General features: G+C 38.8%; 1 protein-coding gene across 6 annotated transcripts; it reads left to right on the top strand.

Moving 5' to 3' along the window:
- Positions 147277 to 162748, top strand: ETAA1 (ETAA1, ATR kinase activator). 6 transcript variants are annotated; one of them, XM_021087432.1, is made up of 7 exons: positions 147277 to 147718; positions 148787 to 148915; positions 149188 to 149264; positions 152396 to 152508; positions 152770 to 154808; positions 158432 to 158536; positions 159638 to 159770. In XM_021087432.1, the coding sequence occupies exons 1-6, from the start codon at positions 147418 to 147420 to the stop codon at positions 158500 to 158502; spliced, it is 2730 nt and encodes a 909-aa protein (XP_020943091.1). In that variant the 5' UTR covers positions 147277 to 147417; the 3' UTR covers positions 158503 to 158536; positions 159638 to 159770. The 6 variants fall into 6 exon arrangements, with proteins under 6 accessions (XP_020943091.1, XP_020943090.1, XP_020943089.1 ...); XM_021087431.1 differs by lacking the exon at positions 159638 to 159770 and having other exon boundaries at positions 158432 to 159631; XM_021087430.1 differs by lacking the exon at positions 158432 to 158536 and having other exon boundaries at positions 147278 to 147718; positions 159638 to 162748.

The following is a 288358-nucleotide window of genomic DNA, read 5'->3' as shown; positions in this document are numbered from 1 at the left end:
ATGCCTTTTCTTTATTCTAGTGTTTTTCTTCCATTGTTGCAAATCTGTGATATTTGACCAGTGGAACTCCTACAAGCCACACCAACCTATTAATAGAAACTCAGTTCCTAATAACAAAGAACCAGAGCTCAGGCCTGCTTTATTTCTCTACTTGCACCTCAGTCTCAGCAGTGACCTTTGTCTATCAGACACCAACAGTGTGGAGAGCATCATGTTTCTACTGACATCTCTGTTTGGCGTGTAAAGTAATTTCCAAAAAGCTTCATTTATTTAATCCTTCAGCTGTCTAAAAATCTTTATGGGTGACCATTTTTAGCTTGCCCTTTACCCTTTGCTTTCTGAACTCAGCCAGGTCCTTGCTGGAGGCTTCCAAAGGTCTAAGATCAGTAAGAGAAGAAAGTGGAAACCGGATGGCTAATGATACAGAAGCCAGCTGGAAAAGTTCCATAAAATTACTTTGGGGAGAAGCTGGTAGGAGTGATGCCACTGTGTTTTTATTTCTACTATCACAACACACAATAATTAATGGGCAAAAAATACTTTTTGTTTAATAATTGCTGTTCTTCATTAGTGTGAACCAAGGGCACAGTCTATCTAAGACAATAACATCTGCACCCCATATTTCATTATCACCAAACTTCACATTTCACACAAAAGCATTGCTAGCACAGCCTTACAGCTTTAATTAGTTTCTGCCATAGCTGTGAAGGTCAGCCAATTATTGTGTGTGAAATTTCAATATGAAGTGGCTGAATTAAAGACAGCATTGTAACAGTGCAGGATTCTGCAGTGTTATAAATCTAACATTTGGGGACCGTTTTTTTTTACAAACACAAGATGAAGTAAAATAATCAAGTATGTAGGGTTTCAAAGCTCACTGGTTAATTTCACATGTGCTTTGTGGGAAAAAAATAGCACGTCATTGCTGATTGCTTTTTAAATCCCCTCATGACGTTGTCATTATTTACGACACAATTGTTAAGGCTGAATCTATGTTTTTACGATTCATTTCTTTTAACTCACTTAGAATTCTCCTGGAACATTTGATCTACGAGTAAAACCTGGCTTTACCAAATTTTACATAACAGAAAGTTAAAAGCACACGCATATGATAGGCATACATCTATTTCTTATAAATATAGATATATATATGTTTAAACACCATGTTTGATCCATAAAAATATAGGGGTATCTTAATGAATTAGGACAACTCAATAATGTCATTTTATTTAAAAACTTGCTGAATTTTAAAATCTTTCATTAGTGATTCAATTTTATGAGTTTCCTCTTTGGGCTCATAAAAATTTGAAGTTGAAAGGATCTTAATACTCACTTGCTCTAGTGTCTTGTTTTACAGGTGAAGAGATGTACCCAAACATGATACAAAATTTAGCACTCCTTGGCAACTAAACTCAAGTTCTGACACCCTCTCCATATGTCTGTCTTACCATTATGAAACAATTGAGGTAACATGTGCCACATGATATAGAAAAGTTTCCAAATTTGCTAAAGGATTCTTCCTGAGGCTTGAGGGAGATTTGTTTTGTTTTACACACAGACATATATGTGGTTTAATCTAAATTTAAGCAAACAAATATTTATTGAACCATCCTCCGAGAAGACACCCTGCAAGGAATTCCACGTGTCTGGGATAATTATAATGCTCTCGGTGAATTTACAAACCAGCAGAGTAGATACATATGATGATGAGGATGAGGAAGACAAGATCGCAGCATTCAGGGAAATAGATCAGTCAGATTAGAGTAGGATAAACCCAAGGCAGAGCCAAGGGAGGAGGCCAAAGGATGAGAAAGAAGAGAACTGCAGAATGCTTCTATGCACTAGATGCCAGTAGCACCCCCCGACCTCCGGCCCATGCCAATCATAATAGAAATTGTCTCTAGACATAACTGTGTGTCCCCAAGTGGGACTTAAGATTAGCAAATTCATTTGAGAGCCACTGATCTAGATTCTGGAACACAGCATATTGTGGATCTTCAGAAACTTCTCCATTCCAAATAGAGAATCTGCTTCAGCCTCATTAGGATTCACAACCCCTTCATCTTTCCTTCACTTTCCAAGCCACAGGCTGCAATGGTGGTAGCATCTCTCCCAGCAGAAAGGCTAAGGAAGCTCACAGCGGGACTGAGGTCCTCTGATATGATGATTCAGTGACCAATGGGAGGAAAGTAGATTGTAGTGTATTAAGGCATAAGTGAGTGTGATTGAGCAGTGAGCAGACAGAGCAGCAGATGTGCATGAATCTTTTAAGAAGCTGAAAAGTAAAAGAGCAGAACTGATGTAGTACCTCTGGGAACTGTAGAGTTCAGCAGCCTCAACCTCAGGAATTATTGACATCTGGGACCAGATGGGTCTTTGTTGGTGGGGATTGGGGTGCTAGAGATGGGGGAGAGTATCCTGTGATTTTTTGAGTGTTTTGTAACGCCCTTGGTTTCTACCCACCAGATACTAATGTCACCCATCTCCTGACTTGTGACAACCAAACTGTCTCAGGGTATTGTCAGATGTTCACTGGTGGTTAAAACTCTCCTGATGGAGGACTACTATGCTAGGGAGAGGATATTTTGTTTTTTAATTTAAGTGGAAAAAAACTAAGCAGCTTTTCAGGAACAGAAAAATCGCCAAAAATGGGTAAAGTTGAAGATGCAAGTGAGGGCAAGGAAACTTGGAGAGGAGGCCAAAATGTGAAGAAATTAACAAGAAAAAAGACCAAGCATACCATGATAGGAGAATGGATTTCCCTTGAGAGCAAATAAAGAAAAAGAAGATCTCTAACGAGGAGACAGATATTAAGAGCTGCTGAATCAGAGAGTCTTGATTTTTAAATAAAGTCATAGATAAACTTTATCTGATGATAGGACCTGAGAGTAGAGAATTCATTAGAAAGTCAAGAAATAAGCTTCAAGTCACTGCTTAGCTGGGTTTAGAGAAAACGCCTTTATAGCAGAACCAGGGAAAAGTGTATCTTAGGTGCCATATTTGCATCTTATTCAATTGACCTTTACCTGACTGGGAATGGGAGCAGAGAGTGGACACTTCCTAGGACTAGGAATTATTAAAAGAGAAACAGCAGAAGCACAAGTGGTCAAAGGAGGTGGGGTGGGGTAGGAAATCTGTGTGAGTGAACATGAGGCACAGACTAAGGTAAGAGGCAAGTGAAGTCCAGCAAAAGATCATAACTAGAGACATCAACAAAGGCTCAAGGGACCATACATCCCAATGAGGCTAAAGCAGATTCTTTGTTTGAGAATTGGGAAACATTTCTAAGATCCATTATACTCTATGGTTTAGAATTTAGAACCTAGATCAATGGTTCTAAAATGGACTTGCCACCCCCAGTCCCATCTGGGGATAATTGGCAATGTCTGGAGACAGGTTTTATTGTCATGATTGGGACAACCAGGCACTACTGGCATCTAGTGGGTAGAGGCCAGGGATGCTGCTAAACACCCTAGGCAATATACTGTATAGCCCTCACAATAAAGTGTCTGGTCCATGATCTCAATGGTCTCTCTCTCTCTCTATTTTTTTTTTAAATCTTTTGTCTTTTGAGGGCCACACTCATGGTATTTGAAGGTTCCCAGGCTAGGGATCAAATTGGAGCTGTAGCTGCTGGCCTACACCACAGCCACAGCAACATGCACTCCAAGCCGCATCTGCAACCTGCACCACAGCTCGTGGCAACGCCAGATCCTTAACAAACTGAGCAAAGCCAGGGATCGAACCTGTGTCCTCAAGGGTACTAGACGGGTTCATTAACCCCTGAGCAGTGACCGGAACTCCTGATGTCAGTAGTATCTATGTTGAGAAACCCTGTTCTGGATTAAAACTAAATATCTAGTATGTTATTTAATGGAAATTCTTGGGATGTTTTCAAAGAAAGTTAAACTGCTGAAAATTCTTTTTACAATCCTATTATAACTTAGCATCAAAATTTTTATAGCCTCTTGGAAAGAAAGGTCCTCCAATTGCTTTTATTCATTCATTCATTTACAGTTTCATCCAAAATAAGTTATTGCATTTTATTATGGGGACTATAATTAAGCATTAGGAATATCAAAATAAGGTAGACAGAGCCAGACATTAACTCAGATAAAGCAATTGCTATGGACTAAATTATGCCCCCTCCAAATTCCCATGCTGAACCCCAGTTGACTGTGTTTGGAGACAGGGCCTATAAGGAGGTAATGAGGGTCAAATGAGTTCATAAGGATAGGGCCCTGGTCCTATAACATTAGTGTCCTTTTAAGAGACACAAGGGTGCTTTCTCTCTCCCTCCCTCTCCCTCTCTTCCTCTCTCCCTCTCTTTTCCTCTCTCCTTTGTCTCAAATGAATGCCAGCATTACCATCAGAGACTTCCACCTCCAACCTAACTCCTTGTCTTATTCTCTACACTTCCCCCTTCCTATGACAATATAAGAAGGAGATTAGACTTTAAAATTAGGCAAACCTGATTCCAAATTCTAGCATCTAACCACAGAAGCACTAAATATGAGAGCTTAAGATCTCTGAGTTAGAATAGCCTCATTTATTAAAATAGACAGAACCACTTTTAATTCCAGGGATGCATATGACTTAGATGAAAGATCAGTGAGAATACCTAACATTGTTTTACAACATGGCAGTCTCTCAGAAGAAAACAGTTTGCAGGGGGTTGCCACTGCAGTGCAGTGGGTTAAGAATCTGACTGCAGTGGTTTCGGTCATTGCAGAGGCATGGGTTTGATACCCTGCCTGGCCTAGTTGGTTAGAGGTCCATCCTTGCTGCAGCTGCTGCATAGGTCACAGCTGCAGCTCAATTCAACCTCTGGCCCAGGAACTTCCATATGTCACTGGTGTGGCCATTAATAGAAAATGTGAGTACCTGAGTAGTATCATAAAATAAAATAACATGAAGTTTCAATTAAAAAAAACAAATAAAATAGAGCCTATGTTTATTTCTGGCATATTAAATCATTGAGCATTTTTCAATGCATCAGATGATGCTGGCATGAATCTACAACCTACCTATCAATTCCTACAACTCATGCTCATTATGTACCAAGTATTGTGCTGAACTGAGTACACTGTTAACTCGTTTAATCTTTACTGAAGGCCTTGCTTCACTAGCGTGTCTGGCTGACTTATGAAACAAGGGATCTGACTATTCCTATCAAATATCCATTTGATATTTACGACGACCCCTTTCTTTGTGTGACAAGTGAAGCTGTAGAATGCCAGCTCTTCTCAAGAGGATAAGCAGGTCTCTAATGCCTCCTGGAGGTGCTGCTTGGCCTCTGAATCAAAGACTCTGGGCCAGTTTCATTTGGCAGATTATCACAAGTTTCACATCAATTTTCCAGGAGATTTCTCCACACTGAATCAAGACCATCTTATCCTCACCCTCTTCTGAGAATTGACAAAGGAGACAAAGGCTCTTTTCATGAGGAATTTTTCATACTCTGCAGTGGTTTAAAATACAAGTTGTCTTTCCGGCTCATCATCTGTTACCATGGAGAGCCCTGTGGTTGGGGGTAGCGGAGGGGGGGTCACTGTCCTCCTGTAACAAACAGGAAATGTGGCTCCTGTTGCTGTGAGACCTGGTCACAAGGACACCTGATCTCTCAATCTGCCCCTCTCACCGAGATTAGCAAAGAGACCGTGGGACCGGAGGGTTGGGTGACAGGTACCCATTAGAGCACGTCCTACCTCTGTGCCTTCCAGGTTCCTGTTCAGAAACATGAACTTGCTCAAGTTTAGACATCACAGATTAGAAGCTAATATCCTGCCCAACTGACTGTGTAAGGACCTGCCTTGGCTTTTCCTAAGGCAGTCTATTGCCTTCAGCTTTCCGAGAGAGCAGGCACCGTCTTGGCAAAGACTCACAAAGTCTTCATGAACACTACTGGACTCCTCATGTACTCTCTGGGTTCACTGATACGAGCTGCATGAGCACAGGGACCCTGTCTGTCTTTTTACTGCCATATCACCACTCTTAGTGTGCCAGCCACATCATAGGCACTCGGGAAATTGTTGTTACAAGGAGAAAGGTGGAGAAGAAAAACGGAGAGAAGGAATGGAGGAGGAAAGATCCTAGACCCTAAGCCACATGGAGAAACCCAAACAACGTTGTACACTAGAATTGCTCTTGGGCTCAAAATCCGACACTAAAGTTAGAAGAATTCTCATAAATATTACTGAGCTCAGCCCTCATTTACCGAAATTCAGAGAATTAAGTGGTTTACCAGAGTCACACATGTTTTAGCAAAGATGTCCAGGCCCTTGGTCCAAGAGCCTTTCCCTTATACTGTGTAGTCTCTCTGGTGAGTGCTTCTTGCCTCTTGTCAACATCCTCTGTTTTGAAAAGATAAAGTATACTTCATTTCAAGCTGTAAACAAATTTATAATGGGAGTTCCCTGGTGGCTGAGGGGGTTAAGGATCTGACTTTGTCACTGCAGCAGCTCATGTCACTGCTGTGGCATGGGTTTGATCCCTGGCTTGGGAACTTCTGTATGCTACAGGTATGGCCCCCCCAAAAAAAATCTTTTTAAAGAAGTATATGGAGTTCCCATCATGGCTCAGCAGAAATGAATCTGACTAGCATCTATGAGGATGCAGGTTTGATCGGCTTCACTCACTGGGTTAAGGATCCAGAGTTACCATGAGCTGTGGTGTAGGTTGCAGACATGGCTCAGATCCCATGTTGTTGTAGCTGTGGTGTAGGCCAGCAGCTACAGCTCCAATTCAACCCCTAGCCTGGGAACTTCCATGTGTCACAGGAGCGGCCCTCAAAAGACATATGTATATTTTTATTTATTTATTTAATGTAGTAGTTTGACCTAATTGGTTTTAGTTAATAACAGAGCATTTCCTGTTTCTATTGTATATATACAGGGATTTGTGTGTCTATGTAGGTTTTCTCCCTTGCAATTTAAAGCGAGATGTCATGTCTGTGGGTCTTTATTCACCAAAGGAGAATGATTTTAAAGGAATTCAAGAATTCAGTTTCTCAACAGTGTCCTCTTGTTAAAGAAAATCCTTCCAAGGTTTGGGAATTCATACCACAGTGACATTTAATGAGACATTCTTTCGACTGCCAATCCTGAAATATGCCATGTGCACACTGCATATCATGACTTGGAAGAAATAATCTTATAATTCTTAACTTAATGCCATCCCTGTGAATTAGGAAGTGAGGCCAATCAGGGAATCTGAGGAGACAGGAAGTAGACAACTGAGAAGCTGGGAAGAGAGCGCTGTGAAGCCCGATACCAAATGAGAAGAAAGACATCAGTAGGGAGGGGGTTGCATCTTCAAACGTGGACTAAAAGGGCCCATGGCCAGCCTTCTTCCACCTCACTTCATTCCTCAAGCGTAAATGAGAGCTGCTTCAGGAGTAGTTTCCAAAGAGTACAGTATCAAGAGGTTCAAGTGTAAGGTGATATCTTCCATCTGCATAGTGCTTTTAACTTCCTAAAGTACCTCCCTCTGCTTGATCAGGAATCACACACCCCTGTCACACACCCCTGTCCACCACTAGGACTAGAATGCACTATTTTGTGGCTATTTTTAGGTAAGGAAATGGAAAACTGAGATCATCTCTGAGCCAGGAGTAGAAATCCTGGTAACCTGTTCCATAGGCTTTCTTCTTTACCCTGCTGAGAACATTTTGGAGGGAGAACTCTTTCGTGGGGAGTGTTATGCTAAAAATGAAAAGATATAAGCAAAGCTAATGGGAGAAATAAAAACCTGTATTCTGGTCACCTACTCTTGATTATCTACCGCTGTAATATGGACAAGGAGAGTGGAATTGGTGAAATCCACAGGTACACAGGACCAGGTGAGAAAGAAGAAGCCACTCTCTCACAAAGCTATTTGAAGAACCAGTATAGCTAATATGCTGTTCATTTTAGCTTATTTAGGTCCATGCCCTCTGCCTTCCTCAGTAATCCTTTAGATGGCAACCCTAAAGGACTGTGGTGTGGTGAAATGGACACAAGGATCAAAGAAGAACAGATCTGGGATAATTGGCCCCCGGGTAATTGAGAGCTGGCTGTCCTGCGATCTGACTAATGAGTTCCTTCTACGAAGCAATAAACTACTTTCTGAGAGTCATTTTTCCATCACTTGGATGAACATCTTTCAAGGATCTCTCTAATACAGTGTTTTAGCCCCTGGGATACCATATTTCAAGAAATACCTTTAAGCCAACTAAACCTCTAGAGATTTTTCTGTTTTCACTCAACTCTTGTTTCAATTCCAATATTTCTAGGAAAACATTGATTGATTTACTGTGGTAAATTATGAGATGTTTTTAACGTTGGATGCAATATATCTGATTTGTGATCTCCAGGCCTCAGATGTTTTATAGCAGAAGCTAAAAATGTGCACTGTAGTCTGGAACAAATAGGCTCACCTGTAAGCCCATAAAAGCCTCCACCTGATATGTTACTTCTTTTCTCACACCTTCTGACTCCACTCTCCCCAATGCAGTCATAATCCATGTCAATAAGTTAGTGATGCATAATTTCAAGTGGCTGATTTCAGACTAGTCATGAAGCAATCTAAGCATCATGCTGAAAGGTACAGATGCCAAGGGCTTGATGAAGGTTGGTTATACATAATGGTAGGCATCATAGAGACAAAAAGGTATGCTTTATGTGTTTGATAAAAGCAAAAATGTCTAAGTGTCCATGTTTAATAGGTGCCTGTTGGGTTGTCTTTCCTGCCAAATGGTAAGATCTGTGAGGCCTGTGCCTGTTCTCCTTGCCACTAACAATCTGGTACCCAGCCCTGGATCCAGCAGGGGAGGTGCAGACTGCACACTTGTGGAAAGGATGAAGAAGAGGATGACCCAGTGAGTCCTGAGAAGGAAGTAGCATAAGTTCGATTGGAATTAACCAAGTCGAAAGCTCTATTTCTCAACTGCTTTCCTCTTTCCTTTTTAGTATTATTTGCAAATTTCTGTTTAACTCAGTGTCAGTTTTTTTTTTTTTTTCAGTGTCAGTTTTTATACAGTTGAACTGAACTGCATGATCATCAACTCTTGCCTGTTAACTCTGTTTCTGAAGACAACAGGTTTGGGGTTTAAGTTTCACATGGGTCAGTTATCACCCTTCTGCTCTATGGCCAAAGACCCAAATTATAACTCTTAAGCCCTCTTGCTGGCTATATTAATTTTCTAATGTCTCTTAGTCTGCAAAGGAAAAGTGCTTTCTAATATCCAATCTTAATCCTCTCTGTCACAACTTGAACCCATCTCTATTCTGTCCTGGGTGTATTTGGAAGACAATTGTTGCTAATTTTCACTCCCTCAATTCTTCATTCCTCTCCAAATCAATTAGCTTTTGCTGTATGACAAACTACCCTCCTTACTGGCTTAAAACAACAAACATTTCATTTGGTTCATAATTCTGTGTATTATCATTTCAGACAGGGCTCAGCCAGGTGGTTCTCCTGGATAGATTGGGCTTGTTCTTGACTGGGCTTGTGCACATCGCTGGGCGGCTCAAAGAGATGGCTGGTACCTCTCTTTGCCAGGTCTCTCATTCTCCAGCAGGCTAAGCCAGCCTCATTCATATGGTGGCAGAGAGCAACAGAATCTGTGAGCCTCTGAATGTTAGTTCAGAACTCAAATGTCATATCTGCCATTCTATTTGTGAAAGCAAGTCATCAGACCAACCCAGATTTAAAGGGTAAGGAAACAGACTTCTGTTTCTCATGGGAAGAAGTTATAACCACTTTTGTGATCTACTAAACCATTCTAAATTTGTTTCAGTTCCTTTAGCCTCAACTTTTCCCAAATAAGTCCTTTATCCAACCTCCAGACTCCATGTATATCTCATTCATTCAATAAATTTAAAAAATATATTTATGATCATCTACTAGACATCAAAATCAATTCTTTTTTTTTTTTGTCTTTCTTTTTTGCCTTTTTCTTTCTTTTTAGAGCCATACCCATGGCATATGGAGATTCCCAAGCTAGGGGTCGAATCGGAGCTGTAGCCACCGGCCTATGCCAGAGCCACAGCAACACGGGATCCAAGCTGCGTCTTCAACCCACACCACAGCTCATGGCAACGCCAGATCCTTAACCCACTGAGCAAGGGCAGGGATTGAACCCTCAACCTCACGGTTCCTAGTCGGATTCGTTAACCACTAAGTCACAACGGGAGCTCCCAAAATCAATTATTAAATCACTATTCACAATAGCCAGCGTATGGAAACAATCTAAATGTCCATCAACAGATGACTGCATAAAGAAGAGGTGGTACATACTTACTATGGAATACTACTCCATTGTACTAATCCATACTATGCCATAAAAAGAACTAAAGAGTGCCATTTGCAGCGACATAGATGCTACTAGAGAGTCTCATACTAAGTGAAGAAAGTCAGAAAGAGAGAGACAAATACCATACAATATCCCTTAGATGTGGAATCTAAAATATGGCACAAATTAACCTCTCTACAGAACAGAAATACACTCACAGACATAGAGAGCAGACTTGGGGTTGCCAAGGATAGATTAGGAGTCTGGGGTTAGCAAATGCACTATTTTATAGAAAATGGGTAAACAACAAGGTCCTAGGTATAGCACAGGGAACTATATCCAATCTCTCAGGGTACAGCATGATGGAAAATAATATAAGAAAAAGAATGTATATGTATGTGTGCCTGAGTCACTTTGTTGCACAGCAGAAATTGGCACAACATTATAAATCAACTATACTTTGATTTTAAGGAAAAATTTTAAATAAAAATAAAGATCAACGCTAGACTCAAAGTCTCCCAAATTATGGTTCTTACCTTTAAGGAGCTTAAGTCCAGAGGATCAAGCAAGTAATAAATAACCAAGCGGTGAAGAATAGAACCACAGGAGCATGGGGCAGGGTCATTAAACTCAAGTCCTAAATGGTGAGCTGGAAAAGATTCCTGGGAAAAAACAGTGCCTGAATGAAAAGAGTCTCTTAGATCAGTGTGACTCAAAGTATGGTCAGTGGTCTAGTGGCAGTCTTCGAACTTCTCTGGCATGAGATTAGACTAGGGTTTGGGGATTTTTATAGCAATTTGGTATTGCTGTGGAGTCCAAGCATGTGATTTTGAAGAAGTATCAGTAAGCAACCAATTAGAATTTATTCAGATGATAAAAGAAGACTATCAGAGGTAGTCTAAGAAGCACTGACTAGGTGACATAGAGTAGAAGATTGTGCCAGGAGTGTGTGTGCTAGACTGAATAATGCCCCCCCCAAAAGAGAGCCAGGTTCAATAGATAAACAATAAGGACTTACTGTATAGTACATGAAACTGTATTTAATAACCTATAATGGAAAAGAACCTAAAAAGAATATATCAATATAAATATCTATATACACATATCTGAATCTCTTTGATGTGTATCAGAAATTAACACAACATTGTAAATCATCTACTCTTCAAAAAAAGACAGACAGCCTCAGAATGTATGTTTTTAAAATTAGGGTATAATCAATTTAGAGTGTTGTCAGATGAATCTTTGTACAGAACAGAAAGAGACTCACAAACATGGACAGCAGATTTGTGGTTGCCAAGAGGGAGGGGGAAGAAATAGGAGGGCTGGGAATTGGGGGTTAATAGTGCAAACTATAGCCTTTGGAATGGATAAGCAATGGGATCCTGCCATATAGCACTGGGAACTATGTCTGGTCACTTGTGATGGAGCATGATAATGTGAGAAAAAGTAGTGTATACATGTATGTGTAACTAGGTCATCTTGCTGTGCAGCAGAAAATTGACCAACACTGTAAATCAGCTATAATGGAAAAAATAAAAATCATTATACAATAAAAAAAAAGAATGGATAGGCAATGAGGTCCTTCTGTACAATAAAGGGAACTATGTCCAATTATTTGTGCTGGAACATGATGAAAGATAATATGAGAAAGAGATGTATAGCTGTATGATGGGGTCACTTTGCTGTACAGCAGAAATTGACAGAACAATGTAAATCAACTGTAATAATAATAATAAAACAATGTTGTGCCAATTTCTCCTATACAGCAAAATGACCCCATCATATATACATACGCATTCCCTTTTTTATATTATCTTTCATTGTGGTCTATCCCATCATCTTGTAACATACATAGAACTTGTAAATGTTACCTTATATGGGAAGAAAGGGTTTGACAGATGTGATTAAGTGACGGATCTTGAGATGGGGAGGTTATCCTGGATTACCTGGGTGGGTGCTAAGTGCTAAAGGTGTTTAAGGTGCTAAATGATAAATGCCCTTTTAAAAGGGAGGCAGAGGGAGATTGGACACTGATGGAAGAGGAGAAGGCAATGTGACCACAGAAGCAGAGACTGAAGGGATGTTGCCACAAGACAAAGAATGCTGTCAGCCACCCAAAATCGGAGGAGGCTTGGGACCGATTCTCCCCTAGAATCTCAAGAGGGAGCATGAACCTGCTGACCTTTGATCTCTGACTTTTGGCCTCCAGAATTGTGAGCGATTGCATTTCTGCTGTTTAAGCCACCAAGTTTGTGGTCCTTTGTTACAGCATCTATAGGAAACAAACATGTATGAAGGCAAAGAAGCATGAAGCAACATAATGTATTTAGGGGTCTTTAAGAAGCTAGAAAATAACTGCAAGAAAAGATGTATGTAGGGAAAAGAGGTAGAGATAAGAGAAAGAGAGAGGCAGAGACTGAGAAGACCATGAATCCCAACTTCGTCTTGTCCTGACATTCAAAGAATTAACAACAAAGACTTGAGAAACCACTTCAGAATGTGGCTATGTTCCATACGGACTAAATCACACAGGGATAGTGTTCTTTGAACTTAATTCAGGAAAAAAGAGTACACCTTGCATAAGTCTGTAAATTCAAATTTTGTTTCAGTCATTAACATATACCCTAAGCTCAGCTTACTCGGGAAAGGAGGACCAGCCAAATTTGGTGAGAAAAGTGAGGAACTCAGATTATTTATCTGGTTTATAAGGAGTGGATGCTATAAACAAGCTACTGAGCTAGTAAAAACAAATCTCCCAATTTGTCTAGCTTGAAACATGCGTGCATACACAAGCATATACTTGCACACGCGCAGGCACACACTGCAAAACCAGCCTGCCACACTAACCCAAAGGAAAAGGGAAAATCATTAAGGAAAGAGCAGGGAGAGACTGACAATTGCAAGTGACATGTTTACTAAATATGCTTTAAAACATTAAACATAACATTGGAAAGCAGGGGAGCCAAATGGTTGGAGAAGCCTACTGATTACAATTCAGGTTAAGTCGGATCTGCCTTCTCGGCACTTGGCTTCACAACCGGAGCTCAGCCAAATGAATCTGCATCTCTGGGGTCTCCAGGCAACTCCCAGCTTGGCATTTCTGACATAGGAGAGCTAGCCAGGAAACCCCTCTTTGGAGGGGAACCATTGGCCAGACTCACTCCATCAACATCCAGACATCGTAGTTAATTACAAACACACAGGAACTACCTGACAGCCAGCTCTGCAAGTAGCAGACACCAGCCTTCCCCTGGGAACTGGCTTGGCTCCAGCAAGTACTCCCAGTGACAAGAACTCTTTTAAGGAAAATACTCCGGAGGCTCATGAGGTTGCAACAGGTTTTGTATCACCATATAAAGACATTCTTCCCCCACCACCACTTCCTCAGAAACACCAGATTTCTATTCAGGGATAGTAAATGGAAATCCCTGGCAATAAGATTACCTCTGACATTAAAAAAATACAAATGATACAAATGAGTTCCAAATCACATCCCGACTTTCCAGCCATCTGGCTCTAAACTCTTACGACAGGATCCTTGGAAAAATTTTAGAAAGGAAATGGGTAAAACCCTTGACTCGTGACTCAGGTGTGTGGGAGGAAATAATTTGACTCAGAAGTCTAGGATGGCTCCCTTTTTTTGATATTTTCCAACCAGAAGTTTTTCAGCAGGAAGATTGGAAATTGAGCCACCGATGTTAAGATCTAGGCAGTGAATTAGTCAAACACTCTTGTGGAGAACTCATTTGTGCTTGACATTCATTGGGGTTGTCTGCTGGAAGGCCAGACTTCTTGGAAAAATGGGGGCCAGGAGAACAGAGTGCTGTGTAACCAGACACTAATTTGACTACAAAAACTTGAGAAACGCTTTGCCTCCATCCTTTGGTGTGATGCTGGCACTTGTACTTGTGACAGGAGAGTCATTTTGAGTGATAAATGGCAGGATTAATCACATTACTCTGAGAGCCCACCAGTGAGGGAGGGACACATCAACAGCCACAACTTGGCCGAAGTCACTCATCTCAACTGAGCCAAAACATGAAGCCAACATTCTCTTCGGAGGTTTTACATCCCTAAGACAATTCTACTATTGTGCAGCTGCCACCATAATGGGGAGCTTGGCTCTTAGCAAGAGTTTATTAAAGCTGATTTTTTTTTTTCTCACTTTAGTACATTTGCTTGCATCCCTTCAGCAACTTAGCGTGCCACATTCAACTAGGTAAGCATCTCATGCTTCAATCCGGTTAGGTGGTAGAGCACTTTCCCAATCTTTCTTCCTCAGACAGAACCACACGTGGACTCTAACTTCCTTTTCTTGATAAAGAAATGTGTATTTCTGTGTAAGAGGAAAGAGTCTTTATCCAGAAACCACGTCACCATCGCATTCCAGTACACATCACCATTGCATTCCAGTAATGCTTGGTGTGTCTGGCTTGGAAAGTTTTCTCAAGTAACATTTGCCCATTTGTACTCCACTGTCCTTTTACATGCTGCCCCTTTGAAGCCTAGATCCTTAAACCGTGTGCACATCTGTCACGCATAACCCTTCCCCTTCAGCATTCCAAAGGTCTGGGGCAGAATACCAAGTCCTCCTCCCCAGGTCTGCACTAGTCCAGGAGGAAATCTGTGCCCAGAAAGAGAATAGTCCTAATAGAATGACCTTTACTGAGGCTTGACATCTGCTACCTTGTAAGCTTCTTACACACTCAGCCTAATCCACCTGGAGGCTTTTCTGCTTGATGGAAGGTGATAAAAAAGCTGTTAGGCTGGAAGCCTTGTCTTAGATTCAAAGCATGTAGGCTGCTTGAGATTCCAAGGCTTAGGGCAGACAGAGGGGGAAATATTTCTTAGTTCAGGTGCAATTCTCAAGATGCTTATTAGGATGAACTCTAGTCTAAGAACAACTTTATTGGTATGAAAGTCAAGGCAAGGCTTCCTAATAGGAAGGAGGCTCCCCGCTTCCCAACATTTCAGAGGAGCTAATATAATGGTGATCATAAAACTTGCCTCGCCGACAAGAACCATGAAGCCCAACTCTAGAAATTTACAATCCACAGAGGATCAACAGCTTGTATTCTGGATATCTTAAAGGTGAATGCTCTCAAACACCCAACCGTCTGTGGTGATGAAAACCTGGACACCTAGGGTTGTAAATAATCCAGTCTGTTTCTTACAGCAACTAAAGCTAAGGCCTAAATTCTAAATTGAACTGGCTCCTTGATTTATACCCTTGGCCAAGAGAAGAAAGCTCAGAGACTGAGCTTCTGAAAATAACAGAGGCATGTCTCCCAGGACAGAGGAAGACTTTGAGATAAGTTACTGATGAGAGGCTGCCTTGATGAGAGCAATAATAGGATCATTGCTTCTCAGAATCACAGTGAAATGAAAATGTGAAGAACTTAACAAAGAGGAAAATGCTGAAAAAGAGTGGGTATCTGTATATGTGTAGCTGAATCACTTTGCCGTCCACCTGAAACTAACACAACATTGTAGATCAACTATACTCCAAATTTTTTTAAAGAAAGGTGAAAATGTTAGCTTATTATAAAAGAATTTATTTTTCCAAAGCAAAAAGTAAGATTCCTAATGCTCAGCAAATTCACTCTCAAGGGGAATTATTTAGAGCCTGCATTGAAAGAAGAGCTTGCTTCATTTTCATAGCCTTTTGGTGTTGAAGAATTTAGTATGTTGGAAAGTATTTTTCCTTTGATAAGCTATTTCCATTTTTTGCACATATTCTTGGTTAGATTATAGAAATATTTTTATGTATATAATGCATACATATGTGTCTATCTCACCATTGATTTTATAGCAGGCATGAGATAGAATTATTGTTGAAATCACCAGAGTGATGCCTTTTGATGGATATACACAAGCGAGTTTTAGACCACCTGAGAAAAATCTGTTCTTCAGAGAGAGAAGCTGGTGATATATATAAAAACCTCACAATATTAATAAAATTTCCATCAGTCTTCATAACAGATGGAGGATTATTTTAGGCTGATTCCATAGAAGAATGAAATGTGAGAAAAAGACTTACCCAAGGACACAACAGCTAGTAAGGATGGAGCTGGTACTCTAGACTCCTAATCTTGCACAATATTCTACCTCCCATCTGAACCCTAAATGGAGTGCATTTCCTAAAAGAAAATAATATCTGTAAATGTCATTATAAATAAGTGATTTATTTTTCCAAATTTCCATTCTTCTTAAAAGAGATGTCTGTATTTTCCAGGAGCTAAAAAGAGTCAGTGTCCTACTCCCCTCACAGGAACGTGGTTCCCCTGAGTTGCTAGTTTAGGCATTAGATAACATGGAGGAAGGTAGAATTACACTGATTTTATTTCTCCCGGTTGAGACAATGCTACTGAGAATCACTTGGAGAGTGGACCAAGTGAACCAGTACTGTCTTGATTAATTTCACAGAATTAAAAAAGTATATTTTTTTTCCTGAGTCAAAAAGATACAGTCGATTGAAGCAAAATGAAGATCTGATTCTAAGATGTACTCAGCTTTATATTTATCTGCTGAATTTCAATACTCAGTATGCAAAATAATTTGAGAAATATAAGCATGTGATTCATTCTCATACTGGAAAGTATTACAGGTAAAACACCTAAGCAAATGGAATGATTTAAAACAGACAACAGCAGGAGTTCCTGTTGTGGCCCAGCAGGTTAAGGACACAACATTATCTCTGTGAGGATGCAGGTTCAATCCCTGGCCTTGATCAGTGGGTTAAGGATCAGGTGTTGCCACAAGCTGCATTGTAGTTGGCAGATACGTCCCAGATCCAGTGTCGTGGTGGCTGTGGCATAAGTCAGCAGTTGCAGCTCTGATTCAACCTGTAGCCTAGGAACTTCCATATGCTGCAGGAGCAGCCATAAAGGAAACAAAGAAACAAAGGCAAAAAAAAAAAAAAAAAAAAAAAAACAGACAACCGCATGTACTGCAAATTAAGCTATTATACTAGCTTTGGTTAACATCTTTCCAGGCTTACCACATGCCAGGGCATCAGTTCATTTCATCCTCACAACTTCCCTGATCAGGGTGCTATCAGGAAACTATCATCATCTCCAGTTACAAAGAAACTGTTTCTCTGAGTTACGTGCTTGTTGGAGATCCCTAAGGTAGAAGAAGCAGAGAGAGAAGTTGAAAACCCATGGTTATCACCACTATTAGTGCCTCCTCTTTGCATTTCGACCTCTTTGCATTCCATGCATCCGCATCAATTTGAGGAGGAAAATAAGTTTTAAATTAGTTTTTTTAAGTTATTTTTAGAACAATTGGCTAAAGTTGAATTATGCAACTAGTTTGAACTTTGCTGACCACCAGTATAATCCTTACCAGGATCAGCAATGCTAACCCCAACAATAGGGTATGGGACCTGGCACCTCTACCCACCCTCATCTTTGCCTCTCAACATCTACTCTAGTGACCTCAACCTCACCCAGGGACCAGACCAAAGAATGTCATGAGCGTAGCCTGAGGGGTTAGTGGCTGAGGTGGCCTGGACCCAGCAGAAAGAGAGGATGATGATAAATGGGAGGACACTAAACATCTACCTAACTATCCTGTTACCAGCACACCAGACAAGGTCGTTGTCTTTCCCCAAACAAGCTTTCTCCTCTGACCTCACTCTGTCCATCTGTACTTTATCTAAATGCAGATGATATTTGCCTTTGCCCATTCATTCGTGTCCACATTTGAGTTTCTGGCCCTGTAGTGGGTGTGCTAAGGACATAAAAATGGACAAGATGCCACCCCTGCTGTCAAAGCCCTCACAGTCCAGGGAGAGGATTATGACCAAAGAGTCCACAGCGAGGAGCCAGGAAAAAGGAAGGGAGCAGAGAGAGTTCTGGGAACCCAGAGGAGCAGCAGCAACCCAGCCCAGGTGGGATCAGTGGGCTGATCAGAGAGGACCTTCTGGAGCAATTCAAAGCTGATTCAGGTTCTACATTGGTGGAGGAAAGGAGGTGTGGGGGAGGACTGTGTTTTTGGCAGAAGAGAACTCACCATCTAGAAGTAGCCTGGTGAGTCTAACAATTCACCATATGTAATCTAAGTAAGAGGTCCAACATGAGGCAGCTACTTTAAGCCCTGAGACCCCTAGAAAATAAAAACATTAGAGATTAAAGGGGAGAGGCTTCATACTAACGCTCTTCTTTCCACTCCTGGATTTATCCAAGTCACTCCACCATTTTCATCCAATCCTCTACCATGGATATGGCCACTCAGCTGTAGGCAGCACGGAATTAATAAAGCAGTGCTGTGAGTTCAAGATCCTGACTTTAAAAATGAGTATGGGTGCCAGCTGAGCAGACTTTATATGACTCTGCTTCTCTGCTTCTCTCTCTTCCAAGTCTGTGCTTTCACAGGGGCATGTTTGCTCCTGAAAGAGCAAAGAAGCCACACAAATCCAAAAGAAGTTTATACTTTCCTACTGATGCAAGCTGTATGGAACAGCAGTAACAACAACAACTATGATGCACAGAGGGCTTCCTATGGGCTAAGCCACCATCAGCACCCCTCTGGATCACTCAGTGGCCTCCTACTTGTATTCTCTCTGGCCCTCTTTGATGCCTTTTCCATAGAGCAGCAAAGGGTTGCTTTTGTAAAGCTGATCTACAAAACTGATTTTCTCTCTCTTCCCATTCTTCCTGCTTCACAAACTATTATTCCATACTTCTGATGATATTCCACTGACTTAAAGGAATAGCCCAGTAAGTCAGCATCTGCCTATTAAAAATTCGGACTAAAAGCCTAATCATCCCTCCTCTTCCTTTTAAAATCTTCTTCAAATAGTCCAACAAAGTGAGTAAATAGTCCCTCCTCTGCCCCAGATACTCACCTCCAAAGGGAACATGGCTTGAAAAATAGCTGATGGTCTCTAAAACCCACAAGAGACTACCATGCAAATAGTTGAGTTCACCAAGAATTTGCTTCAGGGAATACCACATGACATAATTTGATCTCCTTTATCTCAGCAAGGATTAAAAAGGCCAGCAGCCACAGGGAGACATGACAAAACCCATGGAGTATGGCAGGGGAACTAGGAAGCTGCTCAGGGAAGAGCATCTCTTTACATGGACATGCCAAGCCAAGAGGAAAGGAGTGAGACTGGTTCAGGAGGCATGAAGTCCTCTTCTTGATGCCCTGCTCTAGGTCCAAAGCACCTCTATCCAGACTTCATCCCAAGTATAACAACTTGAGAGATGAATTGTCTTTTCTTTGGCCTTGTCCTTAAACCATGGGTAATTTGGCACTATTCTTTGCATGATTTGTCCTCTCTGACAATGAGCAGACTCGGGCTTGTGAAAATGGAAATGAATTTACTCGCTATTCTTCTTGAGTTCATCTATTTCAGGACTACTTCTTTGGGCATGGGCTAGGAGACCGCACTGCTTTCCAGTTGTGGAAACATCTTTTAATAAAACAACTGGAGGAGACTTGGCATGAGAATGCACTTGGCTGATGGGTTCCCCAGCCAGTACTACCTCTCTCACGAAGCAGGGAGAACCAAGCCACTGTCTACTTGGCTGGGCTGGACCCACTCCATTCTGCATATCTTGCCTGTTTAAGATAGAGTGTAATTTTTAAAATATTTCTTTATACAATATTAAGCAGACATGACACCATTCGGTGCTAAATGGTAATGATGAGTGTTCAAAGGTGAATTGCAGCGCATTGGCCATTTAGAGAAATGTAATTAATATTGCTGGCAACATCTACTATAAGGCAGCACCGCAAACTAACCATTGGATTTCATAACAAAGTGCCATTGTGATCGACTAAAGCAACACTCTCCTTTTAGGTGCTGGATTAGAATCCAGGCGCGTCCACAATGCAGTCTTTACACATCATCGACTTCCACACAGGACATAAATTGCACTAATATAGTAATACACTGAAATCTCAGACCAACTGTTTGTCATCGGATTAGAATGTGATGACACAAAATAAAGATGTGAGATGGAATCTGTGCTGAGGTCTGAATTCACATTAGAAGTCTGGAAAGAAAAGACTGTTTATAAAATTATAGCCCAGGAATTGTAGCCAAAATCAGCGTTTGGTGCAGCTGGAAATGGGATGGAATCCACCTCCCTGACATTAGACCCACCCACTGGAATGCTGCTCCTCAGCCTGGCCTGGCACTTCCCTGACTGGAAACTGCGTGTAATATTACAAAGCAGGAGCTGTCATGCCAGTGCTGTTGGCCTTTAGGGATCTTTATGGCAGGTGAGTCATTTCCCCTCTTCCACCCCACAAAAAGAAGGTCATCAGAGCATGTGCGGTTTTAGCATTCATATTTGCCATACCCGGCTTTTGAGTTTTATTCAAAACTGCCAAATTTCATGAGTCCTACTTCCAGGACCTCCACATTTGATGATGAGGTGCTTGTTCTTTTTTCTCTCCTTTTTTTTTTTTTTTTTTCTTTTTAGGGCCACACTTGCGGCATATGAAAGTTCCCGGGCTAGGGATGGAATCAGAGTTAGCTGCCAGCCTAGGCCACAGCCACAACAACTCAGGATACTAAACCCACTGAGTGAGGCTGGGGATCAAACCTGCATCCTCCTGGTTACTAGTTGGGTTCATTACCACTGAGACACCATAGGGGAATCCTCTTCTTTTTTCCATTCTTGTTCAACTCCCTTCTTCATCTTCTTTTCCCAAGAAATGATGACACCCTTGGTACAGATTCTGCCTCCACAGACACTGTGTTATATATTTACCAAACCCAAGAAAACATGTTTATTTTTGATCATTGAGAAACACTCAGGCCATGTATGGGTGCCATGGAACAGGTATTGATGCAGAAGTTTTGTCAAGAATAGAGAGAAAGCAAAATTTGATGGAATGATTTTTGCACTTCTGAAGTTCCTAGATGATTATTTTGAAGGTTTTTTTTTTAAAAAATATAAAGGTATATTTTTAAAATATATTTAAAAATATAAAGGCTTGGAGTTATGTTCACTATATAAAAATATTTAAATATTTCAACTGGTTTGGAGACATCAGGATATAGGGTTACCCTAAGCTTTGACTAAGCTTTAATACACATCATGGAAATTGATCCTCAGAAACTGACATTAGGCAGGAAGGCTGGAGATTCATTTAATGCTGTAAGAAAACTGATGTTTAGAGATGTGAGGTGAGTTGCCTAAAGATACCTCCTAAGTGACAGAGCCTAAGTCGTTAGAACCCGAGGCTTCGGACTCTTAAACCAAAGTTCTACCTCCAAAACATCATTTAAAAAGTAGTGTTTAGTACTGGGTTCTGGTCAAAGAAATCCGCAGATTCACGGCCATGGATTAAATCAACTAACCTTTCTACCTCTCAGTTACAACCAATCCATATATAAAGCTGCCTTTATTATCTCAACTACGTCTTTAAAAGTTAGCTAATATGCCTTTTTCATATTATGCAAACTCCTACCTGCAATAGGCAGTAAGAAGTCGATAATGATGGATTGACTTGCTAACATTTATTCACAATCATTTATTGAGCACTTGCTAAGTGCCGGGTTCTTCACTAGAGTATAAGCTATTTATTAATGTAGTGTATTTTGTTATACTAAGTGAAGTAAGTCAGAGCAAAAAAAACAAATACCATATAATATCACTTATATATGGAATCTAAAACATGACACAAATGAACGAAACATCTTATCTATGAAACAGAAATAGACTCACAGAGAGAACAGACCCAAGAGGGAGTGGGTGGGAGAGGGTTGGACTGGGAGTTTGGGATTAGCGAATACAAACTATTATATATAGAATGGGTAAATAACAAGGTCCTACTGTGTAGCATGGGGAACTATATTCAATATCTTGTGATAAACCATAATGGAAAGCATATGAAAAAGAATGTACATATAGGTATAACTGAATCCCTTTGATGTACAGCAGAAATTAACACAACATTGTAAATCAACTACACATCAATAAAATTATCTTTAAAAACATAGCACCAGATTCTCTAAAATAAACTGATCATTCTAGCTGCCTAAAGTTTATTTTTGTAATTAATTCTTGGTTTTCAGGCTTGGTGGAAGGATATAATGAACCTTAGAAGTGCCACTTTTTATACAAAGAGTGGAATATCAGGATGAGGCTCCTTTGTGACATCTGTTGAAATGGAGTAGCAAAACTTGAAACACAAGGGGAAAAACATCATTGCAGACACTAAGGAGATGGCATCAGATCACCAGCTTAGTGTACAAGAATATGGGAATCAGGAGATCCTAACTCTGAACAGGCATGCGAGTTTGCAGAGCAATTTGAAACTAAGAACAGCAGGAATTCTTAAGATGATAGGACCAGTACAGACTGTCCACTCAAGGTCACAGCAACAGCATTCGGCCACAGTAGCCTCTTTTGCTGACTCTTTGGGCAAGACATTCTGATAGATTTCAAAGGTACTATATCATGAATCCAAAGTCTGAACCTTTAAATATTTGTTTTGAAGCCTATTCTTAATGAAATGAAAAGGTCTGTTGTATAAATCATTATAATAAAAAAACATCATGGTGGATCTTTACTTTTGTTTCTTTCCTTGGAATTAACCATGGGCTCAAGATCTTTCTTAAAATGTTATGACCCTTTATAATTCTACTCTTCTTCCTAAGCTTCAGATGTTCTCCTGCTGTAATAAATACCCATGATTTGCGGATTTGGAAAATCCCAAAGAGTTATTGCATGCCCTCTGTGTTTGTAACATGTGCCATTATAGAAATTCTCTTTAAACAAATAGTTATCCCCTCATATCACATTTTCATCTCAGTTCCTTCCAAGATCATTACTCAAAAATGTAAAGGGTTGCAATTATGATGTTTCACCTTGACTCTTTTAGTTATCCATTGCTGTGTAACAAAGTACCCCCAAATCTAATGACTTTAAATTACAATCATTGTATTTGCTTATAATTCTGTGGGCTAGAAATATCAGCAGATCTCAGAGGGGCAGTTCTATTCCATATGACACCATATAGCTGGGGTTAGAATGTCCAAGATGGTTACCAGGTGGCCGCATCTAGCTGGCTGCTGAGATGGGCTGGAAAATCTAAGAACTTTTCACTCACATGTTTGGTGCCTAAGTGCATTGCTGTGTAACCTCTTCTCCATGTTGCTAGCTTGGGCTTTCATACAGCGTGACATCTTACATGGTCGCTAGCTTCCATGAGTGAAGTAGAAGATGTAGATCTCTTGAGCCCCAGTCTCCGAAGTCACACAGTATCACTTCTGCCACTTTCTAATGGTCGAAACCCATGACAGGCTAGGACCACCCATATTCATGAAGGTGGAGAAATAGGCTCCTCCTCCAGGTGAGAAGAAGGAGAACAGGAATCCAGAGCCTTGTTTTGTGGTATACTCACCAACCTAGAGTGTCACCGTTCGTCAGGGCAACCTAGAAAACCAAAGTTTAACTTCCCTTCTTATCTTTGAACTGTCTTCTTGCCTTCCAAGATCCCTGAAACCTAAACAGTTTAATAATACCAAATGTTTCAAATTAGTGTCTGTCTCGTTGTTGCTGGGAGTTGGGGAGGGGATCGATATTAATGAAGAGAGAAGCAGTAAACATTGCTAATGAGGCTGATGCAGGAGAGATCCAGCGACCACGGAAATGTGCTTCAGCAGCCGTGAGTAAAAGGACACTGGGTAGGAAAGCCTGCCTCTCTAATGAACCCACAGGAACCACACCACCAAAGTTAGCACCGTGGATAAATTTTAATAGATGATGTCTTACAAAAAGCTCTTTGCTTGAAATGCAGCCCAAAGACTAAATTAGAGTCAAAGCCCCAGTCAGTTAACTGTGCTATAACATGTGAAGAATTGATTTTCTTATTTTCAGCTGTCAGACCTGTTACAAAGAATGAGTTTTAATTCTGGGGATGTTATTAAACTCCTTGCTTAACTGGCAGAAAAATGGAACTGCTAGCCGAGTGACGGTAGAGCCGCTGTCGGATTGAATGACACCTGTCAGAGTATGATGAATGACCCTCTCTTCCCCACAATCCCCTGTTCTGTCACTCAGGTGAGGCCCATTAATCTTCATCCTGGGCCTGTCAGACTAGGCACCCATGGCGACAACATGTCTTGAAGCGTTTACCCCCAAGATGCATGGACCGGTATGGTCTTCTCATTGTCAGAGCCGCATCGAATTAGCATAATTTATTATGACTCCCCTCCCCCTCACTCCCTACCTCTCTCATCACCCCCCAAAAAGCAAGCGGGGGCTAGATGGGATTAGACAGATGGAGTGTAGGACCAGACTGCCAACTACCAAACCCCCCGCCGTGCCTGATGAGGAGGGGAGCTTCTCTACAAACCAATCAAAAAGCTGGCAGTTCAATTACAGAGTAATAAAGGGACATTCATCATTCAATTAGGCACCTGTCATGGTTTCACAAAAGGGAAAACTTCTAACCTGAGACTCCAGGGAGAAGATGCTCCAACCAGGAGACAGGGAAATAAATGAAAAAAGGGATAAAGTCAATTACTGGCCAACCAGACCAAAGGATATGTTTAAAAAATAAATAAATAAATAACAGGAAAGTTTTCCCTAGGCAAAAATCAAAAAAGTTTGATGACCTTCCCCAGATTAAAAAAGGCTAATATTAAAAGTAGCATGGTGCCCTCTTCTCTAGTACATCTCATGATTGAATTTTCCCTCTAGAAGCTACCCAGGAAACTGAATTTCATAAGAAAAAAAAAATCAAGAGGGAAGAGTAACTCTGTTACTCAGAACCCTTGTTCTTTAAATGACTAAGACAGGAGGGCTGAGAGAAGAAAGCCTGGGCGGACATTTGACTTTGGTGCTTCACCCTATGGGGGGCAGGAAGTACAAATGGCATTTTTGAAAATACAGTGCCCTGCTAGCAATTGGAAATAAGAGTTGACAAATTTGATTTCTTAGCAAGTGCATGTGCTGGTAATGGAGGTCAGAATAGGATTTTCAATAGAAATATATTTCACATTCTTTTTTTAACTCAAATTTGTTCTTATCTAATTATTTGCTACCTTCATTTGTGATAAATATTCCAGGAAGGTTCTATTTTACAAGATAGGCAAATGGACCACAGTATGTTAAAGCTGGAAGAATGATAGTGATGAGCTTAACCCCCCCCAAGGCCCCCCCCACGCACATGTACACACACACACACACACACACACACACATACATGGTTTAGGACTTGCAGACCCAGGACTGCCCACTCTGTGCTCTGTTCTATAAATTACCCTCTAAGTCCTGCTAGGGATTGAAATTCATCACTCAGCTCTACTCCCATGTTCCCTCCACAGCTGAGCACTGCTTCCCATATACTTTGAATTAGTTTCCCAAAGATTTTTAAAACAGCAAACTATTTTAAAGAACAAATTTAGCAAAGCTTCTCATGTTATAGAGAAAAATAAGGCATTCCTATTTTGAATGGAAGTTTGCATATAATCATTTTTACAGAATTGATGATTCATTCTAATAACCTTTCTCTATAGATTGTCAAGAGGGAGATTATTGGTAGATAGATGGATAGATAAATGGATGCTGATTATCATGATGATTACATTATAGTGATTCAGGTCATTGGTTTCAGTGCAATATCTACCATGGGTCACCTATCTGCCCAGGCACCAGGCTTTCAGATGTGATTTGGAAAAGCCATTATAGCATATCCCCTCTATTTGATTCCAGTGAAGAGAGTTTCTTCTTTTTCCTTCTTGTCTTCTTTGTCTTTTTCATTTTAAGTTCTTTTCTAAACTTCCATTTTTTTCATTTGAAAAAAATGCTTGACTCTTGCCCTTAGATAAATGCTACAACCAAGATGGAAGTATTTTTTTAGAACATCTATCCAAGGACCAGTAAGGTTCTCTATAGAGAAGGTAGATGCTTAGCCCAGGCTTCTGTGGGGCTGCCAGACAATGGTCTTCTTAGATCCCTTTAAGATCCCTTATGAGGGAATAAAAATCTATGTCATGTTCAATTCATAGGTGTGTATGTGTGTGCACAGGCACGTTATACCACAGACACTCATAAATGTACAGATACAGGCCACACTATGAATAAATTCCTTTCAATTTTGCTTTTTGAAGCCTCATTTGCAGCAAAACATTAAAAAAAAAAAAAGACAGAATCAACCTTGCTTTGCTGTTTTCTGTGGAACATTGACAAGCTGTCTCTGCTCTTTTTCATAAGCCCTTAAATGTCATATCCTAAAATCAGTAAGGTGGGTCATTCCACCCAGTATGTGTTTGTCAGGTTAATTGGCCTCAGTAAAATATATTGTCAATTCCATTGGAAGGAGTGGAGTGAAGAGGAGAAGAAATAGCTTTTGCGACCTCCCCTCCCCATCTCTGACCTCTTGGTTAGGGTCATGTAGATGCATTTTTAATTCCAAGAGAGATCATAGTATTTTTCCAGGATTACATACTTCATTGGGAAAATAGAAACAAAGTGTAAAATGTGAAAATCACCAAGTTTATTATCACTTAGAATAAAAACTTCTGGGACAGAAAAGCCTTCTTTTAAAACCATGATGAAGTTCCTAACCAAGTGACAAATCTGAATAAATGTTCATCAATGCATATAAGACAAAGATTTAGAAGAACTAAATCTAATAACGACAGTGTGGTACTGGTACCAAAACAGACATACAGACCAATGGAACAGAACAGAGAACCCAGAAATAAACCCAGACACCTATGGTCAATTAATCTTTGACAAAGGAGGCAAGAACATAAAATGGGAAAAAGACAGTCTTTTCAGTAAGTATTGCTGGGAAATCTGGACAGCTGCATGCAAATCAATGAAACTAGAACATACCCTCACACCATGCATGAAAATAACTCAAAATGGCTTAAAGACTTAAATATAAGACAAGACACCATCAAACTCCTGGAAGAGAACATAGGCCAAAGCATTCTCTGACATCAACCTTACAGATGTTTTCTCAGGTAAGTCTCCCAAAGCAACAGAAATAAAAGCAAAAATAAACCAATGGGACCTAATCAAACTGAAAAGTTTTGCACAGCAAAGGAAACCAAAAAGACCACTTACAGAATGGGAGAAAATAGTTTCAAATGATGCAACTGACAAGGGCTTAATCTCTAAAATATACAAGCCACTTATACAACTCAACAGCAAAAAAGCCAACAACACAATTAAAAAATGGGCAAAAGGCATGAATAGACATTTCTCCAAGGAAAATATACAGATGGCCAACAAGACATGAAAAAATCCTCGACATCACTGATTATTAGAGAAATGCATATCAAAACTACCATGAGATACCACCTCACACCAGTCAGAAGGGCCATCATTAATAAGTTCACAAATAACAAATGCTCGAGGGGTATAGAGAAAAGGGAACCCTCCTGCACTGTTCTCTAACCACTATGGAGAAGAGTATGGAGATACCTTAGAAATCTATACATAGAACTACCATATGACCCAGCAACCCCACTCTTGGGCATATATCCAGACTAAACTTTCCTTAAAAAAGACACATGCACCCGCATGTTCATTGCAGCACTATTCACAATAGCCAAGACATAGAAACAACCCAAGTGTCCATCAACAGATGACTGGATTAGGAAGATGTGGTATATATGCAATGGAATACTACTCAGCCGAAAAAAAGAAGAACAAAATGATGCATTTGCAGCAATATGGTTGCAACTACAGACTCATATTGAGTGAAGTCAGTCAGAAAGAGAAAGAAAAAACCATATGATATCACTTATATCTGGAATCTAATATATGGCACAAATGAAACTTTCCACAGAAAAGAAAATCATGGACTTGGAGAATAAACCTGTGGTTGCTGAGGGGAGGAGGAGAGAGTGGGAATGGATTGGGAGCTTGGGTTAATAGATGCACACTATTGCCTTTAGGATGGATTAGCAATGAGATCCTGCTGTGTAGCACTGGGAACTATGTCTAGTCACTTATAATGGAGCATAATGATATGAGAAAAAATAATGTATACATGTATGTGTAACTGGGTCACCATGCTGTACAGTAGAAATAAAATTGTATTGGAGAAATAACAATAAAAAATTTTTTTAAAGAACAAAAGAAAAAAAATTGATCACAATATCACCATTATCCAACATTCAGAATTATAACTTAAATTTCTACTCATCCATAAGATCGAGAAAAATATAAAACAAATATTCTTAAAGTCAATATATGATCTAAATTTAGAAGTAAGTTCTAAATTATATCTGAAAATTACTATAATTACAAACATTTCAATTAAAATTAATATGTAGAATATTCAATAAAGAATAATGATGGGGGAAAAAAGTCTTACACATAACCAGAATACACAAAAAATTCCACACGTTGTTTATGTGAAAATTTGCCTTGCAAGATGCCCATGACGATGGCAGGTCACCCCTTCAGAACCATGAGTCCTGATGACTGTCACGAACCAGCTGTGAGATTCCAAGTACCCATTTCATTTGGGCTTTAGATGACTTGTAAAATGAAGGAATTGAACTATATATTCTAAAGGTGTTTTCTACATATGAGTCTTTGATATTCTAATTCATATCCTAAAGACGAATTTTCAGAATGACCCACCTTTTTTTGATGAAGCAGCCAATGACAGGTGAAAGTCAATTTTGCCTCCAAAATTAAGAAAAGTTCAATGTGGATTGTGTAATATAAACATCACACATCATGCAGAAAGATTCCACCGCCGCTAATCCTTGAGTGCTTCCCCCTACACCCACTGGAATGACAATGTTGGACACAGTGCTCACTGCTTAGTTAAATGGTCCTTAACCAGCTTCAAGGACCCACAGTTTGATTCCATCTTAAGCATGTAAAGCTGAAATTAGACAGGAATTAAAATACAACAACGAGTAAATTCCTCCCAGGTTTGTTCTTTTTGAATACAAGCAAACACCTTCATTCTAAAGTTTTTCAGTTGAACTAAAATTACTTCTTTACCAGAAAGCTTAACAGGATGGGGGTGGGAATCCAGGAGCTTAAAGCCATGTTTCCCACGTCATCATTTCACATACATATAGAACATGGTTAGAAGTTAAAAACGTAGGCACTGAAAAAGATACCATTATTTTATATGTCACCAAGAAAGAGGAAACAAGTTTCTACCACTTATAATCATCGAGCTTGGCTTCTGATAGGCTTCATCTATTGACTGGCAACTTCTTTCCTCGGGCTCAGAAAGCATCTGATCGTCCATCTCTACTATGACATATTTTACTTCATCAACATTCACAGCTACTCATCTGTTCCCACACCTTTCTGCACACACAGTAACTTTTTTGCTCCAATGCTGAATTCATGCATTTATTGAAGAAGACCCTTTAAGGGAAAATGAAATCCAGGGCATGCCGTGTACCAGTATACATGGATGGCTTCACTGAAGTTAGGACAATATGAACAGCTATGACCAAGTTCAGTCAGGCCATGACCACTACCTCATTAAGTTCATGTGGAGACTATGACAACCAGCTCATCACTGCCACCCGACCAAAAACTTTTGTAAGATACGGTTGGGAAACACATTCAGATTCAGGGAGGTTCAAGTGGGGAAGGGCTGTGCATGGTTGAATCTGTGGGATAGGGATGAATGGATAAGCCTTCACTTGGCCCAGGGCAACCAGTCAAGGGTCCCAGCAGCTCACCCAGGTTCACCAAAGAAGAAGAAGAGAGCTTGAGCACACCTATAATCAACTCTCAGCCTGGCACACTGGTAAGAAGAGCCAACTTGGAAGTCTACGGGGAGAACTTTCAAATACTATTTCTCTACATACAACTCTGTAGGATTGTGACGAGTTGAGATAAAACAAATGAAAATCCAATCTGTGTCAGGCATTATGTTGAGAATGAAAATACAAAGACTAACAAAACGTAAGCCCTGTTCTCTAAGAATTCTAAGTCCAGTGTGGGAAAAGTCACACACAAATAGATAATTATAGCACCATGTAATGAGTACACTGTCCAAGCTAGGCTCTGTGTCTTAAGGAAGCACAAAGTCAGGGGTGCCCTAATTCCGTGAGACTCAGGCGTTAGACTCCCCTGCAGTTGATTTGCATCATCACATGTGAGACCCTGGCTGAGTACTGAAAAGAGATGGTAGTTTGGGCAGAAGAATAGGGGGCTAAGAACAGAAGGCTCTGCTTACACACCAGGTAAGGAAATGGAGGGTTAAAAAAAAAAAGGAATCGCACCAACGCAAAAACAGGAGGAAGACAGCAAAGTATCAGGAATGCAGCTGGATGAATAATTGATGAGCTGGTGGCCTAACAGAGAGTCTCATTAATATGATCCTGCAGGTTCATTAAGTACTGTTCCAGGCTTGTCTAGGAGGGGGCCTCCTGAGTCTTGATTAGGACGGCGTGGCTTTCGCTTTGACATCGGAACTTGGGGTCTTGGATTTTGCCGACTGCTTCCTAAGCTTCTATTCTTTTACCCCCAGCACCTTTTAGAAGCTCTTCCGGATCCCCCTCTCACTAATCACGGGCCTCTAACCATGACAGTCAGTCCTAGTAAATAATATATCAAGATAAATGATAATTGTTCTGTTTTAAGTGTCTCCTAATGAGCATCATAAATTAAAAATTAATATTGCAAAGACTGTATGAATAGCATCAAATCCATAAACAAAGCAGCGGGTATCACGCTGGCAAATGAAAGCTAAACACCTCCCTTGCCCTCTTTTCTATCCCCTGCCTCTTTCTACCCTCCCCCAATTCCATCCTCACCTTCATCCTCCTTCTACTGATCTGAGATTCAAGCAACCAAGAATCATATTGCAAATAACAATACCAGCATCTTTTTTTTTTCTCACAGATCACGTCTGGCCTGCTACTTAACTATCTGACTTGGAGTGATGTGAAGACCCAGTCCAGAGATTTTATTTCTTGTTATTTCTTTTCCTTAGCCAGAGATGAGAAAGTAAAATTGAACTATGAAAATCTTTTCTGTGGGGCAGATGAACTAGGTCAGGGTCCATATTAAGGGCAAATACAAAAAGTTTCATTTTTACTAGCATCTAATAAATTCTGTTCTTCTAGCATACAGAATTAGATTTCAAATGGAGCCACACTTTGAGGAAGAGGATGTACCAAAATCAACAAAAAGTTTTTGTCTCTGTTGATTATACTTATCATTTTATCTTTTGGGGGTTCGTTTCCGTGTTTTCCAAATTTCTATAATTTCTACCAATTCCAACAATTTGGGGGGCCACACCCTTGGCCAGGGATTGAACTTGTGCCACAGCAGTGACAATGCCAGATCCTTAACCTGTGCCACAAAGGAACTCTGAATTTCAACAATTATTATTGTACCCATGTCAAAGAAACAAGAAAGAAAATATCATTTGAAAGGGAAGAAGAATACTGAGATGTAAAAACTCTATCACAAAGGTGAAAGTAACTATTACTTTATGAGCATTATTGTAATGCGCCAGGCTCTGTGCTAGGTGTGTATCATCTCAAGTCTTCACAGCAATACTGTAGGAGAGAAGGATAGAAGGATATTCTTCCTAGCAGCCAAGTGCTGTTCAGAGGGAAAGAAGGCTCAACCAACAGGCTAGGAGTATTTCAGCTCCTCTTTGTGAGATAGACACTCAGACTGTCCTGACCCTATGGCATGAAATACACCACTCTGTAACCAGTGCCCCTTGTTGGTCTTCCAGGGTCACTCAGCAATCTTCTAGTTAGCATGTGGCTTCTCCTGCAGGCTGCCAATGGTGAGAAGACATACAGGTCATGTTCATGTAAATATTCTAGACCATATGGTTGTTGCATTTTGCACTGTAAATGAATACATTGGCTTTGTTCTCTATAAAGTCAATTTAACATAAACTTCAGTTCAGCTGCTTTTGGACTCAAAGGATAGAGATTTCCTAAAGCCTCGCTGATTGCTGAACTCTTTATACCAAATCCATATGAGCGCCCTAAATGCTATCTCTCTGTTGATTCACTTACGTTACTAATCCAAGGACTCACGTGTTCACAGAGCCATATATGGAGAAAATGTGAAAACAGTTCCCCTTTTTGGCAAGTGAGCTACATAACCCATAAAGGTAGCTTCACTCCAGGCCATTACCCAGATTACTTTTTACTAAACTTAGCTGAAATGTCATCCCTGGGCCTCTGAGGAATGCGCGTAATATGCAAAGGCGCTAGTAATGCCCTCCCACAACTAGAGTCATTACAGTTGTAATATGACAGTGAAATACTGGGCTTCTCTCCCCCTGGGATACCCTACACCCAACAAGGCCTAAGCCTCCCAAAACCAGAGTGCACAGACGTACACAGCGCTTTCACTAATTAAATCCACTGCAGAACCGGGAGAATTCCGAGAACAGCAGTAACACATTTTTATTTTATAAAAATGTCCCCATTGAAACAACAGATCCGAATGTAAATGTAAAACTGGGCATTCCGTAATGCTCTCTTCACATCTGTCAACATTTTAGAAGAACTTCAAGTGGAAGGCATTTGTGGGTCTCTACGTTATGCCTGGAATACATCCGAGGTGACTTGGTTTTCACTGGCACCCAGGTTCCAAATAAAAAATATCATTTAATTTCAGACCTTTGAAGCAGGAAGGGATCATGAGAGTCATGCAGACCTACCCCCTCATTTAACATGTGTGATAAAAGTTCAGAGAGGTTGAGACAGGGTTCAAGGCTGCTCACATGATTAGATTTCAGAACATCTAAAAGCTGGAGAGGAATTGGGGCGTATTTCCCATTGTACCCTTAGCATGTGAAGGGCAAATGACTCCATCTAAGATCAAGGACTGAGACAGACAAAATTCACTGGCCACCTGACCATTCCTTATTTTTACAAGCAAAATTAAATTGGGAATAGAAACATTTGCCCAAATTGCTTTGGCTAATTTATTGGGCTTTTTGTTTTGTTTAGCATTAAAAAAAAAGAGGAAAGAAAGAAAAAGAAAAGAATAGGGCAGAATAGGTTGTGTGACTCATCTTATAGTGTTTAAATATTAATAAAGTTATATTTGATGTAAAATTTGTTGTTTTTATGATGTCATACAAGAGTATTATTTTATGAAATTTTCATGTTTCAAATATATACACATATATATTTATGCACACAGATATACACACATCTGCTAGGTTATAGTGAATTTCTTACTATGGGGCACACCAAAAAGATGGAAATTCACTTCAGTAGGAATTTCACTCCTTTTTTTTTTTTTTTTTTGGTCTATCTTTTTGTGTTTTCTAGGGCCGCACCCACAGCATATGGAGGTTCCCAGGCTAGGGAACCTAGCCAAAGCAACTGAAGATCTGAGCCGCATCTACGACCTACAGCACAGCTCACAGCAACGCCAGATCCTTAACCCACTGAGCGAGGCCAGCGATTGAACCCACAACCTCATGGTTCCTAGTCACATTCGTTAACCACTGAGCCACGACGGGAAACTCTTGATCCCACTCAGTCTTCTTTAAAACAAAACAAAACAATATCATGAAATGCAAAACAGCACTTTTTCTTAAAAATGGGGGGTAACTTTCATATTAAATAGTCACTCTTTCAAATCCCTACAACCTAAAATATTCTTTCTGCCCTAGGCCTAGTATAATTTTCTATAGAAAAATTAAACATAAGAAACTAGGGGAAAGAACAAATACATAACAGATGAAAAAAGAAACAATTTACCTTCACAGTTTTAAGGTAATTTCTTTTCTAAAATCAAAGTTTGAGGTAAATAAATATAATTTACTCAGTTCCTGATACAAAGTAAATGTTTAGTAATATATGTTGAATGAACACTGAAGAGAAAAGGACAGGCTTTAATTCAGCTATTAACTTGCCCTGCAAAGCCAGGCAAAAGTCTTAACTTCTCTGACCTCCAACTTTCTCAACAGTAAAAAGGGACAACTGAGCAAGGGCAGTGTTTCCTTCCGGGACGTCTGCAGAACTCTTCCATGGAATGTCAATAGGTGGTCCCTGAAAATCATCTGTAACTGACAGGTCAATAGGTGGTCCCTCATCAGATTTCTATGATTTCCATCATCATCTTTAGATCTATGAGCATCCGATGAGTCTTTATTTGTCTTGACTTCCTGGCTCAGAAGCCTCTGAAGAAGAGGAAAACATTTCAAATACCAATCAAAAAAAAAAAAAAGAACACACTGTAATTTCTTTTTTTGTTCTTATTATTCTTATATTTCTATTTTTTTCATTTTTAAAGTTTTATCGAAACAGAGTTGTTTACAATGTTACAATTGCTATACAACAAAGCAATTCAGTTGTACATATACACACATCCATTCTCTTTCAGATTCTTTTTCCACAGAGATGATCACAGAATATTGGGTAGAGTTCTCTGCACAATAGCATATCATTGCTGGCCAATTATTCCATATACCTTGGTGTGCATTTGCCAATCCCAAACCCCGAGGCCATCATCCCTCGACTCATACCTGTCCCCTTTGGTAACCATACGTTTTTCAAAGTCTGTCAGTTTGTTTCTGTTCTGCAAATAAGTTCTTCTGTATCCTTTTTTAGTTCCACATATAAGTGATATTACGTGATGTTTGTCTTTCACTGTCTGACTATCTTCACTTAGTATGATTATCTCTAGGTCCATCCATGTTGCTGCAAATGGCATTATTTCAGTCTTTTTATGGCTGAGTAATATTCCATTGCATATATGTACTATATCTTCTTTATCCATTCCTCTGTTGATGGGCATGTTTCCATGTCTTGGCCATTGTAGATATTGCTGAAATAAACATTGCAGTGCATATATCTTTTTGAATTATGGTTTTCTCCACTATGTATTTCTTTAATGAAAAAAAAAATAGTGTAGCCCACTACATAGACCAGATACTATAAAGTCCCTCCAACTAAGGAAGAGTAGTTTGGGCTGTGAATTAGTGACTTCTCTTTTATTTTCTATGAGTCCTTTATTTTAATATATCTGATCTGTCACAAAAAGGAGAGAGAGAGAGAAGGCATTTAGGGTTCAGATCAATATCTTGACCAAAAGACAGCACAGCAGAGGACACGGGGCACCCTTCCCTTGGGCATGGTTCCGTCCCATGAGTCTACTTGGAGGCCTGGAATTAGCACAAGCCCCACCCACCAGTTCCATGACTTTGGGATGAAAGGGGGACTAGATTAGCTTCAGTTCTTGAGTTGAACCTACTGTCACCTACAGCTGCCACTCTGGTTTGTTAATACGGAGTCAGAAAACAACCCTCTCTGTGAAGAGATTCTGAGTTTGGGTAGTCAGAGGGCAAGATTATCTGGGGAAGTTTAGCATAATAGTTAAACATGTAATTTTAATAAATTAAGTAAATCAGGGAGTTCCCATCATGGCACAGCAGAGAAACGAATCCCACTAAGTGGTGGGTTCGATCCCTGGCCTTGCTCAGTGGGTTAAGTCATGTTGCTATGAGTTGTGGCATAGTTGCAGACACGGCTCAGATCTGGAGCTGCTGTGGCTGTGGTATAGGCTGGCGGCTACAGATCCAATTAGACCCCTAGCCTGGGAACCTCCAAATGCTGTGGGTGCAGCCCTAAAAAGACAAAAAGACCAAAAAAAAAATAATAAGCAAAGTGTTGAGAAATTTGAGCATCCATTTCTTTACGGGAAATGGGAATAAAACTGGAACTTACCTCATGAGTTGTGCAAAGAATTAAATAAGAAAGATAGTTGTTGGACTTGATCCAGTATCTGATGTGCAAGTGTTCAGTAAATATTACCTGTTTTTATTATGGGATAACTAAATCCAGACCATGATTAACAGATCAAGGATAAGGAACTTTAAATGATATGTTAGTGTAAATTGGAACTTGTGCCGCCTTCATGGTCCACTTCGGTCGTTTTACTCTCGCAAATGGCCTGGAAGGGTTGGAGAAAACTGCTTGGTCACCCTGAGATGATTATCAAATCTTATACTTAATGAGTAAAATGGGTAGCCAAAGAAGAATCCATTTCTCAGGAAGCATCATCTTGCCATAGATGTCCATTCCTTGTTTAAAATTGCAACACATTTGGGACCAAAAAATATCGGTATTTTGCAGCATTCTGCCATCCTGAGGCTTGTATTTATCAACAAACACCTCTTACTTGTCATGATTAAGCACCAATATTCCACACTGTGGTCTCTCATCATCTTTCCATAGTCAAAGATGGCTTTCGTTCATGCCGGTGGGGATTACTGCTGCTCTTTTATCCCAGGGAAGGGGAGACAGAAACTTGGAGAGAAGTAGCAGCTTGTCCAAATGGCCTACAGTCTGCACATGTGACTTGCCTCTGGAGCCTTAAACATGGTGATCAGCCAGATGGCAACACTGACCCCTCAACCATCCCACCCAGCATGCAAATCAGGTTCGCACTCATTCATTTTCCTGAGCTACTCCAGCCGTGAGCACAAGTCTCAATTCTTGCAGGTGTCTGTACAGCAGAAGTGGTTGACAGGCTGACACAATGTATATTTGGGGAGGAAAATAAGAGTAAAGACTTAATTAAAAGATATTCTGAAGAAGGCAGAAGAAATTACACAACCTATCTGCAAACCACACACTGGAAATGAATGGGTTCTTTAGTGTTTGGGACATTTCTGTGTTATAAAAATGTAGCCTATAGAGCTATTATATCAAGTAATTTATGGGATGAATATTGTAATTCATTGAATGTCACGACTTATCTTTTATTCATATAGTTACTATTCCATTACCAGAGAGGGAGGTTTGTCAAAGGTTAATTATTTTAAATTGCTCTGGCAAATTTATTTTGATTTGTACAATTTTTTTGAATAATCATAGGTCTATATATTCATACATCTTTATGAGGCTTCTTTTTAAAAAATAATATTCTTTGATGAGGCAGTTAAAGCTAGATAAATGCTTTGGGGGGTCTTTAAAATATATTCCCTTTAACTCTGGATGTAGATCTACAAAGAATTCTTATATTATTATTATTGATCATATCTATCTTTTTCAGAACTTTGTACTTTTCAAAAAAAATCCATTATAAAATGGTAAGGAAGATGAACTTTGACTTTTTCAAGGAGTTGGTCATGGTCCATATTACCTTTAGCTCTGAGGCATTATTTGGAGTGCCCCTCTGAATGATGCATCAGGAAGACTGTTGACATCTCTTCTCTGGTGTGTACCCATTTGTGATTCACATGAGGCTGCCCTATGGCCAGGGCTACACCTGCTCAGGATATGAAAACTGGTCTTGTGAAACAAACCAAAAAAATGGTATATGGAAGGGAAAATACCTTCCAAGTTGGAAAAATTATCTTGAATTGTTAAACTTAAATTAGAAAGGGAGCCAGAAGCAAAGAGAAGAACTAGGAAGGCTACAATACATATCAATATATACGCTATATAGTTTAACCCAGTTCCATCTCCTTCAAAACCTATCGCCTCTCTCTCAGGAAGATTTTCTGATTATGCTTGTTGTCTTTTATTTTTCTCAAATGCTTATGTATCAAGTCTATATTTCATTAATATGGGCTTGTCGTTATGGAGCATTTTAATTATTCATAAATCATATGAGAGTTAGAGATATATAGTGGGAAAAATTTCAATTTAAAGGCAGAAGACCTAGGCCCATATTTAAGTTCCATGGTTATTATTTGTGTGGGCTTAGATGGGTTGTTCTATTTATCTAAGACTCAGTTTCTTTAATGTCACAGAAAAATAAGAAAACTTACCTATGTGCTAGGTGGAGTTGGCAATTTGTCACCTAATAATTGCACACTTCTTCAGGCTTATAAAATTCTTGCATATGTATCTTGTTTAATCCCCAAACAACAGTATAAGATGAGCACTATTACCCATCCATTTTTATGGGAATTATATGAAAATACTATTTTTAACATCATAAGTTATTATTATTTTCAGTCTGCAGATTTTATATCATCAATTTAATATTAACAGCCTTAGGATCCAGGCCATATCTATCTTTTATTTCTTTTTTATTTTATTATTCCCTCATATTCCTTTCTTTTTAAGTGGCTTGATGAATAGATTCAGAAGATAGATTTTTCTAGTATAGATAACAAAGTGTTTTGCAAAATAAATACTCAGTAAGGTTGTGTCTGTATGTTGCCAGAGTAACTGCTTAATTTTACTTGATGTCAGGAAGAAAACAATAATCTACCATTTGATCAATATTTTTGCTTTTTAATCACTTGTACTGCTATCGTGCACATGGTAAAATATTCTTAGAGAGCACAGCAGTTCCAGAAGTACAAAAATAAAACATGCATCTACTCTAAAAAGCTGTTGCTAAAACAAAAGCTGCAGCACATGATTCTGGAAAGCATAAATGGTGGCTCAGGTACAGAAGCTGCAAGGAATTTTTTAATTACATACCCCACTGGAAGGCCAACTCCAGCCAAGAAAGGACTTTATTCACACTGTTTTGGATACCTAACTCATAGTTTGTGCACAGTGAATATTGGCTGAGTATCGGGAGTTCTCTTGTGGCTCCAATGCTGGCTAAAGATCCAGTATTGTCACTGCCGCAGCTCAGGTCACTGCTGTGGCACAGGTTTGATCCCTAGCCCAGGAACTTCTGCATGCCATGGGTGTGGCCAAAAAACAGTATATATAACATTAGCTGAGTATAAAGCCTCTCATTATACTAATATAAATCAGAACAACAGAAGACTGTGGAACTTTGCAATTAAAGAACTTAGAATTTTGAAATGGGTTCAGGAAAGAGAAAGAATGTTGGAGATGGGACTCATAAATGAAAGTTAAGGAATCTTTAAAAAGGATACAAATGAACTTACTTAGAAATAGACTCACAGGCATAGAAAAGAAATTTATGGTTACCAAAGGGGAAAGGCAAAGTGAGGAATAAGTTAGGAGTTTGAGATTAGCAGAGATACACTAATATACATAAAAGATATAAACAACAAGGACCTACTGTACAACACATGGAACTGACTTCAGAATCTTATAATAACCTACAATGGAAAAGAATCTGAATATATACATATATACATATATGTATAAAACTGAATCACTTTCATGTACACCTGCAATTAATACAATCTTGTAAATCAACTATACTTAAATTTTTCAAAAATTATTTATAACTCAAAAAGAGAAAGAAAAGGAGAGATTTTGAGTATCATATAAGATGTCTACAATGGAGCAGGCAAGGGGCTCCTTACCTCTGCTAATGAATAGAAGCATAAATGTGCTCATCTGTGGCACAAAAGTTGTCCATTAGTAAAAGTAAATAAACATGTAAATGCGTACAGGCATACATAGATAAAATAAATCCTCATTGAGAAGTGGTAGAAAGTAAATATGAAAATTATAGCATAAGCTCTCCCCTGTTGAGGTTGTGTTATGTGTCAGACGCATCTGCTATGTGTCTAAGTACTGTACTTACATTGTCTCATTAAGCAAGTTCCCTGTGGTAAATGTTATCACAGATGAGGAAACTGAGATTAGGAGTGGTCAACTACCTTGTACAAAGTCACATGCTAGTTGTCAGCAGAGCCTAGAATTACTACATATCCAGACCATCTGGATTAAAGTAATCATTTGAGACACCCCCATATTCAGCCTCAATGTTGATCAACCCCCCAGTTTTTTTCTCCATGCAGCCTAAAGGATCATACAAGTGGCCTTGATGTTTACTTATTAAGTAAACATAGAGTGCATGAGTGCATGAGAGCAAAACCTGATTGACAAATGCAATCATGAAAAACCTATACTAATGCTGCCCACAGAGCTATTTGTTTAAAAAAGATGTAATACTTATGCCAATATTTTACTCTTACTAAGTCGTCCTTACCCTGATTTCACAGTAAAATTAGATCCCTGTTGGATAGAATCACTGCGTCAGCAAATAGAGAAATTTCACCCTGAAAACAGACTATGTAGCCCTAAAACAATTTCATATTTCTGTCATCTAGCTATATATCAGTAAAAGGCCCTTTTCAGGGAATTATTCTGGGGTGTTGCATAAACTGTGAATTAATCACATAGTTGTCAAACGTCCACTTACTTTTGAATTATAGAATCTATTGTCTAAGGTGGGATTTCTGTGTGAGGAGACACTGGACCATGGTGTGAGCAGCAGTGGCAACAATTTTGTGACTTGTGTAACAGCACAAGGTATTGCTGTAAATCACGAAGACTGCAGAGTAAAAGGCAGGCCTCCGAGAATACCATAGCAACAGAGCCCACTCGCCTCCCAATGCTATTCAGCACCACAGAGGAAAAAAATGTTCTGCCTCCAGTGTCTTTTTACTAGAAACAATCTGATCCCTGTGGATTGGGATATTTCTATTTTTATTTCTCCTTAGCAAAGACCTCTAAGTCCAGAAGTGTCCTCGAAGGCCCCACAAAGGGCTATTGTGACTACCCCTTCATGTTTCCAAGCTGCTCTGGGGTAACGTGGGGGAGGGGAGGCCCTCGGGGGAACAGCTGATTGGATTCTGGCAAGAAGGACCAAACATCTGCTTCAAACAAAAGACATCTGCATATTTCACATTTATTTTTCATAATTTACAGAAGCAACCTGCCAAAATTCAGCAAGGGAGAATACGCTAGCACGTAATTAACTTAAAGTTTGCTTGCTTTAGACGTGTGCGCACGAAGCCCGGGAGCTCACCTGGGAGGACAGGGAAAAGTGGAACTGCCATCTGACTGCTGGAAATTCAGTCTTCGACCTCCTAGGCCAGGGCAGGACACCCAGCCCTGCTAGGCTTGGAAGGGAGAAATAAATATACCAAAGGTGTCACTAGGAGGTTCTTTGTCCTCATGTCAAATAAAAAGCCTTCCCACCAAAGGGGTGGCCTAAGGTGATATTAAATAAGATTTACTGAAGCAGGAAGAGTTTGCTTCTACCCTCTAGCATTGCAGGACCCAAGTTAGAGAATGGTGCAATGCTACATGACATAATTAAAAATGCATAGAGAAAAATACACAGAATAGCCCGGTGAGAAATCATGTGTGAAGTGTTGCGTTATTTGTCAGAGCATCTGAAAGTTGTAACTTACTGAAAAATAGTATGTTTGGAATATATGAGGAAAACATAAAGAGAGCAAGATAAAGGGTGACATGATCAGTCTGCATAATCTTGGTAGAAGGAATACAGCAAACTCTCTGGCCTCTATGAAGTATGTCTTCCCAGTTGAACCTCAAACTTCACAAGGTCATTATTATGTAAAATAGCTAAAAATTGCTTAATAGATAATATAAAGGGTAGGAAGTTTTTTTTATGAGAAAGACATGGAGAGAAGATGTCTTTTCCTTTCCAGCAAAGGAATTTCAACTCTGTGTCTAGTATTTAAAAAATACTAGTTATGAGATCCTATGGGATTCCCTCTGATCTTGATTCCAGCGAGAAAGCATACTTAAAGCGAAGTCTCCACAGTAATAGGTGCTGTTGTTTTGCAGTATTTAAAACACAGGTCCCTGGTGGGAAGGGAGAGTGGTATTTTGATTTTGCTGACTGTCTATTATCTTCCAGTCTTAGTCACTGTTTTATAAAAGCAACTGTGTTCTTGATTTCACTGCAGACACAACGCTGACCCTATACACATCTCTGTGATAAGCATGGCAGTTCCAAAGAATTTAGCGTCTGAAGTTCTGTGTACACTGTAGAAGCAAGGCGTATAATCTGGGCACTATGAATAATTCCTCGGTGACTCCTAGTTAAGAAGCCACTTAGTTGAAGTCATTCTGAATATCACCCAGTATGTGGTTTTGATATCTGATTTAGCATTTTGTGACATGTGCATGTCGAAATGGTTTAAAACATGAAATCCCAATTCCAATAGCAGCTCTTTTGAAAACAATGATTTGCAATTATGCACAAACCTACATTTTGAGTTTTGCTCGTTATTCTTAGATCCACATTAAAAATTTTTTTCAATGTACTTAAATTTCAAACCAGTATGCTATACACATGAACCTTTCACGTAATTATAAATTCTGTTCTCTTTTTGCAATGGGCTCTTAACAGAGGGGCAGCTTGTTATAAATAGAGAGAGGTTGGACTTGATTTGAATCAGATATAGATTTCAATCCTATTTCATCCATCCATAAGCTGGGTGACCTTTAAATGCTCTGGGTCTCAGTTTTGTCTTCCATCCACTAGGGTTGGTATTTTTTCTGTACAAATTAAATGAGGTACCTTGTGTTTGTATGGGAGTAGCTAATCTGCCCATAAACTGGCATCATTCTAATTTGTTCAAACTCAGGTGTCTTACAGAAGAGCTCTTTAAAAGAAAACTCTAATCCCCAAAGAAGAGGGGATCAGGCAAAAAGACAAACTTTGAAAATGAAACTTGACAACATATTGGTGTTTGTCTTTCTATGATCTTAAGTGGGTATTGTAAATAACTAAAAGGAAAAATCAAAGGGCTCTACAGCTCCTACCTTAGGCTGGGGCACCATTCATACTCTTTGGAGATCTGTTTTCCTCACTGCCAGAGGCACTGCGAGGAAGTGACAGTCACAGTGGCCATGCCTGGGAAAGGCTGTGGGTTATGGTGAGAGGTGGCACTGGTCCTGGCAAGAAGCAGTGGTGGAGGAGAACGGGATGTCCTCAACAGAGGTAGCTACAGTACCCCTCCCTAAATACCAAGTGGGAGATTCAGGAACCAGGAAGTACCAGCTTATGCCTGGACTATCCAGTATGGCATTCCTAGCCACATGCGGCTATTTAAATCAAAATGAATTAAAATATAAAATTCAGTTGCTCAGTCTCAGTAACAGATCCATCATTATAGACAGTTCTATTGGACAAAACTTGACTGGCAGAGGACCAGTTTTTGTTCCAAAGGAAATGTGAGAGATTCGCCCTAGACCACATAGGTACCTGAAGACCGAGGCAGTGGGGGAAGGGAAGGAATGAAATCCTGAAAGAGCAATTAGGGATAAGAATTGGCAATATAGGAGTTATTCTCTTTAACATGACCTCTTTTTATTCAAGGCAAAAGGTGGGAAAATTCAGTGAATGTACAAAAATGCCCAACACATTGCTTTGAACACAGCAGGCTTCAACAAATACAAACCCTCTTCTGCTTGAGACGTCTTTAGTGGTGCAGTCTACCAGGGCTGCCATTCTTTTGCTAGAATAACCCTCCTGCTATCTATGTTACATCATTAACTTCAAAAGCTGCCAAAGACTCATCAAATCAAGTCAATGGTCAACGTCCCAAGATCTATATCTTGCCAACACGTATGCAGACACCGGAGCCTAGGTGTGAATCCCAGCTCTGACATCTGTTGGCTGGGCACCTTGCACTGTTAGTTAACCTCTTTGAGCCTCAGGTTTCTCATCTGTGAAATGACGATCATATTAGCACTGACTTTTAGCATTAGTCCTCATGAGTGCCTGGCAGATGCTCCCTAGAGGTCTAGTGGTTAGGAGTCAGTGCTCTCATGAAGGCCTGGCACATCATCAGCATAAGGAAAGAGCTTGTTATGTGAATATTTGCATTCCTCAACAACCTGGTCCATAATCACACCTCAAGTTGGTCTTCCACTATGCTCCCTTCCCCTTCTATGTTTCAAATGTGCATTATTCCTCCAACTTGACTCTCATACCTTTCCTCTTTATACATATATACACATCTTTCAAAGTGCATCTTTAGAGAAGAATTTTTCCTGGGTTAGTCCCATCTCAGCATGCCTGGAGCTTATTGTTTACCTCAATAACCTTTATTTCATTCTGTTCTGCCTTGTTTTTTCTAGCTTGGTCATTTCCTGTCTGGACTCACCCTAGACTGTAAATTCACCAAGAAATTATTCACACTTGTAGTCCCCAGAACACGTACCTACATGAAGTATTCAATAATCACTCGTAAGAGGGTGAGAGGAGGGGAGCATATGGCATACTTTTCAATTCTATAAAATTATAAAATACCCACTTTGTCTGAGTGTTTTGTTTGCTTTTTAGGACTGCACCTGAGGCATATGGAAGTTCCCAGGCTAAGGCTTGAATCAGAGCTACAGTTGGCGCTTACACCACTGCCACAGCAACAAAGGATCTGAGCCGGGTCTGCCACCTACGCCATAGCTCATGGCAACACCGGATCTTTAACCCACTGAGCAAGGCCGGGGATCAAACCTGCGTTCTCATGGATACTAGTCTGGTTTTTACCACTGATCCATAATGGGAACTCCTGAACTCTGTATTTTAGAATCGTGCCTAAGTGGCTTTTGAAGTTGTCTAAACACAATATCGGACACAACACCCTGGGATGATGAGTGCAAAACGTTGTTAATCTCTATTACATTTCTTAATGCCAAACATTTAGTTTAGTCTGCTTTGATTTTTTAAAATATGGCAGCATGAAAGGACAGCCACAACCTGAGAGGACAGAAGTCACGACACCAGATCGAAATACAAGTGTAGTCTGTCAGTTTATCTTCTGACAATTTCCCATACAAATTATTTCTCAAGCGTTCTCTGGATGCATCACAAAGACCCCCGACCAAGGAGAGTAACCTGGAACCCAAACCTCCTCTGCGGGTGCTGCTCAAGCTAGAAAGTAACAGACTCAGATTGGCTCTGTGGCCTGTCTTTTTTTTTTTCAATGGACTGTTGATTTCTAGGAATTAAAATTGACATTTTTTCTTACCCAGAAATAATGATATCACATAGGAAAATTGATAGAGTGCTAGATCATGACAGATATTTTCTTTTTTCTTTCTTTCTTTTCTTTTTTTTTTTTTTTTTTTGTCTTTTTGCCTTTTTTAGGGCCACTCCCGTGGCTCATGGAGGTTCCCAGGCTAGGGGTCTTATCAGAGCTGTAGCCACTGGCCTACACCACAGCCACAGCAACGCGGGATCTGAGCTGCGTCTGCAACCTACACCACAACTCACGGCAACACCAGATCCTTAACTCACTGAGCAAGGCCAGGGATCAAACCCGCAACCTCATGGTTCCTAGTTAGATTCATTAACACTGAGCCATGATGGGAACTCCATGCACAGGTATTTTCTAAATGATCCGCCTAAAGTAAATATTTGACCAGAAAGGATAACATACCACACAAGAGTATATCTTGATGGTATCCCAGGAAAGCATATCACTGCGCAAAGGAAGGAGCAGTGAGATGCACAGAATCTGCATACCTGGATCATCCTCATATCCTGTTCTTCTCCCGTGAATGACAGTTGTCTACATTTGTGTTGTAAGCCCATCTCGGCTCAGAATTTCTACCCAGGGAAATTATTTTGAGTAACCAGGATGTGGCTCATTTCACACACAAATTGGCTGCATCATCTTTTCCCATCAGGTGGCAGTGGCTAACATTTTATAAAATGTATCTCTATGCTCATAATTTAAGTTTAGCAACCCAGTCATGGCAACTAATAGCAGCTTCCTAATAGCAGCTTTTACTCTCTCCACCCAAAAAGCAGATTAGTTTCTTTTGCTGGAACCTATCTTAGATCCAATCAACTACAGTCTAATAAAAATTTTTTAAAGAGAAAAAAAAAATGACAAAAAAAGATCCAATCTGATTCAAGCATTATCTCTGAAAAGTTTCTAGGGCATCTCTCTCTGTTGTTGTTGTTTTTTAAAAAAACACAGGAATCACATATGTCTTTCTTAATGTTTTCCTAATGGGTCAGTGGGTGAATTTTGGTAAATACTCAGTATCACACTATATGCACACATATTGGCTAGGGCTCTGAGGGTCTCTGAGGCAAAATCTCTAGAGCCCCTCATTCTCCTTGCATTTAACCGTTACTCTTAATATAATAAGCAAAAAAGACCCCTACATTTTCTTGGGCTCCAAACTTTCCTGGATAATTTTCTTTCTTTGGTAGAAATACAACACATAGCCTTATGAGTCTTCAAATATCTGAAGAAAATAGCTACAAATGGTATCTTTCTATTGCCCACAATTCATCCTGTTGAAAAAGGCAGCTATGTTCTTAGAGTTGATTATTGCTCTGTCTTAAATTTTCTAATTGTTTTAGATTTTTCACTTATTTTAGACATTTTTCACTTTGCCCCCTAGAGTAAATTAAGATGAAAGGTAAATTAAAAGGGAGGAATTCAACATAAAGAGAATAAATAAATAAAGCACAGATTGCAAAGCAGGAATGAAAACAAGGTCTCCCAAACCAATCTGTTAAAGGAATGCTACAAATGTGAAGTGTTTACTATTTTAAACATTAATCATGTACTCACTCTGTTTATTTAGCTATCAATGTTTTTCCTGTAACTCTGACTTGAAAATGTGTAAGCTGTTTAGAATTAGGACTCACACTGAAGCCAAATGATATTTTGATTATTTATATTGCATAGCTTGTCTTGAAACTTCAGAGTTGCAGCTTTTTCATTTCAATTCACACCTTTTTAAAAAGTCATTATTATTTTGTATAATGTGACATCTCAAATAACTTTTATTGCCACCCACTGCCATACGCCTAAGTCACAGCCATTAAAGATAGGGAGCCTGGGTCCTCCATCAATGGGCCTATTCAGATCACTGCCATCTTGCTTTTCCCTAGGAACTATGCAATGACCCCAAACACTGCATTAGAGGGCTGGCTTAGTTATCAGATTTAGGAGTTCTAGGAGTTCCCTTGTGGTGCAGCAGGTTAAAGATCCAGCATTGTCAATGCAGCAGCTTGGGTCGCTGCTGTGGCTCTGGTTCAGTCCCTGACTGAGGAACTTCAATCTGCTGCAAGCACAGCCAAAAAAAAATAAAAATAAGAATCCCAAAGAACTGTAAGTTTCTCAAGTTCCTGCAGTGTTTTCTTGACAGATATTAATTATTTTTAATAAAATTTAACAACTTGGATCTGCTGAGGAAACACAACCACCAAAGATACCATAAACTACGCATGAACAGGGGCTTCTCATCTGATCTCACAAAATTACAAGTCCTGAAGAAGACAGAAACTGATCACATAAGGTTATTATTTTTGCCCATTAGGAAAGACAGGAAAGCACAAGAATTTTCCCCTTGAATAAGTATATGGAAAAATCATTTCCATTAGAACCCCTAGACAACGGTTGGACAAGATTCCCCCAAATATATCTTTTCTTTGAAAATGGTGTTACTGTCATAAAATTATCCAGGTATGCTAGAAAATTATCCAGGTATGCTAGGCATTTTTATTTTCTACAGTTGACCTAAACTTCCCCCAGAGCTCCATCCCGTTTCTTCTAATTTTAACAGTTCAATGTCCTGTGACAGCTGTTCCTTCCCCTGCTCATCCCCTTCCCTAATTGGTGTGGGGCTGTAGTGCCTCACACTGGAGCTCCATCTGGCCCTCAGGCTGTGGGCTGCTGGCTGCTGCAGGGTCTCATTTGGTGCTTAGTGGGTGCTGGCTGATTCGAACATGTTTCATAATCAGTGTTCTAAGGATACCTAGCCTCCCATGCTGGCAAGCCAGCCGGAGCCCTGCCTGGCACTCTGCCCCAGCCTTCTTTAGGAAAGTCAGACTTGCCCCTTCCAACCTCTGTCCTTCTCTCCAGAGTCCCTGAGAATCTGAAGGGCTTCCTTTTATTTCCTCTCTCAGTTGGACCATGTGGGGATTTGTTCCTCCTCTATCTCATCATCCTTCCAAGAGTGGTATTTGCCTTCCCCCTTTCTCTATGGCTTTGAGAACAGAGTAGCTGTTGAGGACAGGACATACGTTACTTGAGGAAAGAGAAAAGCTTCGTCCATTTCATGGTTCCTAATTTGCATCCTATTAGAGGTAGGTAGAGGAAACTGGCAGGTCCTACTGGCTTCCAGTCTCTCCTCTCTGGTCCCCTTCAGCGGTAACCCTACTCCTGCCCTCCAGGTGCCCAGCGCTCTCACAAGCTACTCATCTCCTTCAAACAGAACATTTCTAACAAACTGGCTGATAGGTACTCAATGTCTGGTGCAACTTTGGAGATCACTGCTTTTACGGGAATTACGAAGAACTAGCACAAGCCAGATGAATCACTGCGAATGGAATTCTGAGCATGGGTGGTTGAAGAAGAGCTTTAAGGGCAGAAAAGGAGTCTCCCAGATTCCACTGAAAGAGTGCTTTGTAGGTAAGATGACCTCCTGGTACTTTTCTACTCATATGTTCAACAAGAGACTTACACACAAGCTTGCACATATGCACACACACATGTGCACACTGACACTTGAAAATGAAATATTAAGACATATCAAGGGTTTCTGCTATGGCTCAGCAGGTTAAGAACCCGGCTAGTATCCATGAGGATGTGGGTCCGATCCCTGGCCTTGCTCAGTGGGTCAAGGATCTGGCATTGCCAGGAGCTGTGATATATAGGTCGAAGACACAACTCAGATTCCATGTTGCTGTGGCCGTGGCGTAGGCTGGCAGCTGCAGCTCCAACTGGACCCCCAGCCGGGGAAATTCCATATGCCAAGGGTGGGGCCCTAAAAAGCAGAGAGCGAAAAAATAAAAAATAAAAAGACATATCAACATGAGATTTATAAATGTGAAAGAACCTTTAAAACTAATAAATGGTTCATAAATATACAGTACTAATGTATGTCAACTTATTAGACACAGGCCTCCTTACATAAAGAAATAATAAATAAGCAAAGAAAAAATAAAGAATGATAGAAATGACATGAACTAGCCCAGGCGAATCCCAAATAACTCAATTGGCTCCAGAATCATCCAAAGAGCTTTTAACATAGTGTTTTTACCTAGTGACAGAAATGGCCACAGGCATCTTGCTGTGACCAATCACTGACAACAGTATCAACTGTCCTGTTTTGTAAAGGGTGTAATTTCAGGCAAACGTAATTATGTTTACAAAGGCTGGTTCTTGGGATTTTTTAAATTTTGTTTCACATTCATAGGTCATGGGAGACTGAATTAGTGGTGTTTTTAGTTACTGCGATGAACACTAGTTTCCAGTATTTTTAGTATACAAGAATTCTTAGAAATTATTTTCTTTCCCTTTTTAAAATGGTATTTTTCATCATTTTGCTATTTTCCTGGAATTTCTGATAAGAGAAACCTTTTTGCAGCGTTTGGTGGATGTGCCTCATTTTGACCTGCCAGCTCTGTTTATGCCTCAGTATATTTCAACAAACACATCTGGATTTGCCTGGGTATATCTTTCATGGGCTTTATTTCTGGATATGTGGACATGACAGTTTCATTACGTTTGTCACTTCCTGAAAGGACCCATTCTTTTCTACATTCATTTTGACACTGCAGCCACATCCTTTGCCTCCATTGTTCAAATGTCCACAAACGTCTGGGAGAGAGTATGACAAGGACCTTGCTCTGAAGTGGCAAAGCCTCCAGCCTGGGGTAAGGTTTGGCTTTCCTGGATAGATTTTCTCCTTTAGGAAAGATCATTGCCACGTTGCCAGTCAACCTTCCTTCCTTTATAGGCACAAGTGTGCCCAGGTCGCTCAGGCACTACCTGGCTGGAGGGTACTGCACATCAGGGAGACTTTAGCATGGCGCCATGTTTGAAGAGCATCTGCTCTCACGCTTTCGGGCAATAGAGCATCCACCGTAACGTGACTCTCTGGTGGAAAATAAAATGCAAAGCTAGGCAACGACCTCCCACAGCAAGGCGCAGCATGCCCTCCCAAGGAAATCTGTCCCCTAAATGGTGCTTTTCATTTACTATTTCTCGAGTTCAATTTGGGTAGTCACTCAATAGCCAGTATTTTAAAATGAAGTTTATATATTATAATGATAGTTACTGCATTTGGGGTGCCTGTTGTCTGCTTGATGCTACTGTTTTGTGTTTTAGTTAAATTATCTCCAAACTTCGATCGTCCTCCAATGTAGCTATTTTTTGAGAAATGTAAGCTCAGAGAAGTAAAGGAATTTGTCCAAGTTCACACAATCAGAAGAGGAGTGGAGTGGGGCTACAAACCCAGTAATTCTGAGTTTCTGCCTGGTGTTGGATTTTAAATCTAACAACTTGGGGGTAACACCTTTTACGTGTTCAGCCCATCCTTTACCCCAGCCGCAGTGGTGGCAGCCAGTCTTACCCAGGGATAAAATACAGTTCCTCCCTCAGCTCTATGGCATATGCCCTAGAGGTTCTCTGACACTGTGCTACTGTGTTGTCACACCTGCAAATATCCTTTTTTTGTTCCTTGGAAGTACCAGGAGTGGCTAGAAGCTTGACCTTTTAATTCTTTGGGACAATTCTGGAACATGATTGCACAGCTCCTTTACAAGGTACTAGCAGGATCAAGCTCATCAACCACATTGGTGGCCTGCACAATAATGCACTCTTGAATTGTTTTATTCTCCCCCTCTCATTTCTTGTTCACTGGAACCTGGAACCACTTCCAAAAAAAAAAATGTCTGTCTCAGGCTCTACTCCCCAGAGGAAACCCAGGGTAAAACAAGCACATTATGTCACACTTTAAAAGTACCAGCAGGATGTATCAAATGGGGGAATAATTTGGGTTTTTGTTTTTGTGGGTTTTTTGTTTTGTTTTGTTTTTTGTTTTTTTGTTTTTTGGTGGGGGAGGCTTAAAACCTAGTTTAGAAAAAAAAAAAAAAAAAAAAAAGCCATCATCAATGTAAAAAGGAAAGTGGTCCAGACCGTGGGGAGGAGTTAAGTGCATTGATAAGAGAGAAAACAGGAAAGAAGACTTGATATGGGTGAGGGTGTGGATCCTAGACACATAAGAAAACCCAGGTCTAAGCACAGAGAGGGCCAAGGGGATCATCTGATGGGGCGTGATCAAGAGCCTTCAAGACCAGCAATGTTTGTTCCAGAGCTGTCTGTCTTAGATAAATCTTGATTTCCCCAAATCTTCAGGGAAGTTGCTTAACCATGGCAACCTAATGTGACGCTTCTGACAATGCAGGAAGAGAGATAAAGGCTATGTCTATACTCAGGGAGGAGAGAGGAGGGACAAAGGCCATGGCTTCCCCAAATGCTCCCTGGGGAGCACATGGCAACAATAGAGCAGTTTGGGGATAGTAGCCGAAGATGAGAAGTGACAGACAATGAATGGGACATCTGAGCACCTGCCAAGAATTAGCAAAGTAATTCTGGGGCAGGGGTTCCTACTATTACATAGAAAATAGAGTTGAGCCATTTTGTTTAGATATTAAAGATAAAAAAAAAAAAACAGAAGAACTTGGGAATATTTGGACAACATACACAAATATGGTATTAAAGATATTTGTAGAAACATGTTCCTCATACATTTAATGTAAGACCCTGAATATTCATTTGTTCCTTAAATATTTGTTAGATAATCATTTTGTGCCAGTACTGATCTAGACACAGTAGGAAAAGGGAGAGACCGTGAACAAACAGAAAATAAAATGTAATTATATTTTACTGGAGTGGGGTAGAAAAAATTGTAAAATATAGAATCTGTTGGACAATAAGTTATACAAGGAAAATAAAAGAGGAAAGGGCAATAGGAATGTTTGGGAAGTAGAGCACCAGAAAATGTTGGCACTATTTTTATGTTCCTGACCAAAGAGCAATTTTGGGGACTAAGATAACCCAGACCATGTATCAAGGCTTAATCAAACATTTGTTGGATGAATGTCAAATGTTATTTGATTACTTACTACGGGGAAGATGCTGAGCTAAGCAACATGGTGAAGATGAAGATGAGCAAGTGTTTTCAAGGATCTTTCAGGCTAACAAAGCAGCCTTTCTCCATCAAGGTCCCACAAGAGAATTAAGGCCTAATGCCTTTAGGCATCCATTTAAAGTAATGAATCATCCTCTCCTGTAGGCATCCTGGGTGTTTTTAGTTATGGACCATCCTCGAGATAATTGAGAAAATAGTGACTCAAATCACGTGCTGCTTTCTGTGGTAGAGATGAGGAACCCCAGTTGAGAAAGGCAGAGAGAGGTATGGATAAAAAACAGATCCTTCACCTGTTTTGCTTTGTTTTATTTTTGCTGGTAGTTGTTTACTTTTGAAGACATTCAAACCACCTATATTGGTGGCTGTTAGTATGGGATAAATACACTAAGAAACAGCAAGCCAATTTGGCCCCTATAATTTGTTCGGTTCTAACTAAATATTTACCCTGGAAGAATTATGTGTACAACATTCATAAAAAGAAATATAGCAGTAACTCTGTTACCTTCCTTGGAGTTTTACTTGAGGCTTGAATGAGACTGAAACTACCAGGATTTCACTAGAAGATACCGCAAGAAGCTTATCTATTCTTGAGCCCTTATTTTGATTGAGTTATTCTGTGTTGAGGTTTTGGCTGCTCCACCATACTGGACATTTTCTTACTGTTTAACACTGGGAAATATGTTTATAAGAATATTGAAGAGATTTGACAAGCTTTGCCATTGGAATCATTGTATTCACTTCCTCTATACTGCTGTATTGTCTCTGTCTAGCACCCTTGGTTATTTCTTGGGGGTTGTGACCCACCTCACTTCTCCTGTTATCTGGATTACTCTTCATTCAAAAAGATTTCTGTATCTCCTACCTAATGGGTCAAGGTAGTCTTCATCCACTGCTGCCAAAATCCCTAGGTACGGGTTCCCTGGTGGCTCAGCAGGTTAAGGATCCCTCACTGACACTGCTATGGCTCTGGTCACTGCTATGGCACAGGTTCTGATCCTGGGCCTGGGGAACTTCTGTTGATGTTCCCTAGAAGCACTGATTGATCAACCAGATAGTATGTCCTTATGGCTATGATGCAATAGGAAACACACGGCAACGTCTCTGAATTCTTTTGATCATAAAGTTGAATCACAATCTAATGCCTAGATCTCATGAGTGTATAGGAACTATAAGTAATAGAGAAACCAGTTAAATGACAGCAAGAGAAAGCAATCAATCAAATCCATTCCTCAGAATAAAAAAAAAATTACTGGTTACTCAAATTAAAAGTGGGGGAGGGGAAGCTGTTACAGAATAAAAGAAAATTAAGATAAATAACAATCAAATATAGTCATGGTGGATGTTCCCTGGAGTTCTGCCTCAAGTGAATATTTCAGACATTGCAGGGGCCACAGATCTGTACGCTTTCCCAAGCAGAGCTCTTAGCACGCTTTCTCCCCCAGGAGACATGTCTTATCTAGTTCTTTTGAGAATTCTTCTGCCCCTTCTCCTCTCCTGATCTCTCTTAGCTAAAACTCTGATTGTCATTGGGTGATGACTTAATCTTTGTTATTAAAACATCTTCTCGTGACTAATAAAATAAGCATGGATAATAGCATATTTCAGTGCTTTAAACTTGGAGAAAATGCTGTAGATCCTGCCTGATGACACAGTTTCCAAGAAAACCCCCAAATGCCTCAAAGTAGTTTCGAGCCTTGGCAACCATATTAGGATTTTAGAGATTTTAATCACAGCAGTTGGTCACACCCACATCCCAACTCATTCCAGCACTCGTGTTCAGAAGCCGAAGCTCTGGGTTGGTGTCAGAAACTTGACTTGCCACCTCATGCCCAAGATCGTCCATGATTAGTAATTAACCACTGGACTTTGAGTGGTAGCATTTTAACTTCCTGCATATGGATTTGATCATTCCCTTCCAAACCCAAGAAACTTGAAATACTAGTGGTATTTCACAAAAGTTATAAGAGGAACATGACTTCATTCAGCCTGTAATTTGTGCTAAGTTGTCTGGGATAGAAATGTATCAGCAAAGAGTCTAATGCATAGCTTAAAATGATTGATTCAAGATTAAATCAGCAACACTAATTTCTTGCAATGCTAGTTAGCTACATATGGTTACATTAATATTCCTCTTTTCAGAAATCCAGCTGAGAATCATTATTTAATGAAAGGCTTACAAATTGCATCCTATTAAATGGTTTTCACTGCAGATTCCTTTGTAGAAATGTGGAAAACATGTAAGTGACCATGAGAGTTCTATGCTGTATTTGCAATGAGCTAGGAAATTTTATTTATGTATCAATGAAATGTATGTATATGTGTGTATGCATGTAATACATAGACAGATATATATTACAGATACCTATACATATCATACAATATGACATGGATACATAGAATTATATATATAATACATGGCACAGACATATATTATATAATGCATATATACAATATTTACATATAACACATATACTATCAAGATATAATTCTCATCTATAATTTCTAAATTCACTAATTCCAGCAAGAGCTTATGAAATATACATTAAACTCTCTTAGGTTTGAATACCAACTCTACTATTCATTAAAGATATGTCCTTAAGCCATTTAACTCCCTAATATTTAGCTTCCTCATCTCTAAAATAACAATAATAATATCTGTTCTCCAGAGTGTTGTTATAAAGGAGAAAAAAAATTCGAAGCACTTAACACAGTATCTCACAAGCATTAGCTCTCTTTCTAATGTAAAAATTAACAAGAAATGATAGTTTATTAAGGAATAACTTGCTGGTTTGATGGATTTTTAGTTACTGAAGGGTTGAACCTAAGAAGGAAGATGAAACAAAGATCTGTGAGCAGACAAGAGACAGACTATAAAAGGAAAGAAAAGTTTGTGGAAGAATTCATATTTAAGCAATAATGTTAGAGTTTTTCCTTCAGGCACCTAATTCTCATGTAATATGTATGTGTGTGTATATATATATATGTATGTATATAATATATCATATGTGTTCATGTACATAATAATATCTTTTTTTTCTACTTTGTTAACAAAATAAGACTAACTTTGTTAATCTTAGTTAACTAAATAACAAGCTTTCAGGTAGAACATTGTGTTTTGAATAACTCCAGATTTGTTGCACTTGAAAGATTAACAGAAAAAAAATAAAGGGATTATTCAGAGCCTCACCCACCCGAGTCTGTCAACTTGGATTTTCTCTCATTAGGAAACAGACACAAAGAATTTTGCACAAGCAGAATCACGAACTTAACTACTTGGGGGTAAACATTTTTCAAAGTAGTCAGAGAAATGAATAGTGGAAGACTAAGCCGGTAAATCCCTCTGGACAGAATGTCAGGAGCAAAGCCCCTGTGCACTAAGTCCAGAAAGTAATCACCCATTCTCTGTAAGATTTCCAAATGGCGCCAGAGTCAGAGAAATTCCATGAAGTAGAATTCTTATTAATACGAAAATTGTGGCTATCTTGACCTCTGGCTATTTTATTAACTATTATTATTAATTATTATGACTCAATTAAAGCAGACTTATTTATTTTAGGGAAGAAGAGAGTTGACTGGTTTCTCATTGAATTCATTCATTTTTGTCTTGCCTAGATATTCCTAACACAGACATATAGAATACCTATCTATAATATGTATAACATACAATGAAGATACATAGGGTTTGTCAAAATAAGTTTACAATGTTAATAACAATCATAGATTTATCTCTTTTGCAGAATAGAATGCTTCCTCCATATGTTGTATCCCTCAATCCCCATGATGGACTCCAGGCTACATACTGTTGACCTCATTTTAAATTGGAGGAAAATGAGGCTGAGAGGTCACATGACAAATCCAAGTTCCTACAGTTCATAAGTAGCAGCTCCAGAGATGTGTCTACCTGAAAACCTCCTCTCTGTAGGATCACCTGGGTGCTGTCAGCATGTCTTCTTTATAGCAAAGTGACCCAGTTATACATATATATGTATATATATACATATATACATTCTTTTTTCTCATATTATCTTCCCTCATGTTCTACAGAAGTAATTGGATAGAGTTCTTGTCATGGCTCAATGGAAATGAATCCAACTAGTATCCATGAAGATACAGGTTCCATCCCTGGCCTCGCTTTGTGGGTCAAGGATCTGGCGTTGCCCTGAGCTGTGGTGTAGTTTGCAGATGTGGCTCAAATCCTGCGTTGCTGTGGCATAGGCCGGCAGCTGTAGCTTGATTCAACACCTAGCCTGGTAACTTCCATATGTTGTGAGTGTGGCCCTAAAAAGCAAAACAAACAAGCAACAAACCACAAAAAACAAGTGATTGGATATAGGTATTTAGGTATTTAACAATCGCAAGTGTCAAGGATAGGCTTGCTTTCTTCAAAAAGGAAAAAAAAAATAATGTACAATATTCTAAATCAAGGGGAGTAATCATGTCCCACAGAAAGACCCCAACTAATTCTAACACCTGCTCAGTGAACCTGTGATGGCCTGAATCCAGAAGAAGCTTCAAGCAATGAAAAGAATCCATGACTCTCCATTTAAACCAAGGAGTCCAGTGTTCATCTCTGCTCTCAGAAATTTGAAAAATATGCCCATTTCCATGTGCTTTATCAATAGCTACTTTAATATTTCTAAACTTCCTGTCACTATAGGGCCTAGGTAATTAGGCAGAGGTGCTCAGGCACTATGTGATTTGAACATCAGTTCCACGGAGCAAAGACAGCTAGTGACGTTTGTCATTATTTTGATGGGCTTCTCACCACTGAAATAACCAAAGGGAAAAATGACAATTTCCTCTAAATTCATTTGTAGTTACTCTCACAAATAATTTTTGGCCACAGCCATCATACTGAACATTGGCTATGTGTCAAACTAAATCTCTGGAGATTATTTTAGCATAATTGATGGTCTGAGTTAATTTCCCAAGGGCAATTCTGAGAAATTTTTTTCTTTTTTGTCCAAGTATTTCTTTTTAATGTTGGAAGTCACTTCCGAATACATTTATTCTATTGGTTCTCGTTGTCTACGAAACCGACTGACACTGAATTACCTTTGATTACATCTTCTCTGATGTATGTAAATCAAGAGAAAAAGACTCGCAAGTGATCTTAAACCACTATGATTAGGTTTAGAGATCTAGCTTTTTGTATAGCCACTAGATACAGAAACAGGTAGGACAATTTTGGGAGGCTTAATCAAGGGCAGGGGTTGGAAAATTACAACTCTGGATCCACAAACGGTTTTATAAATAAAACTATTCTCAGCCATGCTCATTCACTTACATAATGGCTATGGCCACTTTCACTCTATAACGGCAGAGTTAAGTAGTTGGGACAGAGACCAACCGTTCACAAAGTTTAACCATCTACTAACTGGCCCTTTAAGAGAAAGTTTGTAGACTTCTGACCTAGAAGGAACTTTGGCTCCTGGCAGTAGCTTAAAAAATTAAAAATAAAAAAAGTTTTTCTGAGACGAACTTCTTTTAGCCAGAAATCTAATATTTCCTCTCGGCTCAGGACAGACTCATGATTGATGATCACGCTGATGTCCACAAAACACTGAAAAGCCTTGAAGTACCTTCTGAATCAGCAATGATTAAATCTCACTCACTTTGGGTCTCTGTTGTCCAGATTCATAGTCTCAAAACTGTTAGGAGTTTTCAAAATTATCTTTCACAGAAAAAGCAGAAACCTCTTCTGGTCTATACTTTACAAGCGGTCTTTTGGTCTCTGACTAGAGACCCCACAAAAGCGGGGCTTACGACTCACGTGATGCCCACACTATTTGGTGGCAGTTCTGACTCTTCACTCCTGTAAAAGCTTTTTCCCCACCCCGAGACAGTAGCTATTTCGTTGTCACTCGTGTGTCCTGTTCTAATACTTGAACTGTTAGTAAATTATCAGTGATGTCTCTGACATTTTATTGACAGCAAACCGATTACACGATTACACGGAGTGCTCCATCCTCCTACTCTGCTTTCTCATAGTAGATAAGGTAGGACGATAGTATTAGGCATGGGTTCCGAATTCAGGCAGACCTGGGTTCAACTTCTGGTCTCGCCACTTGAAAAATGGTGTGGCCACAGGCAAATTGCTTTAACTTCTCAGAGCATCTATTGTCTTCATTCACAACTTGGAAAATAGGAGAATTTGAAAGGAAGTATTAGAGAGGGACCAGCATGGTGCCTGACACACAGGGAGCTATTAGTAGTTGCAGAAAGTAGCAGGCTTTTTTTTTTTTTTTTTCTTTTACAGCCCCACCTGTGCAGGATATGAAAGTTCCCGGGCTAGGGGTCAAATCAGAGCTGCAGCTGCTGGCCTATACCTCAGCCCATGGCAACATTGGATCTGAGCCGCATCTACGACCTATGCTGCAGGTTGCAGCCAGATCCTTAACTCACTGAGTGAGGACAGGGATGGAATCTACATCCTCATGGAGACTACATCGGGTCCTTAACCCACTGAGCTACAATGGGATCTCTAGTAGCAGGCATTTTAAATGCTCTATGGGCAAAAGTCCAGTGCCAGAGCATTCCAAGGCCCCAAATGTTAAGTTGGAGCCAGCATTTGGAGCATCTTAGAAATGAAAGACCATCCTATATTTAAGATTTTAAGGATAACAATAGGAGTTCTCTGGTGGACTGGCAGTTAAAGGATCAGGTTTTATCATTGCTGTGGCACAAGTTCGATCCCTGGCCCAGGAGCTTCTGCATGCCATTGAGTATGGACCAAAAAAAAAAAAAAAAAAAAGGCTAACATGATCTCATGTATGTCATAAATATTCCAGGGCAAGGATTAATCTATCTAGTTCTCTACATGATATTCTGCAGAAATTGGGGCTTTTTAGTGCTTGATTTTAGCTCATGAAGATCCCCCCAAAAGTAAGTGATGGTAACATCAGACATTCTAAATGTGTTCAAATGGATGTTTGAAGAAGTATATTCATCTTTTCAATTCAGAAAAATACATGATGGAGATGAAGGAAATTGCTATACCCCAAAGGGTTGGATTATGAGAGTGTTTTTCTTCCTTGGAATTACTGCATTTTGTGAGATATAGCCATAGCTGTAGTATCTGATTTTAATATGGCAATTTTCTCCTATTCTTGGTTCTTCTGTTTAAGGCAACATATTGAATCTCATGTGAGGTACTCATCCTGTATCTGCTCAATTGAAAACATGAGCGTGTATGTTCGGAGCCCCATATGCTCAGGTCCGAGTTTCCAAGGAAACAAGGGACTGCTCATCTCGCTGCAAAGATGAACTGATGAATCACTTTCAGCCTGTTGCAAACCTGGATTCCGAATCAAATTCCAGAGTAGAGTTTTAAAAAATGTCAATGTCTTGTCATTTCTGCCTATCAAACCCTGGCGCTGTGGAGGCTGGCAGTCGGGCAGGCATTCGCTGATTTATCTCACTGCTGTTTTCCTGTGAACTGTTAATGAAATACTGTCAGAGGCAGCCAGCTCCCCACTGTAGCTCTGTGGGAACGGCCTTCCATCATTTTCATCAGCAAAGCTAGAAGAGGGCCATGTGCCTTGAGGATGTGCGGGTCTACCATGTAGGAGAGTGCTGTGGTCCTCCCAGCTCCAGCAGTGACTACTAGCTCTCGGATTTACACAGCAGATCAAGCAGAGGAATGGACATCCTACCTCCAAATTTTCATTGGCACTAGCATCCTTATAGTTGATGGCATTTCTGAATTTCTTGAATATGAGACTTCCTAATCTTTCTTTAGCATTTACTGATCAAAGAACTGTAGCTGTATTACTTCATTTAATAGTTACAACAAACCTTAAGGAAGAGAGCTGAGAGTGAGACACAGAGAGGTTAAGTACCTTTCCCCAAGGTCACACAGTTTGTAAGTGATAAAACTGGGATTTGAACCCAAGATGTGTCATCTCAAATTCATACCCTTAACACTGTATGCATCTTCTAAAAGACAAACCAGTATGTTTTTCTCTGTTTCAAATGAGAATGCCCATTCATTTGTTCATTCATTCATTCATTTATTCATCAAAAATAGACCAAGCCCCTATGCTAGGCTCTGTGGATGTCGTATCAGACAAGAAAGAAAAAGTCCCTCTTGGAGGTCACATTTTGTGGAGAAGACAGGCAATAAACAAATAGGCAGACACAAACAAGATAGAGACAGTAATACAATGGCAACATAGGAAATCAACACTGTGGTTTGAGAAGACGAATCGGAGAAGACCACAGTGTGCTTAAGATACAGAAAGGAAGCAAGATGAAATAGAGGTAGAGAAAGGCCAGAGCATTCTGGACCATAGAACCCAAACTGGGTTTTATTTCAGGGGAAGTGATGTCATCGAAGAGTTTTGAATCACATTTGAGGTAGAACCATCCCTTGTTCCTATTGCAAAGGAACTACAGGGGCAGGGATGAGATACACCTGTGTACCAGAGACAGAAAAATGCAGAAATTCCCAGCCTCAACTGTATTTTTCATGTATGGATTTAATTACATAACTAAAGTATTTCAGTGGTCTTAAAAGTCGAAAATGAGCTCTTCTATTATTTATTTATTTACTTACTTACTTATTTATGATTAAGGGGAAAGTCCACCGAATGAGAAAGTACACCAAGTAAGAAAGCACAGGAGTGGAACGGTACAAAAGGCAAGGGAGAAACTTAAAAAGGAGCTGCCGAACAGGTGAGCGGCCATGAGTGGACTCACTTGGACACCCTCCCGGGAACCTGACCCAGCTGTACGGAGATTCCCTACTTCCCAGACTCCAGAGCAGTGGGTATGGCTTTTTCCACATCTCTATGTACCTGACACAGCACCTTAATTAGTCTACGAGTGCCATTATATCTATAGAAGATGGACATAAGGAAAAAGGAATAAAAAAGAGAGGGAGAAAAGGAGGGAGGGAAGAAAGGAGGGAGGGAAGATGGAACTAATACTCCTGGTCTTTGGCTGACATTTTTACCTCTTGGGTTTGCATCTTCTTGGCTGTTTCTTTATTCTCAGCATTCCCTAACCCATCTTCCTGGGATTAAAAAAAAAAAAAAAAACCCATCCAACATGACACTTCCAAAAGATTAATATTTTCATTTCAACATTTCTGAAAGTATTTCAATGAAATTGCTTTCAAATGGTTTATTTTATATTAGATCATTGAGAGATAGATTAATGTCATAAACGTAGGTACTAGCAAGCAATATTTTTGTCTCGTATGTGCACATACTGTATATTTCATAACCTCTGATAACTTAAAGTCACTAATTTAAGTCAAATTAGGGAAAGGGCAGTATAATAATTGCTATATTTCCGTTCCTTCTTGATAACAGATGAGGCTTTTTTTCCCTCCACCAGTATATAATAGTGTGCTTTTTCTTTGGCTAAGATATAATAGCACTGCTCTACACGAACAAAAATATTTTTACTGGCTATGTTATTACTGAGAAATGCATTGGGAAAATGTAAAAATATTTCACCTTTATGTTGAAGAAAATAAACACAGTGGATTAAATAAAATTTTCACAGCTCTTGACACATGCCATATGTCACCACTGGTGAACGTCAAAAAGGCTTTGCTTCTTCTGAGAATCACTGGCTAAAACTGGAGGCACCTTGGGTTTTTATTGATTCACTACCCCAACCCACCTCAGCACACTGGACAAATGAGACCTGAAGATGTCAGAGGACAATCCAACAGGACGTCCAAGACTGAAAGCCTTGTTATCCAAGATCCATCCGTGTTAATCCCACCGCAAAATGCTGCCTCCCTAACGCTTCATTGCACAGTGCTGAAAATCAGAATTAAGAACAAGGAGCTGGGACGTTCCCTGGGTCCAGCTGTGGCACAGGTTCAATCCCTGGCCCAGGAACTTCTGCATGCCACAGAAACAGCCAAAAACAAAAGCATGAGATTATAATTAATATTTTAAAAAACTTAAAAGCTGTGACTCTGCCTCAGGCTGACTGGACTTCATGTCCTGACTTGGACTCTGCCTACCCCTGCGAGCCTGGATAGTATATTCTTACCTAGGCAAGCCTGAGTTTTTCCTATAAAAAGGAGATTTAAATGGTGCCAACCTCAATCATGTTCAAATATCAAACAGAATAAAGTAACGGCACATCGTAAGTACGAAATAAATATCGTCCATTACAACTATCATTATCAGCATCATTTATTATGATTCAAATATGTAATACACAAAACTCAACTTGTCTGATAACTTTTGAATACATTTATTTGCTTAAATGGGAATTCTAGGGTCTTTTATACACACCTAAAATCCTGCTCCGAAAGCTTCTAAGTCAGTTGTCTGATTATGATGACCTAAATATTAAGTATGCTTTTTCGACAATTTGGCAAATTCAAATAATTTGGACCATATGAATCCCAGATCTGCCTCTTTGGGAACATGTGGGCTTGGTAATTACTTAAGCTCTCTGTGCTTCAGTTTATAGCATGGGAATAATAATTGTGCCTACCTCATAGGGTGGTTGTGAGAATTGAATGAGTTACTACCGGTAAAGCACCTAGACAAGAATCTGGGGTATAGTTAGAGTTTAATAATTGTTAGCTCTCATCCTCACTCTCGTCATCATCACCACTGCACCATCATCATCAACATTGTTGTCATCATCATCATCCCATCACCACCACTGGGGATAGGGAGGTAACACATTAGAGACTGAAGATCTGCGGAGAAACAGTCATCTCAAGATGCCTCTTGGCTAAAGCACTACTTTATCAAGATGACTTTGGCGGGCTGCATACACTTTTATTTTGGACATCAAAAATATATGGGGGAGTTCCTGTTGTGGCGCAGTGGTTAACGAATCCGACTAGGAACCATGAGGTTGCGGGTTCGGTCCTGCCTTGCTCAGTGGGTTAAGACCGGCGTGCGTGAGCTGTGGTGTAAGTTGCAGACGGGCTCGGATCCACGTTGCTGTGGCTCTGGCGTAGCGATGGCTACAGCTCAATTCGACCCTAGCCTGGGAACCTCCATATGCGCGGAGCGGCCAAGAAATAGCAACAGCAACAACAACAAAGACAAAAAGACCGAAAAAAAAAATATATATATATATATGGGAATCTTCATTATTACTGGAAATATAGGAAACCTAGGTTACAGAAAAACAAGATCAATTTACCTGGTATATTAAAGACCTCTGGTACAGGCCAGTACACATTTTTCTTTGCATGTTTAATTTTAATTGTGTAAACAGTAGATAAATGCCTTTTGGTTGTAAAAGTACAACCAGTTCAGGAACAAACAAAATAAACAGTTAAATTTCCGCCGCATTCATACTGATCGCCCCTATCTCCTTCATTGTTAAAGGGCTAGCCTAGTGTTCTAAGACAGTTTCTATATATTTACAATTACAATGTGTGTAACTTTTAAATTTTTTAACACTGTACACTTTTTCAATTTTCCTTTCATTTATCACTCTTTTAAAGATCTTTGCATATAGTAGAATGGATCTGTTTCACCTCTTTTAACTGCTGCTTAATATTCCAATTATTGCTATTCCTTACTTCACTAAGCATTCTATTCATGAATATTTGGATTATTTCTCATTTTTTTACTTTTATATACAAGGCTACAGTGGGCTGTTCTATGTAGATTTTCATGCAAATATATTCTCAGATGTCTCTGTAGGACAGATAGTCACAAGAGGAATTGCTGATTCAAAGGACATATTCTGAAATCCTGATAGTTTCTGATACATCAGAGACAACGTCTCTAAAAAGGTTTATAACAATTTACATAAACATCAGAAATGAGTGATATTCTTTTAATTATTCAAATTTTTAAAGTAATACTGGGAGTTCCCGTCGTGGCTCAGTGATTAATGAATCCGACTAGGAACAATGAGGTTGCGAGTTCAATCCCTGGCCTTGCTCAGTGGGTTAAGGATCAGGTGTTGCCGTGAGCTGTGGTGTAGGTCACAGACGTGGCTCAGATCCCACGTTGCTGTGGCTCTGGCCTAGGCCGGTGGCTGCAGCTCTTATTGGACCCCTAGCCTGGGAACCTCCATATGCTATGGGAGTGGCCCTAGAAAAGGCAAAAAGACAAAAAATAAAAATAAAAAATAAAAAAACAAAGTAATACTGAAACTCAAGTTCCAGACTAGATATGATTGATTTTTAACCTAATCAATAGTTCTTAAATTTTTGGAGTCACACATTCCTTTGAGAATCTGATAAAAGTTATAGATTCTCTCCAACGAAAAGCATGAAGAGACGCAAATACACTGGACTACATCGATGGATGTTTCATGTCCCCAGAAGCTTCTGGCTAAATCAGAAGTTACACATGTGTGGGTCTGATGAGTGAGCCTTAGGATCCAGCCTTGACTATCTTCCTGTCCTTTTCCAAGGGCCTTTCTTTAGCTCCTCTTGCTTTTCTACCTAAAATAGGTACCAGGAGACTAGGCAGAGAAGTTGTGCCTTTACTGCATCTCGGAGTTCTCTTGTGGCACAGCGGGTTAAGAACCCACTGTTGTCACTGCAGCAGTGTGGGTTGCTGCTGTGGTGCGAGTTGGATCCCTGGCCAGGGAACTTCTGAATGCTGCAGACAAGGCAAAAAAAAATTTTTTTTTTAATTTTTAAAATGTTTACCTTTACTGCAGCTCCATCTAGCAGTGAAAAATCTGCTTTCATGTCCATCTTATTCAAGTTGTTTTGTTTGTCAGTCCGCAGTGAGAGTATGTTTCTGTCTGAGTGTGTGTGTGGGCATGTGAGCATACCTGCTCATGTATCTGTACTCACACAGAAGCTTTGTAACACGTTAACATAGAACCAGGTTGCCTGGCTTCAGACTTTCAACTCTGACACTAAGTGCATGACTTTAGGGAAGTCATTTCACCAGATAAACCAGCACTGAAGTTTCTTGGATGATTGAAATGTTCTATAATCTGTGCTGTCCAATCCAGTTGTCCCTAGCTCTGTGTGACTATCGGTCACTTCAAATGTGGCTAATGTTACTAAGGAATAAAACTTTTAATTTCTAAATTAAAATCACCACATAGGGCTAATGGCTATGATATTAAACAGTAAAATCTAGTGCCTTCATTTTCCTGTCTGCCATAAAGGAATAATAATTGTTCTTACATTATAGGAGTATGGTGAGGGACAAATAAATATACACAAAGTACTCAGGGTAGCATTGGGCACATAGCAAGTGTTACATAAGTATTTGCAATGATTATTATCGATTGTTATATAAAAAACACTGTATTAAGGTTATTGGGAGAAAAATAGATGTATGTGGCTCTCATGCTCAAGAAATTTGAAATGTCACCAAAGACACAATAATACATAATACATATTGTGTATTAAATATAAATAATACATATTGTGTACATGTATAATAATACATATATAATACATATGAAGATATATATAGAGAGAAACACAAATGTTAAATGATAGTCAGTCAAAACTCTGTGCAGTGTATACACCAAGACGTACTCAAGTAAGAGAGAATAAACCCAACCCCTCTGTGGAAACATTGTAAACAAAACCATTGAACTGAGCTTTGAAGGTTGCATAGGAGTTACTGAGTCAGAAAGTGTGGAACAAAGGTTCACAACATAAAGCTGGAAGAGGAAATGGCAAAAGTACATTCAAGGATGAAGAGTAGGCCTGTGTGGCAGGAAGGTTAATGGGAACCTCGAACGGACATTAATATTGGGCCGTAGGAGCTCCCCTTGTGGTTCAGCAGTAACGACCTTGACTAGGATCCATCCATGAGGACACGGGCTCCATCCCTGGCCTGTGGCGCAGGCCAGAAGCTGTAGCTCCAGTTCAACACCTAGCCTGGAAGCTTCCATATGCGGCAGGCATGGCCCTAAAAAAAAAAAAAAGAAAAGGAAAAAAGACCAAAAAATATTGGGCTGTATAGTTGGAGTCAGATGATCCAGGGTCTTCCGCAGTGGGATCGGAGACTAAATTTCATTCTCTAAACAAAGACTTTTGAGGGTTTGAGGGGAGGCATAGAAAGGCTTCTGGAATCAAGAAGCAGGAGAAAGGAGGGGCAGACAACAGACATTTAGAAGGTGTGTCAGGGAAGCAGGGTCTGGCCATAGGAGGGCCAGGCACCGGCCACCAGTGTCTGCTTATGAAGGTCGCCTCCAGCTTTCTTGCCACAGACGCTCTCGTCATTCCCTATGGCAGAGAGTATCCTGCATTGTCTACCAATGTCTTCCCACCAATGTCTGCATTGCTCCTTCAAGCTCTCTCCCAGCCCTTGCTCTATTTTCTCTCTTTTCTCAAGGACAGGCTTTTTTTAAAAAAAAACGTTTTGTTACCCTGCTTTTGTTCTGTTGTTTTGATTATCAAAATAATAACTACTCACTACAGAAAATTCAAAAAAACTGAAGATGTTAAAAATGCAGAAGAAAATCTGTGCTCCCCCCACCCCCCATCAGTTATGTCTTTGGCCTGATCTTTTTGAGATTTACAGAATTCTCCTGGCATTTTAAGGCATCTTTTACTGCCATGCTGAGACTAGCACTGTGCCTTTTTCAACATGTCCATAATAGTATGTTACATCTCACAGAAGTTTAGTGGGTGTTCTTTCAGTGACTAAAAAATAGGAAGAAAATGACTGTGATTCTCCTATGTCACAACTTACTTTAAAACTATGGCATTTCCACTCCAATACCTTACGGTGGATCACTCTGGGAAATCTATACCTATTGCAAATACTCTTACTTCTTCTCTAATGCCTCAATTATGCTAAAACTCTGGTTAATAAACACAACTGAGGGCACTGAGAACACCCACACCCTTTTATTCATACTTTACTCATGCCCACCAACCAAGCCAGTGTCTAAGTGACTTATAGGATACCTGAGTAGTAACAAACACACCCTTTCTGTGCGTAGTTCTGCATGCTCTGTTGAGTTTGACTGTTTTTTTGTTGTTGTTGTTTTTTGTCTTTTTGCTTATTCTAGGGCTGCTCCCGCGGCATATGGAGGTTCCCAGGCTAGGGGTCCAATCGGAGCTGTAGCCGCTGGCCTACACCACAGCCACAGCAACTCGGGATCCGAGCCGCATCTGCAACCTACACCACAGCTCACGGCAACGCCAAATCCTTAACCTACTGAGCAAGGCCAGGGATCGAACCCTCAACCTCAGGGTTCCTAGTCGGATTCATTAACCACTGAGCCACGACGGGAACTCTGAGTTTGACTGTTGATGGCTATTACAAATCACTAGATTAGTCCACCGACATGAGGATGCTCTTTTTTTTTTTTTTTTTGTCCTTTTGCTATTTCTTTGGGCCGCTTCCGCGGCATATGGAGGTTCCCAGGCTAGGGGTCGAATCGGAGCTGTAGCCGCCAGCCTACGCCAGAGCCACAGCAACGCGGGATCCGAGCCACGTTTGCAACCTACACCACAGCTCACGGCAACGCCAAATCCTTAACCCACTGAGCAAGGGCAGGGACCGAACCCACAACCTCATGGTTCCTAGTCGGATTCGTTAACCACTGCGCCACGACGGGAACTCCGAGGATGCTCTTTTATAGCTAAGACTCATGGCACTAAACTCAAACCCAAGAGCTTGCCTGCTTCACTCCAATCAAAGCTGCTAGAAACTTAGGTGTGGATTCCACATTCTTGGTCACAAATTCAAGGAAGTTTGGTTCTGCCCATATGTTTTAGTCACCCCATAAAATTGAGATAGATCTGGGGGCACTTTGCCCTATCAGAGCTTTCAGTCAGCAAACCTACCAAACATCTAAAAAAAAAAAAAAATTTGTGATGCCTCTCAAGAGCACAGCTAATATGCAAGATAAAAATCTTCCTTTTGTGATATTCAATGGGTAATGTAGTTAAAACATGGAGTTACATATTAATAAAAGAGAGTAATTTAGTTTATTATAAAGGTACACCAGGTTGTCACAGCAAACATTAAATATGGCAAAATCAATACATGGAAGGGTTTTGTTTAATTTTCTTTTCAGTGAGCTTCACCATCTGTATTTTTTTTTATTTTTGAATAATTCTTGAGTAGATAGAAGAGTAGAATTTATGTTTCTAGGAGTTCCCATTGTGGCGCAATGAAAACAAATCCAACTAGTAACCATGAGGTTGCAGTGTGATTCCTGGCCTTGCTTAGTGGGTTAAGGATCTGGTGTTGCCATGAGCTATGGTGTAAGTCACAGACACGGCTTGAATCCTGCGTTGCTGTGGCTATGGCCTAGGCCAGCAGCTGTAGCTCCAATTCAACCCCTAACCTGGGAACTTCCATTTGCCCTAAAAAGCATTAAAAAAAGAAAAAAGAATTTATGTTTCTAATTCAAACAAAAGAGTTAAAGGAGGAGTTCCCTGGCGGCTCAGGGGGCTAAGGATCTGGTATTGTCACTGCTGTGGTGCAGGTTTGATCCTTGGCCAGGGAACTTTCACATGCCACAGGCAAGGGAGACCTAAAAAAAAATTAATTATTATCAATATGTGCCTGAATTTAGTGCACTTCAACATTATTACATGGATCAAACTATAATTATAGTTGGAGGATATATTGGACTTATTTAAATTGGCCTTGCTCCAGTTAAAGGATTTTTCTCACTTTTGCATTTTAATTCTACTATTTTTATCTCTGACTTTTTTTTTCCTTTTTTGGCTGCCCTTGTCACATATGGAGGTTTCTGGGCCAGGAATCGAATCAGAGCCACATCTGTAACCTATGCCAAGCTGCGGCAACACCAGATCCTTCACCCACTGTGCCAGGGTGGACACTCCACCCCTAACTTTTTTGTAACTTTTCTTCCTTCTATTTTCAAACTCTTGAACCTACAATGAGTCCTTATTTCTCCATGTGCAATCCTTTTTAATTTTTTTCTTTTTTGCTTTTTTTTAGGGCTGTACCCAAGGCATATGGACGTTCCCAGGCTAGAGGTCGAATCAGAGCTATAGCTGCCGGCCTTTGCCACAGCCACAGCAACATGGGATCCAAGCTGCATCTGTGACTGACACCATGGCTCACAAGAACACCAGATCCTTAAACCACTGAGTAGGGCCAGGGTCTTCATGGATACAAGTCAGATTCGTTTCTGCCAAAACGGGAACTCCCTCTAATTGATTCTTAAGGCCTCCAAGTAACCAAACGACAACATCATTTCCAAACTAATCTTCCATTTTTCCTGAACAGTGAAGGCTGTCTATCCTTCTCATCCTAGCACCATAGGAGCTTTCTCTTGTCTTAACTCACATTTCCCATAGACTCATACTCATATATGAAGTTAATTGCCTCATAGGTTTTCATTTTCATGTTTTGTTTATTTGTTATAATATCTCAATTATATTACTGAGATATAATTTACATATGACACAATTGACCCATTTAAAGTCTGTAATTTAGTGTTTTTAACTATATTCATTAAATTGTGCTATCACCGTACCTATCTAATTTCAGACATTTCCATCACTCCAAAAAGAAACTGTGTACCTGTTGGCAGTCACTCATGATTCCTCCTTCCTTCTAGCCCCTGAAAAACCCACTTACATACTTTCTGCCTCTAGGGATTTGCCTATTCAAGGCATTTCCTTTGAATGGAATGGTCACCTCTTGTGTTGGGCTTCTTTTACTTAGCAGAATGGTCTCAAGACTCATCTCTGTTACAGCAGGAATCAATATTTCATGGCCAAATGATAGCCCATTGTATAAACATACTGCATCTTGTTTATCCATTCATCAGTGGGTCACTTCCACTCTTTCAATAATGCTGCTGTGAACATTCACGTACAAGATTTTGTATGAACATGTTTTAACTATTTTTGGCATTTACCTAGGAGTGGAATTGATGGACTATATGGTAACTCCATGTTTAAGCTTAGGAACCACCAAAATTGTTTTCTGAAGAGGTTTCACCATTTTATGTTCCCACCAGCAATGTGTGAAGGTTCCAATTTCGTCATATACTACTGACTGCTAACACGTATTAATATATATCTTTCTGCTTAAAGCTCTCTTAGTGGATGTGAAATAGTATTTCATTGTGTTTTTGATTTTTATTTCCTTAATGACTAATAGTTTTGAGCACTTTGATAAGCTTATTTGGACATTTGAAGAAATGTCTATTCAAATCCTTCACCCATTTTTAAATTGAATTAATTTTTTATTGTTCAGCTGTAATTGCTATGTATTCTGTGTACTTAACCCTATATGATTTATAAATATCCCCCCCCATTTTATGGGTTGTATTTTTACCTTCTTCATAGTATCCTTTGAAAGGTTTTAATTTGAGAAGTGCAATTTTTTTTCCCCTTCTGGTTGCTTGTGCTTTGGGTGTTTTATCTAAGAAACAATGACCTAATCTAGGGTCCCAAACATTTATACCTATATTTTTCTAAGAGTTTTATAGTTTTAGCTGTTACATTTAGGTCTCCATTTATTTTGAAGTAATTTCTATACATAGTATGAGGTTGGAATCCAACTTCATATTTTTGCGTGTGGATAAAGTTGCCCCAGCATCATTTGTTGAAAGGACTATGTTCCCCCATTAAATTATCTTTCTTGTCATTCTTGGATCTATATGTTTGATTGATCTATATGTTTATTCTTATACCACACAGTCTTTACTATCATAAGCTTTTTTTTGTTTGTTTTTTTAGGGCTACTATTATACAGTTTGTATATAAGTTTTTAAATTGCAAATGTGAGTCCTCCAACTTTGTCTTTTTCAAGATTGTTTTGGCTGTCTTAGGTCTGTTACATTTCCATATGAATTTTAAGATCAGTCCATCAATTTCTTCAAAACAACCAACCGGGGTTTTGATAGGGATTGAATCTGTAGATCAATTTGGGGAGTATTACCATTTGAATAAAATTATGATTTATAATCCATGAACATAGATAACTTCCTATTTATTCAGGCCTTTTTAAATTTCTTTTCAACAATGTTTTATAGTGTTCGATATACAAGTCTTGTGCTTTTTAAAAAAGCATTGCCATGGGCTTTAGTTTTGAATCTCAAATTCAAATTTAAGCTTCTCCATAGCAAGTACCATGTCTTATAACCTTTCTAAATCTATGTGCAATCATTAGTTCTCACAGCGATTTTTTAAAATTCAGAATAAATACATTCCATCAGAATTAACTCTTCTTTCTAAAATATGGTATTCCATATCCTGAATATTATGTTGATACTCTATTTCTATGTATTTAGTCATTCTTCTTTCTATTTGAAATAACTGGTCTCTCTCCTCAGTTGTGTTGATAGAATCCTTCATATTTCTAAGATCTAGTTCATGAAATACTCTCACCATTTCCTCTCCCTCTCAATATTTTATTCATTCCTCAAATATATTAGATCTGTATGATAGTCACTTGAGTGTATACACCACAACTACTCCTGGATTATAAGCAAATTTTAGGGCTCTTCTTAGTCCTTTTTTTTTAGGTCCCATACATCTTGGTCTATTACTTATAAGTTAAAATTGTTCAACTTGTGTCTATTACATAAATCTGAATAGGATCCTAAAGTCTGCATCACTGATCAGTAAATCAGTTAAAAGAAAATTCTTAATTTTAATTGTGTTTTATCAAGTTATTCAAAAATAGATTAAAATTCTGCTAAATATAATTTTATAGGTTTTTTTCTTAACTTCAGAACATGTCTACATGGAGTATAGTTATATCAAGGGTTGGCAATTTTTTTTTTTCCTATAAAGGATCAGATAGTAAAGAGTTTAGCCTTTGTGGACTCTATGATCTCTTTTGTAACTACTCAACTCTGTCATTGTTGTGCAAACATAGACATAGACAGCATGTAAATGAATGTCTGTAGCTATGTTTCAATAAAACTTTATTTACAAACAGGCAATTGGCCAGATTTGGCCCCATTATTTGTCATCCTCTGGGTTAGATCATAAAGAACTCTGGCTCAGCACAATACTGCTTCGTATTGTGACTTTCACATAACTGCATTATTAATGTATTCTATCCCTCTGTAGATTGAAGAGAGGAGAATTATAAATCTTACAATGGAAAAACGAATCAAGTGAAATTTCAAGTAGTTGGGTTTTTTTGTTTGTTGTATTGGGTTTGTTTTTGTTTTTGTTTTTGTTTTTTTTGGAAACAGGACAGAGACCTTATAGGACACAAAATCAAATAAAAATGCTTATAGCACAGGGAACTGTATTTAGTCACTTGTGATGGAACATGATGGAGGATAATGTGAGAAAAAGAATGGGTCACTTTGCTGTACAGCAGAAATTGACAGAACATTGTAAATAAACTATAATAAAAAATTTTAAATGCTTAGGTTGCTTATTAGACTAAATGTGTTCCATTTGGGATTTAAATCAGGAACATAGAAAGTAAGGATGAGAGCTCTTAGCTCTGTTTTCACTTGGCAAAACAATACAAATGACTCAGCCAGTATGTCAGCAGTGTTGTAGCATGTTTTACTAAGGTCTTTCCCCTTTGGAAAGCAAGATTAATACCAAGAATTCATTTCATATAAATTTGCATAAATTGATACCAACAATTATTCTGAAGTGTGATGTTTTATTGCTTTGTTTTGTATTTTTTCAGAAAGTGGGGGTTGATTTGCAGGCTTTTGTTTTTCATTTTTTTGTTCAAAATGGCCCTTGTCACATCCCCAAATGATGAAGGGCAGGTAAGTATTCACCAGTTCACAGGATATCATGGCTAAGGGTAAGCTGATTCCAGTAGGCAGAGGATGCAAGGGAGGATATCTGTGAAATGATTGGCAGTCCCTCAACCAATGATCCTGATAGGTAAACGCTTTATAGTGAACTCAACTAGACTCTGTCCCTCAAGGTCAGGGTCTATATCTAAGTCATTCATGTCCCTGTGACTAGCACAGCTCCTATTATGCAGGAAGCACTCTTGCATGTTTGGTAAACCAGACCAAACCCCAGTTTTCTACATTTAGTGTGTCAACACAAAGTAAAGCCCTCCTGCAGGAAAAGCTCTATTCAAGGCATGGTGAAAAAATAAAAAAAGGAAATAGCCTCAGTTAAAGGAAATTACAACTCAATGATACAGAAAAGAACAACACAGGAGAACACCTCACACTCCTAGATAAATGTATTGGATTTCCTAATAACAATAAAAAATGGTAAATGATTCTTCTGTAGATTTTTAAGGCACTGGTGCATATAGTTCCTGTCCATCTTCCCAAGAAACAATAAAGAAGGTCTCTATTACTGAATTCATGGGACACATTAATTCTAGAGCTAGAATAAGACTTTACATGCTTTTTTTCTTTCTATGTCTTTGCTGATCCTTAGTTGACCACTGCACGTTCTTCTCACTTAAATTAATGAAGACTTAAACTTTATCCACATGAACAAATGTTCTCTAATTTTGCCTATGTCTTAGTTCAAATAATTATTCTATCCTTTGACAGTGTTTAGATCTAGGGGGTATATAGGAAACATGGCAGGAGTGTTTTCAAACCATCTTTTAAATGATGTACCAGACTCCTTACTCTGATAGCCCTCCATCATCTATCAAATTATGTCACCTAGCATCCACTTACTACTACAAATTCATTCTAGACTAAGAGATGGAACTTGTTTCTCCGTAGAATACATTTGGGAGTTTCCTTGTGCTGCAGCGGGTTAAGGATCTGGCAGTGTCATTGCAGTGCCTTGGGCCACTGCTGTGGCAGAGGTTCAGTCCCTGGCCAGGGAACTTCCACATGCCTCAGGCATGGGAAAGGAAGGAAGGAAGGAAGGAAGGAAGGAAGGAAGGAAGGAAAGAAGGAAGGAAGGAAGGAAGGAAAGAAAGAAAGAAAGAAAGAAAGAAAGAAAGAAAGAAAGAAAGAAAGAAAGAAAGAAAGAAAGAAAGAAAGAAAGAAAAAGAAAGAAGGAAGAAAGGAAGGAAGAAAAAGAAAAGAAAGACCCAACTCCATAGAATATATTTTAGCCCTGGATCCTAATCAATAACAATAAATCATCAAATCCATTGTTTCTTGCTCTCCTTGCCTTCAAATTTCTATTTTGATAATATAGATCTTGGGTCATATTTGGTATACCCAAAGGCTGCTCAGCAACATTGACTTGAAGATGTACATCATGGCAATTACAAACAGGAATTCTGGAGCCAGACCAGCTGAGTTTTAATACAGGTGCCAGCACTTATGAGCTGTGTAACTGGTCAAATTTCATGACCTCTCAGCCTCAGATTTCCTCATCTGTAAAATCAAGATAACAGTAACATCAACCTTGCAGAAGTATGATGAGGATTAAGTAGGTTACTGTATGTCAGGTGCCTAAAATAATACCTGGTAGAAGTTCTATATTTTGTTATTATTATTGGTAAGTCTATGTTTACTTGCCAGTCATGTTTTATGAAACCTCATCATATTGATCAAAAGCAAGTCCATCCTCATTACCTGCACCAAGAAGCACAAAAAAGTTTTAAGTTCTCACTAAGAAAATAAGACATTCACGGAGTTCCCGTTGTGGCTCAGTGGTTAATGAATCCGACTAGGAACTGCGAGGTTGTGGGTTCGATCCCTGGCCTTGCTCAGTGGGTTAAGGATCTGGTGTTGTCATGAGCTGTGGAGTAGGTTACAGATGTGGCTCGGATCCCACGTTGCTGTGGCTCTGGCGTAGGCCGGCAGCTGCAGCTCCAATTAGACTCCTGGCCTGGGAACCTCCATATGCCGCGAGAGCGGCCCTAGAAATGGCAAAAAGACAAAAAAAAAAAAGAAAAAAGAAAGAAAAGAAAAGAAAAAAAGGAAAGAAAAGAAAAGATTCACAATTTCCTCCAAGGGTTGAAACTCCAACATATAACTTTTGCTCTTAAATGTAACCTTGCACATCATCTTTAATTTTCCATTTCCCCCCTTCAGGTCTACACATCTGCCACATACATTTTAGGATTTAATTTTAAGTTCCTTAAAATATAATCGTCAGGGAATACAACTGGAGAAGTGTTCTGAACATATTTCCACAATTGTCCTCCCCTAATTTTTTTATATTAGGTTTTTTTTTGTTTTGTTTTGTTTTGTTTTTTTGCCTCTTTGTTCCTGGGAAGACCTCATGTGGATATAGATTTGGGGATCTAGTCGAGTCCATCTCTATGTGCAACTTTTTCATTTCTGTTAGCTGAATTTACGTAGCAATTTTTGTTGGTAAATGTCTTCTTCCTTAATTTTTCCATTTACGTTCACTGTGTGCTGGGATCAGTAGCAACATTTCTCTTTAGAATCTTTTTCTTTTTCCAGGATTGAGCTAAGTCACATGATAGAGGGAATGGAATAATGTCACAGGAAATACAGATGGCTTGCACCAGTGTGGCAGTATTTTAATTCGTAACTCTACAATTACAAGATAATATTTCATTTTCTTGTGATGACGTTATTATTTTAAAGGAACCTTTGAGAAAACCTTGGTTCTTTTATCAAAATGTTCTTCCTACCCCTTTAGATGGGCCCTGTAAAATTTTATATTATTTATAACAAACACATGATATACTTTCTTTTCTAGACATGTTAATCTGGTGTCAGAAAGCTTCAGTATGACTTAATTTTTGAAGTCAAATCTTATGGGAAGTACTTGCAATTTTCAGTGACCTGATAATACCAAAGAAAACAGCATAAGTGCGTGTCTTAGAGATAAGTGGATGCTAGCATAGGCCATGTAAGTTAAAAGCAACATTTTATAATCTCGGTAAGATGTAATGGGTAGTCAAAGTAATGAAGCTAACCCAGGCGTAATGATTAATCTCTGTGTGAGTCACGACCCCGGCAGTTGCATTCTAAATGAACTGCAATCTATATAATGCATTCTCAGGAAGACCAGACAACAAGAAGCTGCATTAGTCTATAGTGCAGATGGCCAGACTGCATGTAGAAACATATTCGGCTCTGGCCTAAAAGAGTAGAGGGCTAGGTTCAGCCATATTCATAAAAGGATGCTGAGATGCCATGGATATTGACTGGCTCCAGTTTACCAAAACAGAATGTGGCATTAACCCTTACCTGCTTTGACTATCCAGCTGGGAGCTGGGATATTTAATAAAGGTTCCGTGGGAGAGGTGACCCTGAGCAGGACCTTGTAAGATGGGTAGGAACAGAAAGGTCATTCCAGGTAAGAGACACAATGTACACAAAACTATGGCAGTAGAAATAACAAGATGTGTTTGAGACCAAGTGGCAGGTAGCAGAACAGAATCGACGTTGAGAATAGTGGAAGATAAACATGGAAGATGTGGCCCAGGAGCCAAACATTTTAATCATCCTCCTTTAGAAAGGTTAGCCCATGGTGAGATGATGGGCACTATTTTTGGAGGGAACTGGGGGCTGGCAATGAACCCCAAGATTTTGGCAGATGGTTTTCAGAGTACAGAGATGAATAATCCAGAGAATGGTTCCAGAGATTTGCAAGAGGGGACAGTTTTCAGATGGAAAATAGTAAGAAGGACCTCTTTATCATGATTGGATGGAATCTGTTCTGTAATGAAGACTTAGAATTACCACAGATCATGGAAGGGGCACTGCACAGGATGACAAGGGATGTGAAAGTTAGTCGTGGTGCTACCCATACCTGGGCTGCAGGACTCACCTCTCCGGGGTACAGTTGTCTATAAAAGGAAAACACTGGGCCAGATGATCCCCAAGAATCCACCTTTGAATAGTATTTCATTGGGTTTTTTTTTGTTTGTTTTTAGAGCCACACCTGTGGCATACAGAGGTTCCCAGGCTAGGGGTCGAATCGGAGCTGCAGCTGTCAGCATACGCCATGGCCACAGCAACACAGAAACTGAGCCAAGTCTGCAATCTACACCACAGCTCAAGACAACACCAGATCCTTAACCCACGGAGCAAGGCCAGGGATGGAACCTATGTCCTCAGGTATGCTAGTCAGATCACAACAGGAACCCCATGAACAGTATTTCCACCTGACACTTTGTTACAGGCCTTAACTGATTTTGTGCCTTTATTACTGGCCTGGCCTTCACCATGGTCAAGGACAATTATTCTAATAAACATGCATGAAAAATGCTGTCACGGTTTAGACACTTTTATACACTTTCATTGGTTAAGTACATGTGATGGCAAAATAACAAGCAGTCTCCCAGACTTCTACGGAAGATGTGTAACCAAAACTTCCTGTGTATTCATTCAGGCCTCCCCATCTCACAGATGAAGAAGTGGAGGCACAGAGAGGTTATGTAATTTGCCTAAAGTTTCACAGCCAAGTAATGGCAGAGCTGGGATTAGAAAGAGGGCAGTGGGTTCTGGGGGCTGCACTCTCTAAAGAGAAGTCTGTCATTGTCACCTGAAGTAAATGGCCTACTGGTAGAACTGTGCCTGGACAAGCATGAGAGCCCAGACAGAAGGTCTTGGATGAGCTGCTTTCTTTAAGGGAACTGGTGGTCAGAGGCTTTTGGTCCAGTAAATGGCTATGGCCACTGTGTCATGAGGTTCCTTCTAGAAGTTGTCAAGGCCATATCCTTGACAGAAATGTGCTTTTATATGAGAGGCCTGACATTCATTTAAAATCGTCTTATCTCCGGGCCCACCAGTCTATACATATTTCCCCTTTGGGTCCCTCCAGGTATGAACGGTCCACATCAACAGATACATCTATCTCTGTATTTCCCACCTTCACTCCCTCCTTCCCTCAATATCTGTCCAGCTCAGCTTGGGAAGGGAAGGGAATAAGTACATGCAGCTAGTCCACCTGCTAATATCGAACCTGACACATCTGGGGTTTGCTTTCCTTGAAAAGTCAAGAACTCTTTGGCTTCCTGAACATTTCACCTTGAAGATCCAGGAAAGAAGAATCAAGAATGACGCATCAGGGATCAGCATCTCCGCCAAGGCCCCCTCCCCCCAATATCAATTCATCTTCTCTAATGCTCGCATGACAGTCTAAATTCACTCCTAAAACACGTCCTCAAGCCGATTGAGGTCTGTGTCATTAGAGACTCTGGTTAAAAGCCCCAAGTACTTCTCACTCCGACCAGCATGTCAGAGGTAAAAAGTCCTTGAGGGTTTTATCTGCCGATGCGTCCCCTCCACACCCACACCCCCGCCAGATGGCAAGTTGTCTGCCTTTAAGTCACTGTTAAAAGATGTTTGAATGCTTATTGCAACGGTGACATACTTTCCTTGCAGCTCATTTTACTAAATTAAAAACATTAAACATAAGTGTCTCTGGAATTGCTCTTTCCCGCCCTCAAAAATTATTTCTCTGAATTAAAATGTGTTGTTACCCTTTCAGACCAGAACGAAGCAGTCCCCTCTTTTTTCACCTGCCAGTGGATGTGTGAGCACAAGAGCCTTTCTGAGAGCAGGAGGTCCCCAGGGTTACGAGTGTAATTCTTTTTACTCTGGGGTGCTCAAGCACAGAATTGCCTACAATCAATTTGCTTTCACATCCTGGCATTAAACTCACTGTATATAAAAGTATCCCAAGTATTTTCAATATAATTCTAAGTAGCAGTGATTTAAAAGGCTTTTTATAGTAATGAAAAAAATTACAAGGCATAGTAAAAGCCGCACAGCCTATTTGACTGAATCCAATCAAATACATGTAAAATTCCCCATAACCTCAAAATGGGTAAAAATGACTTAAAAATTAAGAAGGACAATTGATAGGAGTCATTTTGATGCCTGACAGGTGAAGCTATATGCCTGAACAGTATTTTGACCTTCTGGTTTCTAAAAATATAGGAGGAGTCATAATTTAACTCAGCGCTACAAGAAAACAGCTTCTTTTCAAAGATGCAGCTATAGATATTAAAATATAGGTATTGATGTAACATGATCTTCTAAGTATACAGCTATTTTTAAAGTGAAATGAAAAGATTTCCAATAAAATATGCATCATTACTTATCACAAGTATTTCCTTGATGTCTCTTACTGATGTTCGATTAGAAGGCACGAAGCAGGATGCTTTTGGCATCTACAGCCATTGCTACACAGAATGAACACTACTAAAGCCTAGGCACACACAGTACTCTTGAACCTGAACATAAGTACAATATAGACACAGAGATATTGTTAGGACTGCCACACACTTTCTGACCCATAGTAGGCCTTCAATAAATATTTGTTGAATGAATCAAAGAATGAATAATGAGCAAATGAATAATATATCCAGAGGTGGTCTGCTTCCTTCTACTATTTTAATGAAGTCGTTTTCACTTTTGCCTTTAAGCAAAATGAATAAAACAAATCAGAAAATTGAATTACAATCCTTGGCTTCATAACTTGATATTCTCACCCTTCCAGAGTATCAAAACTATCTTCTCTTAGTCTACAATCTCCGTTCAAAGTCCCCCAGTGTTTATGAAAAAGCCAAGTGCCCCTTCCACGACCTCCAAATGGCATGTTTTTAAGTCCCTTAAGGGTTCATAGAAGCAGCACTGAAGTTTGCTATTTTGTTCACTGTAAAGGTAGAGAAATACAGGAAGCCCAATTACACAGAATTTTGGTAAACCAGGAATTATATTGTAGCATAAGTATCTCCCAAATATTTCATGAGACATACTTATCCTAAAAATTATTCATGGTTTGTCTGAAGAAACTCTAACTGGGTGCCATGCGTTTTTCTTTCTTTTGCTAAATCTGGCAACCTCAGAAGGAAAGCAAATGTTTTGACTAAATACCAAGTGTTTCTATGTAGGCAGACTCTGGGAGAGAGGCAAAACTTTGGGTAAGAGGTCATAGCAGAATTACCTCGCTGCAGTATTCAGTGACAGCCAACTTTCTACAGTTCACTAAAATGACATCTTTAAAGAGGCTTGATCGTACAGGCATGCCGCATGTTGAATGGTTCTAAAGACAATGAGCGTATTACATGCAGACAAAGAAAAATTATGAAACATGAAGAAAGCAAAGACCGGGGAGATATCAAGAGGCAGAATAAACATTTTTGACATTCACAGCCCCTGTTAAGAGGATTCTGGCATGCATATATGTTTCCATAGACATATACTCAGATCAAAGATAAAAATGACCCCTCCAAAAGCCTTAAATTTCAATAAAATGTCAGCTGTGTTTTTATACTGTGAAAAATTTAGTGCTTAGGAAAGGTGGCATATTGATTGATTGAACAATTATTAATATTTATGGCGTACCAGCAAGAAGCTATTGGAACACACAGGCCAGGTCTCCATGGCCTCAGGAGGAAGTGGCCTGTCTTAGCACAGTGGGTGACAAGGTCTTAAAGGGCAGGATGACATATGTGGTTACCAAGAGTAGGTGGAGAGTACTTGTTCAAATGAGATCTGACAAAAGACAGCTAGAAATTTCTTAAAATCGACAATGTTCATAATATAAAACCTGAAACTGTTTCGAGGGTCCCCTGAACATCCACAGATTGAGCAAATCTCTGACGAGAGGTAAACTTCCCCATATGCAGAGTTATGGGCCCAGAATGAGTGGTTAAAGGGCTTTCTGATGCTATAAACACTCAAGCTTGATCCAGATCTCAGAATTATTTTTTAATAAAGTGAAAAATTGTGACAGCGGGACTTCCAAATCCTTTCTAAAGAAGAATGGAGAACATTTTCAACCAGATCCATTATAAATACAATCAAAAAGAGGGGACAGGAGGGTCCTATTGCTTTAGGTCACCCCCTCTGCTAGGTGTTGTATAAATGTTATTCATTGCACTTCTCATAGCAACAGTGTATGATTGGCATTACTTTTTCTCATTTTGCCAGTGATAATCTGCTGACTCTAAGAGTACTAAACTAATTACCCAAGATTACAGAACCAAGTTTGGTGAATCTTGGGGCAAATCTAAGATTTTAATTCAGATCTCTCAGACTAACATTGCCGCACAATACTCCTAAATCTGAAACAATCTCCTTCACCATTAGATAAAACACCAGAGTCTTGAGCTAGTCAAGGGAAACACTTTCTTTAAAGGCAAGGAAAATAGGATAAAGTAATGTTTTTACTTTCAATAATGATATTTTCTTCGGTGAAATATGAAATAATGATTCCAAGGCAAAAAAAAAAAAAGTTGTTTACCATCATAAAACTCTCTCAGTTTATTTTTGCTGTATGGCATTTCCCAAAATAAATTATGAGAAACAAAAAACTTAAAGTTACATGAGCCACTTATTACCAAAAGTAAAAGCAAACGTTAATCAGGGGGAAAAAAATAAAAAAAAAAAAACTCTGTTAACTTTAATTTCAACTCCTTAAAGTTCCTGCTAAATACAAAGAAGCTAAAATAGAAACGCTATGTTACAACACAAAATACACTTCAAGTCAGATAGTCTGAGGCTGTAAAAGCTTGGCTACCAGAGTTGTGTATCACAGATTAGCATCACCAACTCATTGCTTAATAGTTGTGTGATTTTTGGCAAATTACACAACACCTCTATGCCACAGTCTCCTCGAGTAGAGCCTAGCACTCAATAAGCAGTCAATACATATCAGCTCATTTTTAATCATTAAAATATTTTCTAAAAAATAAATGAGGGATACGCATTGGTCACTGCATTTTTCAAAATGAAGATTATGGACATCCAAACCCCCAAATGGTGTTCTCTATATCAACAGCAAAATGGTTCTGGAAAAAGCTGCCTTTTAACTCCTTCATTTACTGAAACTGAAACACAGAATCCAAAATCCTAGGCTGAGTCCATTTATACCACTCTGCTTGGTGTGTCTCTGCACACAAAAGAAATTATTTGGCTTGCAGATAGCCAACTCAAGAAAGGAATCCTCCAACCCTTCGTCCCCTGAAAGTCTCCATAGCCACACAGTTGAGTTTCAACCACTCTGGGTTATCAATGTTATTCTGAAATGGAATCGTGTGTATGTGTGTGTGTGTGTGTTTTCAGGGAGACTGATACAATCTAGAGAGGTAGAGGAAACATTACAATGCTGAAGACTGGATACATCAACACCCATTGCAATTGGGTGAGCTGCGCGGTAGCCCCAAAGCGCGGGTTCTGTACAGCCTCTGGGCATCCCACTGAGGGAGCCAGCCTCAAAGAGCAAAAGCCAGGACCAGTGTATTTTTCCCCCATAAAGAAATTGACAGGCCATTTTCTCACCCTTCCCCCTGAGCCAGGATATTGAAGTTAAAACGTACCTACTGAGTAGGTAATGTATTTGGTATTAAGGCTCCATCATAGGCGTATGTCTTCTGAGCATAATGGTTCCTTTGGAGCTATTACAGATATGCCGTGAATAGATATTAGGAATAATACACAAAGAGTGGTGGAAGGAGATCCCATATTAACTACTGTCAGACTTTTAACAGTATTTGAAATGAGGCTTTTTTTTTTTTTAATTCCCGGGGTTTAATACCTCTATACTTTGTAAACTGAGCACTTTTCAAAGGGAGCTCCAAATTCCTACAGAGCTGTCTTTAGGTGAGCTTTGATCTTTGCAGAGCACCTATCTTGTGTTTCTATAATTGCTCTGGTTTAACAAGGCTCCCTAGCACGTGAAAGGGGAAAATCCTTTTATTAAGGCTATAAACCTAACTGACCACAGTGATGGAATGTGCAGCTTGGGGGTAGCCCTGAGCTCCCCAGGAAAGAGAAAAAAAAATGGGGCACCGAGGAAAGTCTTCATGTTAAAACCAAATGAAATATTTATTAAACGTTGTTTCTGGTGTCCCAGGTGGTAAGAGGCTGCCCTGTGGTCCGCTGAAAGGTTTGATCTTTGTTGAGTATTGTGAATGCTGATTTCAATAATGGGGTGAAAGCTGAGGAAGTTCTGGCTGAAATTTTGGCTAAAGATGACAGCTCTGGGTTTCAAGTTGCACAAAGCAGTCTGAGGGATTAAACCAACAAAGCCTGCTCCAAAGTATCGAGTTTCCAAAAGTGTAATCTTCCGATCGGTGATTCACACTCCTCAGATGGGGAGGACCCCTCATTTATTTGGACTTGGCCATATTAATCTTACTTTACAAATACACGCGGTGATTTATATCATGTTTAATTAACTGATTAAGGGCTCCGGTGGTAAAAATGGCATTGCATTAAGCTCTGTCCGTATGGCAAATTCGAATCACATCTTTAGCCTTGCAAGAACAAAATATCCCGAGAGTCACTGATGACAGGATGTAGGAATTGAAATCAGGTCCCTCCTGTTGTTTGAGAATCCAGGGAGGGTGCCTGCCATATGCCTGTCACTTCCAGGGGGGGGAAATGACAGGATAAAAGAAAGGAAGGCTCTAGTTCTTCCAATATGTTCAAATCTCAGATGAAAATGATTGTGCAGGCGCGCTGTACAGAGGCCAAGATTCACATGAAAGCACATCCTAAACTTTGCAGAGAGCTTCATGAGAGGCTTGTGGGGTATTGTGATATGTCTTATTTTATTCGTTTCTTTTTTATTTCTGAAATAACTGCACAGGGCTTTTGAGAACCAATAGAGGCAAATGCTGTGGTTTGGAGCTGAATTTAATAAGTAGGGAAATTAAAAAAAAAAGAGGAAATTCTTATCTATTAAAATATATGTGCACGCTGATTCAGTAAAAAGCAAATTAGGTTTGACGGCTAAAAACCACACATTGGGATACCAGTTTCAAAGTTGGCATTTTTGGAAGTGGGAGTTGTCTAATTTTTCTCCTCAAAAATTCGCAGTGATTATTTATGACATCTCAAAAAAATGTAAATTGACTACTAATTTCTTTTATATAATGTCTTTGAAATTTTAAAGTACATTTTAAAATATCCTTAGTAAGAGAGCATAACAAAGTTTGGAAAGAGGGCAAAAAAAAATTGTTTTCCTCTTTAAGACGATGATTAACATTATTTAAAATCCTTTTCCAGAGTTTTCTTATTTGCATGTCTTAAAATTATTGTCATCGTACTACATCGTAATCTTGTATCCTGACTTTTTTCACTTAATATTTTATTACACATTTCCCCTACTGCTATGTGTGCATAATTTTTATTGATTGCATAATATTTTATCAGATGAATGTATCATTTTTCTTACCACGCTTCCATTGTTAGATACTAAAGTACCTTCCCATGTTTTCTATTATAAATAATATAAAGACAACTTTATATGTATGGCTTTTTCCATATTTCTTAGGATAGATCCCTTTACCTACCAGCTCCCTTAAATAGGGTATAAGAAATTTCTCTTCCAAGGGCAAGTGGAAAGTAAAACATTCTGTGACATATAGAAAATCTTACTTCTATGTGGAATGTGTGTGTGTGTGTGTGTGTGTGTGTGTAAAAGTCAAGCTCATAGAAACAGAGAGTGGAAAAGTGGTTGCCAGGGCCTGGGGGTAGGTAGGGATTGGAGGAAATAGGGGGAGGTTGATCAAAGGGTACAAACTTTCCACTATAAGATGAATACAGCCTGAGACTCTAGTGACTATAGTTGATGACACTATAAGTTTAATTCAAATTCGCTTAAGGAATAGAACGTAAATGTTCTCACACATACACACAGAGATAAGTATGTGAGGGGATGTGTTAATTAACTAGGTGGGGGGAATTTTCACAATGTATAGACACATCACATCTCCATGACGTACATTTTAAACATCTTACAAATGTATTTATCAAGTGTACTTCAATAAAGCTGAAATTTTAAAAAAGAAACAAAAATCTTATCTGAAGTTAACATACAAGCCTAGGGTTGGGGGTGATGGCTTTACTTCTGTAGTCAATATTGGCAACATGAGAAAAGCATTTCATTTTCACTACTATGTTCTTCCTTGTTCTCTATAATCAAAGCATACCATAGCAATGAAGTAAAATCAGAATTTCCTACTTTATTCTACTCAGCATTTGTCATTCTCTCCAGAAAAAGGAGAAGAAGAAGAAAAAAAAAAAAAAAAAGGTCCCTTTAACTACAATTAAAGTTTCGAAAATTTCTCAGTTTCCTAGAGAGCATTGCAAATAGACTATTAGGACAGCACTCAGGTCACTTTTTAAAAGAAGTGTGGTCTTAATAATTAATACTCCTAGATGTTTTCATGGCATTAATTCAGAGAATGATGAATTGGGTAAGTTAGGCAATATATTTTAACTAAAACCACTTTGGATTTTGACAAGGAATTCAAACTTTTCAGCTGTGGTCTGTAACTGCACAGCAGCTTGTAAAAAGAATAATCACCTCAACTTTTTCAACTTCCTGAAATTACTCAAAACAGAGTAGTTCAGGATTGTTTCATTTGGAAGTAATGTTCCAGTATATTTTAATTATGGGTTTCAATTCTCAACATTCTAGATTTTCTTAACCGTCCTTTATGCATTTGCATGAACTTAAAATTGTTATTTGCAGCTTTTAATCAAGAACTTACCCGATTTGCTTATTTTGGTCTTTGATTTTACGAAGCACCCTCAAATTCAATTCAAGTTTTATTAGGGTTCAAATGACATATTTCTAACAAGCCATACATTTCTCTTTAGATGGTTTTGTCCATTTGATGTTATTATTGGCCTGAGATAACATAACAGCTTTTGTTTTCCAAATCTATCCCTTTAGTGAAATCTATTTCATTTGTACAGTTTTAAAACAAAAGATAAACATTCTCTGTGAGATACTGGAAGGAGAAGCAATTAATGTGAATTTGATAAAACATAATATACTGGACTGACAGTTAAAAAGCTATGCTTGTTTGATTGTTGACTAGTTTTGTCTTTAAATAATGGTCTTCTTTTGGCATTTAATGTATATTTGTTCGCAATAAACATAATTTATGAATATTTTAACACATGTGTACTCAGTGGGGTGGATTATCATACTGATATAAATAGAATTAATGAGCAGTCAACCCGCCACATGTCATGACATATGACTGGGCAGCTAGAGCACAGAAATAATTCTTGTAGTTTCATAATAAAGCTTTTTTCTTAGTTTAACTTTTTCAAACTATTCACTGTCTTTATTTTCCCTTTATTTTGGAGTATGAGTCACCAACTAGGAAACAGGATTCTGGTTTTCCTACAAGCATCTCCTTTTTGACATTCATGAACTATTTTCTTGTCCTTTAAAACTAAATAAACATATTTGAACAAACTAATGCCTTTCGGCCAACTTTCAGAGAATTGGTCGTAAATAATCATTTTACTTATTTCAACTAGAAAAAAAAATCGATGGATTTCTCCTCTTCTTTTCATTTTGTGGCAAGAGTCTGATCACACCCCATAGCTGCTGGCAGCTCTTTACAAGAACAAAAACTTTTAAAATTCTTTTAAATTCTAAAACAAATCTGATGACCGTATCACCTGGATAAAATCATCCTGCAGAAAACATCTTCTTAGCCAGTTATTTGTGTTCCTTGCACCCAAAGCAACAATCTGTTAAGCGTGCCTAATAAGATTTTTTTTTTCCTAAGGAATAAACCCAGTGGTATAAAGCCACCTCTTCAAATGATAGGTATGGGGGTGAACACGGGCATGCAAAATTTCCAGTTCAACCAGATTTCATCTGACCAAGAATTATGTGCATAGGGATGCAAATTGAAATTGAAGAGGAATGTTATTTCTTTTTATTATTTTTATAGCTTGATGACGGGGTAAAAAAATGGGAAAAAAATTAAACTAGCATGTAGACTGCACGGTCCAGATGATCTGACGGGAGGAAGGCTTTGGCAAAGATATTAGAGCATGACTTTTGAGAGATACAGATGGCAGGGTTATAGCCTTTATTCCTCTTATCTTTCATTTTCAAAGGGAATATTCAAAGCTTTTTTGCCACCACCAGCCCTCCACTTCTACGTTCACATTTAAAAACACTGCCTCCCTAAACCAAAGTTCTGGCCTAAAACAGGCAAGCCCCAGGATGCTTTAAGAAAATGACAGAGTGTGACACCATGCTCCTGGTCATCTGTTAGAGGAGGAGACTGCACTCGACAGGGCTGGGGGCTGATGAACTTCCCTGAAGTGTCTCCCTTGGGGAAATTCAGCTCTTTCACCGGCAAAGAAAATGGGCACCACCTAGTGCTTTTTTGATGCAAAGGCTGTTTGCACTGGTGTGGACCTGAGTGGACCTGAGTGGGCCTGTGTGTTGGGTGGCTGACCTCTACAAAGGGAAAAAGAAAGAAGTCAGTTGGCTTTACCCTGTAGGCCAAAAAAAAAAAAAAAAAAAAAAAAAAAGAAGTAAAAATTAAAAAGCAAACTATAAGCTTAAGACAAATGAATTTAGTGCTTCAAACTCAGGGATTTTCAAACTCAGGGATTTTCTTGGGCTTTTTCTTTTTTTAAGCAATTGTTTGTCTGTTCATGAGAAATAACATTTTTACTCACTGAGACGATAATGATAATTTCTCTTGTATAATTTTTTTTTTTTTTTGGCCTCTTCATTTGGTCTGTGGCTAACTTGTAAACATTTCTAAGAACTTTCATTTCATCCAAAGTGACAAAGCAGAACAAGCCTTCCCACCACCCCCTAATCCAGTCTAACAAGGAGCCTGTCTGTGGAGTTCTCCTAACACAACAAATAGCTTTTATGAAAAATGGTTTGTAGCACAAAATCTTTTGCAATGCAATAAGATCAAGTTAACCCTCATGCCTCTAGGAAAAAGCCTGGGAAGTTTTATCTGATTGGCAAAATGGACCCAGATATGAGTTCAAGGATTGAGTACACTTTGATGAAATTTCACAGCAATGAAGTCTGATTACCTGAATGATTGCTTAAGCCCTTTAAAAAATAACTCAAGGAAGCACTAGATTTTTTTTGTTGTTGTTGGGAAAACAGATGGTCCTGTAGGGAACAGGAGAGTAACTATTCCAGCCTGTTTGCTTTCTCTATTACACTATGCTTCGAATTACTGTTGCCACAGTTGCTTTTAGGAAATAACGATCATGATTTCTCTGCTGCGAAGAGGTGGAATGTTCCGCAATACAATTAAAAACCTTAGTGTAGGCAGGGTGGAGGGTACAAACAGGGAGAGTGAGGAACCTGCTATACATAACCAGATTAACAAGGGGCCTGCTACACATCCAGGAACTAACTAGCTGACTTTAAACTCATTAGAGATCTGCTTATTCAATATGCTGCCCAACAGAATCCAGATGGAAAACAGTCTTCAAAGAAACAGATAAAAATATTATAACTACTATCAGTGTCTGAGCTAAGCAACCTGGATATAAAGGAATGAAGAAGGCAAAACCTAAGATTCTGAACTTTTCTCCTTGGCCGATAGCAAATTCTGGTTATAAGATGCTGATAGCACTACCTACATACAGCACTCGTCACTTGTATTACGAACGGAGTTAAAAAGTCTAAAGCATATTCATATCTTTAGCTATTTTATTGCTGTAATTTAGGATATTAAAGTTATTCCCTTAAACAAATTAAAAAATGTATATACCAAGGAGGGAAAACAAATGTCTGAAGATGGGTTTCTTCTCCAAGCAGCAAGAAAAAATAAAATGAACTGTTCTCTTTGGGATTTCCCTGAAACAAAACATACAGCTTTAGGTTTATAACTAAATAGGAGATCTTGCCTTGACAGGTTTAAGAAGCACATGAATGATTAGCTGAAACTATGAGTTGGGGGAGGGGGGCTGAGATTGTGTTTTGCCAAATATGTACCTACAAGGTAATGGAAGGAGGTGGCCATCTAATTCACCTTTCAAATAAAAGCAGTATAGGTTCTACATTCAAGATGATTCCTCAACTCAGTGCCATCATCAGATCAGCCTCTTATAAAAATAAAAAATAAAACTTGCTTTTTTTTCTCCTCCCCTCCTCTAACTCCCCCCTCGCACCCTGCCCACCACGGGTTCCCTCCTGCCTGCTTTCCCCCGAATGCTCTAGTTCACAGTGAAACCCTCTGGTAATGACAGTCCTGAAGTGATAATGTACTTCCTGCCTTTCCGTTAGCAGTAGCATTTGATCCCGCCATGGGTGCCAGCTCAGCGGCAGAAGGATGCTTTCATATTTTCGAGAGGCAAAAGGGACCAGTTCGATTTACTGCCTTGACTGACTCAGCAGCTTCACTAAGTTCTGGCCCCCAAATAGATGTTTCATAAAAGGAGAAGAAAAGAAGAGCAGGAGAAGGAGAAAGAGGAGCAAGAGAAAAAGGAAGGGCAAGGGAGGAGAATCAGTTTCGGTTTTTGCTCAATATGGTGTCCGTGAAACCAAAGAATAGATGTTCCCCTTTCTCCCTGGGATTCACAGGAGCATCTGACCTGATAAATACGGAGTTGAGGTGAGTAATATCAAACGCAATCATGGGACGTGGAGGGAAAACAAAAGAGGTCTTTCTGTGGTAACGCGGACCCTTTGTGGAACAAGGGATGGGTCACTGAGTGATAATACATTATCCTCTCATCCACCGCCCTGCCACACCTCCCACCCCATCCCCCCACCCCTGCTCACCTCCGACCAGGTGAGGCTGCACATCCAAAAGTGACCCGTGGCGCAGTGGTGCCTGAGCACGCAGTCAGCCCAGCCGCTCCGTGTGCCCCGGTGGTGCACTATCCCCACGCTCCCATTTCTAATGGATGGCACATCAATCTGCTGAGGTAATCAAACTGAAGACAATCAATAGTTCTAACCAAATACCTGTTATTTTAAGAATAAAAGCACAGTGATTTCTTAGCTGCGAGGAACACCAGAGATGCTATGTGTTGTAGTTTAAATAAAATTGATTTTGCTTGCTTCAGGACCCAGATCACTCAATGTGTGTCAGGCTTGGATAACCATATAATACAGAAAATAGTCATAGCTATTCATTTGAAGACACTTGGTTTATTAATGTCAGTGCTGCTTTACTCTATGATTTCCCAAGTTCAAGTCCATGGGGAAAAGGGAGGAGGGAACCTGTGGACAGAGGCAGGAGAGTAAGGACCTTGTTTTGAGTGCCTATTATGTCACAGATGGAGTTCCACAGTCTTTTCCATATGAACCAATGGGTTAGATATTTGAAGCCAAGCTTATTTCCCTACAGAGCCCATGTTTTTCCATTGTACTAATGACCAAAACTCACAGAGAAACAAATACTGTAATATAATGCATTATGCATATACATGACTGAAACAAACTTTCAGTAAACAATATTTGCAGCAACATGGATGGAACTAGAGACTCTCATACTAAGTGAAGTAAGTCCGAAAGAGAAAGACAAATACCATATAACATCACTTATATCTGGAATCTAATATATGGCACAAATGAACTTTTCCACAGAAAAGAAACTCATGGACTTGGAGAATAGACTTGTGGTTGCCAAGGGGGAGGGGAAGGGAGTGGGATGGACTGGAAGCTTGGGGTTAATAGATGCAGACTATCACCTTTGGAATGGATTAGCAATGAGATGTTGCTGTGTAGCACTGGGAACTACATCTAGTCACTTATGATGGAGCATGATAATGAGAGAAAAAAGAGTGTATATATGTCACCTTGGTGTACAGCAGAAAATTGATGGAACACTGTAAACCAGCTACGATGGAAAAAATAAAAATCATTTAAAAAAGCAATATCTACCTTTATGCATGCAATTTACTCAGATTTTATTCATCTTATTCTATTATAGTCAATTCTTTAAAATTCTGTTGTAGCTCCTCCTCACTGCATGATACCTAGTGTTGTAGCATGACCCATGATGTAAAAATGCAGTACACCACACTGCCCTTCAAAATTTTACATTGTGAAATGTTGGACTTCATGTGAGTTTAGTTACCAAACATGCACTTACAGGGTGTGCCTGGAAAGTTCCATCACTATGGTTCAAGTTTTTAAGTTTTTCATTTAAGAACTGAGAGTTTTAATATTTACCCACTAAAACTCTTATGAAGTTGAATTCATTGTAGCGTTCATTTGCTTCTCAAAGAGTCTGTTATTTTGAGTAAAAACATTTCAGAATTGAGATGGTAGGGTTTTTTTTAGCAATAAAAACCCTAGAAAGAAATAATTATCATCTCTATTGTTAACAATCCCTGTAACTTGCTACCTGCCAGCCACTGTCCTATGAGCTTTTTAAAAATGGCAACTCAGAGTTCCCCATCATGGCTCAATGGAAACAAATATGACTAGTATCCATGAGGATACAGGTTCAATCCCTGGCCTCGCTCAGTGGGTTAAGGATTCAGTGTTAGTGAACTGTGGTGTAGGTCGCAAATGTGACTTGGATCTGGTGTTGCTGTGGCTGGTGTAGGCCAGCAGCTACAGCTCTGATTGTACCCCTATCCTGAGAACTTCCATATGCTGTGGGTGTGGCCCTAAAAAGACAAAATAAATAAATAATTAAAATTAAAAAAATAAAGATGGCAACTCATTTAATTCTATCACTTTATGAAGTACATATTATTACTTCCACTTTATAGCCAGAATTCCTTTACCATCATTATCACAAATTCCTCTCTCTAAAACATTATTATATATCTCAGAAGATGAATGAGATCATGTTAACAACTCAAGGAATCTATGTTTTATTTAAATGAAATCCGAAAGCCTGTATCATCTGGTTAGTTTGATGACTTGATTGACTGTTTAATAATAAATCATAGAATTAAAAAAAAAAAGATTTTTGCAGAAAACTTCCAGAATATGCAAACATTGATTAGAATAGATTTGCCTTCAGGTAGCCGAATCCCTGTCATAAGGGTCTATACCTTCTGAAAGTCCGAGGGCAATTCCATTTCCAGGGCTGGGAGATCCAGCAGCTCATCAGTGTCATTGAGGATACAGAGTTTTCCCATCTTTCCACCCTCTCACCCCTGACCTGCTTTTGCCTTCACATAGCTGCTCAGTTCCTTGTGTCATATCCAGACATCATAGTGATGAGATGCAAGGTCTCTTTCTCAAGAGTGAATTAAATGCTCCTTAAATCCTAATCAGCATTTTTCTGCAGCAAAAAGTGAGCTACACATCGATTCCTAAACCAGTCACTGGCAAAGAAAAGAGGATCGGCCTTCCTTTAGCGGGGATGGTTGGTGTGAGTATATTTCACTGTTCTCTTAGAAATCTAGACCAGCACCACAGAATATGAAGGACAAACTAGGGAATCAAGTGATCCATGACCTCATTACTCATCTATTCCCCTGTGACATGAATAGCTACAAGAAGATCCCCAAACACCCAAAACTTTTCTAATTTTTTTAAAGGAAAAAAGCCAAAGACATTATAGAAAACAAAACCTTACAAAAACATTCATTAACTTCATGCCTACCTGCAATCCATAGATGTGCTTCCATCTAGGTAATTAGAATCAGGTGTTTATAATTGGTTAAAGGTTCATTATTTCTGAACGAATGTGCAAACTTTGGCTTATGGGTATAAGAATAAAGACACTCAGATCAATTCTCTTATCTTATTAACATTTGAATTAGCCTACCAAAAAATTCACATATTTTAAAGTCCACTAAAGCCTAAGAAGCCTATTTCCTTTCACAATGCACTCTGACAGTTTAAATTTGCCAGTCTCTCAGATTGTATCTATACAGCAGCAAGTCATTACTTTAGGAATGAATGGTTCCAAAACAGCAGGAGCAAGGGTGTCTTTTACATATTTCTTTTTTTCTGGAAGGCCTCAGTGAAATCGTTGCTGAAAATTTCTCAAACCAAAGTGTTCTATCACACAAAAGAAAAGTTACCTGCCAACATGATTATTTGCCGTCATGCGACAGCCACATTTCTAACTGACACTCCCTCGTCTCTCCAATCTTAGAAAAAAGAAGGAAGAAATCCCAATGAAGAAGAGAATATTCCCACATGGGCTGAGCGAGGACATCTAAATCTGCAGCTGGGGCTACGAAACATGTAAGTCAGTTGATTTTTTTTATACCTATCTTAAAAATTGGGTAGTGCCCCCTGCAGCAGGATTAGTAGCAGTCAAGCCTGACCCTGTTCTCAGCGGTGAAAACAAATTATAAGCTTTTTTTTTCCCCCACTACAGAGTTGTAATACAACAGCAGGGAGGAAATCATTTGTTCACTTGAGTTCAGTTCAAGATTGTACTCAACTCTGATTGCTAAAGCCCATTCATATGGAAGAAGAGACAAAAGCCTCACTACTCTCTGGGTAGCGTGTCAGAGGCTGAATGTTTACAAGAAGAAATTGAGAGGAAGATTAGAGAATAATTTTCTCCTGGGGAATGATGATAACTTAGGGGTCCTTTGTAGGGAAAGTCCTTTAGTAGGATTAAAGACAGGATTATTGGAAGGGAATTGAGAAATTGAAATGGAGAGCCTCTTAAAATGGCAATTTAGTCAGAATATCCAGGGAGTTCTTCAAATGTGAATTCTCAGGAAATGGGTTGTACTTAAGAAGAAAAGAATAAACTCAGACGCACTATTTCAAGTGATGATACTGTAAGTGGTCACACGGTGATGGACCTGCCAATGGCTTCCGAGGAAAACCAAGAGAGCAATGGTGTGGTGACTGTGAATCAGCTTTTACTAAAGGGACAGGTTGAAGAAAATCCTAATGAGGAAGAAATCAATTTAATCTGCAGATTAACGGATGGCTACATCCTAGATAAGGAACAATAGAAATGTTGTGTTACTTTTTTATCTAATTTCAAGAAGTTGATGTGATACTTTCAGCAGTACTGCTGCATTTAAAAATGTTTGAGCTTGGCACCTTAGACTAAATTCAATGCTTGTAAACTTCAAGTATGTGAAATGAAAAGTTTCGTCTGGAAGCAGTAACTATTGAGTAATTCTGAACTTATCACTCACTATTCTTAAGATTACACTGGTTTCCCCGTTACCTACAAAATAAAAGTCAAATTTCTTATCTTGTTATAACAACCAAAGTTTTGGCAGGAAAGAGCTGAGTATTTAAAGATAATTCATCGAAGGGGCTATTTATGGAGGGATGGGCAGGATTTAGGGAATTCTGAGTGATGCTGAAACACACAGTAACTAGCAACAACTAGAAGCTTGAAGGGGCTTCTAGACCTCAAGGGGCAAAGAGTGGAGAAAATAACCTTTGGAGAGTTGTAGCCGTGGAAGAAGCTTTAGTCAAGGATCCATCAATTTTTCTCAACTGAGCTGCACACTGGAGTTTTAAGAATTACTGACGCCTGGGTCCCACTCCCAGAGATTATGATTTAATGCATCTGGAATGTAGCCAAGATTATTAGGTTTTCAAAAACCTCATAGGTAACTTTAATGTATAGCCAAAGTAGAGAACTATTATCAAATAGGAATGGATGAAGTCAGTGCAAGAATGCAGGAACTCAGGGAAGAGAGAGAATAAAGAAAAATACCCTAACCCCTGCCACTTACCACTTACAGAGTGGTCTTCAGAGCATCAGTAGAAATTACTCATGAATTGGTAAAAATGCAGAATGATAGACTTTATCTCAGACCTAGAGAATCATAATTTGCATTTCAAAAAGATCCCTAGGTAATCTGCATGCATATTAAAGTTTGAGAAGCCCTGCTTTCACCTATTTCATTATCCTACTGGTGTTCTTTCTATTAACCCAATCCCAGTGGAACCCAGAGGGCTAGGAAGTCTGCATGATTTGGTGGTATAGGTTAGTCTCCTGAGGACAAAACAGGGCAGGAAGGTGCAGAGAGAATGGATCTGGGGAGACAGAATTTGATCTGGCAAAAATGATATTTTTATCTTTATCCCACAGTTCTAGAAATAACTTACTCTCCATTCTACCAGAGAACCCTGAAACACACACTTCACTTTCATTCATTCCTTCACCAAGCAATTTTTGGCATCTACTACACAAAAATACTATGTTAGGTATTATGGAAGAAAACAATCAGTAAGAGTTGTTGCTTATGTTGAAGGAGTGGTAGAGTAGGGTAGTCAAAAAATGAATAAACTACAGAATTTCTTCAAGCAAAGTGGCTGACCATGCTAACAGTAAAGTTCGCTTCCCACAAGAATTAACAATGGGTAAGCATTTAACAACTATAACAGGCTGTATGAAATAAACACTTGAGCTTGTAACAAAATAAAGGAAAATGTCCGGGTGCGTAAACAAGAGGCAGTCATCATGGAAAGCTAATGCAGTGCTAGAGGACTATAGGAGAAAGGTTAGGTAGAAAGAGGTAACAGGTGTTGGGAAAAAGAAAAAAAAAGCTATCTTCTGGCATAGGGTATGTGGAAAAACAATAAACCCTCCTCTGAGAAATCAAAACCACAGGCCTTTACTTTGTAGAGATTTGGGGTCCAAAAACCACAAAATGACATAGAAATTCATCCCATAAGGTTGATATCCTAACAACTGAGAAAGGTTTCCCAATTATTATCTCCCAAATAAAAATTACAAAATTGACCTGGGGCAAAGCCTCATGAATAAGAATCAGCAGGCAGAATGCACAGTAGGCAAAGAACATAAAGTAAAGGTATATAACAGACCTATTTAAGATGTCTCAAATACATTAGTACAAAATAAGTAAAGACAAAGAGAAGGAATGAAATACCTTAGCATAAAACACCAAGAACAGCTTAATATTTGTTTAAATAACCAAATGACACATCTATAAATGAAAATTATAATAAAATACAAAGCAATGGATATAATTTTTAAAAAACAGACAAAATCACAAAAAGAACAGAAAACTGAAAAATATATCTGAAGGAATTGCCCAATTTCATATAATGATTAAAAAATATGAGAAGTTAAGACTACATGTGCATGTCTACACACACGCGTGCACACACACACACACACACACACACACAATCTTCTAGAATAATATAGAGAAAGAAGGTGCATCAGTATCTGAAGAAATAATGACCAAGAATTTCCCAGGATTGATTAAAGATATGATTCCACAAATTCCTGTATCGTGAGTGCAGAGCAGGAGAAATGTTTAAAAGTTTGTCCAGACACATTATACTGACAATGAAGAATACCAAAACAAAGGAAACAAATTTAAAAAGGCAGAAAACTGCCAGACTAATAACATTTTTAAAGCAGTATTGGACAATGAAGGACTTGGAAGTAATAATTTCAATGCACAGAGGAAAAATTATTCAGCAATTTTATACCTAACTAATTTATTTTGCAAGAAAATAAAAAGATATCTCACACAAATACTGAAAGAATTATCCACTCCAAGAATTACCCATCTGGGTTGCTGACAGTCACAGTAAAAAGTATACATCCAAGGAAAGGAAACTGAATGGAAAAGCAAAGTACTGTTTGCAGGAGGTAAGAGTGGACAAAGAAATTAGAAAAATGTGGGGAAATCATGAAATCATTGACTATAAAACTATAAAAATAATTTAGAACTCTGACTTATTTATAGAGGTTAAAAAATAAGTTGGGGAAGATTCAATATTGTTAAAATGTCAACTCTTCCCAAATTGATCTACACCTTCAATGAAATCCAAGTCAAAACTCCAGTAACCTTTTTTTTTGTAGATATCAAAATGTTAATTCCAAAATGTATTTGGAAAGGTACAGGAGCTAGAACAAAAGTAGAGGTGTAACATGATTTGATTTCAAGATTTACCAAAATGCTACATAAATCAAGACGGTGTGGTATTAATTTAAAAAAAATAGATGATTCGCAGAACAAAGAATGTAACAGAATCCACATATAGATCCAGACAAATAGGGCCAACTCATTTTTGACAAATTTGCACAAAGGCATTCAATGGAGAAGGGACAGTCTTTTCAACAATTAGTACAATGGGCATCCACACGCAAAAAAAAAAAAAAAAAAAAAAAAGCCTCAGCATATACCTTACACCTTACACAAAAACCAACACAAAAGGAATTATAAATTTATATGTGAAAAGTTAACTATAAAACTCTTAGAAGAAAATATGGGAGACAATCCTAGGGACCTTGGGTGAAGTAATGAATTTTTAGGTATAACACCTAAATGATGATCAAAAAGAAAAAAATATATATAACTTGGACTTCATTAAAATTACAACTTGTTCTACACTATTAAATAAATGGAAAACAACTAACTGGGACAAAATATTTGCAAATATCATATATTTGACAAAGGTCTTGTGTCAGAATATAAAGGACTCTAAAACTCAAAATTAAGAAGACAACCCAATTAAAACAATGTGTAAAGTATTTAAAGATACCTTATCAAAGAAAACATATGGATGGAAAACAAGTACATGAAAAATATGCTGAGCATCATTAGTCATTAGGGAAATGCAATAAAAACCACAATGTGAATGTGAGAGCACCTTGAATCCCTTGCATCGTTTCTCGGGTCTTAGGGAGCCAATGAATGTCTCTGAGCCCTGGAAACTAAACCAGTGTCATTATTAGTAGTATAAAAACATAGAAAGTATGACAACATTTATTATGTATCAGGAATGACTTAGCAGCTGCAAACTATTAAATATAGGATGAATCCTATTGTACAGTACAGGGAATGATATTCAATATTCTGAGATTAACCATAATGGAAAAGAATATAAAAATGAATATGTGTTGTAAATATATATATATATTTGTGTTGTAAATATATAACTGAGTCACTTTGCTGTACAACAGAAGTTAATATTGTAAATCAACTATACTTCAATTTAAAAAATAATTTTAGGAGTTTTCATCATGGCTCAGTAGTTAACGAATCCGACTAGGAACCATGAGGTTGCAGTTCGATCCCTGGCCTTGCTCAGTGGGTTAAGGATCCGGCATTGCCATGAGCTGTGGTGTAGGTTGCAGATGCGGCTCGGATCCCGAGTTGCTGTGGCTCTTGTGTTGAAGGCCAGCGGCTAAAGTTCCAATTGGAACCCTAGCCTGGGAACCTCCATATGCCACGGGAGCAGCCCTAGAAATGGCAAAAAGACAATAATAATAATAATAATAACTTTAAAAAAGAATGACTTAAGCACTTTAAAAATTTTAAACATGTTATCCTTATAACAACCCTATATGACAGGTACTATTATTATCACTATTTTCCAAATGAGGAAACTGAGGCACAGAAATGTCAGATCACCTAGCTAATACATCACAGAACAAGAACCTGAAGCCAGGAAGAGGGGCTCCAGAGCCTTTTCTTTAACTATTTACTCCTAGTAAGGGAAAGAGAGTGAGAGAGAGGAAGAGAGAAAGAGAGAATTCAGGCAACAAGCAAAAAGATAAGTAACAGACAGCTAGAAGCAATACTCCAAAGTACTAGTAGAATAGAATTGTGGAATAAGGAAGGTCAGCTGTCCAAAGAAGCCACAAATGTCCCATGCATTCCCTTCCATTAGACTCAGTGCATGAGACAGAAAATAAATCCTGATGCTGTCATTTGAAAAGATCCACCAATGCCTTGAGTTCTAAAAATCCCCGTCTTTCTTGGCAAAATAGCTACCCTTCAAATTATTCCACAGGCCAAAGAACAAATGGCAAGTTATTCTTGAGTTGTCTAGTTCTATTTTCTCCCCCAAATGCATGAACAAATACATCTACTTCACACAGACCCTGAAACTTTTCTGAGAACTGAAGACTTTCCGTAGAACTGCAATAAAGTAATGCAATAGATACATTGCTTGATTTTTTTTCTTTTTACTTTTTAAAGTATAACTCCTGAAATTAGAATCATAGCCCTTTTGTATAAAATTAGACAGTATCCTTTTGAGCCATTTCAAATATATTTTTTTCTATCACTGTAGTATCAAATGTTTATTTTCACTACTTCAGAGTTAAAAAAAAAAAGAGAGAGAGAGAAAGAGCTAAATTGGGAAACAAAATGTCTGATTCTTTATTCCTTCCAAACTGCAAACCTAGATGACTTCTTTGGATGGCAGTATTGACTGGAACTTTCCCCAGGATACCGCATTTTGGTTCCAGCTCACTGCTAATTACTTACTCACAGTGAAAGTGTCACACAGCTTTGCTTTCAGCACTTTGTGGGCCAAGTGTCTCTGGCAATAATCTCTCAACACATAAGCACCGTTCCCTTTCATCACATTATTTAATCAATAAAGTAATGCCCTCACACTGGCCAGGCCCAGAGCCATCTTGTCACAAGTGCTAAATAAATGAAACAAACACCAGTCTGGCTTCTACAACCTCCCCATTAATAAACATGAATGGAGATGCCTTTTAGTCAAAATCCATTCTCTCGAATGTTTAAATCTACACATACATGCTCATTTGTGAGACTAGAAGAGGAATCATTTATATGATGGGGAAATTAGGCCAAGTCCCATCCACAGCTGGGTGGAGTTATTTTGATTCAAACTGGGAAGGTGCCCCCACCATGCTCTCTCAGGCCTGCTCGTTCACCAGGGGACGTGGCATATGTTTCTTTATCCATTTCCTATCTGCATGAAGCAAGTCTACCTTGGCAGAGTCTTCCTCCCAGTGGGAAGGAAGGGTTCCCTCTGCTGCCAGGTCCACAAAGCATTGACACATGGACTCTGAGATGCTCCATTTTCATCTCTATCAGGGGCCCTGCTCCATGGAAGAACTGGCTTCCAAGTAAAACATTTGGATCCCAGTTCATCTTCTCCCAGCTATTTCTCATTGGTTAGAAAGCCACAGAAGAAAAGGGTGAGTCCTCTTAGCCTTAGGCTCTTGAAGTCTCAGAGGAAAGGGGAAGTGTTTTCCTCTTTCTATCTCCATAGTCTAACAGATCCTGGCACATGCCAAGTATGCCATCACTGTTAAGTGCATGGATGACCTCATGGCATCAAGAATCACCTTCTATGGAAGCTAGCCTTTCATAGGCACCTATCAAATACCAGGTACTCGTCTAATAGGTAACTAACTTATCTAATCCTCTTACTTTATGATAAAAGTACTGAGGCTCAGGAAGGATGATTCCTTTATCCTGAGTCCCAGCAAGTGAGAGCCAGAACCAGGCTATTAACCCACCTGGTTTGACTGTGGAGTCTGTGCTATTACCCTCTTCATTGTTCTGAGATTCTCCTTCCAAGCTTTATCTGACACTTCATAACTTCCCAGCTTTCTCTGATAGAGTTGCATGGTTTATTGTATCATGATGAACCCAAGAAAAATACAAAATAAAAATAATTACCATTGGAAGTCATTATTAATATTGTCAGTGAATGGTAACCCCAATAATGGAGGTTGCATTCTGCATAGAACCCTTTGTTAAAAGCTATTGAGAATGCAAAGCAAATGCTAAGATAGAGTCTGACCTTTTGGCCACCATCCACTGAAGTTCTCAAAAAATGCCACTACTTTTATTGTACAGACTATGATTTGACCTATTAAGTTTCCCTACAGCTGAATACGGCCTGAAACAAAAGCGCTAACTAGACAGGAAAATGTTAATATGGAAATTGCATTTCATTTCTTTTTTTGAAAAGCCAGTTAGCTCCAACTTAAATCCTACAAGTTTCAAGGCTCCCCCCACTCCCCGGCTTCCTGCAGTGAATAGATTCTCATGGCCAGGTAACACTGCTGTCACTGTTTCAAGTGTAAGTTCCCTGGCATTCAGGAACCTGAAACCAGGTTTTTATAAATAAAATCAATCTGTAACCATTTCGTTTGGTGAAAGGAGATTAGCTCCTCCACAGCACCTCCACAGGCTCCCAAAGGGCTTCCTCCGCCCAAGTCCTCCTCATTCTGAAATCGAAATCACCCTTTGCCATCTCACCTCCAGGTGAAATCTTCCTCATCCTCACTTGTGACAAGCACAGGAAAGAGCTCATATGTCAGACCACTCAAGATGGCTGTTCTCTTGTTCCCTGAACGTGCTCTGCTCCACCCAGTTTCACCGACACCTTCTCACATGACCAGCCTTCCTACATACTTGCTCCGGGCCCCAGCCAGTGATTGTTCTAGCTTTAGATCAGAACCCTCCACTGTGACTAGCAAAGCGATGGTAAGGGCTTTGTCGCTTTGCTGGTTTCCCTGGTAACAGAGGAGCCAACCTGCTGTCAAGTAACCTCCACCAACCCCACTTGGGGGGAGACCGACCCCATGATCTGCCCCGCCATCTACTGCACATGGTGGGTGTCATTCCACAATTTTGCTTCCGACGTGTAAGCTCCCCCATCCTTTAAGCCATGAATTTCATTTCTCTGTGGCTGATTCCAGACTCTTTCTTCGGTCTTGAAGCTGGATAAGTTACAGTCCTTGCCAACCTGTCGGGTACAGCCCAACAGAGCTCATCTTCCTTCTTTACCAGCAGCATTATTAAATAGAGGCTGCTGGGTAAAACTGGCTTTTAATGAGGATTTTGGAAGGAAATTAGATTATACCATGGATCAAAAACCACATTCAAGGAGTTCCTGCTATGGTGCAATGGGAACAGCAGCATCCTGGGAGCACTGGGATGCAAGTTCAATCCCTGGCCTGGCACAGTGAGTTCAGAAGCTGGTTATTACTACAGCTTTGGCTTAGGTAGTGACTGTGGCTTGGATCTGATCCCTGGGCCAGAAACACCATATACTTCAGGGTGGCCAAACAAACAAACAAACAAAAAAGCACACACAAAAAAAAACCCACGTACACACACACCCCTACCCATTCAAGTGGAATTTTTTATATTATGGCCATTCTGCCACAGGTAACCTTGTACCAACCCTCCTTCTTTCAGTTCTAACCTTCAGCTATGCTATCTTCCTTCTGAAGATCCTTTCATTCTATCCTCCCTCTTCTCTGAGCTGCTCAAGCTCTAAAACAACTCCTCAAGTTACCAGGAGACAACTGCCAAATTCTCATAACTTGATTATGTAAAGCAAATAAGGCACTTGTCCCAAACGAGATGAGTTTGAAGGGATCATTCACTTTTCATCACCAGAGTCCAAAAAAAAAAATTTCTTTACAAAAAGAAAGTATCTTTTTTTGAAAGTCATCATCTTAAAGGGCAGCCGCCTTTGCACATGATGTTTTTCTCAGTATCCAATTATTAGAGTTCTAGGAGGAGGTGAACAAAGCTTTGCCTAAGCGGTTAAAGTTCTCAGCAGTGTGGACAATTATCCTTACCTCAAAACAGTGCTTTATTTAAGTTGTCTGGTGGAGTTCCCATCATGGCTCAGCTAGTATAAGGACGCAGGTTTGACCCCTGGCCTCGCTCAGTGGGTTAAGGACCCAGTGCTGCTGTGAGCTACGGTGTAGGTTGCAGACATGCCTCAAATCCTGGGTTGCTGTGGCTGTGGTGTAGGCTGGCAGCTGTAACTCCAATTTGACCCCCAGCCTGGGAACCTCCATATACCATGAGTGTGGCCCTAAAAAAAGACACACACACACACACAATGCTTGGAGGAAGTGCATCTTGGTTAAGTATCGGTATTCTTTTTCTCAATAAAATACAGATAACCTCCACCTAAACTATTTGATAAGCTAGTGTCAACAGGATGAGCGTCACACTCTTACCATCGCTGAATAGATAATTGGTAATTGCAGTCACTTCCCAAAGGAAAGGAGACCAAAAGGCGTAGGGAAAGTAAAATTGCTTTATTTTCACTTTGAGAGCAAAAACTTTAATAATTGCCCTGAGTCTGTTTTAGTAGAAATTAGGCACTTGGTTTTCATTAGGAAAGGCATTCAGAGATATTTCCCCTAATGAAAATCTAAAACCAGGCCTTTCAACTGGCTTAGTGATAATGATGATTCTTCAGAGAGCTCACCAGTCTCACGGCCCTATGGGACATGTTGATCATTCATTTTATAGGTCAAGCGCAAATGCGTTTATTAATGTATGCTCTGATCTAACCCACGTTGCAGGATTAACTTCACAGTGCTTGATCAATGGTACCCAAATTAATGGATTCATCAGGGCTGCCTATTGAGACACCCTCGTCATTTATATTGCATTTCTTCCAACTCCTAATTAGGCATGTAATTTGTGCAGTCTCTAAGTGGACTCTTGAAAAGAAACCTACAACAGGAAAAAGTGTGGAGATTTTTACTATTTTGAAGACTTTTGATTCATCAGTTACCTCTGTCTCATTGTCTCATTGCTCCTGAATCTTGACAGGCTTGCTCTCCCATGCCAAATTTGTCCCTATTCCTATAAATATTTTACTCTAATATTATATATATATAAATATATTTTACTCTATAAATATTTTACTCTAATATTATAATATTTATTCTGATATTATAAAATATATTTTCTTTGGTCAAACCCAAGCATGTGGAAGTTCCAGGTTCTGGGATCAAACTCAAACCATAGCAGTAACCCAAGCCACACCAGTGAAACGCTAGATCCGTAACCCACTGAGCCGCCAGGGAACTTCTAAGATGACATTCTATATCAGACCTTTTCTTTACACACAAAACTTCTGTTCCTAGTACTCTATTGAAACAACTCTTTCAAAAGTCTTCCGCAATCTTCTAACCACCAAGTTTAATTGCCTTTCATAGAAACTATAGCATCTGATATCACCGACCATGAATTCTTACTTCAAACTCCTTCAGCTACTGGACCCTAAGACATTGCAGGTCCAGATCCTCTTCCTGTCTCTTCCGTCAGAACTTACTGTCTCTTTGTGGCTCTCTTTCTCTGGCCTGTTAAACCTTCTAAATTCTTCCCTCATTCCTCAGCTTTCACTCTGATTCCTCTCAATCTACTCCATTGGTTTTGTAGGGTTTTTTTTTTCTTTTTTTCTTTTTCAGGGCCACACCCACATCATAAGGAGGTTCCCAGGCTACGGGTCGAATTGGAGTTGTAGCCACTGGCCTGTGCCACAGTCGCAGTCACACCAGATCCAAGCTGCCTCTGCAATCTACACCATAACTCACTGAATAAGGGGCCAGGGATGGAACCCACAACCTCATGGCTAATAATTGGATTCGTTTCCTCTGCGCTACAACAGGAACTCCTGGGTTTTTTTTTTTAATTTTTAATTAAAGTATAATTGATTTACAATGTTGTGCTAGTTTCTGCTGTACAGCAAAAAGTATAAATATAATGTGTAATACATATATTATACATATATATTCTTTTTTATATTCTTATCCACTTGGTCTATCCCAGGAGATTAGCTATAGTTCCTGTTGTTTATTCATTCATTTTGTTCATTTTTTAAAGTTTTATTGAAGTACAGTTGATTTACAATGTTGTAATAATTTCTGCTATACAACAAAGTGACTCAGTTATACATATCCACATATCCATTCTTTCATTCTTTTTCAGATTCTTTTCCCATATTGACCATCACAGAATATTGGGTAGAGTTCCCTGTGCTAAAAAGCAGGTCCCCATTTTCCTATCATTCTATGTACCACAGTGTGCATATGCCAATCCCAAACCCCCAATCCACCCCTCCCTCCATCACCTGTCCCCTTTGGTAACCATAAATTTGTTTTCAAAGTCTGTGAGTCTGTTTCTGTTCTGCGAACAAGCTCCTTTGTGTCTCTTTTTTCAGATTCCACATAAAAGTGATATTATATGATGTTTGTCTTTCCCTAATTTCACTTAGTATGATAATTTCTAGGTCCATACATGTTGCTACAAATGGCATTATTTCATTCTTTTTACGGCTGAGTAGTGTTCCATTACAGATATGTACCACATCTTCTTTATCCATTCCTCTGTTGTGGACATTTAGGTGGCTTCCATGTCATGGCCATTGTAAATAGTGGTGCAGTCAATACTGGGGTGCATGTATCTTTTGGAATCATGGTTTGCTCTGGATAGATGCCCATGAGAGGGATTGCTGGATCATATGGTAGTTCTATATTTACTTTTTTGAGGAACTTCCATACTGTTTTCCACAGTGGTTGTACCAATTTACATTCCCACCAATTCCACTGGCTTCTATGATCATAGCTAGATCTATACTTTCCATACCTGATCTCTACTCTGACTCTTAAAGCCCTAAAGAGAAAATCACGAGACATATATAATAATGTGGAAGAAATAAATCCCAAAATCCCATTAATAAAATTACTTTTAAAGGAAGTATGTTCTCCAGTTATTCATATACAATAGAATACTATTTAGCCATAAAAAGAAGGAAATCTTGCCATTTATGATGACCTGGATGGAAATTGAGGGCATTATGCTAAGTGAAGTAAGTCAAGACAGATGAAGATAAATACCATGTGATTTCTCTTTTATGTGGAATCTAAAAAAAAAAACCAAAGCAAATCCATAGATATAGACAACAGAAGTGATTGCTTGGGAGTGGTGGTGGGACTGGGTGAAGGAGGTCAAACAGTGTCACACTCTCTTCAAGGGCAAGCAGTTGAGAAACATTAGGGATTATAATATTAACGTACCACAAAGAAGTTGTTACATATGAATTCAGTATTTTTTAATAAAAAATATTTCGATGGCAAAAAACAAAATCTCACCATAACAGGACAGCACTGATGACAAAATAAAGCTGGTGAAAGATTTATCAATGTTATCAGTGAACATAGACACAGTAAAGTCAGATTATTCAACTCCTAATGCACAACACCCATTTCCTTTTGTGCACTCTCCATGGTAAGAAGTATAACGGCTCCCTCCAGATGTGCACATCCAGTCCCCAGAACCTGTGACCACGTTACATTCCATAGCAAAGAAAATGAAGGTTGCAGATAGATTTAAAGTTGTTAATTAGCCTATCCTAAAATAGAGAGAGTATCCTGGATTATCCAGATGAACCAGATATAATCTCCAGGGTCACTGTATGTGGAAAAGGCAGGCAGAGAACCAGAGAGATAGCAGCTTGAGACAAATTTGGCTTTGAAGACGGAGGAAGGGGGCCATGAACCAAGGAACACAGGCAGCCTCTGGACGCTAGGAAGGCATAAGAACAGACTCTCCCCTACATCCTGGGGGGACGCAGACCTGCTAATCCTTTAGTTTTAGCCCAGTTAGATCTGTATAGGAGTTCAAACTCCAGAATTGTAAGATTACAAACGTATGTTATTTTATTTTATTTTTGTTTATTGTTATTATTTTGCTTTTTAGGGCCACAGGTGCAGCATATGGAAGTTCCCAGGCTAGGGGTCGAATCGGAGCTACAGCTGCTGGCCTATGCCACAGCCACAGCAATGTGGGGTCTGAGGCACATTTGCGACCTACTCCACAGCTCATGGCAACACCGGATCCCTAACCCACTCAGTGAGGTCAGGAATCAAATCCGAATGCTCATGGAGACCAGTCGGGTTTATTACCACTGAGACAACAGCAGGAACTCCTTTAGGTTATTTTAAACCACTAAGTTGTGGTAATCTACTATAGGAGCGTTGGGAATCTAACACACCTCCACATAAAAAAATACAAAGGGTCATGATTAGAGGGATGGCCTATGATAGCCCAGCTCTACCTCTAAGAGGGTCATGCAGAAAGGAGGCTTTCAGAGATCTGGCTCTTCTGATTCCTCAATGTAAAAGTTCTAAAAGGCAAACTAGAATAATCTTTGAGCGATGCTAATATACATATATATATTTTTAAGTGGCAATATTTATAAAAATAGTCAAAAAGTGATGCAATTAGCTACTACATATAAAGTACTAAATAGTAGTATATATCAATACATACTAGCTGTATGTTTCTTGTTTGTTTTCATCATTAACCACTATTTCTTGAGTACCTGTGGTGGTAATATATTCTCCCTAAACCTTATAACAACCTTGCAGTCAATATTATCTTCATTTTACGGATGAAAAAATAAAAATTTAGAAAGATTGAGAAATTTGCCCAAGGCTACTCAGTTCATAAATCAGTTTTTGAAGTAATGTAAAATTTCTTAACATGATTCTACAAAAGGATAAAACTCAAATGACAGCTTTTTTTTTTCTTTTTTTGAGAAACATCAATCAGAGATATTCCAGATTTCAAACTACAAAGTGGATATATTTTCAGAATCATCAAAGAGAGATCATAGAAGTAAAAACAAACAAATGAAAAATTTGCCTTCTGGTCTCTGTTCTAACCATGTCTCATTGTGAGATGTTGGACCAGTCTATGGATTTCAATTTCCTTATCTAGAAAAATGAATGAGGGATGAAAACTCAGCCTGGTCTCTTGCAGCTCTTACATTCACAGTTTTAAGATAAGATCCTTCCTCAAAATATTAATACCAGAATCATCAGCAATTTACTTATAATTGTTGCCAAGGCTATTGCCCCAGAATCATAACTCTGCCTCCCACTCAGATGAAAACCAATTCCTCTTATCTAAGTTTCAGGAGGAACCTGTAAAGAGAAAAAAACAAGAACTGGTTGGAACCAACTAGGTGTAAGATGGTGGAAGATTTGACATCCAGTAGACCTTGAGCCTGCTCATTGTAATATATTAGCATGCTAAATGACACACTCACAGGCACCATGACAGTTGATTGCCAGGACAACCACCAGACAAGCCCATAAAAGAACTGAAAGGATGCCGCATCAGTTCTATGTCCAAACCTCACTGCTGTTCTCAGATAAATCATGAATCTTCTTCCCACTGCTTTCCAATTTCGTCCTTTTTATCTCAACCCTCCTGTGTATTTGGTGTCTCTGCCCAAATTGGGTTGTGAAGTTGATTTGCAAACTAGGTTCCGTCTTCTCCATTCTTTAACTATTGAATAATAAAGCTTGTGTTGTTCCAGCATCAGTTTTGTTATTGGCTGTGCAAATCTGAGAGGAAAAAGGACTTCTCTGGCTAAGACTCCTTGTTTCATCCCAGCACTGGTCCAGTCATTCAATTCAGTAACATAATGACAAGCATCCTCTTCTCTGTTCCACTCACCTAAACCGCCTACCTGCCTTCATCATGCCAGCACTTTTCAACCTTGATTCCCAGAATAGTAAACTCCCTGGTTCTTCTTCCCCCACTTTATCTCTTTTTACTGTGCATGTGCGCATATCGCTGCTTAGTTCTTTAACTGATCAGGAGTCCTACACTCCCTCTCTGAGAAAGAAAAAATTTAAGAAATTAAAAATAGGTACTCAATACATGTTAATAAATTATTTTGCTGGGAATGAAAACATCTAGTAAATGTTTTGCAACTTGATAGAAATTTCTGAAAACCAAGTTAAAAAAAAAAAAAGGATTGAGCTCCATACCTTTTAAAGCCCTTATTATTTTTTTTTTTTGTATATTACTAACTTGTGAGTATTAACTAAAACACACATACACACACACACACACTCAGATCCAAAGTCCCTCTTCATTAAACCCCAGCACCTCCGGGAAAGAATGTTTTATGTGATGTGAATCACTGGCCCTTCCAGGGTCCCTTCGCTATCCTTTATTAACATCTATTAGCAACATAATAATATAAACAAATGGATTTCCTTCCTATTGACAAAAATTCCCCAGGTTTTATAGTCTTAGAGCAAAAATTCAAAATGTTCAGAGAAAGAAAATTCTGAATGCTATACCAAAAAGAGATTTTTTTTCATCCAGAGAGTTTCTAGTGTCTTCAGCTGTCAATCCCACACAACACAAATCTTACAAAGACACATTTTAACACAAATGTGGACAATTAAAATAAATATATATATATCTGCAAATGAGTTAATCATATTTTACATTATGGGCTGCAATTTTAATTAAAGTTGGCATATTTCTGCTGCTATGATTTACAAGACTAACTCAGTTGGACAAGGTCTCAGATCTTTAACTACACCCAACCTGTTTGTGATTTTTGGCACTCTGCATTTTAGGTGTGTTATGAAGATGACAATGTGCCAGTCATCCAAGCTGTCAAATGCCTGCTAAAATCTGTTCAGAGCCAAACTCATTTGCACTCGGATGAACACCTCCTAAGAAGCTATCACTTAAATACCTATAAATTCAGGTGCCACTCATGGCCAGTAAAACAAATTTTGCAACAAGCCCAGGATGATTTTTCCCCAAGTACTGAAATCATTCCATAGAAGAAGCCAGGGTAAAGAATTATGGGAGAGATTAGTACTGTAATTATAGTATATCAGGCATTCACAGAAGAAAGCATTGGGGTTGGACATGTATGCAATTTTATAGTTTAAACATTCTTCTGAAACAGCTTGGTTAACATTATTTTGAAACACAATCCTAAAAATATGTCCTCCATTTGGCAGGAAGAACACTTTCACACACTGTTAGTGGGAGTTTAAGTCAATACAAATTTCTGACAAAGAATTCGAGGATATACATCATAATGTTTTAATGTTTATATACTTTGATCCACTAATCCCAGAAGTAGAGTCTACCCATGGAAATAAATGGGGGGAGGGAGAGGAAAGCTGACGAGCCTTCGGGCAAGGAGGAACCTCATTTGCAAAGTCTAAAGATCTTTTCCAAAACTGTTACAGAAATTCTCTGGCACTCAGGAGACAGTCTTCACAACTTAGCTCTTCCAAGCAACTAGGAGCATGACATGGAATAGTCTGGAATGTTGCTGAGGGATGACTCTGTCTGAACAGCTGGAGGATTTGGAACATCTTCTTGTCAGTGGGTGTGCCAATGGTTGTCTCTCATGCAATATCCCTCATTAGAATTTGTGGAGATATTTATATTTTGGTTATACTTTGCTATATTTCTTGGGGGGGGGTATGTTCTGTACTATGGTGGTAAAATGGAGCAAGACTCTGGGGCCTTCCCAGAACAGACCACCTCCCCCATATCCTCCTCCTTCCCCTTGTTGATAAAAGAACTTTTGCCAAAGAATAAGTTTAATCACAGAAATGAGAAAATGAAAAAATGAAGAAAAACAGCCAAACAAGACAAAATAATAATAGTTTAGCCATTAATCAAAGTCAAGGACCTTTAGTTTCTCCCCAAGGGCTATAGTTAATATTCTGAGCCATATACTTTGGGCTGTTTTGCAGATACTGAACCCTCTCCCCAACACACACACACCCAGGTAGAAGCAGTTAACTGCATGCTGACCAGATTGAAGCCATGACATAAGCTGCTACAATTCTAAGAACTGGCCTCAAGGAAATGGAAACAAACCAACTCTGAAACTGAAATTAACTGTACAATCCAAGATGATGCTAATTAAACTACTTTACAACCAATTTCAAGATGACTGTGCTGTTTCACACATAGCCTGCCCCCTGCCCCTAGCGGCCTGTGTATCCCTGAAATTCCTCTTAAAAAGCTCTTGTCCCCTGATCAGCAAGAGGGAGTTGGTTCTTTGGGACATGAGTCCATCTTCTTTCCAAGATTGCAGGCTTCTTCAATAAAACTATCTTTCCTTTTTACCCAACACTTTCTCTCAGTATTGGACTCTTGAGCAAGAAGTAGCTGAACCTGAGATCAGTAACAGTAGTATCTGAATCTTGGAGATCCAAGGTGGTCTTTAGGAATAGGAAGGGTATGAATTAGTTTGATATGGTTGTAGCCATAGAAGCATGTGAGGAAGTGATGATAAAAACAGTGAGGCAGATGCCAGGTCATGAACTGGGATGGTACATTCTGCTAGTAAGCTAAAACAGAGCGGAGGTTGTGCAGGGACCTTTTGATGGTCAAAGTTAGGGACAGCATCTTTGGAAAATGGGAGCAGATGGAGGATCTTAACAAGAATTGCCTAGCATCACTGTGGGTCAACCTGAGATAAGAGCAGGGGTTGGCTCTTGATTCTCACTTTTGGCCAGTTTTTATATACTCTCAAGCTAAGAATTTTACATTTGTAAAGTGTATCCTACAAAAAAAAGAACACACCAACATAAGAGAAGATGATACATGGCCCCAAAAGTCTAAGATATTTACTATATGACCTTTTACAGAAAACAGGTCAGAAAATACGAATATACAGTGATATTTCTATGTGGTTACTTGAACTTCTCCATCTCATTCAACAGCCTGAAACCCACAAGTTACAGGGATTGATTAATCCTGTAATTAATCCCTTTAAAGGGATTAAGACACAAGGAAAAATTAGGAAGTCCCATTGTGGCTCAACAGGTTATGAACCCAAATAGTATCCATAGGATGTGGGTTCAATCCCTGGCCTTGCTCAGTGGGTTGAGGATCTGGCATTGCCATGAGCTGTGGTATAGGTCATAGACATGTCTCAGATCCTGCATTGCTGTGGCTGTGGCATAGGCCAGCAGCTGTGGCTCTGATTTGACCCCTAGCCTGGGAACTCTCTTATGCCACAGGTGCAGCCCTGAAGAAAGCAAAAAATAAAAGATAAAAAAAGAGACAAGGAAAAATTAACACAGTGTTGGACTGTGGGGTCAGAAAAAGACATGTAGGCAGAAAAGAGTTGATATATTTATTTGAGGAAATGAAAGAGTAAGTGGTTTAGAGCTCTAAAAAACGGGCATGATGAGAATAAGAGAGAAACAAGCTAAGAATATTGGAGTCTAAACTCAGGGTAGAGTATGTGGGTCTAATATTTCAAGACAAACTGGTTCCATACTGTCAAGGAGATCACGACCTTGGGAGTGGATGTAGAAACGAAAAGCAGGAAGATGCCTCCCATCGAGAGGAGATTAAGGAGGTTTAGGCTCAAGTTCTGGATGAAAATTCTCTGGATGGTTATATAGATGGGGGTGACATTTTAAATATAATAAGCTAGTGTGCTTTATTCCCTCTGTAAAGCAGCCACCATGGCTGAAGTCACTGAAACTGAAGTTGGGAAGAAATACCAATTTGTTCTCAGGAGGCTGTGGGAGCTGCCAACAGCACCCCTCTGAGTGAGAGCGAGAATGATATTGTAAGAACAAAGAGGATGCGATGTTCAAGAGGGTTAACCAAACAGAAAGAAGAATAAAAATATCCTTCCAGTTCTGGGACCACAAAAACAAGAAATGGAGACTAAAGAAGGGGTCAGAATCTATGTTATATTACAAACACTAGCCCTTATTCAGGAAGACATTATGTATTGCTCAATGAGCTCTTTTGGATAGCAGACACAGGGAAGTTATTTGTTTTCTTAGGAAGATATGGAATTGATCATTATTATTGGATTGTTTCCAAAGCTTGGAGCTGGAATTTTACTTTCCAAACCAAGGACGTGAAGGCTCTGACCAATCCATCCCAAGAAGGGCTTCACACATGTTGGAGCAAAGGAAGAAAAGAAGAAATGTTTTAATATTATGTTTAAGAAAAGCTGCTTCTTGGTCCCTGAAAATGGGATGGTATCATCATTAACCTTTTTGGTTTCAGTAAGGTTCCCATTTGAGGCAGGTAGTAGAAAAACACAGGTACAAAAGGAAAACCGTCACTTTACCTGCTCCTTTATCTTAAAGAAATTCCGTGTGCTTGGATGTTCAAAAATAAGGAAATGCTCGCACGCGCGCGCGCACACACACACACACATCAGTTTAGACGGTCTTGGATAGAAAGTAAAGGACCTTACAGATAAAGCTATTTGGGGGGGATGAGGGCGGGCAAGGGAGGAGGGTAATCTCTCTTTCTTAATACATCCATCTGTACCTGCCAAATTGTGCTGAGAGAATCAACAACCAGAAAATATCAACAGCTTAAAACCAGAGTCTACTGCACATTTACATCACATTTCAGCAACCACAGAGGCAGGAAGAATGCAATAAGCCACTCATTGGTTTCTAAAGCTTTTGAATGGAATTCACGCACGATTGGCCCATTCATGTCTCATTGGCTAGAAAAAGTTACTTGGCCACTTCTCAATTCAAAAGAGAATTGGTTCATTCTCCCACAAAGCCAGAATGTTTGAAAAATTATATAGACTACCATTTTTAGTATTTTGAAATGTTTGTCTCACCATTTATTTTTCCATTGCATTTTGACCTAACATGGGTATATCTCCTGATAGTTCAAAAGGCCTCCAAAGTAGACATGAAAGGCCGAAAGTAGATGTGAGACTTAAGGAGGAAAAAAAATGACTGAGCCAGGGTCGGTGTTATTATTATTATTATTACTATTATTATTTTTTTTGGCCACACCTGCAGCATATGGAAGTTCTCAGCGCAGGGATTGAATCCCAAGTGCAGCTGTAACCCAAGCTGCAGCTGCAGCAATGCCTGCACCTTTAACCCTCTGCCCCACAGCAACCCAACGTGGGCCTCCACAAGAACCGTAGCTGCTGCAGTCATATTCTTAATCCTCTGTGCTGAAGTGGGAACTCCCAGGGCCAGTATTATTGATGAAAGTGAACTTATAGATCAGAGGTTCAGTTAATGACATCGATTGGTATGATAAGTGGTTAGTATCTGTAGAGTTTAATGTTTAAAACAAGTCCCTTTTTTTACAGTAATGTAAAAATGAGCAGGCAATAAGGAGCTAGAGATGCCTTCTACTTTCCCCGCTGCTGTTCCCCTGAGCATGAGAGGAGTGACTGTGGAAGGAGCAGCCATTTGGGGAGATGTGATTTTATTTCAGTCACGGAGGTGAGGTAGTCTAGAGTAGGCTGAAGACTAAGGGTAGAGTTGATTTACTAGCGAGGAGCAGGGGCTTCCATGGGTGTGCGGAGCGCAGCATTGGGAAGAAGCAGTAACGGATGGGCAGAGAGAATATACAGGTTATAGGGAGGGGACTAGAAAGAGGCTGATCTGACAGGCTGGAGTAAGGGCACCGCTTAGGAAAAGAGCAATTTGGGGCAATTAGCTGGTCTCAGGGGTCCAGGTGAGCCCACCCCAGCCCAGGAAAAAATTGGTTTCTAGTCCTGAATATGTTGAGGTTGCAGATGAGCTGAGCTGCTTAGCCCAACGCAGACTAGACTCCGAGACGGATGTGAGTCACATGATATCTTCCTACTCATTGCTCAAACCCAAGCTTCAGCTGGGCACTCGCTAAATAGCTGGGCAAAGCAAACCCTCAGTGAAGAAAACTGTCCCTCGATATTTTACGTTTCTTTGCCTTTCATACCATCTCAGAGAGGTGTGTGTGCGTGTGTGTGTGTGTGTATGCTTCCAAGTAAAAGAGAGTGTAAAAAGAAACCTGGGCAAAAATAAAAAGCTAGTTTGAAAAAGAAAAGCAATTTCAATGTCAGAGAGTGTGGCAAAGGAAAGGATAGAAATAAAGTAAGAAACAAAAATGTAAAAAGGAATGGATTTCCTAAGTCTAGTCAACGAGGTAAACAGAGGAGGGAGAAAAAAAATTTTCAGTTGTGATATACTAAAAACAGTTGCAGAAACTTCAAGGAAAGGAACAGTGTAACTCTTAAACTGAAAACTATTAAAGATAAACCCGAAACTTGCTATTAAGAGCTACTTTATTTTTTTTTAATCAATGGAGAATTAAGGATATCATTCTGTGGATTTTCCCCCTTTTTTCATAAGTTAAAAACTGATTTCTTTGAACAAAACATCTCCCTCCCAGTTGCACTGACTGGTGAAATGCAACTAGATGTTTCCTTTAGCATGCTGATGAATGATATCCTTAAATAGGTCTATGGCTCTCAGTGCCATAAACCAACAGCCCAAACAAACATCCCTTCACCACTCCTCACCAGAACCACGCACATGTTCCCAGAATAAAGAAACTCTCTTTGTATTGTAGAAAACTATACTAGTGCTTGATCTCTGACCAATAAGTCAGTTGATAGAAATTATGGCATCTTGATTACAGTAATATAACATTAAGGTAGTTGCCTCTAAATGATAATATCTTATAAATAGAATCTTTGGGTCAAGAATTTCTTCCTAGTTTGTTAAAATTCCAGAATCTAGAGTTTTTTTAGATTCTGGTTTAATTTTCTTTAGTTATATGAGTTTTGGCAAGCCATGAAATAGAGAGTTAAAAGAACTTCTGAACTACACGAATAAATTAAGCTCCATTCATAATAGTAAAAATGTACAAACATGATGTTTTTCTTTTGTTAAATTAGAAAAAAGTGAAAAAACAAAAATACATGATACTTGCTAAGATGCAGCAAAATGGGTGCTTTCACACACAGCTAGATTGTTCTAATTCTTTTCAAAAGCAATTTTGTAACATCAAATATAAACATAATACATTAATAAAATGTTAAATAAAAGTAAGTACTTATAAATGCAAGTTTATAATTTTTAACTCAATAATTATACTTTGAGGAATTTATCACCAAAGCTTAATACATAAGATATTCTATACAACATTATATATCACAATGAAAATCTGAAGGTTTGAGAGGACCTAAATGTTTTTAAAGAAGGAAACGTGTAACTTAATTATAGCTCTGCAAAGCACTGTAATTATTAAAAGTGAGAGGGAGTTCCCATTGTGGCTGAGAGGGCTAGGAACCTGATGTAGACTCCTTGAGGATGTGAGTTCAATCCCTGGCCTCACTCAGTGGGTTAAGGATCCGGCATTGCTGTAAGCTGTGGCATAGGTCACTGAAGTGCCTCTGATCTGGTGTTGCCATGCCTGTGGCATAGGCCTGCAGCTGCAGCTAGCCTGGGAGCATCCATATGCCCTGGGTATAGCCATAAAAGGGAAAACAATAAAGTAAAAATAAAAATAAAATAAATAAAAATGAGACCTCCAAAGACTATGTAATACCATATAAAAGGCTCATGTGATGTATAAAATGTTATGAGAATTGAATATGAAGAATAATTACAAATTTATGTTCACAGATGTGGTTTGTGTCTTTGTGAGTGTATGCAAACACAAACTCACACAGACACCAACACGCATAACCTGACTTATGAGCATTTTGCCTGGAGGACACTGAAAACCCAATGAAAACGGGCTTTTAAACAGTAAGGCCATTGTATAAGTCAAGATTCTCTCAAGAAATAAGCAGCACACGCAAAACAGTTTTAATTTGATGTGGGCTCATTTAGAAAGACATTGATGACCTAAGTATGAATGGGATGTAAAGGGATCACAGGAGAGAATACAAGAATCTGAGATAAAGGCAGGAAGCTGTTACCACCATAGGCCCTAACAGAAGGGAGAGTAAAGAAAAGAAAAGATACCTAACCAGCAAAGTTGATCTGCAGTTATGGTAAGAAAATGTCCAACTAAGACCTGCCTACGAAAACCTTGTGAACAATTTCTCAGCACCCGGTGGGATGGAAGGAGAAAACCAGAAGAGCAGAATAGAAAGAACTCATCACACATTCGCTACATTATGAGCGCTGATGTGATACAGAGCTTGGAGGGCAGTATCGTGACATCCTGACAATAAAGGTACATCATAATGTGTGGAGGAAATGGCTCTGTGAACATTCAAAATCATGCCTCACAAAGCACTGAATCCCAAAAGACATCTCTAATTTTACCAGACCAAAAATAGTAACCCTAAAAACGGAGACAGATGTGTTGTATCTGGGAGGTCTCAGAATAACTTTTGATCTGCTGCTTTAAATTTACAAGGAAGAAACTGTGATGTAACCATTGTCAGGACACAAGAAGCTTCACTTCGACATCATTTGAAGCAAAATTTGTAAAATAAAAACAAAAGGCAACAGCGACATATAGAAATATATGTTCAATATGTTTAATATGCCTTTGAAATCAGATGAAATTATACCCATGATAGTCAGGATGGTAGCAGTTACCAATATGTACAGTTTCAGAAATTCTGTGTCTAGAAGTAAATATATAACCTCCTGGTTATTATCATTATCCTGAGGTTATCTAAGACTACGTCTTGTTTTGGGAAACATACAAAAAATATTTAGGGATACAGGGGCACATGTCTGCAACTTTCAAGTGGTTCAGGAAAAATGATAATATTTATATATATACACATAAACAATGGAAGAATGATATGGCAAGGGTAAAATGTTGACATTTAGAGAATCTGGGTGATGGATATATGGGAATTCTTTGTACTGTTTTTTCTTTCCTGTAAGTCTGACATTACTGCAAAGTAAAATGTTAATGTATAATGTATAAAATTTCAAGGCATAAGTTTTTAGGAACTGAATATTGTTCCTTAGCTAAAAACTTAGAGCTATGGGAGTGACGACTGAAGACAGTAATGCTGGGACAAGTGTAGATAATGGAGCTTTACTTGTTTATGACCAAGAATTTATTAAATATTCTGTCCTGCACCAAAAACAGACATTTTTTTCAGTCCACTGAAAATTCATCACTGTTTGATATTGTTGGTTGATTGCTTTTTATTCTTTTATTAAAGTATAGTAGACTTACAATATTATATGAGTTTCAGGTATGCAACCTAGTAATTTTTTTATAGATTAATATTTTTAGAAATATCTGCAATTGTAATTTCAATTTAGGGATATTTGAAATTTTCATTTCAACTATTTGTAATTTCAATTTAGTAATACTCGACGTTGTAATTTTTGTATCGATTATACTCCATTTAAAGTTATTATAAAATATTGGCTATATACCTGTGCTGTATAATATATCCTTGCAGTTTATTTATTTCATAGGCAGTAGTTTGTACCTCTTCATCCCATACCCCTATCTTGCTGCTCCCCTTTCCCTCACCCCATTGGTAACCAGTAGTTTGTTCTCTTATTATCGGTGATTCTGTTACTGTTTTGGTATATTCATTCGTTTGATTTTTTTTAGAATCCACATATAAGTGATAACATTCAGTAGTTGTCTTTCTCTGTCTGACTTATTTCACTAAATACAATGCTCTCCAGGTCCACCCACCATTTTATACTGTTAAAGACACTTTCTGTACAGAATAGACACATTTTGATCTAGAGCCTGCACCATCTGGGGAACTGAGGCATTGAAGTTAGTGAAGGAAAAAACAGAATTAGTTAAAATTAGAATACCAGATCTGTAAATGGATGGACTTGACTATAACTGTCATTGCATACACAAACAAAAGATTAATATTAAACTAAATGGTTATATATTTGATACTGAAGGCAAAGCTATATTTGTTTTCATCGCCTGGTAAAACTTAATATTCAGGCCAAAATCTATACATACATTCACTTGTCAAATAGCATAAAGAAATTTCTTTTTTATCAAGAAATAATTTTCTTTCTTTTTTTTTTGTTTCATCTTTTTAGAGCCGTACCCGTGGCATATGGAGGTTCCCAGGCTAGGGGTCTAATCGTAGCTGTAGCCACCAGGGCCACAGCAACGCGAGATCTGAGCCATGTCTGTGACCTACACCACAGCTCATGGCAACGCCAGATCCTCTACCCACTAAGCGAGGTCACGAAACAAACCTACGTCCTCATGGATGCTAGTCGGATTCGTTAACCCCTGAGCCATGACGGGAACTCCCAGAAATAATTTTATTTCTGAAAAATGCTAAAAACTGTAGGCTCTAAATCACATAGTCAATATTAATTTAACAGAAATTTAGAAGACACCTACTATGTGTCCGACATTGTTGTGGGCACTGTGACTATAAGGTAGAAAACAAAACTGTTGTCTTCTTTGTGTTCACTCTGTAGTGAGGGTAACAAAAAAATAAACAAGATAAGAAAGTAAAATAGATATTGTTATGGATACTAGCTAAAGTAAAAAAAAAAACAAAAACAAAAAAAAAACTACCTTAGTATAAGTAACATTATATACTTTCTTTCTTTAGGAAAAAAAAAGAAAGAGAGATGAGAAAACTTCAGTGAGGGGGTGAAAACATAGATAGGGTTTCCAGGGGAGAGATCATGGAAAAGGTCTTTTGAACAATGCCCTGAAAGAAATGAGAGGATAAACCCCATCAATATCTAGAGGAAGAGCATGCCAGAGAGGGAACAGAGAGTGCAAAGTCCCTGAGGCAGAAGTCCACCTGATGGGGTGATAAGGAGACAAATAAGGGAGAGAATAGAAGATGAGGTCAGAAAAGTACCTGGGACTTAGATTACTTGAGGCCTTGTAAAGGTAAGGACTGTGTCTTGTACTCTGAGTGAGATGGGAAGACATTAGCAGAAGCATAATATGATCTGTCACATGTTTCAGGCTCTCTCTGGGTTTCTTCATATTGAGAATAAGCTGTAAAAGAACAAGGCCAAAAGCAGAAAGCAATAAACAGTTAAGGGAATCATAGCAATAATCCAGCAAGAGAGGATGGTGATTCAGATCAGAGTGATTGCAATAGAGAGGTTGACTTTTTTAATATTCAGAATAAACTGCAGGACTGTAAATATGTCTATGTGAACTGAAACCATGCCTCTTAATAACCAAAAGGAAAAACTACAATTGTTCCAGAAACCTTTAGAAATTTTTCTTGAAACATTAAAAACTATTGTCATTTATAAATATATAATGAAAAATTTTACATGCTAAAACTATTTTGTATTTAGGACACTATAACATAAAACATTATGTAGTTCCCTGGTGGCTCAGTAAGTTAAGGATCCCACATTGTCACTCCTGCAGCTAGGGTTGCTGATATGGTGCACGTTCAGACCCTAGCCTGGGAACTTCTGCATGCCGTGGGTGCAGCCAAAAAAAATTTGAAATTTAGAATATTATTTCTTTGTAAAAAGCTTATCAAGACATAGGGATTGATGCCAGACTTAAAAAAAAAAAAAAAAACAACTCATCAAGAGTAATTTAAATAGAGCTTGCTTTTTAATTCTTGTCATATAACATACAATTAATAAATAAGCATCTTTCCTATGCCTTATGAATTGTTATACTCTTTTGTAAGCCTGGGTCACCTTCCCACATTTTATCCTTTGCATTTTTTTGGGAGGGTGTTTTGGGTTTTTTTTTTTTTTCTTTTTAAGGCCGCACCCTTGTTGGCATATGTAAGTTCCCAGGCTAGGAGTCCAACTGGAGCTATAGCCACTGGCCTACACCACAGCCACAGCAATGCCAAATCCGAGCTGAGTCTGTGAACCACACCACAGCTCAAGGCAACACCAGATCCTTAACCCACTAAGCGAGGTCAGGGATCAAACTTACATCCTCATGGATGCTAGTCAGATTCATTTCCGCTAAGCCACGGTGGGAACTCCTACCCTTTGGACTTTCAATGTCTTGAAATACCTCTGAGAGTTCCTTTAATGTGAAGTCATTGTCAGCATCATGTCCTGTGGGGCATCTTCATCCTTTGACACAGCTGTTATGTTGATAAGTCTACTTTAAGTCCCCCTGCTACAAAGCTAGAATTTCTTGAAGTATGGCTAAACCAACATTCCCATGAACAAGTATGTTTTCTCTAACTCCACTTATTCAATTTGAATTTCATTCCCAGCCTTGTAATTTTTTCACTTCTTTGATGCATTTCACCTTTGTGGGTCAATCTCTTCTTTTGATTATCCATTTTTGTAAAAGGTCATGCAGGTTTATCTGTAAAAGAAGAGGCAACACGTCTACACACTTTGCTGTCTGTGGCTGAACTGAATAACAGATGTTCAGTGGCCAATCACTGGCAGGCTTTAAAACAAATGACATGATTGGCCATTGATTACGATGTGATTTTGTTATTTAGGTAAGGGTCTGGAGACTGAAGTGCTACTTGGTATTTTTTATAATTATTCTTAGTTACCATACTGTGGTAACTGAAATCTGTACCATTTGTGGGTGAACTGGTGTTATTAAAATAAATCATGGTAACTGAAATCTGTGTCTATCAGAACCACAAATGTGAGGACAGCCTGTAATGTGAAGGCAGAGACAACAGGATTTTTGGAGGAATCCAAAAATTCTTTATGAAAAAGAGTTTCCCCTTCATCACACTGTCACAGGTGCAATTTAACATTTATTAGTGATATTGATTATCTGATTACTGACTATATCTCTTGGTAGCCAGATCCATGTGGGTAAGGACCACACTTGACTTTGTTTACCATTTTACAGTTGATGCTGCACTTTCTCAAACAGAATCTCCCCAAGTCTCACAACAACTCTAGAAGGAAGGTATCACCAGTCTCATTTTGTAGATGAGAAAAATGAAGATCAGAGAATGAACAATTTACCTTAGTTTTACACAGCAATGAAGGGATAGACCAGGACCTGAATTCATATCTTCTGAATTCAAGTCCAGTACTGTCTCCTCTGAACCACCTCATCCTCCTAAATAGAAGTAGAACATAGTCCCATACAACCCTGCTTTGGAAACCACAGCACCATGTTTTCTATGCCATAATGGATTGCCATATGGAGCTGCAGAATGTAAGGGAGAGCAGAAATAGAACAAGTGCGGTGTGTTTGCATCTCCTGTCTGTGTAAATATCCTACAAGTTTCCATTTAAATTCTAGTCTTAACCACCATGACAAGTATTTATAAAATATTGAAGACTAGTAGTGCCTAATTCACCTTCTCCAGATTTCTAATTACGCTGCTTGTGAAAATGCACAAAAAGATAAAACTGGCAATTACACTGACCAAAGGCAAAAGAATAATGAACACCAAATCAGAATTAAGATTGTATGTAAAGAAAAACAAATTGATGATACCATTGACTGAAGACAAGAGAACATACTTTCCATTTGGGGGACATTTTCCTATTTATATCATCAATAGGGATAAATTAAGAAATGCATTCCTGAATTGCTCAAACTCTGCTTTGGGAATCATATTCAAGAAACATATCAAAGCAGAAGTTTCCTTTAAATTTGCAAAAGGAAAAATATGAACCATAGAGTTGACAAATGCATACACCTATTATTTAAAATTAAATGAGTGTGGAGTTCCCACTGCGGTGCAGCGGAAATGAATCCAACTAGTATCCATGAGAATGCAGGTTTGATCCCTGGCCTCGCTCAGTGGGTCGGGATCCTGCATTGCTGTGGCTGTGGTATAGGCCAACAGCTGGAGCTCTGACTCGACCCCTAGCCTGGGAACTTCCATAAGCGTGCGGCCCTAAAAAGCAAAGTTAATTAATTAATTAAAATGAGTGTGACTATTGTTATTTTAAAAGAGAAATGAGAGGATTTGACATGCTGTATCATGGAGGATACAAGTGATTTCTCAGAGAAGGAACACACATGTTGCTTAGAATGGTTCTGAAAAAAGCCTGTGAGAGGCACATTGTTCTACGCAATTTTCCTCTGGACGAGACCTAACACCACGTTTTATCTTCAACATGGGCACCAACCCCAGCCAAAACCTTCCCATCCTCAGACTTTACCTCTGTCCACTCATGACTTCCCCAGGAGTTGATGTGCTCTGGTCTAGGATAAAGATGTCCATTCTGAACATCACTTAGCAATATTTTTTCTTAAAAACTGAAAATGTAGTTGTTTCTTTTTCTACACAGTGTTAAAAATAACCCCTGCAGTCAAAACCTCTATGTAACCTGTGTAGGTAGAAGTAGCAGATCTAAAACATACCTCTTAATTTTATCCCTTCCATTAAAATGGCAATAAAGGGACTTTTGCTTTTTTTTATTGAAATTTAGTAGATTTACAGTATTGTGTTCATTTCAGGTATAAAGCACAGCAATTCAGTTTTTTTGCAGATTATACTCCACTACAGGTTATTGCAAGATAACAGGTATAATTCCCTGTGCTATAGAGTATATCCTTGTTGTTTACCTACTTTATAAGTAGTAGTTTGTATCTGTTAAGACTTTACCCCAGGGGAGTTCCCATCATGGTGCAGCTGAAATGAATCTGACTAGGAACCATGAGGTTTCGGGTTTGATCCATGGTCTCACTCAGTGGGTTAAGGATCTGGCATTGCCGTGAGCTGTGGTGTAGGTCAAAGATGAGGCTCCGATCCCGAGTTGCTGTGGCTGTGGCGTAGGCCAGTGGCTACAGCTCCAATTCGACCCCTAGCCTGGGAACCTCCATAATGCCGCAGGTGTGGTCCTAAAAAGACAAAAAAAAAAAAAACTTCATCCCTAACTTGTCCCTTCCCCCTTCGTTCTCCCCTTTGGAAATCCCAAGTAGACACAGAACAGGAGGAGACACAACTTGACAACATTTTAGAAAAGGGAAAGCAGCTGGAGAAGTGATAAGTGACCTAGAAGACTAGAAAAAAAAGAGGAATCCTAATCTGGCAAATGAGGAAAGCCTGAATGGATGCACAGATTCCTCCAAAGGCTCAGGTATTGCAAAGGCTGAGTACTTCCAGAAATGAGGTATTATAATGAAAACTGATAAAGAGCAGTTCAAGAAGCTGAGCAAGTTCTCCTCCATCACCAGACAAAAGACCAGTGGTTTATTCTCTGGGGATTTATCTTAGTCTTAGACTCTTACGCCTATGCATACATGGGCAAAGAAGATTCCCTGACAGGCGAGGCTCTCATTAACAGGAATAATGAGATTAAGCAAACAGGGAAAAAAAAAAAGAAAAAAGCACTTGATGGAAACCTTCTTCAGGGAAAAGAAAGCTTGAGAGGAGTTCCCGTCATGGCTCAGTGGTTAACGAATCCCACTTTGGTTCCATCCCTGGCCTCGATCAGTGGGTTAGGGATTGGCGTTGCCGTGAGCTGTGGTGTAGGTCGCAGATGCGGGTGGGATCCTGCGTTGCTGTGGCTGTGGTGTAGGCCGGCAGCTACAGCTCCAATTCGACCCCTAGCCTGGGAACCTCCATATGCTGCAGGTGCAGCCCTAGAAAAGACAAAAAAAAAAAGAAAGCTTGAGAAAAACTCAATAATCCTAGCGAGGGAAGAAGAGTTAATAAGACACTATAAAAGGGAAGATTCAAAGAATGAAAGAAAGTCAGGAAATTTAAAATATGAGCGCACGCTTTAAAAAAAAAAACTCAATAGATTTATTAGGAAATAGGAAAATGTTAGGAAATCTCCTAGAAAGAAGAGAAAAAATAAAAGAAATAGAAAATAGGAAAGAAAACATAAGAAAGCGTGTGTTTGGTTTAAATTTTTTCCTGTTTCCATCAATAAATAAATGTACAGGTTTTCAAAAAATCAAATTGCACTAAAAAGCTGATAACCAAAACATTTCCCCTACCCACATTTTCCTCCCCCTTGCTTACTGATCTCCCTCTGACTCTTCCAGCTGTTCCTTGTTGATATTCTCCTAACTTTATATGTTTAAATAATATGGGTATTTTGCTATATTTAGATACATCAATTGGGGACATAATCTAATTACTTCCTATTATGGTAGTGGAGCATTTTACTCTCTTATATTCACTTCCCCTCTGCTTTCTCTGCTCCATGATTCCACGGTAATTGTATTCACTTTTTTAGATTAAGTCAATATCCAGTTATATCTACGTAAATATGACTCACAGCTGAGCACTGTACTATGATCACATTTTCTTTCTTGTATTTTTCTGAAGTTAATTATTACCATCTTTTTTTTTATTGAGATAATTTCCACACCGTAACATGCACTCATTACAGTTCAATGTACAACTCAACGAATTTTAGTAAATTTACGGGGTTGTGCAACCATCACCAGTCTAGCTTTGGACCATTTCCATCACCCCAGAAAACTCCTTCGTGCCTGTCTGCTGTCAGTCCCTTCTTCCACTCCCAGCCAGAGGCATCTACTCATCTGTTTTCTGTCTCTATAAATTTGCCTTTTCTGGAAACTTCATATAAATGAAATCATGCAACATGTCTTCTGCGTCTGGCTTCTTTCACTTAGCGTCATATTTTGAGATTCATTACGTTGTAGCTTGTATCTGCAGTGTGTTCCTTTTTATTGATGAGTAGTATTCTATTTTATGGATATACAACACTTTGTTAATCCACTCACCAGCTGATGAATATCTGGATTATTTCCACTTTTGGTTTACTGTGAATAATGCTGCTGTTAACATATGAATACAAGTCTCCTGTGACTTATGCTTTCATTTTCCTTGGATAAATATCTAGGCATGGAATTGCTGAATTGCACAGTAAGTTTACATTTAACATTTTAAGAAACCACTCATCTATTTTCCAAAGTAGCTATCTCATTTTACATTCACACAAGCAACATATGAGAGTTCCAGTTACTCCATATCTTCATCTACGCTTGAAATTGTCAGTCTTTTTGCTTAAAGCCATTGTAGTGGGTGTACAGCAGTACCTCATTTTAATTCATATTTACCTATGATATTATTTTGAGCCTCTTTTCCTGGGCTTATGAGCCCATGATCTTTTTGACAAAATGCCTATGCAAATCTGTGGTCTATTGTATTAGCTTCTCATGGCTGCCATAACAAATTATTGCAAATGTGGCTGCTTCAAATACTACACATTTATTATCTCATAGTTTCTGTAGGTGAGAAGTCCATTGGGGCTCAGCTGGGTCTTCTGCCTGGGGTCTCACAAGGCTATAATTAAATTATCAACAGGATGACAGGATGTGTTCCTTCCTGCATGCTCTGGGAAAGAATCCTCTTTCCAGCTCACTCAGGTTGCTGGCCAAGTTCAGTTCTTTGTGCTTATGAGACCAAGGTCTATGTTTCCTTGTGAGCTGTCATCTAGGGACCAGTCTTTGCTTCTCAGTGCTACCTGATTCTTTTTATTCTTTCTCCGTGGCCCCTCCAGGAACAGGGATTTGTTTCCCCTCACACTTAGCATCTCTCTGTCTCTATCTTTTATTTCTACGTCATTTTTTTGAGCCTAGCTTTTAAAGGCTTGTGTGATTAGATTGGGACCAACCAAATAATCTGGGATGATATCCTTATATTCAAGTCCATAACGGAGTTCCCGTGGTGGCACAGCAGAAACTAATCTAATATCCATGAGGATGCAGGTTCAATCTCTGGCCTTGCTCAGTGGGTCGGAGATCCGGTGTTGCTGTGAGCTGAGGTGAAGGTTGCAGACATGGCTTGGCTCCTGCGTTGCTGTGGCTGTGGCATAGGCTGGCAGCTGTAGCTCTGATTCGACCCCTAGCCTGGGAACTTCCCTATGCCACCAGTGCAGCCCTAAAAAGCAAATAAATAAATAAAGCCCATAACTTTAATTACATCAGCAAAATTCCTTATACCATTAGTATAACATATGCACAGGTTTCAGGGATTAGGGTGTGGATATGGGGGGGGGTGCCTAAAATACCCATTTTTAAGTGGCTTGTTTGTCTTATTAATGAGCTGTAAAAGTGCTTACTATCCTGGATAGTAGATCTACCAGAGGTTCACAAACTTTTTTTGTACAAAGAAAGACAGTAAATATTTTACGTTTTGTAGGTCATATGGGATCTCTTTCACACCTTCTCTTTTAAATAACCCTTTAATGTGCAAACCATTCTTAGTTCATGGGTCTTACCAAAACAGGCTGCAGGCTATAGTTTGGCAACCCTGAGATGTGTGATTTGCAAATATTTTTCCCAAGTTGGTGCCTTGTCTTTTAAAATTTTTTATTGATGTCTTTGGAAGAGTGTGGTGGACAGACTTTAAAATGGCCCTCATAACCCCTACGTCCTGGGTATTGGTGCTTTGGTTGAACCCCTCCTCTTAAGTATGGTGGGGCCTTTGACTTGCTTCTCACCAAGGAGATGTGGCAAAGGCAGTTGCACCATGTGAACAATTAAAGAAAATAGCACCCATCTTGCTAGAGTCCTTTCTTCTGCTAGAGCCTGCCTTTCTGCCTTTCTCTTGCTCTCCTTCCTGGCTTTGAAGACTAGAATTTTTACCAAAACAGATTCGTTCCAACACATAATCCTTGTCAGACACATCTTCCAAATTTGCTGATCTCAAATCAGTCAAAAGAAAAGATTCTCACAGCTGTGGAGACCTTAGTAGATCCAGGTGCCCTGGAAATTATGGGACTGGTTATACCCTGGAGAAGGGGAAAAAAGATGAGGCTGTGCAGTTGGCAAATAATTTTTCCCCACTCTGGAATTGCTAGAGAATTCTTCAGGATTGCTTCTAATGTTCTAAAGCAGGATATGGATGAATTGACAGTTCTTCTCTTTATATTTAGGATGCAATCTGATCCTGAAATCTCTTGACAGCCATCGCCTGGGTTTTATCCAGAATATCCACATTGGTGTCATGCAAGAAAAACTCCCAGTTTATGAACACTGTTTGAAAACTCTAATGGCTGCGAGCAGTTTTGAAATGGTAGAAAGTTTATTTGCTGAGCAAAACTTCAATGGGGTGAACCATCTGGGAAACTAAGGTGCAGGTGGAGGGCCTGCCACAATTAAGCACACATTTCTTTTGACTTCTACAGCGAAGATGAAAGCCGTACACACAGTACGGAGCCTTATCATGTTCTCCACTGGACTACACTGGCACCAAGGGGCTGTCTACATCCTTTATGAAGGTTATCTTCTGCAGTGAAAATCATTTTAGCAATGCTAGGGATAAACTGACTCCCTTTTCAAGAGGTTTTTGTCAAAATCTGTATAATATTAAGTTCTTAATGACACAAAAGTTCATTAGATTTCACAGAAAAGTCTCAAAGTGCTTTTTTGAAGGCTGGACACAGTTTTGTTGTTGATGGTGGCGTATTTGTTTGCCTTTGTTTACATTTTAAAGCAAAGAACAGTCTCAGAATCATCTAAAGGGGGATTTATTTTGGCCTGGCTCACTTGGAAGGTAATTTGGGTCCATATCAATGAGGGAAACCATTCCCTTTAAGACAATAGGCAGCGTGTGCAACCAGGAAGTCTTAACCAATCTACAAAGTCAACAGCGCCTATAACACCCAAAGATTTACAAAGTATTGGACTAAGCAACAAGCTGGACAATGAAGGGGGCAAGGCCTTCCTGGCCTCTGCATTAGAGTCAGCTTTTTCCATCTTTTAATCTAAGTACCTCTTCTTTTTTTTTTCCTCCACTGATATATCCAGATTTTATTTTTAAAAAAATTCAAATAAATCTAATATCTAAAAAAGAGATAAATGTTATACAAAAGAATCATGGTTCCAATGAGGTTAGAATGCACTCATATTTAAAGACAGAAAAATGTTTTTGTTTGTTTGTTGGCTTTTTAGGGTCACACCTGTAGCATATGGCAGTTCCCAGGTTAGGGGTCAAATCAGAGCTACAGCTGCCGGCCTTCACCACAGTCACAGCAATGCCAGATCCAAGCCACATCTGTGACCTATAACGTAGCTCATGGTAATGCTGGATCCTTAACCCACTGAGCAAGGCCAGGGACCAAACCCATGTCCCCATAAATATTAGTCGGGTTCGTTACCACTGAGGTAAATGGGAACTCCTATTTTTTGCCAACCACGATACCTCATGGCATAGAATAGTGCCTAGGTTACAAACCGCACTCAAGAAATATCTGCTAAAAGAGTAATTACAGATTAATAGATTTCTGAATTTTAAACTGAACTATAACTCCTTATATAGAATAGAAAACCAGATTATATCTCCCAAATCTCTGGAAGAAATGCAAATGAAAAAATACATAGTTAATCTAGTAGAAGATAGAAAATAAAAAAAAAGAAGCATAAACTCAGAAAAATTTAAAAATTTTCAAAAGTAGATTTAAAAGATTAATAATAACAATTAATGGGTATTAAGAATTCCACATTAAGAAAAAGAAAATACTTAGATTTAGTTTTATAAAATTCTAACTGTTGCTTGCTAGAAAAATATCTAAAACAAAATTTTTAGAAAGCTTAAATTTAGGATTTCCCCTTGAAACTCAGTGGTTAACGAACCCGACTAGTATTCATGAGGATGTGGGTTCCATCTGACCTTGCTGAGTGGTTAAGGATCTGGTATTGCAGTAAGCTGTGGTGTAGGTAACAGATGAGGCTCGGATCCCGTGTTCATGTGGTTCCGGCATAGGCCAAGGGCCACAGCACCATTTGGAACTCTAGGCTGGGAACCGCCATATGCCACAGGTGCAGCCCTAAAAAGACAAAAAAGACAAAATAAAAATAAAAATAAAAAGCTTAAATTAGAGAATGATCTCGTCAACAATATTTCCAACAAATGTTAAAAGAAAAAAGCAGAGTCAGTGATATTAGTATTGATGAGAAAATACCCTCAGAGAATGAAAAGCATATATGGTATAAAGGGGATGAATTTATAGTAATAAAAAGGAATATAAGTATTAGGAATTATTTGTCAGGTTATAAAAATATTAAAAATTCATTTTGATAAAAATAGAAAAAATGGAAAGAAATATGACTAAAGTGAGATCCTTTATAAATCATAAGTTTTTGAATCATCAAACAGATTTAATTGAGGACAAATTAATTAAGAAAGATGCATTATATGACATCTATTTATCTATGGCAAACACAAAATACTTGCCTTAAAGTGTCTTTGAAAAATATAATTTATTCATTTTCTAGGAACAAAGAATATCCCAGTAAGCTTCAAAAAAGGATATTCTACTAGCCACTTTCTCTAAGCATAATGAAACAAAAGAAAGCATAACAAAAAACATAAAACCACTAAAAATTAATACTAAAAAATCAAACAAATATGTATAATCCTTGGGGAATTAAGATAATTTCTCCTAAATAACTATAGGCTAAAAATAAAATCAAATGAGAAATAAAATATCACATAAAAAGGTAAGGTATTCAACTAAAAGCTATATTTAAATATACAATCAGGAGTTCCCATCGTGACTCAGTGGTTAATGAATCCGCGTAGGAACCATGAGGTTGCGGGTTCGATCCCTGCCCTTGCTCAGTGGGTTAAGGATCGGCGTTGCCGTAAGCTGTGGTGTAGGTCGCAGTCACGGCTCAGATCCCGTGTTGCTGTGGCTGTGGCTATTGCCGGTGGCTACAGCTCCGATTGGATCCCTAGCCTGGGAACTTTCATACACCCAGGGAGCAGCCCTAGAAAAGGCAAAAAGACAAAAAAAAAAAAAAAAAAAAAAAAAAGGGATAGAATCAAAAGTTATCATGAATTTTCAAAAAGAGAAAAAGCACTAATTTCCCTTAAGACATTAGAAAAGAAACAACTACAAAAATATTCTAAGGAAAATAGAGGGTAAAAGTAATGATGGTTATGTTTATAAGATAGTGAATTAGAAAACAGAAAAAGAAAATGACAGATAAAGCCAAGATCTAGTTCTTTGAGAAAAACTTAATGTAATTGTAATTCTTTAATAAATCTAATAAAAAGAGATTTATCAAATGTGGAGATAATTTTCATTTGTGTACATCACAGTCAATTCTATGTAAATAAAATTAACAATCTCAATGACAAGGAAGGGATTGAAAATCTAAGCTATAAGGAAAATTTTAAGTTATTATGAAATAATTTCCCCCAAAGACTATAGAGTCAGATAACGGATATCTGGATTTACTTTATGGATAAATTGTTTTAATCTTCTAAGAAATTATTAATTCCCATGCAATGTAAACTATCTGCAATGTAACAAAATGCAGAATGTTCCCAGTTATCGAATAAATTAAGAAATAGTCTAGGGAGTAAGAGGCTCAGAATTTCCTAGAGAGGTGACCTGATGACCATTTCAATCTCAGTTTTCTATAAAAAGAGAACAGGTAAGGCACAAACTTAATAAAATATCTATGAAATTTAAATGGGATAATTCATGTAAATCTCAACTTAGCAGATTCCCAGGGACATAGTGTAAACTTGTTAAATATAACTCTGAAGTCAACAATGTACCAAGTTAGTTAATGAGAAAGATGGAAGAATCTAAATCAAAAGATATGCAATCAAACTTAATAGACTATTAGACAATAATCGGCATAAATGCCGTGACGGTTTAGTATTAGGACACATGTTCATGCAATGAGCCCAGCTACATTGATGCACCCATAAGAAAAACATATTCTCACATAAAGGTCCTATGCCTGACAACATCTTATAAGTGAGGAAGGAAAGTAAGGTATCTCCTTCACATGATAAGCCAATGACTTCTAATGATGAAACTCTAGAAACATTGCTTGAAATCAGAGAACACACAAATCTCTGCATATCCAGTTTTGTTCAGGATAGCAATGTAGCTAGTCAAAAAACAAAACAAAACAAAACAGCTACATGTCCAAATTGCTACTATAGGTAAAGACGACTGCGTGACAGAATTCAAAGCTGATAACCTGTAAGCAGAAATCCCTGGGTGAAGCTTGGGGGAAGGAGGTATAGAGAGAGTGGGAAGGGGTGTATGGATGGAGCCTTTTCCACCTCTTCCCTCCTGGAGAGAGCGTGGAACCCATCACAAGATCATGAAGCCCTAAACCCCCAATCTAAGACTGAGGAGAAGAAAATTCAAGGAGTCCAGGTTCCCAGGGTATTATACAACTAAGGTGGCAGGCCTGGGTGGCTTATCTCTAAACAGACCCAGGCAGTCAATTCCTTATCCGTCAATATTTATCAAGCCCTTAATCATTTAAACCAGTCATTCTAAGTGTGGTCCCTAGACCAGCAGCATCAGTATCATCCGTGAATGTGTAAGACACCCAAATTCTTGGACACTACCCCAGACTTACTGAATCAAAAACTCTAGAGAAGTCCAACAATCTAGGTTTTAATAAGCCCTCCGGGAGACTTAAATCACTGTCTTTCAGGGCTCTCCAAAAGGCAAATGCAATTCTAACTAAAAATAAATTCTGTTGATGAGCATGCTGAAAAAAATCACTAGTCTTTAAGAAAAAAGTTAAAGTTAGATATTTCCTTCATACACAAAACTGAATTTCAAATGGATTCAAGATTTTGTATATATAAAATAGTAGATATAGTAGATATGCATATATATATGTATATACACATTACATTATTATGCACAAATATATAGTATATGTTTTGTACACATACACACACACACATACACACACCCCTAAAAAGGAATTTTTGTGGTTCTTTTTGTCTTTGAGTTGTGGAAAGGTATTATAAGCATAAAGGAAGGAAAGTAGGTTACAAATAAAAATATTAATACATTTAACTATCTAAAATTTTAGCATAAATTTTAAAGTAAGAACACACATGTGTAAGCAGCTTTTCACAGAAAAGAACCCTTTGCAGAAAAGAGCTCTCTGTGGGTAGCCCCTGTTGCCTTGACACCAACCTTAAACCAGGCACTGACAGGCTCTACGCATCCCCGGCCCTAGCATATTTTCCAAGTCTTTTTATCACACAATACCTTGCCCAGTGTGTTGGTTCCTTCCATAGATCAAAGAAGTAGAAATGAAGAATAAGTAATTGACAGGTGACCAAATATTTTCACCAGTCTCCCCTTCAGTAATCTCATGAACAAACTGTGTGAACAAGACGGCATCTAAAGAAAAATCACAAGAAGTAGATATGTCTGCACACAATCCTGAATACAGTGGGGTCTGGTGATGACTCTGACCCTCTATCTAAATGATTAAATGAGATTACTTCCCCTTTTCCCTTAAAAAATTTCATGGCTGAGCAAAATTTTTGGAGATGGCTCTTAAGAGAAACTGAGTCCACCATCTCCCCCTACTGCCAGCATTATGATTAAAAACAACTTTCCTTTCTACCAACATTTGTCTCCTTCTTGAGGATAGATTTTTGACTGGCAAGTAGTCAGAATGAGTTTGGTAACACAAACACAATCAAATTCAAAAGGCAACCGACACACTTCTACCTTTTTTTAGAAAATACAACAAAGGACTGCCATCCTTTCTATCTGAACAATAATATAAACAGGTAAAAAAAATTTAAGAATGAATGAAAATGCTCATCATATAATGTAGTATCAAATAAAGGCAATCCACACATACATGTGAGTATATGTACTTATATATCACACATACATACACCCATTTCTGCAAGTAACTATTCCAATATTAACAGTAGTTATCTCTGAATTATGGCATTGCCTGAATTTTTAATTTTTCTCTAACTTCCAAATTTTCTACTATGAACATGAGTTGCCTTTCAAATCTGAAAAAAAATGCATAAAGCACTATATGTCATGAAGGTGAATAATAGGTATAAGAACAGACAACACGTTAAGATCAAAGGGTCTAATTAAGAATGGGTATTCAAGACATCTTACATAAAATTGTAGAATAGAATAAGATATTTGCAATGTTTTCAATAATTACTGTTTTTAAAAAAATGTTCCCCCAGAAACAGACTCACAAACACAGAGGACAGACTTGTGGCTGCCAAGGGGGAGGGAGTGGGATGGACTGGGAGTTTTGGGTTAGTGAATGCAAACTATTATATTTAGAATGGATAAGCGATGAGGTTGTACTGTATAACACAGGGAACTATATCCAGTCTCTTTGAATAGACCATGAATGAAGACAATATAAGAAAAGGAATGTGTGTGTGTGTGTGTTTGGATCAATTTGCTGTACTGCAGAAATTGGCACAACACTGTAAATCAACTATACTTTAATAAAAATAAACAAACAAATAAATAAATGTTTAAAAATTCTCCCTGAAATGTCTATTGTTTCTTCCCATCTTCTTCAAGTGGGAAGCTTACCCAACTAAATTTCACTCTTGACCTCACCAAGGCCCCTAACCTCACAGGCGCCTACACTATGTGACTGGATGCCTTTAGCAATGTCTCCAGAGCAATTAGTAGTCTGGAATCTCACATAAAATAAACCTTCTTTACAGAGTGAATTCAGGAACCAGTTCATCCTTTATCTCATGGTCTCTCTAGCTGTCAAGTATCCTATCCTACCTTTTTCTCTGTCCCTTTCCAAGTGTGTGCCTCCAGTTTAAGTCACCATTCACTCTACTTTCTTGGGTTTCCATCTTAAAGCTTCATCTTTCTGGCTTTAATCCCTACTAATTTGAAATTTCCAGGGACTAACGGTGCAACAGTAGCCAAGCCCTGAACTTTCCACACAAATGATGTTCTGGTAAATGGTTAATGACTAGCTCCTTCCAAAAAAAAAAAAAAAAAGTTATAGGTATAACCAAAAGGCATGTACATATATTTATTATAAATTTCTACTGATATGAAGTATACTTTATATTGTATAATTTGCAAATAACAAGAAAGTATACAATACACTTTACCATGAATTCTATAAAGCTAATTAAATCTCACAGAATGCCTTTGCAGATATTTTTTTCAATTCTGGCATGCATAGCCAACCTAAATCTTTGATTGAAGAGCAAGAGGGTAGTTCCAACATGAATGTTGGTTGATGTATTTCTTTACTTTGATGAAAAAATAGAAAGTAATGTAATGATCCATGTAGGGCCTTCAATAGTTTCTCGATGATCTGAATGATTCTTTGATCAAGCAGAGAATTGTTTTTGAATCCTGGAAGAATATTCCCTCCATTTTGTGTGCTATTTACACTGTACTGGTTGTAGTCAAGGCATTATTTTAAGTGGTTTTTTCCCATCACTCTAAAGTCTAGACAAGCAACAAACGCACACTCAAGTCTTGATTTGTTGTTCATCAGTTTCTATGGATTGAATCTTTCCATTATGTCTGATTTCAAGCTGCCTAGGTGACATCACTGAATGTGGAGTTGAGAAAGCAGGAGAAATGTTAGCAGCACATCAGAGCATTGTGTTTTTAACATACAGACACAATGGATACACATAAGATCAAAAGCATAGGTTATCGTTAAATAATTAGCAGTGGTGAGTTCTGAATATTTACTAACTTTGCTTTTCATATAATTTAACACATGTTTATATCAATTTTTTATTGATGTAGAGTTGATTTACAATGTTGCATTAGTTTCATGTGTAGAGCAAAGTTGTTCAGTTATACATACATATATCTTTCTTCAGATTCTTTTCACTTATAGGTTTTTACTAAATATTTAGTTCCCTGTGTTATACAGTAGGTCTTTGTTATTTTATATAGTGGTGTGTATATGTTTGGGATTAACATCAATTAATTTTTAATGATAGTTTTCAAAATTCCTGAAATGTTCTCATAAGCAAACCACTGGCCCAGCTCCCCTGTGTTTCTCCAGAAAAGTGCTTTTCAACATTTGGATGTTCATAAACAGAACTGTGACATACACATATTCAAAAGTTGCCCAAGAAGAAGGAAAATATTGCAGAGCATCAGAGGTATGTCCTGGAAACTTGATCATTGGCTGCATAAGCCCTAATCTGAGCAGTTGGCTCATTCAAGAAGCTCAGGCCCTGATCATCCTGATTCAGCCTACATATTTGCAAGAGGCCGGTATTCACCAAGGCAGTCTGTGGCAGGAATTTGCTGAAGTATTACTGAACTTCAGGCTGGGTTGTCTTAGAAGTCCAGTGGATGTGTGGAGTAAGAAGCCCAAAAGACTTCTCTCCACTTTGACTGTGGCTGTATTGTTATTCTTATACATAGGACTAGATTCTGGTCAAGTAGAAACAATAATAGAGAATGATAATTATTTAGTGAGTACTTGTTCTGTGTTAAACACCATGCTGAATACTATACATCATTATAATCCTTAAAACAATCTTGGGTGGTAAAGATTATTAATCCCACTTATAGACAGAAAATTTACAGAGCAATTAGGAAATTTGCCCAGGATCACCCAGACAACAAATGATAAACTAGGATGTGAACTGTGTACCTCCACAGCCAATGCTTTACTACACTACCTCCTTCCCAATATGGAGATCCAGGGCCTTTGAGAACCATTAATAAAAGTGTGGATGATGGTCATTCATTCTTCAACATTCCATATGCATCCATGAACTAAATATCCCTAGCATATATCCATTTTCAGCTGAAATTTTTAACAGAATCCCTCGTCACTCTCAGAGGTATCCTAGTTTGTGCATTAAGTTGTATGATCCCTCTACGTATAGAAGAATGTGTTCTGTATATAAGCAGCCACAGAGGCAAGTTTTGTCCCTGCGGGATTCCAGCGGGTCCAAAATGGAAGCAGCACAAAACCAGCCTCTATTCTGTTCTTCTCCACCTTTCTTGATCGAGTCTACACAGCCACTCACATCTCCAAGGAACCTACACTCTCATGTGCATGCGTAAAAGGGAAAAGTGAAATTTTCCAAACACAATCCCATTCATTAGAATTGTGGTTATGCCTTTTTTGTGTGTGTGTCTTTTTGCCTTTTCTAGGGCCACTCCCGCGGCATATGGAGGTTCCCAGCCTAGGGTCCAATCAGAGCTGTAGCCACCAGCCTATGCCAGAGCCACAGCAACACAGGATCCGAGCCGCGTCTGCGACTACACCACAGCTCACAGCAATGCGCATCCTTAACCCACTGAGCAAGGCCAGGGATGGAACCCACAACCTCATGGTTCCTACGCGGATTCGTTAACCACTGCGCCACGATGGGAATCCACAGAATTGTGGTTATGCCCTTTGACCTCTGAAATTACCTTCACTGAATCCCACTACCTAAATATCATCATCATGAATGAATGACTTCCCTCCCAACCTGACTTCCTGTGGAACCCTACTCCTGACAGTTCTAGATGCACTGCAGAGCAACTTTCTCTGTATCATGCTGGAAAAGCACAGGTTTTCACTTCAAGGAAACCCAGCCAATACCTGCAAAGGGAGCAGTACTTCAAAACAATCAAGATTATCTAATGCTTCAGGGAGAAGAGGTCCACCACGCCCTATTTACAGTGGTGGTCTTAGGTTATTAAAAACAACTTCATAGAGAAGGAAAGACCTGGAAGTAAAATAAAATTTGGAAAACTTTCAGTGGAAATATAAAATAAATATGTGGGGAATCAAACAAAAATAAAGGTACTTTGATTATCCATAGATTAGCTCTTAACTATTCTTAAAGCATATGTAAATTAAAGGCTTTCTTCCTGTGAATGTATCAAGCGAAACCAAGCTTTAAAAGGTATCGACACAAATGATCTACTTTTAGATCTCGAATATTATACAATATCTTTCTCTATAGATGAACACTGTCTTAAGAACAATTATTTATCATATTGTAATAGCAAATGTTTTTACAACTTTATATCTGGTCTGTGAATCCTTAATTAAATTAAGATCTTCAAGGAGTTCCCAACGTGGCACAGCAGAAACGAATCCGACTAGAAACCATGAGATTTCAGGTTCGATACCTGGCCTTGCTCAGTGAGTAAAGGATTCAGCATTGCTATGAGCTATGGTGTAGGTCGCAGACGAAGCTCGGATCTGGTGTGGCTGAGGCTCTGGTGTAGGCCGGCAACAACAGCTCCAATTAGACCCTAGCCTGGGAATCTCCATATGCCACAGGTGCAGCCCTAAAAGGACAAAAAAGACAAAAAAAAAAAAAAAAAAAAAAAGATCTTCAAACACAGGCTAGTTCTTCTGATTCAAAGGAAAGAAACAATCTCTAGGCTGTATACAGTAATGATTGTTGGCCTTTACCACCTGGAAAACTACACTTTTCTGGACTCAAACGTATTACTAGTTTTCTTATAAGGGTCAAAAAAAAAAAAGAAAAAACAAACAAACAAACAGAAAATATCAGTCTAAACAGAAAATCCATTTCTCTCCTGACATTGCCTGGAGCAGTAGCACAGGTAAGCATGCCTGTGTGTGTAATATATGTGTTATGTTGCTGCTTTTCCTTTTTTTCATTTCTCTCTTGCTAACACTTTAATACTTATATATTAATACAATCAAGAGACTAATCCCTAGGGACACAGCCCTTAAACACAAGGGATGGCTCATAATGATATTAAGTTGCAATCTAACTCTTAGAGCCTAAAGAATACTATTATGGTCAAGTCACAAAATAGATATTGCCATAAAAATGTTTAAATTCACTAAAGTGGCATATTACCTTTATTCTTTTCGGTATTGATTACTACTCACATTGGGCTGGAATAAACAACAACATATCTCTACCAGTATGGTCTTAATGACAAATTAAGGGTTATGATTACATTTTTTGCCCAGTGGGGACTCATGTGGCACGAGTGGCTTACTTTTACGTCTTGACATCCATAAGAAAATAAAAACTATATATAAGGTTATTTGAAATCTTCTAGCCTTACTAAGAGCTTCTTTCTAAAGTATGAAAAAAATATATTTTTATTTATTGATTATTTATATATTTTAGGGCCACCGTGGTGCCTGCGGCATTTGGAGGTTCCCAGGCTAGGGGTCTAATCGGAGCTACAGACACTGGCCTACTCCAGAGCCACAGCAACACGGGATCCGAGCGTCATCTGCGACCTACACCACAGGTCATGGTAATGTCGGATCTTTAACCCACTGAGCGAGGCCAGGTATCAAACCCTCAACCTCATCGTTCCTAGTTGGATTAGTTTCTGCTGTGCCATGAAGGAACTCCTATCTTTTTAAATTTTTTTTGCCTTTTTTTTTTTTTTTTGGCTTTTTAGGGCCGCACTAGCAGCATATGGAGGCTCCCAGGCTAGGGGTCCAATCAGAGCTGTAGCCACCAGCCACAGCCACAGCCACATCAACATCAGATCCAAGCCAAGCCTTCGACCTACACCACAGGTCAGGGCAACGCCAGTTCCTTAACCCACTGAGCAAGGCCAGGGATCGAACCTGCAACCTCATGGTTCCTAGTCGGATTCGTTTCCACTGTGCCACGACGGGAACTCCCTATCTTTTTATTAATATTAGGATAATTTATATAAACTTTCCTAAACGTTAAAACATTAAAAAAAAACCTTTTTTAACTTATTTATTATTTTTTGTTTTTTGGGTTTTTTTAGGGCTGTATTCATGGCATAGGGAAGTTCACAGGCCACAGGTCAGATCAGAGCTGTAGCTGCCAGCCACAGCCACAGCCACAGCCACAGCCACAGCAACAGCAACATGGGATCTGAGCCGAGTCTGTGACCACAAACACCACAGCTCACAGCAATGCCAGATCCTTAAACCACTGAGCCAGGCCACGGATGGAACCCGAAACCTCATGGTTCCTAGTCAGATTCATTTCAGCTGCACCATGGTGGGAACTCCCCTGGGGTAAAGTCTTAGCAGATACAAACTACTACTTATAAAATAGGTAAGCAACAAAGATATGCTCCATAGCACAGGGATACTAGTCGGGTTTGTTACTGCTGTGCCACCACGGGAACTCCTCAAAGTCTTTTAGAACATAAGGCTGATAGAAGGGAATATTAAATGAATTTAACAAATCACTGAATAATAAAGATTGATTGCACACCTCCATTAGTGTTAGCACTGTACTAAGAGCCCTACATGCAATTCTGGCCCTGCCATCTAGGAGAGGCATGAGCAAAATGCCTGCCCATGGACCAAACGTAGCTTGGCACCTGTTTTTGTAAGACGCTTTGCCTAAAATGGTTTTCACATTTTCAAAGAGTCAACAAGTCGCAAAAGAATATACAACTAAGGGAGTATACGACCTGCCAAGCCAAAAATACTCAGTCTATGGCCTTGTACAGAATCTCCCCTGGCCTAGGAAGTCATCATTTTGCCAGGGAAGCAAGATTTGCATATGTCCAATGATTATTGAGAAACATACATTATATAGGAGAGACTGAAGCTATGGTTAGAGTTCAGAGCAGATACATTAATAATTGTGGTTCAAAGTTACTAGGAAAAGACCCTGCAGATATAATCACCTTTCAAACTGAACTGTGATCATGAATGACCTGGGGATCTTGTAACCATGAAGATTCTGATTCAGCAGGTCTGGAACAGGCTGAAGGTTTTGCATTTCTAACAAGCTCCCAGGTGACACCTCAGTGGCTGTTCCACATACTACATTTTAAATAACAAGGACTTAGAGGACAAGGAGGGTTTAAAAATGCCAAGAATAGCAGGTAAAGGTACCTGCCTGTTGATGCGCTTAGAAGCCATGGTAACAGGCTTAGGAAAATAGTTCGACAGCAGAATAAATGTACCTGTGTTTCCCATATGTTTCTTACCAATGAGATGACAATTCCCAGGGTCCCCTTTTCCCCAACACTGTTACCCAGATTATTGATACTAGACCAAAGCCACATTCATATGAAATACACCAATCATTTTTTTCCAGTAGTCTGAAAGACAGGAATAACCCTGTTGAAGGGAAAATTTTCTTATACTGGGAACTGAATTGGCATGAATTAGTTTTGTAATATAGACTTTGCAGCTGAACTAACTTCTCTATCTGTTCTTTTACATTTAAAATGTTATTTAAAACTTCAATATGTTTTAAATGCTGTAATTTCATCCCTAAACAATCAAAAGCCGTTTTCAGCTCTGACCAGAAGGTTCTGTACAAATAACCATTCACCAAAAGAAACATTTGCATCCAGGATACTTCAAGCACCCCTAAGCATGCACTTGGCTAGTCTTAACTTAAACACTATTAATAGTGGTTAAAAAAAAAAAAAAATGTTTTTTTTTTTTCTTTTTTTGTCCACTGCATGGCATATGGAGTTCCCAGGCCAGGGATCAGATCTGAGCCACAGTTGTGACCTATGCCACAGCTGCGGCAATGCCAGATCCTTAAACCACTATGCGGGGCCAGGATAAAATCTGCTTCCCAGCACTCTATGGAGGTTTCCAGGCTAGGGGTCTAATCATAGCTGTAGCTGCCACAGCCACAGCAACATGGGATCCGAGCTGCATCTGCGACCTACACCACAGCTTATAACGCTAGATCCTTAACCCATTGAGCAAGGGCAGGGATCAAACCCACATCCTCGTGGATACTAGTTGGGTTTGTTACCCCCGAATCACAACAGGAACTCCATGAAGACTTTATTTTTACTGCAAAATAAAGATACTTGTAATAGTCTCAGATGTAGTTAGGAGTGTTTTAAAATGACGGTGGCAGGGAGTTCCTGTCGTGGCTCAGTGGAAACAAATCTGACTAGTATCCATGAGGATGCAGCATTGATCCCTGGCCTTGCTCGGCGGCTTAAGGATCTGGCGTTGCTGTGAGCTGTGATGTAGATCGCAGACACGGCTCGGATCTTGCGTTGCTGTGGCTGTGGCATAGGCTGGTGGCTATAGCTCCGATTTGACCCCTAGCCTGGGAAGCTCCATATACTGCAGGTGTGGCCCTAAAAAGACAAAATAAATAAATAACTAAATAAAATAAAATGACGGTGGCAGAATGATCAGGGTCCTGCTGCTTGAAGAAGAGTCAAGGGCAATCTTTAAAAAAATCAGGCCATCTTCCAGTTATTTATAGATGCAAAAACACATGCATGATGACTAAATCCCATGACAGCCAGGGAAAAGAGAGTTATTAACCCTGAAAAAGACATTTGGGGGCTGTTCAGATTTCCACCACCATACCCCTACCCCCAAGGTTTCACTTAAAGCGGTAGAGAAAAATATCTTTTAAAATGACTTCTATGACACCCACAGCCATTATTCCTGGGTAGAAATAGGCAACAGTGGGGGCTGGTGCCTGAAATGAGCAGTGGGGTTGAATTCAGTTAGGGGTACTGCTCAATGGTGCCTGCAGAAAGCACCGTGTGCAAAATATATGCCCCCCTCCACAATGTGAGTAACTTGCTCTGCTTTCTCCTACCAATATCCCAGACTGATTTCCCAGTTGTCACCCAGAAAGAGTCCCTTCCTCCTGTGGAGCTCCCTTCCCCAACAATCTGCTCACTTCACATCCCTTGTAAGTTGCCCCAGGTTTTCTTTTCCTGAAAGCTTGGCTTCATTTTTAAGCCTGTAACCTATAGTGTAGGACTCTATCCAGTTCTGAGAGCAAGCACGGAATTCAGACGCTTAAAACTGACAAAAGTTTTGAAAAACTGGTAAGACGAGGAAATGCTGATAGAATGGAGGTTACTTCAAGTGGATCAAGGAGCTTGAGAGGTAAGAAAATCAGTGGAATGCTGTAGCCAACTCATACTAGCTCTTAAGAGCAGATGATTAAATTTTCAGGAATTTTATGAGTTGACTGTTAAACACAACCATTAGGGAGTTCCCTTTGTGTCTCAGTGGTTAACGAACCTGACTAGGATCCAATAGGATAAGGGTTCAATCCGGAGCGTCAATCAGTGGGTTAAGGATCCGGCGTTGCCGAGAGCTGTGGTGTAGGTCGCAGACATGGCTCGGATCCTGCATTGCTATGGCTCTGGCGTAGGCTGGCAGCTGCAGCTCCAATTTGATCCCTAGCTTGGGAACTTCCACATGCTGCAAGTGCAGCCCTAATAAGAAAAAAAAAAAAAAAAAAAAAAAAAAAAAATCCATTAATCACAGGTAAATTATATAAACTTATGTATTACAAACAGAAGTATTACAAAAGAGGCCAGGAAGCTTTGGGGGTGATGATGATGTTTGTTATTTCAATTGTAGTGAAGATTTCAGGAAGTGTATTTAGTACTATAGAGTAATTCTAAAGCATTATAAATCTTATTTACTACATTACAAAATTTTGTGTAGGATTTATCGTAAGACCATTGTTAGTAATTAAACCTTTCATTTCTTTCTCAATATCAATTCTTTTATAGGAAGTGATAGAAATTTAGAATCTCTATTAGCATGTGACATTGAAAGCTCCTGGTAACCACAGGTTCATGGCAGCATAGCTGGGAACCTCTCCTACATACTCAGCTCAGGGCCAGGATCTAAGAAAGCTAGGGCCATGATAGATCCAAAGTTTGAGGCCAGCAAGGAAAATGTACTGGCAAGTTGAGAGGTGAGGAAACTGGTACAACACAGGTCATCCTGAAGTATGGCTTGGAAAGACAAACAAATATGATCCATATTTTCTAAATTTTTAAGTGTTTGTAAAATAGTAAGCCAAGAAAAGTTTGAAAAAAAGAAAAAGTGATTTCAAATGATAGCTAGTGCCCACTATAATTTATCTCAGGTTCAAATAAATCACTAAAATATTTTAGCTCCCAACCCCATTATACAAAGGGATTCTGTTACATTCTATTTTGAACTTCTCAAAATAATATTCCTTTAACTTATTATTTTAAAAAGCCGCTCAAATTATTTATAATTAAGCATGATTTTACCAAAGTTTATAACAACCATCTTGTCCTTGAGAATTGTTTTGGTATCACACTTTGCAAATGGCAATTGAAAGTGAAAGAATTTTGCAGCTGGTATTCCTCTGTTCGCAATTTTTGCCTTCTAATAAAAATTGAGAAACAATTAGACCATAACCCTTGATGCCAAGCTTTGTTTTAGTTCAGCTTTTGGGGATCTAATGAATATAGACTAGCTGGCATTAGCTACCTCAAGGGTCGGAAGTTTACTGTAAGGGCTCATATTGAAAAAGAAAAGGAAATGATCAGAATTACCATAGGACCTGGCCTTAAGGACATTGCTGCTGAATGGCTGTTCAGTTTCCAGGTATCTGGAATCTATAGGTATTCATTCCAGTGATCCTATCAGGTAATGCTTTCAATTCCACTATTAGAAGTCTTACTCAGCATTTCTGCCCATCCCCCCAAGTTTTGGCTCAAGACTCTCCAGCAAATTCTTCAAATCTCCAGGAGGAAATATGACTGTCTCAAGGTATCTTTTTGTGACAGTCGGAAGAGGAGAGTCAACCTTGACTCCCACAGTCATGAGTGCACCTCTATTCTGATCAGTTTTACCTGACTAGGACCACCTGGTGGGGATCAAACTCAAGGGGGCAGCAGAGGTTCCCTAAGGAGCAGTTCCCTCAGAAGAGATAGGAATACTAGGTGATTTTAATTACAACTGCCAGCAATGTGGACCTACTGTAGAGCACAGGGAAATAGACTCAATATCTTCTAATAACCTATAATGGGAAAGCATCTGAAAAAGAATACACACACACACACACACACACACAAACCTGAATCACACTGCTGTACACCTAAAACACTGTAAATCAACTATACTTCAATTAAATTAATTAATTAACTAATTAAAAAACCAGTTGCCAGTAGGTCAGGGCCAAGGAAAAATGGGGCCAGTACTTATCCAGGTGCATTTTAGTATATATTTAAGAAACACAGTAACAAGACTATTAAAAACATTCTCTACTCATTTTGTTGCCCTAGCCTGGGAACCTCCATGTGCCGCGGGAGCGGCCCAAGAAATGGCAAAAAGACAAAAAAAACAAAAAAACAAAAAACCATTCTCTACTCATTTTGTTGCCCTGATTGTATTCTGACAGATTTGTATCTGTACACATACAGTGGTACATGAGCGCATGTTATGATTTTTTATTTATTTTTTCTTGAAACAAAGACCTCTCACAACTGGCCACTGATCCCACAGTGACAATGTAATATTAAGTGACAAGGTAATCACTCCACAAAAAAAGCTCCTTAGCAACAGACTCTCAGTATTTCATTGTTTTGCTTAATAATCACTGTTAAATTTATGGATATTTCTGCAGGTAAAACAAATAAGAGTTTGACTCTGGTTTATTGGAAAGTTTTTAGTTATTAAGACTTACTTATATGTACATGTTCTGTAAAGACTTAGAAATGCTGTTTGGGCATTGTGAATCATATTGCATTCAGACATTTACAAGACTTATCTTTTGTTTATTAAAACATTTTAATCCAAAAGATAATTGTACTGTATTCATTTCAGGAGTTATATTCAGGAAGCACATTTAATTTGAATTACATTTAGAACTGTAATGGATTGTGTGAATTAAGTAACTTTAAAACTAAAACTTATGATAGCTTCCTACCACATAATGGTTAGACATTACAGCCATCCTGGGTGTGCTGAGGTAACAACATATCTGTTTTTTGAGCTTGGGTTGTTCCTTTTTACAAGGACCATTTGGGCACTACAGAACTTGGATGGTTATGGAAAATTATTCATAGCTTTTTTTAATTTGCAGTATTGATATGCTATAAAGGATTGCCACATGGTTATTACCCCAATAGGCATTATTAAATTCCTCAAACTACTTTAATGATTTTCTAAGTGTGAGTTAGGTATTTTTAGGATAAATTCAGTCTTAGATAACTACACTGTTATTTATTTAAGAAAATGTTGTAGTGGATATTTGACTTTTTTTTCCTGCTTCTGGAATTCTTGCTGCGTTGAGAGGTAGAAGAGATCCCAGAGGAAAATCACAGTAATCCTATTAATTTAGACAATTGGAGGTTCAAGAAGTTAATCTGAATTTTAAGAGATGTAACCTCCCAAGCCGTCATATCTGTTACAAATATATAAAACTAAATAATAGTTTTAAAATATGTAGAATGAAAACAACCATAGTGAAGCAGGAAGGAAGAGGGCAGGGCTTAACAGTTAAAGAAATGACACAGGATACAACAAAAACTGGTTAGAACCAATTAGGCCCAAGATGGAGGAAGATTTGACTTCCAGTAGACCTTGAACCTCATTGTATGCCATTGTAATACATTAGCATGCTAAACGACACGCCCACTAGCGCCATAACAAGGGCCATGACAGTTCTGAGGCTGACCATAAAAGGCCAAAAAAGTGGGCGGTGGTCCAATTACTGGAATCCCTGCCCCCTCCCCAAAACAGCTAGAATATTCCTCCTATTCATTAGCATATGAAACTACCCAGTCTGTAAATACAAACCACCATCATGCCCTAGGGGAGCTCTCACTTTCTGATGTGGTCTGCATTCAGCCTATGGAATGTGGTGTATCTCTCTAAACAAACTTGCTTTTTTGCTTTACTTCGACTCTTGAAATCTTTCCTTCTCAAAGCCAAGGTCCCTCACTTGGTGGCCTGTCCCAGGAATTCATCCAAGACCTGGGACGTGACCATTGGCTTGCTCCCCTCTGTGCTGCTACAATGGCAATGGTAATATTACAGAGTCAAGGACTGATGAAAAAGAAAAGAATTACTTGATCACAATGTTTTACACAATTGCCAGAACCTCAGATTTAGTTCTAGGACTCCTGTCAGCCAAATGGAAGAATAAAGACAGTATATTACAGACAAAGACTATAAATCAGTTCTTTGGTGGAGAATGGATTTCTGCCTTACACTAAAACTTGCCTGACATCAAAAACTGTTTGCCAAATTGTTATACCAAGTTAAACAGCAGCAATATGTGACCTCCCTCCCTCTGGGCTTCTAATCATTGCCTCTTCTCCCCTCCCCAATGTAACCATTATCCTGACTTTTACGGTAATCACTTCCTTGATTGTTCCTTATAATTTTATCACTTAAGCTTACATCCCCATACAATATAGTTTAATTTTGCCTGTTGGAATTTATGTAAATGGAGTTGTATAGCATTCTTGGGGAGGAGGGGGTGGGAAGTCTGGCCTCTCTTGCTCAAGTTTATAAGATTTTTTTTCCTCGTTGTTGCAAGGATCTGTAGTTTTTCACTTTCATTGCTACATACCATTTTTGCGAGCCAATACAGCTCAATATATTTACCCACTCTAGTGTTGAAGGGTATTTGGTATGCTTCCAGTTTAGGGTAATTTTGAATTTAACTGCTAAAAGCATTTTTACAAAATGTGTCGATGCATAAGCCCACATATTTCAATTGGTTATAATCTTAGCAGTGGCATTGCTAGATCAAAAACTGTCTTCCAAGTCGATAATGCCAAATTATATACCAGCAATATGTGGCAGTTCCCATCAGTTGGGGCCCCTAGCTCTGGTTCTCTCAGAGGCTGCAATCAGGTATTGGCTGTGGCTACGGTCTCATCTGTTTCTCTTCCTTGATATCCCTATTCTCAGTCTTTTTAATTTTAGCCATTTTGATAAGTGTAGAGGAATATCATGTTGTGGTTTTCATTTTCATTGTCCTCCTTACAAACCAGGTTGACCACCTTTATATAAGTTTGTTAATCATTTTTACTTCCTTTTGGAGAGCTAAAGTAACTGACCCGTTTGTTAAAAGTGATCAATCATTTTCTTAGCAAATTACATCAGTTCTTCATATATTTATATATAGGCCCTTAATTTTGCATATTGCAAATATCTTCTCCCAATCTGTGCCTTGCCTTTCATTCTCTTTAATGTTGTCTTTGGATAGACAGAATTTCTCAAGTTATCAATTAATGTAGCCAAGTTCGTAATTATTTTCTTTATAGTTGGTGACTTTTTTGTTCCATTTAAAACTCATTCTCTGTAATAAAACAATTGATATCACCTTATAAAATGTTATTTTATCTTTTACAATTCAATATACAATCAATTTGCACTCAATTTAAGGATATGTTTTCAGGCAGAGATTAAACTTCTTTTTCCACGTGTATATCAAATTGACTAAGCACAATTTATTATCAAAAAGTCCTTTGCCCACTGCTCATGGAGCTCCCGTTGTGGCACAGTGGTTAACGAATCTGACTAGGAACCATGAGGTTGAAGGTTTGATCACTGGCCTTTCTCAGTGGGTTGGGAATCCTGCGTTGCCGTGAGCTGTGGTGTAGGTTGCAGACGCAGCGCGGATTCCGCGTTGCTGTGGCTCTGGCGTAGGCCGGCAGCTCTGATTGGACCCCCAGCCTGAGAACCTCCATATGCCACAGGAGCGACCCTAGAAAAGGCAAAAAGACAAAAAAAAAAAAAAAAGTCCTTTGCCCACTGTTCAGAAAGGTCATCTTTGTCCTAAATCAACTGTACATTTATGTCGTTGTCTGTTTCTAAGCTATTTATTCTGCTTCTTTTACCTATCCTTTCACCATTACCACACTGTCTTAACCATCTGGTAGAAACCCATCTTCAGTGCTCTTCAGGAGATCTTTAAGAGTTTCTTGGTCATTTTCAGCCCTTCCCATTTCCATGTCCATTTTAAAATAACACACACACACATCTCTACTATGACTTTGGATTTGCTTTGAATCTATAGATCATTTTGTGAAGAACTGACATCCTAACAATATTGAAACCTGCAACCTATGAACACAGTATAATTCTCCATTTATTTAGGTTTTCAATTCCTTTGAAAATATTTCATAATTCTCTCTGCATGGATATTGCAATCTAGTTAAATTTATTCATAGTTAATTGATCTCTTGTATGCTATTACAAATCATTTCTTCAAAACGTCAGTGTTATATTTGCTACTAATCTATTGAAATACAATTGATCTTTGAATATGACTTTGTATCAGCAACTCTGTTTATTAATTTAATAACTTCCATTTTTGATTTTTCTATGCACATATCATCTGCCAGTTTTATGCCTTCCTTCCTAAACTATACCTTTCATTTCCTCTTCTTGAAAAAACTACAACTCACAATAACATAAATCCGAGTAATGTGTAATTCCAACTGTAAATTCAATAAAAAGATACCAGTGGATTCAAACTTCTTTCCACCTCACATGCTCCCCCTCTCAGCCCCACAGAGCCAAAGCACTACCTCTTAACAACTACTTCCTACCCAGACCGGTCGGGGCAGAGCAGAGCCGGCTCGGAGGTGGGCTGCGGAAGCGCGCCTTCTGCATCGCGCCTTCGGCACCCTGGACGCCCCGCCCCTCGCCGGACGCAGCCAATCAGCGCCCGCCCCTTGCGAGCGTCTCAACAGCCAAAATGGCGGCGGCCATTGGCGCAGAGTCCCGCTTGTAGTTCCATTGCCTTACTCCTCCCATTGTAAAATGTGAAAGGAGACGCGGCTAGCAGAGGGGGTCCTAGGCAATGAGTCGGCGAAGAAAACATGGGGACAGTCCTGGCCTGAAGAACACGCCGCGCAAAGCGACGGCAACTGAGGAATGCAGCTCGGTGGTCGAGCCGGGGAAGAGGCGGCTGAGGTCGGCCCACGGCTCGGGGCCCCGCGGGGCTAGAGAGAGGCCTACCCGGCCTCTGCCGCAGCAAGAGCAACCTCCAGCAGCCGCTTCGTGCAGTAAAAGTAACCCCGAGGGTGAGACGTGGGCAGCGCGGCCTCTCAGTGCCTCTGCGACTCAGCTTCACAACCCCGTTCCTAACAGGGAAACGCCGGGTAGGGGTGGGGGTGGAGTCTGACCTCGTGTTTTCTTTCTCTGGGTTTCTCCCGCGTGAGTCCCAAATTAACCCAACACCACTCCCCCACGGCTTTGGTCCCCCAGTTTGAGCACTGCCTGGTTAGGTTGTACAGCCCACGTGTTGCCCCTGCCACAGGAATAGATCGTGGGGGTTTACCTGTTGGAGGGAGGAAGGCTAATTGCTAGGCTGCTCCTTCAGGCATCAGCAGTGGCTGAGAGAGGGGAAATAATACCTGTTGCCTTCAGCGTATTCCTAGAGAAATTATTTCCCTCTAAACATTTTGCCCTGACTTGATTTACAGAAGGGGCCTTAGGAAAGCTATAGCTGTCTGTATCCTCAAAGCCTTGGTGATGTATCACATCGTTAGGAATAAACCGGAAGTTCCTTTGTATAAGGTCCCTCAAAGTAGGAAACTAAGGGCCCCTGAATATTTCATTGTGAACCATTTTTGGTGTTACATTTTTTAAAGATTTCTAATCCTGGGAAGAACTGAAACTCATATAAAAGCTCTTTTCTAGAGCGTGGTCTTAAAGCACAGCCTCTGTTACCTTTTTGTTTTTAGTTTACTTTGACAAAGTAATTGCAGAGTAAACAAAAAAAAGTGATACTAGACAAAACTTCCCAAGAAATGGATCACCAAAGCTTTTTGACATAATCAGTGTAAGTTAGATAGAGTTGGTGAAAGGAGGCTACACATATACTTTCACTAAAGTGTCTGTTGGAATGCTTTTGATTTTTGAGTTGTATCTGTAAGTTGCAGGTAGTTCCCCTAGCCTCCAAGTTCCAGTGGTAATACAGGTTATCCAGTATTGTCCATGTATAGAGCTACTAGATTATCTTAAAATATTTGCTATTTACAGTTAAATTTGTGAATTACAGGGATTTTTATGTGAAACAAATAATATCAATTGTGGTTAGGGTAATATTTCTGGGAGAAAATTTTAAATTGGACAATAAGTTATTGAGTGTAAGCTATTATTTAACATTGGGTGTTATGCAGTAAAATAATGCTTTAAAATGCAACAGTTGTTCTGCTCTTCTGTAGAAATGTATGAAACACCTAAGAGAATGCTGCAAGTGGATTTATTGTCATCTACCTTCAGTTCTCCTAATGATCCAGATGGACTGAATGATATCTTTTGGGATCAGAATTCTCCAATGACAAAACAGTTAGGTAATTTGTTATTAACATTTTTTTTCTGGGTGAATATTTGATCAGTGGTTAGGATTTAACTACAGAATTTCAGTCAGGTAATAACATTGGGAACTTTTATATAGCAGATGTTTTATGAGAATCTTGAATGATCATGTTGTTACAATATGCATGTGATGTCAGAGTGAGTAGTGATTTAAGCCATGCTCATTAAAATTATTTTCTAAGAAATGACCTCTATTTTTAAAAATTAGATTTTTAAATAATTTATAGAAATGTCTTTGTTTCTTTAGGTAAAGGAAGAAAAAAACAGATTTACACCACAGATAGTGATGAGATTTCCCATATTGTTAATCGTATTGCTCCTCAGGTAAATAGCAGTGATTTTACAGTTTATTTTAAAATAATGAAAAATGTGCCACTAAGTTTTTTCAATAATTCATTTATGTGAAAAATGTTTGTCTTATTTGACTCTTGTTTCCAAAAACAGAGCAGCAAAGATTACTTTTTTCTACCACTGAAATGCATTTTTGAAAAAAGGAACAAAATGTAATGAAAAATGTGCCACTAAGTTTTTTCAGTAATTCATTTATGTGAAAAATGTTTGTCTTATTTGACTCTTGTTTCCAAAAACAGAGCAGCAAAGATTACTTTTTTCTACCACTGAAATGCATTTTTGAAAAAAGGAACAAAATGTAAAATTGGTAGTATGTATTTTCCTAAGTGTATATCTTACTTGGTTAGAGTGATGATTTTTAACTAGAGCTTTGTTTAGTTTGTTTCTAGTGTTGCTTAACAACATATGGTATCATTTTTCAATTTACTAAAATAATAGAATCAGACAACAAATTTAAACTTCTAAGTTTTTTTTTTTTTTTTTACAGTTGGTATTTTTTTAAACTGTCTATAATACACTGTTTCCCCATTGAAATTGCTTTTCTTAATACTTGTTGACTTACAGCATCATCAAGAGGCAAACATAAAAATGAAAAAAACACTGGATTTGGAGTTGGTTCTCAGCATGCCTCCTATATTGGGTGACTCTAAGCAAGTCACTTAAATCTCTCAGTTTTAGTTCATTCAGCCATAAACTAAAATTATACTTGTCTTGTTCTCTTTCTTGAATTATGAGGATTGAGTTAGATAAAAATTATTTAAAAACTATAGAGCACTACAGATGTTAGGTTATGTTAAAGTTAATTGTGGTATTTAAATTATTTGCCATAATAGAACAATTTTCAAATATTTCTTCTTTATTTTGGCTCTTATAATGCTTGAGTGAAACTGAAATAACAAGTTTAGATCAGCCTCTTTTCTGAACCTCTTTCCTTTCTCTTTTTTCTTATTTAGCAACATTTAAAGCCAGAAAACATCCAGTTTTTGTGTAGGATCTTCTCCATAGGAAGTCTGGCATTTTCCTTGACATGCCTGTGGATAGTGGCTATATGTTGATCATAAACAATAGATGGCATGGGTCCAAACTGTGGTTACAGGGATCACCATCATCCAGGTGGAGGAGACAGGAAATAAAGTTTTTCTTAGTGGCAATAAAATACCTAAATTTACAGCTAGCACAGTCAAAACAACTCTGTTGCTACTAGCTCTACATTCCATGTTTGGCATGTCATTGAAATGCATTTTACATATAGTTCATTAGTTAAATGGCATTTATGCCATATACTCTTTACTTCATAAGTTAACAATAGATCTTCATTAACTGTGGGTTTCACCTGAAAGAAGCATAGTAAAATGTGTTTGGGCTGGTCAGCCTAAATAGTGGTAGAAAGATAGTGAGTAAATTATTGGACTCTTTACCTAAGTGAACTAGAAATAATAGCTCATATTAAGAAATGAATGGCAGCATTATGCAAGTGGTAACTTGTGTTTAAGAAAAAAAATAACAGTGAAATTAGTTGCTTTTAAATATTACCCTTTTCAACTGAGAACTTTTAAAGCATATAAATCTTTGATAGCATCCAGGTCTTTTTAAGAGCTTGTCGTGTTCTCAGAAAGATATTTTCATGTTGCTTATATTTAGGTGAGTTATTCTTCTCAAATAATTATTCAAGTCAGCTTAATATTTCCAGAGAAGACTTTTTAAAAATTTGCACTTTTTCATTTTACTTTCTTCAGGGATACTTGTTATACAATGTGGTTTGTTTGAAGATGGTGTATATTTTCCCATCATTTTTTAGTACAATTCTGCACAGTATTCTCTAGGATTAAATGAAGTTATATGTTTAGATACCTTATTTATGGTCATACTTTTATATAAAAATGGAATGAGTTTGGAGTTCTTTCGTGGAGCAACAGTTTAAGGATCCGGTGTTGTCACTGCAGTGGCTTGGGTTGCTAAAATCCGAGATTTTTGTTGAAACAAAAGGGAAAATATATATTGAGTCTAAAATCAAAATTATTGTTTTTCTTAGAGTATTTTGCAAAGCTGAAATCTACTAAGCTCAACTGGACATCTGAGAAAAATGCTCGTTGATTGGTTGAGGATTTTAAAGCACCAAGTTGCTGATACCTTCTTACCTAATTTTCTAGTGAATAAACATGAGTTGACATCATCTTTATGCTAAACATTTTCCTAGATGCTGAACTATCATAGGAAGCCCTTACCTTCAAATAACCTATAATCCAGTAATAAGATTATTTTAATTTATGTGATAGTTGTTTATGTTTATTTTAGGTAATATAAAAATAGAATAGAAAATGTGTAACCTGTTTAACTTGTTGATTTGGTTTGTGACTAATACATAAATTCACTCTCTAAGTTTATGCTTGATTGAGTAGGAAAGGTATTGCAAGAAATCCAGGACTAAAATGGCTTTTTCCTAGCCTTAATCTTGGTTAGACTTCCCTACCTGCTTTCTCTGCTTATTTTTATTCTTATCCCTGTCTCATTCATAAAATAACAGTTCTAACCTTGCATTTAGCTCTAACTCAGTCCTGACTTACTCTAAGTTTACTTTCTTTCTAAGTATTGTTAATTCTTTCTTTCTTTCTAAACATGGATTGTCTGACTTTAAACATTATAGTGGAGATAGGGAAAATTTGGAGACTCAGATGATACAGGAAGAATTCTGTTTATCTTTTTATTCCTAATTCTAATGATTCCTGCTACACAGTTTATTTGAGATACTAATGTTTGTTTTCATGAATATCATGACAACTGAAAAAATTCCATCAGTTTTCTTTTTATAAAAACATGTGCTTTTACTATTGAATATGCATTTGTTAGTTAAATTCTTTAAAACTTAATTTTTTTTGAAAATTAAGCATTCCCAATTCTGAATGTTTTCATACCTGAAACATAAATAGATTACTTCTTGCAACTTATTATTGCCATCCTCCAGCTTCTCATTGTTTTGTAGTTTGTTTAGTAGCTATCACCAGAATTTATTGCTTTAAAAAAATTGTTCAGCATAATTAGAGTGTTTTTGTTTGTTTGTTTGTTTTTGGTACCTTGATGCCTTTTTTTTCCCCCTTCTGCCAAAGGATGAGAAACCAACAACAGATTCCATGCTGGGCATGTGGATTGGTGCAACTGCTATTCCTTGCACTCCCAGTGTTGCAAAAGGAAAATCAAGAGCAAAAATCAGCTGCACAAAGTAAGTTCCAACTTTTCAGTTTTTCTGACATTTAGTGAAGTAAACATTTTTAACAGTGTTCTATTTTGATTTTGTGAATGTGTCAAAATGGTCATAAATTATTTTCCTTAATTTTGACATGTAAAGTTTTGGACTTAAACATTATTATAATGTAATTTAAAATTTTCAAGTTTAAACCTTAAAATATGTTAAATAACAACTGAATATTTATGACTCTTAGAACTTTACTTAGTTATAATTTTTAAAATATTTGTTTACTAGGTTGAAAACACAAAATCAGGAGGAAGAACTTATGAAACTGGCTAAACAGTTTGATAAAAATATGGAAGAGCTAGATGTGATTCAAGAGCAAAACAGAAATCATGATCTTATCCAGATGATTTCAGATGCAGAGACTTTAAATAATTACAGAGATAATGTACAGACACAGTTACTACATGATATAGTTCCTAAAGTAGACGCTACAGTAAAGAAACCAGTGAAAGAAAACACCAAGATGCCTTTGGTAAATGATCAAAATAGCAGTCAGAGGCCATTTGACCAAAATGCTGAAGCAGCCTTTATTGCCATTTTTGATGGTTCTACTCAGAAATGTAGTGGACAGTTAAGCCAGGATCTATCAGATGCTTTCTTGGACACCAGTAATATTAACTTTAGAATGAAAAATGCTTCGAAAGACAAAATCATTACTAATGAAGCGCTGGTCACTGAAAAACTGCCAGATAAAACTCCAGGATCACTTTCTCATCAAGTAGATATTCCTACAATGACAAAATCATATGTGACTTCCTGTATTAAGGAACCAGGAGCTTTTAATAGGCCCATTGATGCACTTACTACCAGTGATTTTGAGGATGATTGGGAAAACTTACTAAGTCATGAGCCTTTTATGCAGAATGTTGAAATGTCTGAACTTTTCCCCGCTCCTAAAATAGCCCAGATTGCTGATCAAAAGGAATTGTGTACCTTTAACAGTATAAATGATAAAAGTAAATCAGGAATGAATATAAGTCTAGACGCCAGGTTAAGAGATTCAAAAATGTTACAGAATCTTCCTTCAAAGACACATAACAGAGAATTAACAGATGCTACAAAATACAAATTGTCACCAGACCCAAATGGTAAACCAAACAAGTTATCATCCACTGGAAATAAAATGAAATTTGAGAAACTTTGTGATACAGTTATTCAAAACAGAATTCAAGACTGTGCAACTAGATCTAATCTGACAAAAGTAAAGGAAGATGCTCATATTAAATTTTCTCCTAATGTAAATACTTCTGGAAAAAAGTCTACTTTGAACACAGGAGGTCCTAATGAACAAAAAAATAAGTCCATTTTTAATCAGAGTTTTAAAACACCTACTAATGTAGAGCCTTTAGGCTCTGCAACTTTGGGCAATAAAGCCAGTGTCGGTAACCCAAATCAGACTAATGCATCAAAGCTTACTTCTTTCTTTGATGACTGGAATGATCCATCATTTGCCAGTGAAATTATTAAAGCGGGTCATCAGTTAGAGAATACCTGGGAAGATGATGTGGATGATGATTTATTATACCAAGCCTGTGATGATATTGAAAGACTGACTCAGCAACAAGACATTAGAGTGAACAGCAGGACATCAGAAAGTGTACTTGGGATCAATAATAGTTCTAAACATGGAGCCAAAAACGTGGTTACTACACCTAAAAAAGGAAGTCAGTTGCTGCAATCAAAACATTTGAATCTGAACAGCATTTCAGCACATACATTTTCATTGACAAATAGCTCACAAGTAAATAAATCCGTGAAGATGGAGAAAGGGGAAATTTGTGGAAATTCTCCGGGTTTTTTAGGTGCTACAACAAAATTGACTCTGTACTCTAAGAACTCAAATTGTCCAATGAATAATCTACATGTCTCTTGGAATAATAACACTGATGTTCCCATACAAGTGAATAGTTCCAGATCAGTTCTTACCGGAAGTTCAAGTTTGAATGTGAGTTCAGATCATACGAGTACAGAAGTTGGTACCTATAAGAAGTTGATAAGTACTCCACATCTGCCCCATAGGACCGTAGCAGATGAAGCTCAGAGTGACGTTAACAGAACAGTTAGATTTTCTAAGTACACATTCACAAAGATGAAAAATTCTCAAATTCTTTCCCAGTTTAATAACAATTATATAACAGGAAATATTCCTGATACCAAAATTACACAGGGTTTGGAGAAAAATAAAACTGTCAACCCCTTATGTGAGAAGGCTGTTCAACAGCAATCTATGGTGAAATTTTCTGAATCTTCGAAACAGCCTTCCAAAGGTATGTATAAAATTGTTTTCTTTGAAAAGTAGCCAGACTAGTTATTGGTTGTGTTGAATTTGTGAAACATAAATTAGAAACTATTCTATGATGTTTATGTAGAAGTCTTAAAGTGATTTTTATAAATCATGATACTGGAATAATACGCAAATGCTGGGTGATTCATGTTTTCAAAAGACTGTGTTGAATGCTTTGCCAACATTTAATACAGGGACTAGCATAAAGTAGGTGATCAATAAATATGTTTTGACTATTTTCTGAATTACTTCCTAGAAAATTTTACTCAGATGTATGTATGAGATTCCGTATGTTCACTAAATATCTCATTGTTCTAAATTTTGAATAATTTTATTCCTATTTTTAGCAGAATATTGAGGTGAACAGTATTTGAAGGTTTAGAGCATTCTAATCCTTTGCTAGCGTACTATCTGATATAAAACTTTTAGTTATGATGTTTAGAATTATTCACTTACTCAGTACATCCTGTCATCTTTCATTCTTTCTACTTCCACTTTTCCCTAATTCTCCTTTCTGTCAACAAGTTCCATTGTTCTACCTTAAAAAAATATATTTCAAAACTGTCCTTTTTTGGAGTTCTTGTGGCTCAGCAGGTTAAGAACCCAACTAGTATCAGTGAGGATGTGGGTTTGATCCCTGGCCTCACTCAGTGGGTTAAGGATCTGGCATTGCCACAAGCTGTGGCATAAGTCGCCGATGTGTCATGGATCCATTGTTGCTGTGGCTGTTTTGGCAGCTGCAGCTCTGATTGGACCCCTAGCCCAGGAACTTCCATATGCGACAGGTGTGGCCCTAAAAAGCCAAAAAAAGAAAAGAAAAACCTGTCTGTTTTTCTCACTCTGTAGTGCTACCACCCTTATCCAAGCCAACATTTCCTGACTAGACTGCTGCAGTTCTTCTGCCTGTCCCCTCCCAATTCTAGTCTCCAAACAGCAGATTAGTCTTTTATTTTTTATTTTTATTTTTTTGGTCTTTTGTCTTTTTTAGGGCCGTATCCACGGCATATGGAGGTTCCCAGGCTAGGGGTCCAGTCGGAGTTACAGCTGCTGGCCTATGCCACAGCCACAGCAATGTGGGATCCAAGCCACATCTGCAACCTACACCACAGCTCACGGCAACACTGGATCCTTAACCCACTGAATGAGGCCAGGGGTCGAACCTGCAACCTCATCATTCCTAGTCAGGTTCGTCAACCACTGAGCCACAATGGGAACTCCCAGATTAGTCTTTTAAAACAAGATTTAAAAAGTAGAAACAAACAAATAGGCATATATGACATTCCTCTGCTTAATGGCAACTTTCAGTCACTGCCCATCATATTTCAAATAAAATCCAAACTTTACACTTCGATCTACAAGGCTTTGGATTCTCTCTCCTTAACCTGCCTTTTTTCTCTTACCTATTTGGCTTCAACTACACCAGGTGTATTTCAGTTTCTTAAACAGAACAGGTTCTTTGCTAGTTTAAGAGCTTTGACCGCTATTCCCAGCTAATATTACTTTCCAGCATTTGTCCCCCCATTCTCCCCTTTGGTGTGTGTTGTTTTATCCTTAGGTCTCAGTTAAGTTTTAACCATCTCACAGAGGCCTCCCTTGAACAATCTATAAGTGCTTAAGAAAAGCTCTTTCAGTCGTCTCTCTTATTCCCTTCATTTTTTAAACTCAGAGTTTGCAATGAAATATTGAGTACTGTCTTATCAGTGAATACCTAGGCCTACCACAGCATCTTCCATTTAGAAGATGTTTAATAAATATTTGAATGAACATCCTGCAGTATAATGTGAAAAGTCTGTCATCCGCGGATACTGAGAGATTTTTTACAAAGGAATATTTCTGGCTTAATTACTTGTGCTTCTTAATGCCCAGTGCTCTTCCCCAGAAACATAGTACCCCCATGTGCATACACCAGATCTGCCTGGCTATTTTCCATTTATCCTTTAAATTACAGTGCATTTCTAACCACCCAGAATGATTCAGATTCACTTTCTCTGGGTTTTATTCATATACACATATAGATGTAGTTATATACTGTACACTATTTGGCAACTTGGTTTTGCCTTCACTTAATATATTGTAACTATTATTTCCTGTTAATACATATAGCTTTGCTTCAGTCCTTTGAATGACTTCATAGTATGTGATTATATGCATGCACCATAATTTATGTAATTGTTTTTCTTGATGGAAGTTGAGTTCGATTGCAGTTGTTCCATCACAGACAGTGCAACCCCCCAGTGAATAACTTGTATGTAAATTTATGCACGCCCATGTGACCATTTCTGTTAATTACTGAAAAACTGATGTAATATTCAGAATGTTTTAAATTTTGATGGGTCTCTCCAACACTTTCCTTAAAATTATATCAATTTATATTCTTATCAACACTGACATATAGCCCAAACTAGATATTTTGAAACTTTATAAATTGTCAATATAATAATTTTAAATATTTAAGTTTATATTTAAATAAGTGACATGAATTTACTTACTTATAGTTATAATTCCATTAAAGACTAAATCTGTCTGGAATATCTGAGTTTTTCCAAAATTCTTGTCTACTCTCCTCTATCTTCATTTTTTAACAGATGGATAATCTGCCTTTCAGTTTACTTTACAGTTGTTCCTTTGAGCTTATTGATAGTACCTCATATTCTATAATATTAACCTTGTTGATATTTCCTCTTGTTTCCATCTCCTTTTACTTTGGTGTAGCAAGCTGCTCTCTAGGGAATGTCTTTGAAACAAAACCCATCTAACTACCTCATTGCCTTAAGGCCAGGTTTGGTAAACTGGCCTGTCCAACTCTAGCCTGTATAGTATAGTCTGTACAGCCAGCATGCCAAGATGATTTTCACATTTTAGATGGTTGAAAGAAAAATCAAAAGAATAATAGCTAATGTTTTGAAAACTATATGGAATTCATATTTCATTGTCCATAAACAAAGTTTTATTTGAAACAGCCACGTAATTTGTTTATGCATTGTCCATGGCTGTTTTTATGCTGCAGTGACAGAACTGAACAGCTGCAGCAAGAGATCACATGACCTTAAAGGTTAGCATACTTACTTTCTGGCCCTTTATAGAAAACAAAGTTTCTTGACCCCTGCTCCAGGATAAAGATGAAAAAGCCACTCTTGCTTTGTACCTTGCAGTAGTTTGAGACCTTGCTATGTATTTTTATTACAGCTTGAGTTAAAGGAAAGGCTGATGGGAGAAACGAATGATTCCCTAAATCAGATTTCGTGGTGTGACTTTATATCATTTGAAATTATTTTCCAGAATATTGCGAAGCCAGTCATAAGGCCAGTTTTAGTGAAGCTATGTTCTTTTCTGCTGTCAATTAATTAATTAATCTTTTCCTTCCAAACTTGATGGTCAACTGAATGTAAATTGTGTGTATATTGTGACTTTCTTATGTTTCTCAACTTTGAGACTAAAAGGTAAATTAGTCAAACTAATTTTATAGTATCTTTCTGTAAGGAAAAATAGCTATAATCTGTGTGATAATTGGTTTTCAAAATAAAAAGCATCAGAATCATCTGAGGAGTTTATCCAAGATATTTATCTCTTACCCTGAACACCCTCTTCTATTTCTGATTATGCCAGGAAGGAAGGGGAAACAGATGGTGTATTTGGGGCAAATATCTGCCTTAGTTAACAAGACAAATGTCTTATAACAGCTAAATTCTGAACACTTGTCTAGATGTCACTGTAAGTAATATTTCTCTGTTGGCAGTAATGTAGATTCTTATTTACCTCTGTGAAAGGTGGATGTTACAACATAAACAAGTTTACCAATAGAAGGGCACTTAAATATGAAGTAGGATAATGGTCTTAATTTTAAAACATTATTTAAATGAGGAAATAGGTTTGCTTATTTTCAAGTTTGATTCTTAATAGCATTATATAGATAATCTAATATTTTAGCCCAAAATAATTTAACTGTGGAATTAAATTTGTTTTATTAGAACACAGAATTTTCATAGAGGCAAAATTGGATATGTTATTAAAATTGAACTTTCTTATTTACATTTATCTAATTTAAAACATTTTTATAGTATGTTTATCTAAAATATACCCTAAAGTATATTGCATAAGACTATATCAGAATGTTTCACATTTTTATGTATTTAAAGACATTCACCTTGAAGATTTTATTCAGATATCCTGCTTTTTGAAATAATTTTCTAGTGTTTATGTAAAATGTGTCCTCCAAATAAAAATATAGTATCTGACAGTGAGCTACATGTTCACTGACAAGTTTCAATCTATCACTCCAAAAAAATTTTTTTCTGAATGGCTGAAGTGAAAATTCTGGAACTCTATAGAGGAAAAAAAGTAGGTGTGAATATTAACATAGCTTATCTTATAATAAAAATACACTACCAAGGTATTAGTATCGAATTTAATTCATTATATTTTAACTACTTTTCTGTTTCAATCTATATAACTTTTCAAAACAATTTGTTTTTAAAATTTATTCATTTATTGGTTATATAAATTGGGTGTCATAGCTCCCTGGAATTATTTGCTGGGTAGTTAAAATGTATGGTTTTTAATCAAACGAATTTAATCACACTATGAAAAGAATGTATCAGATAGGTACAGATTGATCAGCCTTGATTTCATTTTGGCCTAGAGCCTTGTACTGCACCCCCTCTATATTTGGAGACCTGTATTTAGTAGGTTAGTGTGATTTATTTACCAAACCAATGTGGCAAATCTGGGTAATAAAATAGTAAAACTTAAAACTCATTCAGAATGACTATATAGTCTGTAAAGTTTATTACCTATATTTTGTTTCACTTTTAGAGGAAGAAGAGAAAAATAGAAAGTATTCTCCTGAAGAAATTCAGAGAAAAAGACAAGAAGCATTGGTTCGAAGAATGGCCAAAGCACAGGCATCATCTGTAAAGGCAGCTCCCACCTAACTTGGTTTCTTTAATGAAATATTTGTTGGGAAATAACAAAGACAGTTGATAACTATCTATGATAGGAAATTTTTTTTCTTGATTTCTCTGTGAGAAATTTAATGCTGAGTTATAAAGCATGGACTTCTACTTTATTTAATAAATCTCTGTTTGCAGTGGTCATTGAAGCCTTTCCATGGAGATGTATGTGAAAATATGGAAATAATTGCATGTAATTTGGAAATTCAGAAAAGTTAGCAATTATGTGGTAGAATTATACAGAGGAAAGTAGTTTTATTTTTAAATACTATGAATGCAGAGTATCATCAAAAATAGATAATTATTTCTAATACAAAGCTTCAACTTAATAATTTAATAGACTATTCTTTTTTAATTTTACTTTAAATAACTATGCCTTAAGGTTTTTATGCATTGCTGAATTTTAACTAATACTTACATATTCTTAGGAACATGGCTGGTAGGAAATAAAGGATTTCAACTTATTTGTAAGGAAAGTAATATTTGCAGTTGCTACTCTGTAGTAGATGTGAATTTTAAATTCTCTGAAATGTAGTTTTGAAACTTGCTGTCATTTTTAGGGAAAATGCTGATTTAAGAAGTTAAGTTTAGAAAAAATGTATGTGTATTGGGCATGTAAGTTGCGTGGCATCATCAACATTTAAAACTGTCAAATTTTAGATATCATCTGGTCCAACTTCTCTATTGTGTAGGTGAGAAATGAATACTGTTATTCTGCTAGTCACAAGGCAAGTTAAAGTTGTGCTGGGATTGGAATGATGTTTTTCATTCTAATGGATATCTAGGCAAACATACCATTTGCTTCAGAGTTACTAATTAGCACATAAAATAACTTGTTAGTGGGAGCACTAATTTCTGTATAGTATAAAACTAAAAAATAAGTAAAAGTACACTAAGAGACTGATAAACACGTTCATTGTTTCTTAGTTAAAGAATTAACATTCTAGGATATAGAAAACAGAATTTCTGTTTTCCTTGAACTATGTAATTTTCCGTTGATTAACTTACTGACTTTACTAATTTGTTCTTCTCTGTTACTCTGTTTTTCCTTTTTGCCTGTTTGGAATTTCCTAAGTGGCATAAGGACGATTAGGATGCTTTCTTCATCCCAAATGGTTTTAGGAGGCCGATGAAAGTTAGAGATGTGAAGACCTACTAGGGTGTTCACCTGTGTTCAGGTATCTTAGAGCTATGATAGCAAAATGATTAAATGTGTTTTAAGGTATTGCTGTATAGCTACATCATTTTGAAAAAAGTTATTTTCATGTGTGCAGTGGAGTGACACATTGCAAGTAACGTTTATTATTTGTCTAATCATATATAATAAAGAACCCATGTAAATATAGGTAAGTTTACTCTGTAAGAAAATGAAGAGCTAAGAATCTTTATCCTTTTCTAAAGTGGCTTCACTGTGTTCCCCTGTACTTTGGATAGCTCTACTTTTGCTTAAGCTCTTCCCTGCCTACACCTTGATTCCTGGGGAGTGCCTTGAGCCTCTTTTGCCCAATCATTGAGCCCAGTAAGTTTCCATTTCTTTGACACTCGTACCTGATCATCCTTACTGGAATTGGTTTCTTCTCTCTAATCATTGTGGTACTTATTTCTTGAATCTTTGGTGGGACAGTTCTACAATTCCTTATATGTCATTCAGTTGTATATGTATTCTAGTATTATTTCTAAAACTTCTCATGTTGCACTCTTCCATAATTTTGTCCTATTCTCAATACAGCCTATGCTGCCGTTTAAAGTTTTCTTAAAGTGACCCCTTTTCTCTTTAAAGGGAAATGTGTAGTATGTAGAGTACTTACGGATGGGGGTGAAAGGGTAGCCCAGCAAGTCTGAACCCCAACATGTTCTTCACACTCTCCTTTCCTATCCTGATCCTCCTCTTTAGTGCTTGTTGGAAACAGTAGGGGCTGAGTGGCCCATTAATGAGCACACAGAGAACTGTTTGGACTGTTTCTCTTGCTTGGTTTTTTCCAGTTTCTGGGGAAGGGACAGTTGGTAGGCCTGGTGGCTCTATTCCAGCTCAAGCTCTGCTGCTGTTTATGTGTCTAAGATTGGCTGCAGAAAAACTGACACTAGTAATGCCAGTATTGCAGGAGAGTCTGCAGAGGAGAGCCTATCTGTTGTTACTCTTTCTTGCTGCAGGCAGTCCTGATCCTAGGAAAACTTGGGTTGCTTATAACAGACAGTGGTATGCACACAGGTACCACACCTTGGGAAACCCTGCCTATATCATTGTCCTTTATTATCATGAACTTTTAAAGTTCCTGAGGACAGAGGCCCCTTATTCATCTCGGTCTACCCAGTACTGGTAGTGATTACTTATTAAATGTCAAATGAATTTAAATAGATTGTAGTGGCAGAGATTCTTCCTTCCTCACTTGAAGCATTTTGACTTTGATTTCCTGAACTCCAGGATTGGAAAATGTTTCTAAAAACGATTTCAGTTTAGCCTAACTGATTCACACAAGTGATAATTTATCTGGAGTATGACCATGTTTTTCAGTTCTTGCCAGGATGTAGTGCAAAATCACTTGTGGGACTCAAAAGCAAAACAACAAACTCATGTCCTTATGCCTTCCCTAGATTTGATAAATGGATACATCTAGACGTAAATTTCTGTGTGTACTTTTTTTTTCTCCTTCTTTATCTGTGTGTACTTATAAAGTCCATTGGCTAAAGCAACAGGATTGAAAGGAAATCATCCTTGTTAAATTTATATAACAGTTTCTGAATGTTTTGTTTATCATGCATGGTTTTAAAAAATTTAAATTTAATTAAGAACCATATAAATAACACTTTCACCACCATTTTACAAATAGGGAAACTGAAGTAAGCATATTAAATGACTTTATCAAGGTCATACAGTTAGAAAGATATTGGAGCTGGAGTTTGAACTCAAGCAGTGTAATTCCAAATATTATGATCTTAACCACTGTCACTTATGGGGGCTCTTCATAAAAACCAGTGGTAATTATCTATATGTACAGGAAAGAATTGTAGCATTTCAGGCATGTGTGCCCAAAAACTCCTTGGAATTCTATGGCTTCATTTTAGAGCTTGGAAGAACTTGTTTCCAATTCCAGTTGCTGTTACAGATGACTCCTATAGTTTATGTGTTTGTGAGTGGGTATTGATTATATGAATACACCTAGAGGTCATTTTTTTTTTTTTATGCAACTATTAAACAGAACAATAGAGAAATTCATGAAAAGGTACAGAGCTATTTAAATGTCTTCATTTTAACTATTTTAGTAACTTCTGGAAGTTGTGGTTTTAAATCTTTTGGGAAAAACTTAATTGACTAGTCCAAGATGTAATGACACATCCCAAGCTTCTAGTAAAATTCTGATCCAGGAGTTCCCGTCGTGGCGCAGCGGAAATGAATCCGAGGAACCATGAGGTAGTGGATTCAATCCCTGGCCTCGCTCAGTGGGTTAAGGATCTGGCATTGCCGTGGGCTGTGGTGTAGGTCGCAGACGTGGCTCAGATCTGGCGTTGCTGTGGCTACGGCATAGGCTGGCGGCTACAGCTCTGATTAGACCCCTAGCCTGGGAACCTCCATATGGTGCAGGTGCAGCCCCAAAAAGACACACACACACACACACACACAAAATCTGATCCAAGTAGTAAAATTAAGGTTTCTGGTTAGATATACACTATGTAGAATAGTGGTATTCTGTGTTTAATTTATTATAATACGTTGTTATGGTTGAAGTATACAAAGTCCCAAATCAAACAGGTATGTAGTTGGGCACTGTAACAGTCTTTTTCATATGATCATAGATACTCTTTTTTGATATTATACAAAAACTTAAGAAGTGGTAGTTTCTTAAAAGTTAACGGTTTCTAGCCATGATGGAAAACAAGGACTGCATGTTCCTGCTCAAAAAACCAAATAAGATACATACTGCATGGAAAAGCGGATTTCAAGACACTGGGCCTCAGCAATGAGGAAAATTGAGAAACAAACAAATGGAGCCCTACAGTTTTCCAGCTTACTGACTTGAGGGAACTGTCAGCCAGGAGGCAAAGAGTAGAATGGAGGAAGAGCGCTACTGACTCCCTGAGTTGAGGAAATGGGAGTTAAGAGTCTAGGAAGACTGAGATAGCTAGAGTTCGTAGGTCAGAGGACCAGTGCGGAGAGAACACAGAACTCTGGAGACCTTCTGATGGGCCCCTGTGAGCATTAAACACTGATGAGCACCTGTATGTGAGGAAACAGGCTGGGGGAAGAGCCATCTGAAAGGATGAGAGGGCTCATGTGGGATAGTAACAGTGCCCATCCTCACCAGCCACAGGTCAGTGGGTAGAAATTGACTCAATAGTAGGGAATAATTAGCCCTGGACTTCACTGCTCAGGCTCCACCCAACAAATCATAAAGTAAGATTCAAAAGGATCAAACGATTCTCAAGTAACAACTGAGTCCCAGGACAAATCTCAAAAATATTTACAGAAAAAAGAATTCAACACCTGTGAGAGAAAAATTCACAATGGCTATCATCTGTTAATATCAGAAGGCATGCAAAGAAGCACGAAAATGCAATACATGAGAAGCAGAATAATCAGCTGATTTTAGAATTTAATTATGAGGATAATAAAAGTTAAGACTGTTAGGTATGTTCAGAAAGTTAGGAAACATAGAGGATATTAAAAAGACCACAGACTTTTAGAGATGAAAACTACAATTTCTGAGATGAAAAGTACACTAGATAGGATGAATGGCAAATTAACTCATTTTGGAGAAAATATTAGTAAACAACATATTAATAGGAATTACTGAAAATGAAATGGGGAAAAAGCAACAGTAAATTGTGGAACAACTTTTAAGTAGCCTGGTATATAGTTAATTAAAGCCTCTGAAGGAAAAAGGAGTAGAGAATATAAAAAATACTTGAATAAATAATGGCCTAAAAAATTCCAAACTTTATGAAAACTATTAACTCACAGATCGAAGAATTCAGTGCACCCCAAGCACAAGAAATAAGAAAATTATAAGAAGCCACATTATAACCAATGTAAAATCATAAAAGCAGCCAAAGGAAAAAAGCAAAGGAACAAAGATCAGTATAACATCAGAATTCTTACCAGAAACAATCTGAGAACAATGGAGAAACATCTTTAAAATAAAGTTTTAAAAGTCTATCCAGAATTATATAACCTGCAAAATGTCTTTCAAAAGCAAAGATGAGATTAAGTTGTTTTCAGACTTTGAAAGAATGCATCCCTGGCACTGTAAGAAATAATGAAGGAAGTCAACAAAGTTTACCTGATGAATATTTATGGAACATTCCACACCCAACAACAATAGAATACACATTCTCATGAACACATGTAAAATGTATCATGATAGGACACATGGACTATATAAGTCTCAGTTTAAAAGTACTCCAGGCATTCAAAATATTGTCTCTGATATTAACAAAATTGTTAGAAATAATTTCAAGAGAATTCTCAGAAAATTCTCAACCACTTGGAAACATGTTTCTAAATCACCTAATAATTTTTTTAAAAGGGGGGTTACAAAACATTTTGAAATGAATGAAAATGAAAACAATATGTGCTGCTAAGGAAGTACTTGCATGGTTGATCTGCAAGAAAGGAGGCAAGGGTATACAATGTGGAAAAGACAAACTTTAATAAATGGTATTAAGGAAAATGGATAGCTACCTGCAAAATAATCCAACTGGACTACTGTCTCACACCATAACACAAAAATAAACTCAAAATGGATTAAGAATTAAATGTGAGGCAGATGATGTAACTCCTAAAAGAAAGCATAGGTAGGACGCTCATTGACATCAGTCCTAGCAATGTTTTTTGGATGTGTCTCTGCCAACAAGGGAAATAAAAGCAAAAGTAAATAAACAGAACTTAAACTAAAAAGCCTTTGCATCGTCAAGGAAACTATCGCCAAAACAAAAAGGCAGCATACTGAAGGGGAGAAGATATTTGCAAATGATATATCCAATAAAAGGTTAATATGTATCAAAATGATAAGGAATTCATGCAACTCAATAACAAAAATAGATAACTTGATTTTAAAAATGGGTGAAGATCTGACTAGACATTCTGAAGATAAGACACATAGAAGGCCAAGGTACAATGTGAAAAGATGCTCAACATCACTAATCAGAAAAAATACAAATCAAATTAACAGATTATTACCTCACACCTGAGAGAGTGGCTGACATCAAAAAGGATCACAGATAGCAAATGTTGGCAGGGATGTAAAGAAAAGTGCACCCTCACACACTGGTGGTGGAAATGTAAACTGGTGCAGCCACTATGGAAAACAGTATGGATATCATTCAGAAAGTTAAAAGAACTACCACACAATTCAACAATTTCACTCCTGAGTATTTATCTAAAGAAAGTGTAAATAGTAATTCAAAAAGATAGGTGCACTCCAGTGTTAATTGCAGCATTATTTGCAATAGCCAAGATATGGGAGCAACCTAAATGCCCATCAGTAGATGATTGGGTAGGAGTTCCCATTGTGGTGCAATGGAAATGACTCTGACTAGTATCCATGAGGATGCAGGTTTGATCCCTAACCTGGCTCAGTGGGTTGAGGATCGAGTGTTGCCACGAGCTGTGGTGTACTCAGATCTGGCGTTGCTGTGGCTGTGGTGTAGGTGGGAACCCCTAGCCTGGGAACTTCCATATGCCATGGGGTGCAGCTCTAAAAAGACAAAAAAAAAAAAAAAAAAAAGAATGAGTAAAGACGATGGTGGTGGTGGTTGTGGTGTGTGTGTGTGTGTGTGTGAGATACACAATGGAATATTACCAAGCCATAAAAAGGAAATCTTGCCATTTGTGACAACATGGATGGATCTATATAGGATATTATGTAAGTAAAATAAGTCAAAGAAAGGAAAGCATTGAACTTTAACTCATACGTGATTTCACATCCAATCCAAAAAAACAAAACAAAAACAGACACATAGATACAGAGAACAAATAGGTTGTTGCCAGAAGGGAGGGAGGGTGAAAACGTGGGAGAAATAGGTGAAGGCGATTAGGAGGTACAAACCTCCAGTTATATAATAAGTCACAGAGATATAATATATACCATAAGGGGTATGTTCAATCATATTGTAATAATTTTGTATGGGGACCAATGGTTACTAGACTTATTGTGATCATTTCATAATGTATGCAGATGCTAAATCATTATGTAGTACACTTGAAATAACAATATTGTACATCAACTGTATTTCAATTTTTTAAAAAAATCAAGACAGAAAGTAGAATGGTGGTTGTCAGGAATTAGAAATAGAGAAAGGGGAGTTATTGTTTAATGGGTTTAGAGCTGCTGTTTTACAAGATAATAAGAGTTCTGGAGATGGATGATTTGTTGTGATGAGAAAACAGCTATTTTGAGTTATTGCCTAGGCATTTAATAATATGACAACTCTGCTCAATCCAGAGACTGGATATTTAGATAAGGACCTGAGCTTAGAATTCTTACCACAAGTTCCCAATTTGCTTTTCCCTGGGCACCTTTTAAAATAACCACTTAGAGTTGATCCAGCAAAAAGTTAGTGACCTTCACCCCAAGGTCACTTACAGTCATACTACCCTGCTATCCCCTGCTTGCTCATGACTTGAGACAGAGGACTCCCCTTCCCCTGCTCCTTGCATATGCCTCCATTTCTGGGATCTGTTAGTAATAAATCTTATGACCTTACTTTGTGTGATTGTATTGAAACTACACCTTCAATCAAAGCTCCCTGGGGTTTTTACTTCCCCAGAGTGGGAGCTGGGATGCTGTGGGAGCAACCTACCAGCCCTGTAGGGGTGGCTTGTGTCTCCTCATTTAGCTGGTCATAATCTGCACATCCTTAAGTGGCTGCACAACATTACAAACGCATTTTATGCCACTGAATTTACCACTTCAGATTGTTCAAATGATAGTTTTTAAGTTATGTGTAATTTACCCCAATAGAATAGTAGAAATAAATTAATAAATTAAATTAGTTGCAGTGTAGAATTTGAAGCCAAATCAATTAATTTTCTATACTCTGGTACGTTAAAACCCATTGGTCTGTATTGTACTTTGAATAGATCTTTTACACATGTGTAACATATCATGCAGTAGTCATTTGGAAAACACTGGTTTGCTGAGTAGTGCGATCTTCAAAATGCTGGCATGTCATTATACAACCACCTTTTGGGACTATCGCCACTAATCTCAAGCAATGTTTTCCATGTGTTGAAAAGCTGTCAGGCTCATGGTGGTTGATACAAATTATCTAGGATTCTCAATTTTGCTTGAACGCTTGAATTTTATCACTGACAACAAAAGTAATGCCCATTATTTTCCTTAAGTAACAAGCTTAAGTGTGTTCTTTTGGAAACAGTGACTGCCAAATATCTAAGTCTGAATAACCATACTTTGTCAGTTTGTCCAACTGAATATGGTATTCCTTGTTAAAAACAACCCATCTAGCTTGTACCACTGGTTGAGGCAACACTATACAAAGATTTGCAACCACTGGGCTCCTTATATACTTCCCATCTGGTCCTACAGAATGTCAAAAAGATATTTATTCAAGAGTTGAAATTTGTTAAATTTAATGATTTCTTCATCACAGGCATTAAGCGAAATGTGTTGTTTTTAAGTGCAAGTATATGGCAATGACTACTAGTACATTTTGTTGCTACTCTATTGATATTTACTACAGTGCTCATAGTTTTATCCACTTTTGCTTTTGAACCACTAGTGTAAATACAAACACAGTGAAAGAGGAAATAATGTCTTAGTACTATTATGAAAAAATTTTGACCTCATGGATCTCTGCAAAAGTCTCTTAGGGACCCCATGGAATCTGAAGACCACACATTGAGAGCCATTGCTCCAGCGTGTTCTATGCCACAATTCGTAGCACCAGACCAAAATTACACTCAGCGATATGAGTAGGCATTAGTGGCTCTAGGATGTGGAGGGAGTAGATAAGATCTATTATACAGTACTTTATGGGTACATTAAAAAACATATGCATGTACTACATGTTTAAAAGAACATTAAAGGATGCATAAAAAACACATTAAAATGGTTACCTTGGAGTTAAGAAACATTGTTTTCAACAAATAGCCATTGCTAGGTCAATTTTTATGTTTTCTAACATATCAGGACAATTTCAGGTTTTTGCATTACTGTCTAAGGAGTATGGGAATAGTAGTAGTTCCTAAATATTGGTGAAAATCTGGCAATGGAAAGGAACAACAACAACAACAACAAAAAAAAAAAAAAAATCAGGAAGAGGTAAAAAATGAGCTATGGGAATATGAGTCCCAGTGCAAATTCCTAACTACGTACTTATTTTCTTGCTCTTGTCTTGGGTAGTACCAGTAATGACAGCTAATGGTTTTTATTCTTTTTGTTTGTTTTTGTTACATGTTTTCAAATGTGAGCGACCTCTGTACTCTATTCATTCTTTTTGCCCACAGTCCCAGAGTCTGTTGCTTTATAACACCCACCCAAACCCCTCCTTTCTGGGGGGAACTGTGCTGTCTATGGCCAGCTTGTCTGAACTGTCAATCTTTGTCACATATGGAAGAATTCTAGAACCCTTTACTTGACAATGTAGCTTATATTTGGACTAAACTGATTGGCGATGAGTAAAGGATTAGGGTTCTTTTTCTCAGGATTGTCTTCAATCAGCATTTAGAGAAAGGGAACACTCAGAGATTCTGGAGGTTCCTAACAGCTGATATGAAGATTTCAAAGAATATGCTCTTTATAAAAGTCTGATGATTGAATAAATCCTTATCTCTAATCCTTTCTCTACTATACTCTATAATGTTTAACCCATAGATAGTTCCATTTTCAAATATTGTACCTTTTTTACTTCCCTGAAACTTCTTGCAATGCTAGGAGCACCCTAGGTGGAACAAGCATCAATCATGAATATTAATGTACTAGGTACAGAAGGCTGACTTAGTACATTAGCGGGAGTGGGAAACATTTGAGTAATTGGTATGTGTCAGATACTTTCGCTAAGTGCTTTGCAAGTTTAATGTCATTTAATTGTCACAACTACACAGTGGCATTATTCCCAGGTCAGAGATGAGGAGGAGATAGGGGCTCAGTTTTACTTCCTGAGCTAGCCTCAGTTTTAAGACCACTTCAGGCTGACTCCAAATCTTATGCTCTTTCCACAGTTGTTATTTTCTACTTCATAGTTTTCACAGTCGCCGTCATTATTCTTTTAAAATTTATCCATTCTTTTGCTGTGATTTGTTTATGGTGTTGGACCGACCTATTTTTTTTTCTTCATTACAACTGGGCTATTATATTAAAAGGATGAACATTGTAAATATTTAATAGAAAAATGCCCTCTTTGGTATGAAGAATTTAGTGGTATCTTCTAAATGCAAATACAGACAACACTGTTAAAGTGCTGAAGATATCCTGGGCCATTTATTACATCTCCAGATTTGGGAGTACTCTCTGTAGGACAGCATGAAACAAATGTAGGAAACTCCTTGACACTAGTTAGTTTAGATTTCTGCATGGTGTAATGCAGTTTCAGCTCCCAAAAGAGACGCAGGAAATAAAAAACTCTAAGGGAGGAACAATGAAAATGAGGTTTAAAGGGGAATATTTTCATATGACAAGACATTTAAGAATATTTGAAAATAAATTTAGTCTTAAAAATAGCACCTCATTATTTGCCTGTTTCCCTAACATTGTAATTGTTTTTGTTTGTATCAAGCAGTATTTAAAATAAATTCAGGGAAAGGAAATAAAGGACCCAATAAAATATGTGAAATATTTAAGTAAAGTATATTAAATTTAGAGAAAAATATGCATTTAATATGCATTTTATAGCATTTAGATATGAGACATGCAAATCATTGTCTCTATCCCATTGCAGAGAGGGAAACTTAAGCCCTGGAGACACTAGTGCTTTAAACTCCTGGGAAGAGAAACTTCACAGTTTTAAGCCATAATTATTGCTGAAACTGTTGAAATGGCATTTCTAGAGCTTGGCAATGGTTTATTCAGAAAGAGAACTATAATTCCAGTCTCTCTAGATAGTTTTAGCACTTATGAATATGTCCTTTACTGATGAACTTGTTCAAATAATTCATCGAAGTACAAATCCTCTACTTTTTTTTTGCTTTTTAGGGCTGCACTAGCGGCATGTGGAGGTTCCCAGGCTAGGGGTCGTATCCAAGCTGTAGCCACTGGCCTACACCACAGCAACATCAGATCCGAGCCGGTGTCCAAGCTGTAGCCACTGGCCTACACCACAGCTCACTGCATTGCCATGTCCTTAACCCACTGAGTGATACCAGGGATTGAAGGGGCAAACTCATGGTTACCAGTCAGATTTGTTTCCACTGTGCCACAAGAGGAACTCCAAATCCGCTACTTTGCATTGCAGTTGGCAATGATAGTTTTCCACAGTAATGTGGTAGTGCTCTTAGATACTCAAAGATTTATGCATATTTTTCTCTAAATTTAATATACTTTACTTAAATATTCACATGTTTTACTGGGTCCTTTATTTCCTTTTCCTGAATTTATTTTAAACACTGCTTGATACAGACAAAAACAATTGCCATGTTAGGGAAACAGGCAAATAATGAGGTGGTATTTTTAAGACTAAATTTTTTTGAAGGGTAGGAAGCTGAGGAAGTATAGTTTGTTTTTATTTGTTATAAGATGTTTGTAGAGAAAAAAATTCAGGAGAAGCACTTGACTATTTGAATATTTCCAAGTATCTTAAAATCAAAATTAAATAAATACATAAAATATTAACTAATTTTTAGTGTCTTAAATTTTTTGTGAATTATTACCTATGCATGAAACAAAATCTAATTTGGTATCATTTCTGCTTCTGTTGCTGGCTTATTCTATTTTCTTAGGCATACTTTTTGTATTTTCCTGCCTCAGAATTTTAATATGCACAAAGGGAATTATATTTATTATACAGTTAATTAGTATTTTCATTTGTACCTTATATTTCATGGTCATTTTATAAAATAACTCATTGTTAACACATATTGAGCACTGGCATATGCATTTTATATACATTATTTTATTTAATTCAGTGAAGAAGATATTGCCCTCTTTTGTAGATAAGGAAATACATAAACATAAGGAAACATAATGTGGTTAACTAGTTCAGGATCACATAGCTTATATGAGATAGAACCAGAATTCAAACCAGTCTGGCACAAATGCTCACTCTCTTTACCAGGACTCTATTATTTACCATGGAAAATGTGACATCCACATTTTATATATGAAAAAACTGAAACTTGAATGAGGTTAAATGACTCAGTCCAAGTTATATTCATGGTGAGAACCAGAACGAGAACCCACACCTTCCCAATCTTATCCTCTTAATTTTGCACTAGATCATGCCATTGGTTTGAAATTCTTTTCAGTTTAGAGTTAAGAAATTTGAAAATTACTTATATGAGTCAAAGCCTGTTTTTAAATACATTTAGCTAAAATATACAATAATATAAATAATTGGGCCAAATTTAAAAGTCTGAAATATAACTTCTATGTTCTAAAACATTGGTTATATTCCTCTGAATAGTCTTGCTGTTTTTGTTTTAGCAGGCAGTTAGTTTAGTTAGACTCAAACAGCAACCTTTGCCTTGCCCTTGGTGGGTAGAAGCACAAATCTCAATTTACACTCCTTTCAGTCAGCTCAGCACAAATGTGATTCGAGTGACAGCCAGAGATTTGGGTAGAGCTTATACACAGAAGTTTGGATTTACCTTAGCGGCTGTCTCCTTTCTGATACTCTCTCTCTGGCAACTCTGCTTGCCTTGTCTCCTTCCCTGGGTTCTACAGAAAGATGGCAGATTTTCTCTCAGGATTTAACCACTTTGCACTGTACCACAATTATGTTTGACCTCAAAGTGAACTCTCAAAGAGAGACAGTTCATCTTCTGAAGATTAGTGCCTCCAACTCTTCATTTCCTTCTAAAATCTGTTTGCTTTTGCCAACCCTTTAGAAACTAGCTAGGAAACCAAAGTTATATTCCTGGTCTAGTGATTTCTTAATGCCTAAATAAGTTTCTCTGGTCATCTCTTACTTCATTATGAAAATGAAGAGATTAAAATAGATGTCTGATACTCTCAAGGTTCTATGCTGAGAAAAGAAGTAGGTTCATTTGAAGTCTTATGTATATTTCCAATATATTTTGAAAACCACAGTGCCTCAATTCCAAAATTTTAATTAGAACAGTTGAATTATATAACTTCATGTAATAGATGTTTCCTATTATGTAAAGATTATGCAAATTAATATAAAATAATATTACCAGTACATTATGTATGAGTGTTGTTTATAGGAAATGTGCGGATTCTTTTTTTGTAAAGATCCTTTTTGTTAAAATAATCACTTCTGAACTTAACTTTTATATAAATGTAAGTTCCCACAAAAAGACTGGTTACAGAAATATGCTCTATGTTAGAAATATCCATGTTTTTTTTTGCCGTGATTTGAGGTATCAGTAACCTGTAAGTTTTATTGTCCAAATGATTGGCTTCCACAAATAGATGATTTTGTTAAATAAAGTACCTGTATAATTTTATTAATTAATACATATATAAAAAGAACTTAAAATTTTTAAAACTTGGGAGTTCTTGTCGTGGCTCAGCAGGTTACAACCTGACTAGTATCCATGAGGCTGCGTGTTTGATCCCTGGCCTTGGTCAGTGGGGTTAGAAATCCAGCATTCCAGTTAGCTGTGGTGTAGGTCATAGACACATCTCAGTTGCCACATTGCTGTGCCTGTGGAGTAGGGGCAGCTGCAGCTCCAATTCGACCGCTAGCCTGGGAATTTCCATATGCCACAGGTATGGCCCTAAAAAAACAAACAAAAATTTTAATGCTTAACATTCATCTTTTACTCAGCTAAAAAAGAGGTTAACAGACATTGCTAATCATTTAAAATACATTTTTGATTATAGCTGATTTATAATGTGGTGCCAGTTTCTAATGTACAGTAAAGTGAACCAGTTATACCTACATATACATTCTTTTTCTCATATTATCTTCCATCATCTACTATCCCAAGAGACTGGGATAGTTCCCTGTGCTCTACAGTAGGATCTCATTGCTTATCCATTCTAAATGTAATAGTTTGGATCTACCAACCCCACATTCCTTGTCCATCCCACTCTTTCTCCCCACACCCTTGGCAACCACAAGTCTTTTCTCTATATCTGTGAGTCTGTTTTTGTTTTGTGGTGGATTCATTTTTGCCATATATTAGATTCCACATATAAGTGATATCACATGGTATTTGTCTTTCTCTTTCTGACTTCACATAGTATGATAATCTTTACTTGCATCCATGTTGCTGCAAATGGCATTATTTCATTCTTGTTTATGGCTGAGCAGTATTCCATTGTATATATGTACCATATTTTCTCAATTTATCCATCTGTTGATGGACATTTAGGTTGTTTCCATGTCTTGGTCATTGTAAATAGTGCTACAATGAACATAGGTGTGTGTGTGTCTTTTTGAATTGTTAAATTATGAATTGTTTCATTATGTTGAATTTATTAATATTTGCTTATGCTATTATTTTCAATTCTTTGCTGATATTATTATTATTATCATTTTGCCTTTCAGGGCCACAGCTGAAGTTTGGAGCTGCAGCTGCCAGCCTATGCCACAGCCACAGCAACAGCAACACAGGATCTGAGCAGCTTCTGTGACCTATACCACGGCTCATGGCAATGCTGGATACTTAACCCACTGAGCAGGGTCAGGGATCAAACTCGCATCCTCATGGATATTAGTCGGGTTTGTTACTGCTGAGCCACAACTGGAACTCCTCAATTCTGTGCTGATGTTGTCATTCTTGATGTGAGCAGTGAGTGTAGTCACTGATTTACTTCAATGTTATGTGATTCCATCTTTGTACAAACTCAGTCCATTTCAGTATGTAGATTTTTATTTATCTCACAATGGAGGCTTTTGTTTTTATTCTTGTTGCTCTCAAGTACTCCCATATGTTATCAAATTTGGCTTTGGTATTTTTTAGTGAGTAGATTAAAAATTCTTTTTGATGTCAAGATAGTTGTAGGAGGGTTTGGTTGCTGTTAAAAATGTTTTTTTAAATGTGTCTTTTTTGATCATTGTTTTATTATATCTAATCTTGTTTGGACTATATTTCTTGTCTTAGCACCATCAGGACCTTATTTTTTTTCCTCATAAAGTATCTAGAAAATATATGTGAAAGTTGAAGTCCTAAAAATTTAATTCAACTTAAAAAGAGGTTTTGTTTCCAAACTTTAGAATTATCTAACCCACTTATGTTAGCACATTTATTACTGTTTTCCACTCAATTTTATAAAATATGGGCACAGTATATTAAAATATTCAGATAACTGCCACAAACATCATTTGATAATGATGGTAATGCTAACAGAGCAGAATCATAGGCTATCATAAGATGCATAAATTTAATTCTGTTGAATGTAGCATACAAAAAGTGGTATAAGGACTACTGATATGTGTATTTCAAATTTTAGGCTATATCCTGCAAATATGTTTGTTTCCAAATAGTTGAAAATAGTTCAGTGAAATTAATCATTTTCCCCTGTTATGTAAATTCTCTTATTCTTTTAAGGCTGTTGGTATACCTTGATTCAAGTACTCAAGTATTGGGGTCAATCTGTCTGTCACTCTGTCTCTATCTCTGCGCCCCTCTCTGTGTCCCTGTCTGTTGACCTCATCTTCAGCCAAGCTCTCTCTACATGGTGAGAAAAAAAATGGATCCTACCATTTCTATTTTTAAATGCCTTTTAATCTCAGTCTCTACAAGGAGATAGCACCCTTCCCTGCTCCCCCCACACCCCCAGTTTCCATCTCAATCACCAAAGCTCTAGTTATCCTTACTTGGTCACATGCAAACTTTGGGGCAGGGAAGTGGCCCCTTAATTGCCATTTGTCAGAATCATGTGACATATAAGAGGGGCAATTTCCAAAAGGGAGAAGTGTGGAGCAGATGGAAAAGTAACATTTTTTTTCTTGAGTTGGCCCTTGTCCCTCCTCCTAAAATGTTTATCATTATTGTAGACTCACTGTCCTTTGTTTTCTGAGATAGCAAGAAATATTACAGTGCCTTTTAACACTAGGCAACTATATAATGTCACAAACATATTTGCCTTTTTTAAAAGAATGCTGAATGTAGTGTTTATATTTGAAAGAAGACAGAATAGTGCTGTCAAAAGGATTGGATTGTATTAGGAAAGTACTATTGAAATTTCACGTAACTCTCATATTTTTGGTTCCAAGTTGGACATATTCCACATCAAAGAGAGCCAAATACTTTAAGCAAGTTATAAGATATAACATAGGAACAGTAATAAGTATCTGGAAAAAGCTCTAAAATTGATTAGTTAAGCTTAAAATAACAACAAATAATCAATTCAAATGGTCATGTGACATCCAGAAAATATTTAAATGTGCCCCCAAACTTCTCAGTGAAAATTTACGTATAGAACATCTACATTTTTTCCTGCCATATCAGCTTTAGGTATCTATCTGTATGCTACTCTCATCTCTCTGATTCTGGGCTCCTGATCAAATTTCTGCTTCTGCACTGAGTCCAGAACTATAAACACATGAGTCATAATACTACTTTGTGAACCAAGTTGAAAAAGTCAATCTAAAAACCACAAAAATCATGAGTTTGAAACATATCCATCTATTAGTTAAGAGAACAAACTAAATATTGTCCTTTTTCAGGTAACCATATTCAAGAGGGGGCAGGTGAGCAAAATTTTCCAAAGACCTACAGATAAAATTTACCTAATGTTGAAAATGTTTCTCCAAATAAACATTATTTAATATTAGAATATTGTAATAGAATTGTTAAATAATTAAGTAATTTAAAATACAGACTTTGAAATTACTCTAGAGAGCAAAAAGCTACCTATCAACACTTATAATCACAAGAGATAATGTTTTTAAGTCAATAATTTTAGATGTGTTTTGTATATCTCAATAGATAACCAAAACAATTGATTTGTCCTTTTCATCTTTTACAAATTTGATTTCTATCGATGAAATGTTTTGTAGTGGCTAGTAAATGCAAGAAAATTCTTGAATAATTATCATTGGGAGTAACCTATTTTGTATTTTTTAATTAACTACATTTCAGGCTTTTATTGAGATATACATCCTACTAATAGTTTGTATTATATTTACACTATTATTTACCTATTTTTAAAATAAAGGATTCCTGGGGCTTTTTAATGTTTTATTTTCATCATTAATGGGGATGACTATGGCAGATACTATTTGATATCCTGCAATATCTATACTCCCTTTTTCATTTATTAATAGAATTTCTAATTTTAATTAGAGAATTTGGGTCCATAAACTTGCCAACACTAGGATGCCACTATATCATTTCTGAACTGATTATGTTCAATCTATTTCAGGAAAGAGAAGTAAACTTCTGCTTAAGTTACTGTTATTTGGAGTATTTTTTTAAATGGCAAGTGAACTTGTCGCCTAATTAATAAAAGGACCATGTGAGTTTTCCATCTTGTTTTGCTGCTTTCAATTTATGTTTATCTTGTTAGTTTTCCTAACATTAAGCCATCTTTGTAGTACTAAAATAACCCAACCCCACTCAGTCACATTCTTGTATTATTCTTGGAATGCTTCTGTTTGCTAATATTTTGTTTGGGTTTTTTTTTTTTTTTTTTTTTTTTAGTGAAATAGGTTTTCTTTTGTGTGCGTGAAATATATATTATGCATTGATATCAATGATGTGCCCATAATATAAAAAGGACTTAGAGAATTTCCTTATTTTACTATACTCTAGAATAATTTAAATAAAATGGGATTATCTATTCCTTATAGAATTAATTTTTGAAACCCTCACAGTCTGATACTTTTGGAGGAATAACTATTTGACCTTTTTATTTATTCGATGGTAATTGGTTGTTCAGATTTTCTAATCTGAAAAGATGATTAGCTATCTCAAATGAAATAAGGTAATAAGGTGGTGTGAGGATTATGAAATATGTAGAATTAAAATATAATTCAACAATTATACAAGTATCAAAAGGGAGGAATTCTAAGTATATTATTGTTAGTTTCTAACAATATACATAAATGATACAAAGTTTTTACATAAAATATGATTTTAAAGATACACATTGCATAATCTAGAGGGACAACTAAAAATTTAAAAAGACTAAGAATCCAACAGTAAAGGCACATTAACATCAGTAAGAAGATTATTTCAAAAGAAAACAGGTAAATAAAAAAAGAAAAAAAAAACAAATAATAATAGATGACACAAATAGAGCACAATAGCAAGATGTCTTGGTTTTATGGAAGCCATCTCTTTCTCTCATTCTTGGTCAAAGGTGAAGCAATTTGTGTGTTTTCTCTCCTTAGAGGGACTTTAAAATTCAGTTCCTAGGTTGCCTTATAAACTCAGCTCTCCAATAGGTTCCAGAAATTTTTTTTCTTTATTTTTTTAAATTATTTGCTGTATCTCATTTTTAGGATGAGAGGAATTTTTTCTCGTGACATCCAGTATCTTAAACAGGAGTGGAACTCCTTTTCAATAGTTTCTGTCTTTTGGATAATGTACCAAGTTATTTGTTATACAAATTCATAACATTTTATTTTTTAATTTTAACATGTAGTTTTTTTAAAGTAAACGTCTTTGTCTCATTTATTGATTCGAAGCCTGAATTTCATTTTGTATGATATTAAAATTGTGAATTTTTCTTTTTGTTTATATTCGCTTAATATACTTTTATCCATTCTTCTATTTTCCTTTTATTTCTAGTGTGTCATTTTTATACAGTATAGATTATTTGATCTTAGTTGTCATATTTTATGTTTTGCTTTTTATTTTTATACCTGTTAAAAACATTTTGGATATAGTCTTTTCCTCTCCTGTGTGTATGCTTATTAATGTTTTCTGATAATTTGGAAATTTACTTTTTTCTTCTAATTAATACCTTATAATGAGAACATTGTATAATTCCTTAATCCTCTATTTCCTCATTTCTGTAAACATACCTAAGTTGTTATCTTAAGCAATAATAGATTTACTATAGCTCCTTGTTTCTTCTCCATTCCTTCACATCTAGCTTTTGATTTTTGTTGATTATACCATATTTTATGTTATTAAGCTCTATGCATGTATTTATATCTGTATTAATGACTTGTTAGCTTTTAGTCATATGCTTTGGTCTCAGCTATTATAGAGGAGGGAATTGGAAAACTTAAGTTACATCTCTCTTTATTTCCCTTGCCCTTTCCACCTTTTGTTGATTTTATTGTATCTACATTCCTAGGGCATGCAGCATTTATTCTTCTTTGTACCTATAATCCTATATCTATTTTTTACTCTTTAATTTTAATAGAATCAATGCTTGACAGCAATCTTTTTTTTTTAATAGTTTTTCTTATTCTAGGAGATTACTTAGGATGGACCCATGGGAATAATATTTCCTAAGTTCTCATAGTTTTAATAGGTCCTGAGTTCTTATGCATTTCTTTATTTTTTGAATCATAGTTTGGCTAGGCATAAAATTCTTAGAGTCCCCCTCACCCCCACAACTCTCTTTTCTTAATGATGTTGTAGGATTCCTCTCCTGTCTTTAGCTTTGAACTTTTATATGGAAAAGTCTGAGGCCAGCTTGATCCCGTACACACACACACCACATCTTAAAATAACAAACTTTTTGCCTGGTTCCCAAAGGCTTTTTTCTTTTTCATTAAGATCCTATAAATTTTCTAAGAAATAACTTATTGTTTATTATTTTGAATATATATTTCTTCGACAGAGTGGTTCCTTCACTGTGTGAATCCAAATCTTTTATTTTAGAGAAATGTACTTGATCTATATTATAAATTATTTGCTCTTTTTCATTTTTTTCTTTTAGAACTCTATGCATGTCTGGAGTCAACTTGCTTCTATTCCATTTTACCTCTTTATTTCAATTTTATCTTTCTTTTATTATATATATCTTCTATTTATTTTTATTGTTTTCTACAGTCTTTAATACATTGTGCTTCTTCCTATTTTGCCTTTATTTTGCAATGGTTTCATTATATTTTTCTCACTTTACACATTAACTTAGATTTTATCTCTTCCTATTGTCTTATGAATTCTTCCTTGAGCTCTTAAATATATTTTTACACTCTCTCCTCATTAAAGGGTACCACTTGATTGGGCTATTTAAATTTCTGTTGGAAAATTGGTCCCAATTTATCTGCTACAGTAGAACATTTTTCTGCCAAATATGCTTTGTTTTTAAGAAATTTTGACTTGTTTCCTTCTTTTTTTTTTTTTTCCCTAAACAGACACATGTGGCATAGAGAAGTTCCCAGGCTGTAGCTGTGACCTATGCCACAGCCACAGCAACACCGGATCCAAGCTGCATCTGCAATCCATGCTGCAGCTTGTGGCAACGCCATATCCTTAACCTACTAAGTGAGCCCAGGGATCAAACCCACGTCCTCACAGAGACAGTGTCGGGCTTTTAACAGGAACTCCTGATTTGTTTCCTCTTCTTTCTTTTTTTTTTCTTGTAGTATATTTCTGTGGCTCTGGTGACACTTTTTTTTTTTTTTTAAATGACTCATCTTTAAAGCAGATGTGTTTCTCCAGGATCAATTATTTTTAGGAGTTTTGTGTATGGAAAAGTTCATGCCATTATTGCAGACTAGCTGGAATTATTACCTTGAGGACCCATAGTTTTGTGCAGGAGTTTGCCTAGTATTTAATATTCCCAAGTCAATGAGGATAGGCACCATGGAGGTTTTTTTTTTTTTTTTTTTTTTTTTACAGTAACAAATCTCTGTTCTCACTTTCTGGGACAAAGACTTCTTCCTGCCAATATAGCTGATTTTTATGGTTCCTTGTTTGTTTCCATCCTTCTGATTCTCAGAAGTAAACAAGGGCCAGGAGTTCCTGTTTTCAGCACATGCATCCTATTTCCATCCTTTCACATAGGCATTTGGATTTTGCATCTCAGAATGTGCCACTTATTTTTAAGTGTGTTTTGCTGACTCTGAAATCTGAAGCTACAATGTTATTTCCCTTGTTCCTTTTGCATACATCCCTGCCTGACCTCCCCTCTTATGGGAACCTTACACTTTTTTTTTTTAGTTTATTGTTTTAGTACTTGTTTTGCAAAAAAAAAAAAAAAAAGAAAAAAAAAAAGGAAGTTTGTGTTATTGTATTGTTATTGTATCTCTTCCTCTGTGTTGCTTTGGGTGATTTCCCGGAAGAAAATGAGATGGGCAAATTTTAACTTTATAGCATTACCTTCATTTTTGATACCAGTTCATTTGAGACATTATATTCAGTACTATAGAGCTTATATCCATTGACTTGTTCCAATTTAAAGAGATCATTAAAGCATATTTCAGAAAATTCAGCTTTCAAGCACAACTGCATTTGAGTTTCTGTTTGTTTTTGCCTGGTTAAGAAACTCTCAGTATGTCTCTGACTTCTCACTGTTTAAGTCACAATTGTTTCCACTTAGCTTTCTTAAACAATCAGGTGTTTAGACCTAAAATATGCAATCTATAAATTTAGGTAACATGGTAGCTATGTTACTGTAGCAAGTTATATTTCAGCTGCTTTTGGAAAGTCCTCTCTGGAGTGTGCAGATTTAAAATACATACTTTCATATATTTTATGTCAGTACTCCTAGAGCTCTATTGGCCAACTCACACTTCAATTCATCAGCTGAATGGACAATCAAAAGCACCTGATTTCTGGACCTGTTTGCAGGCTATAGGTCTATTTTGGCTGCATTGCCATTTTGTGCAGCAATGTGCAACAATTATATAAGCAATTTAGTGCATTTTCTTCTATTTTATAAGATTTAATGGGAAGAAAAAGAATGAAATTGCTAACCTATGATTTTAGAGGAACTATATAAAGTCTCCTTTTAGAAATTAAATGTCTCTAGAACTTGCAACCAAAGACTCTGGCCTAATATAAGAGGAAAATGAGATCGAGTTTGACGTGAAGCCAAGAGTAAGATTAGGAAACAAAATGTATGTTTTAATTGTTTCATTTTCAGCCATTGCATAGAAATTTGGCTTTTAAGCTTTTTAGCACTGGAGGAGATCTTCTGGATCTCTTCCTTTATTGGTGGAAGGGGAAAACATCCTGGGTCAGTTATGTTTGGGGCTGCTGTTTGCACTGTTATGCCCCCTGTAATTCTGCATTATTTCCTCTATTAATCAAGAATACCATGATACCAGAATTTCTATTTTGTCTTCCAAGTGTTTCAAGTTTACCTTCCCTCAGTTCACTTTTAACAGTCATAACTTTTTTATTTGCTGGTCAGATCTATTTATGCTGGACATGGATACAGATTCCAAAAATACCTGTTAGTGCCAAGATGTTCAGCAAGGATTTGTTTTTATCATGATCTCTTTCAGTGTCATTGGTGCAAATTTTATAAGATGCTGATTTATCTAGTGTAGATCCCAGTAAGTACTTTACCAAAAAAAAAAAAGAAAGAAAGAAAGAAAAGGGAAAGAAAGGATGTGCACCACATTTGAGAGTTATTGTCCTAAACTTTAGCCACTGACTTGAATTCATTAAATTTTTCCACAGTACCATCTTATTCTTAAGAGATAAATGAGCTCACTGCTTATTTCTTCATATTAGGGTTTATTAAGAAGAGTGGCAAAAGAACAAAGGTTAACACTGTGAAATAAGCAATTGAAAACAGTTGCTTTTTCTAACTAGGCAGTAAAGAGTCTCTTTTTCCTATGACATCTCAAACTCTTTTATGGCAGAATGGCCCTTTATATTCCATCCTTTTCAGGATTGTGAACCATGGTTGGGGCAAAGAGAGAGAAGAGCAAAAAAATTTTAGAAGCAGAACTGGTAGGGAATTTAAAAATCTCATGGACAGTATGAAAGAGGGGAAGAGACTTAAGGACTTCAAATGAAGTAGACACTTCATCTCCTGACAAATCCTAAACAGCTGTTTTGAAAATAATATTCAAACTATCAATTTTAATTTTGTCTATTAGAAATAATTTTATGACCTGCAGTTGTAGTCGTTTCAGTTGATTTTCATGACTCTTGGGCAATTTTTTTTATTAGTTATATTTCATGATTTGATTTTTCTATTAGATGACATGATAATTGTATATTTTGGAAAAGTAATTGTGCATGTTTCTGTTTCTGACAGTATGAAGTAAAAACCACATATGTGAAAGACCCAGATTTATTATTGGAATTCAGGATACTTAATCAGTTTCCCGATTCTTTTAATGAAGATAACTGCATCAAAACAGAAAATGTTTGCTGGAATTATAGGATGATGAGCAACAACAACAACAACAAAAAAACATAATTCAAAATAGTTTTGTCTATGTCTATGACCGAGGAGGGAAGTATCCTAAGCCACCGACTGCCCATTAGAATCACCTAGGAATCATTTACATAAATACCGGTATCCATCTAGGGATATCACCAAGGTATCAGCATTTTTGAAAAGCCCTCAGGCAATTTTAATCAGCATCTAATGTTCAGAACCACTGAACTAGGTTATCCTAAATTAGACTTATCTCAATATTTGCTAAGCCAAATAATGCTAATATTGAGATAGAAATTATGAAATTAAATGTATTGAGTCTTAATTACTATGCTTAAGGAATTATGCTTTCATTGCAGTGGGAAGATTATTTAAAGTGAAAAAAATCAGGAGTTCCCTTGGTGGTACAGTGGGGGTCTGGCATTGTCACTGCTGTGGCTTGGGTCACATCTGTGATGTAGGTTTGCTCTTCTGGCCCTGGAACTTCACATGCCACAGATATGGCAAAAAAAAAAAAAAAAAAAAAAAAAAAAAAAAGGAAGGAAAATAAAAAAAATTCAAAACCAGCATTATTAAGAACCAAGTATAGAAGATAATTTTTTCTAAAGGTGTTTTGGGAAGAAAGAAAAGAAGGAGTAATGATTAAAGAAAGCTTTTAGGAGAAGCTGGGACTCAGTCTGTTACCAAGCAGGACCCTAGGAGGTCTTCCTGGGACAGACACTTCATTCCCTCACCTTCCACCCCACTATGTCCTCTGCCTGCCTCTTGTTTGTGGAGAAACTTTAGCCTGCTAGGTCTTTTATGAGTTTCAAAAGACACATTTAATCAAAGAAGGGATGAAATGCAGAGACAAAGAACAGTCAGGCAAGAAAAAATAATAACAATATAGCCATTAACAAGGCCTTGCCCTTTGGGCTGTTTTGCAGATAATAAAACCTTTGCCAGGTGGAAGAAGGGGAAAAGTTAACTGCATGGTAACCATAAGCATGTAGACCCCAGACTGGTTGGAACCAGAAGGCTGGTACTATTGACTCCCAATTACCTCATCAACAAACTAATCAGAAGAATGTCCATGAGTTGACCATGAATGCTGCAACCCTCTTCCTCACCCTATCTTTGAAAACCTTTCCCTTAAAGCCATCAGGGAGTTCAAGTCTTTTGAGTTCAAGGGAGTTCAAGCCCAGACTCCTTGTTTTGTGCCTATGATAAACACTGCACTTTACTAGCAGCAGACTAGTTTTACTGTGTGTGGATGAGCAGATAAAATTTGGTTCAGTAACAAGTCTGGGCTTCTAAGTGTCATAGCTCTAGAGGGTAGTCAGACTTCAAGGTGGCTCCCAATTACCCACACTCCTGGTATTCACATCCTTACAGCTTTCCTCTTATTCTCCATCTCATTAATAACTCTGAGAGAAGCTAGTAGTGGCAACACTCGGGAAGCTCATAGAGAGACCTACATGGGGAGAAATGGAGGCCTTGGCTGACAACAACCACATGAATGAACTTATAAGTGAATTCTTTAAAGCAGTCAAGTCTTGAGTCCACCTGTCCACTAGCAGCTGTGGACAACTTGACTGCCACCTTGTGAGAAACCTTGAACCTGAACAATTCAGGCCAAGAAAAGAGACAAGGGGTTGGGAAGAACGTAATGAGCAACGAAATGAACTGGGGCTGAAATGGCATTGTTGGCAATATTCTGGATGGATAAAGTATGTTGCCTGTATGTTTGTGTTGAGGTCACGTAGATTATTAAGGATATTGAAAGATTTACTAATACTTAATGGGAGAGAGAATAAGAAATCATTGGTCTTTTATTTCTCCTCTCAAAATTTTGGAAAGAGTTTTAAAAAAACATACTAATTCAAACGCAGAGGGGGAAACTATTTTGTTGCTTGTAAATTTGCAAAAGAAAAATCAGATTACTGATTTGTATAAAGAAAGATGAGCACCGCTCTTGGAAAAAATGTCTACACGTGCAAAGAGTTTGAGTAGAGTAGAGGATTTGATATAGGAGGTGGAATTCATCAATCACGATAAACACTGAAGCTAACAACAAAATAATATACCATATAGAGGTATGGCCTTTAATCTAAAAACATCTAAATAAACGTTAGAGAGACAACAAAATCCTTTTCTTCACTAAGACTTGATTTCCAATATTGATTCCAGTTGACATCAAATACATTGATTAAAGCTCATCACATTAACAATTATTAATTTTCTTACACATTTTTTCACGTGGCCACTTGTTTCCTCCAAAGCATATACATACTAAATTGAAAGTCCAAGCACAGCAGCTTTTAATTTTTTCATGATGTTATAACAGGAGGAAGAAAGAATTTTATGAATGAAAATTCACCTGGTTTAAGTACAGCTTATAACCTTCTTTTAGCTGTTGGAATGTTTTCCTAAAGAATTTTGCCTTAGGCAAGTCTCTGCTTTTAGAATAAATCAGATCAAATTCAATTTTATCTGTGCTTTACCTTTGGCTCACTGTTTATTTTGCAAATAAAACTCAAAATCAACAGTTGGATTTAGGGTGAACATTAAGGAAATTGTGCCCACACTGCAGAGTCTTCATGAACCACCTTTAGGGAGTAATTTATTTGCTATTTTTCCCCATTTCTTCAGAAAAGCGAATAGAACTTAAAAGATACTTTTCTATTATAAAACAATGCATATTTATTACATAAATTTCTGAAAATCAGAAAAATAGAATTTTTTTAATGTACATTGTAATACCACAAGCAGAAGATATCGCTATTATATTTTTCTTTCTTTCCTTCTGTCATTGTTTTTCTTGTATATACATTTGGATGGTATTATATAATTATGATTATTCAGGATTCACAATTTTTATCCTGTTTCTCCCCCAATTGGATCTCATCATTTTATTCATTCAACAAATATTCATTGAGCAATACAACACATACTCATATTTATATTTATACAGATAATTTTTAATGACTGCAAAAAAATCCCATAAAGTCCCTTTCCCATAGCTTATTTAACCTACTTTCTATCATTGAATATCTAATTTCCTGTTACCTTTTGATCTGTAAATTCTCTTTCTTTTAATTCTTAATTTCTTTTAATTGGAAAAATAATATATGTAAATCATAAATCCAAAAAGTAAAAAGGAGTTTATATGAAAAATGTCCCCCCCATCCCAGACCTTCAGATTCCTAGTCTTTTCCTCATTATCTGTTTTGCACCTCCTTCTTCCAAAACAGTGTGTATATATACAAACTTCCTTTTTTCCTATACAAATAGAAGCATGTTATATACAATGTTTTCAATGCTTTATACCTTGTTTTTCATTTTTATCTAACTGCACAGAATTAGCCCCTTATCTGCAGATGCTTCTTGGTATTATATGGAGAAATGATTAAGTATCATTTACTTAATCAATTCTCCATTAACATATACCCAAATTACTTATGATTTTTTTTCTAGTTCTCTAGCTTATTGCATTGCCTTGTTAGCATAGCTTGAACAATATTAAATTGTTCCTCAGTTTAATAGGGATGTATCTGGTTATCCAACATTAATCAAGAACCTGGCTTTTGGGTTCAGATAGAAAATCTTGCTAAGTAATTATCATCTATTACTATGTTAACAAGTTACAAAACTCAAGAATGGGTATATTTTTAGTATCTATGGAAGTGAATGAATTTTGCTCCATTGATCTATTAATTAGGGAAAGTATATTTAAAAATTTTCTTAGAATCAAGTCATCTCTACATTCCTAGGATGAATTTAAGCAATGTCTAGAGTTATCCATAAATGTTTGAGTCATTTATTTTTATCTTAGACAACACAACAAAATCCTTTATCGGTTTATTTTAAATCCTTTGTAAATATTTTATTGACTGCATATTTTTCTATCTAGCAGATTCGTTATTATTTTCTTCTTAATCTTCATTCTATTTTCAGTATTTATCTCCATTTCAAGCTCATCTAAACAATGTGGAAACAACTGAAACAATTTTCTGACATATGCAGTATTACTCATGTAAGCCACAGTCTTCTAGCCTTAAGGGTTTTAACATTTAAATTCAAATAATTTGAGTGTCCATCTCACTATGGGTAGAAAAACCTAATGTGTACCTCAATGTGTATCTCTGAGGATCATTTGGGACTTATTTCTTATAGTTGCATCTAGTTCAGATTTTTGGCTTCTGCTGAATTTTGATTTCATTTATCTGTGACTTCTTGTAGAAGTTTCCTTTTTTTCTCTTGTTGACTCAACAAAGATCAGATCCCTTTTTTAAAAAAATTCTTCAAAAAACATTCCAAAGAAGCCCATTTTCAAAGATAGTTATGTGTAATAGACTTTTATTGCTGATTTGGTGAGTACTTACACTGAGTTTATAGCACAACTGATAAGATTAATATTAGACATTCATGTTCTTAAAAGTCCTTTGGCCATTAGTGCTATGGAGAACTAGTCATTTTGTGACTTTTCCTTGAACATTATTTCTCTCTTTCTTCTTTCTTCTCTGTATTGGGCAGAGATAAGATGTCCTTCTTTCATGCCTGAACGTGAAAATTAAATATTGTTCCCACTTTACTATGCAGAGAAATTCAGTGCTCTCTTTATTTATCCGTATCTCACAACTGGCCACCTCCTATGACCAATCTTTCTACAACTGAAATAACCCTTCAAATTTTTTTTTCATTTTTCTAATCAAAAGACACTTCTCTCCTAAGAAGAATTGCCCTGCTAGATTTTAACCTGCCACTCCCCCACCCCCTGCCACCCCACTCCCTTCCCAACCTTCTGCAAGACTGCAGATCAGTTTAGAACACAGCCTTGTGTTCTTTAACAGGATGAGTCAGATAATGCTGCACTAGCACTTGTGTGGCATTCCCGCCTGTATTTTTTAAGCCTTCTGATAATGTGGTAATTACCTGCCTTCTCTGTTGATGGAAGAATTAGATTGTTGGGATCCTAACACGATGTATCTGTCAGCAGCATTGATTCATCATCACTGAATGCCAAGGTTTTCTCTGATTTGAAAAACGGGAGGATTAATTGATCCATGTCTTTCACCTCCTCCCTCTCCCCAGCTTCTAATTCCCTCTGTATTCTTGCTTTCTGTTTCTGCTGCCTGTTTTATTCGCTAAGAGAGACATCATGGTACAGGGGGTGGGAGTTGGGAGGGTTGGACATAGTGTAAAGAATGCATTCATTCTTTCCCTTTAGGCACTAATCTAACTTCTCTTTTGTTTAGCAGTCTTCTGAACAGTGCATAATGGGTAAGGAATTCTTTCCCACATTTTGTCTCATAAACCCTCCAGCCAAGCTTTCCTCCGCAGCTTCCACTGGCCTCTCAGAACTGCCTCTGGTTAGATTATGTTTGTCCTCCTTTTATACAAGAGATGGGACTTAGGTTTAGTGTGTTAGGTATAGGGATTATGAGCCCTTTGTAACGAGTGGGCATTGCATATATGAAATCGAGCATAGGGTAGGGAATGCTCTCTATGGACAAATAGTAACAGTTCAATGTTCAGAATCTGAGTGTTAATTTTGTCTCCAAATTCAACCAGGCTTGCAGAGACAGTGCACACAAGACTTTTCCTTAAGTAGGGGCTTTAGAGCTGGCTTGCTTTCCTTGATGGCTATAAAGCCTCATGGTCGTCATCATCCGCATCACCTCTCACCATTCTGCTTTCTTGCATTCACTCTTCCTACTGTCTCTTTCCTACCTAGAACTGGTAGACAAGAAATGCCATACAGAGCTCTGAGAGGGGTCAAGGGCACAGAGTGTGTCAGGACTGTCCAGGTGGTGAGAATTGAAGTCACAGAAGCAGATGATACCAGGAGTAAGTGTGAAGAAAGGGGGGAGGGAGTCATCCGTTAAGGATGTGTGCATTGCTGGATGGGAGGAAGAAAGCCCTAGAAGTATCAGAGAGATATAATCCCATTCAACATGACTCATGCTAACAGTGTGCTCCTAACACCAATTAATCATGGGCTGGGGAGGGCAGCGAATGGCATCCAAAGCACTCCTCTCTGAAGCTATTTATTTGATATAGATATAATTTATATATGACTAAATCTCTTGTTTATATTAATTAGAGACAAAATAAAATCCAAATATAATCCTCAAACTTAATTTCTACTTAAAATTCTGATCCACCTGCACTACCGTTTCCTAGCAGAAATAGGCAAATGAATGGTCAGCACTCCTCTTGTTCTTCCACATCTAGGGTGAGGATGCAAAGTGCAGTGAACCGATCACCATTTGAGTCAACTTGAGGACAAAAGAGAAGGTGGTAATAAGGATCTTGGCAACTCAAATGTGGAGTGATAAGTTCCTGAAGTGCGGTTTTTCAATGTCTCATGAAGGTGGCTCTGGATTTGGAATCCTTGCATTTGATTTCCGGTGCCACCATGTACACACAAGTCCTTGGAATGTGAGGAAATTAACTTCATGGAGCCTTACTTTCCTATCTCTAAGACAGAAATGCTGAAAAAAAAAATGAGATAATACATACAGCACAGAGTAAGCACTGGATAAGTACAAGCCATTACTGTGACCCAGATGGTGATTAAATAAAGGCTAAGAGCACAATATTCTCTGATGCTCAAGCTAAAGACCTGAGAGGTATCCTTAACCCTCTATCTCACTACCTCAACAAATCTTTGACAAAGCCCTGCTTTTTTGCTTTCAGTGTTAAGTCCTAAATCCCTGTTCTTTTCCCCAATTCCACTGTGATCACTCATGCCCAAACCTCCACCATCTCTCCTGGTCAACTACAACTGCCTCCACGGTCACCCTCTCCAGTCCATTCCCCAAACTGTAGCCAGAGTAGGCTTATAAAACTACAAATCCTATTGCAACTGGGGTCACTCGTAAACCATCTATTACTTCTTTTTGTTCTTAGAATAAATTCAAACTCATCCACCAGCCTACAGAAGTCTGGCTAAATTTGGCTCCCACCTCTCCTCTCCATCTTGTTTGACTTTCTTCCTTGCTGACGATTGCATTTCAGTGCCTTGTTTACATCATTCTCTTTCTCTGGACACTTGCTCTTCTTTCAGCCTGCCCTGCTCTTTCTCTTTCTCTGACTGGTTGGCTCATTATCCTTCCAGCCTTAGTTTGGGTGTTGCCTTTCAGGGCAGCCTTCTCCATCAGTTGAATCCAGGTGGCTGCCTCTAGGACCTCATCAACATGGCTTGTTTTCTCCATGGCATTCATCACAACCTGGAATAACAATCTGAATTTCTTGTTGTCTTATTATTGAGTCTCTGGACCTTCCACTAGAATATCAAACCATGAGGACAGAGATGACTCCTGCCTTTTTGTTGTATCTCTGGGATTTGCCACTTGGTAGATGATCAATAAGTATTTGTTAAAACATTGAATGAATAAGTTGTGCTTCTAGGGCTGATGTGCAAATGTATAAACTCCACCCCTTACTTAGAATGAGAGTATGGGAGTGTGTATGTAAACACGTCTGTGTTTACGCGATTGGGTGAGTGTGAGGATATAAATATGCATGACAGGGTATGAATGTGAGTGTGTGCCTGTGAATTTGTGTGTGAGTGAGGGTGTGTTATGAACTGCATATGTGTGTGAGAATGTATTGGTGTATGTGAATATGTGTGTATTTGTGTATTTGAAGAATATGAGTGAAACAATTTCTCTGATTTGATTTGAATCAGATACCTTAATTAAATACTCAACGATTAAGGCTTAATCAAGTCCTTTAATTAAAATAATCCCATGATGACAAACTAAGTGTTAGAACAAAAGACAGTTTTGTAGTCCTCTGTATTAAGAGGTTGACCTCATGAAGCTAATCACTACGATGGGATATGTTGGGTAAGAACTCGTGGGATTTTTGTTAAACCCTATGGGAACTTAAGGTTTTCTCTATTTATTTCCTCTTCCAGAAGACAACCCTATGATGTGCAGGAGTTTGCTGGACAAATAAATGCATACCTTTCCCACCTAACGCCTATGCCATACCTGCTGCCTGCCATGTTCTGGTCTCGCCTCATCGTTTGGCTGAGATCAACTCACCTCTCAGGTCTCAATTCAAATGTTTGATCCTCAGAGACTTCTTCCCCAATCCACTCACCTGATTCCACACTAAGATAGATTCCTGCCTTATTGGTTCCCAGAGAACCACGCACACAATTAATTCCACTTGTGATATTTAGGAATTCACAGTTTGTCTCTTCCTCTAAACTCTAAGAGTGCAGAGATCTCCCTTTTCTTGTTGTTCATTGCGACATCCCAGCATCTAACATAATATTTGGTATAAGTGCTCAGCAAATGCTTATGGAGTAAATAAAAAGGAAAGCCATTTCCTTATATATGTAATATATATTATATATATATATTTCAACTGTTTAAAGTATATTTGCCACAGATATGCAAATTATCACCTTTCCCAAAGGCAGGGTTTGCATGGTATTTGACACACAAATAGATGCTCAATAAACAAATGTTAGTCAATTGAACCTCAAACTCACACTACCAATGTCTATGAAGAGTGAAATTTTGAAGTCAAACCACTTGATTGAAATCCAAATTCTGTCACCTATCAGTTATATAGGCCTTGGGGAATTTACACGGCATCTCTGAGGCTCAATTTGCTTTTCTGTGAAATGGAGTTTCTAGTGGTATTTTCCTCAAAACAGTGCTGTAGGAGTTAAATAAAATAAACACTTTGCACTGTACCTGGCTCATAATGAGTGTTCAATAAGTACTGAAAAGAAAAATAAGACTACGAGAAATCATCATTCAAATGTTTAACATTTCAACATTGCAGCATTCCAGCCTTTAGAATGGAGTATATAAAAATATGTTTGTAATGTAATAGTAGGAAAAGCTTTCTTAAACAAGATTTCCAAAGTACAAAAAAGGAGGCAGAAAATTAATACATTTGATTACATCAGAATTAAGGATTTTTGTTCACTTAAGGACATCATGGAAAGAGTACGTAGATAAGTGCCAGATTGGCAGGAGGCACTTGTAATTTCTAATTGACAAGGGATTATTAGCTGTAAAATAAATGGAAGTCCTGCAAATCAACAAGAAAAACACAACTGTGTAACTGTGGACAAGGGATATGAACAAAAAAATTTATAGACAATAACATCTCCCCCAAAAGGCTAATGAGCATAATAATTGCTTAAATTAATTTTATCTGGGAAATGCAAATAATAAGCAATGAATTATGCATTTATACCAATTAGCTTCAGAAAATTAGAAGCTGGAAAATGCCAAATGTTGGCAGGGATGGGGCAGCCATTCTGGAAAGCTATGTCAGTACTTAGTCAAGTTAGATATATACATCCCAGTTTATATCTGATGGAAGCAACAGATTAGATGCACACATAGAGTTGTGGTTGAATTTTAAAAGCATAGTGTCGAATAAAAAAAAAAGAAATAGGATGAGATCAAGCACTATTTATGTAAAAATACGTGGATATAAAACTATACACATTCCATGGCTCCACCCTCTAGGCCTAAGGCTCTGCCTCCTGAGTCATTCTTCCTTTTTCTTGAAAGGTACACATGTTTGCAGCTGAATAGTTTTATTTTGTGACATACTGGTAGAATTGGGAGTTCAGTAGCCTTACTTCATTTTATCCTTTCTTTGCCATTTTTGGTCCAAGCTGGCACTGTCTGTGTAACAATTGGCAGTGTCAGCATAACATTTTCAAAAACATTGTGAGTCTCCCATATGTATTACAAAATTTATACCATTAGACAAGATGGTCTTCCAAATGTCTTCCCTGGAAACACCCCATCTCTATCCTTACTTCTACTAGGATGGCTTAGGATGTCCATGATTCGCACACCTAATCTCTTCCTCAAAGCTTCTCCACCTACACACTTGCCCTTGTTTCCAGAGCACATTTTCCAAACAGAATCTCCTAATTCTGGTACTTTTGAAATCTGCATAGGCTGGAAATTTCCAAAATCATCAGGCCCTGGTTCCCTTTTACTTAACAGTTCCCCCCTCAATTTATCTCTTCCTTCACCCATCTCACCATAAGCAACAAGAAGAAACCAGGCTGAACTTTGAACATTTTGCTTGGAAATCTTCTCAGCTAAATATCACAAGTTCTGCTTTGCGTACAGACTTGTAGAATACAATTCAGCTAGACTTCCTGGCACTGTATAACCAGCATCCCTCTTTCCTCCAGTTTCCTTCCGAGCCCTCACGAGCAGCAACTTTAACATTCGTATTTCTAACAACATCTTGATTATGACACTATAGAGAATCTTCTCTAAGACAATATGGGCTTTCTCTGTCATGTTCATGGCTTCCTTCTTAGCCCTCACCAGCAGCATGTTTAATATCCATTGTTTTCCCCCAAGAGTTTGCTTAAGACAATCTAGGCGTTTTCTGTCATTATCTCAAATCTCTTCCAGCCTCTACCCATTATTCAATTCCAAAGCCACTTCCACAAATCTATACATGTGTTACAGCAGCATCCTATTCTCCGTACCAAATCTCTATTAATTTGCTGTGCCTTCTGTACCAAAGCATCTGAAACTTGGGGACTTAAAACAATTGAAGTTTATTTTGTCACAGTTCTGGAGGCCAGAAATCCCAACACAGTTTCACCAGAACCGAAATCAAGATTCTACAGGCCCATGTTTCTCTCAAGTCTCCAGGAGAGTTATATACATTCCTTTATGTCCTCTAGTGTCTGGTGGCTACTGGCATTCCTTGGCTTGTGGCTGCAGCATTCCAATCTCTGCCTTCATGGTCACATTGTCTGAAGTTCCCTGGGGGATACATTTGGTCTGTAACAAATATTCATAGGTATACCAATATGATCTTTCATATATTAATGTAAGAAATTATATTACTCAATTTCTTAGAGTCCGATCATTGCTGCATTCAGGAAAGTCTCTGTATAATAATCACTTTATCCTTTTGAAGCTATATGGTATTCCATTTTATAATTCTATCATACTTTATTTAACCCAACTTCACTGATGTACATTAAAGAAGTTATTTTCAATATTTCTATCATTTCTTTTTTTTTTTTTTTTTCTTTTTAGAGCTCACTCATGGCATATGGAGGTTCCTAGGCTAGGGGTTGAATGGAAGCTGTAGCTGCCGGCCTACGCCAGAGCCACAGCAACGCAAGATAAAAGCCACATCTGCAAACTACTCCACAGCTCACGGCAACGCCGGATCCTTAACCCACTGAGCAAGGCCAGGGATCGAACCTGCAACCTCATGGTTCCTAGTCATATTTGTTTCCACTGCACCACAATGGGAACTCCTGCATTATTTCATCATTATAAAATCCCTAAATATGTACAGATAATCTTTGGGTACTTGTTCAGTTATTTCACCAAAATATATTCCTAGGAATGAAATTGCTGTGGCAAAATGTATATATTTAACATTTTTATTTACCTTACTAAGTTGTCCCCTACACATTCCAATTTAAATATCTCATCCCTCATTTAAGAGAGTTCTCCATTTCCCTCATGCCCTGCTCAGTTCATACTGCCAACAGTTTATTATGAGAGACAAAACGTGTAATTCTTTATTTCATTTTGCGCTGCCTTAATATGTAGTTGAACATCTGCTCTATTTTTATCAGAGTGTCCATTTTCTCTCCCAATTAACAATCTTTCGGATTTGCAATACTAAGCCCTTCTATATGTTGTAGTAGCCTTTTATATTAAGATAATAACTTTTTATATAGATTTAAACTGTATTTTAGCATTTTTGTCATTTTTTCTCTTACCTCTATTAATATTGACTTTAGTTTCACAAAAGTTTAAAATTTCTAGGAAATAGAATATGCGGTCCTCTCATGAAGGTTTCTGGGTATAATATTGTTTCAAAAAAGCCTTTCTACCTGCAAGAATATTGGCCGTTTCTGTTAATGTGACCTTGCTTGCAATTACAGAATGGTAAGGCTTAAGAGCATTCGGGTTTCATTTTTATTTTCTAGGTAAATTCTAGACTTTCTCGTGGGTTCTTATTCTTTTCTTTTTCAAATTTTTTCCAGGGCCTCACCCGTGGCATATGGAAGTTGCCACGTTAGGGGTCAAATCGGAGCTGCAGCTGCTGTGCTACACCTCAGTCATAGCAACACCCGTTCTGAGCTATATCTGTGACCTACACTGCAGCTTGCAGCAATGCCAGATCCTTAACCCACTAAGCGAGGCCAAGATGGAACCCTTATCCTCATCGATGCTGGTTGGGTTCTCAACCTGCTTAGCCACAATTGGAACTCCTTGAGGGTTCTTTTTAATAGACTCTAAATCTGCCTTTTGAATGCCAAGGCTAGTTTAGAAATACTCTAAAGAGTTGTCCTGATCAGCCATTTATATCAAATGAATTTTTGCTTTAGCTATTGTTCATTTTGATGCTGAGTTTATAAAGTTTGAGCACTTTCCCCCCTTCTGTTCTCCTTCACTCAAAGCTGAGATCACTGTGACCCAGATACAAATGACTCAAATAAGAAGGAGCAGACACCTGAGGGATCTCACACAGGTCTAATGTCAAAGGTTATGTTGGGGCTGATTCTGAGACTCAGTAAAACGTGCAATAGCCAAAACGTAGTGTCTGAATAGCAGCTAAAACAAACTACTTGGATCTCATTATTCCATGTAGTATTTTAATCTCAAGGATAAACAAAGAAAAATAATTTGCCTGACATTAAAACTTAGAGTAAATCAACTATAATAACTATAGTTATTATACTATAATAGCCAAACAAAAATTTTTTTAAAAGAACCTAGTTGAAGTCTACTTGTTAGAGCCTACATACACAGGCCAGTTCCAGACAATAGAGGTGTGCATTTTTTTCCTCTCTAAGTAAGGAGTTCCCTGGTGGCCTATAGGTTAAGGATTCAGCATTGTCACTGTTGTGGCTTGGGTTCAATCCCTGGCCCAGCAGTTTCTTCATACTGTGGGCACAGCCAAAATTAATTAATCAGTTAGTTAGTTGTTCATTCAGGGTCCTCCAAAGTCCAGATAAAGTACAATTTTTAAAGATGCACCTTCATAAGAGTTTATTTTTCTCGTCTGAATTCTTAATCAGGTCCCTTTTGGACTGTTGGCATTTACTTTAATCACTTCTCGGAACCCTTCCTTTCCAGTATAAACTGACATCAGGGAATGATGAGAACTATCAATTAAATTTTGCTCAAGCTTGGGAGAGAGCTTAGGGATTTCATGCTTCCCTTTTTTTAGTTGTTATAAATGCAGATTTCTTGAGGGAATCCACCCTTGCAAGGCCTGTCTTCCTTGCTTTCTTCAATGAGGTCATCATAGGCACACCTAGTTTTTGCGCTTTTCCTCTATAATTAATTTCCTTGAATACTGAATAACTTTATCTACCTTCTGCCATAAACTTCTCATTTTCTCTGATATCCTTATTTGCAGTAAGTCAACCAGAATTGAGCACAACATGGCTTTTCCCTTCAATGATGCTGAAATAATTTCTTGTGACTCACACTCTGTGCACTGAGCGGTGATCAGGCAGTCTGTGATTGTTTGCTTGTTTAAGCACTTGTACGCTAGATTATTTAACTGCTTGTTTAATTGTACCTCACTGAGAGTTCTGCTCTTTGTTAAACCTTGTTATCATCTGAGAGCTAGTCACTAAATACATCTTTCTCTTAATCTAAGTGGTTCAAGTCAAATATTTACCTTATTTCCTTGACTTTAAGATGCACTATCCATCCCCCCCCATGCATTTTCACATTTCTGCAACCAGAATATGTCCTAAATTTATCATGCATATTTAATGTGGGGTTTTTCTGCACAAAGACTGTTACTAAATCTTCCTTTGTTTTTTGTCTTAAAAAGAATGACTTCTTAGAATCCCGGAGGTACAATGAGTCAAAGGTACATGAGACTTGGTTATGAGTTTGAGATACTAATAAATATGGGAACTCCTTTTTTTTTGGTTATACTCCTAAGACAGTAAGTTTATTTGGGTAAAAAAAATTTATATATACATAATTTACGTATGTATATGTGTGTTTACCTTTTGTAGATTTAGGCCTGAGCTTTTACAATTTGGTATTTTTGACCCTTTTTCCTCTTTGCTGTTCCCTTCTACTGGATCAGTATTAGAAAGTAACTAATCCTGGAGACCCTCTCTGCCTTGCCTACATCCATCATCTCTTTTTCACTTACACACACATGCTTTCTTGTAAACTCCTGGCCATTTGGCTTTTACCCTAAATTCTTTGCCCTTGAGTCTATGGACAAGCCTTACATGTTGCACTTTATCAAAAGCTTTGTTGAGGTCAAGGGTGGATTATGTATAAACACTATTTTCTCTGTCTTGGCTCCTCCTCATAAATTTTCGCGGAATTTTAACTGCTGAATCCTTTAACGCCGAAAGAAGAGTGGATAAAATGCCAAGTTTGAACACTGAGGTTCTGTTTGCTCAGCTCTCAAAATCTAGAGGCATCTTTAGTAGCTATCAACTTAAAAAAATTTTTTTAGCAATGTGTGTACCAGATGCAAACATATTTCCAAATATCAAATGGAAGTTTGATAGGGAGATGGAAAACTAGGAGTAAGCATACGTATGTATCTATTAGAAATATGTGAGTGATTTTTGCTTAAAAAATAACTACTACTATATTCACTTCTATAAACATATACACAATTAAATATGTGATTATGGATTACATAAAATTGACCTAAATGATTATATATATGTATATAAATGTGTAAATTTAAGCAGATATTTACAAACATACATAATTCTTCAGTGTGATACAATAGAAACAGGTTTCAGATACTAGCCCTGCCATTTTCTTACTTTGTGAAACTAGATCATTTAAATATTCTAACCCTCGATTTTCACATCAGTAAAATGAATATAAAACAATGATGCCTGCCGTACATACCACAGAGGCCTAGATAGAGAATCATTCAACAATCTTTAAGCTACAAAATATTTTATAAACATTGATAATATTTGATGATATTTATACAAACACTCCTCTCTCTACTCACAAAAAAATCCCATTTTCTTCAAATTCTATATTTTGTCAATAACTTAGCATTAATTTCTTCATTTTATAACCAACATGTAACACAAAAGAATTGAAACTTTCTCTTTTAAAAATCAGCAAATTGTTTTTAGGTATATTCTATATAAATATATGGTATATATGCATATAGTTCATTGTATGTGTTCATTATATTGTATATAGTTGTGTATGGTTATAAAGAACATAAATTTACAGTATATATTTACAATAGATAATGTAGTTTCAATGCTTTAATCCAGAAAACTCATAAGAAAAGGCAAAAGTTTCATTTATTTCCCAGCTGCTTATCATTAGCATATCCAAAATGTCATTTGTTGAAATAATAGCACATTATAAGTAAATATGACAAATGAAATAATAAGAGAAATTCCATACAAATATCTGTGGCTAAAATCAAATTAAATAATCAAATAACTGCAAAGACCTGAAATGTCTCATAGGTCTTTGTAAAATTAATCTACAGTCAGTATGTTCTATGAGACATTATTATACTGGAGTTCTGGACACCAGAGCCACGCAGGAAATGTCCCAGGAGAAGGCCCTGGCTATCACTGAGTCAAGTATCTAGAATCAACCTCCATAATACACACTTGCTGAGACTTGAATTTATATTTCCTTTGTTATGGCTTCTAAATGTAAAGAAGCTTTCATGCCCAAGAATCTTCAGCGACTTAACCTCAAAATGAGCTTGTTGGAGTCAATTTGGACAAACTTTTTATCCTGGAGGTTCCAGCCACATTTTAAAAATATTTTTTCTTTTTTTATTAGTATAAAGAGCCTTCTCATCAATGTCGGCTGCTCTCAAGTAGAATGAGTAGACAGGGACAAGCAGCACCCAGTGATGTACAATTAGGCTTACATCTCCCAAGGAAAGATTAGAAAGGAACCTATTACATCTCTCTTCTTCCCACTCCCACACACATAAATGTGCCTGTATGCATCTCCTGAATCTACCACTCTCCTGTTAAGTGGTGGAGCATAATTCCTCTCTCCTTGAATCTGGGGAAGGCTTGGGAATTGGTTTGTAACCAATTGAATGTGTCAGAAGTGACACTTCATGACTTCCGGGGCTAGGTAATAAAAGGAAACATAGCTTATGCCTTGTACACTGGGATACCAGCCTTCAGAGCTCCAAACTGCCATGTAAGAAATCCAGTTATTCTGCCATGTGTAAGAGAGTCTTGCCCACCTGGAGAAGCCACGTGCTGTGCTCCAGCCAAAGCTCCAGCTGTAGTCCTAGTTGACAACCATCATCACGGTCAAACATAAGACACCTCCACATGATGTCAGGCCCTGGCCTTTGCATTGTACAAACTGAGGCACCAGGTATCATGGGGAAAGCCAACCCACCGTACACTGTCTGAACTCTTGACCCAAGAAATTGTGAGGATAATAAATTGGTTCCTTTGTGTGGCTAAGTTTGAGGGCAGTTTGTTTCATAGGAATAGTAACTGGCACACTTCCCCTTCGAATCTAGCTGGCCTCATGACTTGCTTTAGTCACAGAATGAAGACAAAGTGTTGGTTTTCTGGTTCTGAACCTAGGGTTCAAGAGGACTTGCCTGTTTCCACATCTGTGCCTCAGCGGTCATGATGAGAACTTGCCTAGACTCGTCTGCTGGAGGATGAGAGACATGTGGCACCATACTTGGGTCATTCCAGCTAAGGCTAGCCCATGTAGCCAACTACTAGCTCAATCCAGACATGAAGCCATGTCACCTACCTTACCGCTCCAGGGAAAGTAGCAAAAAATGTGTGGTATCAAATGCCACAAAGGTTGAATGGCTATTTGTTAAGCAGCATTATGGAGGCAGGAGATTACCAATATACCACTTTAAAAGCCAAAGGAAAAAATCATTAATGCACCCTCCCCTGATCTCATATTCCTCGTTCTTAACTGCCTTATATCAGTTCTTCCCTTTGCAGCAAAACTTTTTTAGTCTAGTTACCTACCAACTTAATTTCTACTCCCTTACCTCCTAATCTCTCTTCAACCCTAATCATTCTTACTCCTGACCCCACCACTACCCTGAAACTGTTCTCATCAACATCAGCAGTTACTCTCATGATGTCAAAGCTGATGTATTTGTTCTTTCCTTTTCTTCCTGGACCCTTCAGCAACATTCAACTCGTTTGAACTTAGGTACTCCATTTTCAAATACTTTTTTATGGTAGCTTCTGAGATACCTCCTGACTTTCTTCCTCCTTCTTTGGCTGCTCCCTTTTTATCTCCTTTGCTGGTTCATTCTTTCATTAATTTACTTAAAAAAATATCTATTGAGCACCTACTCTGTGTCAAGCATTTTGGAGGGTGTTGTGGTCATAGCAATGATACAAAATAAAATACTTGTCCTTGTAGGGCTTATGTTCTAGTGAGAGGAGACAGAAAATAAGCAAATGAACTTATGTAAACATATACATCATGTGATGATAAGCTCTATGGAAAAAAATTAATCAGAGAAAGGGGGAGAGGTTGTGATAGGGATGGAATTGAAGTTACTGTTTTAGATAAAGTGGTCAGTGAAGCCCTCACTTAATAGGTGATATTTGCACAGACACAAGAAGACTGTGAGGGAGTGAGCCAGGTGGCCCTCTGAGGGTTGAGGGTCCAGACCAAAGGATGAGCAACTTCAAAGGTCTTCATTCAGAGTGTGGTTAGCATGTCTCTTGGCCTCTTCTTTTCTCCTTTCTTTTTATAGTAATATTAATTTTCAAACCAATTGCTTAGTTTTTTATATTGAAAATTTAATTTAAAAAAAAGCAAAAAAGCAATCCATCACGACAATTTCAACTCAATGAAGTTTGTTAGGGTCTGAGAAAAGAAATGTCTTTGACATCTCATCTCCGATCATTTGCTCAAGTCTTCTGAAGTGTGGTCTCTGATCCCTACACATAAGGCCACTAACTGCCTATCTTTCAAATGTTGATTCTGCAGGGCTCAGGTTTAGTCCCTTTTCTCTCTACACTCATGCTTACGGTGAACGCATCCATTTCCATAGATTTAAATGCCATCGATGCTCCAGTTGACCTCTTTAGTCAAGACCTTACTTCTGAGCTCCAGATTTAAATGTCCAGCTGCACCTTTGACATCTCCACTAGGGCATCTCAAACTTACCATGTTCAGGAACACTGTATTATACCAATACCCCCCAAATGGAACCACACCCCCCCGAATATTTGCCGTCTTTTTCCCAAAGGGCAATCCAATTGAGAGCCATCCAATTTCTCAAGCCACAAGTCTGATATTCTCCTTGATTCCTCCAATTTACTTACATACCAAGTTTAGTTCATTAATCATTTAGACTTGACCCCACCAAACATCTCTCAAATTGATCCATCTCTTTCTATCGTCACTTCTCTCAAGCTGTGCCAAGGCCCTGGCATGGAAGGCCATAGTCTTGATGTTCATGGCCAGTGGCAGCTATAGAATACAAGTTAGAATGGAGCTACACTGTGTCATCACACAACCCTTTTTAACCAAATTCAATTTAAGAGAAAACAAACCTCCCAAAAGACTGACTACCAGTATATGAAGGTGATGGCAAGTTTGACTTTTCCAACTAGTAGATTGGTACTTAGTTTCTGGAATTGTATTTTAATCTGTGATACTGGATATATTCCAACATGAGTTTCAAAGTAAAACGAGGCAAAGTTTACATTGAGAAAATATTCAGAAGACTGGAAATATCTCATTGCTTTTCCAAAGTCACGTTCATGTCCACGATTTTATCAATTTTAGGTGTCCTAAGATGAGGTTGACAATTCCTGACTATCCTTACTTTAGATAGTTTATTAAATTATTGGATTCTGGTTTTTACAATGTGAAAAGAGACTTTTTATGAACCTGAAAAACTGTTATTTTAATGATTACTAATTGTGCTAAAATTTAGCATTAAATTTATAAATAAGATCATAGCTGCTAACTTCTTTCAGTGAAGCAAAGAACAAAAGGAGTTAGCAACTCATTCTGAGAGCCCCCCTAAATGAATTAGGATATTAAATTCCTGCATAAATTAGTGTTGAATAAAAATGCTTTAAAGGGAAAATCGGCTGATTTTAAATTGAATGAATGAATGCAAAAGATGACACAAGGTTCCCGGATTACGGCTATGAGGCTCTAAGACACCAGACTCAGGCTTTGCTAATAGTTCAACAGTAATTGGACTATTAATAGGATGTGTCATTCTGATTATACAGAATACTCATCAGAGTACTTTACCTAACTCTTCTGGATTGATTGGAGAGTGGCAGAGAATAATCTGATTGTCGCTTCTCTCAGTGTAAGAGCCCCATTTCAGGATGCTTACTCACAGACTCTATTTGAGGACATATTCAAAATAAAATCAATGCATTTATAACCTAATTAGCTGGTCTCTATTGATTCATGTCTCAGATATTCAGTTTGCATAGCATTACTGTTTTGACTAACTACCTGTAAATATATCCTGGGTGGTATGTTGGGTTAATGCATTAGTCTTTCTCCCTAGGGGAACTGAACTAGCAGCTACTGTAAGTCATCACTGAAGTACTGTTTTCCAGTTTTCTCCCAGTCAATACATGTTAATAAGCCTTCAGACTTTTATTTAGCACTAACCTCGGCCAAGTCCTGGGCTCTGGATATAATGCTGTATTAGAAATGGTTCTGATGTAATGGGTTTACTGTCCAAAAGTAGAGGGAAACTTGACCTTTGAACAGTTGGCTGTTTCCGCTCCAAGGTATAAGTAAGGGGTCAAGGGTTCCCTGGAACCATGTGGTACAAGCATAACCCTTTCAGGGATGTGGGCCCAGTCACCTGTTGTCATCATGCCTGGCTTGAGAAAGGGCAGATGACCTTTCAACTTGGTTTGCCACAAATTTACCCACAAGGTGTCATGTAAAAAGAAAAAAGAAGTCGGGCCATATGTTATTTCAGCATTCTCCCGACTTAAAAACATATTGGAGTCCATGTTATATGTTCAAGAATGGTCAGACCTTTTGAATTACGTCAAGTGGATTGGTGAACTTTGCTCTCAAAACATGCACATATTCTTAAACCGTGGCGAAATGGAAAAGCTCAGCTCTAGGGCACTGGTACAAACAGAGGCTTAAGGATGTTCGTGGCTTTCAGACTTGAAGCTCTGGCTTTCTGGACTTGCTTAGGATGTCATTGATTTCCTCCTTCCACAGAGGTGGAGAGAAAGGGCCAGGGGAGATAGGTTTAATTAATCTTAAATATCTCTGCAATTTAAGAATTGGAGGCCTGGAACAGTTCCTGTACTAACATGATTAGCAAATATTGACTTTTGAATACAATAATAATGTGTCATCTGAAACCCTTGATAAGTAACTTAAGTACTTCCTTAGCTTGCATCTTATTAAATTAGATGAGGTATGGCTGAGGAGCATTACACAAAGACATTGAAATGAAAAATCAGACCTAAGGGTTTTAACATTGATTTTGAGCAAGCTAAAAGTCACAAGAAAACATGTATGCTTCAGTTCAGCAACCTACGAATGTGAGCTGTCTATTTTCCCCGGATAGATTTTTTTTTAAAGTATGCAATAATTTTCATGGCGCAACTGCAGTAAACATTCACAATTTGTGACCTTTTTGACAGCTGTAATCAATCATCAGATTATGTATGATGACTATATAATTTTAGTTTTATGGAAGGTTAACTTACACAGATTATGAGCGTTTGAAGTTAAACAGCGGGAGAAAGAGCCGTGGTGCACCAGGGTGCCGGTGAATATGGTACGGATAGTCCACCCAACTCCTTTCATAAAGTTTAACTTAAAAATGTGTGCAACAAGTCAGCAAAAACAGAGCTTAGAGATGTGATCCTCATCAACTGCACCCTGACGATTCTTATTGTATTGATTAGTTTCCAAAGGCTGCCTGGCATGTGTACTCTGCTTACAGTACAACTGGAATGAGGGGAGAAAAGCCTCCAAATGTCATCAAAGCAAATGATGCCTCAAAGCTCATCACTAGTTGCCTGGGTATTGGCCACAACGCTTGTAAAGAGGTTTCTCTGGAGGGGAAGGTATGACAAAATGCACTTCTTAGCAAGAAGACGTCTGCTCATACAGCAGGACACATTAATTCTTGCATGATACATAAAATTCATTAGAGAATTAACATTCCTTATGAAATTCCACCCACTTTTTTATCCTTGTCTTTAAAAAACAAACACACAAAAAAACAATTCTCTAATGAAATTGCAAATTGACTTGTGTTCAAATGGTGCTTGAGTAAAATGAACAATTAAAAATGTATTGCTGGGAGTTCCCCTTGTAGTGCATCAGAAACGAATCTGACTAGTAACCGTGAGGATGCAGATCCCTGGCCTGCTCTGTGGGTTAAGGATCCGGCATTACTGTGAGCTGTGGTGTAGGCTTGCAGATGCAGCTTGGGTCCCGAGTTGCTGTGGCTGTGGTATGGGCGGGCAGCTGTAGCTCTGATTCAACCCCTAGCCTGGGAACTGCCATATGCCATAGGTGTGGTCCTAAAAAGGAAAAAAAAAAAAAGAAGTATTGCTAGCAATGAGATCTATCAGCAGATCTCTTTAAGGATTAATTACATTCAGGAACAGTCTTTCTTTCTTTCTTTTTTTTTTTTTTTGTCATTTCTTGGGCCGCTCCTGCGGCATATGGAGGTTCCCAGGTTAGGGGTCCAATCGGAGCTGTAGCCACCGGCCTACACCAGAGCCACAGCAACGCAGGATCCGAGCCGCGTCTGCAACCTACACCACAGCTCACGGCAACGCCGGATCGTTAACCCACTGAGCAAGGGCAGGGACCGAACCCGCAACCTCATGGTTCCTAGTCGGATTCGTTAACCACTGCGCCACGACGGGAACTCCAGGAACAGCTTTCTTCTACAATGTACCAAAGAGCCGGGACCCCAGGTGGGTAGACCCTGGAGTGTCAAAGAATAAGGTTTTAACATGTACATGAACACATGTATGTGCGCCTCCATATACACATATGTAGGACAAGAATACAGATATATATGCAAGCGTCTTTATGAGTTTAAACCATAAAAATTAGCTGCATTTATTCCACCTTAGCTAGGATGATTTGACTGTTGCTGATTAGCGATCTATTAGTTAGCTTGAAGGCAGCCAACAGATTTTACTGATCGTAATTTATCATTAAAGCAGAGAAATGCTTTAGGTATTTAAATAATGTATGCAGATAAATTCACTCTTATTTTTTTAATTATCCACCTGTACCAACCTTGTAAGAATCTTTGCCCCCTATCAAAAGTTTGCTCTCTGAGGAAATTTTCAAAGTTAACCGAAAAAGAAAAGCCCTTCTTCCTGGTATATCAGCTCTGCATTTCAACCCCCCCTCATAAAATATCTGATACGTTTCAGGTTACATCCGCAGTCCTTAAAAAGCCTGAAATTATCTCCACATTCACCATTGCAGACTGAGGGCTTATCTTGCAAAATCTGATACCTCTGTCATTTCTTTAGCAAAGATTTCAGATAGAGTAAGGATAAATTGGAGTCCCCAGAGCCTACTGCAAAACTCTGGGGGAAAATGGACATCGTTTTCTTCTTCAAGACCTGTGTAAATAGATGAAGTTCTAGAAAATGCCATTTCTTTCTTAGGCTTCCTTGAAGTCAGATCTTCTCACTGCCACTATTGTGCCGAGTCAGCCTAAAAGGGCATTTAGTATTGAGGCATTTGGTAAATCCTGCTTTCTTGTGCTTCGTCCTCCCTACAGGGCATTCCAAGAGATGAATAATAAGTGTGAACAGGAAGAACAAGTTTCTAGTCCTGTCAAATTAATTTGACTAGTGCAGAATGAAGTGAGGTTTGCCGTTAGGTAAGATGAAAACATGTAAAGAAAATCATTCAAGCAATCTGATAGGATTTTAAGAAAGCAAAATGTCTCCATGTATTTTTGTGTATTTGTGTCAGAGATATTGTATACATAGATAATTGTGTGTAAATGAATATCATATCTGACTGGAGAAGTCCAAGTGTTTATACAACACATACCACGTATGTAAAAACATACATAGCAGGCCAGATGATAAAAGGAAAATGGAGTTTCTGCTGTGGCACAGTGGGTTAAGAATCCAACTGCCTGCAGTAGCTCGGGTTGCTGCAGAGGTGCGGGTTTGATTCCTGGCGTGGCACAGTGGGTTAAAGGGTTTGGTGTTGCTGCAGCTGTGGCCCAGGTCACAGCTGGGGCTCATATTCAATCCCTGGCCCAAGAGCTTCCATATACCATGGGTGCAGCTATAAAATTAAAATAAATAGAAAAAAAAGGACAGCCACAACTCAAATAACTCCTATTTAATTAAAATAAACAGACACACAGGAATAGATTGGACTCTTTTCCTTACAGGAGCAACTCTGGTTCTGTACTAAGAACCATATAAGGTGAGCTTATGAAGAGCTTCATGAGAGCAGAGGCAGTGATACAATTTGGTTTGTTTTACCAGGTTCCAGCTGGGTGCTTTGAACCATAGACTTTATGTAGGCAAAGATACAGGAGAGGGAGCGTTACATCTGAGGGCTTGTGGGTCTCTTGGGCAAATTTTAAATGACCTTTTGAAAATTATTTCCATAAATTTCAGTCTATTCTGAAAAACTGATTTTGGCTACTGGAGCAATCATTTTGTCTATCTTTAGAGCACTGACTCCCTACAGCAGGCTGGCCAAGATTCCACAAGATTCCAAGGTGCCAATCAATGTTTTCATATAGAGTTCTAAAAGGGGTGGCTATAGCCACCCTATTCACCCTAGTCAAGAGTGGTAGTTTAACTCTATAATCATGAGACTGATGTTCATTGCATTAGTTTAAATCTTACTAAACCAAAGTATTTCCTGAATCACATGAAGTTTGAACGTGATTTCTTTTTTGCAAAGAACGTGAGGTCCTGTAACCATGTTTTCATATTTCCGACCTTTCCTCCTCCTCCTTTTTTTTTAACCATTCCAGTCTTCATGCACCCCACCCTCTTTAACTCCACTTTTCCTGACCTTTTACCAGTTCCCTTTCCCCACAGCCTAGCATGAATCAACATTCTTGGACCATATTTGAGGACCTCTTCTGTGAAAAAGAAAAGAATCTCTAATTGTTCATGATCTTTTTTCTTTGCTGCTTAATATCTTATTCTGTTGCCTCGTGAGTAGAACTCTATAGCCAATTCCAAGGAGGGAACTCTCCCCTTTTATTAAGTTATTTTCCCAGGTGATGCCCCCATTTTTTTTTTTTTTTTCATTCTCAGGGTAGAGGAAAGCAGAACTACTTTCTGTTTGAGTAAAAATGCTGGGATTGCTTTCTCATGTAACTGACGCAAATGTCCCCTGCAAAATGATGGTAAAAGAAATCCGAGTAGAGTACTTATTTTGGCAGGTGACACCAGGATGACTTGAAGGTATGTCTACCTTTTGCATGTCAGAGTGTCTGTTTTAACTACTCACCTTTGTTTTTCCTGGGGAGACTCAACTGTCCTTCAGCCGTAGAAGCAGGACATGTCATCTCCCAAATGAAAGAAATTCATGCCCATGATGAGTAACATTTCAATTAAAATTCATCACCAACAGCAGGCTTTATATCTCTCTTGGATAACGTGAATCATTTTTGGTGCTGGGAAATGCACTCCATAAACCTCCATTGTCGTAGACAGTCTACTTCCACAAGAACTTGTTTTATATTAGTAAATAAAACATCATCTGACATTTTTGTCACTTATGTCTGGGTGCTGACGAAAATAATGGGAATGCTCAGAGGTTATGGGACATTGTTTATCAAAGAAGGTAGGTGATGCCACAAAGTATAAGTAACGCTCTACAGCTGGATGATTGATCCCTGCTGCATATTTTAAAGCTCCTTTCATTGCTTATCGAAACCTTTTAGGTAATGCACTCCTCTCAGATATCATTTTATGTTTGAAAAGCTTTATAATTCAAAATGAAAAGTTGCTTAGTTACCCCAAGCGAATCCATAGCTTCAATTATTCTCCGTGCAAATGGTTGGACTCCATTTTGACCAATGTTTATGGTGTTTGGCAATTTTTCAGTAGCTACTTTGCTCTGATGTGATTAATTTCTTGCATAATCCTCTGCTTTGCATGTGTGGAGCTGAAATCATCTTAGTAGGTAGAAAGGAAACGAAAGACCTTGCGTGTTTCAGTTTTGGAAACATTTGCAACATAACATCACTATGTAGGAGTGCCAAGAACAATACCAGTTAGGCTAGATAAAGACAACCAAAAGAGACATGAATGTGCTGAAGAGACCCAGCCCTGGGACAGCCAGTCTTTGCCTTGTTCTGCAGCCAGCTTGTTCTGCCTTAAGACATAAAGGCAGGGGAAGGGAGGAAGCCCCAGAATTTCCAAACTGGACTCAATTGCCAAGAAGATGCCAGGCATCTTCTCATTGATATCTTTCCTGAAGTTATCCTGGGGCTCTTTCTTTGACGAAATGACATAAAAAAAAATCCTCTTACTTATTAAGTGCCTACACATGAAGTGGCTGCCCTCATGCAGCAAAAGGAGGGACCTACAAAACTCTTGAGGAAATGAATGAATTCATTCACTCAGGAGCAGTCTTCGTGGTAACTAACTAGCCCTGTGGCCTTGGGAAAGTGTAGATCTCCCCTGTCCTTGGATGACTTCGTTGCCTTTATGCTCTAGAATTCTTGTGTTCTCTGACCTTTCTTTTACTGCCTCTATTTCCTTCAACCACTTGCTGTCTCTCTATGGACCAATGGTGTGTAATTGTGCAATGATGCCTGTAAACAGGGAGCCTGGGGATAGAGATGGGAACAGCAGGGGGTTGAAGTCACACCAAGCCAGGTTAAAATTTGGCAAATTTCCGGCTGGCAACCTTAGGGGAATGACTTAACCTCACACGCCCTCTGCTTCCCCACCTGAAAAATAGGAGTAGCAATAGCAGTCGCCTGTGCACTCATTCTAGGAACCCTCATTTACCTTATTGTTATTGTCCCCTTTGGCGCCACTTCCTGCCACACATGCCAAGCGCTGCTCTACGCATTCCATGTGCCAGTAAAGTAGCTGCTGTCGCCATTTTACAGAGGAAGGAAGTGAAGCACAAAAGGGTTGAAGACGCTGACCAGGGTCACACTGAGAGTGAGTGGCAGAGCCAGGATTAAAACCTAGTCAGGCCGGTTATAGACTCTGTGCTCTCAACTACTCTGCAGAGCCGCCTTCTGCCTTATTATTATCCTCATCATTATCAGGGCCATCTTTGCTGTTATTATCATTATTACTCCAACCAGAGGCACATGGAAGGCCTAGTATCTAGTGGAGATGTGACCCCAGGGTGCTAGTCAGAGCAGTAGTACCAAGGAGCAGCCATCCGCTTTCACTCCTTTCTCAAAGCCTGTGGACAGACATTGTCCCCAAGGAGCAGCCCAAAGCTGATACCACAGCACAGCATCCTCAGTTCCCTAAAGTGCTAAGTGTTCACATAGCCCAAGGGCTCAAGGCTGCTGTAAGCCTTCGACCTTTCTTTTCTTCATTTCAAACACACATGCACTCTTAATATGATGTTACCATATTCCTTCTTGTAAAGATCTTCGCCATTCAATGCATATACAGGGATTTTCTTGAAAAATGAATAGTGTTTCAGAGGAAAAACATCTTTTTATTAAAAGATAACTCTCTTAGAAATCCTTCATTACATAGACAGCAATAAAAATTTTTCTCTCCTTTTCAAAATGGAAATCGGCTGAGCTTCTTTCAAAGAGGATGGCAACTTTTTTTGTTTTTTTTTTTTCTCTTCTTGGAAGTGAGGAAAAAAGTATAAAATTATCACCATGAAAGTGAGAGAGAGAGAGAATCACCTGCTGGAGTCATCAGCTAAACATGTTTGAAAGGGATCCTGGCTTTGTCACTTTTACTTTCCCCAACAGATGTCCCTTAAATCAGTGGGAATCAGGACTTCAGAGAACATGGAAGTAACTGTTTAGCTCAGCCAGGTGAACAGGAGATGGAAAAGGAAAGGGAGTCATCGCACATCAAAGTCTGTTGTTCGACATAGAGGCGTATACGTACACTTCCAATCACAGATATCTTGATCTGATTCTTGGCGAAACAATGGAAAACTATACAGAATACGTCTTCATTTTCTAAAAACCGACCAGAAAGAATAATTTAGTCAAAATTTCTATGATTATCTCCACAATTTCTTTCTTATCAAGAGCGCTCCTAATCTAGACAATTTGGAAAAGCAGGTAAAAATGGTTCAATATGCTTGAAAAGTTGTGTGTGGATAATTTTTTTCCTGCCTGTGTGCAGTATTTCTAGGTGAACTTGAGCACAATATCTGTAATCCTCCCAAGAGTGGTTGGATGCTTTTCTCTTCCAATCTGGAAATACGTAAAAGCGAGGGCATCATGTAAACGGTGCAAAGGAATCCATCCTTTCATGGACTTACATTTGAGACTAAATAAAATGTCTCTGGCAGGTTTCTTGAAATTCTTCAAACACAAGGCACACTTATGTTTGAATCCCAATGAAAGGAATGGAATGTAGTTGCACAATCAAAATTTTAAGATCCAGATTTAATTGTACTGGATTGCACGAGATGAGCTTTTGGTTATTAAAAAGTAAGGAACATTTTAAGAAAGGTAGAAAAAGATTGTTTAAAGTTGAAATCCTGAAAGGAGACTCTGCTATGCCTGTTTAGGCATCAGAAAAGACTTTCCACATCTGAGATGCTGGCCACTTTCCAGCTACAAGAAAGAACTACGTGCACATCGTAATAACTCAGCTCACTGGAGTTTTTCTGTTTCTCCTTCCTCTATTTCTACAATAAGCTATTTTTAAAAGCCTAATGTTGCAACCATGGGAAAAGGAAAAGACTCATGCATTGATAATCTGAGATTGATAAATTTTTTTTAAGAGTTGGTATGTCAAAAGCATATGCTATGCCTCATGGCCAATATGGAAATGTCAGGGGTTTAATTGGCAGCTGTGAATAGCAGCACCTGCAAACAGCTCAGGGCTTGTTCCTGTGGTCTGGCAACATTCTTACTTTATGCTTTAAATAAAGGCTTACTCAGTGGGACAGAAATAACTGACAATGGATGATTGATGATTGCCCATCACGCAAAGGCTGACATCTACCATTCACCCTGACCGTTTACGAGCCCACGTCCAGATTTCATTAACAGGGGCATGACATCCAGGAGCAGGCCTGCTACAGATGGCAAATCAGAAACCTCATTCAGAAGACCTGGAAGAGACCTAGTTTTGTTAACTTGGAAACATAGAGCACTGGGGGTTTCGGAATGCCTTGGGAAGATGGTTTGCAAAATTATCTTTTCTGTCTTCTGCCTGCTGTGATGCTTTGGGGAATGTTTGTTTGGTTTCATGTTCAATATCAGGTTGCCTTTTACTTTTCTCTGATTCTTATTCCAAACTGGCTTGACATTTGAAGGATGTGATACTGAGGAAGAAGCATCCTAAAGGAGTTGTAGTTCTGATTATTAATGTGTAAGAGTCGGCTGTCTGGGGACTATTTAAGTTTCGAGTACAGTAATGTTTACTATTTCAATTAAGAGGGACAAAGGAAGTGCAAAGAAATCAATCCACCAGGCAAACAAATGGCTAATGTGCTTTTCCACACCTGGACATCCGTCAGCTCACAGCGAGCCTCTAGGTACAGCCAAAACTCACCCGCAAATGTGGTATATTGGAAAGAGCACTGGTTTCGCAAACCTTTCAAAATAAACACAGCAAAATTAAAGCAGCCGTGCACTGTTCAATTCTGGGCGGGTCTGTTTGAGCATTAGGCTAACACTTAGCTTCCCTTTTCCATTTCTTCTCCCCAAGGCTGCTTTCACCTAGCCATTATCTTTTGCACATCTGCCTTGAGTACCTTTTCTTTCTAACTAAGGCTTGCTCTTCTCTGGTGCACTTCGAATCTTTTCAGTTTTTTGTAACTAGACTGTCTTTGGTTTGGTTTTGGTTTTTGTAATCTCCCTTATGGGAGAGTGATAATCCCTGCGTGCCAATTCAGGAAAGTGATGAGTCATTATACTAAGGGATTGGGTCTTCCCCTAGAATTTTGTTCAGGGGCTAGTCTTTCTTCTCAAGATGGAGTTCCCTTGATGGCTCAGCGGTTAACAAAACCAACTAGGATCCATGAGGATGCGGGTTCGATCCCTGGCCTTGCTCAGTGGGTTAAGGATCTGGCGTTGCCATGAGCTGTGGTGTAGGTCACAGCTGAGGCTGGGATCCGGCATTGCTGTGGCTGTGGCGTAGGCTGGTGGCTACAGCTCCAATTAAACCCCTAGCCTGGGAACCTCCATATGTAGAACTTATTTCTACAAAGAGTTCTACTGTAGGCACTTCATTAGCCAAACTCGAATCAAACGGCCACTTTATTTTTACCCCTTTCCGAGTCTCACCATGTTCTCCTAAGGCAATAGGACAGGCTTATGCACTGCCCTTTCACACCTAGAGAAACTGGACTGAGAGAAGCAAAGCAGCTGTTCCCACATTGTAAACCTCCAACCTGCAGAAACCTCAATGCTCGATGAGCATCAGAGATCCCATGTGGCACCAGAAGGTCCTTCCACTCTACTGTTTGGTGAGGAAGGATCATGGGCTGTACCATGCAAATCACCTGCTTATTCTGGTCCTTGACCCATGTGAAACCATAGCCAGAGAATGGTTACCCTGTAAATATCCTAATTCAACTGAAACCATTTTGTGAGCACCAGTGAGCAAGAGCAGAGTCCCAAGCATGTGCAAAAGCCTATGCCAGTTGGCATTCAGTACAACACTGAAAAATAAAGGAGGTGTGCCTTGCCTCTGACACGGCTATCTTTTAAATATACATCCTTTTGGCTGGCTGTCCAAATCACTTTTTTTTTTTTTTTTTTTTGGCTATAAAATCCGGTGTCTCTCTTTTTGTTTAATTGCGTTCAGTTTTACAGTCCCTCCCAGGAAGAGCAGCTAATTATAATATATTTCAGCAGGGAGAGAGGCAGGTGTTAGCTAAGATATAAGTCCTAGCGTTAGCCTTGACAATTCATGCTGTTCAGCTGGGTCTTAGTGTAAAGTCACCAGACTGGGCAACCATCATTTCATCATTTTAGGTTTTCCTGGATTGGCAAGGGATCACATGACTACATATGTGAACTTTGAGTTTGTAAAAGGACAATAATAATTGGCAATCCAGGTTGACATGGTTGAGTTGCAGTGTGTACAAGAAAACCTGGCTCATCTGTAAATCCAAATGAATCAGCCAAGGACAGGGGTGACAATCATTTGGGTAAGCAGTCAAACTTCTTGGGGTTGAATTGTGTAAATACGTTTACTAGCTAGGTGGCCTTGGGCAAGTCATTTAACGTCCCTGCTTCTGTTTCTTTATCTGAAAACCGGAGCAATCCTGCAGGTCGTCGTGAGGATGAAATGAAGTAAAACACATCCTTGTGCCTGAGACAGAGTTAGGTTTACATATTCTTCTTTTCAGAGAATACTTTCATTGCAAAGGACTAAGTTCTCTGGGACAATGGCAGAGATAGCAAGAGAAGAAATGAGAAAAATATCCAGAAGCACATTCTTCTTTATAAAATGCTGGCATCTCAGAAATGTCTTAAACAAATACTCACTCTTGAGCTAAGTGGGTTCCTTCAGGAATGTGAGCATCTTAGGTTCTACGAATGTGGCACTTATGGTCAAAACGTCCAATCATTTCTCTGAAAATTCTCCTTAGTTTCTTCTGATGTGTTTGTGTGCATCTCTGGGTGAGTTTGTGTGTCTGTAAAAGTTTCTTAAAGGTTTTTAGAGATAGCGGGGGGTGGGGGGGGAGAGCAGTATGATAGAGACCAAGCAACTAAATACTTTATTGAATTTTCCCCTTTTCAACTGGTTGTTTTGCCAGAGCCAGTTCTGGCCCAACTTGGCTGAGTATAATTTCTGTGCTGCTTTCACAGAGCCTGCAGGGGGGAGTTACCAGTTCTTTTCCAGGAATCTGCCAAGTGCAGTGGTACAAGCTAAATCCTGCCGCTTCCCTATCTCTGGAATAAAGTAGACCACTGAAAGCAGCCTCTGGGTATTAGCTGAAAGATTCATCATTTCTAGTGAAGAATACTTCAAAAAAAAAAAAAAATGTAAGACTGCCCTATCACCTGCATCTGTGTATATCCTATGCTTCCTTAAATGTTGCATTGAGGTTCTTTGCTATGGATCAAAGTTATCCCTGGCTTACTCTTCCATGCTCTTCTAAATATGATTCCCTGTGTACAAATCCTCTTCTTCTTGTGACCAGAGTAAGCTACTATTCATATTTCTGCTTAGGTTTACCTCTTCCTTGACCTCTTCAGGGGGAAAAAAAAAAAAAAAAGTCCAGCCATCCTCCAGGCTATTTTTGTACAGATACCAATGAGATTTTTTTTTTTTTTATGTGTTATCCTGTACGGTGCTTCCTTGTCTTGTATCTATACAAAAGTCTCTTCTAGACAGACATGACCTTTTTCATTCATCTTTGCATTTCCAATCATTGTCATGGCCTTGAGACACAAGGTGTGCTGTGAAGAATTCTTAATGGTTCCATAGTTACTCAAGGATTCATCTAAATAACTATCTGTGATCAATAAAATCATATGGGAATAAAAGTTCTAGCTTGGGCAAATGAAGCACTTCCTTTGAAGCATGCCTTAGATTGAATCAATTCTTCTTCCGATGCCTCTGACAATGCAACCCACACAGTATTTGCCTACTATCACCCCAAATTCTGTTAAGTCATCAAACCTTAATTGAATAGCTAGACTCTTCGCCATTTAATTGGTGTGCACACTTGCAAACTTTAAAAATAATGTTGATAATGATGAATAAGTATAAGCTCTGAGCTTTTCAGGTCTTAAGCGGCTCAGTCCCCAAGGCTGGAAAATCACCATGGTCCTATCCTTCTGCAGTAGAGTGTATCTTCTGCAAGTGACATTGTTCCTCTTATTTTGGGGAGAGAGAATATCCAAAACACTAAGCATGGAATATCTAAATGATTAAGGAACAGGCTTTGAGGAGTGGAGAACAAGCACCTATGCTTAATGTTGTCCTTACTACTGCGGGAGCGGAGCTGGGAGGGAAATGCCCTCCACACTCAATACCCTTGAGGCTTTTAGAACAGAAAATTCCTCACAATTTTCACTAAGGACCACTACATTAAGAAGACCATCATTCAGGAGTTCCTACAGTGGCATAGTGGAAACAAACCCGACTAGGAACAATGGGGTTGTGGGTTCGACCCACAGTGGGTTAAGGATCCAGCGTTGCCATGAGCTGTGGTGTAGGTCACAGACATGGCTTGGATTGGATCTGGCTTTGCTGTGGCTGTGGCGTAGGCTGGCGGCTATAGCTCTGATTAGACCCCTAGCCTGGGAACCTCCATTTGCTGAGGGTACGGCCCTGAAAAAAGATGAAAAGCCAAAAAAAAAAAAAAAAAAGAAGAAGAAGACCATCATAACATTGCTCTGGGCTATAATGTTGTTCAGCTCAAGAGCAAATATTTTTTCATCTTTTTTAAAGGAAGAAAGTAGTTATTTTGAATGCATGTAAAATGAAAATAGAGTGACTATAGATGTTTGGGGAGCTCAGACATAACTAAGTCCAAAGCAGTTTTGATTTAAAAATTGAAAATTGGCAAGTGATCCATCAACACTGGCCTGTAACTGCTCTTACTATCTTCAAAAAATAAAAATGCTATTTTAATGACAGAGACATTTTCCTTTGGCAAGTGGAGTATGCACAATAACCACAGGGATGTTTTCTTCTGAATACATAATCTGCATTTCCAATTCTGCCAGCCTGTGATTGACAGAAGGCATTTTCATATAAAAAAAGATGTTTTCCAAAGTGCCTGAACACATGTCTACATGTTAATAGTTATTGTATGGTATTAGATGGAAAACACGCAAACTTAAAAAAAAAAAAGTTGACTCTACATGGCCACACGATAAAATACAGAGGAAACCAGAAAAGCAGGGGACTTGTGTCATTTCATAGGCAAGGCAGGCAAGAAAGAAAGAAAGAAAGAAAGAAAGAAAGAAAGAAAGAAAGAAAGAAAGAAAGAAAGAGAAAGAGAGAGAGAGAGAGAAAGGAAGGAAGGAAGGAAGAAAGAAAGAAAGGAAGGAAGGAAGGAAGGAAGGGAGAAAGAGAAGAACGAGAGTAAGAAAGGAATCTTTGACAATCCAGTCATGTTAAAATTAGGAGCCAATACTGACATAAGAAAACACACCCGACAGTAAGGCAGCAGAGGCCTTCTTCATCACAGCAGGTCTAGACAGCTCCCACAGCTGTGTCTGCTCTCTCACTGAGTGATGTGTGGCCCTAGCTAGAGGGTGGCATGAGCTCAGAAGGGAATGTCAGCACAGGGTCTTAATTAATTTCCTTCTGCAGCCAGGGTGTCTGTATCACAATGTGGTTTTGCATTTGCTAGGAGGCAGCTTAGTGGGAGAGCCTCTTAGGTGCACCACATCTCCACTCACCAAACCACAGGGCAAAGCCCTCACCCTCCTGATAGCATACATGGTCCCTTCCTGGCAGGGCCAGTCTCTGCCTTCTCTTCAGGCCTGATTTCAGCCTCATGAGCTGCCCTTCCTGGTTCTGAAGGGGCTTCCCTGGCTTGCTTGATGTGGTGTGCTTGGTCAAGACTGCTTCTTCTGGTTCATCTTGATGCAGCCCCAGCCTGGTCGGAAGCTGAAAAGCGATAGACCATGTTCTCCATGAAGGATGGCTCTAGGTGTTCTTTAACTATCAGGGACAAATGCATAATCAGCCCCCCTCCCCCTGTCCTGAAGCAATGGAAGTGACAGAGGTGGTTCAAAATGCAGGCATCAAAATGCCTAAAAAAAAACCCCCACCACTAATAAGATGCACAGAATATAACCCACCAAGTGAGGTACAGCTCTTCACCTATAAGCCTGTCCCCCAATTATTCATGATAAACAACAATGCTACATCTAATCTAGTCTCTTTTTCAAAGGCAATAAGGTCTCTTTCTTCTGGACTCCTGTGACATTGTTGATCTGTCTATATCCATGTTTCTCAACTCAACTGGTTGGAGCCCGACTTTGTGATGGCCTTGGGGGGAGGGTGACAGGTGGGATCCAGTGTTGCAACACTGTTATTAGCCAAAAGGAGGTGTTTTGCTGAAAGCTTAGATTATCAATGGAAGTGGCAGCCTTGAGAATCACCTTGGGGTTCAGGGGTAGTAGAGTTGAAAAATGACTCTTGGCTAGTAAACTTGCCTAGGGCAAGACTGCCGTTTACTTGAGCCTTATTGAGGGAGGGAACATTTTGTCAGAAACAACATTTACCACATCTCCATTCAACCCAAATAAAATTTTCCTCCAATTGGTGACAAGATGGAATTATTCAAAATAAAGCCTCCCTTCCTTTCCAGCACAGCCCTCTGCTCTGGAAGTCTGGAAAATTGGGTTCTTGTTCCAAAGTTGGTCTGCTAAAGAGTTTTGAAAACTTGGTAGTTCCTCCTGAAGTCGCTGCAGCATCATTCACCCCACAGCACTGAAAGACTAACAGTGACAAGGTTTTTGAAATTAACAAGCTCACCTCTCCTCCAGCTTCTTCATCTGTAAAATGACGTCACCAACATGACAAGGTGATTTCTAAGGTTCCAGCTGCTCTAACACAGACCACACTATGATTCGGATCACCATTCTCTGTAAGGCTTTCTCATTGCTCTTAGATAACTATCTTGCATATTTAGAAGTCGAAAATTTAAAATTCTTTTTAGACAAATGTTTCTTTCAAGTGGTACACTATTTGCAAAGGCCACTGGGGGACAATTTTTTTCTTCTGGTTGAATCTAAGGTGGATCATAGGCATTTGCCTCCAAATCCCCACTGTTACATACAAGCAAGCCAAGGTCTGGGAGATTAATACCTCATCTAAATGCACATCATCATTATCTTCACCAGCAGCAGCATCTTCTTCCTTTCCCCCCCCAGGATTTAACCTAGCAGGCCACGCTGACCTGGGTTAAGAATTCTTCAGATATACATGGTCTAAGCGTTACTTTACTTGGCATAACAAAGGCAGAGTAATTTTTCCACATCTCTTTTCAGACATGCCTTTATAAGGAAGGTTTTCTTTCGAGGGGGATTTGGACTCTCATTAATCTATTTCTCCTTTCAACAATAAAATGAAAAATGGAATGAGATTATCAAAATGGATAGTCTGGTGCGGACCTGATAACATGCTTGTGAAAAGTGGTTTACGCTTGACATCAGTTAAGCTCCCTGGGCCAGCGCATCTCAGGTCTGCTCTGTGGGGCCTCGACTCCACTCCCAGTTGGGACACAAATATGCTTTACTGGTTTCAAATGCCTCTCAAGCTAGTTGGAAGGATGGAAGAATTCCTAGCTCAGTAAGTATTAAGTCATCTGCAGAACTATAAATATCCCCTCACCCTGTCTTATTCAGCATTTATACAAAGACATTCTGTGCAGTATGCTTTTTCCTTAACCTGGAGATATATATATATATATATATATATATATATATATATATATATATACTTTCGTTCTAAAATTTTATATATATATATTTATATATATACTTTTGTTCTAAAATTTTATATATATATATTTATATATATACTTTTGTTCTAAAATTTTATTCTCTTTATATCCTACACTTTTTGACACATGGTATACAAGGTATGCAGTAGGAAGTGAGCAATTTAGATATTTAAAACTGGATGCATCTTCCTTCATGCCCTTTGGCATAGATAATTATAAAGCCCAACTGCTTCCGATATCACGTTGGTCTTAAGGGCGTGGAAAGTCCTGTGTTTCCAGTAATCAGAAGAACAATGGCAGTTAAAGCAGCTAACTTACTAGCTACCTTATAATTGTGCCTCACTGGTTGTGATGACTGTGCTTCTAATTAAATGTGTGACTAGCAGAAGTGACTGAATCCACACTGTGGCAGATGTGGCCAAGACAGGGGTGTTGTCTCTGCGTCTCAATCAACTGATGAAAAATTTCTTGATTCCCCTAACACTCTTCCTGCCACTCTCAGAATCAGGTTTGTGGTGTAAATCATGAAACAAACTTCCCTCTCCTGAAGTCCTTTAACAAGTAGAGCCTGGTACTGTGCAATCCATGGGCCATTGAGAGAGTGTCCTTGCTAAACTAAGAGTTCAGCTTTTATGAAACTTACTAAAACTAAAATCCGATGATGAGCTCATGACATTTTCCCATAATGAGTAAAGAAAAAAAAGTAACCAGGGAGCTAGCCAGAATGCAGATTCCTAGGCTCCATGCCCAAAGATGGTGATTCAGTGGGTCCTGGGTAGGGCCTGGGGCACTGTACCTTTTAAGAGACTCCTGAGTGATGCTGGTGAAGATATTGGTGGCCCAAACTTTGAGAGGCCCTGGAGAAGATCCTGCTGGGGATCCTTAAGTTTTGCCCTGGATGTGCATCATTGTGTTTGAGGTCTAGGAACTCAGTGCCTCCTGCCTCCCGTACCATCCCATTTCAGATGCACACAGGACATCTGAAAGCATCCTCCTTGTTGTACTGAAAAATTCTAAAGTCTGGAGAGAAGTGACTTGCTTGAACTCCTAAAGCAGAAATGGGCAGAGCCATCTGAGGAATCCAGGCCTCTATACGAGGCATAGACATCCCCCTTTGGCAGGAAGGCTTTTGCACTAAATTCCCCACTCAAAGTGTCATGCTAAATTAATGCACGAGGTGAAAGGCGACAGAGGTGTCACCTCTTCAGACCCTTTCTGTTGCTCTCTGTTCACTCTGTGCCTGCTCATGGTGCTTCAGCCCACAGCCAGGTTAAGGAGCTCTCTGTAAAAGCCCCTTCTGCTCACCATTTTGGCACCTTTCTGTGTCTCCCTCCTCTAGCAGATCTGCGACATTCTTTGTATCCTTAAAGACAAGCTGTGGTGTTAAGGGTCCATAATGTGGCAACTTCATATCAACAAAGGGAAAACAAAGTACCTGAAGGCATTCACAGCTCAGCTGCCACTTCAGGTGGTACTTCTCACTAGCTTCTCAGCTGTGGCTGTACAACTCCTGCCTTTCATGCTCTGGAAACACAACCCAACTGCCATTCTCCCACAGGAGGTACCCAATAGAAACTCTCCAGTCAACGCTGGCCAGCAGGCACAGCAAATGCACTGGCTGGAGTGGGTGGGGTGGGGGCGGGAGTGGGAGGGTATTTTTATCCACTGGGGGCTTGTGGGGAAGGATCCTGGGATTTTAGCCTTTAAGTGGTAGATATCTTGCAATTTCTACCCAAGCTCTGCTTTAACCTAGAATATTGATAAAATAAGGATGATTCAAAAGTGATGGTCCAAGGTGTGGCTGTGAACAAGGATTTTAAAAAATGTTTTAGGAATTGCCATCATGGCATAGTGGAGACAAATCTGACCATGAGGTTGTGGGTTTGATCCCTGGCCTTGCTCAGTGGGTTAAGGGTCCGGTGTTGCCGTGGGCTGTTGGTGTAGGTTGCAGACGTGGCTCGGATCCCACATTGCTGTGACTGTGGTGTAGGCCGGTAGCTGCAGCTTCGATTAGACCTCTAGCCTGGGAACTCCCATGTGCCATGGGTTTGGACCTAAAAAAAAGCAAAAAAAAAAAAAAAAAAAGTTTTAATTTAGTCTACAAGGACATTCCAGGACTTTCATTCTTGGAAGACAAAAAGAAAAATGGCATTTTCTACTCCTGGATCATTTCTCAGCAAGTACCCATAGTTTGTATAAATTCTCAACTGTATATGCAAGGGAGAAAGACACTCTTCATTTACCCCTCTTCCAAGCAACATTTCTTAAGACGACACTTAAGACTTCGCAATTACTTGGTTAATTAGAAAATCTGGTAACAATTGGTGATTCAATTTTATAAAATATTCATTATTCCAAATAACCAGAGAATTGCCAGATCTCCATCCCACTTTTTGCTTGACGTAGGTTTACCAGAGAATTTAAAGCCTAAGCGTGTGTGTGTGTGTGTGTGTGTGTGTGTGTACAAGGCCAAGCCACCAGAGAGATTTGCCCAAGGTCACATAATAGTTCCCTGCCATTTCCTTTATTGTCTGCCCTCAAGTTCTCTTTTTGTCGTAGGCAAAAGAAGGGAAATGACGCTGGCTTCCAAATTTCATTATAAAAGCGTCCATGAAAGCAAAACGCATTGCGTATTATAATTGCAACCAGAACCAGTGAGGGCAGTGGTTTTCAACCTTGTGAGAATTGTGGGGCTGTAACTGACTTCAATGAACCCCGTCCTCCATCCAGTCTATGAATTATGAGGCATTTTTGAAAAATAGTTCCACTGCCCAAAACACAGACGTATTTCCTATTTTGTTTTTTCAGTTAACAAAATGTACATAATCTGCTTAAGCAAAAAAAAAAAAAAAAAAAAAAAAAAAATTACGGTAATAGTCCTAGAATTACAATAGCAGTGTTCTGTTTTCCCTAAAGTCCAAGTTTCAGTTTGCATACACAGAACTGTTTGGAAAAACAAAAACACAACTGTTAATGAAAACCTGTTTTTTTTTTCTCCTGAACAACAAGCTGCTGAATTCAACTGCTATTTTTGTATGTGGTTGTCGTTGTTGTTGTTTCAAACCTGCTTGTTGATGTAAACACAGCTTCCATCCCTCCTTGATAGGTGCAAAGGAGTTTGGTGAACTTCAGCTATGACAAGGATGACAGCTAACATTTCCTGAATGCTCGCGCTGTGCCAAGCCCTGTGCCTAGCCCTTTACAACTGTTAATTTATGGAATCCTGGCTGGAAAGGCAGAAATTATGATCTCCTTTTTACAAGTAAAAAAATCAGGCTTAGAAAGGTCAAAATCATGGCCAAGTTCACCCTGGCTGGACAGTGGAGGAAGCCGTGCATCTGGAGCCCATAGCCCTTCTTCCCAGCTGCATCGCTACCCAGGCAAAACACTTACCGACTCTGATTCCCACTGAGAAGCTGAGGCTCTGAATAGTCTCCCCACCAGCCACTGGTTTAACAAAGGATATTTAGAAAATGCTATTAAAAATATGGAGTTCTCCATTAAAATTCTCAAATTAAATTCAGAATCTATTTTGCCACATCCACAAAACCTGTAAAAAGCACCCAGTTACTGAGGAGTTATTACCCAGGTCTTTGAACTTTAATTACTCCCAGGACTCTGAGCCACATGGACACAGCAAATTGTGCAATAGCAAGCCAAGTCGAGGTTCAGCAGAAGGAGAAGACATTGTGGTTTTCTCCCCTCTTCCTCATTATCTCCTTTTCCTAGATTTTGCCTTATCAAACTGGGGCATAGATCTGTTTCATGTGCAAAGAACAGAAAGCAGGAGGGGTGGGGAGGACATTTTTCCAAGGATCTTGTCTCCAACCCTGCAGGTTGACACTGGTGATCCCAGCACAGACAGCTAGGACCCAATTCTAAGAAGAGGAATTCTCAACCCCTTCCTTGGCAAAGACGTGATAGGCATGTGGGATACCATTCAGCCTTTAACTTTTCTGTAATGAACTCAGGAGCCAGGCTCTGGGCCTCTGGGATGGGCAGGCTCCCTCTCTCAACTCTATGGACTTTTGAAGCACCGGCAGTCTTGTTGGGAGACCTTCTGGAGCAGCAAATTAAGGGAGTTCTTCCAGTTAGACTAATTAACGGCCCACAGGGGACATTGGTTGCTTTGCTTAAAAAAAAAAAAAAAAAAAAAAAAATCCTTTTATGTATGCAGAATTGGAACTTTTTACTAAAAATTTCTGTGGACTGTTCCAAGATGTTTCACAGACTTGCCATACCTAAGAGACTCTTCATTTCAAAGATGGAACTAAATATATTGTCTGTATTCAACTAGCTCATATTTTTGCACAGTGCAAAGCGATGGAATCAGCATTCCTCCTAAGAAGAGGCCTACCAACCGGAATTCTTTAATTACTTTGATGTTTGGATCCAAGTGAAGGAATAGTTGAAGGGCATATTTCAAAATACTCCAGATAGGTGCAAGAGTTTTCATCAAAGTTGAAGTATTTGATATGATTGTGAAAGAATTCCTTTAAATTATGTTTTCTGTTAGGTGCTCGAATTATCCACCTACAACCAGATTGAAAACACACACACACACTCACTATGAAAAACTCTGTTATTATTTAATGAAGATAACTAATCTTTTTAGAGTTTTTCCAATATGCATGCAGGCTACCAAAATATATTTATAAGGACGCGTAAAAATATATTTTGGAAATCTGCCTGCGTATCCATATGTATTTATATAGACATGTCTTCAGCTCAAGTAGCAACAGTGACCTCTAGTGTGTCTTTTTGTCTTTCTCACTCTCTCAACTTCAATTCATTGTTTCTGTAACCTCCAGGGCATTATTTAAGCAAAATTTTCCAGTTTGTATTTGTATTTGGTCTAATTTCTGTATTGACTCTATATGCTGACAAGTGATTCTTAAGAGACTTGCTTTGATCCTGGTAATGTATGATAAAGTAATTGTGCCTTCATTAATGTCTGTAATTATAGTACATAAAGCTGTCATCTACATGAATAATCACCCACCCCTCCCCGAGTTCCACCCCCCCACCCAAAAGGGCCAGTTTTATTTACAAGAAGAATTTAACTTTGGCTGAAGAACTCTTTGAGCTCTGAGCCACAAGCGTCCACACGAAGTCATGTATCATTTGCAAGAGCGCTCCTTTCTCTTTAATGAGAACCCCTAGTTCTTTTTATTAAAATGAATTTGAGGGAAAATCAAATATCTCTGATGGGCCAAACACACTTTTGGCAAGTGAGTGTTTGGGGTTTTGCCCTAGATGTGTGCTGATGTCAGGACAGAGCCCACAAGAATGAAGGGCCGCAGCTCTGGCAGCTTGTGTCAGCACTTCTCGTCCAAGTTCCTCTTTTCAGGAGTTTATAACATTGCAATAAAATTTATTATGGGCTGTGACTTGGCATACGGGAGCCCGGCTGACACTGCAAAGTAGTAGGGAGGATTTTTTTTTTTCTCCCCCAAGCCAGTGTTTGAATCTGTTGTGCCCTGTCTCCCTTTCGAGGGAGTTCAAAATAAAAGTCCCATGGACCTGGCTGCCTTCAGTCCAGACGTCAGAGGCAGCTGAAACGTGCCTGCTCTATCTGCTCTCTGGTAACCTCCTGCAGGATGGTTTGGAAAGGGGAAAAAAAATGCCATAAAGGAGTAAATGTTTCCTGTAAATGAAGGAGGCTCTTAAAGTTGCAATTGTTGGAAAAGACCCTCTAGGGTTAGAGAGGGAGACATGAAAAGGTATTCAAGATTGTTTTCTATCATTGGGTGATCTTCCGTGCCCCCCAACAGCTGGGCTTGTTGGCAAACAAGAAGCTGCATGTGGAAAACACGCTCCCATCTGTGTAAACTAAGCAAGGCATCAAAATAAGCATCATCCCCAGGTTAAAAGCAAAACAGAACATGCGGAGCACAGAACCCTGGAGAATCAGGCAGGAGGATGTGAGTGCATGTAAGTGAATCTGTTCTTTAATGTCGCATATATAAGTCATATATACTCTATGTTTATATTTCATATCTACCTTCTCATGCGCGCCTCCCTTGCTGTGGTCTTTCTGTTACTGCCACAAGCGTCTGTGTCTCAATGACAGTTCTGAGATGGCACCTCTCCAAAGAAAGAACAAACAACTGAATCAGAGAATTGATGAATCCCGGGGGAGGAAATTAATTAGAGCTGGATATAGCTCAATAAAGAATATCCACGTTGGAAGGAAGCATAGAGCTTTGCTTGACCAACCTCCCTTGTTCACAAGTGACTAAGGCCTAAACTGTCAGCTTACCCAACGTCAGAGCTAAATCCAGTCAGAACACACGGTGTATCCTTCCAGATTGCTTACGGCTGGCATTTGTTCTAACTGGACAAGAACCAGGCTATCCTGGCTAATGGTTCTTGGGTATTTTGGCATGTTATTCCTGCCTGTGGTCACTTAGTGACTTTGTGGCAAACAGCTAAGTCCTCAGTTTCTCTGCCAGTTATGAGAAATTGTTTACTCTAAAATTTATCGGTTGATGTGTATACCGTCGAAGCTTTCTCCTCCAGCCCCCTATTTAACCACTTTGCACTTAGATCCACCCGATGAGCCATTGCTCTCTACTCATTGCATAAAACCCGCTTCAGGAGAATGCTAATGGCTCCTCACCATGGAACTGAATGCTTATGGAGAACCAGTTGCTTCTGTAATTTGTTTCCAAACCTGCTTATGTGATTGTACTTTTGTAATACAATGATGCCATTTAACGTAATATTACATAATCAAACAAAATATGAATGTAGAAATGGTTATAGCTATGAAAAATTAAGTGCTTTGGAAAGATGATACAGGAGATTTTGTTTTTAATTTCGGTCACTTTAATAGACTGTGCAAGACAATGCTGAAAGTCTAGAAAAAGCTGTAAAAAATGTGGACAGCTTTTTGGCAGTCACATTGTTTTGCAAGTATCATGGAGTTTTCTCAGAGAAATCCCAAACCGGAAATTGCAGAAATGCATTCTGGATGTGGGTTATACGAGAAAGATGCTGTGGGAACTCCAAAGAGGGTCTAGACAGAAGCAAGCGGCCTCATTCCTACATCAGCAGAAGAGATGTGGCTGTGCATTCAAATAAATGGTTAAGTGTCACATCACTTCAAATCTTTCTCACCTTGAACTAACTTTGGATTAACTGATTCACAAGTGGTCTTATCAGTGGATTTAAGAGGGCTCTTCCACTGCTCTTAAATACACCATCTTGGCAGGAACCCAGAGAAGATTTTGTGGTCTTTAGTTCTGGGGGTGTGGGTGGGACGTGGGGGTGAGGGACCCAAGCAGGAAGCAGTGGGAGGCGGTGACGCTTTTGAAGAGGAGACTATGGTGAATATGAGTATTTCTTTTACAGATGCTATGGATTTAGAAGGCAACTGGTCATGATCGGTCAGTGGACTATATATAGCGTTGGATAAGGGCAAATTTAAATATGAAGGACTCACCCGGAAAATGCATTCCTGTCAGAGAACAAAAGACGTGTGGTGTTTTAAAGTCAGAATCAGCATAGGTGAAGATTCCTTGGAGGCTGTCTAGTCCCTCCTGCATCTGCCCACTTTCAGAGTATTTGCAGACAGGGAAATGCAGACGCGACGCGTCTGGGCAGGTGATCTGCAAGGTTGTTTTATGTCTCCCTTTTATCTGCATTTATAGCTGCCCGATTGTTCCCCAAGTCGGATTTGTCAGAATCTGATTCTCTCCAGCCTTTAACTCAGTGAGGTCTCTCTCTCCCATTATCTTCCTTTAGAGGATTCATAAAAATGTTTTGAGTCCCTGCAATGGAAGCACGTGAGGCTCGATATGGTTTTGACTGTCCTACAAAGTCACCATCCTATCTTTCAGAGACATAATTTGATTGATTGGAGCACGGCTCTTCTGTTAAAACCATTTTGGCTTTAAAATGCTTGAGATTGGGATAGAGGGATAGTGTTCTGCTTGCATCCTCTGGCTTTTGTCAATTTGTGTCAGACCTTAATGTAATCTTTCCTTCTCGGCATAAATAATATAGACGTTGCTTCTGCTAAAACGACTAACAAAATAGACGTTAAAAAAAAAATTCCAGAAACGAATATCAGAAAAAAAAGAGCTTCTTTTTTTAAGATCTCTCTTGAATTCACAGTTTCAGTTCTTCTTTCATTTAAAGGGAATATTTAAGAGATTTTTTTTTTTTTTGGAAATAGTTCTGTGATTTTTTTTTTGGATATTCTGAGATATTCTTCTCTAAATGATTTTTAATTATTTTGAGGGGGAGGAAAGATACAGAAAAAAAAATCCTGATTTTATTTATGATCACTTTAAACATCTCTTACATCATCGGTAGATTTATTCTAAGTTTAAATAATAACGTTGGGGAGTTCCCATTGTGGCTCAGTGGTAACGAACCTGACTAGTATCTATGAGGATCTGGGTTCGATCCCTGGCCTCACTCAGTGATTTAAGGATCTTGCGTTGTAGGCTGGCAGTTGCAGCTCTGATTTGACCCCTAGGGAACTTCCATATGCTGCAGGTGCAGCCCTAAAAAGCAAAATAAATAAATAAGGAAATAAATAAATAATGACATCAGTATATCTAAGGGAGATAGACATTGTAGTCTGGCACCAAAGTACATAAAAATGTTTGTTGCAATACTGTTTCAAATAGTGAAAAATTTTAAACAACATGAATGTCTGTTAATAGGGAATTGGTTAAATAAAAATGATGAGATAACAATGCAGCAATTAAAAGGATGGTGTTATTTATATCACCTGATAGTAAACCTTTACTATTTTTTTTGTGCCAAAAGCAGAGAAAATAAGTTGCATGTGACCCTGTTTATATAAAATGACTCATATCTCTGTGCATAATACACATATTCCCACATTTATATGTATATAACTCATATATTTGTGCATATGCACACAGACATATATATATATATAAAGAGAGCAAGAGAGAGAAACTTGAGAGGATAGATACCAAAATGGTAATAGTGTCCACCTTTGGGTGGTGAGATTTAGTTTATTATTATTATTATTATAGCTAGAGTAGAAATGAAAGCTTGCCAAAAAAGTGCAAAGGATACAGGTTGGGATACGCTTGGGGCCCACTGGGGTAAATACTGCTGGTGTTTACTCCCAGCCTTCATCTCCCTTAGAATCTTCTACTCTTGCGATTGGGAAAAGAATATTTTCCCAGGTTTCCTCATAAGTAGGAGTGGCCATGTGACATTATTTTGATAAGGCAAAAGTCAAAACGTGATGGGACCAAGGGGAACCTAAGAAAGTTGGTTCATTTTTGATATTTCCACTTACACACTTTTTTAAAAAAATGTAATTATACACATATATTTATTAGAATATAGTTGATTTATAATATTGTGTTAGTTTCAGCTGTACAGCAAAGTGAATCATTTATACATATACATATATCCATTTCTTTACAGATTCTTTTCCCATAGAGGTTATTACAGAATATTGAGTAAATTTCCCTGTGCTATATACTTAGTCCTTGTTAGTTATATATTTTATTTTTTTAGTATTTTAAATCATTTTTAATTTTTAAAAAAATTATTTTATTTTATTATTATTATTATTGTCTTTTTATTTTTATGCACCTGTGGCATATGGAGGTTCCCAGGCTAGGGGGTGAATCAGAGCTATAGCTGCCAGCCTACCCACAGCCACAGCAACGCAGGATCCAAGCTGTGTCTGTGACCTACACCACCAACACTAGATCCTTAACCCACTTGGGTGAGGCCAAACTCCTCAGTGAGGCCAGGGATTGAACCTGCATCCTCATGGATACTAGTCAGATTCATTTCCACTGAGCCATGATGGAAACTCCAATTTTTTTTAATTTTTAATTTTTTTTTTCTTTTTAGGGCTGCCCTGCAGCCTATGGAGGTTCCCAGGTTAGGGGTTGAATCAGAGCCTCAGCTGCTGGCCTGAGCCACAGCCACAGCAATGCTGAATCCAAGCAGCGTCTGCAACCTATACCATAGCTCATGGCAATGCTGGATGCTTAACCCATTGAGCCAGGCCAGGGATTGAACCTGCCCCTTCATGGATAGTAGTTGGGTTCATTTCCACTGAGCCACAATGGGAACTTCAGGTTATCTATTTTATATATGTGTGTATATGTTAGTCCCAAACTCCTAATTTATCCCTTCCCCCTACATTTTCCTTTTGGTAACCCTGAGTTTGCTTTTGAGATATGTGAGTCTGCTTCTGCTTTGTAAATATGTTCATTTGTATCGCTTGTTATTAGATTCCACATATAAGAGGTATCATGATATTTGTCTTTTTCTTTCTGACTTCACTCATATAATAATCTCTAGGTCCATCCATGTTGCTGCAAACGGCATTATTTCATTCTTTTTTATGGCTGAGTAGTATTCCACCGTATATATGTACCACATCACACAGCAGCCATTACATAACAGGCATAAGGATAAGCCAGGAGCACCCAGAGATACTAGTCATCAGAGCATCAAGCCTTGAAATGAAGAGAAGCAGCCACTTACCTGTAGCTTTCTTCTTATGGGGCAGAAACTAACCTTCCTTGTTTTTGGTTTGTCAGATATCCAAGTACTTGAAATTGAAATCATTCCTAATTGGTTGGGGTAAAAAATGAAATCTTTCTTTAATCTCTACACCAATCCAGCTGCCCAGAATTTATATCCAGGGCAGCAATGTCACTCTTGTTCTGTCAACCTGTCTGTGTATGCATATGTGTACGCACATGCATGTAAACATGTATATGTGTGTTGCATTAATATATTTGCACATGTAATTTTATGAAATACCTTGTTTTCTTAAATTGGAAACATTCATATATTATATATTTTAATATTTAAATATATCAATATAATATGTAAATATTTAAATTTAAATATATCTGTATATTATTTAATATTTAAATTTAAATATATCTGTATAATGTTGTTTAAATATTTAAATTTTAATGGATTATGTATTTATCTATAACATGCTTTTATTTAAAGTATAAATTAGTAGCACCGTTACTTATTTTTGTTGGCTCCTCTGTCTCTATCACATTTTTTAAACAGAGGTTTTGATGTATGATTCACATATAGATTTCTCCCGTTTAAAGTATACGATTCAATGTTTTATCGTATATGCAGACTTGTGCAACCTACATGACAACTGACTTTCAAACATCCACATCCCCTGCCCCACTTTCAAGAAAACCCCATGTGAGTTCCCATCATGGTACAGTGGTTAATGAATCCGACTAGGAACCATGAGGTTGCAGGCTCAATCCCTGGCCTCACTCAGTGGGTTAAGGATCAGGTGTTGCCATGAGCTGTGCTGTAGGTGGCAGATGTGGCTTGGGTCTGGCGTTGCTGTGGCTCTGGCGTAGGCCGGCAGCTGCAGCTCCAGTTAGACCCCTAGCCTGAGAACCTCCATATGTCTCGAGTGCAGCCCTAGAAAAGACAAAAAGACAAAAAAAAAAGAAAGAAAAAAAAGAAAACCCCATAACCATAAGCAGTCCTTTCCATTCCTGCCCCCGCCACCCCCCCTCCCCCCGCCCCGTCCTCCAACCCCGGGTGACCACTGTCATATTCTTCAACATCTGCTTCATTTTCTGGAGTTGCACTTAAACATAATCCTGTCATTTCTTTACTGATAACTATTTAGGCCATTTGTAGTTTTTCACCATTGCAGACAATTCTGTGACAAACATCCTGTGTGCTTCCTCTTTCTCACTTTATTTCATGCTTAACTTTTCCGCTTGTACGTATTCCATCTTTAGAATCAGGGGAAAGAATCTATTTACAGGAGGAAATGAGGTCACAGCCTGCAGAGAGGCATTTAGGGACAAGGACAGGGCCCCTCTGGGGACTGGCTCCAGCTTGGGCTCTCCCTGCCAGGGAAGGTATGAGCTCTGGCTCAGGCTGTGTGAGCCCAGGAAAGGGATGCCTTTGGGTAATGTGTCTGTCTACCCAGAGGACTGCTGTGTGGTGGACGATCTGCAACATCTAATGCCACAAAGAGCAAGGCCCTGGGAGAAAGTCATTTAAGGTGGCATCAGAGGGTTTGTGCTGTTGCAGGATCTTGTGGGTCATGGTAAGCAGTTTGGATTTTATTCTGAGGCATCGAAATCTTTCCGGCAGGGAAATAGCATGATCTGACTTTTGTTTTGTAGAGATGGTTCCAGTTGCTGCAGGGGGTGGGGGTGGGGGACTGAAGGCAGATAAGGAAGAGTGAAGGGAGGAGACCAGTTAGAAGGTAGGCTGTGGTAAGAGGCAGCTGCAAGCTCAGAGAGCTCAGACTTTAAGAGAGGAGAGAAAGTCCATGTGAGTTACCGTGATGCAGGCTTTAAAAGTGATGTCTGTCATAAAACAATCCCAGGAAAGAGTCACATAAAATGCTTGTGAAATTCAGTGGTAGAAGGGACCTCTTCTAGCCCAGGAGATCAGGAACAGTCTTGGGATTGTAGTTGGCCCGAATGGGTAGAAAAGGACTTCTGGAAGGAGAAGAATAGGGAGGGTTGGCAAGTAGCTGAAGCTCTGCAAGGAGAAAGAACTTCTTATAGCCTGTGATGTCTACTGCTTTCTCCTTGGGTGCCAGGGACTCAGCAGCGCTTGAGATGAAATGAGAAGGGTCCAGACTCAGACTGGAGATCTAGATACACTGCTGAATGCCCCTGGCTTTGGGTCCCCCTGTCACCCTCTTTTATAAAAGAGGCAATCCATTAAGTCACTCCAATGGGATGAGCTGGTGCCCTCAAGGATAAAGTTACATCCTAACTCCCAGCACCTGTGACTATTGCCCTCCACGGCAAAGGTGTGAATATCAACTTGGATGGCACAAGATGTGATTAAGGATCTTGAGAGGATTCCTAGCTTATCTTGGTGGGCCCTAAATGTAAACATATATCCTTACAAGGAGGAGACAGAGACAAGAAGGGGACAGAGATTTGAGATCAACACACAGACACACAGATGAGAAGGTGACGTGGAGGCAGAAAGGGGACCACAAGCCCAGGGATACTGGCAGCCACCAGAAACTAGAGAGGCACAGACAGATCCTCCCCTGCAGCCTCTGAGGAAAGGTGGCCCGGCTGATACTGATTTCAGGACAGTCACTCTGATTTCTCATTCTTGGCCCCCAGAACTATGAAATAGTACATTTATGGTTTTTTCGTTTGTTTTTCCTTTTTAGGGCCACACCTGCAGCCTATGGAAACGGAAATTCCTTTAGGCTAGGGGTAGAATTGAAGTTGCAGCTGCCAGCCTAAGCCACAGCCACAGCAACACCAGATCTGAGCCTCGTCTGCGACCTACACCACAGCTCATGGCAACACGGGATCCTTAACCCACTGATCGAGGCCAGAGATCGAACCCAAGTCCTCATTGATACTAGTCGGGTTCTTAACCCGCTGAGCCACAACAGGAGCTCCCATTTATGTTGTTTAAGCTCCCACGTTTGTGGTTATTTGTTACAAGAGCCTTAGGAACCTAATACCGTCATATACATATGACATGTGAAAACATTTCAGAGAAAAGTTTGAGATGCGCTGCCTTCTTTTACCTCCCATCTCGGGAAAAATATTTGTACGTTTCCTAAGGCCCTTTTGGGAACTCACTACCTTAACTCCAATGGGTAACCTTAGAGGGCAGGATTAAGAACCATGTCAGGTGAGAGAAAAGATATTTTGAGCTGGGAGCAGAAGACTAACTGAGTGTCCTTACACCTTTTCTGCCAGTGAGTTTTGATGCGTTTTGGTCGCATCTTAAATGTGTGACCTTGAGCAAGTCATTTGAGACCGCTCCAGCTCAAATACTCAGCTCTAAAGTGAAGAAACGAATTCTTACTCCAAAAGTAGGATTTGAATGTTAGAGGAGATAATATATGTGAATGCATTATGTAAATGGAAACGTGTTAGGAATTCAGTAGCATTATTATTATTTCTCATGCATGAGACCTTGAAGAGTTCAGGTTGAGGAGACAAATGACATCCTAGTTACCTCACTGGCTTTATATAAAGATGAAACAAGGACAAAGCAGTTGTTGCTGCATACGAGGACATATCGAGTGACAAATATTGTGTGAAATAACTCATTTCATCCTTAGAACAACTCTCAGGAATAGATAGTATAACACCCCCCACCCGACCCCAGCCCCACCTGACCCCAGCCCCACCCATATAGTAGGAGGCTTACCCAGTCCTGGCATATGGCAGCAGATGCCAACACTGTTTCCTCGTTGGGCCCTGCGATTTCTGCCTTCATGCTACACAGGGCCTATTCTATTGCTTGAAGCAAGTGAAAAAAGACCACAGTTTGAACCAAATGCTAATCCTTTGGTTGATTTTCTGTGGAGCTCATTTAAAAAAATAACTACCTGCTTTGACTGAAATTACCAACCAGGCACAAACTTCCGTCGTTGGCCGCCTGGGTCCTGAGGCAGGTACAGGAACAGAACCAAGGACCTCTGGATTGTGGTTGCTTCAATTTCCACAAAAGTTCTTGGGAAGGGCAGTTCTGCCTGTCTCAGCCTCCAGCAGCCTTCCTCAAGCATTTCTCTCTTTCAGCACAGGAGAGGAAGGGCCTCAGGCCAGCTCTCCCAACCTCTGTGCTTTGTGAGGAGTTAATTATCATCTGTGATAGCTGGCGGGTCCTCAGCTTTCCTGCGGGGCATGCCTGCCTTTGGAGCTGCATCAGACATCTCCCAGTGATCCCTTTTCTTCTTCTTCTTCTTCTTCTTCTTTTTATTCTTTCATTATCTTCCAAGCACCCACTTAGTGGAAGCTACATCCCAATCACACGTCATGACGAGTGACCTGTGGATAGGACAGGGGCTTGGGTTTCTTGGTTTGGTGGTGAGCATGGTTGTAGTTTGGTTTTTAATGATTCAGAGGGCAGCAGGCAAGTACATTATGGCACAATGGGTGGTTTTTTATACACCAGAGAGGCTTTTAGTTAAATGAATTATCTATTTATGAGGCAAAATATACTACGTCAATGCATTTTAAGAATAATACAGTAGGAATTCCCATTGTGGCTCAGTGGGTTAAGAACCCAACTAGTATCCACGAGGATGCGACTTCCATCCCTGGGCTGGCTCAATGGGTTAAGGGTCTGAAGTCACTGTGAGCTGTAGTGTAGTTGCAGACATAGCTTGGATCCCATGTTGCTGTGGTTGTGCCTGGAATTTCCATATGCTCCAGGTGCAGCCCTAAAAAAAAAATTAAATATGTCCTTGACAATTATCCTAAGAAGGAATTCAGATTCTATCAGATTCTAACACTTGGGGGGATGCTAGATGCCTGTTTATTTGTGAGAGGTGGGAGGAAGTAAGAGAGAGAGAGAAAAACTAATGAGAGGGAGCATAACTAAAGATGAATAAGCAAAGGCATGTGACATTAGGGAGGGAGCAGCAATGTCCAAAAAATAATGACACCCTAAGAGACAAGGGTTTCTGTACCAGACCTCTGATGCATAGGGAGAAGTTGGGTATAATCAGGTAAATCCCGGCAGTCTTCCTGGAGGTCACGGCATTTAAATGTTGCTATTGAAAGATGGGGAAGCTATGGAGCAGAAGAAGCTCAAATGAGAACATACTCAGTAAAGAAAATTTTAGATGTGAAAGCAAGAGTATAGGTAGGAAAAAAACAAGGCTCTTAAGGATTTTTTCAATCGTATGATTTAGGGATTATTATACAGATCATTATGTAAGGATAATCATTAATTTTGTTCAGGGCTAGGCAGGCAGCCCAGAACCTGCCCATGGGAAAGTCTTTCCAAATTCCTGTGTAGAGAGACATGTGCATCAGGAATCATTGAGTAGAAAGGAAATTGGTGGTGAGATTAAACCCATATTTAAAGGTGGGGCCACTTGGCACAAACCCTATGTGACGCAGGTAGAGAGTAAGTTATAACTCGGGCACCATCCCTGTCCTTGGACTTCTCCCTCATGCAGCAAAACTGTCATCATCAAACTATGGCCTTGAACCTTGAACTACAGAGCTCAAGGTAACATCGCTTGGCCCCTCTACTTCAGAGAGAGTTTCCTGCTCTTGGGACTGAGGTCCAGAAAGTGACTTGCCTCAATACACAGAGCTTCTGAATAGCATAACAGCGACTATGAACTGAGTTCTTGGCTCAGGGCAGTGATCTGTCTCTTCACTCAGCAGTGATCTCCTCCTGCCCGTACTAAGTGAGGAGCTAAGCTCATCTCCCTGGGAACAGGTGACCTGAGAAGAGAAATATCCTTCCCTGGCCTAATTCACCAGGAGGAGGGCATCCCAGCAGACTCAGGAAGTCAAGCCGTCTCATAGAAACTCTCCTCCTGATCTGGCCATCCCACCCCCTTTCTAGTGATTCAGATGGTTATTCCTGAAAACCCCCAAGGAATGTTGTCTGAAGTTCATCTACCTCTGGAAAGATAATACATTAAGTATCTCTTGGCTATAAGTACCTTAGAATGGCTGAGCCCATCAGATACTTTTGTAGTGATAGCCTGCTGGGTGGGATGTAATCGTGTAAGAAACAGAGAGGTGAACTTAAAATATTTTTCACAGCAGAGCCTTTTTCAAAACTATATTGGAAAGCCTAATCCAATAACACGTATTTATCATAAGGTCCATCAATTAGATCAATAGAGTGGCTTCATTTTTTTGGGGGGGGGGGCACACCCACGCATATGGAAGTTCCTGGGCCAAGGATTGAATCTGAGTCGCAGATGTGACCAACACCATAACTGTGGCAATGCTGGATCCTAAACCCACTGTGCCAGGCCAGAGATCAAACCCGTGCCTCTGCAGCAACCTAAGCCACTGCAGGTGGATACTTAACCCACAGTGGGAACTCCTACTTCAAAAAAATTTTAATGGGGGATTGGGAAAGACAGGTGCAGTCTCAGGAAGGCATAGTATTTAAATCTGGTGTCTATACAACCCCTGACATGTTGCTGTGTAAGCATTTCTAGAAAAGTCAGATTGAAATCAAATAATCAGACTAGGCTCTTGTAACTGGGTTCACACACCAAAGAATGTTCATATGATTGTCTAATGGGGAGGGAGAAGGCCACCACACTGAAACTTGCGCTCTTTGTAGTTCATCTCATTTTTTCAAAAGTTCTGGCTTTGCATATATTTTATATGTAACCCTTGCATGTATGTAACATAAATAAATAAATTTACACATTTTGAGAGATTGCTCAAAATTTTTTTTCAAGAGGGTGTATGCAATGTGGATAGAGGTAATTTGAGGCTCTTTGAGACCTGGGTAGAGCCACCGAGGGCCTGGCAGAGGCAGATCTGAGCTTGTTGGGGCCCAAAGTTTATATAGGTGGGGGGGTCTTTTTAAGAAAAGGCCTGTAAAAACGTGACATATAAAACCAGGCATAAAAAGCGTATATATTTAGGATGAGAAAAGAAATGATAACACATTATTGGAGAGTTAGGGATTGGAGTTCTTCTCTTCAGAGATTTCTTAGGCAATCTATCAGAAATATAACATAGAAATGACTCCTAATTGCAGACACCCTATCACTCCCGGTAACCCCCGCCACTCATAGGGGCCTGAATGAGGAAGAGGCCCAAATCCACCTGGGCACAGCAGGAAGGCCAAGAGCATCAAGATGAAGGGAAGGAGGGCTTACAGATCCATCACCTGAGGACCTTTCCAGAACCAGTAGATGCCCTTCCTTATTTTGTTTAAGTTGAATTTCATTGCTGAACTCAAGTTCAAAGGGAATTCTTAAGGGCTAGTTCTATAAAAAGTCTAAGCACAAAGGATGATGTCAGGCAGAACTGATCGTAATTCTAGGGGGACTGTCCTGGTTTTAGCATCACATCTCACAGGTGGTCACCCATTCCCATCCAGCTGTCCTACTTGGTAACCCGGAGACTGTGGGCAAATTACCTACCTTGCTAACCCCTCATTTCCTCACCTATGAGACAGGGATGACAGGAGTGCCCATTGCACCGTTCTTTTGGACACTGAAAGAGAGAACCCTCACTGAAGGGTTCAGAGAAGTGGAGGAGGTAGGGCAGGAACCTGTTGGACAGAGGAAGCAGCATGGCTTGTTGTCATGGACAACGGTGCCAGCTTCCACTGCACCCTTCTCAGGGCGTCAGAACTGCAGCCTTTCCCTTGATTGTCACTGTTTGCTGATGAGATGGGCCACATTTGTGCCTCTGAATATTCACTTCACCTCGTGTTCACAGGTACAGAACACTTCTTTCCCCAGAGTGCTTGTCACCTACAGGAAGGCCTGCTCACTGCATCGCCCTGCACATTTCTGGGTGAGAACACAGACGAGTCTATGTGATCCTTCTGACATTCACCAACCTCTGATATGAAGTACTTTTTAATGCTTGCTGGAGCCCTGAGAGTAGAGTTTTGTGTTGCTTTGTCTTTTTTAGAAAGAAAAAGGGGGAAAATATCCAATTCAGAGATAAAGACACAAGAGTAATAGTAAATTATCCAGGAGAGGGACTGCACATTTCAGTTAAAAAAAGAGCACGGGGCATTCCCGTCATGGCGCAGTGGTTAACGAATCCGACTAGGAACCATGAGGTTGCGGGTTCAATCCCTGGTCTTGCTCAGTGGGTTAAGGATCCAGCATTGCCATGAGCTGTGGTGTAGGTCGCAGACGCGGCTCAGATCCCACGTTGCTGTGGCTGTGGTGTAGGCCGGCGGCTACAGCTCTGATTACACCCCCTAGCCTGGGAACCTCCATATGCCATGGGAGCGGCCCAAGAAATGGCAAAAAGACCAAAAAGAAAAAAAAAAAAAAGAAAAAAAAGAGCACGGACTTTTTTTTCTGTTTACTTGTTTTTGTATGCGAAAGGCAGGATTGGAATTCTGCCGCATTCAATGTAAGCTATGTGAACAGCTTACTTAAATGTCCCGAATTTTTTGTTCCCTCATTTGTAGTGTGGAAAAAAGAACATCATATTCATAGAGTTATTGAGAACATTAAATAAAGTAGGTGACACAAATAAAGCACTTAACATGGGGCCTTCCTTGGCAAGTGCTTTTGCTCCTTTTCTTTTCTTTCTTTTCTTTTCTTTTCTTCTTAGGAAAAGCGGCATACAAATACTGGAAACCCTTGGACCTTCTTGTGTCAAAATAATAGGATTTGAACCTATGTAAACAAACATTTAGTAAACCATATAGAGGACTTTCTGAAATATATATTAAAATTATACAGTGGGAAAATAAAAAAAATTAAACTAAGGAGAAAGACAACATTCATGTACATTAAATTTCATTCATGAAGAGATCTTTGAAAAGGAGATGACACAGACTGTGGGTGGGAAATAGCTGGAATTTCCCCAAAGCACGTGTGCCTGTGTCCTGGGTTTCCTGGAAGCCGGGATGAAAGCTGAGTTCCCATACCAAAGAACTTTGGAAATTACCCTCTCAAAACACCTTCTTTAGTGGCGTATGTGTGCTGTGTGCAATAAGGCCTCAAGAAGTGACCTGGGTGGAGTTCCCGCTGTGCCCCAGCAGGTTAAGGATCCAGCATTTTCTCTGTGGCAGCTTAGGTCACTGCAAAGGCATGGGTTTGATCCCCAGCCCAGCACAGTGGCTTAAAGGACCTGGTGTTGCTGAAGCTGTGGCATAGGTCACAGCTGGAGCGCTGATTTGATCCCTGGCCAAGAAACTTCCATATGCAGTTGTTGTGGCAGAGACGGAGAAGGAGAAGAAGAAGGAGAAGGGGAGGGAGGGATTGGGGAGGGGTGAGGAGGGGAGAAGGAGAAATAACATTGGCATAAGAGGCAGAGAGTTCTAAGAGCAAACTGCGTGTCTGGAGAACCATCTCTGGGCCATAAGCCACTGGTACCAGCACTCAGCCCCTGGGTGAAGGAGAAACAGAGCTAGTGGAGGGTTGGGTTTTTTTGTTTGTTTGTTTGTTTTGTCTTTCTCTCTTTTTTAGGGGTGTGCCTATGGCATATGGAGGTTCCCAGGCTAGAGGTTGAATCAGAGCTGTAGCCGCAGGCCTACACCACAGCCACAGCAACGCGGGATCCCAGCAGAGTCTGTGACCTACACCACAGCTCATGGCAATGCTGGATCCTTAACCCACTGAGCAAGGCCAGTAGTCGAACCTGCATTCTCATGGATGCCGGTCAGGTTTGTTAACTGCTGAGCCACGATGTTAAGTCCCTGGTTTTGTGTGTGTGTGTGTGTGTGTGTGTGTGTGTGTGTGTGTGTTTGGCCACACCCACTGCATATAAAAGATTCCAGGCTAGGGATCAAATTGGAACTGTAGTCACCAGCCTATGCAACAGCCACAGCAACTCGGAATCTGAGCTGCATCTGCGACTTACACCACAGTTCACAGCAGTGCCAGATCCCCGACCGACTGAATGAGGCCAGGAACTGAACCCACATCCTCATGGATCCTAGTCGGGTTCATACCACTGAGCCACGATGGGAACTCACTAGTGGAGATTTTGCTGGAGCAGCCAGATGTTTTCTCCCTCTCCTTGAGTTTTGTGCCAGTTTGGAAACCGGAAGACACTAGCATGTGCGTGCGGACCTGGAGGCTATGAGGCACATCCTCCCAAAGGTTGGCAGGTGATGCAAAAACACTGGGAAAAGGGCTTAGGGAAATCTGAGGCATTTACAGTCATGGAGCTTAGGCCTGTAAAGCACTAAAAATTTTCTGGAAGAGAGTAAAGGTCAAAAACTCACTCTTTAATTCAAGTAATATGTGGACTTATGATTTCCATAATTCAAATGGAGTCAAAAGGCAAAGACATGTGGACGGGCCGTGTTTAGAACGGGAGATTTGCCTGATGTGAAGGCTCCTATGGATGGAGAGAAGGGTGCTCTATACCCCAAAGCTAACAATTGATCCCCCAAATTTAAAACAATTGGGGCTCATTCTCTCTCTTTTCTGGGGTGGAGTACATAATTCTATGGGTCGAAACAAGTGGAGAAACAATGGAATAAAAAGAGGTGAGGTGGAGTGGGATGGAGGTCAGTGGAGGAGAGACGTGGGCTTGGAAAGAAAAGTGGACTCAGAAAAATACGGATTTCAGGTTGATGGTTTGGGAATTTCAAGGGTACACACGAGCCACTACTTTTAGCTTTCATTGGCATCCCTGGGAAATACATAAATAGTCTTAGTTCTGAAATAACTATTTCACAGGGAGCCAGCAGCAGAGCCTTTAGATCTATGGACATAAAAGATGACTGATATGGAGAGTAAATACAGCACAAAATCTGGAGAGGCTGAATTTGTCCAACATCTGCCAGATTTATGGGCCTTCAGCACATCCTTCAAGTGTGAGCCATGTACCTGTGGATGCCTGAATTCTCCATGCTTGCGGCAAGGATATAGACATTCCAATTAATTTTAAGAAAGAGGTTAACTTAAGCTCTTTGATTACCTAATAGTATATAGTATTTGATGTCTATCAGCGTCTTTCTAACATACCATGCTCCAACCATTTGGCTTGATTTAGATATGAAGAGGGAAATAAAATAGCCCTTCCTTTAACGTAAACATCCGCATGGGGAAGACTGAAGTATACAGCAAGCCAGGGATTTGACTAATTGTGCTTAGGCATCTCAGACACAAAGGACCCTACTTTAGGGTCCTTTCAGCTCTGCCAGAACATAAACAAGCACGCCTGCACAGGCTACTTTACCATCAGAGTTTTCCCTTACATGACTCACTCACTAATGGATATTCGGTTGCAATAAAAAATAAACTCTAGAATATCCAAATCCTTCTCCTTTGAGATTTCTACCCAAGTCTCCCAATAAGTGTTCTTGACACAGAAGCATTCACTTTTCCATCTCTACCAGCAGATGTGACCAGACTCGGGATAGAGTAGGACTGTTTACAAATCAACCTAATAGAAGAATAAATGCATAAAAATGCCTTTGGTATAAACAGAGACAAAAGTGTAAAGATCCAAATGGTCTATCTGCCTTATGCAGAAATATTTGACTAAGGGTCGATTTTCAACCTTTGGGGTAAACTACTTGAAGCATTCCTTTGTTATTAACCAATGCAGTTTTGAAATACCTCCGCAACAGGTAATAATAGCTTGGACTTTGGGTAAAATGCTAACTGCTTAGCCAGATATATAGTGTGATCATGCCCTAACCTACACCTCCTTCTGCGGTGAACAATCCTGCAACATGCACGTAGTATCTGCTCCAGGCAATCTGGTTGGCGCAGGCTTCTGATTTCAGAGCCCATCCGGAGGCCCCCTCCCAGCGCTCACTTGCTCAGGCTCAGATTCATGCCCTTCTGTCTCCTCTGCCTTCAGAATCAGCTCTTTCAGATCTAGCACCAACTTCCCTGACCATCTCCACGTAAAGATAGCTTCCCTCTCCCTTCCAAGCCAATTTATTTCTCGTAAACAATGAATTTTTACTGGTCTTAAAAAAAAAAAAAAAGAGTTGAAAAACTTATGGTTACCAAAGGGGACAGGTAGGGGAGGTGGACTGGGGATTTGGGATTGGCAAATGCAAGCTGAGGTATATGGAATGATTGGCCAATGAGGACCTGCGGTATAGCCCAGAGACCGCTCCTCAATATTCTGTAATAGTCTATGTCGAAAAAAAATCTGAAAGAGAATGGAGGCGTGCACATGCATAACTGAATCACTTTGTTGTATAGCAGAAATTATCACAAACTTGTGAATCAACTATACGTCAATAAAGCTTTTTTTTTTAATAAAAGTATAATTCATTTGGAAAGGAAAAAACAAGAAAACATTTACTTTCTTGCTCTTTCAAAACATCTTTCTACATGTCATGAGGTCTATTCTTACCAACCCTGCTCCTAGTGTTTCAGGATTAGGAAGCATGTTCTTCCCTGGGTTTAATTCAATTGACTGGCTGTGTCTACACAAAGCCATAGAGAAAATCTAGGAGATGCTCAGGTGAGATCTGAAGAATACTCCATTATGGACTTACACGTATACAGCATCAAGAAATATTTATTTTTCATATCTCTAAGTATCTCTAATTCTTTCTCAAAAATTTGTATTGGACTATAGTTGACTTACAAAGTTGTGTTACTTCAGGGGTACAGCAAAGTAAATCAGATATACATTTACATATACCCATCCCTTTTCAGATTCTTTTCCCATGTAGGTTACCACATAGCACTGAATAAATTTCCCTGTGCTACAGAGTAGGTCTCCATTAGCCATCTAGTCTATATATAGTAGTGTGTACATATCAATCCCGAACCCCTAATTTATCACCCCCCCCTCAAGAAATGTTTGTAATCAGCAGTCTGAATACCACTGTACCTCGCCAGACAGGTAAGTGTGATCAATTAGACAGAAATTATGAAGGAATAGACCTTGGAGCACTCCTTCTACTATATAGGAAGATACAGACTTTATAATTCTTTAAAGGTTTTTTGTTTGTTTGTTTGTTTGTTTGTTTTAAGACCATTAAAATCTTCCTGAGAGAACATAAAATCCATTGTAGTTTCTAACCTTACCGCTTAGTATAAGCCACCTATTGGAACTACACTGATAAATTTGCTGTCTTGTGTTGCACAAAGCATTTTTAAACCAAAGAAATGATTGCAATTACAACCTTCTCTTTGTAAAAGCAGAAAAATAATAGTAATAGTAGTTTTGCTTTGGGCATCTCTTGGAAGGATCCAAGATTTGCTTACCATATGCCATTTTAACTGATACAGATTACTTTTGTTGACTAGGGGCTTTGTTTTCTACGTTTCTGGGGAGGGTTTCACTGAATTAATAGGAAAGGAGATTTGAAAATGAGCCAGGCCCAGACTGGATGGCAAGAGGCTTTGTGGACTCATGCGCACGTGCACCAGCCCCATCACATCCATCACTTCGTTTTCTAATCCTGCATCCCTCCACAACTTGGCCTCCTGGATTCACCTTAGTTTCTTTACTCTTCAGGGGCACTTGAAACACGTCACTTGTCTAGTTAGGAGACGTGGCCTTGGCTGCGAAGTTCTCAATATATCATCGGGTCGTTTTTCAGCACTGGTTTCAGCTTTTCTTAATAGTGCACTTAACCAGGCAGCTTTTTCATACATCATTAAACAGCAACTTGAACGCTTGTACCCCCTTTCTGATTTACCGTAGATAGTAATGTTTAAGATCACATTAAACACCACACATGCTCTTCGCCACTTGGACAGCCTCGTGGTAATGAATGGTCAACAAAACCTCTAAAATAAGGCTCAGTGGAGCTGGAAAGATGAGTCTGGTCTTTCCGAGGAGATGGGATGGTAATGCTAGCCAATGAATGTGCTATCCAATCCGAAGGTGGGGTCTCCTTTTCTTTCTCCTCTGGACTTCAGAGTCTACACCATAAAAATGATATAAAAAACCAGTAAGAAGTGGAATTCCCGTCGTGGCACAGTGGAAACGAATCTGACTAGGAACCACGAGGTCCTGGGTTCGATCCCTGGCCTCGCCCTAGTCTGGGGACCTCCATATGCCACAGGTGTGTCTCTAAGAAGAAAAAAAAAAAAAAGAAAGTGATGACGGCATTGTCAACCATGGATTTTCAATTAGCATTTATTGAGAATGTCATCCAGGAGGGAAATAAGGGAGTTGCAAACACATGGCCACTGCCCTCGGGGAGTCTGAAAGCAATCAGGAGGAAAGAAAAAAGGAAGAGGAAGCATCTAAATCCCTACCTATAGGCAGAAGTTTGCACTGTAAGAGTAGAGAAATCACACCAGGTTCATGCCTCTATCTTAGTACTTACTACGCTGAAATCATTTGGGAATTCAGCTGTGGCCCCCTTACAATGGAAGTTGCCATGAAGGAGAGCTTATTTTATGTGTCTTTTCATCCATCCTGCCTGGAATGGTATCTTTAGAAACCAGAAAGTGTATGTCGAACTAATCCAATCACAGTGATGGGCGGACCAAAAGGAAAAAAAAAGCTCAGAGGGTCTGGTGTGGGAAAGCTTGAGAAGCACAAAGTTCCACCCAGGGAATATTTGCTAAATACAAAGAAGCTCGTATTTTCTTTCGAATGTTTACTGTCTACAAAATGCACCAACTCACAGAAGTAGTGAGCAGATTCTCGGAAGGCAAGATTCTTACTGGGCAATGATGAAGCTGAAGGATTGGGGGAACTGCTGCAAAGCCATGCACCCTGCATCCTGTTTTTTCCATTGACGTGATACTCTTGTAAAGCTGAACTCTCTACCCGCAAAAGCATTTCCCTATCTTTTGTATAAATCCTTCCCTCCCCTCCCTCCCAGGCTTCTGGAAGCGTGGAGTCAGTATCTGTAGCCCCGTAAGAAATGGCCTCTGCCTTGATTGCGCATGCAAAAACACAGTTTTGCCAGAATTATTCTGATCAGCGTAGTTGTGGTTTGGACCATCCAGATAAAATGTTCCAAAGTTAGCCTTTCTCTTGATGTGCATTGGTTGGGCTGAAGTGAGAGTGACGGAAGGTAGGAACTTTAGAAGACTTGAAGGGTTCTGGTGATCTGGAGAAAGGGAGATTTTCCCAAAATGCCCGTGGGTCTAGAAGACAAGGGTTGAACCCTCCCAACAGTATGGATTCTATGCCAGAGTAGACATCTCTCAGGTGATCCCAGTAATCTCTCCTTAAAAGCACTCTGAATACAAAAGTTGGGGGTTTACAGACAAGTCAGATTTCTCTGAAGACTCGAGTTTTATTTTCTCATTGTTTTGCAACTTATTTCACATCGTATCCACGCACATTCCAAATATATCTTCCCCACTCCCCTCTGAGATTTGAGCATATGGCAATTAATTCTCCTGTGATGTCCTATCCTTGGCTCACTTTGAGCAACAGAGCTCTAAAATATTAATTCTGGGGAGTTCCCATCTTGGCTCAGTGGTTAATGAATCCAACTAGGAACCAAGAGGTTGTGGATTTGATCCCTGGCCTTGCTCATGGGTAAAGGATCCAGCATTGCCATGAGCTGTGATGTAGGTCACAGACGTGGCTCAGATCCCGTGTTGCTGTGGCTCTGGCGTAGGCTCTGATTGAACCCTTAGCCTGGGAACCTCCATATGCCACGAGTGCGGCCCTAGAAAAGACAAAGAGACAAAAGAAATAAAAAATAAAAATAAAATATAAATTCCAAAAGTGGAAAGGTCTCCTTCCCATAGTATTTAGTTATGAAAATCCTATGGCTTTCTCTCCTGAGGCTGTATAGCCGGTAACCATAGCCAAGAACTGTGGCTGTTATTCACGTCACATTTCTGCTTTCTCAGTTAAACGGCTGCCATGGATTCATGACTGAAGCCAGCATTTATTGGGCACCTACCATAGGCCAGGCGTGGAGCTGGGCCTCAGATAGAATAAATCACAGTGTGGACAACAGACAGGAAAACAGGCTTGTCTTTCAGGCTCAGGACAAATTCTACCTGGACTAAAGCACTGGTGTCTTCTCTTCTCAGTTGGAGATTTCTGAAGCCGCGTAGCCTTGGTGGTGGAACCCACTTAGTCCCACTCCCAACTGTGCTGAGAACAATCTAAAAATACAGACTTAATTTTCACAGACTGGGGCAGAAATCATAGATTTTCTTTTTATATGTAATACCTTCATTCAAGCACAATTTCTTTAATTTTCCCTGGTGATTAATTTTATAGAATTCTGGTTGGTGGCATATTTTTTTCCTGGCACTCCTGGGAATATCTAAAATATGGTTCTCTTACCATAAATTTAGAATAGGAAGTTAGATTAATCAAAAATACTATGTAGCAAATGTACCCAGCAGAATTTGTGAGGGAGGGACTAAGAAATGGTGTCCATATTTTCACTGCTTCTATCCCACTGCCTTTGTGTGAATATTTATAGATAGTGTATAACCAATTCCTGAACATTCCTGGCCTATCTCAGTCTGTAAAACCATTTATTTAATGTATTTGAAAAGTCTGTGTGTGTTGGGGGAGGGAGTGTTGCTTCATGCTTTAATTCATGCTTTGCAGTTCCTTTCCATAAGAAAGTCACTACCAGTGGCCTCTTGAGTCCTTTCTGTGATTGGCAACCCGACCATCACCGGCTGGTAGCCTGGGTTTTTACACCTTCCACTGGTTCTATGGACCATCCAGTTACCATGGAGAAGGATATGTGTCCTGTTCACCTAGAGACTAGCCCATGATTCACCTTCAAAAACCACTGCCAAGCCTATTAAAAGGCTAAAGAGACAGACACATGTTATTTTTTCAAAAGCTCATCACTTTCTTCCTTTATTTTTCTCCTCTTTCCCCCCTCTCTCTTGGGAGTGTCACTTTCTGTGTCTCTGAGTCTTCCAAGGGTCTCGCTCTTTTTAACCTTCCCATTCCCCTTTTAGTGTATTTCTGTATTATGCTCTTTTACTATACCTATAGGATCGTTAACAATATTTTATCACTTTCGATTTAATTGAACAAGTATGCATGGAGTGTGTGCAGTATGCCATGCTTGGTGGCGGGAAGGGTGGAAGATAGAAGATTGAGTAAGGCTACTATGGAACCTTCTCTCAAAGAGCCACCTGCTTAGTGAGAAAAGACCATCATGCACATCACCAGCTATAGCCTAACAAGCCAGGACAGCAAAAGCACCATGAAAGGCTCAGTGGCACCAGAAACAAGGGGTTATGTCCATCTGAAAAGATTGCAGATAGTTTCATAAGTTAACGATTTGCAATATTTATATATATATATATATATATATATATATATGTATATATATACACACACATCAAATCTTTATGCTATACACCTAAATGCTATGGGTCAATTATTCCTCAATTCAAAAGAAAAGAATAACATTTCATCTCAGGAGTGGATCAGAATTTTACTAGCAAAGGGGGATGGCTGGAGGAGAGCGTGCCCAGCAGAAGGGAAACGAGGGACAGAGACATTTGCACAAAAGAACCCAGGAAGTATTTTGGAAATGACAAATCATCTCTTGTGAAGGGGGAATATAGGAGCTTTAGTCAAAAACAAGCCAAGGCGGGTAAGTTAGAGTCAAAAGAGCACCTGCAGGTTAAATAAAGGCACTAAGAACTAGAGTTCTAGAAGGGTCTTAGGCAGCATTGTAGGGAGAAAGTCCCACTAGCATGGCACACGAAGGCAACTTCACCTTTCTGCTACAGTATACCCAGCTAACTCAAGGCAGCTAGAGATTTCTCCTCTCCTTCTGATCACTGAACTAGCAGTGGCTGTCAATTTGTAAAGAGATTCTTCCAAATATGAAGGACTCAGTGTAGCAGTGAGTTTGGCTGGGGAACTGTACAGAATTGTCACCTTCTACTGATGCATTTTGCTCTCTACATGCAGAGAGTTGAAAAGATTGAGATCCTACTGGAAGGGGTAGCTTCAAAAACATAGAAATTTTAGAATTCTGAGAATACTCTTTATTCTTCCTTCATGGAATTAAATATTAGGGATTATAAATAAAAATATATCTTTTGCCCAGATTTTTATCTCTCAGCCTTCCTCTGGGCTTTCTTCCATTAGGCCCCCACCAAAAATAATTTGAATAAAGCAAACCATAGGCAATCTAGAACCAGGAGAGAATAGTGAAGAAAAAAAGGTGCAGCATCTTAAGACAGAAGAAGAAAGTGGAATGGATTTTGTGAGCTTTAAGAAAATGTAAACACTTGCTGGATGGCACAAAGTGGCCCCTACAATGAGATGGAGATTCTGCTCTGGAAGAACTGCACTGAAGCAAGTATCCCGGGTTTAGAACCAAGTGTGATGCTTTGAACCCGTAGACCTTCCAACTTCACCTGGCCTTGGCAGTCATAAGCTCTGGGCTGCTGCTCGTCATGTTATCTTATTCCCCTGGTTGTCCTAGAAGCAGAGAAAGAATCACTTTTCAAACAGTAATTTTTATTGTTTTTATCACCCTAGCTTCCGTTGGGCTATTATAAAAGACTTTCTTTTATGAAACTTCTCTTAGAAAACAATGGCTTGTAAGATAAGAAGAAATTACCTCAGGCAAGTGAAAAAACACTGTTAAAGCTGTAAGAAAACTTTCCAGAAATTTCTCTGTATTTTTGTGTTCTGTCAAACTTCAACCATGTTCAGTCTTTCCTTTATCCACCTCCAGGCAATGAAACTGTGTGATAGCTTCTCATCGAACATTTATCATCTTGAATGAGATCAGGTCTGCTCCCCCCTCACCTAGAAAACTGTCATGACAAGGAAGGTTTGACCTTACCTTCTGTAAAAACCTCCCTCCCCTTAGCCAGAAGAACCCACATGACCTTTGAGAAGAAACTGAGATGTAGCTCTTTTGCCATTTGGAAAACATAAAGCAGTGTCCCTGCCCTAACTGTTATCCAAACCATAAGCAAATTCTGGGGGTGAATTGGAGATTCTGGCAGAAGGAAGCAAAGAGATGATAAGAGATCCCAAATCATTGCCTGAACTTTGTCCTCAGCTCCTCTCCCAGCACTTTTTCTCTGGAAAGGGGGCTAGCAGGTGGCACCCTATGCAACAAACCAGCAGCAGGCCGATTACAGCTGTGCATGTTTGGCAAACAAATGTTTAATTTTGGATTTGGTCTCAGGCCAGCCTCACTGCGTGGGGGCAGGGAGGAAAAACCGCTGCCGTAGCGCTGGGGAAACAGAGCACGTCCACGGATGCCAACAGCCCCATTCACCCCATGGAGAAACACAGATACAAAATCAGCCCAGTGCTGCTCCTGATGGCTTCCCACTCACCACCCTAGCCCCTGATGGAGAAAGGCCCAGGAGATACGATCTCCTTCTCAGGAGAAGTAGCAGCCATGAAAAGAAGGAAATGACTAACCCTCGAAGTTTCCCACCCTCACTGCTCTCCCACAAAGAACTGGGATTCTGGCATCGATGGACTCTGCAGGCATCACACCACTCAGGGAGTTCACTGTCCCAGCTCGGGTCCCAGAAGAGCCTGTGGATGGAACTCAAAGTTAATGTCAGGGACTGCAGGCTCCCTCTAACTCTGGAGGCCTTGGATGGAACATCTAATGTGTTGAAGCTTTCATTGCTCCATCCATACAATTGTTGGAGCTGCCCCCTCCCTTTAGATTTCTAAGGATGGGTTCCAATAATAGATGCGAAAGTGATATGAAATAAAAGTGCACTTATTTTTTATCCAAAAGGGCTCACATCTGAGGTAGAGTCCACTGAGAAAGTTCTAATAGCAGTATCATTTGGAGTCAGTGAAAATGACTTTAGTATTACTCCAGAGGAGGCCAACTGAAGGTGGGAAACTATAAATACATGAAATTTAAACAACTAGAAAGTGCAAATAATAATTAATTGGCATGGTGGGAGTCTATGGGCTGAAGTTTGTATCCTCCAAAGACGGTGGTACTAGGAGGAGGGGCCTTTGGGAGGTCCTTATGTCCTGAGTGTGGAACATAAATATAGGATTAATGTCTAATTAAAGAGGCTCCAGAAAGTACTCTAACCCCTTCCAGTCAAGTGAAGAGATAGGATGGTGCCATCTAAGAACCAGAAGGTGGGCCCTTAACTGACATTCCATCTGTTGGTACCATGATCTTATGTTTCCCGGTCTCTAGAACTATGAGAAATAAACTTCTTTGGTTTATACGCTGTTCAATTTGTGGTATATTGTTATTGCAGCCTGAAAGGACTATGATATGAGATGGGGCGGGGAAGGGACCCCTCCCTTTATTCCTCTATTATAAGAAACACAAATTTATAATTTGCTGTGAGGATGCACAGAAAAGGCAACCTTCTGCACATGCCATGTGCTGGGAAAAAGACAGAGCTGCTTCAAAATCTACCCAATTTCCTTCTTCTTTTCCTTCTATTTTACAGTCTGATGGTAATGGATGCCCACAATGAGGACAGAATTTCAATAGACATTTAACGTAATTTCTGTGCCATCGAATCATGATTCCTTTCAGGAGAGTTTCAGCCTTTGGCATAAATCCACACCTCAGTGGGGGCATACTTGGTTACTTTTAGAAGTAACCAACATATCTAAACTAACCAGAAATTATTTTAGAGAAGTGGAAATAGGCGTTCTTACATACCTATAGGAAACTGTAAGTAACAATGGAGTTCCTGCTGTGACACAGTGGGCTAAGAATCTGACTGCAGCAGTTTAGGTCACTGTGCAGATGCGGGTTTGATCCCTGGCCCAGCGAAGTGGGTTAAAGGGTCTGGTGTTGCCGCAGCTGTGGCTCGGATTTGATCCTTGGTCTGGAACTTCCATACGCCATGGGTGTGGACATGAAAAACAAACAAACCAAAAAAACCCTCCAAGTAGCTACCTTGGGAGAGTCCTGCATTCTACCACACATCTGGAAGAAAATTGAAAAATTTAATCCAGTAACAAGTTACAGTTAGTATCCAAGACAGTTGATGACAAAAGTTAGGATTTTTGAAAGTATCTAAACGTCAGAGAGATTTTTTTTTTTTTAACTGTTTAATCTAGATACCCCATTTAAATCACTGGTCAGTGAACTTCTCCTGGTCTTACCGTCATTTCAAGTGCTGTTCGGAATTCTTATTTTAGCAATCTGTCCTCCCCTCACCATTCCAATTTTCTTGGCATACTGACCACAATAAGAGAACAGTCTAATTCTCCATATCCAATTTGCTGGTTTTGTAGAATGACTAAAATATGATCAGAACAGTGAGTACAGATGAGAAGCAGCTGTTGAAGTCGTGGTACCCACCCCTTGGTAGACATTCCATGAAACATCAGAGCTGGGAGTGAATCTCTCAAGGCCTCTCCTAGCTGTAGCTTTTGACATGGAAGGTGAGTGTTGTGTAGTGGTTTTCAAGTATTTTCAGGCAGGGGAGAGTGTGATGTGACATTTGGGATTACGGTAAAGGGTCAGCATGTGTGTGAACTGTATGTTGACATCCATGTCTCCACATATGCGTTTTGGTGGGGAGTCAGATCAAACCTATGATCTGAAATAAGTTTTTACATTTTTTACGTTGGCCTGCTTTTCACCGTGGAAAGGTCACCCTCCCAACAGGACTTTGTTTTGCTCACTTATGTCCCCAGTACCCGAATTGAATGTTCAGATTTAGAATCCTAGAAGAGAACGCTACCATGCCTGCAAACGGAAAAACAGATGAAAGTGTTTATACATTTTTTCTTGAATATGCGTAAAATATCTCTTAGAGTCCCATGCACACCTGATAACCTTGATTTGCTTTGAAAGCCGGGAAGGGAGGAGATTTTTCAGCATATACTCTCTTGTACCTCTTGAATTTTGAATCATGTGATTATTTGAACCATTCGAAATCAAAGGAATAAACGTTTTAAAAAATGGAGTGTTCTATTCTTGCAAACAGTTTGGCTGCCTCTTGAAGGGTACAATCGTTTTTTTCATTCTCGCCAGTCCTATGAGAATGTATGCTCTTTGTTTGTCTCGGGGGAGGGGGGCAAATTATTCCACACTCTTATATATTTCACCTCATCATTTTCAAATATTCTCCAAATAAAACAATAGTAAAAGGCTCTGACCCCCAATTCAGTTTATTCTATACCATGAGAGAGAAAAAAAAAAATTGAATGAGCCAATTACACAGGAAGGATGGAATTGCATAATTAAGAACATTCATGATGGTTTTACTGAACAGCATTAAAACGGTCCATTTTCTAATCATTCATTGCTTTTATTGGACACCATCCTGACTTAATAGAATGGTTCTTCTTAACGCTGTTAATTTCTGGAAAGGCTCCAAGGCAAATGAAATCTTGATACTTATGTTCTGGGAATACAAGTTGTGAAATGGGAGAGGTGGGGAGTGAGTGAGGGAGGGCTCGCTGACGATCCGTTTCACCCTGAAATGTGACAGGTCCATTTCCTACCTCATCAGGACCTCGCCTCAGTTTCTCCCCAGGCTTCTTCCCAGGCTCTAGAAGCCTGTTCTGTCCCATCAAACGTGATTTAAAGAGCTAACTCTGAGAGGGCACGCAGAGAGCCGAAAACCATACTACATATCAGCTATTACCTTTTACTTACCGTCTGCTTCGCCCACACAAGGGAGTTGTGCATGAATGACTTTAGTTCATGTAACCATATCCAAAAATTATAATTATATCAATGATATGAATATGAATAATAATGTAGGATTGATCCAATATTTTATTTTATTTTGCTTTTTAGGGCTACACCCACAGCATGTGGAGGTTCCCAGGCTAGGGGTCGAATTGGAGCTGTAGCTGCCGGCCTATACCACAGCCACGGCAACGCAGGATCCGAGCGCATTTGCGATCTACACCACAGCTCGCGGCAACACTGGATCCTTAACTCCACTGCACCATCACAGGAATTCCCGGATTGATCCAATATTTTACTTCCAGGCCAAGTGTTTTTCAGTTATGGTTGGGGTCACCCTTGCCACAGGCCGGCAGGGTAGGCTGGCTTGCACTACGTGACGTCATTACTTCTTAAATGTCTAAACAGAAATCCAAATGTGGCCTCAGAACCCCCATCTCTTGCCTACCATCCAGTCCTTGCTCTCTCGGCTGTGTCTTGGGATGTTTAGTTAAGTTTCTGGCTTTAAAAGATGGAGTAAAAATACTCAATAAGTTTATTAAAAAAAAAAACAAACCCTCATTGTTGAACTGTGAGTCAGGAAACTTTAGGCTAAGTAACTAATTATCTAAGTAGATGCATGCATCAGTCTGGAGCAATCAGACTAAGTTTTACTAAAACATATTCAATATATTTCTGGGTTTATAACATTTCTTAATATATAACAAAGCTTTGATTCAGACACCGCTAATTCAAATATTGTGTGTGTTTTCAGGTAACATGGAAGTTTCTTTTTTCCCCTAAGGGGACGAAAGTTTGCTTCCCTAATTAGAAGAGTAAAAATAATTTTATTTTATTTTATTTATTTATTTTTTTTACTCCTTTGTCCTTCTGTGATATCAGTTGTGATAGTTCTTTCATTTCTTTTTTTTTAATATTTTTTTTTAATTTTCCCACTGTACAGCAAGGGGGTCAGGTTATCCTTACATGTATACATTACAATTACATTTTTTCCCCCACCCTTTCTTCTGTTGCAACATGAGTATCTAGACATAGTTCTCAATGCTATTCAACAGGATCTCCTTGTAAATCTATTCTAAGTTGTGTCTGATAAGCCCAAGCTCCCGATCGCTCCCACTCCCTCCCCCTCCCATCAGGCAGCCACAAGTCTCTTCTCCAAGTCCATGATTTTCTTTTCTGAGGAGATGTTCATTTGTGCTGGATATTAGATTCCAGTTATAAGTGATATCATATGGTATTTGTCTTTGTCCTTCTGACTCATTTCACTCAGTATGAGATTCTCTAGTTCCATCCATGTTGCTGCAAATGGCATTATGTCATTCTTTTTTATGGCTGAGTAGTATTCCATTGTGTATATATACCCCATCTTCCGAATCCAATCATCTGTCGATGGACATTTAGGTTGTTTCCATGTCCTGGCTATTGTGAATAGTGCTGCAATGAACATGCGGGTGCCCGTGTCTCTTTTAAGTAGAGTTTTGTCCGGATAGATGCCCAAGAGTGGGATTGCGGGGTCATATGGAAGTTCTATGTATAGATTTCTAAGGTATCTCCAAACTGTTCTCCATAGTGGCTGTATCAGTTTACAATCCCACCAACAGTGCAGGAGGGTTCCCTTTTCTCCACAGCCCCTCCAGCACTTGTTACTTGTGGATTTATTAATGATGGCCATTCTGACTGGTGTGAGGTGGTATCTCATGGTAGTTTTGATTTGCATTTCTCTTATAATCAGCAATGTTGAGCATTTTTTCATGTGTTTGTTGGCCATCTGTATATCTTCTTTGGAGAAATGTTTATTCAGGTCTTTTGCCCATTTTTCCATTGATTGATTGGTGTTTTTTGCTGTTGAGTTGTATAAGTTGTTTATATATTCTAGAGATTAAGCCCTTGTCAGTTGCATCATTTGAAACGATTTTCTCCCATTCTGTAAGTTGTCTTTTTGTTTTCTTTTGGGTTTCCTTTGCTGTGCAAAAGCTTTTCAGTTTGATGAGGTCCCATGGGTTTATTTTTGCTCTAATTTCTATTGCTTTGGGAGACTGACCTGAGAAAATATTCATGATGTTGATGTCAGAGAGTGTTTTGCCTATGTTTTCTTCTAGGAGTTGGATGTTGTCCTGTCGTATATTTAAGTCTTTCAGCCATTTTGAGTTTATTTTTGTGCATGGTGTGAGGGTGTGTTCTAGTTTCATTGCTTTGCATGCTGCTGTCCAGGTTTCCCAGCAGTACTTGCTGAATAGACTTTCTTTTTCCCATTTTATGTTCTTGCCTCCCTTGTCAAAGATTAATTGACCATAGGTGTCAGGGTTTATTTTCGGATTCTCTATTCTGTTCCATTGGTCTGTCTGTCTGTTTTGATACCAGTACCACACTGTTTTGATGACTGTGGCTTTGTAGTATTTCTTGAAGTCTGGGAGAGTTATGCCTCCTGCTTGGTTTTTGTTTCTCAGGATTGCTTTGGCGATTCTGGGTCTTTTGTTGTTCCATATAAATGTTTGGATTGTTTGTTCTAGTTCTGTGAAAAATGTCATGGGTAATTTGATAGGGATTGCATTGAATCTGTAGATTGCTTTGGGTAGTATGGCCATTTTAGAAGAGTAAAAATAATTTTAAAACCAGCATTTACCTTATGAATAAACTCCTTACAAACACTTTCAAAACACTTATTTACTTATAAACAACAAATAAGCTTGCTTAAAAGATACTCATAAAGCAGAAAACCTTCTATTCACTTGAAAAACAGCAGCACTGTATTAATTTATAAGGGTTCTATAATTAAAACTCGCCTACATTGTTACAAATTAATAAGGTTTTACCAAGTCTTAGGTATGTATTACAGGTGGAATCTGTACAGCTGAGTTTTCAGCTGAGTACATCGCCGACCTCCATCTCAAAATTATCTTCTTATCTGGACCACACGGAAACCTAGATAATGAAAAGACAAAATTTTGTGGCTTTTCTGAGCATCCATCTAAAGATTATATGAAAATGTGAAAGAAATTCTGGTCCTCAGATGTCTGGTTTACTTAACCCAAGCATCTAGTGTCTAAAAACTCTGGATAGTAGAACCTATTTTCAGGGGTGTCTCTCAAGATATTTAACAGCCACAAAATCAAGGTAACAAACAATGAGAACAGGTGCCATCCAGCCTGTGGCTGGTATGTCTGAGTTAGTGCCTACTTGTGGAATATCAGTTCTGTATGTCTGGAAGTAGGACCATGCAAAGACATAGTCTAGCTTCTGACCCTGGCAGGGAACCTCAGTGGTGGACAATTCCCAGAGACTCCCAAGAGGGCAATACATTCCATTGCTTCTCTTTATGTACCCAAGGTTAACCAATCACAGACAGGAAAATTGACAAGACCGATGGGCACATAAATATTTGTTTATTAAAATGTGCACGGTGGCCATCTCGTTTATGAGTACAGGTTAATTAAGCTGTAGATGCATGTTCTAATAAGATGGATTTCAAGCTGCTTTGTGGCTGTGTGCATATACTTAAATCACTCTGCAAAACCATCCGTTTGACTTCAGTCAGTCAATTAATTAATTATCAGTTATTTCAGATTTCTTACAAATTAGTTTCCTAACCCTAACTCTAACTATTACATAGTTAAAATGTAAAAAACAAACAAACAAACAAACAAAACTCATAGGACTACTAAAGTCAATTTTTAATTGGTTCAATTCAGACAGTTATCATAGAATCTCAGATCTGGAAGATACTCCAGAATTACTGAACCCAAACTCCAATTTTTACAAAAGTTCTTTCTCCCCGATTCTTGAGTTAGTCTCTCTTTGATAACTTCCAGCTGTGAGGAGCGTACTGCTCTATCATGAATACTTTTCTAATTAGCAAATTATTTTACTCATTCCAGCTGTATATTGCTTTTAATTTGGGAGATTTTGTTGGTTGGGTGGGTGTATTGTTACATTTTGCTCACATTATTTGTAGCTTGTAAAATGACGTCTACAGGTGGAAAATTACATTAAATAATGACTCCTTTCCAGCAGGCTCCCAGTGGGAGGAATAAGAATAAAAATTCTTCAGAACACATTCTTTCATGTTCCCTGGGGAAGACCAAGTCTGAAGTACATGGCAAAGTGGTGAAAAGACAGAGAAGAAGGTCAGAGATCAACAAATCAATTATCAATGGGTATTTATTAAACAACCATTAATGTTCTCAGAATGTATTAGCTTCCCAGTGGAAAATGGCCTTTAAGCATTTAGTGATGGGTTTGGAATGGTTTGACTGGATAGTTTAGGTACCTGGAGTTCTGAACTGGGTCTTGAAAGACAGCTAAGGCCTGGAGAGGTGCAAAGGGAGGAAAACAATTATATTCTGGAGTCATGTGCCTCCAGGCTGTGATAAATTGAATATGGAACCTATGGAGGACATAGAGGAAAATAACTTGCCAAGAATAGAGTGGGTTGAAGAGTGGAGAGACAGCTGTACTGCCCCAGATGATCAAAAGCTCTGAGTGCAGAGCTAGCCAAGGTCATTGAACCTTCCAGGAGATGGAGGGGATATGCCTTTAATGAGTAAGCAGTCTGACATTACTTGTTTTAGAGATGGGATCAAAAATGTAAGATATGACTCACCCTTCTTGGTAAATTCACAAAATTAAACACAGACAAGAACTGTCTTTACATGCCCATTCTATTCCTTATAAAGACAAAAAGGATGATTCTAAACGTGGTCATTGCCAAATAATGCAAGGACCCTGGAGATTTATCCCAACCAGTCTTTCTCTCAAAGGAACAAACTACAGATATCACGCATGCATTTATGTCCCCTAACATTTTTGACTAACATTCCTAGTTTCAACGTCAGTTTTAATGTGAAATACAGTACAGCTAAAGGGTTCAGGGAATATGATATCCAACTGCGAAAAAATACATTCATTGAAATATTGAGAAAATGTTGTGAGTAACGAACTAGTAATTGACCATATAACATGATTTATGCATTAATCTAATTGCATGAACTAACATCTAAACATTTTTCTTATTGTATTACAATTTCCAGCCAGGTTCTGATTAGTCAAGATAATCCACTTTTAGTGTGTAACCTAACCTGTGTGTGTGTAACTTGTGTATGCATGTTACCTGTATTTTGCAATAATTGGGACCATTTCAACAGAAGAATGAAATGCCTAAGACACATTTATCAGATATGACAATTCCTCTGTTAATATCGCTCTTTGCCCAACGTGACAACCCACGGGCATTTAGTAAAACATAAAGATTTATCACCCGATTCCCCTATTCACAGCCGCTTGGATATTTTGATTTTCAGTTTGATGTCAAGACATCTTCCTTCATTATATGCCATGGATGAAGCATTCGTGCTATGCCTCCTACACATGAGTTTTTTAGGTTTTAGGCCTTCTCTCTGCCATAAAATATGAACTGTCATGGGCAGTGTTGGGTCTATTTATCTCTGAATTACTGCCCCGCACATTAGGGTTTCTATCAGTTGAGTAGAAGGGGAGAGATGGCTGCTTATTTGCCCTCAGGAAACAAATATCTGAAGCTGAAACGCTCTTAACAGCTGGGACTGAAGCCGAGCAAGGAAATGGTGTTGTGATGGTAAGTAGGTGACCTGAAGTGTGGAGCTGTGTAGGTGACACGCTCAGACATCATCTCTTTCTTAGCTCACCACGGCCCTGTGTCATGGACTCGTGTCTCCGAAGAAACACAGGGTCAGGAGATGAGCCGGAGGTCTGGTTTACTGCTTCCAACCAGGCTAGGACCCCTTAGACAAAAATTGTATTTTATAGTTCCACAGAAAGAAAATATTTTTACACGCAAACGTGTTGGGTAAAACCTAATGAGGCATTCATATAGAGATTCTGAATGCCTTCTGCCCCACTGGGAGTTTTGATCCACCTGTCTCCCCAGTTATACTTTTGTTACTGCATGCTAATTAGGGTGCCCAGTGCACAGTGAGGCTAAACAAACTGAAACGTTGGAGTTTGGAGCAGAGAAAGGTTTATTATGGGGGCCATGCAAGGCGAATGGGTAGCTCATGCCCCCTGGACCCAAACTCTTTGAAGGGTTTCAGCAAAGCATTTCTAAAGGTAAGGTTAGAGAGGGGCGTGGTTTGCTGTTGCAAACTTCATGTCACAATTCTTTGCCTTGTAGCATCCACATAGGATGCTCCTGTGAACTCCAATACAATACATGTTATTCTCTGTTCTGCAACTTTTTATCTCTATATGAATGGACTCTTAAAGGTCAGAGCTCTGAGAATAGGCTATCATGTATAGTTCAGGCTCTAGGCAACATTCTTTTACAAAAGGTTCAGAGCCCACATGACTAAGCGCAGGCAACAGAACAGGTCTAATATGGAGTCAGATTTGTTCTCCCTTATTACGCTCTAAGCTAAATTTTTAACCATTCAACTGACCCACCCAGTACTCTTTATATACTGGCTAAGGGAATATTTTGTCCCTGTGGTTAATACCTCACCCTAAACTGAAGGAAACCTGGCTCTAGAGAAGGTGGAATTTATGCTGCCTGCCACATTCCCTGGTTGGGTAAGATTTTCAGTTTAAGTCACCCCTCCCTCCCTTCTGTTTTGCCCCAGGGAAGGGAGATACATAGGCATTCAGGCCTGACAGGTAAGTGCTTGCCACTTATAAAATCCAATAAATAAATTCTAAATAAATATATCTGCAAATCGAAACCATTTCAAGCTACTTAACTGAGTGCATATCTAGTCCTTTGTACACATATTTGTACAAAGTGTTGCCTGTAATTTTAAAGATGCTTGCCTCCGGGAGGTTTCGTTTTTCCATTGAAGTCCCCTTGATTTACTGTACGCAATATGTTACAGCTTCCTTATTTGCTCCTTTGGGACAGTTACTGACAGTAAATCTCTATTAAAATATTCTTCCATATGGTTGCATGAAAATTTTATTGCAGTGAGCCTGGGGCTGAAGGTCACAGCTGAGTAGCTGCAGTTAAGTATTGCAGTCTATGGACTCAGAGGTACATCTGTTCTGGGAGCTGGAGTAAAATTAGAATTTTACTGTCAATAGCATTTCTCCAAAACTAGTTACATTTGTTTACTGTGGCTGGCTGTGGCTTTTCCTCCATGTACCTGAAATACATGTCATCCAGCCTTGCATGCATATCTTTCAGGTTGGAAGTTTTAATACAGAATCCGCTGAACCTGAAGGTCATCTGAGAAGTCTCTAATGGATATTTCACTTATGATACATGAAAATTTAATTTTATCTCTTCTAATTTGAGTCTATCGCTCGCTCACATTGGTTTTAGCCATAACTCATTGTTTGTTCTAAATGCTTCTTGGAAAGCAGATTGTACAAACTTAATAAATGCTACTGAAGGATGATTTTTAATCTGCATCTCTGGATCTAATGAGAGAGGGCCCAGGCACAAGTTTTCATTACTTTGTATGGATGATTGGAAACCGTGGGATGGACTAGATGCCATTTTCCTGGGATCGAGATGCCATTAGTTCAAGTGACAAGAGATAGTACTCACCCCTGAAAACATTGGGAAAACTACAGAACTTTTGTCTTTTTTTTTTTTTTTTTGTCTTTTAGGGCCACACCTGTGGCATATGGAAATTCCCAGGCTAGGGATTGAATTGAAGCCGCAGCTGCCAGCCTACACCACAACCACAACCACAACAACTTGGGATCTGAGCAGCATGTGTGACGTACACCACAGCTCATGGCAATGCTGGAGCCTTAACCCACTGAGTGAGGCCAGGGAAGGAACCTGCATCCTCAAGGATACTAGTCATTTTCTTTACCACTGAACCACGATAGGAACTCCCAAGTGACAATAAATAGTACTCATCCCTGAAAATATTGGGAAAACTAAGGAACTTTTTAAAACAATTCTACCCTATGGAAACAGCTACATCCTAGTGTTTTATGGCTCTAAACACCACATTTAACATGTGGGAGCTAAAGTCAACCAGTGTCAATGTTCAGCTTGTATTTGCTATTTTTTAAAAAAGGAAGCATTCAGCCATACTTTTCCTATCTTTCTCACCAGGGTGATGAATAGTCTAATCCAAAGCCCACCCAGCCTCTCCTGTGTCAAAGCACTCTAAGTTGCAAGGAGAAAACCAGCCCAAGAAGTTCCAGGTTTACGGCCCGGTGTCCACAAAGCTCCCCAGCATCTCCACTACAGCTTTCATCCAAACAGTGATTTGAGCAGTAAGTTCAGAAATCTGAGGGACTCTGTATCCAGTTTCTTCTTTGATATTAATTAATTTCCAACCTTAATCCTGAGACTCCATTGATTGTCTTCCATTATTTTAAGAATTGGTAAAACTAAGGTACAAAGGGATAAGGAACTTGTTAGTCACATTGCTAGTAAACAGCTCTGGCTTCAAAATACTAAGGCCCAGTGTCTGGGTTTTTAACCATTTCATTCTCCTCCCTCTTGTGTGACTAGCATGGTGGAGAAGTCATCGCAGGTTCCAGATGACTTCCCAACGGCAAATCAGGTTTGAGATAAATGCACAGATCATGCGTTTGGCCTCAGGATGTAGTCTAAGTCCATATTCTGTCATTTATGATGACAAGGACTGTGCTCTTGACACCCAGCAGTGAGAACAGATATGGAACAAGCTAACCTTTGAATGCTATAATAGTATTTTCACAAAATATAGAGCGAAGCAGAAGAGATCAGTTTGATGGATCTGATGAACTAGGTAGACTCTCTCCCCAGCAAGAAATTGTTCTTTATAAAAGGAAATTTATTTCAGAGATTTGGGTTACCACACACTAAATCTCAGTGTCACCCCTCATCACTTCCACTCTGTACATCCCCACTGCCAACACACACACACACACACACACACACACACACTTCACAGTAGCTGGGCAAAAGGGAAACTAGGTGCTTAGAAGGTCAAGGAGAAAGATGCAGTAAAAGTATAAAAAGGTAAATCCAGGAGGTAATCCTGAGGCAATAGTCCTCATGTAGGGCTAATAGCCAAAATTTGGGAAAGATAAAATACAAGGAGCATATCCAGAGGACCAGAAGCAGGACCAGAATCTGGGCTTGGGGCAAAGGATCTAATGGAAAAGAGGTGCAATAAAACCAAGATTAAAAGGGTGCATGAGATAGCTGAGAGTAGTGCAAAGGCATGAGTACTTCAAATGGGTAGCACATCCAGCCACCTTAAAGGATTAGAGATTCATTCTTTTTTCAAAAATCATTTTTAAAAATTATTATAGTTGATTTATAATGTCCTGTCAATTTCTACCTTACAGCAAAGTGACCCAGTTATATTTGTATACATACATTTTTTTCTTATATCTTCTATTATGTTCTATCACAAATGATTGGATATAGTTCCCTGAGCTATATACCAAGACCTCATTGCTTATCCATTCTAAATGAAAAAAAAAACTGTATTTTGAAATAATTTTACTTTCCCCTAGAAGCTGAAAAAGGAGAACAAAGAGTCCCAGGGTATCCTTTCTCCAGTTTCCCTCGATGATGACATCTTATACCAGTACATCAAAACCAGGAAATTGACATTGGTACTCTACTTTTAACTAGGCTACAGATCTTCTTTGCTTTTCACCAGAGCAAATGTTGTTTGGAGCACTCTTTTTGCGCCTGACGCAAACTGAGCTGGGTGCTGAGGTCCAGTCGCTGACGTTCAAGTGTTATCAGTGTATTGACAGAAGCTTGCAGGCCAGCCACATCCTGCTTGACTGTGCAACTTTGTGGCTAGTATTTGGGAAAACTGTTATCTCATTGAGTTGTCATGATACAGGGAAAACTTGGCAGAACTTCCTATCTCCGAGTGCCTTTTATTTTTCTGAAGCATGCAAGGACTGAATCTAGGGTCTTGGTGTCTTCAAATTACAGAGGATGTACAATGGTGAAGGAGTCTCAGGGAGTTTTTTAGTGGAGAAGTGGGCATTGGTGAATTTTCTTTCCTGGTCTCAAAGAAAACAACTGGAATCTTTAAACACTATAGACATTGGAAATATTCTTTAGAGATCACCAGGATATTTATGTGTATGTTGCTAACTTCTATAGAATCCCTCAAAAACTTTGAGGATTTAGCTATTCTTTACTTGGTAATTACATGTACTTTTTATTCTTGATATTAAGTAGCAACCAATTATTAAAAACGAGATTAATTTCTACATCATTAAGTTTTGCTCCATTCTGAGAAAATGAAAATATATAATGCTGTAATAGGGAAGAACAAATATGACTCCATATTAGATCCATTTCTTCTACTTTAACCTTTGCATTCCATAGCCTTTGTTTGGCATTATGAATGTTGCCTATAGCCTGAAATATAGGTGACATCCCATTCTCAACACTTTTACATTCATATAGAGATAAAACGTTGCAGAACAGAGGAAAACATTTGTTTCATTGGGGGTTTACAGGAACCTCCTGCCCTGACCTACATGGACAGCTGTGAGAACAAAGGATTCTGACACCAAGAAGTTTGCAACAACCAACCATGCCCCGTTCCTCACCTTGTCTTTTAAAAGCACTTTGCTGAAACCCTTTGGACAATTCAGGATTTGGGGGGAACAATCTGCTCTTCTCTTTGCATGGACCTGCAATAAAACTTTCTCTATCCCAAAGTCTGAGTTTTGATATTGTTTGGCTTTACTGTGAGCCAAGCCCATGACTTTATGCCCCATAATGTTACTATGTACCTAACATCAGGATTTTGACAAAAACATAACTGAATTCATGGTAGGGGGAAGTGACTTTTTTTTTTTAGAGTTGGTTTTACTGTGTCGTTATATGATACAATTTTTTTATAAACTAGAATTCATTTCAAATGAATTTGTATAAAACCTAAGTGCTCTAAAGAAATGTGGAAAATGATAATAGCTGCATCCTGGAGAGTGAACGTTAGTCTCTCTGTGTGTGTCCGCTTGAGATCCTATTATTTAGAAGTAGATGCAGTAATACTAAGTAAATACATATTTACTAACCATCCGTGCCTCTACCCACACACGGGTGAATATTATAGAGATGGGAAAGGAACAGCAGGCTGACTCCCCCTTCCACTCAGCCTGTGCCACGAAGCTCCATCTATTTGCTTATTTGAGAAGGGGGAAAAGATCATTTTAAAGTTAAATCGCCTAGTGAACCCATCTATCATTTGCAAAGAAGTAATGAGCTGGAGCCGGAAGCCTACGAATCTGCTTTCTTCCCCTTTCTCATGGCCAGGATGTAAGACATAAAAAGCCATTTTTCTTGATGTGTGATCAAACGATGGATTAAGACTTGCCAGAAGTTGGTGATCAATTGTCTGATAATATGTGACAGATCTTGTCAGATTGACGAAAAGGTACGCCAACCCAGAGGGAGAGAAGTCTCTGAGCTGTGAAGGTGCTTTCTTAAGCAATTGCCTGAGAAGCAGAGGACTCTGTGATATCAATTATCTTCTGTATCAACACCAAACAGGATTTTTGCTGTGAAAGCTGCCATCGTGCTTTGACGTGTGTAAGTTAATAACTAATTAGATGCATTTCAGTAATCACTTCACTTTAATTGGTTTTGTATCTTATTTTTCAAAGGAGGAAAGTATAGACTTGTCCTAATATTTTCCCCTAATAATGTTCCACAACACACGAAATGAATGCCCCCCCTGCTCCCCCACATTCTGACAGGCCAATAAAAATAGTATTAGGTGATTAAACAAAGAAAAATTTTTTCAAGAAGCAGACATAATGATACACGATACACAGGAATGAAGTCAAGCAGCTGGCAGGCTCCTTGGAGAATCAGCCACCTGATGGTTCGCCCCAGGATCTGAGAGGAGACTCCAGACTCATCTTCCTTGGCAAGATCCATGCATTGCATCAGCCCCTCTTCAGGGACGAGGAGGGAAAAGGAACCATAAGGAGGCGTATCCTTTACATCTTCCACAGCAGTTTTAAACTGGCGCATGAACTCAATGTGCACAGTTTAAGGAAATAAGGGAAATTTCCAATTTCCCAACTGGAAATAAGGAGAAAACACATTTTGAAATCACCTGCAATTATTCAGGAGCTCAGGGAAAGTACAAATCAGAGTTAGATTTTTTTTTTTTTACCTAGCACCAAGCTGGGCAAGGGGGAAAGAGCTTTATTTTTATATGAGGCCAAAGAAAGGCCTGAAATAGGTTTTAAATTCCTTTTTAAGGCAAAGGCAAAGAATCTGATGACTCGGCACTTTCTCCCAGTTTTGCTGGTGAGGAGGACGCTGTGCTGAAGCCATTCTTCCTGTGTAAACAAGCAGTCTCCCCATTTGGGAGACATTCACATTTGGGGTCTTGGACACAATCCCAGGGAAGCTAAGGCTGAGCTTTTATATGTGTGCAGAGAAAAGTGGGGGCAGGTAAATGGTCAGAAGGGGAGATTAATGCTGGAAGCTCAGCTATCTTGGTCACAAGAACTGGAATCTGAAGTAGACACGTCTCATGACATCTGAAAAATTGTGTATTTACCCATTCATTATCTATCTATCTATCTATCTATCTATCTATCTATCTATCTATCTATCTAGCATGTGTGTTTACTATGTGCCAGAATCATGCTAGGCCTTGGGGATGCATGACCCAGGAAAATCCTTGCTTTCATGGCGCTGGAAATAAAGGCACATGAGAGGTGATCTAGCCCAAAGTTTGTGTGTTTGTCAAACTGAATTCCAGGGAACTGAAATCTTTAAATAAGTGGGATAACTGGAGTAAGTTAAGGAGAAATGCTCCAGGTAAACTCCAATACCCACAGTCTCATCTGAGGCTTTCACTTTAGTCTTTTGTAAATATTGGGATTCCTTGTCAGTCTTCTTAAAAAAGAAAAAAATGTAGGAGTTCCCACTGTGGTGCCGAAGCTGTGGCATAGGTTGCAGCTAAGGCTTGGATACGATCTCTGGCCCAGGAACTTCCATATGCTGTGGGTGGGGATGAAAAAGAAAAAGAAAGCAAAGCTAAAAATGGAAAAGGAGAGGGAGAAAAATCTGAGTCTTTATTTTATGTAAAGAAAATTATATTCTTGAGCCTGAGAAGCATTCCGTGACATATCTGGTGACAGTCTGGGGAGTCCAGTCAGCCCCCACAGTCAGGATATCACCACAGCTTACCCAGAAGGCCAGCACCGCCCCCTCTGCCATGTGCCACTTGCTCTAAAGGTGGGGAGCATGTCCATCTGTAGGGGGAGAAACAGAGGTGTCAAGGCAGATGCCAGGAGAGTGACCTCCTCTGCCATGTTCACCAGGGGAGCTTAGGGATGGCTTGGTTTGCAACCTTCTGTTTTTCACCTTAGGTTTTGGTGCATAGCAGGGCATCTTCCGCTGATCAGAAGACATGTTTGGAGCTTCTCTGTGCCTCCATCACATTCTGAAGGGTTAATCTCTTATTACCATAAAAGTCTGTTCATTTCATCTGATATCTCCAAGTTATTCTTGAAGCAGGGTTTGAAACTCGGGACTTGAACGATGATCAGGACCAACATGAGAGAAGGCAGACTTATGGAAAAATGCTGATTCAGGAGACGGGGGCATGGTGGTGAAAGGTCAAGCTTGAGGATGAGGAGCCCAATGAACAGGTATAAAATGTGAGGTATGAAAAGTGAGTGAGTTCTGGGCATCTTCTGTACCACGTCGTGCCTGTATGTAGCAATACTGTATTTTACATTTAAGAACAGGTCAAGCAAGGAAATCTCATGTTCAGTGTTCTTACCAAAGTAAAAACCTTCAGGCACTGATACGGGCACTTTCCTTTCCCTCTGTTGTGATGGTTGGGCATGAAGTTGTTTAATGATTGAGGACATTGGAGTCAGAGAGTGCCAGGTCTTGGTTTATCTGGTTTGAGAACAGAACTCATGCTCACTCTTGGGTATCTCTGTAGACAGCATGGAACTTCTGTACCAGCCAAGGCAACTGAGCTATCTCCCCCAACTCCCTCTTTGGTGGACCTTGTGCCAAGGTGCAGTCCATTCTGTCCATTCTTAACAGTTCATGTTAAGAACTTTGATGTTAACCGTTCTGTTAACAGTCCATGCCCTTGTCTTATCAAAGTTTGAAATAGAATACCCATCCATATGTCTTGTGTCTAGAATCAAAAAGATTTATTTCAAGGTTGAAATCCCCAAGGAAAGACACCACCTTAGTGGGAATTATTGGAATACTATTTAGTGGGAAAGAAGAACAGGGACCTGAGACACTCTGAAACAAGTACAAGAGACTAAAGAGAGGGAAAAGGGTGTTTCCACAGGACATAAGACAATACATTAAACCACTGAGGAAACATTTGTTGAGTGAAGGAAGGCTGAGCATGAGAAGTCAGCCCTTACTGATCTAGGAGCGGGGATATCTGATCCGTCAAGCCGTGTATTTGAACACATCAGAAAATTTCCCTGTTGAAGAGAGTGACGCTATCATATGTCCAGTGTCTGAGGTACAGGCAGAGAAATAGAGAAATCTGAGATAGGTAGAAATATAGTTCTTGTGGAGACCCCTCATATAACACCTGTTCCCCCTCTCCTGGGTGTACTATATACATCAGGGCACCAGGGTCTGGGGGAAAGAACACTTGGATAGCTGTTTCAGTAAGAAATTATAGGGAGTTCCCATTGTAGCTTAGTGGTAATGAAGCTGACTAGTATCCATGAGGATGCAGGTTCGATCCCAGGCCTCATTCAAGGGTTGAGGATATGGTGTTGCCATGTGCTGTGGTGTAGGTCACAGACTCAGCTTGGATCCTGTGTTGCTATGGCTCTGGTGTAGGCTGGCATCTGCAGCTCCAATTCAAACCCTAGCCTGGGAACCTCCATATGCCATGGGTGTGGCCCTAAAAGACTAAATAAATAAATAAATAAATAAAACATGCAAGCAAGCAAGCAAGAAATTACAGCAAAGAATGAACACCTGAGAAGCTGATCAGACTGCAAGGAATAGGAACTTGCCAGAATTTTAATACATATAACCATGGAAAAGACAGAAAATTTGGTATTGAGCATTTTCCATTTTCCCAAGACAGAGTTCAAGTGGATTTGATTTAAACTTACAGGAAGATAGCCTAACTGCAGCCTTAAAATAGGCAAAATCAAGTACAATTCTGAGTTTAACAGAAAAAAAAGGGTGTGATTTGTATTCAATTATTGTCTGGAGAGCTAGTATGGGAATTCACACAGGGCCCCGGGCAAGCTCCTCCCCTGCCTTCTGTAAGGCTCTAGCTGAAGCGGAAAGGAGGCAAAATTGGTAATTGCCTTTAATTTGGCAAGAAAAGAAGATTTCAGTGTTTGCTAAATAAGGACAAAGAGCTGTCACATCCAGGTACTGATATTCTCAGCAAGAAGTAAAGGCCCAGAAGTTTCACAAGCACATTTCATTCGAAACAAATTTTCTATCTTTGCAACAGGAAGTGAGCTTCTGTTTGGTAATTTCCAAAGAAAAACTCTTCAGGCTTCACGTGAATGTAGTATTAAGACACATTCCTCTAGTCAAATGACCCAATGTTGTTTCACAAAGAAAAAAATATAGGCCTTGAGTGACACATGAGCGTATTCAAAAGTAGTGGCGTGTGGAGTTCCCTGCATGGCTCAGTGGTTAACAAACCTGACTAGGATCCATGAGGATGCAAGTTCGATCCCTGGCTCGCTCAGTGGGTTAAAGATCCAGCATTGCTGTGAGCTATGGTGTAGGCTCAGACACGGGCTCGGCTCCCACATTGCTGTGGCTGTGGTATAGGCCTGAAGCTAGGACCTGAAGACCCCTAGCCTGGGAGCTTCCATGTACTTGCAGGTGCAGCCATGAAAATAAAAATAAAAAAATAAAACTGAGGTCCTTCCCACTACACTTTGCACTTTTCGATCTTATAAAACTCTTGGTTTTTCATTAGCAGGCACGAGAGAACTAGTACATGTAGGATAGATAAATAACAAGGCCCCACTGTACAGCACAGGGAACTATATTTAATATCCTATGACAAACCGTAATGGAAAAGAATATGAAAAAGAACATATAAATAAAGAGTATGTATGAGTCACTTTGCTATATAGCAGAAATTAACACAAAATTATAAATCATCTATACTTCAATAATTAAAAAAAAAACAGTTATGAGAGGCACAAAAGCCAGCCATCTCTAGGATCTAGAAGTTGTTATAAAATTGATAAGGTGAAATAATTTTTTTAAGCATTCAAATTCAGCAAAACCACTGTTTGAGGAGTGAAATATCTTTGAAAGAAACTGTTGGTCTCACTGACTTGTGCATTCTTTGACAGGTGTCAAAATACCACAGAGATGGAGCCTTGATCATTTTACTGAATTCCTGCAGAATCAGAATATTCTGAGAACCATTTGCTAGTCAGTATGAAACCACAGCACCATTGCAGAATTCATGGAAAACAAGTCATAAATAGTGAATGTGCATTCACTTTTTTTAGGTTTCCAAATGTGTTTTCTAAAACAGTGAGGGACCATTGTTTAAAAAAAAAAAAATAAAGAAGAAGAAGGGGAAGGGTACTACAAAAATGGGCATGATCCATGAACAAAAACAATAATAAAGGAAACAAGAACATTAAACCACAGCTCTACAACTCTAAATCTGTAGTGTTAAGGAGTTCCCTGGTGCCTCAGCTGGTTAAGGATCCGATACTGTCACTGCTGTGGCCCAGGTCGCTGCTGTGGTGCAGGTTCAGTCACTGGCCTAAGAACTTCATGCCGTGGGCATGGCCAAAAAAGAAAAAAAAAAACCTGCAATGTTATAAAGCCAGTCACACACAATTGCCTCTATGAATACTTTGGGCTAAAATCTAACCCCATGAATTTAAAAATAGTATAGTCACAGAAAGAAATTTACAAGAATACATTCTTATTGTAAATAATACTATGAGATTTTACACTTAAAATTTAGGGCCAAAATGCCTAAATATATTGGAAATATCACGGTAAAAAGAATCATTGCATATACAAATGCAATCCTTAATCACTTAGAAATTCATTACTTTTTAATTTGTTTTCCAAAATTACCCAAGAGATTTTCTCAGTGAGAACAAAACACATGGTTAAATTATAGCATCTACTCACCAATTTATTTTTTTTTGTGGGTTGTTGGATTATTTTTTTGGCCTCGTGGAAAGCCAAAACTAGTTTGGAGAACGAGCTCTCCAAAAATACTATACTGGAGCTGAAACCAAGCATGGAAAACATTGGCTTGCAGAATGTGATTATGAATCACTAAAGATGATGCTAGAAATCCACATGAAATATTCACTCTAGAAACAAATGGGAGATATGAAATGCATGGGCTAGAAGAGCATAAATAGTGTCACAGTTATTTGAAAGTCAGGCAACATGAGAGAGAAAAACAAACCAGGGTAGAAATTACTGCGGCTTCTGACTCATGGCGTGCAATGAAATGAAATTCTCAGTGATTGGGAATCTAAGAATTATATTTATGCATTCTGGGGTTTACCAACTGGAATACTTGAGCTACACTGGGTTTTGCCTTCAGACCAGATTCAAGCTGCCAACTTGCATTTTCATAGCAATAGTAACCCAAGCAGGACCTCTTGATACAGTTCTTTTGACATGGGCCATGTAGTTATTAACAATTTGAAGCGATTAAGTTAAAGTTGTTATGTCCTCAATAGATAGCCCTTTCCATCTTTTCATTCCTCAACCCATCTTAAGATGCCTGTCCAGAATTCTTTGACATCTTATTGGTAAACATATTGTGAAATGCACCTGCTCAATACTTGGCTTGGATTCTAATACAATGAAGTTTAATATCTTGGTTTTTAAGCATCGTCAAAATGTTCCCAAGTAAAAATGATGGCATCGACATTTCTGCGTCAAAAAGTTACAAACTTTTTAGAGTACAAAAGCCCAATGCTATTTAACAAAATGCATAAGACCTGTATCAGGATAACTACAATTCTGATGAAATATATCAAAGAAGAACTAAATAAGTGGAGAGAGATTTCACATTCATGGATAAGAAGAAAATACTGTCAAGATGTAAATTCTCCCCAACTTGATCTATAGGTTCAATGTAATATACAATCTCAATTGAAAGCTCAGAAAGTTATTTTGCACATGTTGAAAAACTAATTCTAAAATTTACATTAAAAGGTAAAAGACCCAGAGTAGCCAATTCATTTTTGAAGTCAAAAACAAAGATGGGGGGGTCAGCTTGAAGAATTACTATAAAACTGCTGTGAATCAGACAGTATGGTATTTGCAAAAGACTAGACAAATAGATAAATGGAACAGAATGGAGAGCTCAGAAATAGACCCATATTAATCCAATCAACTAATCTTTGACATAGAAGCAAAGATAGTACAATGGAACAAAGATAGTTTCTTCAACAAAAGGTTCAGTAACAACTAAACATTCACATGCAAAAAAAAAAAATGAATCTAGACACAGAATTTACACTCTTCACAAAAATTAACTCAAAAGGATAATAGACCTAAATGTGAAACACAAAACTGTAAAGCTCCTGGAAGATAACATAGAACACCTAATTAGCTTTGGGTATGGTGATGACTTTTTGGTACCACATTAAAGACACAGTTTGCAAAAGAAATAATTGATAAACTGGACTTCATTAAATTTAAAAACTTCTCTGTGAAAGACAATTAAAGAGAATGAGAAAACAAGCCACAGACTGAAAGAAAATATTTGCAAATGTTACATCTGATAAATAACTGTTATACAAAAATATATAAAGAACTCTTAAAATTCAAGAAGAAAACAGCCTGATTTTTATTTATTTATTTTACTTTGTTCTTGAAATATAGCTGATTTACAACATCATGTTACATGCAGGTGTACAACATAGCGATGCAATATTTTTATAGATTGACTTTTACTGCATTTAAAGTTATTATAAAATATTCCCTATACTGTACAGAAAATTTTTAAAAGGGGCAAAAGACCTGGACAAACACCTTACCAAAGAGGATATGCAGATGCAAACAAGCATATGGAAAGATATTCAGTATCATATGTCATAAGGGAATGCCCATGAAAACAACAACGAGATAACAGTAACCACAGTCTGAAATGCTGACACCACCAAGTGCTGGTGAGGATGTGGAACCACAGGAACCCTCACTCTTTGCTGGTGGGAATGCGAAGTGGTCTAGCCACTTTGGAATACAGTTTGGAGTCTTCTTACAAAGCCAAATGTACTCTTACCTTAAGATTCAGCAGTCATACTCATTGATATTGGCACAAATGAATTGAAAACGTGCCCACCTAATACATCCTGACAATGAAGTTCAAGACTGTAAAGAAAAGAGCTATCAAGCCATGAAAAAACATGGAGGAAACATACATGGGTGTGACCAAATGGAAGAAACCAATTGGAAAAGGCTACATACCATGTGATTTCAAACTTAGGATATTCTGGAAAAGGCAAAATTATAGAGATAGTAAAAAGTTCACCAATTCCCAAGCGTTGTGGGGAGGGAGGGATAAATAGGTGGGGCACAGGAGATTTTTAGGCAATGAAACTATTCCATCTGATACTGTAATGGTGGATACATACCATGTTTTTTTTCAAAACCCGCAGAATGTATTATACCAAGAATGAACACTAATATAAACTATGGACTTTGGAAGACATTGATGTGTTAGTGTAGTTTCATCAGTAGTAACATATGTACACTATGGTACAGAGTGTCAGTAGTAGGGGAGGTTGTTTGGGTGGGGGGCACAGGGAGTATGTGGAAACTCTGAACTTTCCACTTAATTTTGCTATGAACCTAAAACTACTCTAAAGATACACATTTATTAATAACAGGAAAGAAAGCTAAAAAAAAAAAAAAAAAAAAAAAAGCAAAAAAGAATTCCTGTTGCGGTGCAGTGGAAACAAATCTGACTAGTACCCATGAGGATGCAGGTTCGATCCCTGGCCCCGCTCAGTGGGTTAAGGATCTGCCATTGCCATGAGCTGTGGTGTAGGTCACAGACATGACTTGGATCCTGCCTTGCTGTGGCTGTGGCATAGGCTCTGATTCAACCGCTAGCCTGGGAACTCCCATATGCTGTGGGGTGCGGCCCTTAAAAAAAAACTGCCAAGTGCTTGTGTGATTTGTGGGGAGAAGTTGGGGAATGACAGTGTTTGGTGGTTTTTACAAGAGAATAGAGGAGGGAGGCCCATTCAACAAGAAGTCTGCTTATGATACAATTAGCAAATGTCTTTAAAAATGTCTATTACTAGCATAGGAATTTGACTTGTTTTTTTGATTATTGGGAAATATGTATTTAAAAAGTATACACCTTTGGAGATCCATCGTGGCGCAGTGCAAACAAATCCAGCTAGGAACCATGAGGTTTCAGGTTCAATCCCTGGCCTCGCTCAGTGGGTTAAGGATCCGTTGTTGCCATGAGCTGTGGTGTAAGTCGCAGACAGGGCTCAGATCCTGCATTGCTGCAGCTATGGTGTAGGCCAGCAGCTGTAGCTCCAATTCGATCCCTAGTCTGGGAACTTCCTTATGCCATGGGTGCAGCCCTAAAAAGACAAAAGACAAAAGACAAAAAAAAAAAAAAAAAAAAAAAAAAGGATACACCTTAAAGTTCTTAAAGGTTGGTCTAGAGTTCCCTGAGACCTCTCAGGGGGTCAAAACTATTTTCATAACAAGACTGAGCCTTTTTCACCATGCTGACATTTGCCCTCACCATCCAAAAATGTGGTGGGTATAAATGCTGGAGCCTACACCAAGGCAATGGCATCACATGGTACCACTGTTTTCTTACCACTATACACGTGCAGATAAACGTATAACAGATTCACTCAGGAAAGTGTTTGCTGAAACTGTAAAAATGATAAATTGTATTAAATTCTGACTCAGGTACACATAACAAAATGGAAACTATGCATAAAGCCATTCTATCACCCGCAGAAGTATGACCGTTGTCTCGAGGTGAAGCACCCTGATTGTGTTGTGAACTGAACTAGCTGCTTCATTCAAAGAGCACAATTTGTGCTTGAAAGAAGCACATGGCTCCTTCTGATCATGGTCTGTGATTATTCAGCCTTGGACATCTGGCAGACATTTTCTCAAGAAGGTATGGAGTGAGCCTCTCACTTCGAGGAAAATAACTCATGGTATTTGTTGCCAATTGTAAAATTTGAGCTTTGAAGCAGATAATTATAATTTCAGAAAACTTGTATTCAACACTATGAGCTTGGCAGTTCTCAGTATTTAAAGGTTTCTCTGATGAGATCAGTGGTGATACTGATGAATGTGATTTTGTTGACGTAGAATGAAATGTGTCAACATTTAGAAGATCCACATAACTCAGTAGGCCATGATTTTCCAAATGACTAATGCATGGTGTCATAAAATTATGCTTGGGCAAAAGACCCATTCAAAATGTAAGACCAATAGATTTTGCTATAAGCGTATTAAACTTTCATTAATACAGTTCTAAATACCCTATTGCAACACGCCATTAAGAGAACATTCACTTCTCAAGTTTAGATGCTGTGTTACAGAACATCTACAGTTTGATGAAAAAAGAAAAACTCTAAAAATAGTCCAAAATTCTCTAGAAGATTTGGGAAAAATGAAAAGCAGCACCACCCTTCCCATTCATTTTTGTTTTGCTCTTTTTTTAAAATTTTTATTAAAGTAGAGTTGATTTACAGTGTTCCTTCAATTTCTGCTGTGCATCAAATGACCCATTCTTTTTTATCATACTATCTTCCATCATGCCGTAACCCAAGAGACTGGACATAGTTCCCTGTGCTGTACAGTAGAATCTCACTGCTTATCCATCCTAAATGTAATACTTTGTATCTACCAACCCCAAACTCCCCTCCATCCCACTCATGCTTCCCTCTCCCCTGGCATCTACAAGTCTGCTCTCTATGTCCATGATCTATTTCTGTTTTATAGATAAGATCATTTGTGCCACAGTTTATTTCACTTTATTTGTCTTTTTGTCTTTTCTAGGGCTGCACCCGCACCACATGGAGGTTCCCAGGCTAGGGGTGGAATCAGCACATTGTAGCTGCTGGCCTACACATCAGGCACAGCAACGCCAGATCCTTAACCCACTGAGTGAGGCCAGGGATTGAACCCACAACCCCATGGTTCCTAGTCAGATTTGTTAACTACTGGGCCACAAGGGGAACTCCTTTGCCATATTTTAAATTCCACATATAAGTGATATGACATTTTTATTTTAGAAAATATTCATTTTTATAAAATAAATTTTTATGTTATCGAGTAATGAGCTTGATATTATAATATGCGAATAAACAGAAATATTTGTAATAATTTTTCTGAATGCAGTAAATTTCATTAGATGTAACTTACAAAACCAGAAGTCCTTAGGAATCTGTAATAATTTTCAAAAATGTAAAGGGCTGCTGAGACCAACAAGTTGAGAACTGATAATTTAAAGAGATAATGAAACAAATGCCATGTACCAAACACAAAGCTTGTAGAATAAAACATGACTAGTGCCTTTGAAGCTACTATGTGTCCCACCAGAGTATAGCTCCTTCCCTTCATCCAAGGCTGAGCATATTATATTAATTTCATATTAATGCTCTCTTGCTTTTATTCATAGTTTATTTCACATGCATATTTCCCTACACAATATTTACATTTGACTGTATGTCAAAATTTGGGTTTCCCTGAAAGCAAGGCCTGAGAAAAGGATTTGGGTGCAGGTAGTATATTTTTGGAGGTGGTCCCAGGAAACAGAAGTATGAGGGTAGGGGTAGAGATTAGAGACACGAGAAAGCAAATGGAAGTACATTATTGAGCTGGGTGTTTCTGTGGGCAGCTGAGACAGAGTCCTGCTGCATACTCTCTGAGATAATGTGTAAAACACACTGCAGACTGGCCCACCAAGCCAAAGGAAAAGAGACTGGGCAATAGTTACCGACAAGGGAGTTAAGACCCTGAGAGCAATTTTTAGCTCGTGGAGATTAGGCAAGTTCAGCCTCCCATGTTGGGTGGCTTTCTGTGGTTCTGAGAAAGGCCTGAGGCAGAAAAGCAGAGGCCTTTCCTTGTGACCTTGAGGTGGCACTAGGCACAACCAGTGTCCAGCATAGCTGCCTGAAATCAGGTGAGCTATAGGCATGGAGTGAGCAGCTCCATGGGTGTCGACCACATTGTATATATTCTTTTACGACTTCTTTCTCTCCAAAGTACGCTATTGATATACGTGGGATTGATAATGAATGGTTTAGTTAATTGCACTGCTGCATAGTATTCTATTCTTTGATTATTCTACAGCTTAATACCCATTCTAGTGCTGGACATTTGGTTTATTTCTCCACATGGAGAAATAATGCCACCTCATAAACAAAAACACACAAACATTTCCATGTCTTTATATTCCATCTAAATTTCTCATAATCAGCAGAAATGAGATCTCCGACTCATCACCTTTGCATTGCAAATCTTTCATGAATTTAATTGGCCAACCTAAGTCACATTCTGGATACAATAGATTCTGGGAAATCGAGTTTTTAACCCTCTAGCTTCTGCAGCACAGAGGGCACTCTAGAAGGAGCACCATACCCAATACACTAGGCAAACAGTCAATAGCTATGAAAATGTAAAATACACAAACCCTTAGACCCCATGATTTCACTCTCATAACCCATTCCATAGAAATAAAAGTACTAACATAAAAGAGCATATGTACAATGACACTGATTGCAGAACTCTTTGTAACTGACTGAAAGTAAATGTCTTTTAATAAAGAAAGGGCAGAATATATTGAAATATAGCCACATATTGGAATACTGTACAGCCAAAAAATGAATTACAGTCATATCAGATGCCTCGGAGTGATTACTCAATGCATTATTGAACAAGAAAAACAGGACATGAGAATGTGCATGTTACATAATCTCCCTTTATTTTGTTTTAAAATAATGTGCAAAAGGTGTGTGTGTGTTATATAGTTAGATATATATATATAGAGAAACTCTATAGAAGACCACCCATTAGTCTGTGAACAAGGCTATTGGTATGGTTGGGAAAGTAGTATAAAGCTAACATGAAGCAAAGAAGAGCAGTAGGAAAAATATGTACGTATAAAATGATAGTCCCCTCAATGTGATTCTTTTTCGAGGTTTGGATCTTAAGCAACTTTGACTTTCTTTATACTTGTATTCTTATATATTATTTATTTATAAATAAATTTAGAAATTTATGTCATTAAAATTATTTGTAATGAATGTTTATTCTTTACATAATCAGTGTAAAACAATAAACCCATTTTTAGCGTGAAAAAAATCCCTTCTTTCTAATGGAACTGGGGTAGAGAGGGCTACTTTTATCACTCATTTCTATATCAGTAGATTTGCTACTGTGTTTGATAAATGTATAAAGAAATAATTTTTTAAAGTTAGTAAATTAAATACCTTTCTTGTGGCTAAAGTAGATTTTGGCACCAGTGCTCTGGGGCTCACCAAATTCTATATCCACATTCCATTAATTAAATTTCTTTTTTTACAGTATCAATTATCCTTTTTTGATGGCTCCTTTTCTGGGGGTTAGAAACATTCTCACCTATTTCCTATCTTAGAAGATCTTAATACATCTGGTAACCAGGATCTTTTGACTCTACTTCCTAAATATCTCTTAAATGCTTTTAATCTTTCCCTGGCTTCAACTCTGTTTATTTCAGCCTATTGCCCTTCATTTGTACTCTTATAATCTTTTCTCTCCAGTGGTACAATCTTCAAGCCATCCTTCCTGTTGCCAGCAGTATGAACTTTCTTAAATGTAAACCTGAATAGATCATCCCATGCTTAAAATTCTTGAATACCTTCCCATGTCCTGCATGTTCAAGTTTAAACTACTTAGAATGCTATGTAGGACCTGCTCCTCTTACCTCTTTGAAATCATCTCTTACCATTTATCCACATGCAAGTGATCTTCAACATACTGAACTACTTACATTTCCAAGTCCAACTCCAAAAACTACACTCTGGCTTTGGGAAGCCAACCTCTACTTTGTGCATACTTCTTTGATATAACATAGCCCTTGCATAATTCCATGTTATCATTCGCTTCCCCACTAAACTGTGAGCACCTCCAGTGGGGGCTGGATTTCATTCCCGTGCATAGCACATGCTGGATATTTGCTACGTATTTGTTGAATATCAGATGATCTCATATTTGCATATCAGGACACTGGATATCAATAGGAAAAAAGTGACTTTCTCAGGTCATACAACAAGAAATAAGGCCACATGAAGTAAAACTCCACTCTTGCCTATAATCCGTGTTGGGTGCTTTTCTCACTGTATTCCGTGTCGTTCCTGTTAGTTATATAAACCTAAGCAAGATACTTTCATCTTGGACTTAAATTTTTTCATCTCCGGGACAACTATTTCCAATAAATCATTCACCTATGATATTTTCTTTAGCATAATGGTTAATTCAAATCTCCACTCTGTCATTGGGATAAGTTATGTAACTTTTCTATGCCTTAGTCTCCTTGTCTACAAATTGACAATAACAATAGTAATTTATAGGATTCTTATGATGATTAACTGGAACAATAATTTAAAGAGCCTCAGAGAGAAAGCCTGGCCCATGATAAGCATTCAATTTGTGTTGGCTGTTAATTTATTCTAAATAGGTATGGAGCCAAAATACTTGAGCCCTTCTGCAATTGAAGTAGATGGCCAAAGTTCAGCTAACTGGCTGTTTAAAAGCAATACCTTAGCCAGTGATTTTAAAATTATAAACATAGATCATTATTTCTAGCCTGTAGTTAGCTTTCCAAATAACCCATAGGACAGCCTCCATATCCCCAAATCCTGTATTCAAAATAATTGTCCAAAAATGGTAAATACATATCATACTTTGATAGACTTTCTCCCAAATAATTTGGACAATTTTAAACTCTGAATTTTACTAGTTTTATCTGACCTAAAACATTGGCAAGGTAATTTTGAAAGTTAAGGAAATACCTAATATTTTTAACATGACTTTGTGGAAAAATTCTACCAAATTTAACATAAGCTTTCCTCCCCAAGCCTGCAATGTATGGTTTCATGAAAAAAATTAGGGAAAAGAGAAGTTTTTTAAGGATATGGAAGCTGATTTGCATAACCTCTAGATTCATGATCTTAATTTTTCCTGCTTTATTTGGTTACTGTAACAAAAGATGGTTAAATGTTTATCCTTGAAAATGTGATAGAAATACATAGAAACTAGCATCACTTCCACATCCACTCAAAAGAGCAAGAAAAAAAATGTCATTAAGCCCAATGATATGAGGCTATACATCAGTCCATCTAGAAATATCCCATCTTCAGATATGACAGTCTGTGTTTCAGGTGCCCTGGAAAATACTAAATCAAGACCTTCTTTGCCAAGTGGTCTATGCTAGCCAGCATGTATTCAGAAGAAAATCTAATCTGCATGTGTCTCATTCTTTTATAAATCATAAAATATTGATTTAACATAGCTTCTGTGTCACCAAGAAACATCTAAGTTGTTTTATGATTCTTTAAACCAGCCACCACCACCTCAAACCGAAAGTTCTATTTTGCTTGCCATCAACAAAACAGACATTAAATTTTGAATCAGCATTAGCAAGGACCAACTCAGTGCAACTCAAGGTGGCATTTGATTTTGAGGTTCCCGTTTATTCTTGCTCCTGCTGACAGGGAAGAAGAAGAGAAATCACAAAATAAACAAATAAATAAAAATTAAACAACATAGAGGGTGTCTGTCTTGGTTCTCTGCAATGGGAGGTGGACTTGGCTTGTCCTGGGAGTCAGAAGGGCATACAGTCTATTTTTTTCTGCCGGTGGATGTTGGATCATAGTTGGCAGGAAGGAAGGAGCCACAGCTACAGGGAAATGAATCGTGATCCAGAAACAGCTGCCTAGTTAGGATGCTGTGGGATGGCACTTATGTACTCCTGATGGGCTTAGATGGGTTTAGATCAGTACAAGAGGTGTCAGGTGGCATCCAAGACAGTCTGTGCCTCCTGTGTTCTCTATGTGCCTGAGGGGGCACAGGAAGCTATGAGATGCTGCCAGAAATGGCAACTTTTTGCTTGTCAACAAAATCCCCAACATGAAATGAAGCTGAGTAACTAGTTGCAAATGGGAGCTCATACTCTGCTGGCGTCTGGGAGATGGGACACAAAACAATGCCTTGTGCTGCCTGTTCCTCACCATGGAAAAGCCATAACTATCTGTTGTTGAGTGCCAGCTCACCAGCACCCCTCAGGTAGAGCAAACTACAGTTACCTCTGCTTTTAAACGCCAAAGGAAAAAAAAAACCACTAAAGTCTACAGAAATCACAAAGCAGAAGAGCCCCCGAATGCCCCTAGGCTGCCTGGGATTGCCGTTTTGAAGGATTGTTATTGCTCTATTTTGACACCGGTGGACATATTGAACTTCTTTCCTGAGTGCCGTTGGTGTCAGCAGGATCAAAGGTGTGTGTGCGCACGTCTTTGTGTCTGCACGGGCCTGGCAGGAGGTGAGATGGATGAAACAGGGAAAGGGAGGAAAAATGGGCAACTGAAGAAGGAGTGAAAGATGGGGGTGGATGAGAGCCCTGATTTGAGGTTATGTGGCTCACAGAAGACGAATCACTCCATAATACAGTTCAAAGAGGGGACCAGCATGCACATTTCCTTCAAAGGCATTCTGGCCCTGGTGAACTACATTCTCTGAGCTTATTGAAAGAACCCAGCATCCCATTTATTGTGGGCAAGACTGATCCCAAGGATAGAAAATGGAGGCATTGGGAAGATGCAAAGCTATGCCTTCAAGACAGATCTCAGAGGTGTCATGAGAGTGCGACTTCTCCAAATGATGTTTTCTTGGCATATGTTATGTACCAGGCACTGTGATAAATCCTGGGAATATAAAGATGAATAACAGGGTCTAGGCCAGTCCAAAGGGGATGTAGAACTGTCCCTTTTATAATATAATCAGATGTGCCTTATAAAAGGCTGAAGAACACTCAGCTAAGGAAGAAAGCATACAGAAGCAGTACCCAGCTTAACCTGGAGCAAAAGAATACTTTCTGTGAGAAAGAGCAGCAGTCTTTCCAAAGGACACTTGAAGAAGACAGGGAAGCAGAAGTTAAGACAAGATAGGGACCAAGACAGGGAAATTTTAAGAGGAAATAATTATGGCTAATACTTAAATACTATCTTTATCAAGAAATAGTCTAACCATTTACATATCATTTAAATGTACAAAAATCACATCAGAGAAGTCAAATCACCATCCACCTTCCTGTTTTACAGACAGGGAAATTGGGGCAGGAAGAAAGCAACCTAATTAAGATTAAACAGCTAATAATGGGCAGAAGCAGAATTTTAACCCAGGTGGTCTGAGTTTGGAGTCCATGATCTTAAGCACTGTCATACACATATTGCCTTTTCTTGCTAGGGAAAAAAGAAAGGATTAAGAGGTGGTATGTTGAAGCACCCTTGGTACAGTTCAAACAGTTCATCTATTGTGGGTCAGGTATTGTACTAAGCTCAAGCGCTGATGTTTCGAAGATGAATAAGGCTCAGTTCTCACCCCTAAGGTACTTAAAACATAACAGAGAGAGCCCTTAAATAGCTAATTCCACATAATGTGGAGTAATGTTTAGATATGTTAGCTGATTTTCTTCTCATTCTCTGTAATTCTTTTTTATTCTATGGCTCCTTCCCATCCAAACCAGATATCAGAATGGTTAAAATAGAAAAGCAGCAGAGGGCATTTTTGAAGAGAAAAAATCCAAGGTTTGAAGGACCAAGGGCATAAAGGACACGGCACAAATAGTACATTTGGAAGAATTCTGCATGATGCAAGGTCCTGTGTAGTTCTCTTCCTTCCACCCACCCAACCACCACCCTCTCAATGAGAGGATGTTTCCCTAATATTTGAGGAGAAGAGGAGAGGAGGGAAGGAAGAGGAAAAGCATGTATCTTTTGGAATGAAATTTTTTCTGGATATATGCCCAGGAGTGGGATTTCTGTATCATATGGTAGTTCTATGTTTAGTTTTTTGAGGGACCTCCATGCTGTTTCCTTAGTGGTTGTACCAGTTTACATTCCCACCAACAGTGAAGCAGGGTTCCCTTTTCTCCACACACTCTCTGGAATTTGTTATTTGTATACTTGTTAATGATGGCCATTCTGGCCACGGTGAAGTGGTACTTCATTGCAGTTTTATTTGCATTTCTCTAATAATTAGTGATGTTGGACGTTTTTTTCATGTGCCTACAGGCCATCTGTATGTCTTCTTTGGAGAAATTTCAGCACTGTTCACAATAACCAAGACATGGAAACAACCTAAATGTCCAACGAAAGATGAGTGGATTAAGAAGATGTGGTACATATATACAATGGAAAATTACTCAGCCACAAAAAGAACAAAATAATGCCATTTGCAGTAACAAATGGCTTCTCATACTAAGTGAAGTGAATCCGAAAGATAAAGACAAATGCCATGTGATACACTAACATGTGGAATCTAAAATATGGCATAAATGAACCTATGTACAAAATAGAGACAGACTCACAGACATAGAGAATAGACTTGTTGTTGCCAAGGGGATGGCGGAGTAAGTGGAATGGATGCGGAGTTTGGGGTTGGTAGATGCAAACTATTACATTTAGAATGGATAAGCAATGAGGTCCTATCATATAGCACAGGGAAGTATATCCAGTCTCTTGAGACAGAATGTTATGGAAGATAGTATGAGAAAAAAAATGTATATATATGACTGGGTCACTATGCTATATGGCAGAAATTGACACAACACTGTAAATCAACTATACTCTAATAATTTAAAAAAAAACAGTAAACAAAAACAATAAAGAGGAAAAGCAAAAGAGCTGCAGGCTGGTATGAGTCCCTGAGATGTGTCCATTTGACATATACTTTGGAAAGATCCAAGGCAGAGAAGAATACACTTCGCTCCCTGGGCGACTGGTTACATGAGTCTGATATTTGGGAGAAAGATACGAGTAGGAGAAATGAACTTGCTATCATCAGAAGGTAGCTGATATTTACAGAATGAGGCTGGATGAGCTCACCAAGGAAAGCTTTAGGATGGACCCTTTAGAGGTAAACCAGAAAATGGGGATGGGATGTCCTTGCAGATTTTCTCTGTATCCATTGTGATGCAGTTCACAAGTTTCCCACCAAAACCTCCATGAGGGCAGGGATATCAACTGTTTTCTTCACTATTATACTCCCAGGACCTAGAAATAATGCCTGGGGTAGAGTAGATGCCCATAATTTGTGTAATGAATAAATGAATATGTTTTGCAAGGTTTGTTCAAAAACAAAGAGAAGTTTGAAGCTTATTAACTTGTTCAACAAATGACTACTGTTTGCAGGCACTGTTCTCATTGCTTGGGTATATCCATGAACAACGAAAAATATTCCCACCCTCTTGCATCTTGTATTTTGTTAAGGGAGACAGACAATAAACATTGAACTAGAATTATGAGTTTACCATAGATATTTTTCCCTGAAAGATCAGGCTGAAGTCATCCTCTCTGGGACTTTGCCTGAAACTGTACTGCTCATTGATGTCTTAGCCTCACTGCTCCTGCTCCCCACCTGCTTCATGGTTTCTTTTAGGAGCACTTCCTTGCTACTTCCTTGCGCACAAATCTTCCCCTCAAGGTCTGCTTCTGAGGAACCTGATCTAAGATGTGCATTGTGTTGGAAATTAAGCTTAGTTATAGGGAAATTTTTTTTACTTCTTGGATCCCTGAATTTATATCTTGAGCCTTGTACTGTCTCCAAATATAATGCAGTAAATGCTACAATAAAAATTTGTACAGGTAAGTAGCACATGGCCTAGTGGGGAGAAATGAGAGCTTCCTGGAGGATGAGAAGATATCATCTGGGTAAAGGGTGGTGAATATTGTGCTAAGAAGAAGGGCTAGTAAGAACAAAGGTCCAGAAGTAACAATGGATGGGGGCCTGCACCTCTCCCAGTAAGTCTGCAACAAGTGGCGTATGACTACAGAGAAGATATCTGTGAGGTTCTTGAACCATAGTGAGAATGTGGGGAAAGGATGAGGGGAGAGGGAACAGCCAAAGATGATGAAAAATGGGCAAAGGGACCAATCAGGAGGGTCTTCTGGTTAAGAGTGTAAACTTTTCCTAAAGGTGTTCAGGGCCATCGAAGAGTTTTGTTTTGTAATTAGGTGATAGAGTTACATGGTGCAAAATTTAAAAGTACAAATAGTTCACAATTTAAAAATTTTCTCTCTCCTTCCCCTAGCCATGGAAACCCCTGATACAAATTTCCTGAGTATTCTGGGAAATGTGCTTTGTCTATATAAGCAATATGTACATATAACCCTGCTTTGTTCATGATGATCTTTGCATATTACTGCAGAATTTTAAGTAGAGGAATGATAGGATCGGATTAGTATCTTATAGATATGAGTATAACTGGAGTGTACAAAATAGAAGGGGAGGGGAACAGGGCAAGAAATAACTAGTTTCTGATATAAGATAGTAGGAATATAATGGAAAGAAAAGGAAGACTTTAAAACTAGCTCTTCTCATCAAATAATAACCTCCACTGTTTATTGAGTGCCTCTCTTGTGAAGAGCTCAGAGCATTTTCATTCAATCCCCAAATTATATTGTGGCCAGCTAAGAAAAGATTTTCAAGCTTACTATTTGCAGATGGAAGGGACAAGGTACATAGAAATGTAAGTTTAGACTCAATTCTGGATCTAATAATCTCTCCCCTGAATATCCTAACTCTAAGTGTCATTAGGATACGACAAACCAAAACAACCAAACCAAACCACCAGCACAACTGTGCAAACCTCACCAAGAACCATGAATCAGTTTATGCACCAGTAAAGAAAAGTAATGATCTAAGAGCTCCTAGAACATAGCCTTCCCCAGTCAAGCTTTTTTTTTTTTTTTAATTTTTTTTTTGTCTTTTTGCTATTTCTTTGGGCCGCTCCCGCGGCATATGGAGGTTCCCAGGCTAGGGGTCAAATCGGAGCCGTAGCCACCGGCCTACGCCAGAGCCACAGCAACGCGGGATCCGAGCCGCGTCTGCAACCTACACCACAGCTCACGGCAACGCCGGATCATCAACCCATTGAGCAAGGGCAGGGACCGAACCCGCAACCTCATGGATCCTAGTTGGATTCGTTAACCACTGCGCCACGACGGGAACTCCACCAGTCAAGCTTTTAGATAAGAATGCAGCCCTGGGCTGACATCTTGATTGTAAGAGACATTGAAGCAGAACATCCAGTTATGTTGTGTCTGGGTTCTTGAACCATAGAAAGTGAGATATGTGTGTGTTGGAGTTCCCGCCATGGCACAATAGGATCAATGGCATCTTGGGAACGCTGGTATGCAGGTTTGATCCCCAGCCTGACACAGTGGGTTAACCCACACCTGCACCATGTTGCTGCTGGTATGGCTTAGGTCACAACTGCTGCTCAAATCTGATCTATCCTGGGAACTCCATATGCCTCAGAGCAGCCAAAAAAAAAAAAAAAATTAAAATGTGTGTTGTTTTATGGTGCTAAATTTTGGTCTAATTTATTACACAGCAACAGATAAGTAATGCAAAGGCATTTCCAGCATATACAAAAATCAAATCACTTTATTTACACGGATCAATGTTAAGCTATTGAATATAACATATATCCTTCTCATGAATTTAGCAGTACAACTTAGTGACCCAAATGCTGACCAAAGCGCATACTTGACTGGGTCTAGAAATTCACAGTCCTGTCTTCACCACCACAACTTCCCCATATGTTCCCTTAGCATGTTGTTTAGGACTTTCCCATTGATTCAAGCTCCTTTGAGAAGGACACTGAGGAAGCTGGTGTTACCCCTGTGACATAGTCAGGAGAGAAGAGAGGTTGGACTGCATGGTTATTGACACATCACACAAAGGCAAAGCTGTCAGCAACTCCAGCATCACTGGGAAAGCTTGAAGGTTCACAAGACACTTAGATAGCCCTACAAAAGCCCTGAATGGAAACAAAATTGGAGTTGAGAAATATATACTGTCAGTTCTAACAGTTAATGTCCTAGAGGAATCTTTATTTGGGAAGGGAAAATAGATGAAATACCATAGGCTCAGAGATTTAGCTCTTCTTTTTATTCCAGATGTTTTCAACCTGTCCTTAGTTGAAGTTGATAAGCCTATATTTAATGAGGATTGACCTAGGGGATTTGAAAAGATGAAAAAGAAGTAAAAATCAAAGTCTCTGCTCTTTTTTTTTTTTTGGCTACCCTTGTAGAGTGTGGGAATTCCCAAGCCAAGGATCGAACCTGCAACACAGCAGTGGCCCAGGCCACATCGGTGACAACGCCTTAATTTCTGGGCCAAAGTCTCTGCTCTTAATGACATTCTAATGGTGAAAACAGGACACATAAGGTAAAGAGCTATAAATACTGAACAGGGAGTCCTGATTTCAAAGAAGGTAGTAAACATACAGCGCTCCTTACTCACGTAAATCCAATAAGAATCTCAGTTCACTAACTCCGTTGTCTAAGATATAGCCAACTAAAAGTTTACCTGAATGAAATTAATCCATCTGCAGCCTCTCTCCTGCCTTGTTAGTGGGAAATTTGGTAACAGCCATTATTGGGAGCCCTTCTCTTTCAAGGATTGATACAGAATTCCATCTGAATGATGGACAAAAGTCCTCGCACTTCAAATACAGTGTCGCTGTTGCCAATTCCTCCTGCAGTAGACCTTTGAACATGGGGTGTAGGTAGCAATAGCAGGCACCTCAACTAAGGAGCAGAAGACAGAAATCCAGACCTCTTTGTCCATCACTTGCAACGCTCCTTGGGAAACAAACCCCCAAAAAAACTCCCTCGGCCTTTTAAAGTCTCTGCTTCTCTTTCTCTAAAACTGAGAGAAACCCCATTCATTCTCCGGCTACCTTATTCAGAGATACATAGGCAGTTTTCTCTCTTACACTTTTAAAAAATGGGCTCTCGTGCATTCCTTCTGGGAATTCATCAGGATTCCTTGTGCCCATGTGATAGATGAATCAATTGGGACATTTGTCATAAGAAGTTCATCTAAGCACACACACAGCAGGCCCAGAGCCAAGTCAGGGTTAGAATGAAGAGTTCACAGTACTTAATACAGATTCTTTGGGTTTTTTTTTTTTTTAACAAAATTGTAGTTGGTTGACAATATTGTGTTAATATCTACTGTATTGTAAGGTGATCCACTTATACCTATAAATACATTCTTCTTCATATTCTTTTCCATTGTGGCTTATCATAGGACATTTATAGTTCCCTGCGCTATATAGTAGGACCTTGTTGCTTATCCATCCTATACATAATAGTTGAGTGCACTAGATTCTTTATATTGCACTGTGGCTACCATAATAGTTGTCACCAATTATTACACACCAAGTAGAAATTAAAATATGCACAGACTGTGGGTCACATTGTTCCTTGGGGTGGGCCATCCCAAGCTGGAGAAGGGTATAGGTGCCTAGGTAGGGAATTGGGACTAATGAGACAATGGAGAGCAGAAGTAGGCTTTTGTGTTCAGTTGATAAGGATGACTTCTACTGTACTTTTGTTTTTCATATTGGATCTTTCTCTGCAAATGTATGGATACAGCATAGAGACATCTATTACCTGTTTCCAAAACATCATCAAAAGCCCTGTGGGCAGCAGAGTCTAATGCAATGTGCCAACATGACAAGTGTGAAGTGTGTCAAGTCAGGGAACACCATAAATCCTCTATTCAATTCTCAAAGAATAGGATACACAAATGTCCATTCATCTTGCTCTCACGTACTTTCCAACATTTTCAAAAGGCTCTGATAGGCTAGTAAGGGCTGCCTCTGTGCTGAGCTCCTGAGGGCAAGACTCATTAGCCATGTGGCCGTCTCTAAAATTATTATATCCAAACACTCGGGGAAAATAGGAACCTGAGGTAGCACACCAAGCCTTGCTGCTATCATTTGTCAAAAACTGGCATCAGTTAGAAAGGACACAGGATAACAAGTCCAGAAGCATCTAGAACAAACAAGAATGATTCATCACTGAAGACAGGGCAAAAACACACTCCCATCCATCCACATATCAATTATAGCAGCCTTGAAAATAAGTATGGGTTCACATTCTTGAGGACTGAAAAAAGTCAGGTGGGCCATAAGGAAATTAGAGTTAAAATACAAACCAAATCTAAGGAAAAATTAAATGTGTTGTACTATGTTTCTATGTTTGCTCACCATTAGGTTTGGTTTTTTAGGGGGGAAAAATAAGTTTGTGAAGAGAAACTCAATATTTGATGACAGAAAAATAGATGACTCTTTCACTCCTAATGTGGCAAATTTGAAGAGGTGAAGAGAAGTGACAAGGACATTTAAGAGAGAAGAATGAGCCAGCTTAGGGCCGTGAAGATGACCAAGGGGAATAGGTACTCTAAGACCACAGAATGGGTGAAATGTGAACAATATCAGCTAAATGAAGTGCACACCTGGTGCCAGCCCTGCTAAATTTTCCAATGTATTTTCTCAATTTTATGTCACCAACAATATGTGGTTGATGGATGATTCTTTGACTATCCATTTCATTGATGAGGAAACTAAGGCACAGGAAGGGTACATGACTGGAAGATTCAATATTTGAATTTAGGAAGTCTGCCTCAGTATTCATACTGTTAACAACTAACCTAAGAGTTTTCAAACTGATTTTTGCATCAGAATTCCCTGTTAAAACCCAGATTGCTGGTCCCAGCCTGAGTTCTTGATTCAATAATTAAGACCTGGAAATTTGCCTTTTAACAAGTTCTCAGATGATGCTGCTGCTGCTGGTCTGGGGACCACACTTTGAGAACTGCTGCATAAAGGTGTGCTGTTCTTTTAACAGGTGAGTTTGTTATTTTGTTGAAACAACATCAACAAATTCATAGATTCAAAAGAGATCAAGTTAGGTAAGAAGGAAAAAAAACACACCTCACTATAGAAAACCACTTTTTCCAAAAAAAAAAAGTCACAACTAAGACTTAAAAACCCTGGAGTGAATATTGTAGTATACAGAGATGCTATCTTGTTTACACATAAAGGATAAAACTTGGGGGACCTACAGATGAAATAAAAGCAAACAAACTTTTACAGGTGAAGCTAGGCAGTGAGTTGTACCAGTAGAAGCTCTTGGAATGCACTTAGGCCAAGTATGCTTAAGTCGAAAGGAAAAAAGATGAAAAGAATACTTTAACACATGTGTGGCCACAAAACCACATGCTATATCTACATCCCAGCCAGCCTGCTAAAAGAAAACACTAAGCAATGTGGGCAATCCTCTCCAACTCCATGTCAAATTTTGAGAATTTCATTTATGTTTAGAAATCCAGTGGAATCCATTATCTTTGGAATGTATAACAAGAGTTAACTGAGACTCTCAGGAAAACATTTATTCTTGGACTGCAAGAGGCATATATTTAAACAGATATTATATATATTATATATATATATATATATATATTTCTCATATATATAAAATTTATAAGGCAAAATTTTTCCTGTAGTAATCCAAAAGCCTCCCAAGCCTGAACACTACTTTTACTTCACTATCCTTATAATTTTGACATAGAAAAGCACATATAAAATAAAATCATTTGTGTAATCTTTCTTTGGACACCTTCTATGACAAAGCTCAGAAGACACAAAGGGTTTAGGCATCATGATTGTCGTAATGATACTTACAGCCTCATTGGAAAGACTTTGTTTGTATTTATATGCATGAATATGTCTCTATCTCCCAGAGTGTTTTAGCTTTTAGCCCATCATCAAT

This window comes from Sus scrofa, chromosome 3 (genome assembly GCF_000003025.6).
Source record: "Sus scrofa isolate TJ Tabasco breed Duroc chromosome 3, Sscrofa11.1, whole genome shotgun sequence".
In the NCBI taxonomy this organism is placed as follows: Eukaryota; Metazoa; Chordata; class Mammalia; order Artiodactyla; family Suidae; genus Sus; species Sus scrofa.
The sequence above is the reverse complement of the archived record's forward strand: the minus strand, read 5'-3'. Positions and strand labels throughout refer to the sequence as shown.

Coding starts and splice junctions, on each gene's coding strand:
- ETAA1 (XM_021087430.1), top strand. CDS start 147,418: ATGAGTCGGCGAAGAAAACATGGGGACAGTCCTGGCCTGAAGAACACG. Junction 149,265..152,395: donor TTAATCGTATTGCTCCTCAG/GTAAATAGCAGT, acceptor CTTCTGCCAAAG/GATGAGAAACCAACAACAGA. Junction 152,509..152,769: donor GCAAAAATCAGCTGCACAAA/GTAAGTTCCAAC, acceptor TTTGTTTACTAG/GTTGAAAACACAAAATCAGG.